At 42.0% G+C, this 261164-nt stretch overlaps 14 protein-coding genes across 20 annotated transcripts in view; 9 read left to right on the forward strand and 5 right to left on the reverse strand.

Moving 5' to 3' along the window:
* Positions 1-66044: 66044 nt before the first annotated feature.
* Positions 66045-68396, reverse strand: foxd2 (forkhead box D2). Its single transcript, XM_026344732.1, has one exon. The coding sequence runs from the start codon at positions 67947-67949 to the stop codon at positions 66846-66848; it is 1104 nt and encodes a 367-aa protein (XP_026200517.1). The 5' UTR covers positions 67950-68396; the 3' UTR covers positions 66045-66845.
* A 5064-nt stretch (positions 68397-73460) lies between these two features.
* foxe3 (forkhead box E3) lies at positions 73461-74720 on the reverse strand. Its single transcript, XM_026346134.1, has one exon. It carries the CDS (start codon positions 74718-74720, stop codon positions 73461-73463), a length of 1260 nt encoding a protein of 419 aa, XP_026201919.1.
* A 5807-nt stretch (positions 74721-80527) lies between these two features.
* haus8 (HAUS augmin like complex subunit 8) lies at positions 80528-84093 on the forward strand. Its single transcript, XM_026345941.1, has 10 exons — positions 80528-80645; positions 81063-81127; positions 81578-81639; positions 81797-81923; positions 82030-82140; positions 82221-82324; positions 82504-82662; positions 83009-83150; positions 83546-83687; positions 83857-84093. Exons 1-10 carry the CDS (start codon positions 80581-80583, stop codon positions 83981-83983), a joined length of 1104 nt encoding a protein of 367 aa, XP_026201726.1. The 5' UTR covers positions 80528-80580; the 3' UTR covers positions 83984-84093.
* Positions 84094-84683: 590 nt separating this feature from the next.
* On the forward strand, positions 84684-87793 carry sac3d1 (SAC3 domain containing 1). The gene is made up of 4 exons (XM_026344144.1): positions 84684-84745; positions 85297-85714; positions 86233-86515; positions 86854-87793. The coding sequence occupies exons 1-4, from the start codon at positions 84690-84692 to the stop codon at positions 87318-87320; spliced, it is 1224 nt and encodes a 407-aa protein (XP_026199929.1). The 5' UTR covers positions 84684-84689; the 3' UTR covers positions 87321-87793.
* An 86-nt stretch (positions 87794-87879) lies between these two features.
* On the forward strand, positions 87880-122519 carry cpamd8 (C3 and PZP like alpha-2-macroglobulin domain containing 8). Its single transcript, XM_026345196.1, has 44 exons — positions 87880-88697; positions 90072-90223; positions 90663-90685; positions 91229-91394; positions 91636-91688; positions 92293-92310; positions 92887-92941; positions 93067-93180; positions 93383-93467; positions 93615-93723; positions 93892-94119; positions 94244-94414; positions 94499-94627; positions 94748-94946; positions 95103-95278; positions 96234-96383; positions 96497-96658; positions 96782-96924; positions 97599-97661; positions 98577-98808; positions 100228-100381; positions 101527-101657; positions 101837-101888; positions 102075-102373; positions 103090-103158; positions 103254-103410; positions 103574-103750; positions 104646-104727; positions 108011-108167; positions 108256-108330; positions 110642-110807; positions 111438-111524; positions 111661-111797; positions 111885-112040; positions 112772-112834; positions 114294-114559; positions 114667-114754; positions 116988-117062; positions 117269-117374; positions 117598-117708; positions 117789-118001; positions 119103-119177; positions 121285-121486; positions 121571-122519. Coding segments are annotated over exons 1-44 (5613 nt in total). The 5' UTR covers positions 87880-88611; the 3' UTR covers positions 121572-122519.
* A 1708-nt stretch (positions 122520-124227) lies between these two features.
* odf3l2b (outer dense fiber of sperm tails 3-like 2b) lies at positions 124228-126114 on the forward strand. The gene is made up of 4 exons (XM_026345718.1): positions 124228-124267; positions 124825-124935; positions 125260-125373; positions 125625-126114. The coding sequence occupies exons 1-4, from the start codon at positions 124228-124230 to the stop codon at positions 126110-126112; spliced, it is 753 nt and encodes a 250-aa protein (XP_026201503.1). The 3' UTR covers positions 126113-126114.
* A 126-nt stretch (positions 126115-126240) lies between these two features.
* cks2 (CDC28 protein kinase regulatory subunit 2) lies at positions 126241-128105 on the reverse strand. Its single transcript, XM_026345918.1, has 3 exons — positions 127912-128105; positions 127317-127444; positions 126241-126710 (listed from the first exon to the last, which is right to left on the reverse strand). The coding sequence occupies exons 1-3, from the start codon at positions 127968-127970 to the stop codon at positions 126655-126657; spliced, it is 243 nt and encodes an 80-aa protein (XP_026201703.1). The 5' UTR covers positions 127971-128105; the 3' UTR covers positions 126241-126654.
* A 3340-nt stretch (positions 128106-131445) lies between these two features.
* Positions 131446-143603, forward strand: shc2 (SHC (Src homology 2 domain containing) transforming protein 2). Its single transcript, XM_026346387.2, is given in 14 exon segments — positions 131446-132302; positions 135819-135889; positions 137676-137736; positions 138050-138079; positions 138081-138170; positions 138328-138381; positions 138585-138636; positions 138820-138946; positions 139313-139493; positions 140219-140312; positions 140656-140835; positions 141128-141477; positions 141692-141843; positions 141957-143603. Coding segments are annotated over 13 exon segments (2181 nt in total). The 5' UTR covers positions 131446-131540; the 3' UTR covers positions 141821-141843; positions 141957-143603.
* A 293-nt stretch (positions 143604-143896) lies between these two features.
* On the reverse strand, positions 143897-154908 carry ankrd24 (ankyrin repeat domain 24). Its single transcript, XM_026346041.1, has 22 exons — positions 154873-154908; positions 153052-153182; positions 152609-152697; positions 152448-152512; positions 152293-152350; positions 152080-152150; positions 151360-151466; positions 150981-151153; positions 150483-150505; positions 150169-150261; positions 149922-150038; positions 149691-149810; positions 149435-149564; positions 149095-149273; positions 148364-148527; positions 147023-147816; positions 146585-146901; positions 146191-146424; positions 145072-145248; positions 144827-144991; positions 144657-144722; positions 143897-144248 (listed from the first exon to the last, which is right to left on the reverse strand). The coding sequence occupies exons 1-22, from the start codon at positions 154906-154908 to the stop codon at positions 144180-144182; spliced, it is 3378 nt and encodes a 1125-aa protein (XP_026201826.1). The 3' UTR covers positions 143897-144179.
* A 2736-nt stretch (positions 154909-157644) lies between these two features.
* On the forward strand, positions 157645-174786 carry shdb (Src homology 2 domain containing transforming protein D, b). Of its 3 annotated transcripts, none has more exons than XM_026343506.1 (8): positions 157645-157903; positions 158513-158894; positions 160404-160554; positions 163033-163254; positions 169628-169705; positions 170445-170619; positions 171665-171784; positions 173772-174786. In XM_026343506.1, the coding sequence occupies exons 2-8, from the start codon at positions 158562-158564 to the stop codon at positions 173956-173958; spliced, it is 1266 nt and encodes a 421-aa protein (XP_026199291.1). In that variant the 5' UTR covers positions 157645-157903; positions 158513-158561; the 3' UTR covers positions 173959-174786. The 3 variants fall into 3 exon arrangements, with proteins under 3 accessions (XP_026199291.1, XP_026199299.1, XP_026199310.1); XM_026343514.1 differs by having other exon boundaries at positions 157645-157899; XM_026343525.1 differs by lacking the exon at positions 169628-169705.
* Positions 174787-182854: 8068 nt separating this feature from the next.
* Positions 182855-186212, reverse strand: s1pr3a (sphingosine-1-phosphate receptor 3a). The gene is made up of 2 exons (XM_026343310.1): positions 186026-186212; positions 182855-185253 (listed from the first exon to the last, which is right to left on the reverse strand). Exon 2 carries the CDS (start codon positions 185150-185152, stop codon positions 183956-183958), a length of 1197 nt encoding a protein of 398 aa, XP_026199095.1. The 5' UTR covers positions 185153-185253; positions 186026-186212; the 3' UTR covers positions 182855-183955.
* Positions 186213-203407: 17195 nt separating this feature from the next.
* On the forward strand, positions 203408-214434 carry mier2 (mesoderm induction early response 1, family member 2). Its single transcript, XM_026346394.1, has 13 exons — positions 203408-203822; positions 205086-205238; positions 205777-205890; positions 206282-206390; positions 207790-207869; positions 208266-208335; positions 208594-208745; positions 208889-208970; positions 209406-209500; positions 209605-209735; positions 210801-210943; positions 211620-211713; positions 214308-214434. The coding sequence occupies exons 2-12, from the start codon at positions 205212-205214 to the stop codon at positions 211673-211675; spliced, it is 1059 nt and encodes a 352-aa protein (XP_026202179.1). The 5' UTR covers positions 203408-203822; positions 205086-205211; the 3' UTR covers positions 211676-211713; positions 214308-214434.
* Positions 214435-218996: 4562 nt separating this feature from the next.
* On the forward strand, positions 218997-234926 carry plpp2b (phospholipid phosphatase 2b). Of its 3 annotated transcripts, none has more exons than XM_026345673.1 (7): positions 218997-219291; positions 219385-219485; positions 228744-228895; positions 229107-229369; positions 229486-229543; positions 230787-230963; positions 231830-234926. In XM_026345673.1, exons 2-7 carry the CDS (start codon positions 219425-219427, stop codon positions 231983-231985), a joined length of 867 nt encoding a protein of 288 aa, XP_026201458.1. In that variant the 5' UTR covers positions 218997-219291; positions 219385-219424; the 3' UTR covers positions 231986-234926. The 3 variants fall into 3 exon arrangements, with proteins under 3 accessions (XP_026201458.1, XP_026201460.1, XP_026201457.1); XM_026345675.1 differs by having other exon boundaries at positions 219388-219485; XM_026345672.1 differs by having other exon boundaries at positions 218997-219485.
* An 11390-nt stretch (positions 234927-246316) lies between these two features.
* tle2a (TLE family member 2, transcriptional corepressor a) overlaps positions 246317-261164 on the forward strand; it is a 37910-nt gene continuing 23062 nt past the window's right edge. For all 3 annotated transcript variants that reach the window (XM_026345924.1, XM_026345925.1, XM_026345926.1), the window contains exons 1-2: positions 246317-246931; positions 256546-256709. In XM_026345924.1, coding sequence (XP_026201709.1) covers positions 246908-246931; positions 256546-256709 — 188 coding nt within the window. In that variant the 5' untranslated portion in view covers positions 246317-246907. The remainder of the gene's footprint in view (positions 246932-256545; positions 256710-261164) is intronic.

Consider the following 261164-nt stretch of genomic DNA (forward strand, 5'->3'; position numbering starts at 1 on the left):
CCTCTCGTCTCCCCTCTGTCCCTCCTCGTTCCTCTCTTTCCCTCGGTTTTCATCTGATTTCATTTCTCACCCATCTCCGGCCATTATAAATTCATTGTGTGCCGTCGTGGCTGATTGAAGTGATGCGCTGATTCCTCAGAGCTTCCTGCCTGATGGAGGGTGCTATAGCAAATAGCCCAATGGGTCTGTTTAGATAACACTGACCTCTCGCAAACCACCGCCACATCTGCTGTGAGTGAGCTTTGTGGGACTCACCATGATCCCCTGAGTGGATGGACGGACAAAAAGGGAAAAGAGTAAATACAAAAAAGGCAAAATGGGCAAAACAGAAAACAGAGAGAGGTTGAGTTGAAGACAGAGAATAGTTGGAAAGATTAAACAAAAGAACAGAGAAAGAAAGATGTGGATTGGGGAATGAGAATGGGAAAGTAAGGGGGAGATATCAGGTGGGCAATGATTTGAAGCGTATTGTAACTCCCACCTGCCCTCTCCATGAACAAAAGTGTTAGTCATCATCAGGATGAATTGTGAGGGGAGACAAGGGGCCGCTTCGCTGGTCCCCCTGATCTGCATTCTGCCCATGGGGTTACCAGGGTAACGAGTACAGTACACTGAGGGGTGATGAGGGTGAGGGGGGCATGAAGAGGGCACTCACTCTTTTCCTTGGAAATGGATATTCGTGCCTTTGTTCTGCAGAGGTTACAATCGTGTTGATTACGAAAAAGAAAAAATGTTATTTAAACGGCCCGCCCTCGCCGCTGGCCTCAGACATCGCGTGACCGACCGGGTTTCACCTGGCCAACAAATCAGCATTCAAACACCAGTTTTCATTAAAAAGGGGGAAGATAATGGAACTCACATTAATAACCAGCAAATGCAAATGATTGCTGTAAAATAACACTGCAAAGGAGGCGATTGGGGTAGGTTGAGGTTCTTCTCATTTCCCCCCCAACTGTCTGTCCACCAGCTCTGCACTTATCTGTGCTCATGTCTGACCAGAAGCTGCAGTTTACTCTGACGGTCAAAGGTGCCTCGAATCGACACGATAGCTCTCCTTTCTGCTACATATACATTTGTTGGTTTCTGCGCATATAATTGCGTGCACAGGATGTCCTCCTGCAAGTGTGTCCAGGCGTATGCGTGCAGCATGTCTGTGGCCTTGTGTTTAAGTACTCGCTTTATGATCCACATTAGAACCCACATGCTCTGTCTTTAAGTGTGCATTTGAAAATAATGGTCCTTGGCGTTATGCAACTCTTTGCACACACTGAGCCGGTTTTAAAAGTTACGGGGGGCAATATTATGGCTCATCTTTGAAAGCTGTGGGCTATAAAACACCATTGTAACTCCCTCACATGACAAGATGTTTTACAATCACACCATTAAAAGCTATTGGCAAAGCATGGGCCACATAGGATGGAGGAGGGTAAGCAGCAACCCATTGTAGGTTGTATGGTCTCTCTTTCTCTCCTGATATGGCACTGAGAACAGGGCATTCCTCACTGCTAGGAGTGCAGCTGCTCTAAGATAATGTTGTTCTTTAATTAAACTATCTCTGCTGTGCAGTGTAAAGGAGCGGGGGAGAAGGAATAGAGCTTTTGCAGCCTCGGACAAATGACTGAATACATGCAAACAATGCATTGTGAACGGTGCTGTAGTATCTTTGTGTGATATCGGCCTGTTGAGGCATTTGCAAGAACTAGGAGTGTGTGCATATATAACCTCACTTTCTAGAACGATCGCCAATTAAAACAAGCCTCCACCGAGTCAAAATATGAAACTGACTCTTGCAATCACACTTATGAATCAACCAGCAGAGCTCATTACAGGAATCAGGTGGCGTTCCACTGTAGCAGCTTCATTTTACAAGATTAAAGAGTGGAACAAAAATACTGTCCTGCTTAATAATACATGCATAACCCCGTACTGAGGACTTACACACAGGATAAATAGGATATTAATAAACAGGTCTACAGATATAATTTTTAAATGAATTCTTTTACCAGTGTGTCTCTCTTGCAGAAATTAATTTCAGTTTATTTGTGAACTAGGCTCATGTTGACCTACTGGCTTATGAAGTTCCAGTAGGAGAGAAATACGATGCACAACGTAAATCACCTAAATGGGGGTTAATTTTAATTCATTTGGAGTTGTAGGGGGAGTGTGAGTCAGTGTGATATCATCACCTACAGTAGGCTGCAGTAACCTGAGCCGGCGTTTTCCAGAGTCTGTGATATCTCTCAGCTCAAGGAGCCGTAGGCCAGGACGACTACTGCTGAGATTTGAGAGGGATAATTCCGCTATCTCCGTGTTGATCCGCGTCCTGCGGTTTCGTCCACCCGGCCTCTGGCATCTGCAGCAGAAAGACAGAAAGTTGGCGCACAGACCACAGTCCGGTTCACACTGAGCGAACAAAAACAGACAACCGCAAGGAGGGAGAGTTTTTCCCCTTCACTGCTCATGCAACTGGGTGTTTGGAGGAAAAAGGATAAAACGTCGCCGCGTTATTCTCTCACTGCTCGTTCAAACGAGGTTGACCCTGCTGCTGCTGCTGCTGCTGCTGCTGATGGGCTCTCATCTAGGAAGCTGCGGGGGCCCCTGCACTTCACCGTGCAGACGCTAGGAGGAGGTATGATTAAAGGGCAGACTCCTCTCGCCCCTTGCAAAGTGGACAGGACACTGAAAACTCTGCTGCACATATTTCCAAACCGAAATGTCACCTTGAGAAACCTGTGAGAAAAGTAGAAAATGAATCATGATATGGAGTGGATTTTTAGAGAAAGGAAAAATGTCCTTTTGGGGATTCAACATTTCCATTTGGCCGCCTCAAAGAGACTTAACGCCAATTGTCCTGCTGGTCATCTCACTCGATAGAATGCAAATGTGGAGGTCTACAGGGCTCTGGTGCGGGAAAGCCATTGATTTGAGATGAATACAGTGGCTACTCTCAGGCCCTTCACAGTTATTAGGACTAATAGAGAAACATAAAATAGTGAGAGAGAGAAGCACAGATCCGCACAAATGCTCTAAATAGCTGGCTACTCCACAGGCCTCTCGGAGAGTTTGGCTTGCAATTTGCATTCCTTTGTGTGACAACTTGTAATCCTCCCCTCAGCATGCCAAGAAACACACAACAGATTTATTGTCCCAGTCAACAAATCGTTTAGATCATCCCAAACCTATTACTGCATAATGCAGTGGGAGCCCCCCAGCCCCATGCGCCGCCTCGTCTCCACCACCGGAGGCTTGCAAACACAGACCCTGCAAGACCGGGGGCCCCACCGCTTTGTTGGGCCCCCCACCCCCCGTTCCTCCCCGGTCTATTCAGCCTCGCTGTACTTCTGGAGCTTTTACCTTCTCCGAGCAGCCTGGGAGGTTGGGAGGGACAGAAACCATGTCTGAGGCTCAGACAGTTTGGTGTCGGGGCAGCAGAGCTAAACGGACATGAGGTTTTCACCGCTGCGGGGCCCACACAAGCTGCGCTCAGAGTTCACACATTTGCAGCGCGAGTTTGCGGAAGGACGCGTGTTTACTGCTGTAGAATAACTTCAAATCAGCGACCGTGTCACGTGTAACTGATGATTTTTTTTTTTTTCCTACTAAAAACTGCGTTGGCTAAATTTAAATACAAGCGATAGAAAACAGAAACGAGCAGGGCAGCAGTGATAAACGACTATTTTCTGTTATGAAACGCCAGTGGCACAGGCTGTAAAATGCTGTCTGCAGCTGCCATCAAAGGATATTTCCCTATGTAGTTAATTCTATCTTTATCTTGCTTATATGTTATTGTTTATTTTTTATTCTTTCCACTTTCAGACGTGGGCATCATCTAAATCATCGCGCGTCACATTGTTTTTGGACAATATGACCTAAGCATGACAGCTCTTTGGTCCTGTTATTACATTTGATGGAGCGCAACCACATCCTCACGTGTGCGCACAAAAAAGCCATAACACCACTGTATTTTTGCCAGTCTGGGACAGGCGTGGACAGACTGGCTGTTTGTCTGTTGTGGGCAGAGACAGACAGACAGAGCAGGAGAAATGTTTATTTCTGTGAGGCAGATAGCTCGATAACCTTTTCAGCTCTGTGCGCCTTTTAAGGCACCAGAGCAGGAGCTGTTGAACAGGGCGCAGCTGAATTGAACCACCGAGCTGAATGAAACTGAAGTGAATTCATAGGAGTAAAAGACAGATAATGAAAGAGTGTGAGGAGCGACAGAGAGAGGGACTGCAGCCCATCTGTGTGTCTCGGCCTCCTCACCGCAGGACTCAAACGCCGGGGTCAGCCCAGACAGAAAGGGAGAAGGGGGAAGATCTCTCCCCCCCACCAGTCATATTCCCACAAACACAACGGGCCTTTGATTCGTTTGTTTGGACACACACATTCATGTCTAATTGTTGTTTTTCTTTTTTAGTGTACCCCACAAGGCGCACATGCATCATGCAGGACAGGCAGCGCATATGGCATCGGTACTCCTCCAAAACCACACTAAACAGCCCTGCGCAGGGCCAGCGTTTCCCATTGCATGCAGAGCAGCAGGCTCGGGCTGCAGGCCCAAGCGTCATTCTTTCTCAGTGGAGATCAACACAGCCATAATTATAACGGAAGTCCGTTTTAGCATCAGTGAAGAAGAGTTCTGCATCTTTAAAAATATATATATATTTTGTAAAAAATTCTTTCGATTAGTTTCAGGCAAAATTGCGTAATTCCATTATCCATCGAGGAAATCCATCAGATTCTACCTTGTTCTGATAAAGCTGCTTGTTTCTGGGGGAATTATGATTTATTTCATCTCTAAAACCAGAAGGATTACATCCACTCTTACATTTTCTAAAGCGTTCAGGGCCAAACGACTTTAAACGGGCGAGTCAGCCAGAGCTAGTCAGTAACTGTAAATGTGATGATACGACCATCACTCAGACGCACTAATGACATGTGAGGAACTGCAAATGACTGCTATCACACTGCCTTTAATCGTCTGCTTGCCTCCAGGCTGCACAGGCCAGAGCCCCCCAGCTCATTTGTCATAACTTCACTCCTGTATTCAGTATTTCTCCTGCCAGCAAAGGCTGATCTGACAACATTTAACACCCATTTCAGAGGCCAAACCTAATTCATTTTTTATGCCCTAATCTGACAGCATCCTTGTTTAAACGTCACTCATTGTAATACAGAAAAAAAAAAACGACATTATGCAGGTGAATGAAGGGGTTAAGACATCGTTGGACCAAGCGCACAATGACATGGAAACGGCACCAAGGAGTCAAAAGCTGAAACACATGTTCTCCATTTCCATACAGTGACGCTGCTGTGTGCTCGGTGATTCACAGACCACATTATATCATTCATTACATAAGTCTTTCAGATAAAAAATAAACACATTTTTCTAAGCACCATTAACAGATTTCTGTCTTATTTAAATAATTTGAATTAACCAAAAAATAATTTATTTGTGCCAATAATGTAAAAAAATAAAAATCTTAAATAAAACATCAAATTACATAGTGTTTATGGACCCAACATTTTTTTATCAGGACTTTTATCTGGTATTATCATTGTTTCTGTGGCGTTAGAAAATTCAGTAGGCTACTCGTATAACCATATATACATAAAACACCTATAAATAAAAGTTACAAATGTTTTACATCTACTAAAACGAGCTCCATGACGCTGCAGCAGAGCTTCGTTGAAGTGGCGTCCTGTTATTCATTTCTTTTGTCAAATTTGATTTTCTGGCAGGAGTGTGTCAAAGCCAATGAAGACTGGCTTTGCAGGGATGTTTGTAGCTGTGTTTGGCAGACGAGACTGGCTCGAGATATCACGACCACGTGTTTTAAAGACAATGTTTTATAAGTGTCTTTTTTATTTTAAAATAGAATTTGTCAGCTCGCAACCTTGGTAGAATCTCCACCATATGACAAACAGTCTTTATAGAGCAGTCATCTGTCACAATAAAATATTTAATTTCACACCACTTTTGGACAGCATTTCATAATTTCTGATCAGTTTATGAGCAAAATAAAAAAAGAAATCATTTTAAAATATTATTATTATGTATCATTGTGGTCAGAAAAGCGAATTAAAGAAGCGTCTTTATTACAGGAGAAGTGAACTGCGTCTCCTTCGAGGCAGATGTGAAGCCAGAATGACCTCAGAGACACGCATTTCGTCTGAATACATTTGTCTGGCCACACGGCTCCTCGCACACATGCCCTTGGTTAGGTGGTCTCTTTTTTTTTTTTTTTTTTTTTTTTTTGCAAGACTGCTCATAGATTCTGCGCGTAACTCAATCTGTCGCCAATCAATACCCTGCCCAGAGCCTATTGAATAAATACATTATTCAATTATTAGGAAAACTGCGCAGCGTGCAGCCCCTTTTTCATCTCACAGAGGAAATCAAATGCAGAAATTCACAGATTTGGCATCATGTCTGCAGTGTCCCACATGTTTCAAGAGGATATGAATTCAGAAGGAATTCACAGGCCAACTCTTAGCAGAGCTTTGACACTATTGTTCCAACACTGTAACATATATATAATATATAAACATGAAAAGTTAAACTGTCATAACACTGTCAGAGGAATAGTGAGTTAGTGCTGGTAGCAGAGGACAGGTGGTTTTTCTTGTTTGTTGGAGGGTCTTACGGGGGTCTGAGGAAAGGCCCAGTCCCCCATTCTGCAGCCGTGCTTCACCTCTCCTCTCCCCTGGACAGCCTGCTGCTCTGCCCTCCCTCCTCCTCTTTCTGGACTTTGGATCAAAGCTGGCCTCTCTGCCACAGCTGCCCATCAGGGGGCTCCTCACCCTCACCTACAACAACACTGCCCGCTGGGCGTCCCTCTCTGATCCACACATATGGGTGCAAATACAGGAACCCACACACAGATTCACACAAGGATCAAACCCCTCACATTTCTGCCCCCCAAAAAAAAACCCCATTATTCTCCACGGGAACAACAAGGAGGACGAGGCCTGAGGTGTGTCGTAAACTAATGTGAATTATTTTTGCATTTGGGCACGACCGAACCTCCGTGTGTGTTTCTGCGGGTGTGTTCGTGGGCAGAGGGTTTTGCACATCAGTTTACAAATTCACACAGGTTCATATGTGTTTTTGCCAAGTGAAAGAGACAGGGAATGTTATCCAGAGTACATGCTATGCTTTAACTGAGCAAACACATTATGGTTTGGGAGCTGCGTTTTCGACATACAAGGAGACATCAGAGCAAACAAGCAGCACAGCTTGCTTACATGTGTAAGACTACACTTAGTCCCACCTGTAAGCTTTTATCCAAAAGCTTGATGCCCAAGTTACTTCCTCTTCTGTACTTGACCTCAAAACTCCTTTCATTTGGCATGTGTACCCCCAATTACACATAAAAAACACATTGGTCTGCCTTCTACAGGCACTGAGAGGATTCCAGCGCAGAATTTTTATAAACTCTTACATTTTACTCATCACCGCAGCGAATGTTTGTTGACTTCTTTTCTTTGTCTTTCTTGATGGAGAGCTGTTGGTTTCTCTTTGAAAATCCGCTGTTCTTCTCCAGAACTGGAAGTAATCCTGTTGAAACATCTGGTGATGACTCAGGCTGCATATCTGATACACATCACATGTGATTCATTATCCTGAGGTTGGTCTGTACCGGGCAAATTGGACTTTGTATATTTTCAGACAGTCCCATACATATACATGGGACCCGGCTGTGATGACACATCAGCCCGATGAAAGTGTTTCCAGTGTTTGTGTCCCAGTTCAAAGGGGTTGATGGGTACCTCCACTGGTGATGTGACACAGGAAGCACCTTGGGCCAATCCTCTCCACCTTCACCTGTGCCCCCAAGCCCCCTTTCACTACAACACTGGGGTCAATTAACTAATTAAGTGCCAATTAGAGCATTAACTGCTTCCCAAAGGTTGTGAGGTAGCACTGTGTGCAACGTGTGGCAGGTCCAGGCCACGAGGCTGAGCTAGAACAGATTAAAAAAAGGTTTATTTCCTAAAAAAAAAAAAAAAAAAAACATGATGAAGAAGAAGCTTGGCCACTGCACCGGAGCATGATGTCAGTATATTTAACATGTTGTCATTGTGCGGTCTGAAAATAAAAAAACATCTTTTTTTTTTTAATTGTTAAAAGTTGATTTGTTTTTTGACAAACTGCAAAGAGCTTTGAGCTAATTTAAAATATGTATTTACTCAATCTGTACATACATTATTATTTTCTTTATAATTCTGTGGTAAAGTTGTTGTTATTCGTTGTACAATATGACTCCAGTATTTTTACATCCCTGTGCCTCATATGGATATAAGATAAACACCTCTGCCTGGTGTTTATTTCTGTATATATGTGGATACATAGTTTAATTCAGGGTAACCATGTTTATCCCTAAAGGTTACTATAGTTGCAATAATTCAGTTTTTAGAGATAAATATTTCTTGTACCTGACAGTCAGGATCTCCAAGTCGGATGTTCATTATTGTCCATTCTTTCTTTCTACGTCGTAAAGATCATAATGCATTGAAATGTTTCTTACTTTTTTGTGTAATTTTACTTTTGCGTCACCATTATGTCTGTCTCTACCTGTTTATATAAGAATGTTGGAGTACAAGCACATTTAAAGTATATAAAGTATATAAAGCAACTGATAACAGATTGATTCATTTCAGATGAATCACACTCATTTTCCTTTATATTATTTATGTAGGAGCTGGAGCAGGCAGATTATTTACATGAAGGCTTATTTTTATCACTTGTCTTTATGATATATGTCAAAATGTATATTAGTATGTATTTTGTGTAGTTCTGCGGTGTCACAGTCTCATCATTCAACACAGCGTCTGAGTCATTCTAACAGACTAAGTAAACCTCAGTCCACCTGGCACTGGATGCAGGTTAAAACAAGGATCATATGTGAATATTTGTCATTCACGCGAGGCTCGACTGCTGCTAATATCTCTAGCTCTATGCTGATTATATTTGTTCCTCACACACCTGGACTGTGCTAAAACCTTCAACTGTCAAAGAGAAAGGGGCAACACTGAGTCAGTCAGGCAAAAAGCATTAAAGGTGATATCCATACCCCCTGAGAGGGCTGAACGTACAGGCCGAGGTGCAGATACAAGTAATAGTGTGTGTCCATGTAAAGCTTAAATGTCTCCCTTGTAGATTTGAGGTCAGTTTGCTCCCAGTTTATTCACTTTAACGTGTAATTTAACACTGCAGTTCATTAAGGCATAACATACACTTGAACCTGAATCACCGGCTTTATAGGTTATTGCAGCCATTTTATGGCCATTTTAAAATTATACTTTTAAGAAATTCTACTTGTCATGTTGACCTAGAAGTGAATTTAACTTTGCTGCCTTACAAGGAGGATACTGCCCCCTGCAAGATGACTTCCTGTTTGCAAGGTTCAAATCTTGTCCCTCAGAGAAGCTATGATCCAACTTTGCTCCTGTGCCTGCTCTTGGCAAAAATGTGTAAGGGTTAGCCTTGGCCCACGCTCACTCCCCACAGGCCCAGTTATTCGACATTTTTCCTCCACATTTAGGACCAACAGGCTGTGTCCCTGGCTCCCCCTCGCACTGTGTTTACCCGGGCGAGGCGCCATCTCCCTTCCAGCAGGTTCACGTAGAGTTCTGGGGTTTCAACTGGCCGAGTGACGGCTGTGTCAAGAAATCACATCATCATGACACAGCACAGAGGGTAGCAAGAAACATTAGTGCGCAAAGAGCAAAGCAGCTAAAAGCATGCTTTTCATTCAGTGGGCAAACGGGCAACTTCACAGCAGACTGGTGGGAGAAATGCTGGGAAGGAGCTGGCCAATGAGAAGAAAGCAGATGATGTGAAATGGATCAAAATGCAGTATACTGTCTGAGAATGAGGTGACTGAATGCAGCTCTTGCTGAGTGAGTGGGTTAAGCTTTAAGATGTAATCTATCACACCTTTTGGGCATTTTAGTAAGACAGAAGATAATTAATGTGAGGTGAAAGTTTTCATAAGCTCTGTGGCTTCCATGGCATTTGCACAAATGTTATATGAGCCAGGAGGTGAGAGAAAAAGACACCATGGGAGTGAAGACTGTGAGGAGGAGTGACAGAGAGGATGAAGCCATAGAGTCGTGTGCAATGTCCAAAAAAGGCACAAGACAACTACCTAATACACCACACAGCAACTGTTACACATTACCATCCTTTCGCAAGGCCCAGGGATTTCTGCAATGCTCAGGAGCACGCACAAGCATAAAGCACATGCACGGATACACGCACAAACACATGGACATCCAATGAATGCTGACAGCAACTGCTTCTTGTGTGCCTTCAGTGCTGAGAGGGAATCTGAGGAATGGTACCGTGAGGAATTTCAGATATCTAAAGCAATCTTTCACTTTCCTCCTAGTGGAGGAATTTAAGCTCTTACTGTTTTGTGAAAGCATTCAACATCTGAGACTCATTTATCAACTAACGCTGCTTGTGTGCTATCCTGAATCAGTGCTCCGACTAAACTGACAACAAGGACCGATCCTTGGGTTCTATATGCAGCACTAGAGCAGGTCGCAGGTTCACACTTAAACCAGCAGTGTTTTATGAAATATTACCCTCCTCCGCTCTCTGTCTCTCATCTCTCCTTTGCTGAATGTTTCTCCTGGCACTCGGCTCCCCTGCCTGTGTGCATCAACAAACACAAGAGGAGGAACCAGCAACTGTATTAACAGATGGCCAGAGTCAATAAAACACACACAAATCAAGTGTTGGACACATCTGTTGTATGTGGAGTCCGACTAATCTTTCTGTGTGGCTCAACGGGAGTGATGGAATCACAGCAGCTCAGCCAGATTAGAGGGGACAGGGCAGATCACCCAGGGGACAGCCAGGGAGATTTGTAATGGATCGTAGGATAGAGATAAAGAGAGACAGAGGCTGGAAGGGGACATGGTTTAGTCAGATAAAGTCAGTAGTGTGGATAAGAACCTGAAATAAATGTCCTGTAATGTGTCCATTAGTTTGCTATTGAGAAACTATTTTAAAGTGTTTTTCGAGCCATTATTCAACCAAGCATGTCACATTGTTTACAAGGAGACCTGTTAAAATGACAGCACAGAAAGTTACAGGTGACCTCTTCGATCTGGAGTTGGTGATATGGATAAAACCCTCCATCATGGTGTATGTAATTTCTCTATACCTGTTATCTCATAGCACACATCATCATATCACCCTACAGTACACACAAGACTAAACACAGAAACATATGTAAGAGATTTTGTGCTAAACAGATTCACTACAGTTTAGAAACCTCTAGTATATGTTAAAAAAATATATAAACGTATACTTAGTGTAATTAGACTCACAAAATACTAATGTCTATGACAAATTCATTTAACTGTGTTGGACAAGTCACTAACTGTGTGACAGAGTGCATATGTTTTTTTGTTTTTTTTTTTATCAATGTTATTAACAAGTTGAAGATGTTATTAGTTATTGTAATGTGTGTTATTGTAATTAGTTAAGGTTGTGCACAACCATGGCAGCAATTGGTGCTGACATGCCCACTCCAACAGTCTCTTGTGTCACTGGAAAATCAAACATTACCAGTGAGCTTTAATTGGGAATCAGCCATTATAGAAAGGGCAGCACTGAAAAGCTCTGACGGTGCACAGAGGGCCGGCTGCTGCCAGTGATTAGAGCTTAGGTTAATGCTGTCCAATGTTAATCTTACATCGGTCGGAAAACATATCAAACAAGAATGTACAGCAAAAACTGAATATTGGTGAGCTGGCTGAAAAATAATGAATCCTGATAAAAAAATTAAAAAAAAAGCACCAAACATTAAACAAATGTAATCAGATGAGGATGATAAGCATTCAGGCTCAGTTAATTCCCAACAAATTATCTAATCCAGATGTTGCACTCTTAGTGTAAACACGGTGCCCTGCAGAATCATAAAACAAATAAGCATGAAAAAGGTTTAAAGTTTCAAACAGAGCCTAACCCCGGGCCGAGACCTTTCCACTAAAAAAAAAAAAAAAAAAAAAAAAAGCAGGAACATCCACACCACACACTCCCCGTTTGCTGCCTTCTTGAAACAGGAAAATGTAAATATGGTAATATTTAGCACGTGTTTTAAAACAGATCGGTTTTCTCAAGCAGGGAGAAGACGAGAGAGAGAAAACGCTAGAGAGAGCGAGAGAAGCAGGCAGGGAGAAAAAGAAGTGAAAAAACTGGGCCACACACGTTAAAAAGCCTCCCCAGATTTGTGTGTGTGCGTTCCAGTCTGTGCGATGTGGACAGGCTGCGGCTTCCTCTGTTTGCACACAGTTCCACCAAGAGCTCTGGCCCAGTGCTGATGGCCTTGATGCACTTCAATACCCCAAACTGGATCTGTCACACTGTGAGTCTAGAGAGTCAACAACAACTTAACAATAGGAAAACACCACTCCAACGGGTCATATCATCCATCTGTATGTCGCAGCCATTTTTCATGGAGAGAAAATAGGAGGTAGAAGATAAAGGAGGGGGCAGAGGGAGAGGGAGAGAGAGCGAGAGAGCAGACGGAGAGAGAGCAGAGGGAGGTGCAGAAATAGAAACATGCTGGACATATGGATGTGTTTAAGGACCACCAGGGAAGGGAAACTTGTGCATTTTCGCATAAACCCTGATAAACTCCAAATATGTAATTACACGGGGTTTGGGGCTTGTCTGTTGCCGATTCATTCAGGAATTTCTGGTTACATCTCTCTGAGAGTTCGGGTGTAACAGGGCTCTTTATCGTTCTCAAGTGGCGGATCTGCTCAGCTTTAGTGTGACCAAGCCTTCTACATACCCTCAGCCCCAGACCTGCACTGTGAGAGTGCCATTGTCTCCCCACCTATTTAACAAGGTGGTGTGTGAAAGAAGAAAGCAGTCAAAAGAAATACCTCCGACCGGACAGAATAAAAAAAAAAAAAGAAGCAAAGCAGTGGGATCCTTGTAAAATAAGTGCGGCACGTTTAAAGATTTCATCACGTCACAATATTTATAGTTCTTCGATTCCTTGTCAGTGTTTGTAGCCAATTTGTTGTGCTCCAATAAATAGACTGGCCTATTTATCAGCAGACCACATGGCAGCCATTTATGGCGCCTAACAAGAGGCAGATGTGTTTTGTATATGTTTTCAAATGTAGGTTTGATGCGCTGACAGGCTAAGACGGATAGCTAAGATGTTCAACCTCTGTCCTGACTGGAGTATCTGCTGTACACATCAGCTCTGATTAGAGCGTGGAAAACCCAAACATGCACTCACTGGCTATCCCTGAGCCATATTTGTCTTCCAATGACAAAGCTCTTTGATTCATACCCGGGCCGTGTCACTCCAGGCACGACATGCACTGAGGGAGCGTGCACCTTCTCTGCTGCCTGTGAGGCCCATGCAAAATGTGTCCCTGCGCGTGTGATGCCTACCCCTGAGTGTAAACACAAACTGGGACTTACGTGTGTACATTTAAAAAGTGTCTGCTTCTTTGTATTCCCTCATGCTGTGTGTGCACATGATATCTGTGTGTGTGTGTGTGTGTGTGTCTGAGTGTTGCCAATTACCCCAGCTATAAATACAAGATCCCCATCCGTCACTGAGTTTCTGGGTGGCTGCAGCGCCGCCATAATTGGTTTCAGATGGTCACCAAGATCTTTCTCTCTCTCTCTCTCTCTCTCTGCTGCAGCGCCATCACACTGCCTGTGTGTGAGAGAAAGCCGCAGGGGAGAGAGAGAGAGAGGGAGAGAAAAAAGATGAGTGACAGGAGTGAATAAATACAGAGTGAGCACAGGAATAAACAAGCTGACACTAAATGTTTTTTTTTTGTTTGTTTTTTTTTTTTGTGCTGAAATTTTCCTTGAGCCTGCGAGTGGTGAGCAGGGAGGGGAAGAAAAATTAAATTTGTTAACTCAATAAGTACTCATGGTTTTGTAACTGGTGTTTTCATTTTGATGTGATTTATTAAAATCAGATGAGGTTTGGAAGAAAGTATATTTGGGTTAGTTGTGATGTGAATGCTGACATATTCGTCAGTTACGAATACATGTAGAACTTCAAAATAAAATGTTACTGTTCATCCTAGCGTGACCTTAACACATAAATATTGTTTTTATATTGGTTACTGTAAAATGTAATTCAAGGGCTGTTAAATCACTTAATGTATCAAATAAATCCTGTTACACTACCAACGGGTAGTATAATAAAATAATAGTACTTGGGTATAGGGGCATCTTTGGTGAGATTTTATCAATACACTTATTTACACCTTGGTTTATCATGACACTTTTACTTAATGGTATTTATTTGATGTGATGCTATTTAAAGATTCAGCTGAACTACAGGCTTAACTGCTTCTCTATCTGGCCCCAGGGGACACGTGATCAATATGCATATTAACAATAAATTAGCAGACTAACCCTATTGATCAACACAACAGAGGACACTGTGACTCAGTGACAGCTGGTAAGTAGCTCATAGCTCAGTCCGTAAAAGTGGGATTAAAGACTAATCAAAGGAAACCGGAGCCGTGAACTGTGCCTCGAAATTCACAGGTGTATTGGGAGAAGCCAATGGAAAGCTCTGTCTGCTGCATTTTAATGTTCTACTGTGCTCTACTGTGTCCACTTCCGTTGCACATTGTAGGCCAGATTTGAAAAAAAAAAAAAAATGTGAGGAAAATGACCTCCATTATGAATCTTCACGCTTTCACGTTGCTCACTGCACAGCCAGCATCTGTGCTGGCCGCGTCTACCTGCTCTCACCACGGCCGTGGGAAAGTCGTTGAGAGGAGATGCAGTTTTTTCTCTCTCTCTCTCTCTCTTTTTTTTTTCTGGTTCGTGTTAATGTGGAGGCGGCTCACCAATTATTACAGACATTTCTAGTCAGCAAAGCCAAGAGCCTGCGGACACACAGGAATCCTCCACCGCTATAAATCCATTAAATCCCTCTCATTAGAGCACGAGCCTCATTGCTGCGAGGCGGGAGGCAGAAGCAGGGGCGCGTGCTGTTTCTCACACCGGGTATGGCCCTGTCCTCTCGTGCTCCCTTCACTCCTGGGTCATTACAGGCCCGCTGATGCTCTAATTGACTCACTTTGTTGACAGCAGCAGCAACAACAACAACAACAACAACAACAACAACCCCACGTGAGCACAACACACGCAACGCTCATTTCAATGCCAGCGTAACTCAAACAGAGGTTGTCATAGCTGGTGGTAAAGGAAGTGTTCATATTGTTTACTTTGGTAAAAACAGCATTACCACACAGTAGCACAACTTATTTTGAAGTAGACATCCAGCCTGCAAAAATATTTCCTCAGTAAAAGGACAACCAAGTATTATCAAAAATGTAGACTGAAAAATCATATCATCGAGTTGTTAAGCGGCCAAGCAGCATGTTGTGGTTTGTCACAACTGCTATAATTGCTTTTTACAAGGTTAAGTGGTTTATAATTTATAAAACTCTGATTTTACAAGCGATGTTTTCGATGTAAAGTTTTAATTTACAGCAGACTGAACATGGCTGTTCTCAAATATAATTGAGAACATATATAAAATATAATTTAAGATAAACATAGATGTTATTTTTAATTTCATAAATACTGTACCTACACCACAGAGGGCTGAACGACTCATTCAAAGACATTTAAATGAGTGTATTCCTTTACAGGCAGTAAGGTACAAATCTGTAAAAGCTCATTCTGAGTATTATTCTATTTCCTATAATGCAGTGTGATGCACTCTTATTTTTTATTGTTTAACTGGCAGTGAAATCTGAAATAGCAAAGCCCATGTTGTTGCCAGAACTAATGTATTGCAATCCAAAACATCCAACAGGATCAGTGCTCCATTTTAAATAGGAAAAGTCAGTTGTTTCTACACAGTGTAGCTCCAAACTTGATTTATACATGGGCCCATAAGTCACTGTGACATTCTCAACTGTGTCAGCTGAATCTTATTTTTCACGGTATACTCCACACTCTCTGTCAACAAGTGATACATCTGTGTCAAAGCAGATTAAGACGTCATAGCCATGCAAGTTGGTATTAAACAAATGAATATTTGGATTTTTCATTTAACAGCTGAAGGAGATAGAAAAAGGCTCAAGAGGCAGTGGGAGTTCAAGTGGAGAACGAGAGCAAGATGAGCAATGCTGTACACGAGCGAGGGAGACATTGCTGGAAGATGGGTTTTAGGTGGTGAGGAAAGTGAAAGGAGGAAAACAGGGAGGTGAAGGAGAGGACAGCAGGCACTCATCAGGAGGAGAGCTAAGAGGGGAGCGGAGGCCACAGTGTGGAGAGCGGGCCCTTGTGTAAATGGAGATGTACTAAACCTTTGCTAACCTGGATCGCCCAAGATAAAATATTTATATATGCTATTGTGTGACAGAGCGCTGGGCTGAGTAGAGCCTTAATTTGTTTTTCTCCAGGGTAAATTAATTCCCTCCCTATCATCAGCAGTGTGAACCCGTGGTGATTACTGCCTGGTCCCTTTCTGTGGCCCCTCCTGCAACAAGTACTTGAGAGATTTTAACGGTCAAAGTCCACCTTACAATTATACTTCCTCTGCTCCATATATTTCCATAGATTAAAGGTGAAGCAGAGACACTTGAGGGAGCTGAACATTGATCCCCCACTACCTTGTCTCCTCTTCTTTCTTCTTCTCTCTCTTTTCAATCACCTCCTCCCCATCATCCTTTCTTTGTCAACACTCGTCTCGTTTAACCTATCTTCGGTGTTGACGATGAAAACAATTCAAAACAACAAACTCACCGATGAAACACATCTGATTTGACGAGTGCACACAGCCAATTGTTTACTCTTTGGATGTAGGTCACAATATTCTGCGAAAGTGGGCATTTACATGGAACAATCTTTTTTAACGGTGTGTGTATGTATGCACTGTATAGCGTCTTCTCATATGTACAAACAGGGCAAGGTGAGTGGAGCCAAGGCAACATCTGTGTATGATAACCATATGTAAAACATGTAGTCAGAGGGCATACAGTGTGAACAACATTTGGAGCCCAGCACAGATTGACAATGATTGTCATACTATTAGAGGCAAATAGCAACACTTGGTCTGCAGTCGACAGGGCATAATCATGTGTGACTAACAGTGATGGAGAGAGCGCTACAAAGGGAAGGCGAGATGGTGGAGGTACAGGCTCTTTGTCTCCCCTGCCATCTTCCTCGTCTCTGAGTAGCCTGGAGGGGCGAACAGAACGGGAGATGATAAAAAGATGGAAGCCACTCAAAGTTCAAGGCAGAGATGCCCTTTTATCTATTTCAAGACAATCATGTTGGGTTCTACATGTACATTACTGCAAACTACCAATCTTTGCTCCCTACTGAAGGGAAAGGCCGGAAGAAGTGAAGACGGTGGTGGCACAACTAACTCCTGCATATTACTTTTCTCTTCTTACTTTGGTGGTTTTGGCTTTGAAATAAGTCAAAAATAACAGCACACTGTTGTACTTCCAACCCCGTCCTATGGAAATTCTGTTTATAAACTACTAATTTACAATAGCAAAAGCATATTTTCAAAACTGTAATGCTACTGTTTTCCATTAACATAATAAGGGATCAAACCACTGGTATGAGGCGGGAGCCTTAACAGACTGCTGCATGACACAGCAGCAGTCAGCAGTATAGTAAGTGATTTTCATTTATATATATTTAAGTTACCAATTTTTTCACATTTAAATTTATACTGTAAATTATGTTTTGTTGCTAATTTAGATTTGTTGCTTTTTTTGTAATTCACTTGTAGGTATAAAAGTCAGTGCCGATGTCTGACTAATGACTAAATATAAAACGTGAAATTCTGCATGCAGGGTCAGATATATATATATATATATATATATATATATATATATATATATATATATACAGATTCATATCTTGACTCAAGCATGTCAAAGTAAACCTCACTCTTGCAGCCTCATGCCTTACATGCAGAGAAAAAGCCAGTGATGATTCAGCAACGTGGATTAGTCAGACTTTCCTCCAATCAGCCAGACAGACAGACAGACAGACAGGTAGGTCAGTCAGGGAGCCAGTTAGTCCACCACAGCCATCATGTCGTCACTTTTTTGTCTTTTAGCATTTTCTAAACACTGGCGAGCCACCGCAGCAAGAAAATTACCAGCGTTAAGCCCAATTTCCTCTCATACAGCAAGTAAGTACAGGGCCAATGTTAAGAGCTGTTTTGATGCTGCTACATGCACCAGAACCACAACTGGAACTGATGCACAATTAACCTTAACTGTAATTAGCCCCAGCCAGCACTGCTGCCGAACTGTCATTGGAGAAGTATTGTTCTGTTTTAGTCATCCTGATGAAAGCCTTACAGAAGCTATTTTAAACGCTGAAAAAGAAATGTTGTTTCAGCTCAGGGTAAGAGTAACGTGCCATCTTTTGATCTTTCAGTAAGCCACTGGGCTCACCTGCTAATCAGTCAGAAGCAAGTCAACCAGCAAGCAAGGAATCAGCCAGCACACCCAGCAGTCAGACAGGACACAGAGTAAAGTGCAAAACAGTTCCTGCCACGCAGTCTGATAACGTATGCATTACGCCCTCACAGAGGAGCAGCAGCCTGCGGTTTAATGAACGAAACCCGAGCACCCTGTTAAACAAACAGGCCAAACCTGTGAAGAAAACCTCCACATCACCCTTTCTTCATCTCTCATTTAAATCGCTTGGACCTACAGCATGAGCCAGACTCGATGGCCGCCTTCCATTTCTTTAATCTTTCAATTATAGTTATGTTGTTATTCTGCATATTTTCAGAAGGAAACATTAGACGCGGCTGCTGATGGGTTTTGCCCTTTGTGAGTATACGGATGAATGACCTAATTGATTCATCCTGACACCAATACCGAAGGAAAACGGCTGTGATATAAAGATTACAGATAAATGATTCACTTTGTGTCTTGCTACCTTTTAACCCTTCTCATATTAACTCCTCTGGCTTCATCTGGAAAGTTCAACCTGGTTTCCAGTAGAGGTCATTGCAGTGTTTTGAAGATGTAAATTAAGTGTATGTTAACCTTTGCTAGCTTTACTGTACCTCACTATACACACAGCCTTTTAACAGTTAAACATTTGTTTCATGGCATTGCCAGAAAAAGAACTTTCTACATTTGATAACACTTAGCAAGAAAAAGAGAAGAAATGTAGTATGGGCATAAGGAAGAGAAAAAGACAGACCATATAGAAAGATAATTAATTTAAAATGTTTATGGAACAAAGTGAAAGACAGGTAACCATTTGGCTATGTGGCCTGTACCGGGAGAAAGTAGGACTCACCCTGCCCCCCTCACCCACCCCTTCCTGTGTGCTTTGCCCCAGCTGCCCATCAAAAACTAATATCCTCAAATTTGACGATGGTGTTGTCCTTTGAAATTAAAAAGAATCTGTGTCTAATGCAATAAGCCAAACCTGGCTGCTGTGAACTCTAACCTCCTTCTCCCGAGCTCCATCTCCACCCTCCCTGTCCAGTCTGTGGTTCTGAGACCAAAAGGGAGACCAGGATTTAGAGATCTACAGTACAAACCCCTTCTTCTCCCCTCCCTTTCTCACTGCACAAATCCCCTCAGCCCCAGCGTCCATTGCCATCTGTCTCTCTCTCTCTCCCCCCATTGATCTCTGCCCACACCCTCCTGTTTGGAGCTCCAGTCATTTTTAAATACAGTAACACAATCTTACGGAAAGCTGATATAATCTTTTCTAAACTATAAAAGTCAGTCACCCAGAGAAACATCTGCATGGTCAAATTTTAAACAAACTGTCAGGGAGTCCGATGTCCCTATAAAGAGGGGGCAGAGCAGCAGACGAGGTGGGGAGAGAGGAGAGAGGGGTGAACGGTGAAAAACAGAAAGAGAGGGAGAGAGTTCTTAGGAGGGAGATTTAGTGCTTTCCACTTTGCCTTAACTTAAACACAAACCTCCCTGAGGCCGTGCTTGCAGGGTAAAGCTAACACACCCTCAGTGCTACCAGTCCTTCTTTATGACTGTTAGAATTACAAAGTGATTGTCACTGTTTTCCAGTGTGTTGACACCTGAGACAGCCAAATACGTGAAAGTAATTATGGCTGACGTCTTAACGGACTGACATCAGCACAAAATACATTTATAGTGGGCTTTGCAGTGTTATTCATACCCAGTAAAAAAAAGTTAACACACATAGATATTTAGTGTAGAAAGTAATTATCAGTACCAAAGTGGTATTTGATGGAGCACATGTGAAGTAAAACAACAAGAAACAGTATAATAGTTTGTCAAATTCATTAAACGTTCTTATTTGTTATGAGATAATATGACCCAGACTCCAACAGTGTACAAACCTACTTGTGGGTCTAGGGAGTGGAGCAATATGAAAATGATAATGACTTTTATCTAAATGGAAAACAGCCAAATCAAACAGAGCACTGTTTTTGCCAGTTAGCACCACATACACATTTTAGTATTCTAGTAAATCACTTAAGTGCAGTTCTGCTGAACAATATGTGCACGCTCAAGTATCTTCAGCTTATCTGTCTGTCTTGCTTTTTTTTTTTGCCTTCCTATGAATATGTAATAGTATCATTCATCAGTCCACTGTGTACTGAGATCATTCAATTACTAAAATACGTAATAGTAAGGTGCAATATGTGTGGTCCAATAAGTCCATAATTTAAAACAGACATTATAAAGTTTAGGTGATGCGTGCCATTCATGCTTCTGACAATCTGCAATAACCATCCAAGTGTGAAAAAAAAAATAGAAATCAGAATGGACATTTTGTTATTCATCTCAAGGCTTCAAATGTAAACGGGCCTCTACAGAAGGCATTATCCCGGAGTGAGTATAGCTAAACAATCCAACACACTTCAGTCCAATTCCCATGGGTTTTACGTTAGAATGCCACTGAAGTACACGTTGAACAGGGGGGCACAGTGCCTGCTCTGCTCTGCCCCGTCTGTTTTGAGCTGAGTGTTGGATTGGTTTAATTGATTTAATGGGAGAGCATGGAGTCACAGTGGGAGATGGGGAACACAGAATGCTTTAGGGAAGTCAAGTGTGTTGCACTACCTCAACTCAATCTTAGACAGTCTGTGTCAGCTGGCAGAAGCTGCCGACAGTGATGATACATGATGGCAAACACAAGAACACACAAGCAGGAAAAGCCACGCGCATGAATTCTCTCTCATATATAAACACACAAATTCACATGCACTTGTTCCCAGCCCAGAACACCATGCTCCCTGCTAATGGTTTGAATAACACCCAGAGTGGCATGATAAAGCCTCAGCGAGATGCGTGCATTTGTGTGTGTATTCACACACAGCACAGGGGAAACAGTGGCTGCAGCCCGTGTTAATGCCACCCTGAATGGTGTGTCTAATTACTTGGCCTAGAGATAGCTTTTAGCTAAATCACCCCACCTTCTGAAGAGCCTGTATCAACAGTGACAAGAGCCTGGACAATTACATTAGCCCTCTCCCCATCCACCCGGTCCAGCACTAACAATCAGTGTGATTTGCAGCCGCTTCATTGTTGTCATCCTTCTCTCCATGATGATGATGTTTTCCCTGCTGTAGAGAGAGAGAAGGATAGAGAGTCAGAGAAAGACAGAACAAGGGAGAGTTTTAAAAAACCGAAACAAGGACAAAAAGGAAATGTAGAAAACAGGGCAAATTAAGAAGAAAGATAAATAGAGGAACAGAGTTGGCTTATGTTTCCCCTGATAGTGCGTTGGCTTCGGCAGAGAGCTGGGTAAACCACAGTGACAGCAGCAAGTGGAGTGAGCTGGTGACTTTTAATTGATACTAGAGAGGGGTCTTCTCACAGGATTGCTCAATAGCCCACTGTGTCGGACACCCTTACACACACACATAAACCATCTGAGCACATCTGAGTTACAGATGGTTTATGTATGTACATGAGTAGAGCAGCCCTGTATTTTCACACCACCAGTCTTTCTCACTTTCTCACATGACTTTGAGCACACATGAAACACACTCAAACTAAAGCGAACATAATAGTCGCCAGGGAGCAACTTCAGTGTCTGAAAACAGAGGTGTGATGGAGCACAGGAAGACACAGTGTTAGTTGATTCAGGGTCAGAAGATGGACTAGTCAAAAGTATCACGAGAGAATGGGAATGGCTCAATTCCTCCGAGAGACACCAGCGGTCAGCAGAAAGTTAATTAGAAAAGGAAATTAAAAAATGAGTATAGGAATTGCTGTTGGTGAAGACTACGATTGAAAACATTAAAGATCTTTAAGATTTCAGTCCTGGTTGAGTTGGCGGGAAATATGACAGTAAACAGCTACTTTGTTGGACAAAAGCTCTTTCAAAGACATAGACTGGCGAACAAAATGCTTCTGTTTCATATGCACATTTTTTCATATCATTACTTTAGTCTGACACATCTATAAGCAAATGATAAACAATAACAAAAGTGGGGCCAAGATGCACAGCCCTTGTTCAACACAACATTCACCCCAAAGTTCAGCTGAGACTTGACACTTCACCAGTCCCACCAAGCTAAATTAAATTGTGTCTCTCAAAGTTACAGTATTTAATTTCACTTCTTTTTTGTTTCCATTGAGCTGCAGCAGACAGATATCTTCTATTGGCTTTTTACTTGTGTTACACAGTAAATCAGTCCATGTTACACATTAACCCAGTTCTGCTGAATACAAGCAATGTTTGCGTTTGGGGTAATATTCTATATATATATTTAGTCGTGATGAAGCAACTGCAAGACACATTTGGGAGAAATGTCATAATGATATCATGCCAATAAAACTTGCATAAAATTAAAAGTGAATTCAAAAGGAGCGTCACAGGCACAAGAAAAACCCTGAGTGGGATATGGACACTATGGGGTGCAGAGTGGTGCCAAGTGGGGTTGGATCACTCGACAACAGCCTTTCCCACCCTATTACCCTTCGAGCTCCCCCACCTCTCCAAACCCAACTACCACCACTACCGTGTCCTCCTGATCTGCGGGGTCACACCACCAGTCGCACTACAATGACACCATCGCTGGCTCTTATTGGGTGAATAGAGAGAGACACAGAGAGAGAAAAAGAGTGAGAGGATGGTGGGGTGCTCTTCACATGGAGGGCTTTGCAATCACTGTGCATATTTTACGGGTGCCCAGCGTTGCTGCAGCAGACTGTGGGTGACTGCGGCTAATATCATAGTTGAATTTTAAGAAAAATCTAACAACATACACATTCAGATGTCACTTTGCACATTTTGGATTGCACCTACTTTTTGCCTTTTAATGTATAGTTGGCCTGCTGATGTAGCATCATGTTGTAGCTTATGAAAAGTGGAATATCAACTCTCTAAAATGAGGTTTTTAGTATCTGGCAATGGAGATCAAAAAGTGAGGGCCTCTTTAAAAGACTCTTTTGTGCCAAAATCATACTGGGAGAAAACCATCACAGAAGAAGCAGAGACACTGATTACTCTGCCAGTAGTAGCCTCAGTAGACCAGAATGCAATCTCAACCCTGTACTTTCTACTACATTTGAGAATAACATGCTGTAAATGTAGGAAATTTAAGTAGAGGTAAAAAAAATAGAAAGATAAAGAGTGGGGTAAATTAAAAATTAAACAAGATTGTGCATCACTGCATAATTCCTCAAAAACAATCTTAAAAACTCAAGTCATTGATACAGGTTGAAACTGGAGGGTGGCATGGTTGCGGAGGCTAAGAGGGAAAGAGAGAGGAGTGCAAAGTAGAGCACTTTTGGAAGCACCCCAGATCGCCTGATGTTAAGGAGGTGCTCCCAGAGGTCTGAGACAATGGTACCAGTCAACAACAGTAGCCGGCCTGCCTCTTTTTCATCTCTCCCTCTCTCTCCTGGCCTCAGCGCCTCTTCTCTGTGCCACACAAAAGGCTTGTTGGGGGGATAGCAGGGTAGATGGGTCGAGAGAGCGGCATGGCATTTTAATGGTGGTGGAGAGAGTGACAGTGGAGAAGGGGTGGTGGGGTTGGTTAGGGGTAGAATTAGAGAGGACCCACCACCCCTTGCATGTGAACACATAAATACACACGCACGTATGTGCACGCAGCACAGCAGCATCATTGTAGGGGGCTTTTCATCTGAATGATTGCCCTCAATTAGATCTCTGCTCAGTGTAGGTGAGAACAGACAGCTATCTGGAGAGGGGAGGTTTGGAGGGGGGGGGTTCCAAACCAGTAGAAGGCAATAAGGGAGCGATGGGGAGTCCGACGAGACAGTAAGTTGTTGTACAATACAGATGTACTGGATAGAAAGAAAATAGAGTGACATGATGAAACCTCAGCTCTGGGCTCATAACCATTACCTGCACATAAAAGCTAAGAACAACCACCACGTAGCTGACTGTCACCTCATCCCAAGTCTAATTACATGTCTAGGCTGCAGAGATCACTCGTGGTCACCGCAAAAAACTGGTTCTCACCAGTTTTATAATGTGCATAAAAGAAATTTAGCACAAAGATTAAAAACTGTTTTTTTTCACCGGGCTGAGGTGGAAAAGTGCAATCTAAACAGACTTATTTTAGCAATCACACCTGTCATCATCTCTCCCAATACGTACTAGAATCATGTGGCCGAAAGGTCCACTGAACAGAAAAAGTGTCAGCAGAACACATCTGTGTAGAGCAATGCTTGTTGTTGTCGCTTGACTCCAACAATTGCATGAACATATTATCCTTATATTTTAATCGTTTAGTTTGACAGGTGGTTGATCCCACTGTGCCCTCCGCTTCTGCAGTGGTTTAATGGCACCACGGGTGAAAGCTGGTGCCACTAACTGTTTATGTGAACAAGCCAACTTCTTGATGTCACAAAAAAAAAACCTTTTGACTTCATTTAAAGATGGAGCATGACCTTGTTTTCATTTACAACATTTTCTATTTTTTTAATTCGCAATGGGAAAATGCCGCTTTTGTTATTATTGTTTGTATTTAAAACTATTAAAATACTAAAAGGTGATCGATCTCTATCAGTGGTAATTATATTCTACATTATCAATAATATGTGTTTTACACATGTATTTAGATGAAAATCTGTAAAAATAATAACCTGCTTAAAGACCTGTTACAGTCGGCACCTTCAGCAGGTCACTAGGCCACCTGTGTGAGTTTTTTTTTTTTTTTATCCCAGCTTGCAGGCCGCCAGCACACTATCACACACACAGGATACAGAACATCCCACTGCTGCCCACTAAGGCCCACTGTTTACTCTGTTTTGTTTTTTAATCACAGCAAGCCTAAACTCTAGAAGCAATTTTCCACTCTGCATACACCTAAACACAAACACAGACACATAGAAAGATACACATACATGTTGTCACACACATACACACTAACACATACAGTATGGTACACTCAGCTCTACAATTACCTCTCAATTAGAGATAATAACATGACCACTTCCTGACCAATTACCTGCAGCCTTGCTATGACTCGCTCAGTGTCACTCTGTAATCACACACAAACACACACACACACACACACACACACAGGGTCAGATGGTTTATAAAGTTTGTGGTGGATGTAGAAATCATTGGTTATTTTGTCTGACCACCGTGCTTTGTGATTTTCTCTATATCAGTCAGGTGGAGCAAAACCTTTCCCTCGTTTTATGGAGATAAATGTTAGCTTTCTGTGGTTTCCTGTATATGCTGACACCCACATACACAACGACACACACACACACACACACACACACGTATATATATATATATATATATATATATATATATATATCTTGTCCCGTTTCCCATTCATTGCAGTTGAAGAACGTTTTATTTTCTCAGGCACTCACATCAGGACTTTAATGGTTAGCACAGTCTTCCTCAGACCACTGAGTACAGATGCTGCTACCTGAAGGACAAAAAAAAAAAAAAAAGCTGTATCTAATAACTAACCTTATTCCCACTGCAGCAATGTTCTACTTAAGTCATGCTCAGGCTGGGAAACCTGACCTAGAAGTAATCCAACAGAAAATTTCACATAGATTTACCACTTATTAAATTATATAACAATGCTGCAGGGAGTAAACCACTTATTTAAACAGTTATAATCAAATATTTCCCTGCAGAGAACATGTAAAGTAATAGGAAAATAGGTTTTCCTGAAGAATGCTGAACATTGCCTGTAAGCTAATGGTTGAGAAATGGACCACGCATTTGTACCATGTGGTTACAATGTCTCTGCTTAGGTTTCAGCTGGGGATCTTACCTGCACATCATTCCCATCTCCTACCTTTGATTTCTACAATGTTACCATTTAATAAAGTTAAAATCCCAACCAAAACCCTTTAAAAACTGTGGGTTATATATGATATTTTATGTAAAAGCCATGCCAATGTCACTGCCCAGAGAGGTTTATTATCTAAAGAATGTCACTAAAATGTCCCAGTCTCACTTGATGTGAGGAACATATTTGCTTAATCACTGCTCTCTGTCCGTGCCTCTCCACTCACCTCTGCCTCTAATCACCTGATCATTTTCACTTGTCTTACCCTCTCTTTGTAAGCAGGTCTCTAGTAGTCACACACCTGCCAGATTGTACCACTTCATTGGAAGTCACACTCCAGTCTGTTGTTGCCTGTTGCCGACCTGACCTGTTGTTTTGACCACTGATTTTCTTCTTCTCATCAGCCATGTGCCTATCCTCTGTCAAAATATCTGCACCCCGAATCTTCTCCTCCCTGGACTCTCTCGTCACCTCTGGATCCTGTTCATTACCGTCACCACGCCATCCCCCAGTCAGCACTTCAGGAACTCCAGACTACATTTACCAGCATCCACCGCTTGTTCCCCATCAACCGCTCCCTGTCTACTCCCCAGTTCAGACCCCGAACTATTCACAGTGAGTGCTAGTACATTAGCTGTTCAGTCCCCTATTTCCCCCCGCTGCTCGGTCAGACCACTTCAGCCTCTGAACTCACTACACTCGAGCTTCTTAAAATAAAACTTTTTTTAACCAGTTGTAGCCTTTTGTGCCCTCTTTAAGTCCAGTTGTGGTTCAAACCTTACACATTAACTCTGTCATCTCTACGAAACTCAGGAATAGAACACACACACACACACACACACACACACACACACACAAGATACCCCGCAAACCAAACACATGTAAATGCCTGCTGTGTGACACAATTTTGAGACAAATCGTCAAAGAGTTCTCCCCCCCGTGCTCATAGGATCACATATTCAGCCCATACAAAACATTAACGGATTGACACCATCACACCAGCTATCTGGCAGAGGCCCTTTCACACATAATTACAGGCTCTAATTTCTCCCGCTGAGGGAACAGGTGTAGGGCGAGTGGGAGAATAGTTCAGCCCCACTGTCTCCTCAGGCTTAGGGCCTTTTCCTGGCTCTGAGAGGCTTGTATTGACAGAGACAGCACCAATAAATCACTGCGAACATGTAAATGCTACTGTGCCACATTCCGCTAAAGAGCAGGAGACCATACGAGTTCCTTTCTCTTTCTGTTTCTGTTGTTTTAAGGACACACACACACACACACACACACACACACACAGTATCCACGCCTGTTTTTTCCTCTCTCTCAATTTCCCCGACTCTCTCTCTCTCTTTCTGTGTGTGTGTGTGTGTGTGTGTGTGTGTGTGTGTGTTTGCTCCCCCAAGCAGCTAATAGCATAATTTTAAGGAAGAATGTTCCAGAGTTTCCTGTGAATTCTGCCATTAGTCATCCAAATGACCTTTCTGTTCCCTCCCCTTTCCCTTCCATGTCACTAACACAGCGCTGCCTAGGAGCAATGGCTGCCTGGGGAAGAGGGAGGTGAAAAGGAGCCAGAGGTGGACTGAGTGTGTGTTAAAACACGTCGACCTACTGTATATAAGTACACACACATTCTGTTTTCTGAGTATGTTTAATATTGCTTATCTGCATGCACAAGCTACTTTGTATGTGTGTGTGCAATAAAGTGTAAGTATAAATAAATATGTGCGATGTAGAACCCAGTCATCAGCATGCAGAGGTAAGGAACCAGTACCTGCCCTGTGACTGAGTTGTGACAGAAATAGAAAAGGGCATGTGCTGGGTAGACTGGGTGGTGGGTTTCTCTCTCTCTCTCTCTTTCTGTGTGTGTGTGTGTGTAGTGGTGGAGATTTGAAAAAGAAAGATTGTGTCACCACCACCGTGATAGCTGAAATGACTTGTTTATGTTCCTTTCAGCTCTAATAACCAAAGCAATTATTTGCTTTCACAGTGGAGTTACTACTCTGGCTGCATGTCTGTATAAGATTTATTTGGATTGATTAGACAACAAGACGGAGAGAAAATGTGGCCGTTATGCTGTATAGTTACGACAATTAGATATACATAAACATCACTGTCTGGGATAAGCTGGGCTTTGCTGTGGGGAACGTGCAATTAGCTTTGGGGGAGTGAAAGCAAGGGTTGTATTCAAAAAGCAAACAGACGTAGACAAATTTAACTTCAGATGATGCAACATTTACTGGATCTGGAAATGGATTTGGGAATCTGAAACCAATTATTTACAAAGGAGATTTGGAGAGATTGAGAGTTAGCTTTATAACAGATGTTTTTGTAACTTGTGATTGACTCTGGATAGGATTATTATTAGCAGCTCCACTCAGGCTTTTCCAACATAACTCTTGATGGAACAGGTAATTGGCAGACCTTGTTCCATTATTCCAAAACATTTATATTAAAATCATCGGTTCATTGGTTTCGTCATGTACCAGACTGTAAAGATGTATAAACCATGTTCCTGTTGACCCAATACAGGGGAGTAAAGTGATCTAAATGGGGATAATTCAGATTTGAATCAGCCACTAACCTCAACATTTCAGACACGCAAAGTAGTGAGCCACATCGCAATCCGACTGCAGCCACATACTGTACACAAGAACCACAGGGCCTCTTGGTGGCCCTAGCCGGGATCTTTTTCTATCCATACACTCCTCCCGTCCTCCATCCCAACACCCTGAACCTCTGCACCTCCACCTTCCAGCCCCCCTCCCCCACATCAAAGGCCATCAATCTTCTACAGTACAGGGGGAAAGGCAAATATTTAGAGAAGGACTGAGCCCCCATAAATCTGTAGTAGGGGAGAGAAAGAGAACATGATACCCATCGTACTCCTCCAATCCTTCACCCCCCCCCCCCCCCCCCCCCCCCCCCCCATCATCCCAGTCCCTCAGCACTCCCATGTCTTTAACGGCTAGAGGAAGCCCTGGGAGGCCACAGGAACCAGAGAGGAAGAGAGAAGGAGGTCTGTGGCAACACCAGTGAGGAAAACGATGGAGATTAAGAAAAGAAAAAGAGAAACAGAGAACACCCTCCCACACTCAGTAGAGACATGCACACTTAAGTGAGTCAAACAAAAACACACTCTCATATACAAAAAAAGAGCTCACACACACACACACACACACACAGACAGTGCACATGGACACAGTGGTGGGACTCCTCGTCTTGGCCTTTGATTTAGTACAACTCTCAGTTCCACTTGAGTGAGACTCAAGAATATTACAGAGTATTTATGTCCTTTTTCATTTGAAAACAATATGGCTTTCAGTAATAAAGAAAGGAACGCTGCACTGACAGGTCAGGGTTGGGAGGTCACTGGGAGAGTAAATTGGGGGCAGATGAGATCCTGAACAAAGCAAGCCTAACTCCTACAAAAACTGCCCAGGAGAGAAAGGAGGCTGCTGCTCCTGAACAGCTTGGAGGGAGGCTGTGCACACAGAGAGAAAAAAGCTATTAGTCCTCTGTCTGAGAGATGAGGTTTTTATATACATTCAGCACAAAGCTGAATGTTTCTACTAGAGACTCAAATACCAACAAACAAGGTCAAGCATTTGAAGCACTTACGCTCACTGACCACTTCATTGGATACACCTGTGCAATGTAATGCAATCCAATACAGCAGCTCTGACATTTCACTACATTAAACATACACATGTGCATACAATACATACGCACATGCCAAAACACACAATCACACACACTCACACACTGTATTCACCCTCATGAGTGTGGGCGATATTAAAAAGGAAAAACGGGTCAGGAAAATGTTTACAGTAACATCGTGCCTAATGTGTTTTGTTTAATCAAAAGTGCAAAAAGACACCTGCACACAGATGCACTAAAACACAAACACACACACACATACACACACAACGAGGTGTCCCCTGCAGTTAGCTGTCAGAAAAGGACAAGGGATTTAGGGAGCTTTGCAGGGTTCTGGGTGACCCTCACTGACCAAGCGTGCGTCCCAAGGGTGGAGGGCATTGATTCCTGGGCAGAGTGTGCATCCTGCTCCCCTGACAGACTAGTTGATTGACTTTTTAGCCCCACTGGAACAAAGCACAGGCCCATAAAGATACATGCATGCCTTAACACCAGTCATCTTGACGTAGTAATAGGTGCACATGTCAGTGAGACAGCAGATGTGTAAGGACATGCGTATCTTGTGGATCACTTTACATGGGGCACAAAAGCAAACCAATGCTGCAACACACCAGATACTATGCATGCATCACACACACACACCTTTACAGCCATCAAAACCACAGCTGCCGTATTCATGAGCGGGATCCGCAGTGAGCTGCATTATCATGGCCGAGATCCTGCCTTTGTTCTCGCCTTTGTTGGCTTTCCTCCCTGCCTCTGCCTTTGTCAAATGTCATGTCTCTGCAGACTCTGTATTTTGAGCAGCAATGTCAATAATTAAACATACAATATTATGGAAGCCTGTGGACCCCTTTGCACAAGACATATTGATACATTTTTTTATACCCCTGCCTTTGTTCTTTGTTTCTTTCTAACTTTTCTTCTGCATATCTCTAACACAACTTCACATCGACATCATGTGTTTTTTTTGAAAGGTGCTTTATTTAAACAGACTTGAATGAAGTTCACCCCCTTTCTCCTCATCTGCCCTTGTCTCCATGCTACTTTTCTTAATGTTCCTCCTCTCTTCGTTTCTAAGTGATAATAGCATCGATCTGAAAGACAAACAGCCGTTTGACATTTCTTTAACATTTAAGTCTATTTTTAAAGCTATCAGGTCTGGTTAAGTCACCTGTCTATTTACGTTTCCTCTCAGCTCTGGTGGCCAACCCTGGCTCATGACTGCACTCTGTCATTGCCTTTCCCTTTTCTTTCCCACTTGTCCTTCTCTCACACACACTCTCTCTCGCTCTCTCTCTTTCTAAATGTGCCTGGGGGAGGATAAGGGTTTGGGATGTGCTAGGAATGGGCACCTAATTGCTTCTTACTGATCCAAATAGCACATCAGAGGCAACGGCACTTCAGTGGACCTCCGAAGAGATCTGCTAGGTTGGGCCTGTTCATTACCCTGCTGACCCCCCAGCTCGACCCCTCATGCACACACATATTACACGCACACCTCCACCCCTTCACCTACCCCAGGTTATTGTCTCTGGGGTTTAATTGGAGCGATGTCCTCCATTGTAAGCAGGCTCAATGGCAGTGGAGGGCTCCATTGTCAGGCTGAATGAGGGCAGGAGTGTTCATTAGGTGAGTCTCTGAATAAGGCCTTCTGGAGGTAGGGTACTGAGTGCCGAGGGCTGCCGGAGACCTCCAGGGTGGGTGAAACTACATGCTCTTCTCTTCTCTTCTTTCCTCTTCTCTCCTCTCTGCTCTCACTGCTTCCCTGCTCCTCTCCTGCTGTCTCCTCTTCTCAACAGTCTGACGCTTGGCCCTGAAAGGCAGCGGCTGCATTTGCTGGAAGGACGGGCTTTGTCTACGCCAGGAAGATGAATCGTAGGAAAAGAAGAAAGATGGGGATCAAAGACAGACCACAGAAAAAGCACGGACCACCTCCTCTGACGGAGGGAGAAAGAGAACCGATGAGCCTTGGCCTGACAGAATTTCGTCATTCCTTAGTCTGCAATTGGACCCTGCTCCTCAACGGTGGTCCCAACCAAAACGTTTAATGAAACACTACAACAAAAATGATACTTGGAAATATTCGTTACAATTGCCCACATGAAGAGAGGTCAGGGCTCTAGTTGCAGCAAAAGCAACTTTCTCAACAGATATGGAGTCGTCATCCTGGACTTGTCCGGCTCTAAATGTCGGGCCACCCCGCGAAGGCTGCAGATGCCACATAAAGAGGTGGTTTGTGCAGAAGCTGATATCCTGGAACAAAAGTGAATGAAAGTGATGGGAAAAGATGACTCCTGTAATTTAACTCGTCCGCTGTAGAAAGGGGAGAATTTTTATTCCCAAAAATTGATATGCATGCAAAATTAGCACTCATCACAGTGGCGTCTGGTATTAATAAATAAAACTGAAGGAAGGGAAACAGGTGGGCATTTCTGTATGTCTCACTGGTGGGACTGGCAAAGTCCACACTACTCTGGCACACAGCCAGGTGTACGCTGCTTTTCTAGAGCACAAACTACACTAAAGATTACAGGGATTTAGCACTTAACTATATTTCTGCTTTTCTGTTTACCTTTCGGGAGTGGGGTTGTTTGAAATTAAATTCAGCTCATTTAAAATCGAGTTAAAAGGGAAAATTCCAATCACCTACATTTAAATTGACCTTAAAATCTTTAATTTACCGTAGAAAAGTACACACCATTGACTTTGACTATAGCCAGTGAAGTTGAGATGGAAACCTTTTAATGTAGAAATCCAATGCTGTGATGGTTACTTTTCTCATTCCATACTGCTGCACTGAAACGTTTAAACTGCCACAGAGCTGACAGCTTCTGGCAGACCACCATCAGCCAGCCCTCACAAGCCTTCGCCAGTGGCTGAGTGCTCTGTTGTGAGCGTGGCGTGCAGTCAGACGACGTCTGTGTGACAGACTGCACTTTCACACTGACCAGAGCCCCTTCACCTGCTCCCTGCCCAGTCGCTGATGTCACCATCCCTTCGCCGCACACATATGCATTCACACAAACACATGCATGGAACGTCTCTGCTCTTCCACTCTCCCTTAACCACTACCTTCCGCTGTTTACATTTCTCTTTCTGCCCAAAAAACAATACCAGACATCTTGCTCACCACACTGAATACACACACATGTTCACACACATATAAACACAGGCCCAACCTCACGCTTAATGCTAATCTGACATCATCAGAGAGGTGTGTAGGGTTACACAGGCTTATGTGTACACACAGAGCCAAGGCTTGGAACTGTGTTATTGCTGCCACACACAAACACGCATTACTGCTCCTTAACAAGGCTGCGTTCAGATTTCTGAAACAGGATGATTTGTCTGTCTCTCAGCTCCACTCTGCAGCTCCCTGACTTCAAACAGACTCGCTTTCCTCTCCTCTGCGTCTCTGACAGTATTTATTTTTCTGTCTGGACAGCTCACATAAAGCCCTGCATGGACAGTGTAGTGTCTGCATCCTCCCTTAGTTGCCATGAGTATTACTACACACCAGCTCCAGCTCCAGGAACACACCACTACACAAATGTGAACGCATGTTCAGCACTGCAGGTGTGAACACAAATGCATTCACAGCAGCATACTGACGCACACACTTGCCACCCAGAGTGCTCTCGGCTGTGGTCACTTATAGGTGTTTGGCCTACAGTAATGTTTGCGATATTTTTTTTAAACTAGCAGTGATATACTCAATTCATATTCAGAGGGACTGTGGATTTCAGTCTGCATTCGGAGTCCCCAGTGACGGTCGCCTTTCCCTTCCTGTTTAGCCTGGGCATCTGCCGTACATAAACACTCTGGGGCCTCCTTTGTTCCAGGATACGTGGATGTATGGAGGTAGGGGGGCAAGAGTCATGGTTTCAATCCAACTTGCAAGCCATCTCAGAGAAGGCCAGTGTACAGGCTAACTTGAAGAGACAGGGTGGGGCCTTGTGGAAGGATGATCCTTAGCCTACACTCACCTCAAAACTAAAATAGCCCTTTATTCTGTATTCAAAGATGCCCTATGGATTGTTCTGATAAACAAACACAGTTACATTATGTTTACATTAGGCGTTTCCCACTAAAGAACACCGTGCCTATGTCTGACAAGGATACGATATTTTTCTTGCTGACAAATCCTATGAAAACACTAAAAGTGGATTAAAGTGACCGGCACAGCCTGTACAGCCAAGGCACAAGCTTATCCCTCTGTGCCTTAGTTGTTGTTCACACTAAGCCACACTGCTAAACTAGGTGACATTTTCCTTTAACACGATGGAGCTTAGATTAAGTCAATGCCAAATGCATTGTTACTGTTACTGGTCTTTTCACAGGATCAAACATGATGCACTGTATCTTCTTTCATATATTCACCTTCATCTCGGTTCATATTCTCTGTTGATCAGGATTTGTAACTTTCATCCAACAGACATTTGCATTATTTTCACGTGCAGTCAGCAAGAATGTATACACCGATCAACTCCAGCATTAACACCACCTGGAGATTATAATGTTGTGGTGGACAGGCGTCAACACTGGACAAGGTTAGTCCTGAACATGATTGACAGGTGTCAAAAGACACAGCTTGCTGGGTATCGGGCTGTGCGCGACAGCTGCACCAGCTGTGCTGCCTGTTTTTAACTGGAATGTAGACCTACTTTATAATTAAATTGAAATAATCATGTTGTTGCAGTTATTACAGTTATAATTTAGGGGGGAAAAATGGAGAAGCACTTTATCACACAAATGCCAGGTGGTCCCAGTTTAGACAGGGTAGGTACGTGTGTGTATGCACAACAGACTGTAGTTTAAAAAGATGAACAGAAAGAACTAATTCTGTGTCCTGCTCCGCCACCATCCTGGCTCCTGCTCTGATCAAAGGGATGGATTTGGTCAAAGATAATGAATTCAAGAGCACAAACCCTCTGTCACCGCACCCAGCTCTCTCTCATCTCTGACATAGAGAGGAACCACTGTGACACCATGTGCAAGGGCCACAGAAGGACCACACAGCAGGAGCTGAACCATTCATCAGTGTTAACATCTAGTTATGGTCTGAGGATGATAAGATGTTATGGCAAACTTGCTATGTGCACTATACACTGTGTGTCCCCAGTGTGATTACAACAAAAGTCCCACTCTTGCTGCACATGCTGCAGCAAAGAGGAAGTATTTCAAAAATATATTGTTTACCGTCATGGATCCAGCCACAAAATATTTGTCAGCCATCGCTGTTTTCAGTCTTTCTGAAGTTTTAAATATTTTCTACTTACAAAAAGAATTTTTAAAGCCACTGCGCTGTCACGAGCACACTGTGATTAAGTGATGCATGACAAGAGACTTCTGTCATTAGGTTAACTTCTGTGTATGGCTGTCATTTCATATGATCTGCAAGGCTATGGTGTGTGTGCGTGTGTGTGTGTGTGTGCTTGTGTGTTGGCCTTGCTTCGTTGTGTGGACAAATTTTAATACCATTCCTGTAAAGTCATTTTGGTCTTGTGAGGAAATTTTAGTCTGCACAACTTCAAAGAGCATTTTGAAGGCTTAGAATTAGGTTTTGGTTAGGGTTAGGCATTCAGTTGTGATGGTTAGTCTTAGGGTAAGGGACTAGGGAATGCATTGTATGTATGCATGTCAATGAGTGTTCTCACTAGTATAACAAAATAAGCGGGTGTGTATGAGAGTGAATTTCATTAACATTTCTTTTCATGTAAGCATGCATACATGTGTACGTGCTTTTCTTACAGCTGAGGGGACTTGGCAACACTTGTCCCCTGAAGCACTGTGAGAATGTTTCGCAGGCAGTTGCATAAAATTCTCTAGTTTGTTTGTTTGCTCAGTCTTGGTACCATAAAAACTTCGGGACAGGCAATTGGCACCGCCGTGTTTACATGCTGAGGCTGTGACTCTAGAGAGAAGAAGCAGAGAAGGTCTGGGGAACAAATGTTTCCCCACGCTACTTCACCGCACCGGGGCACTTATTAGGGCAGCCATGGGGAGTCTGACATGTAAACGACTGGTTGCGGTGGGACTTGGGAAGGGGTAAATGGAGAATCTAAGGACACCAGAAGTCAGTGAAGGTCTGTTGCATGACAAGACAACTTCTTCTCATGGAGCAAAAAAAACCTGAAACACTATGACAAGTGAGTAAGTAGAGAGAACTGCAGAGGGAAGGAAGGTGTGGACGAGAGTAACAAAAAAGTAGCAGGATACTAAAAACATCCTGCCTGAAGGAGTGCCATCTGGGCCTGAACGGTGAAAAGCAGAGAGGAGAACAGAGAGAGAAGAGCCAGGGATGGGGTCCATAAGAGAGGGAAGGTGGGAGTGCAGCTGGGTCCCATTAGGACTGGACCACATGTGTCCTGCAGGGGGGTGGTGGACTGAGGGGGCAGGAGGGAGCAGAGAGGGCAGCGGGGAGGAAGTGCTGAGAGCGATGGGCCTAGACCCTGTGAAGCTTTATTAGTCCTGTGGTCTGCTCTCCGCAACTGGGCCGCTAACACCCCCCTGCAACACCCGTCACCCTACTCCCCCCTGCCCTCGGGCAGCACCAGGCCAGAACAGTATAAAACTATTAGAAGGAGAGAGACAGGACTAGACCACCCAGACACACATACACACACACACAAACACACTCATAATGGCTACCAGGAGGAGGCCCCAGCATGAGAGTTGCAGCTGGAAAAGGAGAGGGACATTCACACAGACACACACACACACACACATGTGCACACACACACACACCACAGTGACACACTGAAGTGGAGTGCATGTGCGAGTAAAGTGTAACAGCGACCATTCAGTCTCTCATTCAAATGTCACACACACATGTGGAGGTTCATTTCTTTCTTTTATGTGCTCTATTAGGACAGTTTGGTCGAACCTCTGCAGGGACATAACTATGACATTTGCATTCATAGTGTTTGTGAGAACATACGTGTGTGTGTGTGTGTGTGTGTTTATCTGCCATGACCACCTGTGGGTCTCTCTTCCCGCTCTCTTAGGTACAGACAATCAGGACTGCACATGTGTGTGAGACCGAGAAAGCGGGATAGAGACAGACTAAGATTGTTTGCATGCATTATCTGTATGCTTACATTTCACAGTGCTGGCATATCTGGCATGCCTGCAGGCTCATCTGCCCCCTGCCCTTCTACCACCCCATCCCTCCATCTCCCCCGTAGGGAATGCATGAGAAAAAAATGGCTGGAATCTGAGCCCTTCCTGAAATGGTGACCAACGCAGCGAATGGATGTGTCAGTTTTGTCGGTATAATGACGGTGATCATCCAACAGGCTAGCAGACGGATAATAATCCTTATGACGGAGAGCCGTCTGGTATGTCAGCATTAGCATACTGAGTTCAAAGTGCCTGAGTGCTAGAGGAAGTCTCAGCTTTTGACTGTGTGTGTATGGGATCAGAGAAACTGAGGGTGCCCCACAGTGGCTGCATTTCAAAGGTCCTCCTGTATTTGCCTTGTTATAAAGATGACAATTATTTACTGCTGTAAGACATCAGAAATATATTTCCATCTGTATATAAATAAATATTACTGTGCACATTTAATATGATTAATATAAGTTTTCATCCAGATCTAATTACCTTTCTGCATTTTCCACTGCACAAAGATTTACTGACCTAAAATCTCAGAAAGTAAAAAAGTGTAAAGAGCGTGTATGTCATCATCTTTCCTTGTTGAGAGAGTGTGTGAAGATTTAGCTTCTCTTGCCTCCCTCCATCCAGGTCAGGACCCTACAGACAAAGTTACAAGCTTTAACAATTCAGCCATTCCATCATTGAGGCGCTTTATTCAGCGTGTCCCGGACTCCTCTTGCTCGTAAAAAAAATAATATTTGTCTTTCCAACTACACCGTGGACCACAAAGTCCTCATGTTTTATTTTAGTCAGCACAGTAAAACCATGTTCTTCCCCCTGCCAACCTACTTCCACCATAAGTCGTTGTTCTTGTGTGTGTGTGTGTGTGTGTGTGTGTGTGTGTGTGTGTGTGTGTGTGTGTGTGTGTGTGTGTGTGTGTGTGTGTGTGTGTATATGTGTGTGAAGCCACAAGTGGAAGCACTGAAATTCAAGGTGGACGTTAAGGGTGCTGGAGATTTCTTGATTTTTTTTTATGTTCTTTGTTCCCAGACATGAAGAAAACTGATGGTATCTAATTTTGCCATTTTTGTTACCTCTGTTTTCAGCCATACTGTCATGGGTTTCTGTTTCTCTTATCTTTATGGACAAAGAGTGACTGTTTAGACTGTGTATGATTAACACATACTTGAATAAAAATCAGCATTTAAATGTCAATCTGAGACTTGTACAGAATTGATGTTCTTGTTGACAGCTGAGACATTTAGTGATTTAATTCTACATTATATTACATTACTTGAAAGCACAAGTAATCATACACAATATGTCTAAAAGTATCAGTAGAGCATGGACCGAGCCTGTCGACATTAATCAAAATTCAGACCTGTGTTTTCTCTTTTTCTTTGCTTGTACTCTTCTGTTGCTGCATGTATACTTTGCTTTGCAGACTGATTGTTGCCATACTACTTTACACAGTTTTTCTGTTGATCAAAGGGCAGAAAAACTGGTCTTGTCCTCTTTACAAAGGCTTTGAAAAGAGAACAAGAAGAGTTCTCGAGGTTCCCTTTTATGTTGCTGAGTTTCCTTGTAACAATGCATTTTAAAGTTAACCAAAATAACATGCTTATGTTGTACTTTCCATGTCACAAACCCATAAGGCTTCTTTCTACACAGCATTAGGTGTCCTGATAATAAATAAACCATATCTAAAATGTATGACCTGCATCTGAAGGTTCGGGTAATCAGAACAAATTCATTCGTTATGTTTTAATTACTTTTCTCATCCATATTAAAATGTGGCAAGACCTACACTGAGCTTCAGTCTTTATGAACCACCTCTTCTCCAGGTCTGCTCAGCCACAACTTGGCCTACAGAAGGTCACTGAATTTTGCTACCAGACTCAGTCTGGAGACCCTGTGATTTATGGTCAACATCTTAAATCCCTCGGCAACCTCGTGTTATTTTCTATTCCTCTCAATAAAAGCTTATTCTTGTCAGACGGTGTAATTTCTCACAAGATTGCAGGTCCTTACATCTATCTATCCATCCTCCTGACCGCTTCCTCTTAAGGGTTGCGGGAGTGCTGGAGCCTGTTTCAGCTGTTACTGGGTGAGAAACGGGCGGCACCCTGGACAGGTTGTTGGTCTATCACAAGGCTGACCTATAGAGACATGTAGAAACAACCATTTGTACTCACATTCACATACAGTATGGGCAACTTAGAGTCACCACCATTAACCCTATAACCTTTAAGTAGCACCTGCATGTCTTCGGAATATGAGAGGAAGCCGGAGGACCCGGAGAAAACCAACGCAGACACAGGAAGAACATACAGACTCCACACAGAAAGACACCGGACTGAACCCATGGATTCAAACCCGGGTCCTTGTTGCTGTGAGGCAACAACGCTGACCATCCTTACATGACTCACATTTCAGAAGTCAGCAGTTACATGGTTTGTGACTGATTGTCTATGTCTATCTGATTATCAAGACAGATAATTTTCACTTCACTTCACTTTTTAACAATTTAAAGAAGAAAACGTGTAACAATGTGTAATCCTTCAATTTGTGCGTCACTGAACCAATAGAATAGAAATAATAAAGCAAGTAAATAAATAAAAGTCCACTAAAGGTCATTATGTGTGAGCAGTCTAAGTATCCTCTAACAGCATACAGCTGCTCTGATACTGCTCTCGCCTTTGTTCCTCAAAGTTTTAGAGAATGCTTTAGTCTATGAGTTTATGATGATAGATGTATGTGATAGTTTAATCATCAGATTGTCTAAACTAAATAAGTTTGTAGTGTCTATTAAAGATCATTTTTGCTTTGAGCATGCCACCTTATAGTTAAATTATCCTATTGCAAAAGCCTTTGATATTTTCTGTGCCATCAGACTGGGTAAATATGTGTATTTCAGGCATGCAACTAATGATTGAATATTTATTTATTTAGATTTAGTTTTTTTATTCTGTATAGATTGGCCGTGGAAAATGTCACGTAAGTCACTAAAATACAGTCATGACCATTCGTAATTTCATTGAATGCACCAATTAAACATAAAAAAATGGAAAGTAATGGAAACGTTGTGTTTTAATAACTTGTTGACTTTTCTGTAGCTGTGGATCAGACCCGCACCATATCCAGGAGGAATACTTTCTGGTGTCTTATTTAAGGTGCAGCCCTTTGGGCTCTGACCATTCCTGAGACACAGATGAACTTATACTCTGTATTATTCCTGAACACACAAACTACACAGTGATGAGAGACTGCTAACTGCTATTGAGAAAAAGTTGTTTAGACTGTAATCAGAAACGCTTGTGTTCTGACTCTTTGGGATATAGATGCCGGGGAGTGGGAGCTAACATCATTGGGGATGAATGTAAACACTGTGAGACGCATTAACACATTCCCTGTTAATTTCATAGGCTTCATTGTTTCAGCTCTGTGTGTTTTATCAATACAGATAGAACTAAGCTAGTTTTACATAACACAATCAAGATTACTCACAATTAAGACATAATAAAATTTTAAGTTAAAAATGGTAAATGGTCTGGTACTCAAAGCGCTTTACACTGCGTCTCATTCACCCATTCACCCACGGCAGAGCTGCTATGCAGCTGACCTGACTCACCGGGGGCAACTAGTGGTTCAGTACCTTGCCCAAGGACACTTTGGCATGTGACGTGGCAGCTGGGAATCGAACCACCAATCCTGTGATGGGCTGTCAACTGTTCTACCTATTGAGCCACAGCCACCCCCTACACCCCCACAGCCACAAGTTAAGTGTCTTTAGGATTTATACATAAATTTGCTTTCTAGATTCTACTTCTTCACTGATCCCCATGATGCCACTAACACAGTGTCTTGTTCATAAACACATTTGACATTTGGCCAGGACCAGTCCTACATGGGTGGACAACTGCTTAACAACAGAGAGCCACAGTGTGTGCATACTGTTTGCTGTATCTGCAGCATTATTTTACTTTCTGGCCACTTTGTGCTCAGGCTTAAACAATATGATGTGTTTTATCTTGTGTGTTCAACTAAAAATATTAATAAGAGACTGATTTCCTGAGCTACTCTTTGCATTTTCATCTCAATTATTTATTTAATGTTTGCAGCCTGCTGAGATTTGAATTTGAGATCAGGCACAAGTAAAACATATAGTGTGGCTTATATGGACAAGTGACCAGCGTGTGCATTCAGACTAGTGCATGACCGTTGAATCGGTCAGCCAATGTCTGGCTGACGTCTGCACTCACGCCGACCAATCAATAAAAAATGAATGCGTACATGCACCTGTAAATTACTGCACAGGAATGCACGCAATTATTTGGGTGCACCAGCGTGAGTGTCTGGACAGGACACATTTTATTTGCAGTTGAAAAGAGGAGTGAGTGAGATTTGACTAGTTTATGACTTTACATTATCACACTTAACTTGTTACACAATGCATTGGATTTGTGTGATAAAAGTGAAGAGCGAGTAAAAAGCCAATAAGGGATAAGACAGAATGTAGGTCACCTGTGTTTCAGAAACCTTTTTGAATTTCGAAAAACATTTTTATCTCCAATTTTTAACAGTTAAGTTGTCATATTTTATCTGATGCAGGAAGAGAAAACAACATATTGACCTTACAAATCTACCATTAGCCTCAAAAGTCAGTGGTTCAGACATAAAGCTGAAACATTTGGATGCTGTCCGGTTAACACAGAGGAAAGCATGTCTGAAAGAGGCTATACTTTACCACATGATAACTAAATAAAGTAAATAAACTGGAACCAAAGTCTAGCTAGCTTTTCCTCAGCTGTCTCTTGAGTGTTTATGCACAACACAGAATCATTACCCACAAGTGCATGTGTAACACTGGCTTATTAGCTAATCAAACCAGAGTCTCAGACGTACAAGGAGAGATGTCTCATTAGGCAGGAGAGGAGATGATAAGATGAGACAAGAGCCATCTTGGGGGATTATCTTAAACTGCTGTGCAGTTATGTTGTTCCCTCTCAGCCGCAACGCAAGCTGGGGATCAACGAGTGATCAGGATCCTCATTTATAAAAGTCTCTAGTGCACAAATTTGCACAAGGTCAAAGTTCTGATTTCTAAGTGATTTACAGAAGAACTAATGCCTAAATCTGTGGTTTGCATTACTTTCCATCCATCGTGTACATGGAAAAAGCTATTGACTTTTCTTCGAACAGATTTTGCTTTAAGAGAAACCACCTCAAAATCACTGGCCATAATAGCCCCGCTACACAATGCATTTGTGCATTTTAATTTGTGTTAATGATGTCAAATATTACAGAATATTATAGAAAAGCAGCTTATTATACAAGTCTGGGGAAATAGAGAGACAGGTTGATGGAGTATGTCAGGGGTCGGCTTTGTTATGAGTATGGATTTGAGAGGCCTGGTGCACATTAACGACCAATGTTTTATCCACTTGTGGGCTACAGCATATAAAGTACAGTCACATAATGGAGGGGCTCAAGTGTTTGTATCAGGTTTTTAGATATTACATGAGTCATAACAGTTTTTTTTCTAAGAGTAGTCGCACACTGGGAGAATGGGGTTATTTTTGGGTGACACTAGTAGTATTGATTATATCATCACTTAGACCTGGGAGAGCAGAGTTACTGTTCATTGTGTGAAAAGTAAATGTTATGTAGTTGTATTACCTGTGGGTGCTATAATGATGCTGAAAGCTACAAGACACAGCAAGTCTCTGGGTATTTTCTATTAAACATTAACTTTTACCCCGGCTCTCTGCTTTTACCACCCAGCTTTAAAAGCACTAAATTCCTTTTGTCTAGCTCTGGCTCTCTCTTCCTCTACACACTTCCCTCTTTCATTAGTATACATGTTTTAGCCATCCTCCCTCCACCTGACTGCTTCTTGATCTCCTATACTTTTCTTTTCCTCTTCCTCGTTTTTTTACTTCTTCGTCCCGACCCATCAATTTCTGTCCAAACTCACATAATAAGGTCAAGCAGATTTCAGTGCACACACAAACACATTTGATCTTCATATGGAGTGTTATATTTCACACCTTATCAGATGGTGATACTCTGAACAACAGCAATCTGCAGCTACTGCCGAATAAAATGCCAAGTCCAGTTGCCTCTTATCAGCTGTTTACAGTGCTAGTAAACATAAATTCTTGACACTATTTCTACCTTCACAACCATCATGATCACCATCAGGCATCAACCACCAAGTGTGCAGGTGTCATGCAGGCAGGTTCAAGCCGAGTGTCGGTGACAGAACAGCGCCCACTGCAGCCAGTGAGGATGCAGTGTCTTCTTCAGTCTCTTGGTTTTGAATAATGATCTTTGGGCTTCCTACTGACCCTTTAACTACAGTTAGCTTGTCTTGATAGTATGTTCACTAAATTAATCTCAGTGGGTGTTATATCCATATGTCCACCTGTGTTCTTTCCCTCTGTGGGACAATAATTCTGTGTGGACAGGAATGAGGGGCATGTGAAGTGAGGATTGTGGAGTCATATTTCCTTTTCCAGTCTCACTGGAATGCCACTTCCACCAGTCTGTCTGTCTATCTATCCATCTAGCCAATATACTGATCTAGACAACCAGCACTGTAAGCAAACAGGAGTTTGAATGTTGCCCTTAAAGGAATACCAAAATCACTTTTCTTCCATGAGTAAATATTATGCTATGACTTTTTATGATTCAGCAATTCAAGGATATGCAGTGTGTGTGGAGTTTTATGATTCGTCAAACTGCTGAGTGAAGCACAGTAACACAGGCACTAACAGAGAAAGAGGCCATGACAGAAGAAACAAGAGAAAAGTCAGGATAGAAAAAAAAAAGAAGAAAATCTTCAAGTAAAAAAGGCTTGACTGAATTCTGGCGTATTCGTCTAGTTAAACACATCATCTATAAAAACTGCAAACTTAAGCGATAAAGTGAATGAATGAAACAAAATCGTTTGAGAGACATAAAGTCAGACTAGGAGTGAGTGAGGAAGACAGACAGCTATGGAGGGAGTTGATGTTTGTGAAGGGGAACACGAAGTGGCAGAGTGAGTATTCAGTGTCAGGGTTGGATTAGGTTTCCAGCTTCAGCATTGTCAACACTTTCCCTCCTTCGCCTGGCTCTCTGCAGCCCACCGTGCACAGGGCAGGATGGGGTTCGCCCTCAGAACAGGAGCTGGCGTCACCCCCCGTGCCAAAACCACTCCGACTTTACAACACATGAAACCTGAAAACATGACACCGGTGCTCAGTGGAAAACAGCATGCAGGACCAATTCTGTCACGGCCGGGGCCATCTGAAATGAATGTTCTTGCTCCACATTGCTTGATCTCGTTGATCCATTCCCTTACTCTTGCCAGGTTTGGGTTTCCCTCCTCGCAAACACATTTGGTCGCACATGAACCCTCTGGATCAAAGCCTAATAAATTTACAATGCTCCACTTTTGCCTGCACTTAACCTATGTAAGGTCTACTTACCATGTGTGCATTTGACATAGAGATCGAGTGGAGAGACAGCACGAGAAGTAAAGGAGTCAAAAGATGTGAGGTGTGGACAGCATGAGAGACAGAGTGGGAAGATATGAAAAAATATTTTAGAGAGTAACACCGTAGCAGCAAGAACATGTGTGCTTGTGTAATGTTGGTGTGGGAAGATGATAGGACTGCAGCAACAGGGTAAGAGGGAATACGGTCTGTGGCTGTTAGTGTTTAGGTTTAGGTTTAGCATCTGATGACAGCTAGCTGTGTTTGAATGTGGCTACGAGCTACCCACACCGCTGCTACAGCCTGAACGAGAGTAACCAAAAAGTCAAAACAGTGGAGGAACTCTGATTGTTACAGAATGACTGACAGCCGAGATGGACGATCGGCCTGACTGGCCCGATGGATGCCTTTCATTTCTGTTATGCTGAGTTAAATGAGTAGATTGATGCCGCGCTCACATCTGTGAGGTGAATGCAAAACTACAAGAAGCGGCTTAACTTAACATAAGGACCGGAAATATTGTAGCTACTTGTTTGAACACTTTTGCTTTTGAAAAGGAAAGAATGTGTTAATTAGGACTGACTGACCTGCCAGCAGCCCCCTACACTACTACAGCATCATATATATAGCTCTCTGCTCTCTGCTTGATGTTTTTTTTTTTTAGCAGGAGTCTGAATGAAGTGAAACACTTAAGTTTTCAGTGCTTGATGCCTTTTTTATTAAGCCTGGATATTTTATGGTCAGAAGGAATGAATTATTTTGGCTAAACGTACGCTGTTGTTTTAGGACCTGTGTGGCTACTCGATTAGAGTAGTCATTTTGGTCTACACCTCATTCTGCAGCCCATAAAGAGCAAAACCTCAGAGAATGTGCACATGTAAGCTCTGCGTGGAATAACAATGAAACAAGAATAGACACAGCAGTCTGGGGGAAAGAAAAGCGATTGAGAAACGAAAAGCAAAAAAAAAAAAAAGAATCAAACGACGTGAGGGAAATATGAGTCGCTTTTGATTATTCCCACGGTACCACAATACTTAGCATACGGAACCCCCCCTCTCCGATGACTTTCCTAAATGCACATGCAGCCATTAACACACACATAAACACACACAGGTTGCTGATCACGCTGACCACCCAGCCAGTGCCCCCTGGCCCCCAACTCTCACCTCGCTCAGGGGCGCTAGAGCTGAGAAAAACTACACCATTCACTTCCTTTCCCTCCTCCCCCCCGCCTTCTCCTGTGCTTTTCCTCCCTCCCTACCTTGTACCTCCCTCGATCCCTCCCTTTCTCAGTGCTCCCATTCATGTTGTAACAACTCATAAAGGAAGGAGACTTTGACCCTCTCAGTAAAAAGTTCCCAATCTCTTACGTTCATCTGCTGTGTGTAGGAGGGTTAGGCATATTCAAATAGACTCTCCTGGAACTAGTGGCTATGTACTGAGTTCCTGTTGACCTGTATCATAAAGCTGTGCAAATACTTAAGACTTAAATCTGACTGCACTGTTTTTTAAGTAAAGAAAACACAAGAAACACATTCATTCATTTCAAATTAATTCCTATATGATTGCCATACTCTCTTTACTTTTGCTATACTATAAGTACACATGCAAGGGCATCATTGCTACTCCCAACAGCATATTGATACTTGTGCCCATTCCACCACACATTACTCATTGTGCTGCATTGGCAAGATTGTAAAGGTCCAGTGCTTTGATTTCTCAATTGTGATTGATTATTAAACATCTTAAAGGTGATTGATCATTGACTTGCAGAGCTCATGTTGAAACAGACTATTAGCATGCAGTTTAGGTTAAAATGAGAACATCACTGATGGTGAAACCAGGGCTACAAATAAAACAGCTGTTTAAAATTAAGCTATTAAATGATCAATTACTCTAAAAATCATTTCATAATAATAGGGCAATGAAAGATATTGACAAAACACACACTTCTTTTATGAATGTGTGCCAGACAAAAGGTTGGAGTGGAGCGGGTGGATGAAAGAGGAGCTCATTACACAAAGAAATGTCTCCTTTTAAATTAAAGTCCAATTAAGTGCCCTGTATAATTCTAACTTGAGTGTTTATTAATTTCTGAGACGCAGCTCCATTTTGTCACTTTGTCTGACTGCAGTCTGCTAAGATATGAAAAGCATAAGAGCATAAAAAGTCAGGAAGTAGTTTCTTCTGTCAGCACAGTTAAAAGTTCTGAGCCATGCTTTCAAAATAAGTGTGAGATAGAGGTGAAATCACATTCCTTATGATTAATAACTGAGCCAACACAAATGCTTATTTTATTATACTGATATTATCGTAATGCAAAAATGTTTAAAATAATAGTTTAGTCTTAAGATACAACTATTAAAAAGGTCATTGTCAAAATGTGATCCAACACTTAAACGGTTATGTTTAGTGACGCTGTGTGAATCACATCATGCAGTACAGTCCATTAATGTACAGACTTTCTGCTTTGACATTCAAGCGGCTTGTTTTTCATTTGAGGTATTGGATGAGGCAGTGTGTGTTTTCAGTTTACGTCGTTGTGGGGAGCTGATCAGATGAGATTTCTTTCTTCAGCCTGCAGTGAACTAAGTGCCAAACCTAAAGTGCCTGCCATCAGCTGCACAAAAACAGAGACAATCAGATGAAGCACATCCAAGTCAGCCACAACCCCGTATCAAAATACTCCCTTTCAAGGGCTGTACAGTATATTCCCAGGGGGAACAGGGCATCGTAACCCACAGGGGACCTATCTGTCAAAAGTTCAAACTGACTGTAAAGCTTTCAGATCTTTGCATGATGTATTCCTGATATTTCTGGGTTTTTATTACTGTTTGATAAACTATACTGCACAATATTCTTTACTATAGCACAGAGAGGTCAAGGCAGACTTTACAGTCTGTGTATAGTCTCACCCTTATCACTCATGTCCCCTGTCACGCACTCACACACAGTTATAGTTAACTTTGTTGAATTCATCACTCACAGAAATTATGTTTAGTTAAACCATCGCTACAAGGCATCATGGAGTATGGTGGTCCTTAATGTGACAATTCAGTTTTTTAAAGTTTCAACTTTTAGCTGTTTTCTCATGCGTGTTCAGTGTTGACCTGTTGTATTTTCTGTATAACTGTGTCTGTGCAGTTTTACAATACAATACATGTTTGTTACATGTACAGCCATGAGTAGGTTCTGCAGTTAAAATAACTCTTTCTAACTTTTTCTAACCCTAAATTTCTATTGATGCAATAGTTGGCACCAATGACTTAAGGGATTAATACGTTTAAGATAAAAATGTTGATCTGTTCAAACTTTTGAAGGTAAGTAAACAGACACGGACGCCTTCACAAGCAGGCTGAAAACAGACAGGACAGGAATTCATTTAGTCTGTTAGACAAGACAGAAATAAACAAAAAGCATGCATGAAGACAGTCGTTTAGTAAATGTAGCTGGAGCCATATGTGGGAGCAGTAGCAGAGAAAACCAAACAGAGGTCAGAGGTCAGGTGGGATTTGGGTTTCCAGCTTCTAGACCCCAGCAGAGCTGTCTCCCTCGGATCAGAAAACCAACATTTCTGCCTGAATTAGTGATTTGTTCTGCATCCTCCCACACTAAACACACCTGTTAATATATATTTTTTCTGTTTTTGATTTGAGCAAAACTACAGAGAGCAAATGCTTTCAGTAAACACAACGCCCAAGCAGGGAAACTGTGGTTAAGAGTAATGGTTCTGTTGCTCTTCTTCTTCTTGCCACTGACATTGATTTACATATTTGTTTCCATGCCTGATGAAATGAAATACATGTCTTGCTCTCTCCACTACTGTGCAGTTACTGTACATAAAAGCAAACATATATGTGAAACCATGTGTGTGACGTTGTGAGTCGTGCTTGTAAAATTGTGTGCCTGTGCAGTCAATTATAGGGTTTTCATATATGTATTTTTCATTGATGGGTAAAATGAACCAGCAACAACATTGCATTACTCTTCTCTGGACGCACATGTGTGTTTTTCCACGTCCTATGTACTGTGTGTGTGTTTATGTGGAGGTGGCTCCCACTGCAGCACTCTTTATAAACACATCAGTTGGGCTGACAGTGCGCAGCGGGAGGGAGAGAGAACCTTGAGACAGGCTGGAACAGAGGCCTCATAAAAAATCACTTCTAATTTATTTCCCTCCAAATCGGAAAGTGCACGCTCACACCTGACTAAATCATCACACGTCAACTGGAGACGGCCCCCCACTGCACGCTGACGAAACCCAATCCCAGTTTTGCCGCGCAGGCCCAAGCCAGGCCCAGCAGAGAAAACACAGCGTCATGCTGCATACATACACACTCTTTAATGACTTTTGCAGATGTGCAGCTCCCGATAGCTCCTCTCAGGCCCTATCCTCACCCCCACCACCACCTTCCGCCTGCACACTCGATCTGGCCCCCGCTGGCCAACTGGGCTTGATCAGATTTTTCGTTTCACCCCGTGTTTTGTGGTTCGCGTGGCCTCCACATGCCCTCTTGCTCTTTCCCACCAACTTACCCTCCCCATTACACTCCTTTTCTCTTCTTTCATAGTCATTTCCCCGTTTCATTTCCACCACACCTCTACATTTGTTTTTGCCTCCCTTGTCTCATCTGTCACTCTACAACTAGGTCTGAGTTAAGTCTACCATTGGAAAAAAAAACCTCCTTATCCTTCTATCATTCTTTCTCTCTGTCCATGTCTCATTAAGAACTCCCTTGTCTCTCTCCTGTTGTCCAAGGTGAACACCCCTACCTCTGAACTGAAACAAACAAGCTTCACAAACACAAATCAAACAGCACTGGCATCAGATGAACTAGTACAGGTCAACAAAGTGTGTGTGTGTGTGTGTGTGTGTGTGACATAAGATGTCTTTGTATGATGATGTGAGTGCTATAGATGACACACAGCAGAAAGGTAAAGGAGCCCAAAGACACAGACTTTATAAAATGACACACACACAGATTCTGATTGACGCTGGTACCTGCTTTTGCTTATTCCAGATGAAGAGTTCATTATTTATGTGCTGAACAAGGAAGCACATAAAAAAGAGTGATATGATCTAGGATATGGCAGACTGAGTTCAGACAAGAGTGATGTCTTTTTTTGCTTCACTGTATTTATCTTAAGGTAGCTACTGTACGTTTAAATCTTTAAAGTGAAATTATTACAACCTGCAAACCAAAATAGACTATAACTAAAATTTACTGTGGACCTAGCGTTGATTTACAAATATTGTTTTCTCATAATAACTTAAACCAATTTGACCAAAAAAGTAAATTCCTCAAATCATCTATAAGCAAGGTCAGATAACTCTAATAACACTGCGCTTCACATATGTCAGCCATCAACAACCAGTGCCTTATTTCAAAATATCTAATATCTGTATGTTACTTTAATACACATATTGAATCTTTACGGGAGATACCTAACAATGCTAGCTAAAACTCATACGATTACTTCAAACACGATTTTACGGTCACAATATTATACTGTATTTCTCTAAACACGTAAGCACCCAAATACAAACTAAAACCCTTCTCTTTACTCATTTAAAATGAAGTAAACATGCAGAGATGAACCCTGGTAACACAACTGCTATGTTCATCAGTGGACACACACACACACACACACACACACAGCTTCCCCAGTGACTGTGGTGTATGTCTGACCCTGATTCCAGTGAAGGGTTCAAGCTCACGCTCTGTCCGTGTCAAACTCATATCCATATGCACTAAGGTTGGCTGGCTGGCTCTGCTTGTCATCTCACCAGTCACAGTCATTGTTAGGGTCAGTAAGCCAATTGTAATTAAAGAGATTAAATAGAAGGCCAATTATTTACTCCTGTAAATATTATGTCTTTGTTTTACATTTACATTACATGTTTTGAAAGGGGGTGAGTAACTACATTAAATCTGGAACTGTACAGTACAATGTTGAGGTAGCCTACAGGAGGGTTTCTGCTTTAGATATGGAAAATATTGCACTTTTTTTCAATAACATATATTTTTTTACATGCTTTTGTACATACATATATATATATATGGCCTTATATATGGACTGACTGTGATAAAACGTACGCACGTAATGGTTGCACTAGTATACAAATCAAGACAATAATAAGTAAGGCAAATACAGCTTCTCAAGAAAGCAAAACACAGCCAAATATTGAAAAGCGCATTTATCTATATGACTGCCCTGGGCTCCAGTCTAAAAGGCTTCTTCTCTGTTCTACTGTCTGAATGTGTCTGATCCGACTGTGACCCCTTGACCCACATTTGGACTTTTGTTTATGGGAAATGGTGTTCTTTAAAAGACATATTAAATATACAACACCATCATTATAATTAGTTTTTCAAAAAGAAAAAAGCATGGAAACAAACCTGAAAGTACTTGTTTAACTTCAGTGCTCTAGAAATATCATGATGTATCCATTTACTCAGCTAACCATGTGATATAATCACATAATGATGACTTTTCACTTAATTAATCATAATCTTTCACAACACAGCCAAAGGAAACATTAAAACATGAATCACTTTTGCTCATACTTGCAAAAACTAGAAATACAGTTACAGATTTTTATGCAGAGCCCAAATCAGACCCACACCTTAAACGTTTTTTAACAAAAAAAGCTTATAGGAGTTTCTCTACCACTATACATACAGTGGTTGTTTTTGCTGACTAATGCATAGCTCCACGCGGATGACTGCCCAGTAATGCGTGTATATTCCAAACACTGTCGTGACCTTCACCTTTCCACCACAAACACTGCTTCCCTTCATTATCTAATGAAGAGTGTGGCTGAGTTGCAAACCAAACACAACAACAAATCCCAACATGCCGTGTAAAAACAAAAATTGAGGAGAGAGGCTAAAAAAAGCGAGACAGAAAAAAAAGAATCACTGAACTGTGTCGAGTACACTCCCAGAACATTTCACAAGTAAATGCGAGGCTAATAACTGCAGTGAAAAAGTTGCTGTGCTGATAAACAGAATAATGGTAAAGACTTTGCCTCTGCTGAATCGGACACTAAGATATCTGTTTTTGTTGGCCTCTGCTGACATGGCTTGCTTGCATTTTTAGTGCCGCTGTCTGTATTTTATTGCAACTAGAGGAGAGGGTGGTCAGATGCTGAGGTCACTGGAAAACAGTTTACAAACTCTCCCCAAGGCCTTGAGGTCAGGGGGAGAGGGCAGCAAAGGCTGGGAGGACAAGACAGAGATGCACTTTTGTTTTTCTAACTTCATCTTGCTGTTCTGTTTTGTTTTCACTGTGTCACTCCTTTCTCTCTCTCTTTCTCTCTCTCTCTGCCTCTGTCTCTATTCGTATCTGTCTAATTTTCGGACCAGATATTGCTCACATAAAGTAACCCTGCCGATGCTATATTAGCAGCTCACACAAACAGACCCCTCAGCTCATGCGTTGCCCGATAACACTTTATAACACTGCACGTTCAGCAAACGCTGCTGTAGAACTGCACTGCACGAACATCCCAAAGTCTCACCAGCTGTCATGAGGGAAATATTTTCAGGTCTTTTAGTGCTGCTTTTATCAAACAGAGAAATATGTGGCTTGATTTTTGAGTGTTGACTCTCAGTAGTACGGACAGTTTGTCAGATGTGAAGAATGAAAAAAGTTTGAAGGGTTTTTTTGTTTTGTTTTGTTTGTTTTTTTTGTCATTTCTGTCTCTGCATCTATCTCGCTATCATGCTCCTCTCTTTCTGTCAGGGCTGAGTAACTCTATCGCTGTTGTATTTGTGACCAGATGTTCAACTCTGTGTAACCCATGGCTGGATAATCCAGGCAGATCACTAACTGAGTCTCCTCCCAGCTCTCTGCCTACTGGCACTGGCACTGTTGCCTCATGATTCAGGTAAGATCAATTTTAATCTTTATTTTATTCAATACAGGGTGTTCATTGAGGGATATTTGGGATATTTGTCATATAATACCCTTCTTATCCACATAAAAAAAAACTGACCCAAATCCCAAAGCCTTCTCTCCAATGCTGCATTCACACACGTCTGTGTCTGACTAGAGGGTAGAAACACGCCTCCCACATTCGGGTCTTTGGGCAACAAACTCTGTGGGCCGTGAGCACAGTATTTACTGTTAATTGTGTTGCATTTTTACACCTTTTAAACTTTTGTCATATTACTTAATTAAGGTACTTCCACTTGTAGTGCCACCTAACTCAAACAAGTGGTTTAATTAGCCAGAATAGCTGAAAAAATAAGCATGTCGAGCACTCATTAATAAATCCTCTTTTAGGAGTCACTCAAAGTCCTCTCATAGGGGGAGATACCATAATGTAATGAAAGGTTATTTTAATTTCATGATGGGAATCAAGCAACACTGATATCTATCTGAGTTTCTCTAAGGTGACTATAAAAATAATATAACTTAGATACCTTCAGTGGATGAACTGTATTTGTAGATGTATGTTAAAGCTGCATTCCTTATTCATGCGATGCTGATACATTTTCAATGGTTTACCTCTCTATAGTCCAGTATGAGTATATGAGTATGTTAGCACTGGTGCGACTACTTGCAGGACATCTCTGCCTGGCACACCTCCGATGGTGGCCTTCTGCCAGCCGCAGCATACAGCCAGGTTAGATCACCAGCAATTAATAAAACATACATATCTACGAGTATGATATGAACTAAATGAGAATGGATGATGGTGATATTTTAGTGAGTTTAACTTGGATATAATGGCTGGTTACTGGAAGCTTGTCTTGCAACTTGCAACTACAGCTTTCATTGGACTTGTATTCAGCCAACAGAGCTTCCCTGTACATTTTATTCACAACAAATATTTTGACAATAGAGAAAAAAAAATACCTCATGAGGCGTACCATGTCTTTTGGCATAGAGGTTATACTCATTAAAATGTTGTGTGGTTTTGTAAATCAAATGAAATATATGCTGACGTGCAGATTTATCCCCTGCCGGTTGTGCTGTAGATCCACAGAATAGTGACCCGGCAAACCTACAGAACAATTCCCTGTCCTCTCATATCCTGGTCTGTGTACAGAGGCCACTGGCCCGGTCAGGGCAGGTGAAGCCCTGAACTCCATTACATAACGACTGAGGAAGTCATCCATCAGTGTAGTGGAGTGGGATGGCACTCAACTATGTCCCTTTTTTTTTTTCTCTCCGAGGGAACTGCAGTTTCCAGTGTGTGAGGTTGTCAGTGTAGTGGGCCTGAAGTGTTTGTGTAAGCCTAAATCAGCTTGAGAAGGGTGGAAACAATCCAGGTCGCTCAGATGTGTGTGTGTGTGTGTGTGTGTGTGTGTGTGTGTGTTCTTCCCTAATGATTTATTGTGACAAATGATCAGCCGCAAGCAAACAACAAGCAAGCCACTCGTCCATCCACACAAACAAACTAACAAACAAAACAAACAAACAGAGGAGACAGACAAACAAGCCATCGGGCAGAGTGACGGCCGAGTTTAAGATGATCAATCATAGTTAGACAGATCCAGAACAGCGTGGGCTTATTTAGCTGGGATCAAGGATTAAGGGGGCATTGTTTGCGTACATCTGTGTTTTACTGCGTGCATCATTGCTTGCATGCATGTTTACTCATCCACAAGTGTGTGAACATATTTTTGAGGCATGAATTTGTGCATGTGTGTGTGTGTGTGTGTGTGTGTGTGTGGTTGCCAGTCTACTCCTCACCATTGTGTTTCTGAGCAAGCATGCGTGTGGGATGTAACCCAAGCCGGAGCGGCACAACACATCAGCTTGTTCAAAGGCCTGTTTGTATTATTACAGCTTGTCCAGCTGCTCAGGACAGGCAAACAGGACTTAGAGCTCTGAGCAGCAAAACACAGACCTCCCACCCCATCACAGAAACCCCTGTGGCCCAGCCCAGCCCAGCATTGTGACCAAGAAATGGACAAACAAACGCCTACAAAAAGACAAACTGCCAAGACATTAGGGGAAGTTTTGTCCTAAACAGATGAGGGATGAATGTTAATTGAAATCCGCATCAAAAGAGTTTTTTTTGTTTTGTTTTTTGTTCGACTCCTTGAGCAGAGTATGACCATCTGGGAGGTTTCTACTGAATTTCTACCAAATTTGGTTCCATACTTCGCAGTCAGCCTTCATAATTCTCGTCTCCATTCGAATGAATAACATAATTTCCATGATGCAAAGCTTTGTTTGCAAAGTGTTCATTCATTTCAAATGGATATGTTATACTTACATCAACATTTTTATAGCGAGGGCCAGTAGCCCCCCTCCCTGCCCCGTTCTCACCCCACAACTATGGAAAGTGCCTATACATTTCTGCACCACACTGTAATGAGTAACGTTACCTCCTGTCAAAATATTGAGTCTCCATTCCACATTTGCTTTTCAAATCTCTCATACTACATTGAGCAATGATCCTAAAAACAAAACATTGCTTTATATACACAGTGATCGGCTTAGAAAGCTGATGGAAATGAATGCCTGTATTTTTAGCGCACGCTTTTTGCTGGCAATATTTCTTCTCGGTGTGTACTCAGCGCGCACACTGTTGCCCTCTGAACAACTCTCTCCTCTGGAGATCTCTCCAAATGGATCTGATTGTGGTGATTAAAGATCACAGTAAACTAACACTCTCTTTCCCTCACACCTTTCACTCCAACCTCCTGTTCTCTTTCCTCTAATCCCATGCCCATTCCTCCTCTCCTCGTCTTCTGTCCTCGTCACTCATCCTCCTCACTCCTCCATTTCTCATCCCTCTTGCTCTCCCCTCTCCCCATGCTCCTGCTCCCTCTCCCTCTCTGACTCAGGGTCCCTGTGTGCCTGTATGTAACATCAGTAAAGCTGTCAGGCAGCCAGGCCAAGGTAAACAGCCCAGCGCTGGGTTCAGGGGTGACGGGGAGCCAAGATGTTTTTCCTCAGGAACCCAGGGACCCCTGGAGGCTTCGGGCTGGGGCCAGGGAGGGGCCGGGGGGGGAAGACGATCCCCTTAGTTGCCCCCCACAAGAACAGAGGCTACTCTATTTTTTTCTCTCTATCTCCATCTTCTCTTTCCCCCTTTTATCTTGCTCCTCCACATCATCTTCATCTTTTTGGTTATTTCATTCTTTCTCTTTGTGCATCTGTGTACACAAAGCTCTTCAACAGCGTCTCCTTCTCACGCGTACGATCATTCATCAGCGCTGCCACACACTTGTGTAGCAACACTTTAAATGTGTTCCATCTATAGGCTGTGCAGCACATGGAAGATGTTAAAATCATAAATTAAATTTTACATATCCAAATACATGCCTCTCGAAGTTAAGTGACGTTTTTAAAGGTGGACTTGGAAAGGGATTTTGGCTTAATGCGCTACTGGAGATATTCTGCAAATCAATTATGTCACTTGAAGAGGAAAGAAAGGAAACAGAGCAAGACAAGAAAGAGGAAGACATGGGGATGTCTGCAGAGGAGAAACCGGAGAAATGACGGGAGAGCAAGTGATACAGAGAAGAGAGAAAGAGCTAAAGGGTCGATAAGGAAAGATAGAAGTGATATCCCTAACCCAGGCATGACCCTTTACAGCCCCAGTGAGTTGCTCCCTCTGAGGGAGGCAGACGGCCTGGAGAAGGAGAGCAAAACAGGGAAACATCCAGAGGTTGCAAATCAGAGGCAGCACTAAAAAACTGGGAACATGAGAGACAGAAAGAGGAGAGAGAGAAAAGAGACAGAGAATGCTGGGAGTTAAGGAAGAGTGGGAGAAGAGACAAAAATTAGGTTAAAAAATAGAGTGGAGATGGATTTAATGGCAGAAGTTTGAAAGTCAGCGAAGAGGCACGGGAGAGAGGAGAGAAAAATCGTTGAATGAAGACGAGAGCCGGTCAAGCCAAGAAAAGCATGTTGAATTGAATTAGGGGAGGGAGAACCTCTGAGCAAACCAAGAGGAGAGGAAAGCAGGGGTGCAATGGAGGAAGAGCAGGACCATTACCCTTCGTACATCAGCCATTACATCCCTTGGCAGCTGTCAGTGAAAGTAAAAAGAGAAAATGTTGCAGGGTGGATGGAAGGATAAGGGTAGTTGGAAAGGAGCAAGAAAGGGAGCGCACATTCAGCGGAAAGAGAGGTTAAGACCAGACTTTATTTGGAAATACTGTTTGTTTTAACTGTCTTGGAGTAGCAGGTGGGTGTAGTTGGGAGTGTTGCTGGGGGTTGGAGGGACTTGGAGGGACTTTAGAAAGCTCTGAGCTGGACAGAGTCACTGGAAGATGTCAGAGATATTTGTTATGAGCTCCTGACATGGTGCCCAGGTTTTTAAACCGTGGCCCTGGGTTGTGTATGTCATACAATCAGTGTCAGAGAGTTTAGACAGACAGCGAAGTATTCCCGTTTTGTGATGAATAACTCACATTACTTCATCTGTTGGTCTAAATATTTTTAAAACAGTTTGAATTATTTGCTTTTTGGCTTTTTAAAAACCATTTGGTCCATATTTTTCTTGGTCAGAGCAGAAGCAACAACTCTTGCGCCACACAAGAGCTCGACTGAGAACGACACTTTGCCTGGAACGTTCTGATACCACATGAGGCAAAACATCAGTGAGTGGGAGAAACCTAGTGTATAAAAGCTCAGTATCGTTGTATGTTTTTTTATTTTTTTTTTGATGTCCAGCAGACACCACCGTAACAAAGTGGCTGACACTTCAGGCTCCACATCTTAATTCCTAACATTTTCCTGAGTGCTTTCAGTTACCTGGCCTGGCCATATTATCTATCTGTCATGTTTTCATTATCATTTAATGTTCTGCAAAATATCACACCTTTAATTTTGCCTAACTTCCCTATGCTGCAACTTGAGTTCTCTTCCTCCTCGTCCTCCTCTTCCTGTTTCCCAGCAGTCCTGAGACTTCCTGTTGCTGCTCCTTATCAATTGCACGCAGCCCCAATGGTCTGTGACAGTGCACTGACAGGCCCCTGAAAGGCCTGCCACCCGGACAGCCTGTCGCACCCAGCCAGCTCAATAATATGACTTCCCTCCTCCCCAAACCTTGTTGGCGCCTGGTGTGGTCCAGGCCTTTCCATCCATACAGCCTCTTTCTGTCTGACATAGTCATGCGTCTGCAGGCCTGGATTTCTGTCATATTATACAAAATACAGCATGGCTCCAGGAACGGTTAGCTACACTTTTTGCAAAGCTCCATCAATATGTCAAAACTGATAAAAATCCAAATCTTGGCTTTGCCATCGCATGTCGCCGTGCTAATGTTAGCGTTTAGCTCAAACTTCCATTGCCTAGCTGTAAGCTCTCAGTGTTGGTTTTCTATTATTGTATTCAGTGGTTCCCTACAACTGCAGGTTTTTGACCACATCCCCATTTGGATGTTGACTTTCATAATATTGCATTGTTTCAACAATGGTGCTGATATGCTGGCGGCGGTTTTCCCTTCTCTTGTAGTGTTAAATGATGTCTACATTTGCCCTCATCTTCAACTGCTTTGCATTGCAGTCCATGCCAATAGGTTTTCTATTGTTGGATAACTTTTAATTTTTAGTTCAAGGTTTTGAACTATTGTGCCAAACCTGAAACTGGTCATAAAGCTGTAATTCTAAATATTATTTTGACCTTTCATCTAAATTTATGCTCCGTTGCTGAAGTTACATTTTTACATTAGAAAACAATACAACTCAAAAAGGAGATATTGGTCCAAAATCCAGGAAAATGATGTTACCACATTTTATGTTTGCTTAACATGTAATCTTCATTTTTTGGGCTGTTTCTCAGAGGACCTATTTTATAAGAATCTCCTGCTAAATTATCCTGCATTTGTCACGGTTAGTATATTGAAAAAAAAAAAGTCACTATAATGATTTCTGACAGTACACAGTAGACTACAATTATGTCTTGGGGCACTCTGAAATAGAGCATGTCTGTCTAATTCCGCTCTTCCTCCCTCCCTCTCTCTCACACACGCATGCATGCTCGACCACTCTTAATCTACTTAGATCTGCAACATCTAACTGCCACTTAACCTCACTTTCTCTACTTACCCATCTGCTCGCCCCTTCAGCTTCCAATCCATCATCCAGCCGCGCCTCTAGCCCTGTGAAATGACTCTACTAGTCGTGAACAACATTAACCTACCCCCATCCAGATGCATACACACACACATGATCAGATGCCCCTTTACCCCTACTCAGAGTGCAATCTCAGGCTACTTCACCCTTGCATCAGCCTCTCACTGTGGAGGCTGTTGTTTCTCTGCTCTGCTTTCCTTTCTTTATGTGTGACATTTCTCCTCTGTGAGGAGCCTCAGAGTGGCCTTATCATCTTTGGCCTTTTCATTCGGCTTGCCTTTGAACCTGGGTTTTCTGTGAACGCTCTTGCACAGATGTACTCACAGATGTAAAAATGCACTGCATTTATGATGCATCAGTACTAATTGGACTTCAACTTCCCATCCTCTGTGCAAAGAACACACACAGTGATGCAGCTGCCTTCATCACATTATTTTGTATGAACTGACCGGGATTAGTATATAATACAATGAAAGGTGATGCACTATGCTTTGCATAGTTGGTGCTGGGGGTACGTGAATATGTTACTACTCTATATTCTGACATGAAAATGATTTATACAATTTACATTTTTACATTTATACTGACTGACTTCAATACATACTCCTAGTCTGTATATGTGTGTATATAGAAAGGGAATGAATATCTTAAGATCCACTGGGCACCTCCATGAAAGAGAGTCCATGATCTGTACTGCATTTCCCTGCAGATGAAAATAATAAATGCCTTTAGAAATAAGCTTCTTCTGCACCAACTGCAAAGATTTTTTTTAAACAAGCATTTTAGTTGTTTTTATTCTTTTCTCATTTGAATCCATCTCTCTTTGTGCCGTGACTCTTCCTGTGTGCCCTGTCACTCCACTGAAGTGGCTGCTCCACGGGCGCTACTGACTCTGTAACTGCTGTTGTGGCTCCTCAGGGCTCTTGTGTGCTGAAGAATCATATGGGCCTATATTGTGTGCAATTGCACAGGCACTTTCAGCTGATAACTTGCACTGAAAAACTTGTCCATCTTTGAAAATTGGATATATTTATACTCCACCACTAACCAAGTTTGAGCAAAAGAACCATTATTACACAATGTCCAAATTTACCAGTGACAATTCGGCATATGAAATCTATTTTGACAACTCATAGGCCAATGTTTAATATCCTTAAAAATCATTTTAAGCCTAACCTAACATACTTCAATTAGAATCCTATATAAAACTGAAGTAATGATGTGTTTAAGTAGCCTGTTTTATGCTGTGGGTGCACATTCTCCGTATGGAAAATAAATGCAACACTCTTCACAAATCATTCAGAGGCAACATGGCCCCTGTGATTAGCAGCTGTCACTTGACAGAAGGCCCTGTGCCAACATGTGATTTCCTGTGTATACATGTGCTTTCCTCTGGGTATATTGTGTGCACAGCGCGCATGCCCGGGGTCTGTTGAGGCTGTCTGTGCTGCAGCGTTGTCCAGTCTCAGATCAACGTTGGTGGCAGCGTGTGAGCTGTCCAGAGAAAGTGAGGTGTTGGGGAGTAAGAGAGGAGAGATGGGAGAGATAGAAATGGACGGGACGGACACAGTGTCTGATGGCAGGTCCAGCTGAGAAAACAAAAACAGCGAAGACACACTAAAACCTGAGGGGCGAAAAATATGCAGGTCCAGAGAGAGGTCAGATTCCCCACCGTGTCTAATTCAATTTCACAACACGCTACTACTCCATGCAGATGCGCTGCAATTACACTTCACCATCAAACTGCTTTCTTCTTCAAATTAGGCAAAAACGGGGATTAGATAAAAAATTTAGATATATTTTAAAAAAAAAACACCTTTTTCCAATGCACCGTCGAGATTTGCATAAATTAAACACGGACTAATGTGAATGTCATATTATATTTTGTAATATATATTTTAAAAGATATTAAAAAGATATTAAAAGATATTTGAGGAGATTGCTAACCTTGATATCTAAAACAATCCAACTGAATATTATTATTTTGTAAGAAATATAAGAAAGAGCACAGTATTATATCAGAAATGTGTTTTTCTCTAAGTGGCTAAAATATTGGGTCGTTTATTTTACACTGACTTCATTTAAGAGCAGCTCAGAGTAATGATCTACTTTGTTCCATCCACTTAATATTCTTCCTGGTTGTAAAGTTGGGTTAGTTGAACACATGTACTGAGTGTTTTTTTTAAAGTGCCACAACAGAGCTGCAGAGAGCTGCCTGCAGTCCTGCTGGTGGTCTGCTCAGGCCTGGTAAAGACATTAGTGCAGCATTCTGGGAGAACGGAGAGTCCCATAGACAGCGCTCACTTCTCTAAATAAACATTAGTCTTAAAAAGTTTGGCCCCACGACCTCAGCGTGATCGCATTTCACTCTGGATGGTGAACTTCAATTTTATCGCGAGGTTTTCCCCTGCTTACTTTTCGAAAACACATTTGCACGCTGAAAGAAATCTTAAATGTCAACTTAAACAAAGTTTCATTTTCACCTTTCTTGGGGGGACACGGGAGGCCGCAGTTTTTTCTTGGTATTTCTTCACACCCAGGTCTGACTTCAGTTTAATTTCACTTTAACTCCATCACCGCGGTATCATCATTACACTCCTATAAAAAAAAAAACAGCAGACGGATGGTTGTGGTGGCCAGTGGAAGACAAAGTGGATTTGTTAGTGTGCCCTCAGTGAAAAGGCTCGATTGCTTTATGCGCATGTGCAGCATTTGTGATGTTACCTGTAGAAGTTATCAAAAATGTATCCTCCGATTTGGATTCATTTTTAAATGTGCATGTAGCTCGGCCCATACATTAGGATCTATTTCAACAATCTGCTACGAGCTGTCACGCACGGCGTTCAAGTTAATTACACCTCCTGTGTGAAGGTTTATTGAGGACACTGAGTTTAATCACTGGTTTCATCTAATTCAATTACTGCACGTTGACACATTTTTTGCATGAGGCATATAGGAAACTGAGAAGGGAAAAAAACGTTTAAATCTTATCGATGGTTCTGGGAATTATGGGGAAGCCTGTAATAAACGGGTCGCACCGCTGCCATTAAGCGCGCTGGATCCTGGCTGCGAAGCGTAGCGCGCGTTGGCATCAAAGGTTAAATGGAAGAAACCAGTAAAAGGTCCCGCATGACACAACTGAGAGCGACCAACAGCAGCTGCGCCGCTCTATCAAGGCAATAGAGGAAAGTGCTGCACGCTCTTCTTTTCTTTAGTGCTCCTGCGCAAGTCAAACCGAGCAGACGCGGTGCCCTGGAAGGTGATGTCCAGTGAGGGCCACTGGGGGGGGGGGGCGGCCACTCCATTTTGATTTCATTAAAAAGCTCAATGAGTGAATGTTTTAGGGTTATATAGTTTTAAATGTTTTACTTCACACCAGCTCTGAAAATATTACGGGGCAGAATGTCTTAATGACACCACCTGAGCTCCCACCACCTTCAAATGTAGCTGCACACAGAAGTATGGAGGCCATGACTTCTAAATGAACATACGCCTGACAGACAAATAAGACTGTAGATACAAAAACAAAACGAAATCTACTTTCTCTGTGTTGTGTGTTTGTCAGTAGCCAGTAGTTCCAGTTTGTTCCATGCTGTTGAATGCCATTGATGCAGTTTTAAATGCGGCCTGCTCCGGCTCTGTCTGCAAACCTGAATTGGCTGCAATTGTGCAAGATCTACCTTGTTGTATCTACTGTTGTGGTGCTCTTCCGTGCATAATTTGTTTATTTCATTCAGTTGGTCTGACTCGTCTGTAATCATGTGCATGTCTGTATGTTTCCATTGTCAAGTGAAGAAGACGCAGCTACATTTAGTTTTGTGAATGAACAGATATTTACATATTGACCAAAGCCAACTTGTCTCTAAACAGTAGTTTATGGATCTGGCAGAGCAACGACTAGATCTAGATCTACACCTAGTTGTGAAGAAAAATATAAAAACATCCAGCAAACCAACACACTCACCAGACTTTACATTAAACACAGATCCTCAGTGTTTTAAAAGAGAATTTGAATGACGGGTGACAGCATCACCTGCTATCATATTCTGTGTGTGTGTGTGTGTGTGTGTGTGTGTGTGTGTGTGTGTGTGTGTGTGTGTGTGTGTGTGTGTGTGTGTGTGTGTGTGTGTGTGTGTGTGTGTGTCTGTGCGCGTCACCCTCGTCTCTTTCTCTGCAGCAGGTGTTCGTTCAGTGTGTCAGAGTTGGCGAAGATCTTCCAAAGTTAATATTGTGTTTCCAGAGATGATGGGGAGTTCACTGTCCTCTCTTTATTTACACATTCTAAATTAATTAAGCGAAGGATTCCTCTGTCTGTTGCAAAAACATGGAGGTTGGAGGGAGACTGGGAGCAGCGAGGGGAGGCTGTGATTTATAGCGGCGGTGCAGCTAGGTCCGCGGCTCGCCTCTCCTCGGACCCGGGGAGCCGCGGACCGGGCCAACATTCCTGTGTGGGGGTGAGGAGGATCGTCCGCCGCGCACACGCAAGAAAGAAGTGTAACCTACGTCTTTAAGTGCTGCAGCAGCTAAAACATGCGTGTAGGCTCTGAAAGCAAGGGTATCCACCGTGTCCCTAACACGTTAGACGAGGAGGGGAGGCTGCTCTCATTATTAGCGCTCTCCAATCCCAATTGTCCGGTAGCTGCATCCAATCAAACGGGACTCTGCTGCTCGGTCTCTGTAACTGGAGTCCTGGGAAAGTCTCAGAGGTTTTGTGTTAATATTCAGATAAAAGCAGTGGAAACTCCAAAAAACAAGTCTTGTTGAATGCAATTATTTACGTTAGAAACTACGTTACGTACGTTAGAAAATTTTTAGAGAACTAGAAGACAGAAATAATGAATTAGTTTAATGACATTTGGTGGAGGAAAAAACACTCAAGAGCTTAAATAGGCCTGCATCTATATTTATTCTCCTTTATGCTGCAGTTTGTCACTTAATAATATGCATATTATACTATATTGTATTATATTATATTATATTATATTATATTATATTATATTATATTATATTATATTATATTATATTATATTATATTATATTATATACAGTTGACTATACTGAAGAGCGTGACCTTGAAGACTAGTACCCTGATATATTTGATCCCCCACACCACACCACACGCCTCGTGGTGTCAGCACAGCCTCTGTCCTCGTGTCCTTCAAGACGAATCGGTGAAAGACGCATCGATCAAGATTATTGGCAAGGCAGTGAAAGATGTGAGCAAAACGATTTCATGTAATCCCCTGCTGTCATGTGCTGTTTGAGGAGAGGGTGTCTAGTAATAATAATAATAATAAAAATAATAATCATGATAATCATAATAATAACTTTAACCGTTAAATTGACGCATTGTTTATAAATAAATAAATTAAAGTGGGACAAAATAAGGCTTCTTACGCGCAAACAGTTCATATGGAGTCGATTAGAGGAAGAAGTGAAATTTGTGAAACGTGTACTTGTTGACTCTTTAGTCATTTGGCTGTCTCCTCACATATCACTCAGTCCCTATTTCGTTTGCGAGAACGTCACTAAAAAATGATGAATGTCGCCTTGGTGCCTAAATAAAGTCTCCCTCTGATGCTAAAACCGTGGGTGGTCTGAAGGCGACAATCCGCAAGGAAGCGTGTGATATAATAAGCGGTGATGATCCCATTAGGAGTAGTCTTAAATAAATAAAAAAAAACTTAAAGGGCGTTTTGATTCGATGTCTGTGTCAGTCTGAGGAGGAGGAAGATGAGTGTGCGCATCTGCTCCAACCTCGGAGCGGAGGTGGACAGTGCTGCTGAAAATCCACACAAATGGGTTCAGGCTCAAATTGTCCATTTTTAAAGCCGGTGCCTGTGGCTGAACCTCCTCGTTGCAGCTCCACTCTGTCTTCATGCGTGTGTGTGTGTGTGTGTGTGTGTGTGTGTGTGTGTGTGTGCGCGCGCGCGCGCGTCGGGCTCCGTGTCTCCTGATTTTTTTTTTTTTATTGGCTTAGTTTTCGTTCCTGCCGTTACTTAAACGTTTTTTAACCACCCATTCAAACGCTTCATGTGGATTTTAATGGACTGGTGCAGGGTCTGATGGCTCTCCATCAGGGCGGGTGTGTGTGTGTGTGTGTGTGTGTGTGTGTGTGTAGAGAAACAGTCCCGCAAGTTTTTTTCCACTCCATTTACTGTGGATATCAATTAACGTCACGGGCGCGCGGGGAGAGAGGCTGGAACATAAATTATTTTCTAAATGCTGGGGTATTTATCAATTGCCCCTTTTTCACTAACAAGGGACGGGGAGAGAAGGAAGGAAGGAAGAAAGGCTGGGTGCGGAGAAAGAAAGTAGTTGTGTTGGTTTTCGTTTCAAAGTCTTTCAGTGAGCTGTGCTGAGGGGAAAACAACGGAGTCAGGCCTCCCTCCCTTCATCCTTAATAATCATCTGTCACAACACCCACAAACTAATTTAACCATTTGCACACAGAGCTTGTAAATAAAAGCGCCTTTACACACCCCCTTCTGTCTGGAAACATGTGCTCCAACAACTCTGAAAAAGACCAATAGTTCTGTTTTCTGTAGCCGGACGAGTCCCACTGCTTCTTTTATACGTATCCCGAGACAACACAGATGACATGAAAGCGGAGCAAAAACCGAGGGCCTTTTGAGAAGATTGCTTTTCAGAGTCTAAATGTGTGTGGCTGGTCTCACAGGGGACCGCTCGCTGTGCGCACATTCAGTCCCCTGGGCCAGGGGTCCACACTGACAACATCAACAAACGGCCAAAAAGCCGCATTATGGTGGATTAGGAGCCTGATGAAAAATGCTGCTACAAATTAGTAACGAAAGCCCAAAAGACCGTGGGTATATCCTTGTTCACTTTCAATTACAGACCGCCGAGGCCTGCTAACGTCCCCATTCATTTGGGGCTTTTGTTACTTGCTAGAAAACGGTCCTTTACAAGCGAGCAGGAGCCACACAGGATGAATACTTGCCCACTGTTGCGTGATATTCATGACTGTTATATACATCAAGTCGTGTTTGAAATATTCAAACCGATTTTTTTTTGCGTGTTTTTCACACCTATAAAGAGCCTGCAACAAGAGGGCCGAGCTACTTTATCAGATCATTTGGTTGTGATTGGTCAGGATTCACTCCTGATTGACTGATATATCACGAGCTGTGTTGTTGGATCAACATTAATATTGAGATATAAAGTGCAAAAGGGGTGAACATACAGGCTTCTGTTTTCATGCGCAACAGTTTTAATACAATGCTTTTAAGTGGAAACCCTGCTCCACATATGGTAAGGAGACATTTGACAATGCATTTAAAAGCAAAAAAAAAAAAAAAAAAAAAAAAGGAAGAGTGGATATAAAAACAGCTGCTGCTTTGGAGTGTTTGGGATTTTTAGTCTGTTTTGAGGATCTAACCCTCCGCATCTCTTTCTCTGCATCTGTTGCATCAACTTTCCAAACCATGAAAACATACCATTATTATTTTTTTTCTTCAAATTCACAAACATTTATTATTCTTGTCATTACAACAAAAAGAAAAATGACCTATGAACATTTAGGTGTTTCTCTCTATTGGTAACACATGACATACTGTATGTTTCACAGGTTAAATTGTGAAATAGATAGGAACGAACAACAATGAAAAGGTTGAGAGAGGTAATGCGCTCTTTTTTAGACCACAACCACACAGCCTACTTGTCCAACGACAACATGAAATGATACTGTCACAAATTCACCATATAGAGGAGATTTGGTGGAGTGGGAAACGGTTCGTTTATTTTTTTTTTTGTTTTGTTTTGTTTTTTCCTGTGTCAGAATCCACCCCTTTATCTCCATGTGCTTTCTAAGTAAAAACCTGAGTTTGCCATCTCTTGTCAGCCTATGTCAACAACAGTGCCAGTTTCTCACGACGCACAAATGAAAAACAACAAAAGAAATCATGATAAACTTCTCAATTATAGTTTAAAAAAATCGGAAAGTCATCCGCGTAGCCATGGGTGACAATTTTAACTTATGTTAAAATAACCGGATCATTTTTCTCCCACTGCCAAATCAAGGCCACACGTCAGACTGCAGGCCTGCATTTAAAAAGATCCATCTCCGAGCTCCTCTCCCCTTTGTTTCTTAATATTATACAAATATTTACAAACCATAAATAAACATTTCTCTCCTCTTACATTGTTACGAACCGGGGAGAGCCAAAACACTCTTATTTCAGCAAGAATGTTCAGCCTACCTTCACATAGGACGACGCCACAATTGGCTTTTTTAATATTTTTCGACGGGCAGTTCTTTTTTTTTTTTTTTTTTTTTTTTAGAAAGTACAAGTGTTCATATTGGGGTTTTTGCTGGAAAAAGTCTGGCTCTGTGGCCCAGGCTGTAATATGCTGTCCTGTGATAAGTTCAAATGACTGGAAGCAGAGGCAAGTGCTGGGGTCAACATGGCGAGGATCTGAGCCTGGCTGCCCGGCGGCGCGCTGTAGGAAGAGGCGCTCGAGTTTGCGGCACCGATGATATTGTCAATGGAGAATGAAGGCCGAGTCGAAGTGCTGGAGTCCGTCTTGAGAGGCGGCAGAGATGGGCTTAGTTGGGGGTAAAAGGGCTTTCTTAAGTCGGTCCCTAAAAGGGAGGGCAGAGGATGCGGCGCAGGGAATATGGAAGCTGATGAGGGCAAGGTGCAAGGGGCGTTAGGGAACGGAAAGGAACCACCTGTGTGGTGCGGGTGATACGGGTTGTGGGCTGCGTGAAAGTTCTGCAGCTGAAGTCCATAGTTGTATCCATATGGGCCGTATCCAAACCCAGGTAGAAAACCACCGGAGTCCCTGAGGATTTCATTATTCTGGTGCCTCTTAAAGCGCTTCCTCCTGCGCAAGAAACTTCCGTTGTCGAACATGTCTGCGGAATCCGGGTCGAGGGTCCAATAGTTGCCCTTTCCGGGGTTTCCAGGCTCCCGGGGGATTTTCACGAAGCAGTCATTTAGGGAAAGATTGTGGCGAATTGAGTTTTGCCAAGCTGGGAATTTTTCCCGGTAGTAGGGGAATCTGTTGCTGATGAACTCGCAGATCTCACTGAGGGTGAGACGCTTCTTGGGGCTCTGCAGGATGGCCATGGTGATCAGGGCGATGTAGGAGTAGGGTGGCTTCACAAGTGCACTTTTTCTGGGTTTGTCGCCAATCACAGTCCCGACCTCCGCGCTGGACCCTATCTGCTCTGACGGGCAGTCGGAGCTGCTGAGGCCGGGAGAGGAAACCCTGTCGGCCGCGTTCTGGGAGTAATTATCGTCCGAGTCATTGTCCAAGTTGAACTCGTGGTGAATGTATTTTCCGTCCTTTCCGACGGATATGTCTCCCCCAACCACATCGATGTCCACATCTTCGGACAATGCAGAGCTGTCGGACATATCCGTCCCTAAAGTCATCCTTGGACACGGCGCTTCTCTTCCCCTTCTCTCCCAGGTTTCCTCCTCCTCTGGTCCGGCGAGGCTGTTGAGCGAGAGCGCGCACACACTCTTCCCCTGCCCCTTACAACCACACCAGACTTTTGCAGCAGCTTTATTTCCAACTACTGAATGCAGACATGGCTAGAATAGTTAGAAAAAAATAAATAACTCTTGACCTGTGGATTCGGCGACTCCTGTCCGAGGCTGGTCAAGCGGGGCCGTGCGAGGTTCTCGTCGAGCAGAAAACTTCTGGTCTTAAAAAGACAGTCAAAGCTCATCGATCTTGCACCGATGTGCACTTCGTTTGTCTTCAAACGCGACGCTTTTGTCTGGGACCAGTTTGTGCTGTAGGTCATTTAAAAAAAAGCCACTTCTGGATTTCCAAGTGTCTTTCCAAAATATCTTTTGCGCATGGGTTTGGGTAGATATCCAGCCAGACTGTTACACTATCCTCCTTAGCTCTCAAAAGGTATTTATAGGGCCACGTTGGTCACGTGGTCTTTGAGTCACTGTTACCAGGAACTGGACGAAATCACTCAGCGAAAATACTATTTAGAATATTCAGATCTGATATTTGATATTAAAAACATAGAATATTTACAAATACAAATAAAAATAATAAACGACGGCAAGTTACAGACTTTACAGAGGAATAATATGAGCTGCTCTATTGCAAATGAATTTGTTTTAATAATTAACATTTTTAATTTATTGAATACAGTGTTGATAATAGTAGTCATGAGCATATCAATATATTGATAATCTCTGTATTTTCTCTGGATAACAATGAATAAAACGGGAGAAAATATGTCTCTATAAATCTAAACTGGGTTATTTTCATGTACAGGTTTAAAATGCGAGTTTTCATTTATAAAACTCTGGTGACTAACTGTAGTAGATTCTTTTTTTTTTTTTTTTTTTACTTTTTTTTTTTTGGTGTGAGTTGAGATAATTATAAGTTAGGCCTACTCATCGAGAAATGTGATTGTAATTCTTACGACACAGCCTTTAAGTCAATCTCTCATTGTATTATTATTACTATCGTTATTGTTGTTGTTGTTAACTATTTACTATTTATTGTTATTATTTCCGTTTTATTAAACGAAATGCATGTGCTAAATTTAGGAATTTAAACTTAATCATAATATGTTAAGTTCCTAATAAATATCAGGATGTTGTGAACATCACCAGTTCTCTCATCTAGAATTTTCTCTTGAAGTTAATTTAAAATTAGCCTATTGTCTTGTTTAAGCACGTTTAGGCATTTGAATGTGTAAAATAAGCTTCAAGTGTAAAAATAAATAGCTTTTCTTTCTGCGTCTTTTCTCGAATCAATTGACTGATTTGGTCGTATTGAATTTCCCCTCGGAGAGTTTGGCCAGTAGCCTAATCCTCTGATCACTTCTCGCCGGTTTTGTGTTGTCCTTGTCACGAGTCACAACATTATCCCTGTGAATTGTGCATTTTTTTGTTTTGCATAATTCTAAAGGGGCACATTGAGGAGCAGTCAGCTGCAACCTGCTCCACCTCGTCGTTTTTCTGGAGAGAAGGGAAGTAGATGACAATGCGTAAAGTATGTGTTCTGCTTATTCAGAGCGGGCGCACACTGCAGTTCATTAAGCTGCAGAAACACTGGGTTATTACAATGCGTCACATCACCACCCCATTCATCTTACAGGTCAAACAGGACAGCTCCTCACATGTGTGTCATTTCTTTCTTTAAGTAACAACAGAGCTCTCGTGTCACCTCTATTGCAAGTAAGTCTGTGTTATTTTATTTTTTGTTTTATTCTGCACTTGTGTGCATGTTATTTTCTTTTTTTTTTATTGGAGGAAACACTCGTTCCACTGATGAATCAAGTTCAAGACAAGTGTGCAACACATTAAATACGGTACAGACGTCCTGACTGAGCCGGGTGTCCTCTCATCTGACCTGCCTGTCACAGACCTGTGCTGAGAGCTGAGAGAGACGCACTGAGACCGTGTGACAGCTGCGGGCTGATCGGACACGTTACACTTTCCAGGTCTCACTAAAATCCTACATAATTAAATATTTTTCATTTTCATTTCAATTCCACAAAAGGTCTTAGGATCCATAAAATGAAAAGGATCGATTAAACATTTTCTGCATCTATCTATATACACGAGCCCTCACACTGTGACGTTATTGAATATAAAAAACAGTATTTTTTATGGTTTGACTTTTGGATATATTTTGTATTATAATAGGCTACGTTAGAGTCCATTACATTGCCTTTGACATTTTTTTTTTTTTTGTCAGTCAATCAATAAAAGATTTAGACATGACCTATAGAGAAAGCTATACAGCTATATTTTCGTACACATCCTTATATATAATATTAGTTTTTTTAATCATTAAGCAAACTGTGTAATTACACATTTTTATTTTGATGTGACATATGTATGAAAAGTAATTAATTGATTGACTTTTTTTTTTTCCTTCTCAAATTGTTCAAATTTAATAACCGACAAAACACAGGCAGTAGATTATTTCAAGTTCTTCAAGTTTTCACTGATTTAATGAGGTTTTGGTTCTTATGATGTGATCTGGCTGAGTGGAGGGCGGGAGGGGGCTCTTTGTTGTGGTGTGTGGTGTTAAAGCGCCCTCTGCTGTTGTTCCAGTGATTTAAATAAAGAAGACAGCCTTTACACAGGGTAAATGAACATCTTCCATTTCAACTTAAACTAAAGGGTCTTAAGGCACAAGTTCAGAGTCAGGTCGACTGCTAGTTGACTGTTGATACAGTGTCCTGATTCCAGGCCTAGAGAGCATGTTTGTGTTGTGGCGATAAACCCCTGAAGGAAAAAAAAAAGGGTGCCAACTAAGAAATATAAAGCAAATACCTTAGACTGAAATGAATAAAACTGTAGTACAGTCTATATAGTTCACTCAAATTAAATAAACTGCTGAAGTTGCTCCGTCTTTCTGTGGGATTACAGGAGGAAAACTGATTTTCTTTATCTTGTCAGAAATGGCCACATGATGTGACACGATAAGACAGACACGTTTTTAGCAGATAGAAGTTTTCATGGTCTTTCATTGAAACCAGGTCTGTTCAGTTCCTTCAGAGGTCAGGACCTGAGGCCAGGTTGTACATGTGAAAGGTTTTTTCTTTGTCTTTTCATTAAATAAAGGTTTCACAGAAGAGCATTTTGGTTTTGACTCCATCTTGTGGTGGATTGTGTTTAACTGCTTCAGCTGCTAGATTGCATCAGTTCTTTCAGGGTTGCATCAACTTACTTTATACTACATATATTATTGATATCATTGATGATTTACGTGACTTACTCTTTAGTGGCAAGAATGTGTGTGAACCTTTTGGAAAAGAGAGTATTAACATGTGCCTAAAATAATAACACAAAATAAATCTGTTCTTATATTGAGAACAACCATAAAACCCTGTGCAAGTGGAAAAAGTATGTTAAAGAGCTCATTCAACGTTTTGAGTTTGCTCCATATAAGAAGAATATGCTTATGTGAGTCATAGCTCGCCAAAAGGGGCTTTGAGAGGATCTACAATGAAGAATTGTTCATTTACATAAAACTGGAAAAGACTATAAAGTGATGTCTACAGAAATTCACCAGTCTACAGTTACAAACAATCTACAAATGAGACACTTTGAAACTGTGGATACTCAGTCAGGTATACCAAATAGTGGACAGCCAGTCAAAATGAACTCAAGAACACAACATGTATTAGTGAGATAAAGAAATAACCCAGAAAGACAGCAGGGTGCCTAAGGCAGAACACTCATGAAACTATATTAAACTATTTCGAATGAACACACAGCACTACATTTGGCATAAATAGGTCACTGCATATCATCAGGAAAACAGGACAATGACCCAAAACATGCAACAGACTAGCTTTAGAAAAGCAAAATCCCCCTTTTGGAGAGCCCAGACCTCAGCCCAATATAGAGATGCTGTGGAACGACTTGAAGAGAGCCACAAAGATCTAGAGCAGATCTGCAGGGAGAATGGGCTAAAATTCCTCCTAAACAATGTGCAAGTCTGATCCACAGCTACAGAAAGAACCTGTTATTAACTTTTCTTGACACTGTATGCTCACATTAATTGTCCTTGCAGGACAGTTAGCTGATCAGATCATGTGTTTGGCCAAACTGACCCACTAGATGTCCCCACTGCAAAAATGAAAGTCTGAGAGCTCTGTAAACACAACTGTTATCTTTGACTCCCATTTGAAAGAAGTGGGAATGTTACTATAACTCAATACTTACAGTAAGACTGGTTGTACCATCAATTTTGTAACTTTCATGTGACCAACAATAGGGGCTGGTTGTAAATTAGCTAAATACTATATTTAGCCTAAAATAAATGTAATAAATAAATGTATCCCAAGTAAGTAATGTAGTTATGAACTCTACCCATGGTATTTTAATTTTTAACAAATGCATATACAGTTGATTGCTAATTACAAGGAATGTTGATGATTTGTGGCTTTTTGCAGAAAGAAATAGTGGATTAGTATTGGGAAGGGTACGTTACTAGTGCATTCACATCACTGAATAAAAAAATATATTTTTAGGAGCATTAAACCGCCCGATAAAGTCCATCTCACAAGAAATATAACACATTTTTTATTAAAATGAGCCTTTAAAAATTAAAGTTAAATCAATATTAGTGTTTAAAAACAAATGAGTCTATAAGACTGTCAACTGTAATAAAAAATATTTCTAATGTTGAAGGTAACAGAGACTCCACAACATCCCATTTATCAAAACATGGACTTTCTGCAATTTGCCTTTCATTATAGGCTATTTTATTTAATTTATTAGTGATGATGAGGGAAAATTAACTTTATTATTATAATATACAATATTATTTTATTACCTGAATGTTTACTTTGTAAGTGTGACAATGTAATATTAAAAATCTTCTTTTCTAATCTAAATCTAACTTTTCTTTACAGCGGTAAAAATAAAGTCTAAAACTTATTCGGCTTGAAATTTTTGTACTTTTAGTTCACACATTATCACATTGGACTGAACCGAACAGGAAAAACTCACTGGTCTAGATAACGAGGAGTCACTTTAATCAAACAAATTTCATTTGTCATAAATAAAATAAAATAAAAATAAACACGTTTATTAAAAAAAAAAGAATTTATTGAACTATTAAAGTTTTTACATCAACAAGCGATTTACATGAGGAAATAATCTATAGCAAACATGAACAAAGTGTGTCACAGTGAAATACATTAGATACAGTCATGGAATGTGTCAAACGGATTTAAATGGCTTTTAAATAGGAATGTGTAGTCAGGAGGCTCGGTCCAGTGGCATAACAACGAGTCTTTAGTCTCTAATAAACCAATAATAGTCTGATGGGTTATTGTGATACATTGTGCCATATCTTCATTTATCTCGAATGGACTAACTGAGGGTATTTTTCTTTAACACGGGACTATTTATTGGGCTTTTATCTGTCATAGATCATTGAATGTCTCACATATACCGCTCTAATCCTGAAGCGAAGTTGGCTTGTCTCATGTAGGTGTTGTTGTAGGAGTTCATGGGGCTGGAAAGGCCCAGCAGCTGCTCCGTGTGCTCCACACAGGAGCCCGGGCGCAGGGCCGGGAGGGAGATCCTGTTGCCCGAGCAGTAAACCTGCGAGTTCCCCGGGGAGAAGCCCGGCTGCGTCATCGTGGACAGGTTCGGGGGGGAAGCCGAGGAGGAGTACGGGTACCCGGCCGCCAGGTTGGAGGTGATGTTCCCGCTGTTTCTGCTCAGCGTGTTCGCTGAGGGGTTCACAGTCTGGCTCTGGAAGCACGCAGAAGGGTCGGTGCCGGTGACCGCACAGCTTGAGGTCATGGACCCCAGGTCACCTCCACCAAGCCCGAGGGTTTGAGAGTTGAGCTCTCCCCCCGGGCCGCTCTGCACCACCGTCTGCTGGCTGATGATGTTGTCGATGCTGAACATGCGCGGCTGTCCTTGGCCGACCCCGGCGGAGGCCTGGTAGTGATGCAGCATGGCCGGATGCGGGGACGTGGCCGTCAGCTGAGAGCCATAACCAGAGCCTATCCCCGCGTACAGGGTGTTGGGGTAGGAGGGCCTGCCCATTGGAGTTGGGGTGAAGGCGCTGGAGCTCTGCATGTACACCGGGTATGTGCTCACGTCTGTGCGCTTGAACCTCTTCCTCCTTCTTAAAAAGCTCCCGTTGTCAAACATGTCCTCGGCCGCGGGGTCTAGAGTCCAGTAGTTGCCCTTCCCTGGTCTGCCGGGCTCTCGGGGGATCTTCACGAAGCAGTCGTTGAGGGTAAGGTTGTGGCGGATGGAGTTTTGCCACTTCTTTGAGTTCTCCCTGTAGAAAGGAAAACGCTCCATGATGAACTTATAAATGCCCCCCAGGGTGAGCTTCCTCTCTGGGGAGTTGGCGATGGCCATGGCGATGAGTGCGATGTAGCTGTAGGGAGGTTTCCCCCTCTGAACGGGCCTTTTCCTGCGCCGACTCCCGGTGGGCAGGTGGTCCTCGGTCTGGCCCAGGGCGGCTCCATCCTCCGTGTTGGGGCTGTTTCCTCTGGGCTCAGACTTGATCAAAATATTGTCCTTCGACCGGGCCTGCAGCATCAGAGCTGGAGGAGGCAGCGGCGAGTCCAAGCTCACATTTGGAGACATGACAACAGGACTGGCCTCAACAGGCGAGTGCTGCGTCTCTGCGGTCATGTTGCACATGCCAGAAAAGTAAGAATAATTTGCCAGATTCATAAAAGAAATAATACAACGCTCGTCTATTGTGTCGAAATAATCAGCCGAGGGGAAAACGTCCGTGAAAGAAGCTGATGCGTATTTGACCAGTAGCTGCTCTGCTCTGGCCAAAAATAGCCCCCGTTGCGCTCCTGGTGTTTGGGTGGTGTGTGTCAGTCCAGGTGAGAGAAAGGCGTTGACAGCTTTATAAGGCAGGGCAGGAATGACGCCACTGGGCCAACAGTGACGATGGAGGCAGGAGGACAAAAAGTTTTAATAATCTTCTGACCCACTGGAGTTTTGTGGTATTTTCTTTTTGTAGTTTACTGTTGCATGTAAAAGAGATTTCTATATTATAGCCTACATCTGGCCTTTTCTCAGGTCAATGTCCATGATACAGCCTGCAGAATATAGCTATTACCCAAAAGACAGAGGTGCAACAATGTGCTAAACACCACTAAATGTAGACAAACACTTACTGATGACCCCCCGCTGTGTGTCTGCTGCTGTCCTCTGTGGGCTTTCACTGACAGCTGAGTGTATATCCAGCGCAGAAACAACAGGCACAGAGCTGGTCTGTGTTACTCCAAACCCCAACAGCCAATCCACCAATTGAAAAATAATAACAAGCCACTGAAAACAAGCAATTGAGCTATCAAAGCTTTTGGGGAGGAAAAGTAAATATCCCTTCATTTCATTTTCATTTTTGGAGAGTGATAATCAAACAGCCTCCTGGCCAGAGAGGAGATGTGTTATTTTATGGATTGTGAAGTGAAAACACAGTTGTGCAAACAGTTGCTGTGCGGACAACACCCTTTAAACACAAGCATGTGATAGTGCTTCTAATTGATTAGTTAGAAAGTAAATTACAAAGGGGCATCACATGGAAGGCACTGAGAGGTGTTGCGCACTGTTATGAATTATATGATGACTGTATCAGGCCATCAAGACGGCCAGGTGACAGGTGAGGATGCTTCAATTAATGACTGAAGTATCACTGGATAGTTTGATGAGTATGAATCTTTGGACCGTGTACCATGACCCTCACAGGCACTGTAAATTTACTAATGTGAGGTTTTGGACCAGACGATTGGACAGTGTTTTCCATCAGTGGGCAGATATCTCTAGGAAGAATGTGGACAAAACAGTGCATTGAAGCTACTTTGGACAATATAGTAGAGTAGTGATGTTCCAATACTATAGACAACAAGGTTAATGTAGAATAGGAAACAGGTTTTCACTTGCAGCTAATTTGTTTTGGTGGTTTGATGCACAACTAGAAATACAAATGAAGAACAAATAGAAACACCACAAAGTTGTAAAATATGCGCTCAGATTCACAATGTGTGTAACCTGGATTGAAATGAACATGATTGAGTGTATGTGTGTACCTGTACTACTGTGATGCCCCAGGTGACTGTCCGTGGGACCAGAGGTTGTGTCAGTGGGGGACCTGGGCCTGGTTAATGAGGTCAACAGCATCTTTCCTTCTGACAGTGCTTATATGAAAACATATGGTGGTAATAAACAAAACACAGTGATTAGTCATACCCGCCTACTGTTCTGCTAGACGCCTGTTTCCCTGTCACCCACAATCCACACCCCCCCTTCCCCCCACCCTTCCACAGATGACTGGACCCCTCCCGACGCAGCCACAGCTCAGACAACACTAAGCCCAGCTAGCTACTCACAGCCAGTGGCTAACAGCTTCAGACAGGCGTGGGAGTGGGGCTCTATCCAAGCAGGATCTGCCCCCAGAGCTGCCAGGTCAGGCAGGACAAACAGGGGCTCAGGCCAGGAAACGGGCCCTCTGCCTCAGGGCCTGCGGCCTCTTGCTAATCCCCCCAACCCCACCAAACCCCCCACCAGAGCCTCTCTACACCTCTCTGAACCTCCACACTCCCTGTACACTTGTCCTGTAATCAGTCTACATGTTTATGATTTGTGACACTTCACACATCCATGCAACCGGCCTGGAACATTAGAAACTAGGATTATAATCAGGTTCTATACATTGAAGACAACTGAAATGCAGTCACCCCGTGCAAAAATGCTGTTACTTAATTTCAGAGAAAAATACGTTATCTTGTAAAGACATGCTATAGCTGTATCTTGTAAAATTCCTTTATTACGCACAAGCTTGTATGCAATTGCCAAAAAAATTCTATTACAAAATACCACAAAAGGGAAAAGGTCAAAAAGTGAAATAATTGTAATTCTTTCTATTTTATTGTTTATGCTGGATTAACACCAGACAGTCAGAGGGTCGAGATTTCCTCAAGTTCATACTCACCGTCGGAATAGTATCTTGTGGGTTTTGTAGTTACATCTCACTGTAATGTGCAGGTTCAAACAATAATGTTTTATATGCTTTCTTGATGGTGGTGGTTGCTGTTTTCTATTGTACTTGTGAATAGCCGAGATTCTGAAATATCACAATTAAATCAATAGCAACAACAAATTGGCCTAAGTGTTGCAGAGGTTAGCAGCTGGCACCAGTTTTGGTTTCATTTGATCATTTATTGATTTTATCAATAAAATTCCCCTAAATTGGAGTTATTCTCCCAAAGAATCAGATTGGCTTGAATACAGTCCATGCGTGTGATGCATTTCCTGACATATTCTCTAGCGCTCAGCCAAATGAGCACCGAAGTCCACACGTTTTGGATAAAATCCTGAGAAACACAGAGGGACAGACGAAGCTGCTGAGTAAACACTTAGAATTCATTCATTCGCAAAGTGGCTCCAGGGGAAAGGGAGGAGGGGGGGGCATGAGAAAAAGAGGTGGAATAAAAGAGTGAGAGACAGAAAGCAAAAGAGAGAGAGACAGAGAGAGAGAAATACACGAGAGAGCACAACCTTTTTCTTGCTCAAGCTCATCAAGTACGGGCCAGGGCTCCTGAAAACGCAGGGATTACCAGGGTGCTGGGACTGTGCTGGCCTGGGCCGCTTCTGCTCGCTCCTGCACTGCACGCTACACTGCCCTGCTAAAGCACTGCACATGGTTCTCACACACACACACAACCAGTCATGCTTGCTTATGTTGTGATTATGTGTCATTCGCAAAAATTCACATGGATGCACATGGATACATACATAGTTTCACATACAGCATTTATCAGTGGGATCTTGCTGTTTACAGTTACAGTAAACACAGTCCAGTATATCCTTAAGGAACACATACAAATAGATGTAATATAATTTCAGTGTCATTTTCTGTCTTCAAGAAAGAGTTAAACATTAACCATGTACATGTAATGACATAATTAGACACATGTCATACTTAGTAAAAGTTAGAAGGTTTCTGCTTTGATAAGCCCCCTACTGCCCCGAAGACACCTACAGGAAATCCCACTGCCTCCAGCACTGCAGCCAGGAATGCTGCAAAATTCATGCACAAGAGTGAACGCCAAGCTGAGGTCACATCTTGAGAAGATAAGTACGGCAATTAAACAATTAAAGAAGCAAGCAACACGTGGATGAGGTGGAAAACAAGGCTTTAGGTTTTGTGATGCTGCGTGGTGTCGCTTTGCTTTTGTTTTTGGCTACGTCTTGTTTCTGGCATATGAACAAGTCAACAAAACGAAAGGCAGGATAAAACAACAAACTTGTTGACCAAAGAATGAAAACTAATTCTTCTAACACTCACTAATTTGTTATGCCCTTATAACAAATGCATCCAAAACTTTTGGACACTATAGAGGGGTCAGAATGACCAGCAGAGGAGCCCAGAGACACTGTGAAGGTCAGACATGAACACTCTCCTAATACTCCACTGCTTAGCATGGTGGGCAAACACAGAGCAGCTTAATGGCTTACAGTAACTCTGGAAGCTGCTCTCTATAGTAAGCCTGCAAGACAAGAGCAAACAGTGGAAATTATTGACCCGCCTGTTCTGGAGAGCTGAGGTGGCCCATACGTAGGAGTCGCTTGAGTCTGTATGGGATCTAATGACATTAGATTTTTATAAAAAAGATAAGATAGACTAACTTATTCTATAATTTGGTATATGAATTAGCGAATGTTGAATTAATTAAATAAACCTATGTGCACAAGTAAAAGCATAATAATCAGACTTAAAGTAACGTGATTTTGTTCAGATGCCCAACTACAGTAAATGCTGTAGAAGCTGCTTGTTGGCTTAACAGTGTAAAGCACTGTGTATTTGATGCATTCCTTGAAGGCTATGTGGACCAGACTGGCAGACTGGTTGTGATGAGTAACGGCTTCCCGCAAAGGGAGGAGGAATTGATGTGTGGGCAACATGGTTGGGCTGTATGTGTGTGCAGTCATGTGTGCATACATGTGTTCGCAGAGCCAAAAAACTTTTTTTTTTTCTTTCACTACATTCGAATTATAAATTAAAATGGTTTCATCCTGTATTTATATCACTCTTCCAGCGGCAGATTATCAGCGACGTCACAGTGACATAGACAAATCCTTCGTAAGACGTCAGAGTTTCGGACCAGAGAGAGAGGTGGGCTCAAAAAGGAGACAAAGACTTTCATTTAGCAGCTCTGTGTCTCTTTATACTTCTGTCTTTCATCGTGCACCTCTCACCCTTTAACGTCAGCTCCCCCGTGTTTGAGTGGGTCTTGTGCTTTATTTCCAGAGAAAGGTAAAAGGAAACCATCTTAGCAAGACACAGTTATATTATATGATCAAAAATGCGAATGAGTCCAAGAGTCCACGCTGCTCATACCAACTTCATCAACAGCACTTGCTTCCCCCTCAATACAGCTACTGATCCTGGCATTGCCTGGTGGTGAGAGATGGACAGCCAGCATGTGCACACGCTGCAGCCTTCTTCAAGGCTTTATTAAGCCAGACGACAGAGGGAGAGTGAGCAGAGAGCAATGATAAGATCCGGCCTTTACCCATGCTGATAAAGTAGAACACACACACAAAAATACAGACACACATTTGGGAGAGATTTGTTTTAGAGCCAAACCCCAATGTTCAACCTTTATGAAGAAGATTTTAATTGGAGCAGAAAGGTCAGAATAAAACTTCACTACCTGGATATTTTACAGCCTACCTACTTTATAAAATGTAATTTGAGTAATATTTATAAAGAAATATTTTACATACATTTATAGGATACCACATTTTCACATCCAATATTAAACTCACTGCAGAATTTCCTATATTTTAAACTTTTTAATGTCCACTCAAAAGGCACCAATATTTTCACTCTCTGGTTCATCCATTTATCTCTGTGGAGGTGACTTAGGACAGAAGTTGCTGACCAGTGTTTACCACCTTGTCCCACACCCGCTCATCCTATTGTTCCTGCTGTTGTCTGAGACCATTTCAGCGATGTGGGATCAGCACCCATTATGTTCTTTAATACATATGCACACAACTAAGCAGTAAACATCATAGGAGAACAGAACTCTCCAAACTAGGTGTATATCACATCCACTGGCCTTGCAGTAACAAAATAAAAGCTCGATTGCATGTTCTCTTGCTTATGTGGGCAACTTCTGAGTCAACATTGAGCAGGTATTGCATCTCTCTCTAATATTTATTTTTCACTCATAACCCCACAACTTGTCGACACAATAGTGTCCAGCATATAACATCATCCTGACAGTAAGACCTAACCAATAACATCACTGCAGAAGAAGAGAGGGCAAAGATTTTCAATTTATATTCCGACTCAGGTATAATGATTTAAATAAACAGTATAATTCAAATTATTCTGTGCAATCAACATGTGTCTGCACCCTCCGTGACAGTAGATGTCAGCCTGCACGTTCAATGTTGCACTGCAATGCGCCACAAATACACGAAAAAGAAGAAGAGCGGAACTAACGTGTCACTTCTTGTTTCCGGCGGTTTCTAAAATCGGCGCACAGGCGGTTTGCTTCAAAACATTATGGCGTCGAGACGAGCAACAATTGCGCCAAGTAGTTTTAAAAATGCCTCTACCGACTCTAAAAGGTATTTTCTTTGCCCTGTTTTTCTTTTCTTTTCTTTATTTAAAGGAAGTGTCTTTCATATGTTGCACAGATTTATTTTAGTTGCTCTAGATAAAGAAATAAAACAGTGAGGTTAGGTTGTTTAGTAAGTTAACATTAACTTATCTTTTCATTGTAAACTTTCACTCTTCTGGACAAGACTCTGGCTAATAAGTAGGTTTTAAAACCAAATACATGTGCATGTCTTATATAATAGACATAATAACAGTAACGTTAACTTAGCTAAGCTAACATTTTAGCCTAGCCTCTAGATTAAGGCTAGATTGTTCACCACTACAGAAACACTGTGTTTTTGTTGTAACGCTCTCAAATTAATATTACTGAATAATAATAATGAATACTGAATTGAATGGCTGTTGTATTTATTGTTTGTTTTAAGCTCGAAAAGTGGAAGCAATGCCAATAAAGCCGCCAACAGTGGTACTGGGAAGAAAAGTGTTAAATGTAAGTAGCTTATTTGTTATAGTGCGCTGGATTACGTACCTATATAAGCGACTGTAATGTTTTTATTTCGTTGTGACACTTTTCAGACAAATATTATCTTTTCAGTGGTAGATTTTTTTTATGCTCTAGCTGAAAGTTCGTTGACACCTAAAATATATTTGTCTTGGTGATGTACAAAACTCGTTTTCATATACAAATGACAAAGCGTCATAAATACAGACTAAGAGAAATAGAAACAATTATTTTCTCTAATGATATTTTTAGCAAAATACAGTTAAAGTATATGTTTTTGGCAATCACGCTCTAAACCCTATATCACAGTGTGTATCTTGATTGACCTTTTTTGCTCATATTGATATTCTTAAACTGATGTTTAATTACGATAATTCATCAGTCTCTCTAGTTTTTCTTATGCTATTAACATCTCAAATTGTATCTATCAACATTTAGCAAGTGGGACTATTGTCAAGTCTCGATATATGCAGTCGGCTGAAAAGTCATCTCTCTCAAAGGTAATTTGTTTCTGATTTCATGTTACATATGTATTTCACCAGTGGTAATCCAACTACATTAAGTATGGTTTCATGTTTTCTGATTAGTTGCATTTTTCTTCTTTCTCCTCTGTGTGCTGGCTACAAGTGTCCTAATTTCTTTCTGTATTTTTTACAGAGCAACTCGCTGAACAATGAGTCTGTTGCTGTGCCACCAAGACCATCTTCACCTAAGCCCAGTGGTGTCAGAACAAAGGTGGGCACTCCACCAAGATGCTCAGTGACTCCTCAGGCTCTTGCAACATGTAAGTACTTCATATTGTGATCATGTAAATGTGTATGCACATAGCTACTTGTGACCAATGAGAACTATAGAAATGTTGGCATATTTTAATGTTATCTTCCTTACAGCAATGATGTCACGTGAAAATGAACCATCACTGCTCGGGAAAAGTATTCTGCAATCCACTTTCTCAGATGGACACTGTTTTCGACCAGATTTTGATATTTCAGTCATTAAAGGTAAATTATATTAAACAGTTTTTAACCCTTACTTAAACTTGGGGCCTTCCTGTAACAGTTCTCTTATCAATCTTTCTAAGAAAAAACAGCTATTGAAAATGCTGCAGAGCCTGAGAGAAACCCAGAGAATGAGAAGAGGATTATTGAGATGAAAACATTCCTATTGGCGTACCTCACAGCTAAGGTGAGAGTAAGATAAATGTTTCTGATATGCCACAATATGCTTTCATTGTGTCTGCTTTGTTAAATCACTGAACAATGTACAAATAAAAACTAACCAGATTAAGTAGTTTTGGGAAATATATTGTGAATAGTCCTATGTTTTGAATGATCTGGCTCCAACTCTGTGATGTTTGACTTCAGATGGAGAACAATACTGCAAAACTTAAGGCTGAGGCAGAGACAAGGATCCTACAGGAGATGGAGGAAGAAGAGGCACTTCATAATGAGCTCCTGGAGAAAAAGCGCCAGTATCTCCTTGCAGAGAAAAACAGGCTAGTGCATGAGCTGCTGGATTTGCAGGTCAGGAAACCTTCTTCTTAGTACTGACCTTTTTAATGTACATGTATTTGGATCATATTATACTTATTTTAACCTATTGTTTTTACCAGAGACAAAATTAAATGAAAGACCTTTGTTTAACCTAATTCAAAAGTGCACAATGACATCACAGAAAGTGAGGCATTTATCACTGAGCGTACTTTGTGAGGTTTATTGGATCATGCTATTTGATCCTAGTTATAATGAGGTCAATATGGCTGGTGAATCGTTTTTAGAATACGATTTTAAAATGTACAAATGTATACATTGTTTGTAGGATACTGTGAATACATTATTCAAAACCTAATAATGTTATCATTTTCATCAGATTGCTGCATTAACTCCTGTGGCAGAAGCAAGCAAGCAGTTTACAAAGGACTACAAGTCTTTTGCAACAGCTGTTGACACCACCCGACATGAACTGCCTGTCAAGAATTTCTATATTGATGGAGACAGAAGGGAATTTCTAGGTTGTTGTAATTTAATTATTTAAAAGTTTTAAAAACTGATATTGATGTACATGTAAATTCTTATTGGTGCGTGGAAATATTTGACATCATCATTTTTCAGACCAGTCAGAGGAACACAGAGCAAATACGTTCAGGAATCCCTAATGTAAAGTAACAACAGATATTGGTCTGCGGTATAACCTTTAGTCTTCACCAAACAAATTTCATGTTAAATAATGTGCCTCTTAAGCTTAATTATTTCTTACGTGCGTTGACCAAAATTAAGCTAATTTCCTTTGATTATTCAATTTGACCTAACCAGTTTGTGCTCCTGTAAACATCAAATGAGCTATGTTATGTTATGTTATGCACTGAATGTTGTGATAATCATATCCACCTGTATCTACCTGTCCTAGATAAAGCTGAGGCTTGCCTAAACGAGAGTGAGAAGTTGCTTGTGGAGTGTACAGACGGAGATCATAAAGACAATGGGACATCTCTAGAGTGCCTTAGGGATATTAAAATGACCTCAAAGGACATCAGTCAGCAGCTGTCGGGGTATGTACATTCTGTATATAGAGAATGCTAGGTAGGTATGTATGTATAATGCAAAAATAGTCACTTTATATTTCAGCAAGGGAAAGCTGGGCGCATGTGGTAGTACATAGGAATTCATATTGCAATTCCATGGGATATACTATGACAGTCCTGTTGTCCATTTTTCCAGTGCACTTTCTGAGCTTTTGGAGCTGTCATCGTTGGTCTGCCGCCATACAATCCATGTCCAGCAGGCCATTGAGGAAGAGCAGCTTGGCACTGCAAGAACCCACGAGCTCTATCGCCCCAAACATTAAAGTCATGATGGACACAGTACATGCACTTTGGAAACTCCCCGCCCCGCAGAGCTATGGGTAATTGTAAATGTTGAAAAATTGCTATTTTGTAGATGTAACATTGTTAATAAAAAGAAAAAAACAATAAAATATTTTAAAAATAACTGCATGGGTATTTCAGTTGGATAAACAATATATACAAATATGGATTTCCACATTTAGTATGCTGTGTTAAATAAAGCTGAAAAATATTACATTTGAATGGAATTATTTTTAAAATCAAAGGTGGAAACTCAAATTCAGAAGTGATGTTAGGCAGCTGATCAATGGATGATGCTGTATTTGAAAAGCAGGGGGAATCATAATCTGATATAGTTAAAGATAAACAAAGCCATTCTTTTAACTCAAAGTCAGCCACACTTATATCCTTTCACATTATTCAACACAGTGTCTCTAACTTTGAGTTACACAAAGAAAAGTATTCATTATTTCATTAAGTTATTTAATTTAATTAAAAAGTACCTTGAATATCACTGACTGAATTTTATTAAAGAATAAATGTAAGTTTATTTAGTCACATTTCTCATTACCATCACATTCAGGCGCTATAACTGATATTTATATCTAATTTCCTTCAAATGTTTCCTCCACTGTAAATAAACAATGGCGCACAGTCCCGGATGTGACGACACAGCAACACAACGTTTTTATTGGATGACAGCGTCACATGACGAGCAGCGTTTTCAAAGGACCAATGAACCGCAGGAGAGCGCCGCGTCGCATGTGAGTACAAACCTGGGTTTTTATTTATCTTAATTCATTCATTTCGTGTAAATGCTGTTCAGATCAGCGTCTTATGTGCTATACTCACAGCTCGTTTCGTTGAACGTACCAATTATTGGGTAGAATAAGGGCTAAGTGTGCCTCATCTGTCGTTGGCAGTTAGCTAACTCGGTTCTAAGTAATGCTAACCTAACTAACGTTAGTGCAGCTGTGCTGTAAACAAACGACTTCTAACAGCTTTTCATATAACAGTGAGCTACTGCACTCCCACTTCATATGGCTGCATGTCTTGTGTTTTGTCTTTTCTTTTATAACAAAGAGCTTGGCAGTTTAATAGTCCTAGCATTATTGTGGATATTGTCAGAATGTGTCCCAAACAGACGTGTATTTAACTCAGTAGGACATAATTTAACACTGATAGAGCAGAACATAGCACTTTCCAACTGAGTTGTGTAACAGTGACATGGAGCGGATAGAGATCCATGGGTGCATTGATAAATACCAAGCTGGAAGACAAAGCTGATCTTGTGTTTGCTTTTTCTTAACAACAGCTCTCACTCACAGAGGAGGGATGCTCCGACAAGAGGAGAATGGAGGCAGAGAACCCAAGAGCAAAGGCAACGCCATGATAAGGCGCCCGTCGATGAGGTGGAGGAGGGTGAGAGATGTGAGCAGCTGGGGAAAGAAACGGTGCCCAGAGGTTCCTGCCGGACCATGTGCCCTGCTCGTGAATTGCGGGACCGTGAGGCACAGAACCGTCTTCACCGCTTTGAGATGTTGGCAGGCACAGAAAGAGATCGACGGCCCAAGGGAGACCCCTTGCATGCTGTCAAGGAGTATTCCAGACCAGCAGCTGGGAAAGACTCAACACACTCCAGTGACCTACGTCCACCTGCAGTGTTGCTGAAAACTGTGTGTTACCTTATTGACGACATCGCTGCCTCCCCTAGTCAGCATCCGTGGACTGAGGTTAGTATCTGTTTTGCGGTCCCTTAGTGTTTTTTATTGTTAATATATGTTTAGTCAGTTGTATTATGTTTTCTACACAGCTATAACAAAAGCGTCTTGAAAGCCTCCTCTTAAACAAAATTAACCTTTTACTGCCTACAAAGACCAAAAGGATCATTAGGACAACATGGTTTGGGCTTAGTGTGCAGTTATTCAGCTTAGTTAGTTTAGTTAAGTTTAGTTTAGATAATACAGACTGTTTAGACCAGTGTGATTTTCCCCTATTCAGAAGTCACTTTGAGTTACAGTAACTTCTAAACTAGATGATGACACTTGTCAATGGCACACAAGGCTTTTAAAACATAGCAAGCAGAACTTTTAACAGCTGATTTTGACATGGCTAATTTGTTACTAGCCCAGTAATAGCATTGAGATATGGAAGGTGCAGTCATAGATATAAATACATAAAAATAAAACTTTGCACTTAATTTTTTTTTACAAGCGTATATTAATTTCTAAAAATAATACCTGTCTTTCAGATTTACGGCTTTGTTTTTGACCGATTGCGTGGTGTGAAGCAGGACATGATCATCCAGAGGGTTTCTGGGTTGAACTGTGTGGCCATTTTAGAGCCGACAGTGCGCTTTCTCATCTATGCCTCTTATCGTCTTTGTGGCGAGCCTCTGCGTCTCTATGACCCACGCATCAATGAGACACACCTACAGGAGAATCTGAGCTGGCTGTTGGATTGCTATGCTACTGGAGAAGGACCGTATCCCAACCAGGAAGAATTCCAGGCTCTTGGTCTTCTGTACAACTTGGGTTGGTTTTCTCATCGTTATATCTGCATGCATGTTAACATATTGTATTAAAATGCAGGTATGCAATAATGCAATTTTTAAATACAGATCACTGCTAAAACATGTCTGCATACCTCCTGAAAATGTTGGAGACAGAGAGTGTAGCACCAGGGGGTTTCACACTAAGAAAGAAGAAAATATGTTGATAACATATTTAAAGGCATCCAAAAGTGCCTGTTTTATTTGTAGCCTTTTCTGTGCACAGCAGATGCAAATCTCCTTCTTATCGAAACACTTTACAGAACTGTGGGGCATTTCTCCATGTTTGCTGATACATTTATTTTTTCTCATCTCTCCCAGGGTCAACTCGTGCCGCGCAGCACATCATGGAGCTCCCCGAGCGGCTCCGCAGCACTCCTACCATAAGGCTTGCTCTGTCTATCAATCAGGCTTTTCTGGAGCGAAACCCTGTGCGTTTGCTCAGATTGGCTCAGAGGTTGAGCTTCCTGCAGGGTTGTGCACTTCACCGGCACTTGGTGACATGTCGTAGAGATCTCCTGCTGATATTCAGCCACGCATACAGCAGCCGCAACTGTCGCTTTCCACTTGACAGACTGGCTCAGTTGTTGTCTTTAGACATGTCACTTACAGCCCAACTCTGTCAGGCTTATGGAGTGGACGTAAACCAGGACAACCAAGTGGTTTTCTCCAAGGCTGCTTTCACTGAGTATGAACAAGGGAAGCTGCACTGTAAACTGTATCACAGCTTGGTGGCTGAAAAACAGAGAGACCTCACTATTGGAAACATCGTTCATGGCTGTGCTTAAGAGGGCTAACATGAACAGTAGTTATACTACGAGGGATGTGATGTTTTATTGGTATTCTAAAGAAAATTGTCCATGAGCTCCGGACCCTCCACAGAGAGGTCATTGTGTTAGCTGCCTTCTTTCTACTCGTCAGCTTGTTTCAGGGTTTGATGGGGCTTTGTTCTTCTGGGTTGCCCCGCACCAATATGTGTTACTAGTGAAATGATCTAGATCATGCACTCGGTGCCTGATTTACTTTTAAGATGTGAACTGTTTTTATACTGTTACTGTTTACTGGCGATCTTGATACTGTGTAAATGTTCTATTAATTTTACATATTTTTGTTCAGTATTTTAGGAAACGTGCTGGAGAATAAATGCAGTACCACAAACATTTCAATAAACGTTGTCATAAAAACAAATGTTTTAAGCCTCGTATTTAACCTACTGCACCTGACGTCATTTACCACTAGAGGGCAGCAGATATCCGTGCAGGACCGCGCACCCCGACTGTACAAAATAAGACGCTAAATAAAGACCCACTCCTCCTCCGACTGTTTGTGTTGTGTTTTTTTCCACTGTTTTCCAGCGCAGCAGTCTTGAGAAGTTTCCCAAAAGCAGAGGGAACTAGTTGTAGCCGGTTGAGATGCGAACTGACCCAAAAGCATGTGACGCGCAGGTAATTTCTAGCGGTTTAAAGAGCAGTCAGAGCTTGAAACGAGTCACGCTGTCGCGGCGCACAAGTGAGAGGAGGTGTTGGAGTGAATGAAGGGCAGTGTGTCGCCGATCGCCTCCTCAGACGCTGCTGTAGGAGACGGAAACGCAGGATCGAGCCGCTCGAAAGCGACCAGGAGCCAGAGCTGCACGGATTTTTACATGTCAGACACTTGGTTACTGTGACATGTTTGCTCGCTGAAGTGGGAGGACGCCTGCAATTTGTAATGTTGAAATATGAGAGAACGGAACCGGGGCGGGTGAAGGCACATGGGAGAGGACTGTCCGTGTCCTGCGGGCTGTAGAAGGAAAGAAAACACACACACACACACACACACACATATATACACACGATTTGGCTGGAACTGGATTTGGCGAAGTGGGATGATTGCAAAAAAAAAAAAAAGTTTATGTTTGCTTCTGGACGAAACCGTGCACACACCCATCACGCCAAGCAACCCCAGCGGATTGATAGACTGAGACGGGTGTAGGCGCAGACTGGTCACATTTCATTTAACTTTCCATCAGAGTCGGAGGATTCAAGCCCGATCACAGCAGAGGACCGAGATCCAGGAGTATCTCGGTCACTGAGGCCAAAAATGCTGCGGTGGTCTTTGACAGCTTTGAGTCTCTCATGGACTTTGTTCATCTGCAACGTGAACAGAGGTTTTGCACAAGAACGACAGTAAGTAGCCAAACTTTGCCTGCGGGGTCTTAGAAGTACTGTGCAGTGCTTTGCATTTACTACAAGCGTTTCCGACTCTCTGAGTGGGGGGGGTTGTAACTGAACTGCAGCATTAAACACTAAACTAAAAGGTTTGATGTGAAATGGGAATAAAAAGACAGGGATTGTTCAGTTTATGGAGCCTTTTCCTTCATGTGATGAAGTCATGTCAGTGCTGTTAATAACACTGGACATCACACCTTGCCATTCATGCTTTTCTGTTTTCAGATTTCTCATTCACTGGACTTGTGAGCAGTCTCACACACACACACACACACTCAGCTGGTCCAGGTCTTAATCCTGACCTTGAAAGTTGTGTTAATGTTAAAGAGTTTGTAAACTGCTGTTCCAGGTTTGGAGTGCGGCTCAATGCAGAAAACAAACCACACTTGCTGACAAATGCAGTGTTGATTTACAACAGAGAGCATAAAACCATGTGAGTGAACTGAAAAACCAACTGTTGACTTCACCTTTAAAGGAAAACACAAATTCTTCCCAGGCGCCCACTGACTGAACAGTGAGAGCTTGAGTACATGGATCCATGTGACTGAAATGAGCATGGTCTCCACCACCTGATCCATGCTCATCCAAGTGCTGGTTAAACTCACTGTAGATCAAACACACGGAGTCAATTTCCTCGCATTATCTTCCTCTCCCGAAAGCCTTATTTTTCCAGGGGATTTTCTCATGACTTTCTCTCTCTCTCTCTCCAGAGCTGCAGTTGCCTGCGGCCGTAATGCTGTAGTGCTGTAATGCCAACCACCTGATCTTTCTCTCAGGCATGCGGTCGGGTTTGTGCTCAAGGCTTTTCTCACTGCTAATTCGTGTGATCTTCAGTTAAGTTTGCGGAGGGCGAGTAGGCCCCCCGTTTTTCCTTTTTGAATTTACAGTGTGAACAACTCGACCGGGGCTGAATCGGTCAAGTAAGAAGATGCCTCCACATATGGGTGGCATGTCTGACTTGTCCACTCTGTGTAAGCATCTAATAACGATGTTTGCTCCGTGACCTGTGTGATCGGCTCCTTACCTGAAGCAAATGTCAGCGTGACTGTGTGGGATTTCAGGTGTTATATATTTTTAAACACCTGTCTGTATAATACTACATTGTTAAATGGGATTAGTAGGATGTTTCCCCCTGGAGACCAAGCAGTGATGCAACAGATGTGTATTCATATGTGTCATATTGTTCCTTTTCTTTTTGCACTCTCTGACTTCTGACCTCTCCCTGCTCTTAATGTCAACACCTCCCCCCCTCTCTTGCCCCCCCCCCCCCCCCCCCTCCCCCTTTCTCCTGTCGCTCTCCATCTCTCTTTCTCCACTTTACTCTCTTCTCAGGGGTTATTTGGTCGCTGCACCCTCTGTGTTTCGAGCGGGAGTAGAGGAGAGCGTGAGCGTAACCATCTTCCACGCAAAGGCAGAAACCCATGTCCAGGCACAACTGTCGGTGAAGGGGCAGCCGGTTGCCCACGGCCACGGCTCAGTGCTCGGTGAGAACATAATGTGCACTAAGAGGTCCTGAGAGACCTCCTCTGTGAGATTCGAGATGTTGAGATCACACAGACAGGTATGCCGGCAAAAATATGCACATGAAGATTGATTGAAGAGCACACAGCATGTGACTGATTGACATCTGCCCTGACTGTGTGCTCCTGACCAGCAGTCAGCAATCAGTTCACTCCATCCCACCAGCCACTTAGTGTATACAGTGTGTGATTTGTTTGACAGCACCATTAATAGATGGTGCTATCGCTGCCTGAGAGTGGCATGGAGACACATTGCAGCTGGATATCCTGCTAACCCAATTTGAAAACCTCCAGACAGACGCAGCCACAGTGTAGTAACTCCCATAACCACTGATTACTCACGTGAAGATGTATTAGACAAAAACTATCCCACGTTCATTTTCTCTTGTTTCTTTGATTTTAGACAAAGGCACCATCAAACTAAAGGTGAGTCTAACTGTCTGTGTGACTTACAGCAGTTTGTTTTCCCAGCAGCGTCCTACAGTGTGTGCATGCTGCTAACCAGAGATGTTTAAAATGCATGGCGCTGTTTAGCAGTGACAGCTGCACAGTAGTGAGAGCCTCTTGTCCTTTGTGTGTGTGCATTCCTCAGGCAACATGCAAATCGACACTAACATTACTTGTAATGCAACATCTGTCTCTGCTCATTCATTGGGAATAAGGTAACAGCCTCAATATAATATACAACAGCTGTTGACGTGCATGTATGGTCTGCCGCCCCCGTAGGCTGGAATAGATCAATCTAGTATGCACAACTTGATTCTTCCCCTTTGTCTGTTACTTTCTTCCCTCCCTGTAACCTATGCCCTTGTTCTGGTGAAATACAGATATGTGTAGTGTGAGCTGGTATTTAAATGTAGTCTATGTTATCTAGTAGCTTTTGTTCTTAAAAAAATATAAAAAATACTGCACCAGCCTATATTAAACATTTCAGTATGAGCTAATGTGTGAGTGTGTGTGCGCCACCAGGTTCCCTCTGGGTTAAGAGGCCAGGCTCATCTAAAGGTGTGGGGGAACCGTCACCTCACAGAGGGAGGCTACATCTTTCACAACTATACCACCGTCACTGTGGAGAGCAAGGGCACAGCTGTCTTCATCCAGACTGACAAGCCCATCTACAAACCCAAACATAAAGGTTCCCTCATAGTGCACCTGGTAGTTAATCAGTTAATCACTGCACAGAAACGCAGACAACTGAAGCTCATTTTTACACCTTTCTCACAGCCTAAGTCTTAATGGATGAAAACCAGTATAAAGATGCTGGATTTGGATCCAATCTGGAAACATATTCCTAAAAAAACTTTGTTTAGTAACATGAAGGTCTTTATGGTGGAAGGATGTGCTTTACAATGTCACGTGTCTTTTTCTGTCTTTAGTGCTTATCAATGTCTACACTGTCACCCCTGACCTGAGGCCAGTAAATGACAAGGTAATTGAAACATTTTGTCACGTTGAAGCTGGTAAAGTTTCACATCCAGCACATCCACATGAGAATGCTACAGACAAGAGGACTAAATTACAGCCTTTAGGAAAAGTATGATTTGTAAAAATCTCTAATTCCATTTGGAGTTCTTTATTGCAAAAAAAAAAAACAAAACTGAATGTCCAACTCTCTGTTTAAATCATTCATTTTATATGCTTGCCCTCATTTCACATCACTTTGTGAACAGACCAAAAATGCTTTTTATTACAAATATGCCACTACCATTACTCAATCTGTAATAAGAGAAGAAACCTAGTTTGAAGTGAGTGCAGAGATATGAACAGTCACCTATTTACAGAAGCCAAGCTAGGGTAATTTCTCTTGGAATGTTAGCAATGGCTCCAAATATATTGTGCAACTGTACAGACAGACGGTTTATTGATGTTTGCAGCTATAAAGGCCTGCTGCTGGTAAAGGGCAGTACTCACTTTCACAGATGGAGGATTGTTGGATGAGGAAGGAGCAGGGAAGAGGCATAGGGTCCTATCTAGGCTTTATGGTTTATATATAATTTATTACAGCGTTTACTTGTCTTTCTCTTTTTTTGCAGATTGAGGCGTATGTTTTGGTGAGTGGAGGTTGGCAGGACCACCCAGCGTTGGCAGAGCCATGTCCGGGAGAGGACAGTGGCAATTTTAGTTCCCAGCCTGGTGGGAGATTACAGAGCAGAAGTCAGAGCAGCTCACCTAGATAACAGAGTGCTCTTTGGAACAGGAGTTAGGATAAACAACATGAAAGGAACCTTCTCTTCTCTTCTCTTCTCTTCTCTTCTCTTCTCTTCTCTTCTCTTCTCTTCTCTTCTCTTCTCTTCTCTTCTCTTCTCTTCTCTTCTCTTCTCTTCTCTTCTCTTCTCTTCTCTTCATCACGCTCCGCCCACATCCCTTTTCTGTACTGTACTTCTCTGTACATTCTTCTATATTGTCTCTTTCCCTGGTCCCGAAATATTTGTAGACCAAATAACAAACCCTTCAGAAGCCCCATAGCAACAACCACATATATGTTTTCTGCTCCCCCTTTTATGAATAGTTGCAAAAGTGTTTTGATTGTGTTCTGAGACAGGCAACATTCATCTACAGCTGCACAATGACAACATGGAAATGATGACCTAACGTAAACCTTTTGATGTCCTAATTTCATCTGTCAGGATCCAAGAGGATCCAGGATGGTCCAGTGGAAGGATCTTAAATCTGTCTGCTGTGGTAAGTCTCTGCTTCTACAATTTATTTGCATCATCATTTCAATGCAGTGTTTCTGTGACAGGATTTTCAATCTCTGTCAACTATACTGGCATTAAAAGCGTTAACTAGATTTTTCTCTCCTATAGGGGTTGTAAACATGAGTTTCCCGCTGTCTGACCAGCCTGTGTTTGGAGAGTGGTTTGTCTTTGTGGAGGTGCAGGGCCACACCTATAACAAGTCCTTTGAAGTGCAAAAATATGGTATGCTTGCACAGTATGGTATAGTATACAGCGCACAGTACTTTAATGTCTATAATTGATATGTCATATCTTCTATCTTTATTATATGATATTATAGCACAGAATAATTTGATGCTTCAACACTTTAAATTACATGAGACGACACAACAAAATAAAAAGCATGCTATGTAACTGGAGTGCTATTCTTTCGTCTCCTTAACAGTGATGCCTAAATTTGAGTTAGTGATTGATCCACCACGCTACATTCGTGACCTGAACTCGTGTGAGCAGGCCACTGTGAGGGCCAGGTTGGTCTCCCCTGTTTTCTGTGACATCCATCTATAAATAAGCTTGGTTTTATTACATTTGCCATGGTTATTAATTGTGTCAACAGAGCCGCTGAGCTTTGTTGCCTAGTAGATGGTGGAGGTGTGACATGTCAGTGTTGCCTTCAGGTACATCTTTGGGAAGCCAGTGACGGGGAAGTTGACAGTGAACATGACGGTGAATGGAGTGGGCTACTACCGGCATGAGATGGGCCAACCTGTGATCAAAAACATGGAGGTCAGTTTATTTATTTTCTCGTCAACAGATGTCTTTATGATTTTGTTAAGAGATGTCCAGTCTATTGTTAAAACAACAATGTCATCTCTATGTGATAATCGTTACATGTTGTCCAAACCTGGCACTAGCATTGTGTTACACACCAGATCACTCCTACGCTGTTCTCAGATCAAAGGTTCTACAAACTTCAGCATTTGTGTCAAGAACATGATGCCTTTGGATGTAGCCGATCACTTCAGGGGCACTGTGAGTATTTGGGCATCGGTGACCAGCACAGACGGAAGCAGGCAAACCACGTTTGATGATTCAACACCCGTCCATAAACAGCTCATTGACATCAAGTACTCCAAGGATACACGCAAACAGTTTAAACCTGGTCTGCCTTACAAAGGGAAAGTGAGTCAACAAAGAATGACTTCAGTTAACCTCATTATAATTATCAGCTAATAGAGATAAATCAGGTTATGACTGATCGTCTGCTTTTTGTCCTTTATCCATATATTCTTCCCTCTCCCTGTAGATTGAGGTCACCTATCCTGATGGGAGCCCTGCTGATGGGGTGAGGGTGCGTGTTAAGGCAGAGCTGACCCCTAAAGACAACGTCTACACCAGTGAATTGATTTCCAAGGGCGGCCAGGCATCATTCGAGATCCCCTCCATCCCCACTGCTGCCCAGTATGTTTGGCTAGAGGTCAGTGGTTTAGTGATGGTAGTTTCTAGTTTTATGTCATATACACAGGGTAAAAACTTTTTTTTGTTTTTTTGTTTGGCGTAGACCAAGGTAACAGCTATTGATGGAAAGACAGTAGGAGACCAGTACTTGCCCAGCTACCTGTCCATCAGCAGCTGGTACTCTCCCAGCAGGTGTCACATCCAGATCCAGAGTCCCAGCACCCCGCTCAGGGTAAGTGCTGTCCTCTGATTAGGGGGTTTTATGCATCATTGCTGTAGACATGTATGTTATTATACAGAATCATCCTTAAATCAATCACCGCAGTGTGTTTGCATCTTCATATGAATATAGGTTGGCCACGAGGCAGAACTGGCTCTCAAATCCACTTGTCCCTGTAACTTCGCCGTGCACTATGAGGTGGCATCCAGGGGGAATATCGTGCTATCGGGCCAGCAGCCAGCCAACATGACAGCTTCCCACAGAGAAAAAAGGGCCACAGTCACCTTTGAAAAAAACGTTCATACCACCAACCTGCCTCCCTCTGCCTCTGGTAAATGCATAGACTGATTTCCTGTTATTACCTGTACATTTATAGGAATAACAATTTTTAGGATGTTGTTGCTGTTGTGATTTTGTTGTTACCATGCTTAACATCAACTTGAAATCTAGACTAATTCATCACTTTTTTTTACCATCATTCTGTCAGGTGCTGCAGATTCCTCCCCCCATGCAGAGATGGACAGCTGTGTGTCCTACCTACGTTTCCCTGTTCGTCACAGTATGGCACCCCTCAGCCGTGTGCTGGTCTACTACGTGAGGGAAAATGGCGAAGGTGTCACAGACAGTCTTCAGATCTCCATCCAGCCTGAGTTTGAGAACAAGGTTTGGAAACAAAATGAAAAACACCCTTAAATTATCTGTAGAAAAGTATATGTTATAGTGTATTAATGGACGATGTTTAGCTATTTACTAAATTATGGGTTATTCCTGTTATAACAGTAATATTTATTAAAATCCTGGGGAAAATGTTGCACTCTCTGTATACATTTTGAAGTTGAGCCCAAGTATCCATGCACCAGCCCTGTCCACAGCATAATGTCTTAATGTCTGTAAACAAACAGCTGTGTTGGCCTGGGAGTGATCCCCAGTTCCTGCCTGCATTAGGTGGAGTTAACTCCCTGAAGTATTTACAGCTCCCTGGTATGCCATTACAACACTCTGTGTGTATGCGTGTGTGTGTGTGTGTCGGGGAAGGGGTTGTGAGGGCATGATGAGACAGAGGCCGTGCGTGCCGCAGGCAGATGAGTGGGGTCATGACAGGAGAGGATGACAGGTTACAGAGTGGTGACAGGAGGACAGCGAAGCCGATTACCGCAGCCAATCTGTGACCACATGCTGCTGAAAAATACTTTTGATGTGTAAATGTTTATTATAGAGTCTCACCATCCCACCCTCTTTCAAAGGAGTAGCTTTCCATTGTGTGTCATGCTGTTTTCTGCCCAATCTTACTACTTAGCACTATTAAACTGTTATTCACTCCCAGGCAACAGTGCAAGTTAGTGCTGAAATTACTAAGTGCGGATTTATTGCTTATTTCAAGTACAGATTTTATAGTACTGGTAGTATAAAGGTATAACTAAGGGCTGACTAACTTGTGTTGGACATTTTTTTCACTGTTTTCTGATATGTTATAGTCAATACGTAGTAGTTAAGGAACAGAAGTAATCGTTATTAGCAATCCTACTGCCAAAGATTGTTGGAATCCTAACATAATAATGTTGTTTCTGTATCATGATTAGTTATGTATTATATCTCATATCTCTTGGTTGGATTGCAGGTGTCTATTTCTCTTTCAACTAATGAGTCCATGCCAGGGGATCCAGTGAGCCTGCATGTCCGGGGAGAGAGGGGCTCCTGTGTTTGTGTGGCCACTGTGGATAAGAGTCTTTACCTGATAAAGCCCAACTTCCATATCAGTCCTGAAAAGGTTGGTTATATTTCTAGTGTATGATGTTATTTCACTGTGGAGATGTGCATCTTAACATAAAACTGCTTTAGATATGTGTAACTGTGAGCTGCTTTTGAATTTCCTCTGAGCAGGTGTTCAAAGAGCTGGCAGACTTTGATGTTTCAGATGCCTTCGGCATTCCCAAAGATGACGGGCATTTCTGGTGGCCTGGGCTGTCATCAAAGAGACGCAAGCGGTCCTCTGTGTTTCCATGGCACTGGGATATCACCAAGGATGCACGCTTTGCTTTCACAGTGAGAACACACACTGAGATAAAGAGCCCAAAGTAATAGTACACGGTTAATATAATAATAATAATGTGTGTGTGTGTGTGTGTGTGCGTGTGTTTGTTTTATTTCTCTGCATGTTTCACACAGGAAACAGGACTGGTTGTGATGACAGATATGGTTAGTTTAAATCACCGCCAGAGTGGAGGAATGTACACAGATGAGGCCATTCCTGCCTTTCAGCCGCACACCTCCACCTTAGTGGCTGCCATGCACTCCCGTCCCACAACCAGGTTAAGCATCTGCTGCAGAGATGTCTCCTGGCATCTCACCACTAAACACTCTGAGGCACACAAAACCAAGAAGGACTTTGTTTTAACTTTCACTCAGCTCGTGGAAAACCTTTTAGTGATATTATATTGGTTCCTGGCTGATATTTTCTTTAGTCTCATACAAATAATCATATCAAACTGTCAACAATGATACTGTAACTATGTGTATTTGCATTGAGTTCGCTGGTTTGGATGTTCAGTTGTTGCTGTGAACATTATATACTGTAATCTTTGACTGGACCACACACAGTTGTATGGGTATGTACTCCTCTGAAAACAATGACTTTGAAACCAAGCCCATGAGAGAGCAATAATTACCCGATGATCCCCGAAAATTATAAACCAGCAATATACATTTCAATATTTGTCATGCTCGGGTTAAATAAGGTCTCTAAAAATGAGTAATAGACGAGCCGAGAAAAACATGACAAAAATTGTTAGTTTGTCCTTATTTTATGTCCACATTCCTTAGTGTGCCACGAATTCTTCTCATTCTAGTGATGAACATTAAACACATGACATGACTTAGAGAATGTCAGTGTGGAATTCAGAATAATACATTTTCCAATTATGGTGTTGTTTTATTGTGAGCAGCTGAAGCCTTTTATTGATGTCAGCTTGTGTTTTGGTTGCAGAGGAGAGAAGCGAAGGCGTACATTTTTCCCAGAGACTTGGGTGTGGCACTGCCTAAATGTCAGGTATTTAAATCTTTATATAAATATTTCACTTGTGTGTGTGTGTGTGTGTGTGTGTGTGTGTGTGTGTGTGTTCATTGCCTGTGGCTAGATATCAGGTGTGCCAGATTCAGTCACAAACATTTAGGATAGAGGAGAAATGGAGAGAGAAAGGAAAGGAGCAAGCAGGAAGGAGTGTGGTAGAACAGACACGTGACGAGAAGAGTGAGAGAAGGTGGGAAGTGACGATAAGCGAGGACTGCTGCTGCTAAGGAGAGGAAAGGTGCAAGTTGAATCTGTATGTGAGAAGACAGATGTTCCCTCATGCGGCAGCATCCAGCATTTCCCCCCCTTCTGGGTGTGAATGTGCCTCACTTAAACTGGGCAATCTTGGAACAGGCTGTCACTTTCTCAACAACTCCTTCTATTCATTTTCAGCCAGAATAAATTAACTGCCCATAGATTTCCATATGCTTGATTCCTTTGGATGGGACTTCAACTCTGCCTAATTTCCTGTGAAGTCCCAAGCTCTGATTTCCCTTAAAAGTCTAGTAAAGCGGATTTTTGGGCACCTTTGATCAAAAGGATGAGTGTGCATGCTGTTTTTCAACTTTATTATGCCCTGTGACAGTTTGCCAAGACTAACATGAAATATGTGTTGCCAGTGATGATCTCAGCCTCATTTTATTCATAGAAACAGATTGGGTCAACACCTGTCTGTCCCTCACACCTATCCATTTTAGAGTGTTTGCCGAACTTACTCTGGTGCAGGTGTTGGTGTTGACACAGGTGTTACATAAAAGTAATCTACAGTTCTTCGTCAAGCCTGCCCTTGTAGTCTGTGCATTTTTATAGCTTGTGTTGGATAAAACCATAAAAGGATGCAAAAATCTTTTTAGTTTGCCATTCAAGTTGCGTGTCAACATGTGTCACTGACAGCGCCGAAACAGGAGAAGCTGAGCTGCGATTGGACGTGCCGGATTCGATCACGACGTGGGTGACAGAAGCAGTTGGGCTGTCTGAAGAAAAGGGACTGGGTTTAGCAAAGAGAACAGAGCTTCGGACCTTCAAGCCCTTCTTTGTTGACTTTACGTTGCCCTACAGCATAATCAGAGGCGAGCAGACCAAAGTTCCCCTCACTGTCTACAACTACCTGCCAACCTGTTCTGAGGTAAGATGATGGATGAGAGGGCAGAAAGACAGGAAGCAAACTAGCGACTTGTCTACAGCAAATGTACAGTAGGAGTCATCACTAAGAGTCGAAGGGGAGCATTAGTACATAGGCGCACAGTTTAAGCTTTAGTACCCACGCTTTTACATGTTTTGTCCCATTAAACAGCAAATTGTGGGAATTAAACAGTTTGTTACCGTTGACCATTATCTAAAGCACATATTCAGATAGATTACTGTCCACTGACTAAAAATAAAATTAAAATCAGCACTAAAGTGTTTTGTAATGCGTCACATAAAGCATTTTGTTATTTACTGTAATTATCACATGGCGATATACATAAAAGCAGTTTTCATGTTATGACAGATTTTGACCTGGTTCCAGTCATTATTGTTTTCACTGTGTCAATGTTGACTTGTTTATTCAGTTATATAATTACATACTACATCGTCATAACACCATCAAAGAGTTAGTGAACACAACAACCGCAGGAGAGACGCACAACTCCACGTTGACCATGTTAACATAACCTGCATAAAAGAAACAGTTAAGCTCAGTTTGCTTCGATAAACTAGAGATCAGGTTTTGTCCTGGTCTTTTAGCTGCACCAGGTAATGTACATGAAAACTGACCTTCCAAAGTTGTGAAATGCTAAGCAATCATATAAATGCATAAAATGTTAAAAGTATTTTTCAAAATGGAGAGACAAATACAGTATGAGGTGAAATAATCTGTACTTAAACTTAGAATCACAGAAACATACTAAAAGTCGTGTTGTGCTTTATCTCCATTCAGCAGAACCAGTATCAAAACATGTGATGTGGGATATGGGCTGTTATAGGATAGGACCGGGTTAGAGGGATTGGAAATTGTGCCCAAAGGCCTAATGCGAAGTTAAGAGATTAGTCCAGAAGTGTGTTTCAGCACTGACTCTGAAGATCCCTCTTAACACTATCTTGTCTTAAATGGGTCCATCCTGCACTCCACACCAATGACATCATGATGAGCCTGTTAAATAGCCTGCTCTGATGTTATATGAGATGAATATGCAAACCAGAATAGCCTTTCTTTTTACGTCTACTGGAGCAACATGTGATTCCTATATTTTCTGCTTAGTTATTTACAACTTGTGGCGTGTGGATAAAGAACAGTTAAAAGATCCCTCTGCATTACTGAGTCCTCTGTGAAAATTGGACGATGAGTGGAACTTAATCCTTCAGGGAGCTTGAGAAGAATGAGTCAGTGAGCATGGAAAATTCACAATGTGATTTAAAAATTCTCCCTCGCTTTCAGAGCTTTGAGGAGAACACGCTATATGAGGGAGGGGTGTGCCTGACAGAAATGATCTCACTGCAGTCTGTCAGAGGAGATCAATTGGCTCTGATTTGCTTCTTGCTCTCCGATCCTCTTCTCCCACAGGTTCATGTTAAAGTCTCAGTGCCGAAAGGCATAAAGTTTGTTGGCCACCCTGGAAAGCACCATCTTACCAGGAAGAAGTGTGTTGCACCTGGAGAGTCTTCGTCCACATCCATTGTTTTGTCTTTCACTGAACTGGGGTCTGCTAATATCACAGGTACCCGCAACTGTACAATCAAATGAAAAATGTCCTCATGATAGCGTAACTGGAGCCAATGCAAATACAGGTTAGTTGATCAGACTATTTGTTACCTAGTACACTTTTTTCTGTAAAACATTGGAAACAGAAAAGCTTTCAACCCATGCAACACCATAAAGTAGTTTCTAAGACAACGATTGAGATTCGATGCTCCTGTAAACAATTCATCTTAGGAATAATGAAAATAGCATCATTTGAATTCTCAAGTGACGTGGCACAAAACAATAGTAGCCTTTCACCAAGATGTCAGTGTGATGCCTTACAAAAAGGCACTCTGTGACTTAGGAGAGCTATGCTGGCCAAGGAGCCGAGCTGTGTGTGATCTGGTCACCCACCTGGAGTTACAAACAGCCCCCTCCAGAGTGCATGTGAGAACAAAGCAGGCCAGCAGTGGGGGAGCAACCAGAGCTGTTCTGTGACACTCAGTGGCATGTTGATGAGTTTGCAGGTCACTGGCGGTCAATGGGCCCCCCACGGCCCCACTCCTGGTCCCTTAGCCCCTTGTGTTTCCCTCTCAGTACACACGCACAAAGAGACACCATTGGCACAGGGCCACATTTCCAATGTGTTTCTCAGCAAGAGAACTGGGAGTCCTCTTACAGACATGTTTGTCCTGTGTAATGTATGTAATGAGAGATGACCACAAATACCTGAAAGACAGCAGCGGCAAGGCTTTGCACAGCATTTAGTGATTTGTGACTTAAGACACAAGTTAATGTTTTCTTCAAATCCCTAAATAACCTGTTGCCATGGTCATTGTATTAAGCTATTAACCAGATAGCACTGGAAATAGCATAACTTGGATGACTGAGAATTTCCACTGTTGTAATTATGATGTTTATGTTTTTTTTTTATCCATTCTATTAATGTTAGTACTACTACTGCTGAGATAATGCTAGTACCCAGTAGTGATATTGTTAGGAATGTTTCAGTAACATTCATACAATTTAATGTATCAAAACAAAATATACGGCATACTTCTGGTTTGGGTGACACACCACCATCATCCTAGACAGCCTGATGGGCGATAGTGTGCTGTGGGTTATATTGTGCCATGAGAGAACTGAGTTGAAACAAGAAAGGCTCATTGTGTTATCCAACAGCTCGTGCGATTGCCTACAGTGAACCAAGCTGCTGTTCAGACGGACTCGGGACAGGCAAAATAGGTAATGATATCGAAGAAAGAAGAACCCCAACTGGGCTGGATTATGTCCGCAGGGCTGTCCTGGTGGAGGTAGGAGAGCTGAAATTGAACATTGTCACATGATTGGTCAAGATGTGCAATAAATATTTATTTAACATTATGTCAGAACGTTTGAGATAATTTGAGACAATAAATTAATTTATGTCACATTTTTCTTATGCTTTACCTGTCCTGTGCGATTCTTTGTCCTCTCCTCATCCTCTGTGCAGGCAGAAGGCCTTCCCAGAGAGTACACCTATAGTGTCTTCTTCTGTCCCAATGGTTAGTGCAGATACATTGTCCTTTATCATATGTTCTTATATTATTATATCCATATTCCTGAAAAGACTCGAGCATGCCTTATCCATCCTAATTAGATTTATTATTCAAAGGTAATGTTTTGCTAGTATACTGTTGATACTGTAAATTTGACTAAACACAAGTGTTATTTTGTATTTGTATTGTCAGAGAGGATTCACATTTCCACCCCCAACAAGTATGAGTATCAATATGTGAAAAAGCCGGCCAGGATGATCCAGTTCCAGGTGGCAGTGAAGACCCACAACGATGCCCATTTTGCTCTCTCTGCCAGTCCTCATGACAGTGCAGAGATGCTAGAAATCGTACTTGGGGGTAGGCAAAACACTCGCTCCTGGATCTCCATGGGTAAAATCGGGGAGCCCCTGGTCAGTGCCTCCACGCCAGGCATCCTCTCCTGGGACGAGTTCCGCAGCTTCTGGATTAGTTGGAAAGGAGGTGTGGTACAGGTGAGAGCATGAGAAAAGTGTGGAAGAAAATACACAGAACGCTGAAATGTCCCGCACAAGTGCAACAAGATCTGTGCTCAGATCATGAGTGGATCCCCTGACACAAAAAGAGGAGACTGAACGACTCGGCAGCCACGAGGTCTGTGTGTTAGGAGGACTGGCGCCACATTTACTAGCCTGTCTTCCTGTAAGGTCATGCTTAACGGGTTGATGTCACTGAGGACAATCGGTGATCCATGGCCTGGTGCTCGCATGGCACTCTCTGGCTGGTACGCTGCTCCGCAAGCATTAGCCTCGCACCATTCACCAAAGACAGCAATTAAAGGCCTGCAGTAGAGCATTGCATATTACAGCCCAGTAGAAGTATTTTTTGTGGGGGGTTGACACGCATGGTCCTTGGTTTAATGTGATTACAAAATGAAACTCCAGAGAGGAAATGTGTGCTATATCAATCTCTTTGTATGTTTGTGTTTGTGATTGTCTGTGGGACAGGGAGTGAATCACACTGGCATCACGAACATTTGTCAGAGGGGCATTTTAAGTGCTCAGCGCTCTTTATTTGTGTCCTGTTCTATTTGTCTTCTAATGCTCACAGGGAGCAGCTGCAGTGTGTCTAAAGAATGCAAACAAAATCAATATGACCTAATAATGATAATTACAAATGTACATACTTTCAGATGTGTTCATCTTCAGTCTGTCTGCATGTCTTTCTCCAGGTGGGGCACGGATTACATCCATCCAATGAATCAGTGATACTTCAATGGGCGGGCCAATTCCCTGGACAGGTTTGACTCATTTATTACTTTTACATATATATATATACTTACTGCAGTACTTTTCTCTTGAGAGATAATTTAAAAAAAAATGTCTCTCCATGCAGGTGCGTCACATCGGTTTCTCAACAGGCTGGGGCTCAGTTGGTGAATTTAAAATCTGGAGGAAGGAAGACTCTGATGAGAACCACAATGAGGCGTTCACTCTGGGGGTCCCTCACAACATGGTGCCCGGATCTGAGAGAGCCACTGCATTTATGATTGGTAAACTTCTTTTATGTGAACAAGCATATGCATTACATATGATTTCCCTCATTGTTATTACCATCAAGCTCAGGTAGATCGCTCAAGCCTTAATTTGAGTGGAACTTACGCACATTTTGCAGTGTGAATAGGTAATTTGTGTGAATGTGTGCATCTTTTTCAGGGGACGTGATGGGGCCGACTCTAAACAACCTGGACAAGCTGTTGAGGCTGCCCTTCGGGTGTGGTGAGCAAAACATGATCCACTTCGCCCCCAACGTCTTTGTTCTCAAGTATCTCCAGAAGACTCAGCAGCTCACCCCTGACGTTGAGAATGAGGCAACGGACTATCTGCTGCAAGGTGAAGCAACTGCAACTCAACAACATTTGGCTTACATTAGCATATTTCACCTTTAGGCCAAACCTAAGACCGAGCAGGAAACAAGAGTGACAATTAAGCTCTTAGAGTGTGTCATGAATCTCTACCGAAATCCCTTCTAGCTTTACTGTGCATGGAGCTTTGCTTCTTGCTGAGGGGAAAGAATGTTTTTTAATTATTGGCAAGTTGTAAACTGTTGTTGAGATTTCTGGAAACTACTGGGAAGAAGTTTACCTTGGAAAATGGATTTTGTTTGTGGAAATGTGGATTTCTTGACAGAGGAGCCTTGGCATGGCTGGCACTAAGCATTTTGGATCCTGGATTGGAACACTGAGCTGGAGGTTGTTACTTAGAGTTGTCCAGACCAGACCTCTTCTCTGTTTTTTTTCCACTTCCCCTCACAAAGATTACTCACCTTCAGTGACTTTCACTAGAATATATTCTACCATGCTATATGAGGGGTAGGTCACTCTGCAGGAATGTGGAAGACTCTAAGGGCATTTGGCCAAAGGTTATTCACACCATACTGACCTGACAAATATCAGCCTGTCCTTATAGGAACAAATGGTTATAAACGGTTATTTCCATATTATCCATATTAGGAATTTTATAAATGACTGCTCTGTGTCCTGTGTGTATCACCTGAACACATTTGCAGTTACTCTTTTGTATCTTCTTTGTCTATGTCTTGCAGTTAGTGTAAATGTACCCCATTATACACCGTACATAAGGATCCTAAGTTGTTGTCTTTTGAGCAGAGGCAGTGTCAGGAGTTTAAGGCAGTGTGGAAATGATTTAGGCGATTCTCCAGTAATTCTAAGAAACTTTTCGTGCTAAAAACGTTCTTCTCCTGCTCTTATTGTTTATTCCTATTCAGGCTACCAGAGACAACTGACTTACAAACGGCAGGATGGATCCTACAGCGCCTTCGGAGAAAGGGATTCCTCGGGCAGTATGTGGTAAGTCGTTGTAGGTGTAGCTGTGGAGGTTTACACAACTCATACCAGCCTAATAACAACACTTAGCTATAGCCACATTCTTCAACTCCAACAACTGGAGCATAGGTTACTGGCCAACACAGCAACGTTTTTATCAGCATCTTGATACGCTGTGCTCCAGAGAATCTGTTCCTGTTGGTGTGTTTAAAGAACTGCTGACTTTTCCTCTGAGTGTTTATTTCATGTTTACACTCCCTGGGGGTAGGCAGGCAGACTGAACCATCTCATAATATTTAGAAAACTAAAATAAATGTTCTCAGTGGGGAGTTCCTCTGGTTGCATTTTGAGGCCCATGCACAATGTGCATACCCCGGTTTGATTTATGAGCTGAGGTGGGTATTATGACATTTAATAGAGCTAACACTGTGAAACAGCAGGTTACATAAATTGTAGAGAATCCTAAACAAACTGCATAATTGGATCCCTGAGGTAGGCATAACTGTGGAGATTTATTTGCAGTTAATCAAATCTGTGGCTCTGAGTGGACCCATGCTGCTTTGGCCGCACAGATGAGCTCTTAATGCCACTATTAGAGGCAATGTTATAAGTTGTACAGAGCCACTTCATCACATGCTCCTTTACCTTTTTTTTTTTTGACATAACCTAGAAAATAGAAGTGGAGCATGTTGCTTAATGAGTCACTACCTGTGTGTAATTGGTAACGTTATACTGCCGTGGAAACCTTGAACTCTGCCCCTGACGACTGTGAGAGGATATGAGGATGTAAAAAGCAGTGGTTTGGAGTTTTCCTTGGCTCCCAGGGCAACAAGTGTGGGTAGTGGACACAACACAGATGGAGAACCTTCTGCAAACCTGCATTAGACACTTTATGAATCCATCAACAACATGTTTTCATCCAAAAGAAGTCAAACTCTTGTTTTAGTTTCAGAGTTCACAAGTGGAGCAGTGCATTTACTGCCTGCTTAAAAGCACCCATAATACAGTGTTAATGTATTCCAGCTTGTAAAAAAGCATGAGTGGAAATTGACAGCATCAAATGAAATGATTGAGCATAATGACAAGGGCTGGCAGTAATGTTTTGGACTTCAGCGATGGCTGACTCTGATGCCAAAGCTGTTAGCACTGCACATAGACGGTTGAAAGTTCACTTACTTAATGTAAACCAGACGTTGGGAGACACTGACAAGGAATGATGGCGGGGTGGAGGGGGGGTATGTTTCAAACCTCTCTGTGCACACATGCATAGATTTTTATTGTCATATTTTGGAAAAACGTTCATTGTTTCAAGTTGATCTGCCACATTAGCTGACAGAGAAAGCTAAGGTTACCACTAAACTGAAGAAGATAAGCTTTTTTCAGTAGTTTGCTTGCTCATGATATAATTATCTTTCAGAACGGGACAGCTCTTTTTTTCATTTATTCTGACAGTCTGACTCCTTGGCTCGGCATGTTGAGGCTGGCATGGCATTTGTGTTTGCCCATAGACTTATCTGACAGCGGTAGCAAGGTTGGGGGGCTAAATACCACAGATTGAATGAACTGATATGCTGCTGTACTAACTTAATATCTATTTCCAGTCTTGTGCCAAACTAGAAAGCCAGTGTCTCTTTCTTTCGTTTGCTATAGAGTTTTTCAGTGGTTATAGAATCAGTGTAGAGGTATGTATTTGTAAAATGAAGTCCTTGACAATCACAAAGCATCCACAGTTCCAAAGTTATTATACCAAATTTAAAACATAGACATGTTCACCCAGTGATAACAGAGAAAGGATCAGTCACAGGCAGACATTTGCTAACATTTTACAAGGGTCTTGATTTAATTTAGCACCTAATCCATGATCTCACCCTTAACCCTAATCATTTGTAAGTAATATGTTGTTGCAATCCAGTTAAATCAAAGTTTAAGTAATGTACCTCTGGGTGCTTATTAAAACAACACATCAGCGGATTCCTCTTCAGTAGTTGAAGGCAAAAAAAAAAAAAAACCTTCTTCCAGTCCAACTTATAACATTCTCCTTTAAGCTTATCAATGTAGCTTTTATCATGGAGCACGCCCTTGTATTGTCTTTAAAAAGAATCCCTCAGATCTTCTGTTTGAAGTGTGGAGCTGGATAAGGCCAGCGCCGAGAAGGGAGCTGGGAGTGAGAAGTTAGAAAACAGCACAGAGGAATAAGTAGAGGGGGAAGAATTTGGAGACGATGACCCCAGTCAAGGGCCAAGTGGTGGAAGTGAGTGTTTCTAGTGCTTCCTTCCTTCCCCAAACTAAATTATATTTACACTTTCCATTACCTTTCCCTGGGGCCCAACATTAAAGTCTCTGACACAATATTACTTAACATTATAAAAATTCCAACAGCATGCAGCTTTGACCTTAGTTTTGTCTCCGGGGAGGAATAACATCCAGGTTTTAGCCAGGGAAGATTTAATGTTTCACAAGCATGGTTCTTTTTCTCCCCCTACTCATCTACCCTGGTGCTTTTTTTGGACTGTGCTCCTACTTAGGAGCTATGTTGAGAAACCAACATATTTGTTTATTTCTTCAATTACCTGATGTTCACCTAATGTTCACCTAATGTTTCCTTTTCATGCTGAGTAGCTTACGTCATTTTACATAAGTCAGTTGTAGTCGGGGTACCGTGAATGGATGTCTTGCGGTCACTTAGAAGCTGTTGCTCAAAGACTAGAGATTGTGACCACGTTCAAGAGATGTGACGTCTGAGAGCGTGTTGTGTAGTTTCTCTTTAGTTTCCCAAGTTTTGTCTTCACATGGCTCACAAACTTTAAGTTGTGCTCTCACACCAGTAAGATTCAGATTTGTGCTTGTATAGGGTGCAGAACACTTTGTGCGACTCGTGCAGAAACATTATTTTATTGGACTCTGTTTCCCATTCTCAGGAGCACAGCTGCAGCACCTTGTAGCGGTGATCAAACCCTGCTGCGGCCATCTGCTCCCCTCCTCACTTCCTTTCTTTTTCCATTTCATCAGATCCATCTATACATACCAGTCCCCTTTAACAAAAACACCCCTCCATCTACACTCCTCTCTGTCAACACCTTCGCCACCTGTTGACAGACTGAAAGAATGTGCCTGATTGAATAATTTCTCACTCTGTTGAACATTGCCCTCAAACTTGATAGTTACTGTAAGTATTTTTCGAGATTTGCCAGCACTTGTTTTAAGGGAGCTTTGATATCTCTCTTCTCTCTTATCTGCTTCCCCTTTCTTTCACCCTCACCCATCTTTATCTGTGTCATCCCTCCACCTCTATCTCTCCTTCCTGTAGGCTGACAGCATTTGTGCTGAAGTCCTTTGCTCAGTCTCGGGGTTTCATCTATATTGATCCAGAGGAGCTTCGTGCAGCCAAGTCCTGGCTCATCAAACATCAACGGGGTGATGGTTCCTTCCCTGCCATGGGGCGCATCCTCAATAAAGATCTGCAGGTCGTGCAGCAGTTCAGGCTTCTATATATCAATATTTCTTATGCCACAAGGTTTGACAGTCTGAAATTAAATGTGCTTTATTTCACAGGGAGGGATCCATGGCAAGATCTCACTTACAGCTTATGTAGTAGCAGCTCTCTTGGAAACAGGCATAACCACAGAGGTAAGCAGTCAAAGTAGAACAGCCTGTTGGTTTAATGTCACAGTCAGCTTTTTGATGGACTAGATGGTGTTACATTTGGTGGTACTTAACTATTTTTAATAATCAAGAGCAACACCATGTGTCCCACATAAACCATTTATTCCTGGAGCCTGTCCGACCAGGTCCAGGTCATGTGTGGACATATCTCTGCATTCCTAATAGTTGTGAAGAGGGCTGTGCTGAGTCAGCCTATTCCTATTTGTTATGCCCCAGTGCTGCTCATCTAATATCTAATCACGTTTTGGGCCTCATCAACAGACTAAGGCAGACATGCAGAGACAATCAGGTTCTGTGAAAGACACCTCAGTTGCATTCCTTTCCTTCTCCTCTGTACTCGCTCTACTTGTCTTCTTGATTTGTCTTTACTCTCTCACCATCAGCCATTAATAATGAATAAACATCTTCACCACACATTATGTGCAGTTCACTTGGATAAAGAAGAGTTATAACAAAAATCTGCTGAGATCATCCTCAGCTTGTATTGAAAACATAAAACACCTAAACCTCTGATTGTTTCTGTCTTGTCAACATAGTTGACTCTTTTTTTCTTCCCAGGTTCCTCTCTATCCATACATCTCTCTCTCTTTCCTTTCCTATCTATGCCAAATGGATTCTTCTAAGAACTTTTCCTTTTACAGCTGATAAAATCTGAAAAGGTATCCTTCACATCAAAGCAGAACATCCTTCCCCTTTCCAATTTCACTAAATTAAACGATGACTGCTGCAATTACAGTAAGTGGTTGTGCAGGCCTATCATCTCATGGATGAGAGGGAAGGTCACATCTGCAGAAGATGAAAGTCAACTTTCAACTTTTTAATGGCCAAAATGAGCGTTTATTCAATAAGTGTATCTAAGCAGAGGAGACAGTTGTGAGTATGGTAAGGGCAGCATCTGAACAGCTGAACGCTGAAAGAGACGATAGTGGTGATAGTATATAGCATATAGTCTGCGTTTGTATGTGGGTGGGTGTTTTTGGAAAAGGTATGTCAAAGGTCATGCGGTTTATCCCTTTCAGGAAATTAGGTGTAATGCATAAACTGTAGGGAAAATTGCAGATTTTGAAAAAGGTCAGTATGCACAGCAGCTAGTAAGTTTTCAGTTTTAAGTAGTAGCAATACAAAAGAAGTGAGTTTTTTGTTGTGGCTACAGAGCCACCACACGTCATACACTGCCCGTCAAAAAAAAAGTCACCTTCTTGATTTAACTTATCAAATAGGTAAGAGCCCCCCATTGGATAATTACTGCATCGATGATTATTTTTCAGCTGGCAACATGTTATTTAACCCTAACTGAAGCAGTGAGTAGCTTCTCATTTCTTAAACAACAATGTCTGAAGACACATCCTGTGGTCATGGAAAAGATGTTAATCTGTTTTAGAAAAGTCATTAACATGAATCAAGCAAAGAAAACATCTAAGGAGATTGATGAAACTACTAAAACTGAGTTAAGAACTGTCCAATGGAGGAAGGTCATTTGGTCTGATGAGTCCAGATTTACCCTGTTCCAGAGTGATTGGAGCATCAGGGTAACAAGAGAGGCAGGTGAAATGATGCACCCATCATACCTAGTGCCTACTGTACAAGCCTGTGGGGGCAGTGCTATGATCTGGGGCTGCTGCAGTTGGTCAGGTCTAGGTTCAGTAACATTATGTGTCCAAAATGAGGTCAGCTGACTACCTGAATATACTGAAGGACCAGGTTATTCCATCAATTGATTTTTTCTTCCCTGATAACATGGGCATATTCCAACATGACAATGCCAGAATTCATCAGGCTAAAATTGTAAAAGAGTGGTTCAGGGAGCATGACACATAATTTTCATACATGGATTGACCCCCACAGAGTCCAGATCTTAACCCCATTGAGAATCTTTGGGTTGTACTGAAGAAGACTTTGCTCAGCAGTCCGGCTCTCCCATTATCAATACAAGATCTTGGTGAAAAATGTATGCAACTCTGTACGGGAGGAAATGTTGTGACATTGCAGAAGCTCATCGAAACGATGTCACGGTAAATGCCTGCCATAATCAACGCCAAAGGTGACTTTTGTTTGACGTTTCTTTTTGGACGGACAGTGTATATGTCAGCTGTGTCTGCAACAAAGTTTCTATTAATGTCACATTCAAAAACTTTGTTTGAATATGTTTATTTTCTATTTGCTACAAAATTACCAAACCAGAAATTCACTTTTGCTTATTCCATCTCTGACACCTATGCAACCTGCTGAGCATTAACACTAACATGTTCATCTGTGTTTGTCTGTCCTGGCCCAGGAAGAGAAGGTCGCAGTGGCCAAAGCCAAAGATTTCCTGGAGAGCAACACCTACTCTGCTGATGACCCGTATACATCAGCACTGTCAGCATACGCCTTGGCTTTGCTACGTAGCCCTTACGCCCCATTGGCATTGCGTCGCCTCAATCACATGGCCATCACACAAGGTAGTGCCACACACATCACAATATACCCTGGTCAGGCACTGCATTAAATCTACCTGATGGTTTTAATGTTGTGGTGGAGAGCGGCAAGCATTGGCACCCTGACCAATCTTCAGCCCCATATGCAAAGCTCTGTGTTTTCTGACAGCTGTCGATCATAGCCAGCATTTATTTTTTCCCATGCTGACCCCTGTCTACCACTTGTGGATTTAATGTTGGCTGAATGGCTTATATTGAATTTCATATTTATTACGCCCTACAGTTGCTCACAGCTAGAACAAACACTTAGAAACAACATGCAGGACAGAAACACTTGTAACAGTAGCTGCTGGAGTTCAGTCTGCTCCTCCCTTTCCCCTCTGTTTCTTATCCCACTGTTGGTTTCCTTTGGCCATTTCCTTCTTTTCCTCTTGACTGAAACCTTGGCAGATTTGACTGAGTTGAGTGCAACACAAAAATGTTATGTGTATGACTTGATCACAATCAGTTTATTTGTACAACTGTTTGTACAATTTGTACAAGGAAGGCACAGAGCTTTATTGCACAGTTCCTGAAAGACTGGGAGAGTTAGGAGATTGATACCATGCCCCCAACGACCTATTTGTGCTTATCGGATTTTGTTTGTCTTTGTAGATGGACTCACTCACTGGAGTCTGACTGGCAGCACTATGACAGATGAGGATACTTTCATGGGCTTCAGCGATGGCCTCTCTCAGTCAGGTATAGTCAATCAATAATGAACATCCACTGATTACCTCCCTATTAGAAATAACAGAAAAGCATTTTAGCTCCACAATATAAAAAGCAGATTAGACTCAACTGAGAATCCTGATAATCTATTCTTGCTGGTTACCAGTGGTGTCGGCAGAGGTGGAGATGACAGCTTATGGTCTTCTGACCTACACCCTCTTGGGGGACGTGGCTTCAGCCCTGCCTGTGGTCAAATGGCTCTCCCAGCAGAGAAATGCATTGGGTGGCTTCTCCTCTACTCAGGTAGCCCTTTTTTTCTGTCTTCAACTCTGGATTGAATGTACCTTTTTGTACAGTAGCAGCTGACTTTTCTTAAACCCTCTGTGCCAGGACACATGTGTGGCTCTGCAGGCTCTGTCAGAGTATGCCATCCTGTCCTATGCGGGAGGGGTCAACCTCACCATCTCACTGGCCTCCACCAACCTTGACTTTCAGGAGACCTTTGAACTCAACAGGGAAAACAAGAAGCTCCTTCAGAGTGCCAAGGTAATCACATCTATGGAAAGAGAGAGAGCAGCATAAGTCATCTTTGTTTTTTTTATGTCAAGGCTGCTTCTCAGTGTGTGTCCTTTCATTTAGAGCCACTTTCAACAGTTTGTCTTAGTTGACAGCTCCTTATCAGCCATAATTGTCATTTCCCCTGATCCACAAACCCCTGCACTTTTTCGTTTTCCTCTTTATTACAGTGATTGATGGGCATCTATGTACGACAACCACACTCTGGTATTAAACATTAATCTTTGTGTTTCCATGTCCGGCTGTTTAGTAGCCAGAACCTGTTCACACTGCCAAACCAAACCAGGCTTTATTGAGCTGAATTTCCCAAATAGACTTTGTTGGTCTGTTGATTTAATAGCTGTGTTTTATTGGCCTGTTGGCCCACGCATTACAAATTTGATGGTGTGGGCATGAACGACCTCAGCCTGGGCCCTGTGGCATTAGGTCAGCACAGTTTTTTGTGTAAAGGTTCCTCAAGAGCGAGAGAAGTTCAGGTGAGCACAGCGCAGTACGTTGTCCTGGGCTGAGCAAGTTCCTCTGCTGTGATTAGTGGTCTCAGCTTAATTGGGGGCAATCAAATTCCTGCTGGTTAGTAGCCAGGAAGCCACTAGTGGCAGTGCAGCAGCCTACAGCATTCACTTGATAAATGGCTCATTCGCCTCCCCCTGCTCCCTGACTCTTTTTGTTTCAGCTCTTTCTTCTGTCTCTCTTTATTTCAGATCCCCAGTATCCCCACAGGCCTTTTTGTGAGTGCTAAAGGAGAAGGTTGCTGTCTCATGCAGGTACTGGAGTAGTACACACACACACACACACACACACACACACACACACACATTTGCAGTCTTGAATATTGCCCCAACAGGAACTTTAATTCTATGCTTACTTCATCGCTTCACAGCAGCAGGGGAGAGTCAGTTGCTGTCACTTCATAATGGCCAAATTCCTCCCTGTAAATTGGAGTAATCTGGTAGAGCTTAGCCAGTTGTTTTGGAATGTGTTGATCATTGTTGTTGAATCCTGTGGTCCCCTGGACAGGATGCTGTTTACTTCTACCTTGTCACAGACAAACAAAGACCCCTTTCATAAACAGTAGGAGTAATTTTTCCTCTGTGTTGGACAATATTCTGTCGTCTCTTCTTATCGTCACCATTTAAATGTTTCGCTGCTTTAAAACCAAACAACAAACGGATGTTGTGTTCTGCTATGCGGTTCCTCGAGCGGCTTCCAACTCATTCTCGTCAGCGGGTTTCTCACACATACACAGTTTCTTTCTTCATGCCTCTCTCTCTCTCTCTACTTTCCTTCCATCCACAACTCGTCGTGCATCAACACATGCCTCTGACAAGCCCTTAGGCGATCAGCACCTGCACTCTAATGAAATAAAAGCACTGGGCAATGTGTTTGCAGACATACCGTATGTGATGAGTATATGTTCTGTGTATAAGGATTATTATTTAGTAGCTTTGCAATAGTCTCTCACACTGGAGAGATACTGGGTGATTTATTCAGTTCATGCACAGTTCTTGGAATAATTGTTAAATTAAAAAAGAGCATCAAAGCATTGAGTTGTCCTCCGGCAGAAATAGTAGTCTACTGAAAGCATGTCTTCTGTCCAGTGATTATGATTTGTGGTATATGCTTCTTTTATTGCCTAAATCTTCCTGACTTTCTAGTCAGAGGTCATAAATATTTGAACTCCAAGTACTTCGTTGCCAATCTTTGATGCCAAAACTTGTCTTTCATACAGCTGTCAAAAATTTATTTAATTAATTTTGTTTCTGCTTACAAAAACATTTTTCATAAATAGCTGCCTCAAACACATAACAAATATTTGGCCGACTAGTGAAAACCTGCTTTGAAAGCAGACATTATGAGTTCAGCTGACTTCCAATATGTTTCTGTATTAGGACCACACATGGTGATGTTATTGGTCATATTCTTACTGTTAAAGCCATGATTAGTGAATTGTTACAAGTGGTGTAGCAGTTGTCTACAAACCCCAGGTTTAGTGGTTTGATTTCCGGTTCCTCCTGGACACCTTGTAGAGGTTATTATCATTACAAAGTATGGTGCCAATGTAAATGCCATGAAGGAAAAGTCAGAGAATGAGCAACAGCAACAGACTTTTTTTGGGACCCAATAGGTAGATATTAGTAGATTAGTAGTTTCAGTCAGGCTTCTTTACATTTTCATGGCTGAGTTTAACTCATGACTTTCTCACTGCTCTTTCTGTGTCTGTAGATTGATGTGTCTTACAATGTACCAGACCCAGTAACCAAGCCAGCTTTCCAGCTCAAGGTGGACCTGAAAGAGCCTTTTCAAGAACAACACCCGCAGTCCCCCTCCTCCTCCACCTCATCCTCTCGCCATTCTTCCTCACGCTCACGTAGCCGTGCTGACAACCGCTCAGAGCTCAACAGGAAGAGGAGGGCGCCCATTGATGATGATGACCCGGCAGCCCACCAGGACAAAATGGACTTCCGCATCTCCCTAGAAGTTTGTGCCAGGTAGAACACAGACTCTACAAAATGTACAAACAAAGCAGTTGAGCCATATGCACATCTATCCTGCTAACAGCACCCAATCTTCATCTTGACCTCGACTCCCTGTGTAGGTGGCTTCATTCAGGCTCGTCCAACATGGCTGTCATAGAAGTCCCCATGATTTCCGGTTTCCAAGCTGATGTTGAAAGTGTGGAAAGGGTAAGTATCCATCCATCCATTCATCCATCTTCTTCCTCTTATCCTGGGGTGAGTCATGGGGTTAGCAGCGTAAGCAGAGGGTCTTGGGAAGACTGGGTGATCTGAAACAGATGCCCAAGTCACCTCAGCTGGCTCCTCTCGATGTGGATGAGCAGAAACTCTACTTCAAGCTCTTCCATTGACCGGTAAATCAAGAGCTCCTCTTTTTGGCTCAGCTCCCTCTTCACAGTGGCCAACCCACCAATCTGTCTGTCAGTCTCATACTCCATTCCTCCCTCACTCATGACCCCAAGATACAAAAACAAAACCCTGCCCAGGTTCAGATCGGTGAGGCAATTCCTCCCAATCACACCTCTCAGACAGTGTCACTGTCATTGCCTGTGTGGGCGTTGAAATCCCCCAGTAGAATGTCCCCAGTTAGAGTTCCTTCAAGAGACCCCAAGAAAGGTGTGTACTCTGCACTGCTATTCGGCCTGTAGGCGCAAACAGACCTATCCCCTATCGGAAGGAGCAGGGGAGCTGGGAAGCAACTCTCTCATCCACTGGGGAAGATTTTAACACGTGGCGGCTGAGCTAGGGAACTATAAGCTAGTTTGTGAACTGGTCTTGGTCTGGCCCGTCACCTAGGGGGACCCTACCAGGGGCTTTAAGCTCCTGGCAACAGCTCCTAGGGTCATTCTGGCACACAAACCCACACACACTTCAGTGAGGTATAGACTTGGATAAAACATATATAGTTTACAAAGGTCAAAGGAAAGAAGCTGACATACTGTAATAAACAATTAAAAAAGTTTAATTGGTTGCATATATTTTATGGGTGAAGTTAGAAATGGTCACATTGATGGAAAGAGAGAAAGTGAAGGTAAATTTAGGAGCTGGAACCAGGTCAGCTCCACAGCCACCCATCTGAAGCTTGTCCCTCATTACAAGACAATTATAGGGCCATAGCCTGTAGGCTTCCACTTCTGTAAGAGCCACCTTTCACGCTACCTGGGGAGATGTTAAATACGTGAGCGTAGACATGTAATGCATATATTGCTGTGAGTGTGTCATTTTAGGCTCACCTGAGTGGTAGTGGCTAACAAGCTCAGTTTTCACCCCTGTTAGCCTCCTGTGGAGTTTTACTGTTGCCTGCCCGACTGCCACTTACATTCCTCAATTTATGGTGGCAAGCTTGGCTACTACAGTCATGTCTGGTTGCTTTTGTGGACGCTGTAGTCATGAATGATTAGTCCGATGACTGACTGGGAGCTACCACAGCCATGGCCTCTTATCACCTCATATACTGAGCTTTTCTTAACGACCCACAACACACTGCGGGTATAACATTTGAGCTATGGGAGTTCATTGGCAATTTTTAGTTACAAGATAGACAAACAATGCTTTTATAAACAGAGACCAATTGTATAGTGTGTGTGCCTAAGAGAGAGTCTATGTCTTAGTGGCGCCAGCTCAGGCTGAGCACCTCATAAACCCCTGCTGTCACCTTTGACAGAATGTACAATCCCCCCAAAGAGGGGAACCAACTCTGCTGGCAGCTCACTCATTACTCATTCATACACTCATGTTTAACCCAGCCATGCCCTTGTCAACAAGGTTTTTTCAAAATATCTGTATAAACATCTTAACAAAAGAAAATGACTGTTAATGTAAGTCTAGAGTGCATATGGTTTGCATTCAGTGTGTGACCCACAGGACACATTTAAATGAAGTCTATGTGGATTCTTGGAGTTGTAGTGCACTACACAACACAGTGTGTTTGGTCGTGACCAGTACATGTAGGCAAAGAGAAGTACACCAATTTAAAGGATGACATGCCAAATTCGATAATTATATATATAAATATGACTTGTGGAACGATGGAGACGTGAGAGACACTCTAGGATTTCGTTAAACGTTTAACTTTTGTTAAACACTGACTAGTGGAGGTGGAGCTGTCCACTCTGTCGTGGTGCTGATGACTGTCCATGTCCATGTTATTTATGTTTTGATTAACTGCTACTACTTTAAATGAAGGTAGAAATAAGGAGAAATGGCAGAGGTAGTTGTGAGGGATCTTAAAAGTATTTAAAAAAATTTTGTCCACTGTATAGTCCACTGTCGATGAGGACAAGGACATTATTAAGACACACACACATAAAATATTATAAAATAGTTCCAGGACTAAGCCTCAGTCTTTTTGTGCATTGTACTGTATTGTACCAAGCTCGTCTTCTTATGTCTGCATTAACAGCTTCTGATGGACAAGAGAGTGGGTCTGAAGAGATATGAACTGAGTGGGAGAAAGGTCTTGTTCTACTTTGACGAGGTGAGTTTAATTCAGGTTCCTCATTGTTGTGTCAGTCAGTGGATTCTAGTGTGAAGGCAGACTGAAGTGATGGCTGTGATAGTGTTGGTAACCAGTGTTTGCATGAGGTTGGGGAACGTGTTGAGTATTTGTATAAATGTTTATGTTTACAACTTTACTTACATCTGTTTCTAAGTCTCTTCTTTGTTCTTGTCACCTTCTCTTAGATCCCCAGCCAGTGTATGACGTGTGTGGCCTTCCAGGCTGTCAGGGAATACATTGTGGGCAAGACAGCACCTGTTCCGGTCAAGATCTATGACTACTACGAACCAGGTGTGCCTCTGATGAATATTTCAAGTACTGCTCTTTAAAGAGCTCCACTGCAGGAAAAACGTCTAACTCGTCATGATTTATGAAGTGGCTTCTTTTTAGTGGAAATTGGAATGTTTTTTTTTTTTTTTTTAAGGTTATGACCTAGTTATGGTGAGTGTCATCAATGGCTTGTGTGTGTGTGGGTGTGTGAACCTGTTGGTGTGGGTCTGTGCTTGTTGTGCAGCCTTCGAGGCAACCAGGTTTTACAACGTTAGCGAGAGCAGTCTGCTGGCACGGGAACTGTGTGATGGACCCACTTGCAATGAGGTGGAGAGTTCGACCAATCAGTGGATAGGTGAGATTTACCCTCTTGTCTGCCATGATACACAAACACCCCATTTCCTTCTGTCTCTCAAGACGTTTAATTTTTTGCAGGTTTTGTGCAGCCGAACCAATGCAACAATGTGTTTGGGTGCCTGGAGGAAGAGAGGTTTGAGCGTTGCACATGCTACAGGGACTGTGGTTACGACGGGGAACCAGTCTGTGGCTCGGACGGACAGGTTTACCAGAACCAGTGTCAAATGGAGGTGTTCGCTTGTCGAAATGGGACACGCATCAAGCCGGTGCCACAGTCCCAGTGTCCCAACAGTAAGAACCTCTCTGATCACACATCAAATTACATCACCCGGACATCAGTATTGCTTGCTTCTTAAAGTACTAAAGCCACCCACGTCAATCTCCACCCACATCCTTAGTAGGCAGGATTAAGAATAGAGATGTCACCTTCCCACATAGTGTTTAACTGCTAGTCAGGTTATATTCATAACAGTCAAAAGATAGTTTGGGGGAGGAGATTAATGCAGCTATACAACTTTTTCTCCTTCCCTATTAGACGATACAAGATTGTTTTTCTCAGGAAGTTGTGTATATTACTCGATGGTTAACTTTGCTTTGCTGTCAATACCATTACGTCATTGTCCGTATGCCCATGGTGCCTGCATATCTATGTTTGTGTGTGTGTGTGTGTGTGTGTGTGTGTGTGCGTGCGTGTGTGCATGTGCGAGTTCATATAATCTTATCTGTGTGTGCCATGATCTGAGCTGTGGAAACAGCTGTTCAGGTGTTGAGCTGATTACTGGATGGGTTTTCGGAGCCCCTCCGCCACCCCCCCACCCCCCTTCTGCTGTATTACAGGGCTCTCTGCAAATGACAGAGTGCTTTTGTCCAGTTCTTTGAAATCCTTGTCACATTCCTTTCCAACGCACAGCCCAACAACAAAGGAGCCTTCATGTTGCGGCGCAGATTGGGAAAAGGCATAGACAAAACTTTGGTGGGAAAAGACCTTGGTTTGTGCCAAGTGGTTCACGCTGTGTAGATTATCAAAAGCACTGTACTTTTGTTGGGAGCTCCTTGACCTTGTTTGTTTGTGTATGGCTGCGTGGGGGCATTCATGCCACCATTTGCCTGTTTTGAAAAAGAAAAAGATACAGTTTGTTTCCATGTATGGACCCCGTGGCCATGGTTTGGTCCCTGCTATTTTTGGAAACATTTTAATACAGGCCTCTGTGGAGACTGAGTGTACATCATTGCTTTGCCAAGAAGAGTTGCTCGGTGGGGTGGATAATGCTTCTGGGCAGTATTTAGATTATGCAACACTGAAACTTCTTTAATTCATTACTATGTTTTTTTTTAGGTACTGTTGCAGCCGCATATATGTGAAAAGTCTAATGTATGTGTTTGTATTTCCAGTGGTGACCCCGGTAAAGGACAAGCAACCAATAGTAAGCCAAGAAACCGAGCAACCCTCAGTGCCAGTACACACAGGTAACTTCATCTATGACCCTTTGCATGGACCCCCCCAATATGCTTTGATTTTTTTCCGTATTGCTTACGTATGTCTTGAATCATCCATCTGTCTGCTGAAGCTAGTTGTACCCAACAGCTGAAGCAGTGCTACTATATTTTTCTCTCTACAACAGCTATAACTTCTTCGCCAGGTGGTTCTCTTTAACATGATCTTAAGAGTCAGCAGCATGTTACATCTGATATCACAATGTTGCAGCTCTAATTCTTCTAATCTAATCTGCTTATAAATCCATTACAGCTCAATTTGGGCTTATTTGTCAGCTACAGTAAGTGTCCGATAACAACATAGAGGGCTGAGATTTCAGGCTTATTGCCACCTATTGTTGACACATGCCGATATCACATGGCGTGTGCATATGTTTGTGTGCGTGGTTCACAAGGGCAGGAAGAAGACAGGGTGAGACGTAAGGGCCTGTGTGGGATTTAAAACCGTAAAAGAAATGTGAGAAAGGCAGTGAAAGAGTGATGAGCGGTAGACAAGATGAAAAAAGAAAAAAAAAAAAGAGCAGGGTTGAGAGGGAGAAGGGATGAGAAGAGGAAAGTAGATACGTAGGTGGGGTGTGTGGCAGCACATTCCCCTGCCATCACATCATGTCTACAATCAGTGGTGATAAATAGGTGGATAGGTTTCACAGTGCAGGCTTGATTGTTGCTCTGCCATGAGCTTAGATCAGCTGCCACTTCCAGAGAGGCAGCCAGAGAATGCCTGATAGGATGTTTGGCTGCGTGTGGAGAGAGGATGTGGCTGTGTTACGTTCGGGCTATAAAAACATAAAAAGGAACTGCGGCCGTTCACGGGTTGCACAAGCGTGCACGCTATGCATGTTTTGTGTGGACGCGCACTGATTGCATGTGGTAATGATATATAGCATTAAAGCCTACACGTGTGAACGTCTGAGCTGTGTACAGGTGTGTTTGTGATGTGGCACGGCCTGCACTGACTTGTTTCCCAGCCTGCAGCTCCCGATTGCTGCAGCTCACAAAGCTACTCTCAGTCAAAGGTCTCCTTAGTACAAAAGTTAAAGCTTCACACTTACCACAGGAATGCTGTTATGTACCCTCTCTCTCTCTCACACACACTCACACACACAAACACATATATCTATATATGCGCAGACATATTGCATGCTCACACAGGCAAATATGCCCCCAGACACACACACACACACACACACACACTCACCTACGATATGATAACCCTGGGGTGATTAGATTGAATAAGTTCTGTAAAAACACTGTCATTGTAAACCATTAGAGTGTTGACGACATGCCCGCTAAGTGCACCGAGAGTGTAATAGGTGAAGGGCGAGTCGTGCCAAGAAACTGACAGTTTCCACTGGAACAGCAGAGGAAGCTGAAGCTCTGGAATTAGCTGCCCTGTGCAGACTTGTCTTATTAGTGAGCTTGTACTAGAGGACATCATTCGCTCTCTGGACACTTTATCGGGTGTGCTCGCACTTTCTGTTGTAGTGCAATGTTTTTGATCACCTCATTTGTGTAAATAGGTTGGCCAAAATATTAGAAACACCTCATTCTCTATAAACACCTCCTTCTATTTAATGCACTCCAGTACTACTCCACCACCCAGTGTGACTTCATTAATACACGTATGGTAGAATGATCAGCTTTCTGACAGTTTTAACAAAAACTGAGAAACGAGTGGAATTCACAGCAGATTTGCTGCATTAGATTGTAGATGTACCTAATAAAGTGGCCAGTGAGTGTATATCATAATGGATATGCAGATTTATAGGGTTCATATAAAATAATTTTCTTCCTGTGCCTGCACTTTATTTAATGCCATTTAATGTGAATGTCTACCATAATATAAAGTCTGATGTTTACCGCACACTTAAATAAAAGTTAAAGTAGATAAAGTATGAAATGATTATTTAAAAAAGCCATTTCCTCATAAAAAGTGTGTATGTTTTGAAGTAGCATCCCTTGGGAGAGTACACTTTAAGTAAGGAAGGCCCCCTGCTGTCATTCACAGGACATTACTGCTGAAGAGGTTTTTAGTCTTCATGAAACCTGCAGGCTAATTTGGTTTGATGTGTTCCTCCAGGTGAAGAGGAGCAAGGGTCCATGGCAGAGGTGTCCTATTACTCCTATGAATATGACTCAGATTCTGAGCTTTTCCTTGCTGATGCTGAGGGAGGGGACCATTATGACCCGTCGGACCGTGGGGACTGTGTAAAGCAAAAGGTGGTGTTACCAGCAGATTCCCAGATATCCACACTGGAGACAAAAAACATCCCTGAACGATGGTATGGATAGTTTCGTCAGTGTTTTGTTGTTGCTATTGTTCAGTCTTATACTTACGGCCTTCTCTGTTTTCATGTCATCCACAGAAACCCTCACAGTGCAAAGCCATACCAACCTCCAAATTGTACATATGTGAATATGCTAGTGAACGGAAAGAAAAGAGAGACTTGGGACTTGCTGGGTCTGACAGGAGTGGGACTTGATGTGAGAATGCATGTAGTGTTGAATGGAGTCAGAGTGGATGTATGAATATGTTTGTGTGTGTTGGATGTGACTGTGTGTGATTGTTATTAAGCTACTGTCCTCCAGACCCCTAGTCATAAATAGGCTCCATAGCGTCTTTGTTATTCACTGTACTGCCTTTATAATCACTAGAGGAGATAATCAAGTATTTATGTTTGTAATTACACCTGACTTTAAGCAAAATATTTTGTTATATTTTCTATCTGTGGTATTTATTTGTAGCTAGAGGTCATATCATTTTTTTATTGGTCATTGCCCAGCCATATAGTGTACCTTTCACCCCCGTGAGTCTCTCAGTTCAAAGGAGAGATATATTATGTACTGTCAAAGCATTTTTTTTTCTTTCATAGCAAGCTTTAACCCAATTATTGGTTGATGAAATTCCTGTGCTGGCATCCTGCTGGAAAAAGACAAATGCTAACCATATGCTTTACAGTAACATAAGCTGAAATGTTTTTCATTTTTGAGATTTTTTGCCTTCAGTAGACAGCACAGTAGAGATTGATAGGAAACACAAGCAGACAGAGGAGGGCTGACTTGCAACAAAGGGCCTCTGGCCACTCAAACCATGGACTTTCCTGTTACAAGTGCAGACACCTACCTTGAGATTGATTGTACAGTTCATAAGCTATTTTTTTTTTCTTTTGTTAAATTTGGATTAGTGAAGCAGTCAACTTATAAATTGAGAATGAAGTTGTGAATTTATGTAAATGGACCAAATTTGGTTAAACATATCCCTAATTCATATCAAACGTTGTGCTTTTTAAATGAATAAAATGTGTATACAATCCAGAGCTTTGGTTTTGTTGCCTTTACATACTCACACTTTGATGCTCCATTTAGTGAGTATTTAGTAGACTTTCTCCTGTGTCTGATCAGTAATATGTGTCACCTGGGTTTAAGTCATGGCTTCTGCAGGGAACAAATAATCCCAGCTGCTTTTCTATCTCTGCAGAGGCAGCACAGCTCTTGTACTTTAGCTGCACCACGAGCACAGGAGCTGCACTGGAGTCGTCTATGAAGGCAGCGTTGCTCCATTACCTTTGAATGGCTAGTTAGGCCTAGAGATAATTTCCTGTCAGCAGTGAGCTGTTTCACAACTACACCGCTTCAGAGGGCCCCCACGCTTTGATAACTAACTCTCTAACCCCTGGCAGGCTTCTGTGTTGGAGACAGAAAGCATGTACATGTGTGTATCACTTTGTACATACTGTATACATCTCCAAGTTTGGATGTGCAACTCATGTGTTTGTGTTACCACTAACAACAGATTCGGGTTACCAAAGCAGCAACTGGGAGAAAGTACGAGCCTGTTAAAGTTTAATGTTTGTTTTCTGCATGTTACTTGTCGACCCCCCGCCCCCCCCTCGCTGTCACCGTGGCCTCGGGTACCTCGAGCCTTTTAAACAAGTCATTCAAATCCCAGCTAATTCCCATCTGGTTGCTAATTTAATTTCCAGCAGTTTATTCTGGCTGCAATTTATGACCAGATCAATGGAGACTGCCAAGGTAGTCAGTCTGTAACTGCTCCAGGTGTGCTGCACTGGATTTGACCCTGCATCTGTGCTGGCTCCCAATGGATGCATGTGGAGGAAGAAAATTAACAGTGTCGTGACAGCATTGTTCATGTGCTCGCATTTCACAGCCACTCACACTGTCAGTAGTTTGAGGTAGAGGTTGAGGTAAAGGTTATAGAAGACTTTCCCTCCGAGCTCTGAGTAAACACGGTGTTAAAAAGCTCGGCTCCTGTTGCGACAGGTAACCAGCAGTGCAGGGGACCTGGCTGCAGCGGACTACCCGCAGCAGTCTCCGTGGCAACTGCATGCATGGTTGAAGAGTGATATTGTGTCTCCACACTGCAATGAGCAGAATGAGTGAAAAGAGAAAGGAGGGAGAGGGGGGATCTTGGTTTCATGGTTTGCAGCGGGAGCTAGCATTACATGAGAGTGAATCGAAGTGATGACATTGTTCCCAAGTACCAGCAGAGTGCACCTATACATCTACCTCAGTGGAAGAGGGGCCGTTCACCTGTCTGTGCCACCACAGGCAGAGAGATAAAACCCTAGCCTGTATCTGCTGCTCTGCTGTTGACACTTTGTATTAATCGTCTCATGTTTTCTCACTGATTCAGAGGAAACTAGGGATTGATTCAGGATCAGGATCATCCTGGGTTCTGGGTTTCAGTATCAGACAAAGTCTCTGTGTGATTCTGGATGCTGAAGATACAATTCTGTGATACATGAAGAAAGACCAAGTGGACATGGATTAAGGAGTGAGGGGCTCCTCTGGCATCCATCTGACAACTGTGTTTGAATATTAGCGGAGGAGAAGAAATATCTTTCGTTAGGTGCGAGAAGAGTTGCCTTTCATTTTTCAAATTGCCCATTATTACGTCTTTAAGCAGCTTTTTCTTGTTTTTACTAACATGTATGAATATTTGTGTACTATTAAAAGCATTGGAGGATTTCTGAAGTATTCCATCACTTCTAACAGGAGTAAAATGGAGAAAAAATATCCAGTAATTGCAGGAAGAGAAAAAGGTAAGTTCCTCAATGAAAGATGTGAAAGTGTTTTGTTCGGTTTTATATTTCATGATTTCAAACGGGATCGCTGACTTGAACAGAGTCTTCTCAGGGTGCAGACCTGCCAGGACTCGCTCTCTGCACAAGCCACTGAACACTTGTATGCTAATGTAATACTTCTCCTTAGGTTGTGCGTTGATGTTAAGTACTGCTGCCTGCAGCACTGACCTCTTTGATAGCTGTTTGTCTGAGCCAGTGTGCGTTAACAGACACAAACCAGGTGCAGTCATTCAGGCTAATAGCAACAGGCTAAAGGGCTGTTCAGTTGTGAGTGGTGTCAGGTATGTTGAGTAAAATGTTAACATGTTTACAAAGACTGAATATATTTAATACTCACTGACCTACTCCTTTTGCTTAACTATTACTGGCAGCTCTACTGATTGTAAAGTAAAAGAGGCTGCATATTTAACTCACTTTAAATCTTGGTTAGTGCACATCTCCTTTTCACACTGTAAATATCATCTGTGGGATTGTGGATTACTGTTTCACTAATGAGTTTTTTCCTTTGTTTTTAGGGCCAGGACCTGGTCGCTATGGGCTTCCTCCTACTATTGGATTCATGGGCCACGACTTCACCAAACCAACCAGTCCTGCTTATTCTTTCCATGGCAGGATGAGTGACAACAGTGAGCTTATTAGATTATTACTCACAGTTCTTATCTGTGTAACTTAATGTCCCCCTGTCTAGGTCAGAATTAAAAAAACATCAACATTACTTATTTGAAGATGCACACCTTTTCTAATGCCTCACATCTGCGGTCGGTGGTGATGTAATGACCAAGTTTTACCACTAGAGGGAGAAAATAGTTCATTATTCTCTCCTTATTTCTCACTTTTCATGTGAGAAACACAATCTACTCAGTCTTTTTGTGGACAGTTGTGTGATTAAACCAAACACGCAGAGAGGTCATTAGAGTGACTCAATCATAAATGTGGATTTTTCTCTGCAGTGTACTGTGTTGACTCCAGTCCAGGGCCTCAATACTATGTTGATGCCAACATCACTCGCTTTGGAAAGGATGGCACACCTGCCTACTCAATGCTGGGCAGGATGAAAATGCAGAGTAAGCTCCCACTAATCCATTATATGCAAATGCTGATTATTATTGTATTGTATGTATTATTCTTTGCTTAACAGATAAGCATACCCAATACAAAGCTCTATCATACTAAGGAATGAAGCACTGTACAAGAATCATCTGCTTTTGACACTTGTAGAAACCCGGTGTCAGCTGGTGGAACTGAACACAAAGGCCACTCAGCACACTCCACCATATGGTGTCGATGGTTTATTTTACTGTTTTCTTTTCACTAGAGGAGTTAATCCAGACGCCTGGACCAGGTGCATACAGTCCTGAGAAAACACCACCCTGCAACCTCCAGCGCAGACCCCCATCCTATACAATGGGCTCTCGCACACATTATCGCAGCACAGACTCAGTACCTGCTCCTAACAAGTACTGGCTACCTCCACTCATGGGCCCTCATGTTCCTAACAAGCCAGCCAGTGCAAGCTACACAATATCTAGTAGTTATAGCACAGGGGGACCATCTGTGGATTTAGCCAAGACGCCAGGGCCTTGCAGGTACAACAGTACAGACCCAAGTGTGTATTTACCCAGACAGCCAGCGTTTTCTATGTTGGGGCGTCACAGTTTACCCAGAGATGCCACCACGAAACCTGGCCCTGGAACTTATAATCCAGAGAAAGTGACAGTTCACAAAGCCCGGGCTCCGGCCTACTCGCTGGGCATCAGACACTCTGAATTTGTTACCCCTCTTGTTGTCAATGTTTCTGACTGAACATCAATCACTCCAAAAAAACAACAAACATAATTCTGCAATGGTAGTAAAATGTTCATGACCAAATATATGTGAAGAATGTACATTTTATTTTCTTCTTATAGCTCCAAAGCACTTTTTTTCAACCAACCATGACCCTGTCAAAATGTATAATATCTAGAAATAATATATGTACATAACATAAACAGAACAATTAAAGAAAACAGAAAGCTCTTTTTGAAAAAATATGGGCTTGAGAAAAATACAGTCCTATGACTGTACAACCAATAAATCAATCACAACAAAATGACATATAAAAATGTTTAAAACAATAAAATTAAAACAAAACACAAGTGACAAACAGATTTTCACCTTCATAAGGTCACCATTCACAGTGGAGTCAAGCTACTTGCCTTACCTCTAAAAATTGAGGGAACACAAAACTCAGCACAACTTAAAGAGTTTTCTACACAATACATTAGCAAAACTGTAGAAATGTACTGTATGTAGGAGATGTGTGGTACAAACAAATACTAATCAGCAGAAGATGGTCGCAGACATATTCACACACTGTTCCCTTCCTTTGGGAGAGGCCTTCTGAAAAGCAATACGTGTGGCTCTGGAGAGTAAAGCAAAGAAATAATATCTGTTAGCATTTAGTGCTTATGCCATGAAGAATACTGCTGTGTACACAGATGTGGTCCATGCTCACAACACTATTTTCACATGCTACATGTGTATTTATAATGTACAGCTCTTGTAACAAGAGTTAGTAATCACTCCATGTGTGTAATGAAGAGAGTGCTTCGTGGTGGTGATACACACTTAGTGTATTGTGCAAAGATGAATTTAGCCGGATTAAAGCTAAACTGATATTGCTTAAGATATTAGTACAAAATTGGGTGCCTTCAAAAGTTATTCTACAAGTGCTAAACTCCCTTGTTATATTTCCCTAGGCAGTTAATTTCCTGCTCAGCTACATATGAGAGATGGTAACACAAATGAGAAATGTGTTTTAAAAAAATGAAAATAAAATAAATTAAATAAAAAGAAATCTAAACTTTAAAAATAATCCCTAAACAAAGGATCTTATTCATGACCTCAACTGATTTCGTGTGATATGAAGCAACGAGACTGGATCAGTAGCTTTTTCAGTGTGTGTAGGAGTTTATGAGTATTTCTCTGACCGTGTCATCCTCTCATCAAGAAGCTCATGATTACTCACCTGGTTTGTGGATCATGTAGTGAATCCAGCCCTGGCTCTGTTGCACTCCCAGCCCCCTCCACTCTTCTTCTGTCATCAGGTGGGACGAAGGCACCAGTTTCGACAGCTGCTTCGGAAGCACGACATGTCTGAGGGAGACGATTAACGTTAGCTAGCAGTCAGAAAACTGTTTCACAACTTCTATGAACTTTAACGTTAGTTGTTGTAATGTTTGGCTTGGCCATTTTATAATCTTATCGTTACTACTCACCTCGAAGCCCACCTGATTTTAATATTAAGTTTAGTTAGCTTAACAGTTAACTAGCATGGCAAAGTTAGCTGTTTAGTAGACCATAACCACTGGATTGTTATTTTGCTTATCGTCATTGTTAACGTTAAACCTAAAATAAGGCTGAAACTATGCAGTTGGCTACACATCACTATCTTTAATAGTTCGTGGTGTTATAAATATCAGACTGAAATTGCCGGTGCACGTTTACGCTACGCTAAACCTTGACCGCTCTCACTGTTTGATGTTAGCTAGCTGGCTAACTAGCTAACTGAAGTTACCCAATACAAAACAACGGACTGTGAAGAACGTGAGCGATAATCATACCTGTACTCGAACTCATCATCGGTGTACTTGTCGGAATAGTAAATCTGCTTTTTGGACATTGTGAGTCGGCGGCAGCAGAAGCAGTTGGAGCTCTAAAAGCAGTTTTCGGTGCTGTGGTCGTTCACTGTTGACCAGCTGCTGTCATCTGCCGCTGTTTTCAGCCGCAGCAGTTCAAACCCCAACGGCTCCCCGCACTCACCGGATTGGTCAACACAGCGGCACGCGGACCGTGCAGGAAGTGGTCCCAGATCGTCTATAAACAGCGAGACGAAGCACTCCGCTGCAAAAGCACAAGACGGAAAACATGGGTTACAAAATAGTGAGAGACTCTTACCGAGTTGGGGTTTGGAGTATCTCACTACTAAAAAAAAAAAAAAAAAGAAAGAAAAAAGAAAAGACAAGAAAAGTCAGCCATTATCTCCAGCTTTGGTTTTGCGTCGTTTAATTAAAATATATCTTGGCCGTATGAAGGGAATATATGTGTTTGAAAACACATTTATGTGAGAGAAAAGATAAACTCAGTGAGAGCTCTTTAGTTTTTATGTGCTACGTTGCAGCTCTGCGCCTGGACCAAAATAAAACCGGGAGGAAAATGTTTTGAGTATTTAATTATTAGTACCTATGGCCAATATCGATCATCTTAAAGTATGTCTTTTTCACATTTCACATCTTAAACTTTACTTTGGATATACACCATATTTTCCCTAACGTCATTTGAGAGAGAGGACAGAAAACACGTGGTCTGTTCCTCACTCTAGTGCCTCCAGCCTGGACTGTCAGCTGAAGCCATTCAAATGAAGTTTATATTAAACCTTTGACCCAGGGTGCTCTGCTCTGCAGCAGCCTGGTGATCTCTACAGGATAAAACAGCTGGTTAACACCAAATCACAAGTGAAATTTAAAACTGCAGCTCCAGAGGATGCAACAGTGGGATTTATGTCGTCAATGTTGCACAAACGCAAACACAGGTTTAGACTTTAAACCATACTGATAACCCTGATGACACAGTTCTAGTTGTTTGAACTTAGCCATCACTTATGCACATAAATCAGTGTAATCCTCCAGTTGTTGATAAACACATCAGGGTAACAGGCTTGATTCACTGATTTACAGTGTTAGTGCTAAACTGTGTTACTGTGAACTCAGCTGAGTTGTAACCCAATTGTATTATTAATCAACAGCACACGTATTCTCAGGTAGAAAATCTGTGTTATCATGACACATAATCTTGACATAATCAAAATTGTCATAATTGCTATACCTGTTTTATTTTTACTTACTAGATTTTATTCTTGAACTCTAACGTTAGTATTGTCACGTAATAATACTGAGCACAGTCTGCGCTCAGGAATGCACTCACTTGTTTCTATATGTTCTGTAGATGTAGGCTTTACATAAATACCTCACAGTCAATGATTTCTAAATACAAGCTCTCTTTTTACATTTTAACCGGTAGGGGTTTCTGCGGTACAGGTAATCTATTCTGTTTTTCTAAATTGGATTCACAGTCGTCGGGGTAATGGCTGCTAATGACTGCTGGTGTAGTCACAGCATGATTTGTTCCACTCGTATATGCAAAGCAGCCAAGTCATAAATATGTTAAGTCTTCTCAGACAACACAGTATAGTTGCTGGTTGAAGTGGCGGTGTACTATCAGGTGTACTATCAGGTGCATTTAGGTAATCTAATCTGGTATCTTTGAAAATTAAATGTAGTACCATGTTACATTAATAATGTGATGTTTTTTAAACACTTAAGTACAATCAATCTGGCTTGAGGAAGTAAATGTATCGTTGTAATAAATAAACATCATCTGTCAACATGCATTGATTACATGTGGTTTATCAGTAACCTCACATTCTCTGTAGCAAACGAAGAAGATGTGATTGGCTGTTTGGGAGAAGGTGGGAAGGCAGTGGTAGTTATGTCTGCTTGTGGTTTGTTTGTATGTGTGGGTTTTTAAGCGTGTAGTGTTTGCTGTAACACAGTCTTTTATTTATCCACAGCTACAGGAACTTTGCACCGTTATAGTATTGGGTCGTACACTTGTTTTCTCTTTGATAAAAGTCATATCTAATGGGCTGGATGTTATTTTCTCATCATCTCATCAGAGCCTGACGCACAAGTAAGTTTCCTGCCTCTGATGCTTGTCTGACTTATGTTTTAGTTTGCAAATATTGCTTTGTCCATTGTATTTAGAGAAATTTTGTTCTAATACCTTGAACTCACTCACTGCACCTGTGCGCATGAGTTGACCTCTATAAAAATAGAAAGCTAATCCCTTTTTAAACTACTCTGAAGGATCCTGACCACTGAGGAGTATTTTTTTTTTTTTAGAATATAACTGTGCAAGAATTTGAAAAGGAATGAGGAGAAAGACATGAGGGAGGGTGCCAGCGAAGAGCTAAAAGGATCATGCTGAGAAGGCTGATTGCTCTCTGGGGAGGAAGATTCGGGCAGATGGGGTAGGGTGGATGTTTTCAGACATGTAGTCCCTTATGAGCATGGCTGCATTGTTTCCTTTGTTAAGCTTGTGCCTATTGCCAGGACAAATGGAACAAGCCACACACGCATCCACTCACACAAAACACACTTAAACTAATTGGATGACGTTCATTTGTTCACAATCAATTATTCAGTTATTTTTTCTATGTTGTATTTTGGCATAGTCCTATCAGTGGGTATTGCCGTGCTGTTTTGTTTCTTTTTGCTTTTTTTGTTTTTGTTTGTTTCCTTATTCATGCAATGTGACTTTTACCTATATGTAATTTTTTTTTCAGTAATTAGCTCTCTGCTAATGAATGATTTTCCCTCATGGGACAGATGGGACAAGTGTTTATGGCAAATTAGGAAATTACACTGATAAGAAAACCTGGGCGACCCGAACAATTTTCACTTTGTTACAGAAAGATTATGCTGCATATGTTTAGTTTACTCGCTTCAGTGAAATCAAAATCTATTGTGACTTCTGATGTGAATTCAATGTTTATCATCATAAGAATAAAAAAGTGATTTACCTAGTCACTTAGTCAATAATGTAACCTCCACCTACATTGAGAGTATTACTTAGTCTGAATGCTTTTCATATATAATTTTTCCAGATGGTACTGCACACTGCAGCAACACATATTAATTTGCTGAACGTCCTTAAAGCAGAAAAATAGCTGTTGTCGTGAGGATAAATGTGTGTGTTTGCGTCTTATAGCAGGGTGGTTCAGGCAGATGTGTTTTAGCTAATACAGTCTGAGTGCAGCTGGGCAGGGCAGGGCCAATAGACCCAATGACATCATCCAAGGAGAGAGAGAGAGAGTGAGAGAGACACTGGGAGCATATGAGTGAGCTTGCCTAAGGCAGTGAAATGAAGCAGGCCAGCTCAGATAGCGAGGAGAGCGGCATGAGAGCGGGACAGCGTGTGTGCGTGTGTGTGAATGGGAGAGGACCAGACAGCATTCATTTGACTTTGACAAGGATATAGGACTCCGCCTGGAAGATTTTCTCTCTAGTTCCCCCTCCTCTTCCATCACACCCCCCCCCCCCCCATCCTTCCCCCTTTTCCCTTTTCCCTTTCCCCCCTCATCCTCTGGCAGTTATCCCCCTCTCTGCTCCTGCTTCACGCGGCTCCTCCGGGCATGCTCCTTAAGCCAAAGTATGGCCGCTTTCGCAATGAGTCTGTGACCTCCTCCGATGACCTGATGCAGAGCTTAGCCATGAGCGGCAAAGTTGTGGCCACACCGGTGGTCCCCTCTTCCACCCCGAGCCTTCCACTACCTCCCCTGCCTCCTCTGGATCACAGTGCCAGGTCCTCCTCCTCTGCTGGGGCTACAGCTCTGGCTGACTCTCCTTGCCTGGATGGGGAGCAGGACACCGCCACAACCTTCTGCATGCTCATCCCTAAGATGCCCCAGTGGAAGTTCTCCAACTCCCTGCTCAGCCGCAGCCCATCCAACTCCAGCTCCAGCTCCAGCTCTAGCAAGGACTCGGGCAAGGCAGCAGCAGCTCCTTCCCAGGCCTCCCCTTCTTCAACTTCACACAGGAACAGCGGTGCAACCTCAGCCAGTGGTCCAGTAGCCAGTCTAGCAGCGGTACTTAACTCTTGTGACCCTGTGTGTGTCACCCCCTGTTCACTACAGGCCATTCGGGGACAGAGAGCAGTAGCAGTGGCAAACTCTGCCGGTGCAGGGGGCCACGGATTTGGGTCCCCAGATGTCATGGCGAGCACTGGAGGTTCCAGCGGCTCCAGGTCAGGAATGAACCGCAGAACAAGGGTTGAAGGCATGTGGCTGGGGGGCGAGGACTTCAATCAGAAGGGCAGCTTCATCCACAAGCCCTCCCAAGGCTGGCTGCATCCTGACAAGAAGATTGCAGGACCGGGGGCATCATATATTGTCAGGGTGAGTCAATGCACGGTGTTTATCCATTATGAATGAAGTGAAACATTCAATCAATTTAGTCTGGGATTTATGTCTTTTACCTTCTGGTGAAACAAAAGTAACTTTTCTTTTTCTGGCGCTCACTTTCAGCGTCAGTGTCTTCTCACCAGATGATTCACATCATATTAATGACCCCATTTGAACGCTTCTCTATCTAGCTGGGAAACAAAAGGACACCACAGTGCCAGGCAGTTTGTTATGCAGCTCATGTGACGAGGGCTGGGGAATACATAATTTAATCCAGATAGATGTCTTAGTGTGGCTGGAAGGGCGACTGCGTCAAAGTGGAGATAGATAGATAGATAGATAGATCCAGAAATGATGCGTGCAGACTGTAGTAAGGATTGTTGTTCTGCTGCACTGCACCATATACATAACAATAACATCTGTATTTGTTGTTTACAGTATGTAACCCGTGCCTGGCCGTAGGCTTGTGGGAGTGGTGCTCTTTGTGTTGTTTGGGATTGTTTACATTCATGTGCTCTACAAGCATTCACTCTATAAGCTTTCACCTGTAAAGTAAATTATTACCTTTATTATAGTTTAAATAAATGTAGCATGCTTGAGCAAATTTTTTTTCAAGTTTAATGTTTTTTAATATCATGTAAGCTCTTTGTGTTAAAAAAAATTCTAAAATAAAATCCATCTACTTAATGGATGGTTAGTCATTCTACCAGAGATGTGACAATGGTTATAAAGGAAATGGATAATTGTGTGTTTTTGTGACTTGTGTTTACCATCCCAAGCAGACAGCTTGACGTCAATGTCAATGATCTTTCCTTAGCAATCCCCCCATGCCTGTTCACCTCTACACCTCTTTGCACTGCTCTTCCCCCTCTCTTCCTCCTCAAACTAATGACATTGCTCTTGATTAGCACGGTCTGGGGCCCAAGCATGCCTTTTAATGGCATTATACGGGCACTATTCATTCCTATATTCAATTACATTTAATCACAGTCATTTGCATCATGTGATGTGGGAAGAGGACGGTTGGGTTCAGCGTTGAGTATGTATGAGTTTTCATCACTGTGCACGACTTACATGGGCTGTTTTCATATTTGATTGATATCTCAGTTGATTATCAGCTTATAAGCTTAATGTTGTCATCTGAAGTGGTACAGGAATCATTTTTGATGGCACAAATGATCGCTTGGTGTGGCTGGTAGAGAGACTGTGTCAGGATAACACATAGGATGTATGCACCATACATTATATTTATAACAATAGCTATGTGTATTTAAACAAGTGCATTTCATGGCTGTTAAAGCAGTGCTGTGTATGCAATTCCATGGTAAATCTATGCAGGGAGGAGTCCCTGCTGCATGTTTTAGTGTCAAAGTGACAGCCGATTGCTGCTGCACTGTGCCATTTTTAATCAACATGGCACACAACCCTCTCTCCCTCTATTTCTCTTCACTCTCTCTTTCTCACACACACACACACACACACAAACACGTGCACATGTCACTCCTCTGCTGTGTAAGACACAAATATGAATAAGTATTAGTTTTCTCCTTTGCACTTTCACGATCGTGCCAGGCTCCACGTCTGGCCCACTTCTGCCATCTGTGACAGCCAGGAGACTGCAGCAAGCATCAAACAAAGCTCTGCTGCTGCCAAAGCAGCTATCATTTAGAGAGCAAACATCCTGGCATACTGTTCCTTTAAACTTTGGCACACAGTATTTCCGTATCAAATTATGAATATATAAATATATTTGTAATGTGATTTTCTGATGCTTGCTGGTGTAGTTACTAGACAGAACCTACCACGAAGGCACAGAGGTAGTTTTATAGTCTCTGCTCTGAAATCTGCTTTGAACAGCTCCCAAAAGTATTAAAGTAGAAGGAACCTTACTCTTCACGTCTTTATCACTCACAACATAAATTCTATTTCATGTTATTTGAATATACAAATAAAATATATTAAGTTCAGTTCATAACAAATGCATGAACTGAACTTATATATATATTATTTACTATCAACGCCAGATACTTTTTAGCAGCATCCAGCTGTTCTCACTAAATATCCACTCGGCCATTACAGGCGTTTCATTGTGCAGATGTTAGATAATGAATCGAGCTCAGGACAAATACAACAAGTCTCTGCTTTATTTCAAAGAAAACTTCCACAAAGCAAGAATGATTTAAAGAGGATGCCAGAGTTATTACATTTGTGAGGAATGTTTCTTGGAAACTCAGTGTCCCTGTAGTGACAGGAATAGTGTGTTAGAGGCCAAAAGGATAAAAGTGCAGAGTGTTTGATAGAAGAAGGGATGCGTAGCATCAGCAGATGAGTGACAGACAAAGGAGGCATTGGGAGAGAGAGGGCAAGAAAAAAAGAGAGACTCAATTTTCCTGATGGAAGACTTCCCCCTTCTCCAAATCTGGTTAGAAAGCTCATTAAGCTCTCAGGCTCAGAGGTTCCTCTGCCTCTGTCTCTCTTGGTTTCTCTCTGCTGTGTCTGTTTATTTGTTGTTGTTTGTGATCTGCCCGCTGTGCTCAGTACAGTAATATTACAAGTAACTACACTAAATGTGACACTTATTGAGCCGAACATGATATGATTTATGTATCACCAAATAGCTTTCGCAGAGCTTATGACTCAAATATAAAGGAAAAGCACATAGATATAAGTGCACAACAAATGATACATATACATGTACATGCGTACATATACCTCCATGTAGTGCCAAACTAGTTTACAAACAGAAATATTTAATTATAATCATATTCACTAATATACTATTTCATGTAGACCTAAATTTTAGAGAAATGCAAATAAGTACAAGCTCACGTGCATTGATTGTATACAGCACACAAACACACTCACACCCTTAGTATTCCCAAGAGGCCTGAAAAGCTACAGTTTGTCCATAATTTGGAGCTCTTAGTGCCGCTAATCTAGTCAAGGTGCCATTAGCACCCTAACCTGACAACCATTAGAGAGCTGTTCAGCTGGCTGTTAGCCACTGGAGTACACTTTAATGGTCAACATGCGGATTTGAGTGTTTAGGATGCATTGTTGGAAATTGTTATGTTTACCAATAGGAGTTTTGCAGCATCACGGATATACCACTTTGAAAGGTTTTACAGAAAATACAGTGTACTACAGTGTTGTTTTCACCTTTTACCATCCACCATTCTGCACAAGGACTATGTGGAACGTTAAAAGGCTATTTTTATGAAAGATTTACAAAAATATCAACTTGTTAGATGCAGTATGTTTCTTTAACTTTAAGTCTGCTTTAAGGCAATCTGACTGTACAGTACAATAAAATATATTTTTTTAATAAGTGATGAAGGGATTTAAAGATGAGAAATGAGAATTTTTTTTTTTAATGTACAATTAAAATAATGCTCACCAGTTTATTATTAAACTAATAATGCACATTTAATCTTGGTCCCTTTCAAACAACATATATTTGTATAAAATTAATTTAGGCTATTTTTCCCTTCACTGTGATTCTCTTTGCAGTACATGGGCTGCATTGAGGTGCTGAAGTCAATGCGCTCTCTGGACTTTAACACGCGGACTCAGGTGACGAGGTAAGCTGCTATCCATCTCTACCGGTAGGTGAGTCAGGAGAATTTACTTAGAATAAAACTGATATAAGAAACTGCACTAAAAAATATATAATTTAAGATTGTGCAAGATGGCAGCAATATAAAGTGGTGTTTATTTTCCAGTTAAGAGAAAACAACACAGCTGTTTACTGTGTGCAATCAGTGGTGTGACAAGTCATCCTATGGTTGTAATGTATAAACTTAAACCTCAGAGTCTTGGTTTGCCTGTATCATTGTATTTTAATGCCCTGCATGTGATGTTATTGTTATAAAAGAAAAGCGTTCCCTCTACTCCCTCCCTCTCCGTTTCTCACCCTGCTCTCTCTCCTGCACAATTGATCGGCTGTAATCGGAGCCCACCATGCATCCAAGGCTTAAGTGCAGGGGGGGGAGGAGGCAGGAGAGATGGAGCGATAGAGAGGGAGATCTATTATTGATGATGCTCGCTAATGACTGTGGAAAGCTGCAGTGGTCCCCATGAACGCACCCTGCTGGATAATGTCTGTGGCTGTAACTTCTTGACAAGGAGGAGGAGGAGGGGAGAGGGGGGGGGGGGGGGGGGGGGGGGGGATACATGTTCAAAACAAAACATTAGCCATGGGAGGAACCATACAGGCCATAAGATGACTACATCTGATTTAGCTGCGTTATGACTCACTGCATGACATCACGCCACGATTGTTTACTGCTTTGTTGATGAATTCCTTTTTGCATCCTCGAGGTTGTTTATGTTATATGAAGCTTTTTTTGCTTAACCTCATTGAAATTCACTTTCACACGGCTTTCCATCTGGTAGCTTATATAAAGCAGCTTATCAGTGGCTTGCTTTAATACTGACTTCCAAATTATCCAATTAGGCAAATGACATGAAGTCTCTTATTCAGTGCAAGGCCAAAAAACGATTTATTGTTTTGTTTTTTTTTTTGTCAGTTCGATGCAATTTTAAACCAGCATTTAAGTCAGAGCCTATAGAATGCATCGAGAGTTTTCACATTTCTCTTATACAACTTATTTCAGTCATGGAAAACTACAACCAATCATTCAGTGACTGTCTGAATTTCAAAAAATGTGCTTCGGCTGAATTTTAAAAAGGTGCACTCTCCTGACATTATTCTCTGTGTCTCTGTGTTAAACAGCAACACCAGTGATAATGAGGATTTTATTGCAGGGAAGATGGTGAAGCTCCAGACAAAAACAACAACAACAGCCTATGTCACTCTCTCCTCCTCTCTCTGCCGTCCCATCAGCATGAGTCATTCGAACATTGTGGTGTTTTTCAAAAATCCCTAAGAAGACCTTTACTCGAGCTGGGGCCCAGGATGCTGCTTTTTAAATATTTACAAGCCACTTGATAGGGGCAGCTGGGTTCCTGACTGCTGTCCCTGCTGTCCCCTGGCAGAGAGAGTGTGAACAGCACCCTCAAATGCACTTTGGGCCTCTGTCCCCGCTATCAGACACACATGGGACAGAAGCTTTAGACAACCATTAGATAGTCAATCCCAAGGGTTGCAGCTGTTTCACTGTAAAGTTGTAACAGTCTGCAGAGAGATTTACACTGTAGAAAATAACGATGTGAATATCAATGTCCCAGAGAAGCACTAGGACATCTTATCCTAAACACTTTGTTTTGCATAAGATCATAGTGATTCTTCTTCACTGATTCAACAGGGAGTTTGACAGCCACTGGATTGATTTGAATGTACTATTATCAGTGTTTAGTGTCTGCCAACAAAGTCTGACCTCTGACATTTCTTCATCACCTCCATAGGGAAGCCATCAACAGGCTCTGTGATGCTGTGCCAGGCGGAAAGGGGGCCTGGAAGAAGAAGGTTACTATGCTAATTTCTAAGAATACCTACTAATACTAGTTTACATGTATGTTTGGGAGTAATTCCTAGTGTTCTCACAGACACTAAATCATTTAAATGCTGTAGAACTAGATGTGTAGGATTTACCACAAAGGGTCTTTGCCACTTGAGTACACATGACAGCTTGGTCGTACTCTCACGAACATGATTAATTGTGATTAATAACCCTGCCTGTGACTGGAGACAGGCTTTCGCTCTTGATAATTACAGGATGACGTTATCGTTTTCTTTTAAATGAGTGGTGATGTAAAATCTGTGAATCCTTCTCACATAGGCAGTGAACAAAGCCCTCCAGTCCATCATGGGGAAAGAGTAACCTGAGATTTGCAGGCATGAGCATTGCAGTCAATATTTCCATAGACGGCCTCGGCCTGCTCATACCCACCACACGACAGGTTAGATGATACTAAACTACGATAAGTTCATCTTTTTCAGCATTGGACTGATTAAGTTGCTCAAATGACCTTTTATCAAATGTCATGTTTAAAACTTGTATTATTTTTGAAACTAAACATCTTGCACTAACAAACTTCTGCCACTTGTGTCTTACAGGTGATAGCACACCATCCCATGCAGTCCATTTCATTTGCCTCCGGGGGAGACACAGTAAGTGCAAGTTTCTCCCAGCTCGTTTTCACATTGTTGTGGAATGGGATTTTTTTGGCAGACTGCACATATCTGACTAAATTGCGTTTAACTGGTTTCTAATGATTCTCTAATGAATTCTTATGACAAAAGAATCACCAAGAATCAGGGATTTAATGTCGCATCATCTGGTCTGATTGAATTTTTCTTCCTGTTGGTTGCAGGACACGCCTGATTATGTTGCGTATGTGGCCAAAGACCCAGTGAATCAGAGAGGTACGGTACAGCCTGTCACACAAGTCCACCCTGTTACTTAACCACACACAGACAATACATACAAAGAACTTTAGATTGTAATATAGCCACTAATTGGAAAGAATATATGTTCTTGGTTCATAAACTATTCTTAGTTTTAGAATGATATTGTTATTGTCATTATTTTTATTTTGTCTGTCTCAGCATGTCATATCTTGGAGTGCTCTGATGGTTTAGCCCAGAGTGTCATCAGCACCATCGGTCAAGCCTTTGAGCTGCAGTTCAAACAGTACCTGCACAGCCCTCCCAAAACCATGGCGTCCATGGAGAGGTAACTCCCAGTCGTCCCAAAATAATGACCTTTATGAAAAGATAACTAGTGTTTTCATTACTGTGGAGTGGTGACACTTTGTGAAATCAATGAAAACATTTTCTGACTATAGACAACAACAATCAAGATGCTAATAGATAACCTATTCTCTAAACAGCTCAATTCTAAATCTCAATAATTATACTGATCATATAAATACTTTGAAGTGTCTGACATTCTATATAATAGAGCACCATTCCACCACAAGACCAGATCTACTGTACAACTCTCAGATGTCTTTGATTTTCATTACAAAGACACATGATGGTTTAGCTTTGCATTATTTGTTTTAGTTACAAAACTTCACACTTGCATGTGCTGCCTCAGGTCTGTCAGGCAGGAGGAGCCAGTGTGGGGGGAGGAAGAGGATTTCTCTGAGCACGATTACTACAACAGTATCCCAGGAAAGGAACCTCCCGTTGGGGGAGTAGTGGACTCCAGGCTCCGGTCCAGCGGAGCCCTCCTGGGTCACATTCATACCCAGCCGCAGAGCAAGACAGCAGCTCAGGTGTGTGACCTTGCGTGATTTTGGACGAGACAATGTTAAGTCAGTTCAGGTTCTGGATGCAGGTAAGACAGCCTTGGTTGTGGAGTACAGCTATGAAATGCCACAAATTTACTCAATATACACACAAAATACAGCAACAATATGCAGCGTACACACGTATGGTATACATATTAACAACATATCTATAACATTTTACTGCAATACCAATAGTAGTAATAGTAGTAACCAATAAGTAGTAATAGTACATTTCACTGATAATATTTGTGTACTTAGATTTAAGCAGGATTTTGAATGCTGAATGTTTTTAGTAGGTATTTGTAACAACGTATTTTTCCATTGCTGTACTGATAGTAATTAAACAGATGTAATTATAGCTACATCTATTGTGTAGTTCTTGATTAAATTTTGCCAGACTCTGTACAATCGCACTGAGCGCCTCATAAAGTAGTGACTGATATGTTTTTCTACTCCTTCCCCATATTGTTTACAAGGAATTAAACAGCAGGAGCATGAACATATACTCCATAGCTGCTTCCCTGATGTGCCTGCAACATAATTGCCAACGACAGATATGATTACAGAAAGAGCCTTGTTTGTTTCGCTGTCCATGGAGTAGAATAAGTCACTCCTCTCACTGCAGCTTGTTCAAAATACGGTGACATGCTGCAGGTAATGTTTCAAATAGAGTGCTTTAGGACATTTTTGTGTATTTGTGTTGTGTGCAGATGGGCTCACCAGCTAGAAGAGACCAAGCATCTTACCCCCCTGGTCAGTTGTGCTATGAGCTTCACTGGGACACTGAGACAACAAGCAGCTCAGGTGAGGCACCCTGTGGTAGTAAGCAGGTATGACAGCTAGAAAAATATATTATAACACCATTTCTCTGAATTCTGTTTGGATTATGAATTCATCTTTAACTAAACCACATATAAAATCTATATCAATAAGTTATTCAGCAGCAATTTTTTATCATCTAAACCTTGGACACCTTGGATTAGGTTAGCAAAACACATTAATTTATACTGCAGCTGCATTCTACACATACTGTAGTATCTTAAAAATGAAAACATAATAAGCATGTAGCCTTTTCCACACATATGCAGTATACATACTGTAGCTGCACATTTGACTACATAGAGAAATGTGTATCTGTCATTCTCAGGTCTGACATCAGATGGCTACCTGTGTGCTGATGGCCAGCCACCGGGCAGCAGAGACTATGAGGAGCATCAGTATGTTAACACCCAAAGTCTAGAAAACCTCGACTCACTGGCACAGGGGCCCAATGGACAAAGAGGGGGCAGGGCACCTGACAGTCCCAAGAAAGATCTCTTTGATATGAGTAAGACTGGGATTTTGTATGACTTATTCTGACAGGGACAGTGGAAATAATGTCACTAGATCTTATTGGAAATATTGTTGAGTAAACACATTATTTAGCATTTTGCCTTTATTTGAAAGAGTTATGTAATGAGGTAGACAGAAGGCATGGGAGAAAAGAGGGGGACACAACTGTCTTGCAGTTAAGGTGTCCTGCTGGATTCAGACGGGGTATGCTTTGGTTACATTGCATGATCTGTAACCTTTTGGCTGCTAAGGCCCTCTGTGTGACAACATATTTATTGTGCCTGCAGGGCCCTTTGAGGATGCCCTGAAGCTCCATGAGGCCAGTGGTGGAGTTGCTGGTTCCTGTATAACTGCAGCAGCCGGAGGTGCTCAGGCTACAGGTGGAAGTGTTCGGGTCCTGGAGGACGAGTGGCCCAGTCCTCCTCGCCGTCGAGCCCCTGTGGCCCCAAACGAGGAGCAGCTCCGCAGAGAACCCTGGTACCACAGCCGCATGAGCCGACGTGATGCAGAGAAACTCCTGGTCCGAGATGGAGATTTCCTCGTTCGTGAGAGTACGACCAACCCAGGACAGTATGTGCTAACAGGCATGCACTGTGGCCTGCCCAAACACCTGCTGCTGGTGGATCCTGAGGGAGTGGTAAGTCTGAGAGCAAGTGAAGAGATATTTTTTCCAACGCTCCAGCAAAGATCATAGTAGTTTAGGTAAAACCAGTAAATGACTTTTTAACTTGTTTTTTCTGATGATATCATAGTGAAATTTTATTATTTAGTAATATTATTTGTATTCATTGATCTGCTGTTTGTGGTCAAGCTAACTACTTACACCATGGCTCTTGCTGTTCTCCATAAAGGTCCGAACCAAAGACATGCTATTTGAGAGCATAAGTCATCTTATTTCGTACCATCTGAAAAATGAGCTGCCTATTGTAGCAGCAGAGAGCGAGCTGCATCTCAAACAGGTGGTCAGGAGGAAAAAGTGAACGATCTGGCCCTGAGCCGAGCGGTAAGTATAAGGTATATGTGAGGGGTGCTGGTGGTTATGGTTAGATAATCAGAGATGCATGAGAAGTAAGATGTCTAAAGTGATGTCATCTTTCCTTCTCTACTTTATTCCAGAACTGAAGTTAAACACTGGAAACGATTTAGTCCTGATGGATTTTTATAGTATCAGGAACACTATTCTTTCTATGAACAACTCTACCATGGAGAGTGGGGCATTTGACATCTCCATGTAGTTTCTCTGCCTGTTGGCGACCAGGATCAACCAAACTATCCCTCATCTGTCATAACCTCTCAGCATGCAGCCATTAAGCTAACAAATCAACTGGAATCCACAGTCTGACTTAACACAGGACTAATCAACCAGTGTCAAAAACTGAAGAGACGACTGTTTGGAAAGGAACCAACCTAAGGACAACACACAATGATCCTATTATGCCTGTAATTGTGCTGTGCTTCCAGTCTATGCGGCTACATGGCTTCCCCAAACAGTCAGTCACAGAACAATCGCCAGAACAAAACTGTCACTGATTATCTGGTGTAGATATGAGAACCAAAAGATGTCAAGTTCCAGATTCAGCAGTTCATTTCGGTATAAGTGAAAGAAATGAAAACACTGCGACTATGCGACAATAGAAGAAATGTCTGTTTCCCTGGAATGTAAAGCGTGTTCACATGGGCATGATGTGCAGGATCTGATTCTGAGATGGCACAATGGAAACACACTGAACATGAATCAGTGCTGGGTTTATAACACATCCCCACATTCTTTTGCCTTTATAGTTTATCTATAATAACTTAAGCACCAAATACCACTTATTAAAAAACAATTACGTAGTCATAAGAGCTTTAAGTAAACAGCCAAATGGACAAACAATGCATTGTCTTGAAAGTTGTTTTTTTTTTCTCATTGTAAATATCATTGTCATTTGTGTTAGTAAGGGCTTTTAATAATTTGTTACAGACATATTGTATGTATGTGTTGTAGAGTTCTGTGAAAACTACTGGTCAGATCAAATACACTTACGCTGCATTCAAACTCAGTATAAACATGCCTGTATTCGCCCAGTCCCTCCAACTTCAGTGCCTTAATAACTACAAACAGGCATTTGCGTCAGAGTGTATATAATGTGCATTTATGCTCCAGTTGCAAAAGACTCGTTTTTGCCTTGCCAGTGAATGAATGAATGAACAAACTTCAGGATGATTAAGCTCTTGTGAACAGTAATGTAAGCTGCTTTGGTTTTCAGATGTTTAAGGTTTAAGTTTTGTCATAATCTTCATTGGCAGAACAGTTCCCTAAATGAATCTCTTTTTTTGATTGATAAAAAATGGGGGATATGGGGTTAAAATAGAATCATTTATTTGTCCCGGCTCAGGGAAATACATCAATTTATTCTTTGTCCTGTCCTACATCTACTGTATGTGTGTGTTTCAACCACATGCTAGTACTATTCCTGGTCCTTTGCAGCACTGACAGTAAGTTTCCTATCCCATTTTTGCCAATCTGATATTTTGAAATGTTACTAGATGTAGTAGGTTGGATGCTTTTTGCATTTTTCTCTGTGTTAGCAACATATCTTCAAGCAGGCCCTCTGCTGGTCTTCGCTGCATCCTCATCAATGTGCAAAGAAAGGCTTTTGGTGAGGTCCAAATGATCCGTGTAATTTTCTCAGATCTCCTCTTTTGCTTTCTCAGGAATTTCTGGTATCTTCTATTCTTTGATCAAGCTTGATGGCTTTTTGTCAATAAAATTAAATGAAATGAAGCTACTGTTTAAATGGTTCTAATGGTCATTTGTGAGTTTTCCCATCTGCTAACATGTGTAGCAACTGAACACTGAACCGAGCTGTTCAAATTCTCTGAGCACTACGCCACAGCCGAATTAAGACTTCACATTTCTATCATCTAAAAATAGATGGGGAGTGTAGGAGCTGTGGCTTTGAAAAGCTATTGTGTATCTGTCAACAATGTCATTTACAAAGAACAGGATCAGCAGGCAAGGAATTTGTTTCTGTTTTTATTATAACAATACCATACAAAATCATCTAGTTTGTCACACAGTCGGAGCACCTGATCTATCTTTTAAACTACTGCTCCGTATTTACTTTCTGCTTCCATAAACCCCTGACATGTAATGAAGGCACTCCACAGCTGTATCCTTTGACTGCCTGGAAGTCAGTCAAACATGAATGATGTTGCTTAGATTACTGTATTGACGCATGCAGCTATGTCTGACAGTTGAATTTGGCTTTCTAGAAGATATCTCACTGACTCTGGTCCTACAGGTTGATGTACTGGAGTCTGGATCTGTAGTGAGACTGGCAGATGTTGTAATGTTCAGTGTCCCTGCTGTGTCATCCTCAGGATCTGGAGTAGCAGACCTTGCACTTCTTCATCCATACGGCCCTGTCAAGGTAACATTAGTAGATATTTGTTGATATTCTGTTCATCTGAAATATTTGTATGGTGTTTTCTGCAGCTGAAGAAAAAAAAATTAACAAAAAAATTAAAATCAACATTACAAAAGAAAAACATGTGTAGACTGTTAGAGGTGGAACATGACAAAAGTGATGGGACAAGAGAGTGAGTCAAACTCCTTGTCGCTGCTCCTCTTCTGAAATTTCATCTGCATTGTCTGGTAAACAGAGATGGTGGACAGATCGTTCTACTCTTTACTGTCAGCACCACAAAGCAGAATAAACTCGAAGCCAAGACAGCAGGATAAAGCAAAGTGTATACATACATATATACATCTCATCAAAAGGATTTAAGCCTTACTCTGTGCTCTGGTGTGTATGTGTGCATTTAACTGACCTGTACGGCTGCTAATAAATGGGAACGGTATATAGCCACCACCTGTTTGTGCTTTCTCTCCCAGTCCTGCAAAACAACCACAGACAGTTTAGCTGTCAAGTGTGTGTTTCTTTACAATCTCTGGTGATGTATACATGATGATTTTTCCCCAGTGTGTGTTCTCTCCCCACCTGAAGCTGCTGGTTTAGTATAGAGATCCTGTTCTGCAGTGCCATTTGCTGTCCAGGGTTACCATGATGGGTGGATGAGGAGGATGTGGAGGTGATGCCAAGAGGCGGTGACAGAGCTCCTAGGGCCTCCTTTAGCCGGAACACCTCCTTGGACAGCTCTGTTATCTGCCCAAAAACAGACACGTCAGTCTGACCACTGCCCAGGTGCCTCAACTGCAGTGCAAACTGAATGCCTCATTACTCACCTTGCGGTCCTTCTCCTTGACCAGGCCTTGGGAGTCCTGGATTTCCTTGTGGAGTTCCTGGATGTGACTGGACTGGGCCTGCAATTCGGCTAGCTGCTGCTGCACTCTGGCCAGCTGAGACTCTGCAACCTGCCGCTCACTCTTGTTAAAGAGGGCCTCCCTCTGCACCTGGAACACCTATACCAGTAAAACCATCATTGGCACCCTGTTACAGTACGACTGTACTGCATCTGGTAATGTCTCCTTTCCGGATACTGGAAACATTTTTCTATCTACAAATGATAAACAGCTATATACAGACAAATACACACTTACACACACACACTAGCTCACCATGACTGCTTTTATATATAATTTCTATAAGTATATCTCGTGCCATTCTTTGTCTTATCCCAATCACACATCATTGACTTATTGCTCTGACCGTTCTCTGTTTAAAGTTAAAATGTATCTGTCTAAATCTATATTCCCACAACTATTGTTGTCTTGAGTTGTTGCTCACGGGAATTTCCAGTTTCCCTTGGTAACAGTATTCTCTTTGATCTTTATACACCCACACTGATGTGCACATAATGCAGCAAAGCAGGCTACAGGAAATCGTGAAGGATTTGGTTTTTGTAACATGTTCAACTGTGTATTTGTTTCAGGGAAGTTTGACTTTGGAAAGATTCTGCATCAGAAACCCAAATAAATTTACAAGATAGTGTGTGTAAAGTGCAAGTGAGCACCCACCAAATGCCAAAGCCATGTTTTTGTAGTACAATGCCCTCCACTTTTAGCAACAGTTAGTTTGTGAAATACAGAAGCCAATTGCCAAGAATCATTATCTGTCAGAAAAAGTTCAATCACAGAGGCAATTACCTAGTTTGAAAAGTCCTTCCAGGGCCTATAGCGTACACACAATACAACTTCTGTGCATTAGAATGCACATATACAAAGGGATCAATGAAACAGAGGGAGACAGTGAATAGAGAAAGTAATATACATATGAATAATGTAGAGGCAGGAAAGAGGCCTGCATGGAACATGGCTCACTTTGTTGTAGACATAAGAACATCTAATCTGGCTTTAGATAAGCATCAAGAAGGACTGTAGAAAACAGAAAAGGCAGAAACACACCTCCGTGCAGGTCTTCTCGTGTTTGCGTGTGAGGTCATTGAAACGAGCTGTGATGGCATTGATCTCAGCCTGCAAAGACAGCCGCAAGGCCTCATGGTCCTCTTTGGAGATTAATCCCTGCTCTGCAGCCTTCTGGGACTTGAGCTCTCTCAGCTCCATCTCCTTCTCAGTCAGGGCATCCTGAGCTGCTGCTGCACTGCTCTCACTGGCCTGCAGAGAGTGCTGAAGCTCTGCCTGTGAGGCAAGAATCACAGACAAGCTGATGAGCTGATGGTAACAGGCCAGTCCCTCTCCTCAGACTCTATTCCCCTGCCACCAATATTTAGGTTTCTAAAAGTGCCCTGCTTCTATTTTGATCATTCTTATGAAATGATTTGTGAATTTTCCTGCTGACCTTAATTTTCTCATGCTCCTCTTTGGGAACGGCATCCTGCATGGTCTGCAGTTTGGCCTCTAGTGTGGCAGCCTGCTCCTCAGCCTCGCTACGGAGCTTCTTCTCCTCCTGGAGTTCCTGCAGTGTCTGAGCTAGCTGTTCTGACACGGCAGAAAGTGCTTCCTTGTGTTTTGAGAGTGGCACTGCATCTTTCAGCTGCAGGGCGTCCTGTGCGCGACCCTCCCGCTCAGCACACAAACAATCCAGAGCCTGGGCTGCTTCCTGTCTTGCCACTTCCAGTTCTTCTCTCACTGCTGCCAGGGAGCGTCTGGAGTGCTCTGATTGGACAGATGCATGAACAATCACAAAGCTGACAGAAAAGAAGTTAAAGTGAAGAATTTTCTATTCTATTGTGTTGACCCCAAAAATGATCTATTAGAAAAAGACAACAGCACACACCAGACATAACTGAGGGCTCTGAGCTCTCCGAGTGCTCCTCCTCTTCTTCCTCCTCGTCATCATCTCCCCGCGGAGGAGGCCTCAGTCGCTCAAGCTCCAGGAGAGAATCGTTGAGCCTTCTGGCCACATCCGCCCTCTCCCTGGCCAGCTGCTCACACTGGAGCCCCAGAGTCACCTGCACCTCCTCCAACTCCGTGCGGGGTACACATTTCCTCAGCTCCCCCTCTAGCTCACCCAAACGCTCCTGAAGGCGACGCACCTGATCTCCATCTCCCGCCACTCCACCCTCTTTCTCTGACGTCTTGCTCTCTGCCAGGGCTGCTTCCAACTCAACCACTTTATCACGCAGGGACTTCACAGTTTCAGTCTCTTCTCTTTCTTTGTCTTTGTCCCCTTTTTCTGTCATAGACTCCTTCTGGACTAGCGCAGCCTGGAGTTCCTCTACTTTCTCTGTCAGCTGTTTGATTGTGTCACTTTCCTGGCCGCTCTGACCCCCTTCATCGCCCTGTCTCTTAGCAAGCTCCTCCTCTAGCTCCGCCACCCTTGCTCTCAGCTGTTGTGCCTCCTGGCTCAGACCCTCCTCTGCAGCCCCAGACTGACCTTCACTCCCAGCACCTGCTGTGACAGTATCCCCTTCACTACACTCCACAGAAAGCACACCAAGGCGCATCTGATCCTTTAACTCCTCAAGTTCAGACTGGGAGGAAGCCAACTGCTCCTCCAGCCCACGCAACTTCTCCTTCAGAGCCTCCACACTCTCTGCATCCACTCCGGCTTCCCGAGACCCGTTACCTCTATAAAACAAGAGAAGTACTACTAATCATTTAAGCACTGCAAAATGTAATTGAATAAATCAGTCACATCAGTGAAACAAAAGATGTTTAGTATGATACTAGTCCACAACTAATAATTACATGGTATAACAATTTGTCAATTATTCTTTTTCATTTAATCAAGTAATTATAGTGTTTTATATTTTAGGAAATTATGAAAAATGTCTATGAAAATTGTCTAAAGTTAGAAAACAGAATCACAATTTCCTTTAAAAGAGAAGGAAGAACCCAACAAATGATGTCATGAGTACACATTTTTCACCTAAGCCTCTTCAGCCTCCAGCGTGCTGCAGGAAAAACGTAAATGCTCAGCACTTTTAAAAACGGCCCTGGTGGAGCAACCAGATACTGCTGAGGCTTTGGAACTGATATCAGCAAAGGTGTGCGCATCCGAGAATAAAGATCTGATTTAATAATGGGTAGTTGGGGTGTATATAAACCACGCAGGTTATTTCTGCTTGCTAGGAGTGAATCCGTTTAAATGAATGAATAAATGAATCAATCTTACTGCTCCTCAGCCATGCTGGAGGCCTCAGCTGAAGCCTGGGCATGAGAAAGGCGCTCCTGAAGAGCTTCAAACTCCTTCCTTAGGGTCTCATATTGAGCCAAGGGGACAGAGTCTGTGCTGGACATTTGCATGTCTGTGTCATCCTTCTCATACATCTCCATCATCTGTGCACAAAAGAGAGAAAATTAGGGAGGTGGTCATTTTTCAGAAATTATTTTTGGAAACAGAATAGCATTGTTAGGCTCATATATCTAGGTGAGTAATAAGGTCTCCAAGAGTGTCTCACAACACAACTGAGCCAGTTAGTGGACAATGTCTATAAAATGTCCCATGTGTTCATTTGATGTTGTGTTGTTATATTTAGACATGTGTGAACACAACTGCCTTGGCGCATAAATGCGGCATCATAAAGTTTAAGAGGTCATGAGTAATGATCCAGTCAGACACTCCACCTTCTGCTGTGGAGAACCATTTAATAATCACTTCACTTTCAGTAAAGGGTCCTTGGAGTCTCTCTGTGTGTGAATGTGTTTGTGTGTAAGTGTCCGTGGGTCTGAGGGGGAGAAAAAAAAGAGAGAGAAAGGAAAAGAAAGATGTGCTGTAATGTGGAACATATTAGCTGAATGCATATGTGTTTCCACACATGTGTGAGTCGTGCGCTTTTATTGTGTATTGTGTATTATAATGTCATTAGGTATGAGTTTGTACATTTGTTCTCTGGTTGACCTTACCTGCACTTTCAGAACAAGTTCAGAGTTTTGTGAGGTAAGTTCTTCTATTTGTTTGCGCAGCTCAGCAACAATTCCTGGGTCTGCAGGGGCAGGAGACGGGCCGACTGAGTCAGTGTCCGCTTGAGAATTTACCTCATCTTGAGCAGAAGAGGCTCTGGAGCGCTTGGAGAGCAGCTTCTCTAGAAAGAAGGTTCAAGAGAAACCAAAATCGAAATCAAACAACATACTTCCTGATATACTAGACTCAGGAATGTCCATGTGGTACAGCAGAGGCACATACAGAAAACATGCATGCACTCTGCCATGGCATTGGAAGTGGATGTAGACACAAATTGCAAACCTGGGAAGTCCAACATTTCATCCATGTCTTCAGAGTCACTGGCCCCAATTAAGTGCCCTCCCTTCAGCTCCTCAAGCAGCTTGTCCCTCTCTGCCTCGGCTTCCTCTAGATGTTGCTTTAGCTGGGACAACTACCATGCACACACAAATACGCATAAGCACATAATGTCTCTGAGTAATCCTCCATTTCTATAGATGTTAACTGAAATTATGAAACATTATTAACTGAGGAATTTGTGACGCCTGCTGTGTAGTACCTCCTCCAAGGCAGACAGAGCACTCTGGTGTTGCTGCTCCAAGGATTTGATCTTCTGGAGCAGACGGCCTCTCTCTAAACGGAGCCGTCTTATCTCCTCAAACACCTCCTCATCCTCCGCCTTACACAGACAACCGCATGAAAATATTAAAACTTAATAAAACTTGCATTTTATGTACTATGAATAAACATTAACTATGACTAAACAGAAAAGAACATTCGCAGTGCTAACCTGGGCTGGCTGTTGCGTTTCTGAAGGCTGCGGAGAGGGAGCAGGAGATTGGGAGTGGGCCTCAGGGGACTGGGAAGCTGGAGCAAGACTGCGGGGCTGTGGAGATGGCGGCAACCCCTGTATCTTTGTTGTGGGAAAACAGAAACACATAAAATGAATGACAGTTCACTTTTACTGGAACTCAGCAACTTGACACTAATGGAGGTTTAAAACGTGTTTTCCATCTAATCTAATCTTCTTACAGTACCTGGAGAGGAGAGCGCGGTGGTGGAGGAGCTTTCCGTTTGCGGGGGGTAGTCCCCCCTTGCAATGAGGAGGCGCCTGAGGGGACTTGTGGGGGCTGTATGAGGATAGGAGGGGGATCACAGACAACTTAAAACAAAAGGAAACTAAGATAAGATGAAGGGTCAGCAACAAAGGGGAAAGCAAGCCAACAGAAAGAAAAGCAGCACTCAAAAGCAATGACCTCATATTGGAAAACATGCACAATATGATCAGCCAAAGTGGGTCATGATCTCACTGATGGAGGGAATGATGCAGTACACAGCTATGCAACATTACCTCCTCGCCTGCGCCCTCAGAAGCTATGTATGCACAAGGAAAAGACACACACAGCAAGATACATTAGCAATGAGTACAGCAATGAGTTTCAGCAAACGCCTCGAGGTACAAAGACACACACCACTCGCTTTACTGACATATATCATGTAGTAAATCCTCCAAATCTCCAATTATTGAATAAATAGATGGTCATGCATGTGCTCACTAGATTCCCACATCTGTTTTCTATATATAACCAATGTCTTTGTTGGAACAAAAAGCCTTTCATCTCTTAAGATAAAAATGCTTCTCAATTACAGCCAGATGTCCTGATGATCCACTTCCTCCTATTACCATGATTTCCTGGGTGAGCACAGCTGTAAACAGAAGTCATAAACTGGGCCTGATGGTATGTGGATCGTTCCTTTGTGCAGTCATGAGCTGTTTCACTGATTCCACTTGATTTAACAGATCTAACTAAGCTTAACTTAGGGCAATTGAATCTATCTCACGCTGTACCTGGAAGTGCTCCATCCTGCAACATCTGTATGATGCGTCGGTTGCCTGTGGTTGCACTGTAATCGGTGGCCTTGTGACCAAGGGCATCAACCAGTTGCGTGTTGGCTCCTCCTCTCAGCAGAGCCTCTACTGTTTCAACGCTGTCACTCTCACAGGCTATCATCAGTGCAGATCTGCAGTTAACAAACTTTATCACAGTTTACTGTAGCCGAAAAATGCTAAATAAATTACCTTGAGCAAACTCATTATACGTAACTACAAAGTAGTGTTGTATCACATACTGTTTTAGAACTGTGTATGATGCATATTTATGCAAAACTCTCAATCAATTATTGGAAAGCATATATATCTTAAAGTATAAGACAGTAGTTTCCAGTACCTTCCCTGGTTGTCCTGTATGTTTGCGTTGGCACCTCGTCCCAACATAAACACACAAAGCTCCACTCTGCTCATCTGGGCTGCTAAGATCAGAGGGGTGGCCCCATCCTGAAAGACATTAACATCCAACACTGAGAGAATATAACATACAGTGGCTGAATTTCATGGCTTTCTGCATTAATTTGTCATTAAATGTATCAAGAGTACAGACACATACAATGTTCTTAAAGTAATAACATTTCTTTATTGAGAACAACCATAAAAACCTTACAGTGTGAGGGGAAAAAGTATGTGAACCCTCTGAATAATCACCTCATAAAAGCTAATTGGAGTCAGGTGTTAGCATAAGTTAAAAATAAGTTAAAATTAGTTTGAAGGTGTGGAGTAGAGCTACATCCACTGACAAAAAAACTCTAACTTCTTGAGTTTGCTCCACGCAAGAAGAAGATGCTTCAGAGGATATATAATTAGGAATTATTGATTTACATAAAGTGAAAGAGTAAATTGACTTACAATAAAGGTCTGAAAGATCAGATTTTATTTAGGCACATCATATTTGTTAATACTCTTGACTTAGATGAAGATCAGATCACGTTTTATGACAAATTCATGCAGAAAACCAAGAAATTGCAAACTAATATTAACTACTAATACTTTTTTCTTTTTGCACACAAGTCAAACAAAACCAGGAAACCCTTTGTTAAGACAATCTTCAACTTACACTGTCCTGGACATCCAGATTGGCTTTAAAGTCCCACAGGATTTCAGTGCAGGATAAACAACCACTGACTGCTGCATGAAGTAATTAGAATTGTTTTACACATACAGTGTTTCAAAACGTTAACTTTTAATACCTCTGAATATTGTTTGGTGGGATCTGTAAAATAAATTTGTTTGATGCGAACTGTAAGTGAACTTGCTCGTCAACTGTTACCCGCATGATGAAGCGGTGTCCTATCAATGCTGTCGGTACAATCTACTGCCAATCTCTCCTGTGTGGGAAAATAGAAATAACAGCAAATTAGTAAAATACGGTAGTTAGTGCTATATGTATTAGGTTAATTAGACCATGGTGTCATTGTGTTGTACCTGCAAGAGTCTCTTTAAGCATTCTGGGTGACCATTTTTGGCTGCAAGGTGAAGGGCACTAAAGCCTGCAGTAAGGTATTTAACATTTATAAACAATCCATGGCACATACAATTCAATGGAACACTAAACTTCTATTTTACTTCATGATAAAGTACCGTACCAGCACCATCAAGGGCATTGAGATCAGCTCCATGAGAGATGATGACCTCCAGACAGTCTAGCCGCCCTTGGGATGCACAGAGGTGGAACCTGTCAGAAGGACGACGGACATTGAATCTGAGTAGATATGAGAGTCAGTTTCCACTGAAAATGTTTTACAGAGTGGTTCCACTTTATCTCTTGTTTCTCTCTAGTTTTAGTTCTAGAGAAAGAACTAAATTCATAACAAAACACTTTGTTGAAATCAAGGATATTTACATTTCTTTTATTGTCCATTGTAAATATTCTGTGGTTATGGCCTTTAATGAAAACTTGCACTGTACAAGAAACTACAGTATATACCCAGCACTACCATCAACGTGACTTTAGGAATGAAAACAACTGCTTGTAATATATGAAATATTTTAAGAAGCTACAATGAGTACATTTAGGTCGTGAACTTACGCTGACTTCCCCTCAGCATCCAGCTTGGTGGGACAGAGACCTTTCTTGACGATGAGAGCGGAGACTTTGTCTGGTTCGTTCTGCTCCACAGCCTGCAGGAGCCTCTCATCACTCTTACACCAGTCCTGACTCTGAGGGGGCAGGCCAGACATGCAGACATCACTTTGTACTGACCTAACAGAAACTGGCACCGCTCTCGCTGCATATCTCATAACATATAAGACATGTTTTTGCCTGACACCATTGACAAAATATGGGATACCAGTTTAACAAGTTACATAAAACTAATTCTAAGACAGAAATATAATTTCAAACGATTTAAACTAATGCATTTTCTTCTCTATCCCTGTGACTAGTTGATATAGAAAAAGAAACCTACTGGCAGTGGCAGCAGGCTCAGACAAGGACAGAACCGCTTCATCAGGCTAAAAACAGGCTGCTGAGGATCCATACGTGCAGCAGGGCGTCACACTGTTAACTAACTACACTGTTCGAGCAGCCGCTGTGTGTCCTGAGTGACAACACACACTACCGCCTGACTACATAACAAACATACAGACTCATACAGTGTACAGAAGTTTCCAGCAGCTAGAGGTCACAGCAGCATCACAGCAGAGATACACATGTCAGAAATTGTATGCTATAGTCCCAATCACAGCATGGAGGAAAAAGAACAGCCACAGAAACTCTGGCACTGGCAGTAACCCTGCTATTCACTGTCTATGCTCCCTGCGTAGTTCTTCCCCGTCCGCATCCACAACAGCAGCCTCTCGTCCTGTCCCAGCTGCTAGCCAGGACACAGCCACTGTAACCACCGCACCTCTCACACACAAGCACACACTCTGCAACCTCGTTCCTTTCTTTGCTGTCCTCCTTTCTCTAACCTAATTATTTCTGTGCCGCCATTTCCTTTGCAGCAGCCTTCCTCTATTTCTCCATGAGTTTTTGTCAGGTCCTGCACGGTACCCCCCCTGGCAGCGTCATAGATCTCTGTTCCTCTGCAGTTACTCAGCGGGGCCTGGGTGATGTGAGGACTCAGCAAAAAGAGAAACAGTCTGAATATGCTGCACCTAAAGCTGCTGCTTAGGATAATTATTTACAGGAAAGAGGGGACATAATGACGCCCATGGACCTGTCTACTTATCTACACTGTAACTATTAAGTAAAACCTGCTTATCAGCCTTATACAAGAACAGCATTGTCACCATTATAGTGGCATGAAGCCCAAAATAACAAGATGGTTCAAATTTCCATATGATGTCTTACATTAACAGGAAAAACATAACCAGTGTCTAAATGCCTAGTTTGTCTACTTAAACAAGTGCCTCAAGGTTACAAGGGTGCAAGGTTGGATGGCAGGAAGCAACAAGCAAAAGTGTAGACAAAAAAGTCTATTTAGAAAAATACAGTTTGTCACAGTGCTGAATTAACACACATACATAAACACACCAAGTCCTTCATAATTACTTAGAGGCGACCACGGGAAAGTAAAAATTCTTGTGTGTGTATGTGTGTGTGTATGTGCGCAAGTACATGTGAATAATTGAAGGCTACCTGAGATCTCTGGTTATGGCAGCAGTCTGGAGACAGTGCTGCTCTCCTGCTGCTGCGTGGTGACACTGTATCCCAGTGCCCCCCATACACACACAGAACACAAAGAGCAACCTATAATGTAGAGCGACCGAGCGTGTGTGATATTAGGTTAAAACACAGCTTGTTTGGCTTACATCTCTAAATAGCCTGTTGGTGGACTACTTTTTTTTTTTTTTTTGATACACCCAGCTGGGAAGCCCTGTGCACCTCACAACAGATGGCTCTTACCTCGTTCTTTTTAAACTTCGCCTTCAGACTTTTCATAGTGGCTTGGTCAACTCTGTCTCCACAGGAACAATGAAATAAAAAAAGACAGACCAAATTAACAAAGTTAGTGTTATTATAAGTTGCAGCTTTTGTGATGTGTCTCAATGGGTTTTTTTTTATTTTTTTATCCAGAAACACAGCAACATTTAGGTGTACCAAACGTTTTATGGATGTAATTGGACACAAACACTAAAAGCTAGAAAGATATACGTGTAAATTGTCCTGGTAGTGAAACGTGCAGCCTACCTGTGCAGGACAGTCCTGTTCCAGGTGAGTGTTTCCTCAGTCCTACTGGCTGCTCACAGCAAAACACTGAAGTCACTGCTGCCTGGTCGACAGCAGGAACGCGCCCGCCCTCATCGCAAATCAACCAATCAGCAATGCGCAAAATGCCGGATCAGCATTTGATTGGCGGTGATGGATGGCACATTGTGTCTCTGACGCGCTGCACAGACAGCGCGACGAGGAGCACTTCAGTGTTGTTTACTGTTTAACAGCCTGCTGAAAACTGACCGGGTACAACAAACCTCAGCTTTAGGACTTCCTCTGCCTCATAGTTCAACACGCTCAGGTTTGTGGGGAAGTTTATTAGAATTTAGCAACAATGGAGGAGCTGAACCCGGAGACCCACTGACCTGTCCTGTTAAGATAATGTGAGGTGAGTGAAGGTTCTCGGTCGTGAATGGATATAAATTAGTCTATTTTTATAAACCATCATGAGAGAGTTTAAAGAGACCAGGCTCCGATGTTTCACATGCAGTACACAGGTGCTACCAGACGATGGCAGTAAAGGCCAAGGCAGGTTAAACTATGGAAATCAATTATACCTACAGTTGTTTATCCAGCCTGTTAATTCAGACCCAACACTCATGATCATATTCATAAATTACTGTCGTTGAAAGTTAAGTTTGTTCATGTGCGTCAGGTTCTACATGGATGAAACCTCTACAGAAAGAGCACGGTGCTTGTGTACCTTTTTTTTTTTTTGTATTTCTTAAATTCAGTTTAACTGGGAAAGAGCAGCATCTGAGTGAAGCGTGAAGTTGAGAGAGAAAATGTCACATCCATATTTAGCCCTTTATAATGAGGGAGTCTTATTAATTCTCTGAACTAGTCCACGGTGCCTTGTTGTTTGCAGTTTGATTCAATTAAATCTTTGGCTCCTGCGCAACAGTGTTTATTTTGCATGAAGAAACACGACGACTTTGTACCTGTCTGTGTGTCTGCCTGTCTGCCTCTCTGTCTCTGTGATTATCTCACTGTGTGAGACCCTGATTTTCCATCTCAGTTTTCCTCTCCCCTGTGCTCCACATGCGTCTTCCTCTTGCTGAGTCTCACAGCCTGCCTGTCTCTGATTTTCCATCTTTTACTTGGTTTCAGTCTTTGATTCTATACAGTTCTGGATCTGACTGTGGCCAACATGGAAAGAAGATCTAAATGTATGAATGGAAGACAGGGAAGGTTACTGATGCTTCCTGCGATGAGTGGAGATCAGTAGGTCAGGGTGGAAAATAAGATGCTAAAAGAAGATGACAACGACATCCTTATGCATTTTACTGACAAATGATCATGTATTATCAAAATCCATTTGTTGTGTCAGCCCTTTATTGGATGAATACGTCACATTCACAGAAGATAGCCTTTAGCACATAAACATACAAACATATTGATCGTGTTCGCAATAAGTGAGTCTTATTCCCGTGAGATTTTGATGTTTCCACAGGCTTAACGGCTGAGCAGGACTCAGCTCAAGGCATCCAGAGGTTTTCAACCCTGGAGAACTTCCCACCATATTGAGTGATGGCATAAAAGTGATCCTAGCTTACGATTTACGGTTTCATCATTATAAAGAGCTAGAGCAATCACACACTCTTTCCTTCAGAATCACTGCAGGACCTCTGGGTCTGGAGCCAGTGCTTAGTGAACACTTGAGCAGGCAAACTGCTCGAGCAGGCAGGAGGAGGAAGATATGAAGGTCTTGATAATGGGATAATGTTGATGGCGGTGGTGATAGTGGTGGGGGGTTGGATTGTAGCACGATGACCTCATCCAGTCACCCGCCTGTGGGAGAACGTGAGCTCATGGGCGTCGTAAAGAAGGAGGCACTTTACAGCCCTTTAACAGACTCAGATGGACCTACAGTGCACAATCCAATATGCCAGCCTGAACCTGCGATAATGGGACATCTGTGGGAGCGGAAAATGGATCAGACAAAGGGAATGAAACCAGAGTGGACAGGCTCCAGTGCTTTTGTCATTGCGTCTCTGTGATAAGGAGTGTTTTTGTGTGTGCACATCTGTCTAAACTTCACCACAGCGCTGTTCATATTGCCCAAGGGATGATGGGATTTCCCTGTTCCTACAAAGCCCTCTAAGAAGGAGCAGAAAACAATTTTGCTCAACCCTCAGGCAGTTTCTGCAGTTAGATATATTTTTTTTAGGAAGAAAAAGCAAAATAATAATAATAAAAAAAACCTCCACAGAAAGCCAAAAAACAGAACAATTCTCCAGTGATGTCATGTTATTTGGAGCACATTGGTGTTTTGCTGTTGGGAACATGAGAGAGGATGTGACTCTTGTTGCTGCCTCTATGATGTGCAGATATTTAAATGAATGAACGCTTGTCTGTCTGTGAGATGGGGGGGGCAATCGGAGGATGTTCCCCTGGGAATGAAGCACCTCCCCTTTAATCGCTCGGTTGACTTTGTGTCGGAGCTCGAGTCGCTCGCTTCACTCGCACATTTACCGTCTGTCGAGAGAGGAACTCTCGTGAATCTCTGCGCTTTTGTTTTATTTCCAGAAGAGCGGCTGATTTATTCCCCTTTTTTTTTTCTTGAAACCCTTTCTGTTGTGGAATAAAAACAAACAAACAAAAAAAAAAACGTGCCAGCAGTCGGAAGGATTTTGCCACTTCTCTGTGTCGTTTTATTGTCATCGACATGAAGAAACGCGGAATAAAGCATCCAAAGTGGCTCTTGGACTGAATAGGGTTGGTAAGTGAGTGAGCTTTGAGAGCTCACTGGCATTTAAATCCAATGTTTTGGTCATATTTAAGAAATAAAATGTCTTACTTTATGCTGTCCACATTAGTCTGTGCTGTTTGAAAACTTGCAGGATTTAATCTTCGTCCAGTTTACAAAGAGCAGTTAGAAAACACGAGCTTAAATTAAATAAAACTGCTATTTCGTTGACAACATATTACTTTTTATATCTCTACCAGCCGTTTTTATCTGCGTGCTAACGTCGGACTTGATTGCAGGGGTGTGAAATGTAATTGCAGCCTTTGGGCAAAGTCCAGATGCCAGACGATATTGGTCCCCGCGTAAAACAAAAGGAGTGCGTAAAACCCAGCTGCCGTGGAGTTTCACGTCGTTTGAGTACATGTTATACTGGCGCAGCGATTGTTGCTCGGTGATCAGGAGAAAGTTTTACAGCTCAAACATTAAGATGGGATCACGACCTGTGGATTAGCGTTTGAATAGAAAAGGGGTTTTCAATCTTTCAAATAAAAAAACACAACCAGCAAAAGTAATCATGGCACAATCTCATCTAGAATAAGGTCAGACAGTAACCCCCTATCTGTCCCGGTCTGTCTCCTGCAGCCTCCTGCTCTCTCCTCCACACACCAGCGCCTTTGGAAGCAGAGCTGTGATGGCCAAGTGGCTGAAGGACTACCTGAGCTTTGGCAGCAGGAAGGCGCCTCCACAGCCGCCCACACCAGACTACACCGAGAGCGAGATCCTCAAAGCGTATCGCCTCCAGAGGGACCTGGACTTCGAGGACCCCTATGAGGACTCTGAGAACAAGTCCCGGGGTGAAACTGGAACTTCTGACCCGGCCACACCTGTGTATGGGTCTCCCATGAAGTCTGTCAGTGTAGACGTGAAGTCTCCTAAACACAGACTGATCAAAGTGGACTCGCAGGAGCTGGGGCGCACCAAGATCCTCCTCAGTGCCATCTCTTTAGAGGACCAGCAAGATCCAGTAAGAATCTCTTTATGCCTTTGCTGATGTATAAAGCAAAAAGCAGGTGGTAACAAATTAAGTATTTATGTGGTAAGAGAAGGGGAAAAAAAGACTCTCACTCCTCTCTCTCATCTGATTTCCATCGCAGTGACAGCTTTATTGATCAAACCTTCATAAGCAAGCAACTGGTACTGTGTGTCACAAATAAGCACAGTTTACATAAATCGCATTACATCCTACGCTTCATAAAAATTTGCTGCCCTGGATGGAGGAAAGAATTATTGAGTGGACCACTGAGTCAGAGAGGGTCACAGTTCCCTGAGTTTATGTCCCTCCATAAATAATAAATGGGGTTTGGTTTTCCAAGCTGTGAGAGACCCCAGCATGAGCACATGTTGGGGGACCATATACTGTACAGTATGCTGATGTGTCAAGGGCCACAGGGGGGTATAATAATGCTTTGGTACTGTATGTGTTATTAGGGCTGCAGTGTGCACGCTGTGCTGTAGAAAACATATACAGCTACCACCAAGGAAAAACTGCAAACAGATGTCGAGAGAGCGACTGGAGCAGAGGCAAAGGTTTTACAAGGAAATGGTCTGCACATTAATTCAGCTCACATATGCTGAGTAAGTTAAGGAGTATTTCAGGGTTTTCATCGCAGCAGTTAAATCCATGACTCCACTCATGGAAAATGCTACAAGTGCGAAAGTCCTGAGGTGGATTGAAGTAATAGTCTTAACCCAAGTCGATAGCTCCCCTCTCCACCCCGCTCTCCTCCTGCTCTCATTAATTTCCCAGGGTTTGTGGGAGCATCCGCACTCTAATTACCATTGCAGATTCCTGTGCATCGATAGATAGCCTGTTACTGAATCAACATGGGATTGGGATGTCATTTTTGCATTGGTGTGTGTGTGTGTTTAGCCAGAATTTGGGAAGCAAGCCTCGTTTGAGTGATTTCCTTTGTCAGAGAAGGAAAAAAAGAAAGGACAAGAGCACTTTGCAAAAGGGTGTATGTGTTTGTTTGTATGTATGTGTGTGTTTGTGGCCATATGGCTGCCTCTGTAGCTGTCAGTGTGCCAGCTGACCACTGTTTTCCTCCTGCGCTTGGATAAAAGAACAAATGCTCCCGACCGACCGAGCGTCTCCCTCTTTACTCTCTGTCCTCTCTTGACACAGCCAAAAAAAAAAACAAAACAACAACTGATAGTGTGGTTTGTACTGTAAACAGCAATAGTGTGGTAGTTTGCTGTTGCACAATGTCTCGAAGATTGCACAAAGTATTTTTCTAAAAGCAAAGCATGCACTGAGGATGTGATTGCTTGTTAATAGTGTCATTCTGTTCTTCTCATCTTGGGTCTTGATGAGCTATTGTCTGTGCAACACTCCCTCCTTTCTTAGCATGTGTATGTACACACATTATTCTTTCAATATTCAGAAAACACTTCTACACTAATGCGGTTTTTCTATAGCAACTTGTTTATGTTCTGTCATTTCTTTTCATACGCGTGTCTTTTGTGCTTTAAGGTGGTGCCATCTGCTCCATTGGCAGGGGACACAGATTATTCAGATCCGTTCGATGTTCGCTTGGAGCACCGACCAGAACCAGATCTGGGACCTGTTCCCTGTGAGAACAACGGCTACATGGAACCATATGAGGCCCAAAGGGTCATCACGGGTCAGTGGACTGTTGCTGCTCTTCAGTTAACAGTAATATGTCTCTGTCCCAATCCTTTTTTTTTTCTTTCCTAATGTTTATATTTTCCATTTCATTTCTCGAGTGTTATTTTTCTCTGACAGTCACATATGGTGAACTCATACAGCAACTAATAAAGCAGCAGCATACTGAAAGGGTTATTTTTAGACTTCCTACCTGCAGTAAAAGTCACAGTCACATATTAAACTGCATTGTAGACACACCAAATGATATCATGAATAAAATATGGACCTGGGGTAAAAAGTAATTTTACCATTGATCTTTGATCTCCCAGGAATTTCTTTGAACAACACAGAGATGAATGATGTCTGCCTTTACAGAATATCTATTGCCTATTTCCAAATTTTACAGATCTTTGCTTATAATTTGCACCCTTAGCACAGGTCTTAGTGATTGCACTTTAATTCATTGCTAAATTTGTTTGCAGAGAGTTCTGCACTATATTGCTGACGGCTCTTACACTCGGCTCTTAGTGTCTCTGTGAGAGTTTATCCAGTATCCAGTCTCGGACCCTCCTCCCTTGTGATTTTCTCCCACACCATCTAGCTCACATCTATCATTTTCCATTTGTCTTTCCTCCTGTAACATCTCTGTCTGCCCCTTTCCCCTGTGCTCTCCCTGGTCTGTCTCAGTTATTTAGCGTAAAAGCCTGCACCCCCTCCCCTCTTTCTCCATTTCTCTATCTCTCTTCATCTCGAGGATTCTCGCCGGCCCTGAGGAAAGTCTGGCTGTCTCAGTGATCTGTCCTTTAGTGAATTTTATGTCCTGTCCTCTCTGCATGGTCATTTGTGCTGCCTGTTATTATTTGGTAGGCAAATGAAGTTCCTACTCTCGGCCTTAAATGAGGACGACATCCTTTCCCCAACTGAGAAACCTCTTCTTTTCTCACTGTAGCTGGATTGAGCCATTGGAAAGATTAGATTCACAGTGGTGATGGCGGAGTGTTTGACAAAGCATTGTCACAGCTCTTTCACTGACATTGAATTCAGCTTGTCACTCAAGGGCTGTCTGTCTGCCTGCCTTTGTCTGTCTGTCTCCCAGTTTGTTTTTGCTCATTAAAAAAACACAGCAGAGCGTCAGAAACAGATGTGAGATGGGAATAGTAATTATCTCTCACAAAGATTGCCCCAAAAAGACACCTGTGTGCATTTTACACTGTACTTTTTTGGTGCAAAGCACTTAATCTCTGGCACCTTTCCCTCAAATTGCTTTTTTCTTTCCTCCCTGCTCGTGTTTTTCCTCCACCATGTTTCCTATGACTTTTTCATTTTATTTCCTCCGTGGCTCTTTTTATTTCCCTGGCTTCATCATCTCTATCTCCCGGCTGACGCTGTGGGTTCTCAGCACAGGTAGAGCAGCATTCAGCCCTGCTGTGCTTCTGTCTCAGTGACTTAACATCAAACGCTGACAAACCTTCCCCCTCACCTCCCTTGTTCCTCTTTCTGAACCCCTCCTTCTCTCACTGCATGTGTTTCCTTGTCCTCCTCCTTCATTTCACCACATCCTCGCCTCCTCTTTCCCTCTACCCTTGACTTGCTCCTCCTCTCTATCCATTTCCCCTCCATCCTCTTCTCCATAACCTCAGGGCCTATCCCCAGGGCCTCCATTTGGTCGCCATGGTGACTTGAGGCCTGCCCAATAGCAGTGTCTTGTTGTGTGAAGGTTAAAGTTTTACTCTGCCTTTCACCAGTGAATCCCTCCATTTAGTAATGTTCCCCTCTCATGTATATTCACCCCCCTTGCAAGGCTGCTAGCTGTGGACACAAAAGATGCCTACTCCTTCATTTTCTCCCAATTCTTTTTGCTACTACCTGTAGTAGCAAAAAGGGTACATTTTTGAGGTCAACTTATGAAAGCACCGCTGCTGACTGCAGATTGCCGCTGCAGACTTGTATTGATGTATTCAGAAATCTTATTTCATCCTTTGCTTTTTGTCAATAATTTTAAAGCCTTTTATCTCATGGCCATATCTGGCGCCACGTAACAGTTGCAAGTGCTAAGAGGCATTTCTTGGCTGGAGCCCACTGTGAAAGTGATGAAAATGTTAACAAGGGAACGTGGATGATGTTGTGAGTTGTGCTAGATTGCTGCTGGGATTCAGGATGGACTAAGGGAGGGGGAGTGTGTCATCTACTGTGTTGCTACTCAGCATCTAGCCCAAGGCTTCATTAAACCCCCTCATATGAGATTCTGAGCCCTAAGCAAGCTGTGCAAACATCATTTGTCTCTCTCCCCTAATTCTAGTCATGTCAGAGCTCAACAGGCTTTTTGATTTACTTTGCAGGGCAAAATAACATCAGCATTGTGTTTAGGGGAAGCTCATTTTTACTGGCAAATATTATTTCTTAACAGTAATTGCAGGGTGGTTAGAGCCTGTGATTTTCTCAATGTTTGTATGCTTTTTCTTGAATGTGTGTTATTTTGCGTTTGGTTTATTAGAGCTGCAGCGAGGCCCAGGGGGAGGACGGGCGCGGGGTGGGGTGCAGCTTTATGACACTCCCTATGAAGATGAGCGAGGGCACCGTCTGGGCTTAGGGTATGGAGAACCTCATGATGAGGGAAAGGAGAGCAGCAGGCTGCCACAAGACGATGAAAGACCAGCTGATGAGTATGACCAACCCTGGGAATGGAAGAAGGACCACATCTCTAAAGCTTTTGCAGGTAAACCCTAAATTCAGATTATTATTCTAACTGTAAAATGAACAGAAACTAAGGAGAAGAATAGTCTGACTGCTTATAACTCATGCTCTTTAAAACACATCATTCAGTTTAGATTCAAAACTAATTTATCCAGCAAATGAATTTTACCAGTGTTAATCTGTTAATGGTTGTTATGGCTTCATGTTGTCAGGCTCAATCAATACCTAGAATCTTACAGAATAAAGTGTTTTATTATTTCTTTATTTACCAAAAATTGGAACAGTCAGATAAAGCCATGCAGTGTGTAAGCAAAGCATTTTTAACCCCCAGTTTAAAACTCCCTGTTCTGGCAACCTTCTGCTGTAGTGTCTTTAGGCTAAACAATGAATCCCTACCACCCACTGTACAGAGTGTGGGTGTCGAGCACAAATCACAAGGTATCGAACAAAATATGCTGCTTTTTTTGTCTTTTTAAAGAAACCACTCGATAGAATTTGTGGAAATGGTGAAAACTAGACTCAAAATAACTGTTTTTTAAAGGTCAAAGCCTCCCCAGGAGCACACAGAGAGCCCTGCTGCTAATACTACATGGCGAAATACTCATCTAGCTGTCTTGACCTTTAATATAGTGTCTACCCCCCACCCTCGACTGTCGGAGCTCAAATGACACATATCATTATGTCTCTCCTACTACACTGAAACACCTTCTGGTTCATATTGATTCGTTGCTGTCACAAATATGACAAACCGAAGTCACAACAACCTCTGAGATTATCATTAGATCTGACAGAGGTGTCAGATATGTGTGTGTGAGTGAGTAGATGTTTAAAAAGTAGTTTAATCGAGGATGAAACCGAAATCTGTATGAAAATAACTGGCATGGTTGCATGATTATTATTTTGTAAACTAATACTGACAGTGCATGTGGCATCCTTTCCCATTACATTCCAGCTCCTCGTAATAATTGGAGGGAAAGAATCAAGTGAAAGTAAGAGAGGTAAAGACAAGCAAGAACTAGACTGATAGGTCATTTAGGAGTGGATCAATGCAAAGCGTGCCAGGCCAAGTTGGCTTAATAGAGCTGCATCTCCAAGTCACCAAGGTCAAGGTGATAACATAATAAATCAACCTTGCCCTGTATGCACTCTCCTCCATTCCCGCTCTCCTCCCTTTTGCAATCCTGTGGCCCTGATACCCCCCCCCCCCTCCTGCCAGTTAATTACATGCCTACAAGTGCGTGACTGATCCAGTGCTAATAAAAGAGTCATGGTCAGCACACAATTGTCTGAATACACACACACACATATCCATTTGCACTGTGTTCATGTTCAAATCGCATTAGCCAGAGGAGCAGCGAAGAGACACCGTAACTTATTTGAGAGTGGAGATGATTTCAAAAAGGAGGCGCACAATGATTAATTTAAATGCCAGTATCACTTCTCACCTACTTAACACTCATTCCTGCTTCTTCTATCGTTTTCTTGCTCTCCAGGTTTCCCTGTTTGTTCCACATACAGCACACACTAACTGCAGCATTAGAAAGGCAGTGAAGGAAAACGATTGTGTGGCTCAAGTTGTCTGTCCCCTTGTTTTTTCCATTTGGAGTCAGCACTCTGGGCTGGCGTGCTGTCTGTGTGAACAGACCAAAGCACTGAAGTGTAAACACACAAACAGTATTTTCCATTCTCACATTTAATCCATATTCCCAAACCCTCTCAGCGTTGCTAGGCACAGGCCACATGTGAGGGAGGGGAGAGATAGGGAAGACAAGGATGATGGAGAAAAAGATAAATATGCTAAAGATGGAATGAGGAGGGGGAAACGGACGAGGAGAAGGTTCAAGAGAAAGAGAGATAGACAGAGAGGGGAAATAAAAAGGGATGCTCAAGGTTATGGCATGTTTGGTGGCAGCTGAGTGCATGTTTGTGGAGGCACAGTGCTTCAGAGGGGAGGGGCATTGAGGAGAATTAATGGTCGGGGGCTGTGGCGAGGTGAGGCGAATGGAGAGGAGGGGGAGTCAGGGCCATTGTGGCAGGGTGCAATCAGTCATCCTCTAACACAGGCACACTCTCTCACACATCTACAGACCATTGCAGCAGCAGTGACAGGGCCGGCCCCTCAGCCCTCCCTCCCTGTGGATGTGACACATTCACTCAGATAACCCGCTACAGGGGGCAAAGAGAGGCATTGCGATCTGCCAGCAGCCCCTCACAGCCCCTAATCATCACCTACTCACATGCACATGTGCACACACATACACACATCTGGATTGTGAGCTAGAGTAGGTTTCCAGCGCTTGATTATCACTAGGCACCTAATTCAAGGGTGAGAAAAGTTGCGTGCATGTTGGCACAAATAAGTGTGGGGGTTAAAGAGGATTGATGGTGCATACTGTATGTGGATTTGCGTGAGCTGAATGCAAGCACTTCGTTCTGATTATGATTTTCACAGCTTATCCCTGTGTAAATGTAATAGCCAGGGTGAATAGTGCCTGCTGTGGCTATTTTTCAGAAGGTGCCCCCCAAATCATGTTATTGAATTTCCATCAAGTGTGGGTCCACTTCGGTCAGCTGTGCAGAGGTGATCGTGGCCGTGCCTGAAGGGTCGGCCATGACAGACCTCTCTGTCTGGTGGGTTTTAATTGCAATGTTGAAAAGCTGTCACCAGCCTCTAGCTCAAATTACAGCAGTCATTAATTCCTCAAAGTCAATAGACAGTCCAGCAGTGAGAGATCGGCCCTGAAGCCATTTGGCACCAGTTAGTGAGCTGATGAAAGGCACTATCTCATTAGCTCTCTGATGGCCTCACCTAATAATTTCAGGTATTTCATGTTTTTAAGTCCCCTACAAGAGCCACATGATGCAGGTAGTAGCTGAAGTTTAGAGGAGTGGACACACGATTAGAAAGCCTCAAATCAACTGGAAAGCTGGATGAGAGAAAGTGAATGAATAACATTGCCACCCCTTGCAATTACTATTATGAGGCTATTGAGCAAAGCACTTATCCTCCACTTGTTCCAGTGCAGCTGCTCATTAGGTAACAGCAAATGCTGCACAGAGAAGCACCTCAGTGTGAATGTGTGCAGCCTAAAAGCTTGAAAGTGCTGAAAGAGGTTTTTATTTTATTTTATTATTATTATTATTTATTTTTTTAGGTACAGGTTTGTGCTCTTTACAGCACAAAAAGATGTTAAAAGTGGGAACCCTTTGTTTATTTTGTATTTTACATAGCGTGTCATTGCGATGTTCCAAATAAATGGCTGTTCTAGAAAGCATAAATTGCATAAAATGTACTTACACTGTGAAGTGTTGTTTTTTTTATGGTTAGATCCCTTGATTCATCAGTGTTTTCACTATTCTCTGCCTGTCAGTTGGTCAGTCATATACTTTGGCGCAGACTGAAGTATCTCAACAGGTGATAAATAAATTGACAAGAAATTTAGTACATGGTTCAAATGATAAATGCAGTTCACTTTGGTGATCACATGACCTTACTCTGGGGCCACCATGGGGTTTATATAATTGATTCAAATCTCCTAGCAGCTGTTGGGCTAAGAACACGGTAGACTGTCAACCTGCTAAATATCAGTGTAATGGTTAGTGTTAGCATTTCTTTGTGGTGCCTCAGTAGCTTCATACAGCAGCTGGCATGGTTGTAGACAAATTTACATAAAAAAAAAAAGTTTCAAAGTCATTCAGAGCATTAGATTGCTTGATCCAATCGTGTGAAAACAGCACTGTTAGATGGATGCAGAAGGATGCTTTAAAGCTCTTGTGGATATCGAAGCAAAAAGCTCAGCTTTGCTTACAAGGACACCTTAACAGATGGCCGGTGTGTGTCTGTGCTGTGCGCGGATGTTTGTATACAGGTTTGTTACAAGTCTGGATTATTCTGATTGTGTGCATGTCCATGTAAGAGCCTGCATGTGCGTTTGTGTGTGTACATGGAGACTGCAAACGAGAGAAAGAAAATAACATTTCCATTTGTAGTGTGATGCTGTTCTCTGTTGCTCTAAGCAGGCCCAGGGGGCATCTGACCAGCCTCTTCATCAATTTACTGGCACAGCGGAAAGACTCTTGTATCTCTCGTCACTCCTGCCTATTTTTTCTCTTTGTCACATTTCCCGTTCTTGCCCCTTCCTTCTTCCCCGTCCCTTGCTGCTTTGCTTTCATCTTTAGCGTGAACCTTTGCTGACATTAATGAAAAGGCATGTCCTTCACTATTCCCTCCTGCCGACAAATATGAGATGGGGTCGGAGATGATGGAAGTAGAGTAGGGCAATTGAGGAAAGAGGCAAGGGAATGTGGAAAGACAGATAATGCCCTACTTAGAGCAAGATAGGTAAAGGAGTGGAGATGAAGAAAGAGTTCATACAAGAGAGAAAGACAGGGAGAGCAGCATGAAGCCACAGGGGGAACGAATGCAATGAATGTCTGGAAAATGGATACACACACACAAAAGATTGCCAAAGAGTGTGTGCTTTTAAGATTAAAACCAAGACGGTGTGGATCCTCATTATGAGAGGCGAATTTTTGTTAATGCATGTTTTCCCCTGCACCGACATAATGGCATCAGGTGTGATAGAGAAAAAACAGATGTCTTCATTAATGGACATAATGAAGCTGGTCTGTCGTCTCTGTCTGCTCCTCCTTTATCATTAGGACACAGAAAACAGCTGGTGTGCATAAAAAAGCCAGGCATTTGCCACACAAGGCAGCGTGTGTTCGGTGCAACATGGAGCACCTAGTCTGGCTCTTGCTTGGTGCCCGATCATTTCTGGTAATTGCTAGCAGGTAGTATAGCCACCAGGCACGTCGGAGATTTTGGCAAAGTACAAATTACTGAATTGCTGTCACCTGTTTTAACTGTTGACTTGAAATAAGAGAACGAGCTGATGAAAACACACTGTTTTGTTCATGCAAATACAATAAAAAGGTTGTATGCAGTGTTATGGGTATTCCTTTGTCTTGAATCGGGCAACAAAGCAGAGCAACAACAGCCTTCTACATATGAAAGAGCCACAGGTCCCCATTAGAAGTGAATGGGAGGCAGCTGTTCTCTGTTCGTGTGTGTGTGTGTGTGTGTGTGTGTGTGTGTGTGTGTGTGTAAAAAAGTCTATTCAATCTGAAAATGGAAGAAGACATCAGAAACGCTTTGGTTGCTGCTTTACGTCTTACTTGTTAAGAGCGGAAACAACTACCCAAACATAGAGAGGTCTCGTAATAGAATTTCCCCCTCTCTCTATGAAACAGTGCTACCTGTGCTGTTTTCTTGAGCTTATCTCTTGCTCAGATGGCTGAGCACATTTCTGATCTGTAATGAATTGTCTTGGCTGTCTGCATTCGCTCTCCTCCTTCTTACCGCTCACTTATTTACGCCATCCTCCATCCATCCGCTCTTTCCACGAGTCTCAGTTTTGCCTCAGAATCCGAGGTGTGAAAAGTAAAGTGGTGGTGAGCGGACAGCCAGTGTAGCAGTGGTGGTGTTTTGGTGTGCGTGGGTGGGTGTGTATGTATTTGTGTACCTGCGTGATTGCGTGCATGTCCCCCGTTGAAGGGTGCCAGGCCACACTTTAGTCCTGGCTACAGTGGAGGTGTGGTCTGCTCCAGATGGGACCATTGTACTGCGCCATGTATCAATAATTCACAGAGAGCAGGAGAAAGTAGTGGAGTGTGTCTGCCTACTCAATAATTAACCATGGAGAGAGGCATGTATGTACAGCCTTGGTCTCTCCAAATGCCTATTCAAATGGCCTTTGATGTCGGGTCCTGGGGGGTCTTTGGATTTGTCAGCTCATTAAAATGTCACCCCTGTTTCACTTATATTTGTTTTGTGATCTGCATTGAGCAGGACCTAAAGATAGATTGTGACACTGGCATAGCATAACGTCTGTACGTGTGTGTGTGTGTGTGTGTGTGTACGTGTGTGTGTGCGGTGCCGCAGTAATGACGGTTACAGTAGATGGTTGCTTGCCACGGTAGATGGTAATGAGCTATTTTCAGTTCTGTCTAACGGTGCACCTTCTGCTGCTCTCCTACTGTAGGTAGGGCAATGAATGGAGCATATAGTGTGTGAGAAAGCAAGCAGACAGGAGGGTAGAGTAAATGACTTCTCTTCGTGTCAGGAGGTGTAGTTAACCACATCTCAACGCCACATCCTTGTCACCAGCACATGCTCCACCTCTCCCCCCCTCTCACCAGAGCTTCCCTGTCTTCCACCTCTTCCTCATCTCACTCCTCTTCCTCACATTAAAATCTTACACCTAGGTTCAGTCTCACTTCTTAATCATCACCTCATCTCTCACATATCTTCTCCTTGGTTAACTGTTCAAAGCCATCTGCTGTTTTCTCACTCCTTTTTCTCTTGCCTCCTCCCCACTCCCCCCGTCTATTAGAAATGAGGGAGTTATCGGAGTTGCCCTGGCCTGCCCCAGTGGGTCAGCTGGAGGAGGAGCCCCCCACCAGAGAGCAAGGTGACCTCTAACCCTTAACACCACCACCCAGACTATTTTTTTTATCACCACAAATACACATACATGCAGTCATCATCACCTCCATTACCTAAGCTGTTGTCCTACATCTGCTCTACTTCTACTCTGGACTCCCTGTGGACTTCATCTGCACCACTTGCTTCTGTCCCTGTCTCTTGCAGTCATTAGGGTTTTAGGTCTAAAGCTTTCAGTCCTTTCCATATTATCCCCCTGTGTCAACCATGCATAAAAGGTTCTCTGTAAAATAGCATGTCTGCCTTGATCATGTCAGGGTACTTAGTAGTGCTGTGGCACACTTAATGTTTAATTACAAGTTTCCTAGATTGGATTTTAGCAAAATCAGGAACAGAAGGAGTAAATAACACTTCAGTCCATGCATGTAATTTGCTTTAAAATAGAATTGGTACAGTCAATATCAAGTAGCGCGCACTTCTGGAAGATGACATTCACCAGAGCAAGACAGAAAAGACACCAACTTCCTGGATCTGTTCTTCGCTGGGGGGCTCACTGATAATGATGGTAACCATGATGATGCTATTAGTTGTTTAGTCTGTCAGACCAAGACCTGCTGTCCTCTAGTGTGAGAGGTGTCTCCGCTGCATGCGTGGTTTTGCAATAGCCGGATGTTGGATGTTTACCTGAGTCCGGCTGTGAAGTTTAATCCCTTTTGATCATAGTGTAAATAACATGACTCACTTTTTCTGTCCCTATTTGCCAACAGTGCAGTTTGATGGCGCAGAGTGGGACCGTTCCTCATCGCCCACAGAGAGGCTCCATCCTTTGGGGCCTAGGTCCAGTCCGTTGGCAGGGGGTGGGATGAAGTTTCGAATGCCGCAAGAAGGGCTTTCGATGGTGGGAGAGAGAGTGGATCCAACTCTGCCCCTGGAGAAGCAGGTGTATGTATGCTGTATCTGTTTAGTCTATAGTACCCCCATAAAAATGTATGACTGGCTGTGTATAAGCCACCACTCCAGTTAAGGTTTAATCAGATTAAGAGGATGCTTTGGTATTCAATGACCTTGATAGTTAGTCATTGAGTGTCTCCGTTGCCATTAATTTAATTACCTCAAATCTAATACAGGATGAAGAAATTGCGTTGTCATGACATCAGCTGAGATAAAAATGTACCTACTGTACAAGATCAAATAAGTGCATATGATAACATCTAGGATGTTCAAGTCAATGAAATTTAAGACTAAGCAGAACAGCCTGAGTTTTGCTATTATTTGTGCATGAAAATTCAGTTAGTTTATGCTGACTATAAATTTGTTTCCACACATATGTCTTGCACGTTCATCTATTGTTTTAATAGTGGTTTGGAATATTTGAGGGAGAATGTGTTTGAAACTTCACAACTCCACAAATTAAGCCAAAAAACCCAATTTATTGCACCACTTTGATCTCTTAAGGGCATGGACACATTAAAACGAAACTGTTATGTGTTTTGGCTAAGCAGCTCTCATCAGAGCTTACAGAACTGCAAAAGGTTAGAACGAGAACTAATTAAGTCAGGACATTAAAAACACACATTCACTTTGGTCTTGTAATTTCAGACATCATTGGTGTAATTTATGTGCCGTTTCTGCACACATAAAGGGCAGTTTTACTAATGAAATCCAAGCATGACACCTCTTAAGCACACATACACACACACACACACACACACGACACACACACATGCACAAATTGACTTGAGGATGTTAGTTGATTATCATGCCCCATTACTGTCTGATGATCTCTTAAGGGCTGTTACGACTTGTGAGGTTTCCTTTTGCTCTGTTTTAAACAGAGAAACAGAATTATTGTCAACCTGTAGCATTCAGTAGATTGGCCAAATCATCAGTGATTCTGACTCTTTTGTGTTGAATATGTTTGAATCACACTTCATGTCACTGTATCTTAACACTGTATGTGTTTTTTTTCTTCTGTTCTGGTTATCAGGTGGTACCATGGATCTCTTTCTCGTTCCGAGGCAGAGTCCCTGTTAACGTTGTGTAAAGAGTGCAGCTACCTGGTGAGGAACAGTCAAACCAACCGTTGTGACTACTCTCTGTCCCTACGGTAAGACATGGACACAGCAGGCACCCTCTCCACAGGCTGACCTACCACATCAAGCAACGAAACACCTCAGCACCTTCAGTATTATTGGATATTCACACGCTCTCTGCTGTGTGTGTAGCCACCTGAGCTACCGATCTCATATCACGGTCTCCCACACCCCTCCATCTGTCTCACGCTCACTTCTCTCTCTCACTCCCCTGCAGCATCACCCCTACTTAACATCACTGCCACACCGATTCCTCTTCTAATGCTCATTTGCAGAGCGCAGTACTGCTGATCTGGTCAAATCTCTCGCTTGTAATTACTACCGTGTTCCATCGTTTTGGCCTCACACCGCTTTCCCATCATCCCTCTGTCTTCACCCCATGCTTGGCCCCTCTCCATCGTCCTTCTCCTTGGCCCCAGAGGGCCTTCTAAGTGGTAATCAGGCAGGTAGAGCACACTTCAGTGCACACATCATCCTCCCCATAATCACTAATGAATATGAATTGCCTTCTGTGGGCCACACAAGAAGAGAATCAGGGAGGGAAGGTGGTGGTGGTGGTGGTGGTGGGGGAGGGGTGTCATAGTGTCCCTTTGCTGTGCTGACACATAAACAAGCTCATGCATTACTCATTTACATGAGCACAGAGGGTTTGACACACATAAACAAACATGCACATTTTTTTAACCAACAAGGTCACATCTGACTGGTTCTCCCAGCGCTGTGTGACTTTTTGGAAGAGACAGAAGTGTGTGTCTATTATAAAACTACAGAATAGCTCACTCGTAAATTATTTCGGTTGTTTACAAAGAGGAGCTGTCTTTCATTGAACTAGAGTCTACAACTGCAAATAATGCCATGCCACATTCTGAAAAGAATAACCCCAATAAATGACTTGCTGCCTGACTTGTCGTGTTTCTTGCCCCATCCTTTCTTATCACAGATGCCAAAACCTGAAAACCAGATTTACCATTCTACATCAGGATGTTGTGAAAGGTTAGCAGCTCGGTTCAGGCTCCATAACACTGTCACGATGACAATATACCTTTCAGAAGGAACTCTGTGTAATAACAGCCCAAATCAGATAATTTCTTGAAACAATGCAGCATCCATCTGTTTTCATCATTGCGCTGATATCAAAACCACACCTACAGTATTTTAAGATAACTATAATGGGAACAATGGAAGGAATGACAAAATGAAGAGCGGCTCCAGAGTGAGTCAGCACAGAAACAGATAAGCTTGCCAGATATAAACTAACATGAATATTTATGAAAGAGGTTCAGAAAGCTAGGCTCTGATGTACCATGGGAATCAAAGAGTGTCCACAACAAGCAGGACAAGAATGAAAGCACACTGTCAGTTCTGAGCCCTGATGTGATGACGCATCTGGTTCTCAGAGGAAACCAGTGGGACGATGATGGACTGCCTTGATTGGCTGTTTGTAGTCACATAGTGTTTTTGGTTTCACTGCTCTTCAAAATTTAATTTGGTTTACTAGAACAATGACAATTATGGTGACTGGTTTCAGCCCTTGTCTTTCCCTCTGCTTCTATAATTAGACATACATCAGGACTGGCTGGCTAGCTCTTAAAGGGGAAGTCCTGTCACGGCTCTTTGGATTTTAAAGGCGAGGGGCTGTGTAGTTCTCTCAGCTCAGCCACTTTCACAGTCCTGTGCTCGTCTTTCCCGCTGCGTGCAATTGCACCACCCATTCATCCATCATAATGTCCCTTTCCTGCTCTAATTTGTGACATGACGTTAAATCTTGGTTAGTCATGTCCTCAAAGTGCAGGAAAAAGAAGTGCACATAAATTCCAGGCTGTCATTTCCACTACGTCATTATGTGGCAAAATGTGTTGAAGGTTGCATGATGTTTTATGTGCCCCACTTTTCATGTCATCCCACTTTTCACCCCCACACTTCTCTTTCTCACGTTCCAGTAGGATTTCTCTCAACCTTTTTTTTGTCAATACATAATTATTTATATTTTTTCGTTCACAGAAGTTGTCAAGGTTTCATGCACATGAAGTTCACCCGGTGTAAAGACGGTAAGTATGTGTTGGGGCAGAACAGCCCTCCCTTTGATACCATACCAGAGGTGATACACTACTACACCAATCACAAACTCCCGATCCGAGGTGCTGAGCACTTGTCCTTGCTGTTCCCTGTGCTGGTGCAGACACTCTGACTGACCTGGATGCCCTTCTAGGACCTCTAATAATTGTAAACGGACACATAATTGATGGGCTCTTTCCAGCCAAGTGTCCTGCTTTGTTCTTGGATTGGACTGATTTTTGATGATACAGCTCACCTGCCACTGCTGTTGTACCAAGTGTCTCTTACCATCTGGGAGGGGGATCGATTCCCTCGAAATGCAATACCTGAAGTTTTGGCCACCTTTGCTGTAACTTCTCTTTCTCTCGTCTCCTTTGTAAACCAAGGGCACTGACTGGCGGATGTCTAAAATTCTCCCTTTACACTGTACATTTATTTCACAGCTGGAACCGGTTGTAAACATAGTCCAGTTTACAGAAGACTGGGTTTAAATTACTGCTGTTCCACAAGAAACAACTCATCAACACTGGTAAAATGCTGCTGTTGTTGGGTGAAAACCTTGCGAGTTATATTTTGTCAAATATTCATGCTGATATCAGAATGAATCATTAATAGCACAATTTAATCAGGATTAAATTATTACACATGGTGGAGCCGGGGGAAACTCTTTTTGTAAATGTAAACACCATTTATTTTCAAAGCGATAAGGTTTTCTACCGGCAGCAGTGATATTTCACATTCTTTTCCACACAAAGCCACAATTTTTATTGAGTCTGCTCTGTACTGTCATGCTGCTGTATGTTAACGATTTGCTTGACACATCATGTTACTTGTTGATTGTTCATTGTGAGCAACAGAGAAGCTGTGCTGTATTGGTAATTGTGTTGACCTTGCTGGCCTGTATCTCTTGTTGGTTGCCTACGTTGCATTTGGTAGACAATGCTGGGTTTGTTTTAAAAAAAAAAAAAAAAAGAAGAAAAAAAGTAACTTGTCAATGGTGTGGTGTTGTTTTTTCTCATTTGCAGATTCAGCTTCAGGCCACATCTAATCACCGAAAACTCTTAAATTTGTGTTGAAAAATGTTGGTTGTATTCTCACACTCTCTACATATTCTGATCTCAGCTTTTCGGCTGGCCAACTCAATATATGTTGGTTGGTTGGTTGAATTTGAGTAAATTGCTTGCCATCTGGAACGGCGCGTCTGCTGCTTAGTTGCAGCTATGTTTTGATGAGAGCCAACTTCTACCACACAGTTATTGAAAAGAATTCAATCATATTTTTCCTAATCTAAATATATTTTCTAGGTTGTCACAATTGTTATTGCCAGTTCTGTCAATAGTAAAACATAGGTAGCGTAATTTACCCGTCGTTGATCTTCGTGTAGATTAGTGGCTTCAAACCCTGAGAGACAGGTGGTAGGAAAATGATGAAAAGCTAAATTCTCAACTCTTGTGACCTGCTTCACCTGTTTCCTAATCAAAAACCTAATCAAAAAAATTGGTGAATGAAAATTAACTGTTGAATTGCACACAACCCGTAACCTGAGTGGTCTCAGCATAATTGGCTTGCACGGGTCACATACAATAAAGGTTGGAAGTCATATATGATGACAATTATTCAGATTAAGAGCATTGCTCGTCAAATTTTTTACAATAAGCTTATTTTCAGCCCAGAAAGAAGAAAATGAGACACAAAGGACTTGGCAAGATTGCGTGCTTCACATTCTCAAGCACACACACGCACTTGCTCTCCTCCATCCATTAACAGCAGGGTTGGGAGGGAGAGGGTGAGGACTGGGGGGGGGGGGGGGGGGGGGGGGTGAGGCAGCCCTCATTATTTGGGCTGTGCTGCAGTGAAAAGCACTGGGATTGCTTTCATTACTGAGCCAAATGAAATAGCAGAGGCTGATTACCCGCGTGACGGAGAGAAGAGACGAGCTGGATCACTCTCTACTGGGGAGAAAGATTGAAGGAAGGAGCAGGAGGGAGGAGGCAGACGTTGCCTGGCTATACCTCCCCAACAAGGCTCCAAACAAGTGTGTGTGTGTGTGTATGGGGCTGTTTGTGAGTGTAAGAGAGAGAGACAGTGATGTGTGTGGGGTGGGGGGGGGGGGGGGGGGCTGCTATGGTCCCATTTTTCATACAAGACTCCCTGGGGAGGGATATGAATAATAACACTGGAAATGCAGCATGTAAAAATCAAACAGATATCACGCCAACATTTCTGTGGCTTTTGTGTAGCGTTTTCTTTGTGTCTGCATTTTTTTTCTTCAGTTTTCCAGTTACAAATTTCTAGTAGACTCAAAGGTGCCGAGTGTAAATTTGTGTAGATTGGAACAAAAGGCACAGTCCTGTCAGCAGCGAGTGTGTGTGTGTGTGTGTAAATTCTCAAATGTGTGTGCACCTGTGCTCTACTGCGTGTATGTGTGTGTGTGTGTGTGTGTGTGTATCTGCGTGCATGCGTGCAGCTGTCATGTCAGAATCCAAATCTGTATAATGTCAAATCTGGGGGTGTGTGAACAATTATGTGCTGACACCAGCTGTTAGTCCATTAGACGGGCTTGAAGGAATGAACACCTGTGATCACCACAGTGCAAGAGAACATGTTGGGAAACCACGTAACGTGCACATACGCATGGCTCAGCAGAGTCACGATACAGATACGTATAAATAAAGGTGATAAAACAAATTCTGGCACGTCACCGTAGGAAAAATACGTGTGCAAATAATAAAATAAATCCTGAGTCAATTCCATTTAGCTGCTTCGGTGTAAGTGGTCACACTGTTGTGACTTACAATTAAATAGAACTAATGTTGTTAGTTGTACCTCTGTCTTTAGTGTGCTGTAATCTTCTATAAAGCTACGGGACTTCCTGACTTTTACTCATACTAACGAGGTTCAACTTAAAAGAAGAAGAAATTTAGGAGTAATTATTAAAGTTACTATGCTGTACAGTACGCAAATACAGATATTAGCCTTTAAAGGTCCTGAGTCAGATTGTTAGTGTGAGGAAACAGGTCTTACATGAACACAATTTAAGGTGATTTTATACATAGATTCCTTTGCACCAATCAGAATTTTGCTATATTTGAATCAGAATCAATTGATCGATTGATTACGTGATTGTCAAACTACAACCACAGAGCCCCGATGAAGCAGATTAACTGGGTTATTGATCGTTAAACTCCTAATATATAATCATAATAATAATGATAATAATAATACATTTATTTATAGAGCACTTATCTAAACATAAGTTACAAAGTGCTTCTCAAGAGCGACAAAAACACTGACAATAATGGTGATATTCTGAAGTTAATCTTCAATTGTTGCTCACTTAGAGATATTTGAGAAATACTAAGTTGTCAAGGGCTTTAAGTCTGAGATTAGATGCACATTTGAAGTCTCCACCTACAGTTGCTCCGTCACACAACAAACACAAACCTCCAGGGTGCTTGCATACACAGAGTCAAGGAATCAGCCAGCTGTGCACACACGCTGTGTCTGTAGTGAGGGATGGGACACGCATGTCAGACGTCTTCCCTTTCTCTTATCCTCTATCCCAGACATGCTAATCCCTACAGCTGTGGCAGACAGGCATGGAAGAGATAGATTGGAGGTCAGTGTAAGCAGGTGTGTGCATGCCGTCAGGCCCTGCCAGATGACTGCAATCAGAGAAGGTTTAGTGATGAAGCAGCTGCTGTTTTGGGGGATTTTACAGAGAGATGGATATTTGTTGGGCAGATTCTGGAAAAGATTGCTTATCCACTTCTGCCACCTATATGTTAGGATAGGATGTCATGTAAATGTTTTTTATAGTGTGTGTGTGTGGATATAAAACTGTTATTTAATCAACTAGTCTCACTGGGATCAACATTTACTTTACAATAGACTCTAGAGTACAGCAGAAAAAAATAGCTCTATTATTCTATACAATGGGATGGCACTTCCAAATTTTAAAGTTCACCCCATCTATACAGTGGTAAGAGCTGAAAGCTCAGTATTTACTTGTGGGGTATCAAGACTGATTTACAGTGTTTTTTTTTTGCCTTTCATTGGTCGTAAGAGTACATAAGTAAGTAACTTCCTATTATGCAAACTGAGTACTATATCTGCAGTTTTATAGTTGGAACAAGCAGCACGAAAGAACAAGATATGACCATAGTCAAGCACAGACATGGCGCTCGGTTGCTCTGAAGCTTAATCAGGAATGTAGCCTTATTTTGTTTCTAGTTGTTTTAGTGTCAAATCAGAGAAATAATTAGAAATGGCCATCATAGCACAGTGAAAAAACAAGTAATGGTGGACTAAGACTTTTATACAGTAATGCACATAAAAGATTCAGAACTGATAAACACATGCCAAGACTTCTGCTTTTTCTCTTTTATCCTATTCTAAACTGATCATCTGTTAACTGGGCTCTGAACATGAGGATGCTAATTTAGTCGAAACCATGAATCAAATATCTAAAAATGGAGTTGAGTCTTGGTGCTTCACTAGAAAGAACACAATGATAAAATGATATATTTACTCTTACTTTGACAATAGAAATATTTCTTATCTGCAGTATTCTGTCAGTACCACAACTTGATGTCGGAACTAGATTTGATGACAGTGGGGTGTAGTGAGAGATGCTGAGAAGTAGTGTGCACCAATCCAAATCTCAGCCAGCTCCTTCAGACGAAGTGACCTTTGGCTTGAATCCCCCAGCTTCTCCCCAGCTGCACCCTCGATAAAGCCCCCTGATCCAAGGGAGCTTATCACCAAAGTCTGCCTGAGTCTTCACTCTCTTTGTTCCACATGTAATTAAACTGTATTGAACTGACACTGTAGAGGTGAAGGTAGAGGAGGAGAGTCAACACACACCAGATGAATGTGTGTGTCTCTTCTGGTGAAAGTGGCACAACTCAGTCACAGAAGAGAGAATGGCTTCAGCTGGGGGCTCGCTGCATGACCGCCTGCCTCAAATTGCACCCCTTGCTGCTCTCCGCCTGGTCCCACTCCACCTCCAAGCTGCTTCAAAAAGGGACCGGAGAGTGACAGAAGCGTTTCATACTGGCACATTCAGCGCCTCACACCAGATGGAGTCTTTGTTCTTTCTCTCAACAAACACACACGAAACACACGCGTCGATCTGCACACAAAAACGTGACACATGTAAATGTGCACACACACACACATGCACTCTTCCTCACCACACAGCAGTATAAATCCAGGATCATGATGACAGGGGGTGGTGTGATTCTCTTGTCCTTTGTCGTGTTCACATTAGTCAAATGCAAATAGGTATTGTGCACAGAGAATGACACAAATCCACCATGTCTAAATCCTCAAAGAGCACTGGTGGCGGTCATTTAGTTAACATGATTTATTAAGGTGTTTGACCTAGTTAGCACACGCAGCCCTTAAATGGTATTTGTTTCAGGTGTTTGAAGAAACGGAGTATGTTATAGCTGGAATTTGAGCTCGCAAAAGAGAGGATTTGAATGAAAAGGAATGGATTAATGCTACTGAACAGGTTAGACACACATAGATAGTAAAAATTAGGTACAATTTTTCTCTTCAAGTTTAACTGTTAATTAATTTCACCCCTCACCTATAAATTTCAAACAATTTGTGATTTAAATTTAAATTTATGAGTCGACAGAGACATTGCTTTACTTTAAAACTTTTAAAAGTATGGGCTGAGAACATCACAGCGTGGACACAACTACAAAAAAAAATGTATATTCACTGATTTCACAATTGAAGATGTCTCAAGATAGTTTGGATTTTCAAAGGATAAAGTCCAATTGAAGCAACAAAGCAATGAGCGGTTCACTTTACTTTTCCTAAAATCAAAAGGTCGAAACCACCGCCCCTGTTTTGGATCTCGTCAATATCATAACCAATTATAAACAATGAAGACATTTAAATGAAATAAAATCTATGAAGGGCTTGAATCAGCATATGGGCAAAAAAACAAGAGGATAGGAAGTCAGATAGGGAAGAAAAGGATTCACTGACTAAATATGATGCTACACAGCTAAATGTTTTGGCATTTCCTAATGTTCCACCTGACATAAGGCCACAATCACTCCTGACTAATTCAGGAAGGAAAGCGTTCAAATATTTCTGACAGGAAGCAGTCAGTGACCTTTAAGATGGAAATGCTTGGCTGCTATTGCGTCCTTGCTGTCCTTTTGTCATCACAAATGGAAGCGAGGAGCAGATGCACAGCCTTTAGCTGAGGTGAGTACGAAATGCCAGTCTGTCAGCTCCTGTCTGGTCTTTGCTGTGCAGTGTGGTCTAAACGAATTTTGTCGCAATCAGTAACCTTCCATGAAATCTACGAAGGTTTTTTTAGAACAAAAAACCTCATTATCACATTATCTAAAAACTCACTTAAATTGACTTAGTGATTACCCCTCAGAATTCATTACACTGTACCACCTAACCTTTTCACTGCTCCTGAGTACACGTGTAATGGTCCTAATACATACAACACTGTTTTAATAAACAGTTCGTCTTAAACTTAACACAACTTCAGCAAAGACACTTGTAACTTGTACCAAAGTAACTTGATTATCTCATTCATTTAACATTAATAGATAGAGTTGCAAACATATGCTTACATCCAATTAAATTAAAATGATTTAAGAGTTTGCTGGGGCAGAATGACTGTACAACACACATGTTTATTAAATGGATTTAATCCATTTGAAGTTCTCAAACTCTAAAATAGGTTCAAAACTAAACATACAGGGTCAAAGCACATGTACCCACTCACATTATGAATTCAGTGCTGCTGAAAGTTCCAAAGCTGGCCAAGCCTGAAGGCGGTAAACTTCCTGTCACAGGTCATCAGCCCAATGAGTTTAGCGCATAGGCAAGAAATGTCTCTTGAAACCATTTTTTAAATAACTGCATATTGCAAGATCACCAATACATAGAAGTGGACGTAGATATGTTATTGGCAGATGCAGCCTCTTTCCAGACTTTGGAAATCAGCTGTGCTGGACTGAAAGGGCTGCTGTCCAAAAAATAAGTCACTGTACCAAAACTCCAAGCTTATAGCTGACTACACTTTCTGGAGGAAAGGTGTATGGTCTAACAGGACAAAGGTTGAGTTGTTTGGCCGCAGTGACCAGCAGTAGACTATGTTTGGAGGAGTGAATGTGAGGTATTCTACCCCAACAACACTGTACCTACAGTTAAGCATGGTGGAGGTAGTATCATGCTCTGGAGCTGTTTTGCTGTCAGTGGACAAAGTGCATCACACAAAGTGGATTACTCTCACAATTTATAGTTCAAAACCTCAAACCATAAGCCAGATGGTTGAAACAAACACCTAACAGTGTTCCAGCAGAACAATTTGACCCCAAGCACACATCAAAGCTGGTTGTGGAATAGTTAAGGAAGCTAGCATTAAGCTTTTGGAAAGTCCTGAGCTCAACCTCAACCCCACTGAAAATATTTGAACTGTGCTTAAAGGTCAGGTCTGTGTCAGCAACCCAACTAATTCAATTTAACTCTGCCAATTATACCATGAAGAGAGGTCAAATGTCATTAGAGATCTACCAGAAGAATCTGCAAAAGGTGCAACTGGCTAAAAAACATTTAACCAAGTATTCAGTGTATGTGTGTACGAAAACCTTAAACCAAATTGTGGGGTATGTTATGCAATCATTGTGCCTCCGAAAAAAGAAAGAAATTATTTAAATCCCAAAACTGCCCTGAAGAATGCATGTAAACTTTTATTCTCAGCTGTAACTGGGGAGTTTACATTTACATTTAGTCATTTAGACACTTTTATCCTACACTTTGTAAGCGACTTACAAGTGAGGTACAAAGCAAAATATCTAAGCCAAAGAGAAGAACTTTAAAGAAAAGGGCTCTGGTAAGAGCTGCTTCATTTTCATGGGGTGTAAGTGCAAGATTTCTTTTTGTTTTTTTTAAAGGTTTTAAGCGCAGAGAAAGAAAGAGTTCTGTTTACAGCAAGTTTTGAAAATTAGGATTGAGGCAGCTGAGCGTGCAGAGGTGGGTAGGTCGTTCACTCAGCTGAAAATATTTGCCTGGGATCATTTGAGGTGATGTGAGGGGACCACGAGACGTTGTTTGCTTACAGAGCGCAGTGAGCGAGAGGAATTGTAGACTAGGATGAGGGAGTTCAGGTATGCCGGTGCTGTTGAGTTGACCACTTTAAAGGCAAGGGTCAGGGCTTTGAACCAGATGCGGGCAGCTACAGGAAGCCAGTGCAGTTATCTGAAAAGTTGTGTAATGTGTCCTTTTTGGCTGATCAAAAATGAGACATGCTGCTGCATTTTGGATCTTCTAGAGGGGCTTGATGGTGCATGATGGTAACCCCTTCAGTAAGACACTGCAGAAGTGGAGATGAGATATAACCAGAGCCTGAACAATGAGTTGTGTTGTATAGTCCGAGATGTTGAAAGAGCGAATCTGCAGGCCCTTCAGACAGAGGAGATGTGGTCAGTAAAGCTCAGTTGATCATCAATGATCACCCCCAGGATACAATGATGACAAGACAGGATACCGTTCATGACTTAGAAGGGAATAATACTGAAATAATCTTTTCCAACTGGGAATCCATAGTTAAAATAATGTATCTGCATTATTCACACCTGTCTGACCCAAGTCTTCCTATGAATGGGAATAAGAGAGCATCAATCAGCTTCTCATTATGTTATTAAATGAGTGCAGCAGGTTAGGTCAGCTGATATTTCTCTTCTGCTCTCTGAATAGCAAATGATAAAATGACAAATTAGAGCATTGCTGTGTATTCTAATATCTGTATGGCTGAAGCTTTCATGTTAACCTTGACTCCAGCACATTGATACAAGCTAATATCTCCCAATCACATTTTCTACAGTAAAAGATACAGACAAAACACTATCACAGGGTCTTTTTTTTTTTTTTTGTTCCTTGATAATTTATGTAGATTTAACACAGAGACTGAGCTTGAATGAGAGGAAGTTGGTTGAAAACAGGCAAACCACTGGTTTAATACAACAATATGCCACACGTGGAAATCTCATAGAAAGGGGAAATGATTTTATTTTATTTGCTATGTAATGGTACCAGGCACTACATCACCCTAGGCAAAATTATCATTTACACCACCATTCAATAATTCACATCCAAAACTTCTATTCACTAGTGGTTAGTTGGCGTGAGTGGTCTCACTGTGCTGATGAGAAGCAAAAATGTCCAGGACTGTAGTTATTAGCCATGCACATGATTTTGACAACTTGCAGTTGATACACCACATGAGCCGAGCCTAAAATAGTCTAAAATGGCCACTGAACAGAAGTTCAACCCCAGTGATTTGACCTCCAAATTCTTGCCACCAACTAGTGGTAGGAATCCATTATTATTATTATTATCTATTTTTCATTAATCCAACATTTTTTCCCGATGTGTAGTGAACATCATAGCCTCATGAGGCCAATAGTCTGACAAATAGACTTCTCATCTTGTTTTCTGGTACAGTGCATCTCAAATCAAAACAAAACTAATAACATAGTCATAGTACCATCGTTTTTATGCAAACAAAGCAAAAATATACAGTATATACCAAAATATTTGTAGTGTTAAGGTGGCAAATGTTTTCACAGAAAATAAAGAGTCAACCAAGTCAAGTTATGATGTAAAATGCAGGCGTTTTAAAAATACTAGCATGTAACCCATGCATAAAAGTGCCCCAAATTGATCTTTTCTGCATATGATGACAAAATTAAATAAACACATTGACAGACACAACTCAAATAGTTAATTATTACTCCGGGTTTTTAACTAGTTTCACAAACACAGATGAAGGCAAGAGATTAAATTTAGCACTTGGTTCCATGTCCAAGGAGCTAATTTTCAGTTTTGAAATGTTAGAATTGTGTATACAAACACAACAACTGGCTTTCTCTATTGTTTTAAATAGTGGCTTTCCATTATTTTGATTGTATCCTGGTTTACAATCTGGATTTATTTTAGTGTATTTATTTTATTTCTGAATGATTTTGCAATTCTATTAATATGTCACCTCATCCATGCTATACAGGCCATAGTGCATAAACAAAAAGTGGCTGGTAGCAGGGTTAGTTGTATGTCTACTTCTGTGTAACTTCATTATAGTCCACTCAAAACTTGCTGAGGGACGGCAGCGCCCCCGCCTTCACAAGCACAGCTGAGAGCAGGTCTGCAGGACCAGAGGGGTGGGGCACAGCAGCCGTGGGATCTCCATGCTTGTTGTCTGAGGTCACAGGAGTAGGAACCTTCCCTCTACCCAGTGCCGGCTTGCCGGCCCCACTTCCCCCTCCTCCACCCAAACTGGTCTTGCTGTTCTCCACTGTGGGGATGGCAGTGCCCAGGTTGGGAATGCCCGCCCCAGGAGTCCCGGTGGGCTGCATGCTGGTTTGACAGCAGCACAGCAGCCGGAAGAAGGCTGCTCTCATCTCCCTGCTGGACAGAGTGTATATCAGAGGGTTGAGGGCAGAGTTGAGCACAGCCAGGGCGATGAACCACTCCACCTGGTAGAGCACGGGGCACTTATCTGGACTACAACCCACATCCAAGAGCAGCAGGAGGAAGAGGGGGGCCCAGCACATGACAAATACTCCAAGAACAATAACCACTGTTCGTAATAGGGCCAGTGAGCGCTCTGAAGGCCGGCTGCTCACTCTGCGGCCACTAGAGGTCACCAGGCGGTAGATCCTGATGTACAGGATGATGATGGCCACCAACAGAGCACTGAAGACACTGATGCAGAAGGCCACATAACTCTTAGCGTAGAGTGGTAGCACTGTGGAGCAGGAGGCCAGATTGTTCAGGCAGTTCCAGCCCAGGCTAGGCAGCGCGCTGAGCAGCACTGACACAAGCCAACAGGCTGCCAGTAGTCCTAGAAGTCTCCCTCGGCCTGCAGTCTCACAAGGACGCAGACGCACCATAGTCATGTGCCTCTCAATCCCAATGGCCAAAAGGCTGAATGTGGAGGCACTGAGGGCCACAAACATGCTCCCTTCTCTGGCCAACCACTGCTGTGGCGTCAGGAAGAAGGTGTTGCGTCCTGAGGTAAAGATGTTAACTACATAGGCCACACCGGCCAGCAAGTCTGACAGTGCCAGGTTTCCAATAAGGAAATACATGCGGTTGTGGAAGCGCTTGTTCTTCCAGACAGCAAGCAGAACCGTAACGTTCTCCAGGACAATAAGTACGCAGATGAAAAGCAGCACAGCCATCTTACAGGCCTCGCTGCTGCGAGGCCTGTCCCACTTCCCGGAGTGGTTGTAGTGGGTGACGATGTCCATATTCATCCCCTCCTCTACTATGTTCCCCATACTGGCTGCTTTTCCTGGCCTTCCTCAGTCACACAGCAGAGGGTGCCACAGCACTGGACATAGCAGCGGGAGGACAGTCATTTCACAGCATCTTCAAGTGCCTATCAGTCAGATGTCGTTAAGAGATAGATCAAAAGTTAAAATATACACCCTCAAATGTCACAAAAGTTACATCAACAACATTTACATTAATTTACACACAAATAACATTTCTAAAACAGTAAGACTGTCTTATAGTGTAAGACACTTTAAGAAATGAAAGATGAAACATGTCAAATGGCAAAGGTTTGTATATTTCGTATATAAGAAACTTTTTCTGCCCATTTAAAATGACTTCATTTATGCCTCCCAGTGCATTATTAAGGTTAAGAAAGCAGTAGCAACTTAGTAAATATAAATGACAAACAGCACAAACACAGACCTACACAGAAAGAACGAAACAAAAAGAAGAAGAAGCTATAAATAAGAAAATATAAGAGAATATAAATGAGAGCTGTAGCTGTAACTTGTATATGCAATAAATGTTATGGTTTCTTATTGAAACGAATTTTATTGTAAAAGTAGGTAACTTCTATTTAAAAAAAAAAAAAAACTAAAACAAACAAACACTCAAACGATGCTTTATGTGCTCCTGAGGCGAGACGTCAATCAAAGTCATTTACGCGCATATCCTCATTTGTAAAGAAAATCTTTGTACTTTTTGTCTTTGTAAGTAAAATAATGTGTGTTGCCCATATTTTTGACCTAAGTATAGTTGAAATCAGATGCCTGCTCGCGAAGAAGGAGAGTATTCATATGGAAACGGAGGCTTAACGAGACCTGTGCGCAAACAGTGTGGAGCTCAGTCTCCTCACCACAGCCTCAGTAACTGACCTGTTGGAGTTACTGCCTCCATCCAAACATCCCGTCACTGTGGAGAGATTTGTTGAGTTGTATGTTGTTTTTTCTCCCGTTTAAAAAAGTGCTTCTTCCTCGACAAATAGTCAAAAGTCCATATGTTGGGTTCCAGTTTTCTCTCCCTGACGCGTCCAAACTTTCCAGGCTCGCTCCTCTTCGCCTTCTGCCTCTGCAGCTCTGAAAGGTTTTCAGTCCTGGTGGGGCGGGATCTCAAGGCGTGTGCATTTTCAAACACGCACACGGTTTGAGTTTTAATTGACGTGGTTCATTTTCGACTTGTTTTGATTTGTTCTCCGTTAAACTAAAGGAAGAAACAGCTGACTCTCAGTGAACTACACCTAATTCCAGGTTTCTGACATTGTGTCATAAAATTGCTGCATTTAACTTGTCCTAACACATGTCTGAGCTTTTTTGCCTCCAGCTCCTTGTGTGTTCCTTGGTAGAGTGACATAAGGTTTAATTTGTGCTTGAACTGGTATCAACTTCATATTTTCATTTTGATTTACTGTATGTCTCTGGCTTACTTATAATGAACAAACACTGTCTCCCCAGTTCAAAGGAACACAATCTAATATGTGTATTTGCCTTTTGTAGAACTTACAACCCCTATAATATCTGTGATTTGGTGAGTCATTTTTTTCATGTTCACATAAAGGATGATTCTGTCCCTCGGCTCCTTCGGAGTGTGAGATAGGTCAGACCTTTACACTGGAATGGATGGGAAGCAGAGAGCCAGTTTTCTTTCTCACTTTTTTTGGTGTTTCCCTGAAATAATGTGTCATAGCGTCCACAAGGCTAAGTAGAAATGAGGTTAAAGGGGGTTCATCCAGTTACAGACCGCATGAGGATAAAGATGTTAGGGGTTGACGCTAACGGGACACTTTAATTTGACAATTACAGAACAAAAGCACAAGTCAAACCCAAATACACAATGCTCAACGATTGAAGATGCGTCAATCATGCGACAATTCCTACACAAAAATGTGCAACTGCATCAGACGGGCTCTGTCAACCATTTCTGTAAATTATACAACTCTATGCTGAATACTTATGGGTACCAGTCAGGCCCTTAACACTGCAACACCCAGTGACATGTCACATAAATCGACACCCTCAGATGTGTTTGAAACAAGGAACACACATGTCTGTGTGTCAAACGTATTGACTGATGGACATTGTTACTTCTCACTGACTGTTTCAAATTTCTGAAAGTTTTCACATGTGATGCTCATTGACTCCAGGTAGCATGGTTTCACATTTAAACTGGTAGATTAAAAAGGAGAAAGGAAACAAATGAGGCAGAACAAAACCAGCTACAGCATGGTTGAGGAAAAGGGAACATTTTAGAGGAGCAGGATGGGAATGGGATTTGAATCACTGAGGGCAGTGTAGGTGCCTCATGGGTTCTTATTGATTTTTCAACTTTTGATCTCTACTTTTAAGCAAACATAAACCAGAAGTCCTAAAGTGTTCAGAATAAGGACACATTTTAACCACTACAAGTGCATGGAACGGGAACGTGGAGGAAAATGTCTCTACATTATCACTGAGAAGGGGCTGGTTTGTTTTCTTTTCCCCTTTTTCTCTTCGCTGTTGCTGTTTGCTTTGATTTCCTAAATGTGGAACCGTCTGTTTTTTGTTTTTGCATTCCCTGTTTTTACTGGATCAAATAGGCTAAAATAGTTCAGGACAAGCCAGAAATTGAGGCTGTGACGGACGACAGTTCTGGCTAACAGAGGCCCGTGGTACAAATGCTGATAAGAAGAGGAGGAGAGAGAAAGAGACACGTACTAGCAGAAGACTACGGAGCAGCGGAGCAGAGCACTTTTCTCTTCCTCTCTCTCACAGTCTCGGTGGTATCACTGATTGTGAATGGTTACAGGCAGTCTGGCCATGCACATGTCAGGCCAGGCATTTCAGATTAATGAACGACCTCCAGAGTTGTTGACTTTACCCTGAGCAGCAAGAGATGTACGGACACTCTGACAACCCATTTATAACCAAATGAAAACACCCCAAAGGCCTTGGTGCTTTGTTGTTGCAAGCTGGATACAGACTTCCTGTATGTTTGGCACTCTGGTGGAGAGAGGAAATGTTGCTACAGTTCACCATGAAAAAAGTGGCATTGTTGCCAAGATCCATAAAACTTTGTGTAGCGGTGATGTGATTGTGTGTGTGTGTGTGTGTGTGTGTTTTGATGTCTTTGTGTGCAGCATTGTGAGTCAGGACACACTGCCGCAGGCTCGGGTGGTGAGTTAGATGTTTGGGAATGCAAAGTGTAGTGGGAACCAAAGAGAAGCTGTGGTGGTGGTGGAAAAGGAAGGCCTCTTGGGCCATCACCCCACTGCCCTCCACTCCTGCAGTTTACACACAGCCGCTGAAAAAAATCTTCCACAAGAAATATGTGAGACTGTTTGCAGACTGCTACAAGAGCATACTATTTCAATATGAAGCCAAAAAAGCTGCAGATATATGATGTATAATATGTACATGTGATGGAGGTTCACATCTGTGTTTTTAGTAGTACAAATTAAAATGGTTTGTTAAAAAAGAGATAAAAAATATATATATATTTATGAACCCGATAAAATAAACAACAAATACACCTCAAGGAAACAACTCCTGATGACAGGGGCCCCTGGATGTCAAGGATTACAAATATATTTGTTCAGTTGTTTTTAGCGGGCCAAAGGTGCTAGTAGAAGACAAGCAAAGGGACATATCAACAACAAATATCAATTAATTATGCTTAGAATAATAGCTAAATGGCTGAGGAAAAGTTTCATATGGGAACATTTTGGAGGAACAGGACAGGAATTAGACTTCCGCTTGAGTGTTAGTGCTGTGCAGTATCTCAGCTGTTCCTAGGCAGAGATGTCAGATGTTATTGATGGAATTTGCTGGAGCCATTCTCCCAGTTTGAGGCTCACAGCCCCGCCTTTTCCAGTCACTACGGGGGACCACTGTTGCCTTCATCTTTTCTAGCTCTTCCACTTGACATCACTTGGGATCACTGCATCTATCACTACAGCTCTATTTGTTCATCACTACTATGTCAGATTGGTTACCTTCTACCTTAGAAATCTAATATTCTTGTTTTAATGGCATGCTGGTTATTTTTGGCATGGTGTTATTGATTTTAATTACCCACAGTCCAACAGTAGTTAGGCTTCAATGTGTGACTCTAGACTATATGCATGGTGGAACCAAACAAGCTGAGAATAATTTGTTTTCCTTTACACACTTCTAGTCTGGAAGAGAAAATATTTCTCCTGGTGTGCTCAAAGTTTCAACCCTAGGCACCATGGCTTTCTGACATTAAGAATTGTGAAATCTGTTCCCAGTACTAGAGAGAGGGACATTGTTGTGTCTTCTTATATTTTCTCTCGACTCAGACAGAAAGAAAAGGAACCACAACCAGAAATGATGCATACTGTAAATAAATACAAAACATAAATCTCAAAAAAACTGTCCAGGCCCCAGTTCGTCCAGGTGGGTGTAGGTGCGATGGAGCAGATGATGGTGTAATCTACTCTAAGATGGAGTTGATAGGCAAATTGGAGGGGATCAAGTGAGGCTTTGACCAGAGGTCAGAGGGACTCCAGGATCAGCGTCTCAGAGGCCTTCATAATATGTGAGGTCAGAGACACTGGTCTGTAGTCATTGAGGAAACTGAGACGTGGCTTCAAATTTACGGGAACTAGGCAACAATGCTTCAGGGATCGTCACCAAACAAGTAAATTCATCCCTTTACTAAAATGTCTGTGCTGGTTGCCTGTGAGCTGCATAACCAAATTTAATTAGCCATCTTTTCACTTCACAGACAGACACACAGACACACTTCCCATTGTGCTCTGCTGATTTTTTCCAATGAACTATTATTTGGTCTTCATCTAAAGCCAAGAGTGATGATGCATTAACGTTTCATTAATAGATTATTATCTAATGCTGATGATACCAGCACGGTTTTATATCAAAAGAAACTATTTAGATAATTGCAACATTATACTTATCTCCAGGTCCATCACATATTGTCTTGCATGGAACATGAGCTATGTCTCTGTAGGTGATTGTTAGGGCTGATAGTTTATCTGGAGAAACTGTGCTGCTGGTGGGTTATCAGCAGAAGTCTGAGATCTTTAAAGGCACGAGGTGACCGCTTGTCTGCGTACCAGCATAGCTGCTTCTTTTAGATAACCTTTTTATCTGCATCCAGCTCAGAATAGCAACATCAAAGGATGCATAGACAGAAGGTTAATGGGTGGATGGAGGATAGATGGAAGTTCAGTGTATTTCTATCCTAAGCTAATGATGTTATTCACTTTTCTGTGCAGGCAGTCACGGTATTAGCGTTATCAATATCTCTCTTTTCTAGTGATACCTGCGAAAAAACAAACAACTATAAATAGAAGGCCAAAAGGTTGAGCTATGACATAGCCTCCATCCTGGTGTCGAGGAGCAGATACGAGGAGGGAGGAAGAGAGAAATTATCAGCAAGAAAGGGGAAGACATTGAGACGGTTAGTCTGTATCTTGCAATCAGGCCTTAGCAGTCCTGAGTAGTCTCATTTCTTACCCTCAAAAACACAAAACTTTTTCAAGTGATTAGAAATCAGAGATAACAGTGTCAGATAGCTACAGTGTCTATAAAACGTATTCACCCCCTTGGATGTTTCATCCTTTTATTGACATTATAAATCAATCATGGTCGATAAAAATGGCAACTTTGACAAAACAATTTCAGAAAAATACCTCATTAATGTCAAAGTGAAAACAGGTTTCTACAAAGTAATGTCACTTAAATATGTAAGGTGAAATCTTTTTTTGCATTAACATTTACGTCCTTTAACATGACTGACTTAATCCAACAGAGGTCCAGATATTTGGTGCTAGTAGTCCCACAATTGAAATGGGGATGACCTGAGTGCAGTGAATGTGTCTCAAGTGATTGCAGTATAAAGACACGACCATGAAGACAAAAGAACACTCCCAGCACCTCAGAGAACAGGTCATTGAAAAGCATAAGATGGATACAAAAAAAATCCAAGGCACTGAACATCCCCCAGAGTTCAGTTCATCATCAAGAAATGGAAGGAATATGGCACATATCTAAATCTGTTTAGGACAGGCCGTCCACACAAACTGATTGACTGTGCAAGAAGGAGGCTAGTGAGAGAGGCCACTAACACACCAATGACCACTCTGAGGGAGTTAAAAGCTTCAGCAACTGACATAAGAGAGACTGTACATACAACAACTGTTGCCCAGATTCTTCACCAGTCAAGCTTTTTGGGAAAGCGGCAAGGAGAAAGCCACTGTTGAAGAAAACTCATGTTAAATAACAACTTGAATTTTCCAGTAGGAAACCAAAATGGCGCTTTTTGGCCATCAGACAAGACGCTATGTTTGGTTCACGCCAAACACTGCACATCACCAAACACACCATCCCCACTGTGAAACACGGGGGTGGTGGCATCATGCTGTGGGGATGCTTCTTGACATTCTCTCAGCCGGTCCTGGAAGGCTTGTTAAGGTAGATGATGGGATGAATGGCAAAATATAGGATAATCCTGGAAGACAATCTTATACAGTCTGCAAGACAACTAGGGCTTAGAAGAAGACTTGTTTTCCACCAAGACAATCACTTGAAGCATAAAGCAAAAACTACACAAGGTGAATGTTCTGAGTGGCCGAGTCAAAGCCCAGACCTCAATTCAATAGAGAATTTGTGGATGGACTTGAAAAGGGCTGTTCACACCCGATCCCAACGCAACCTGACAGAGCTTGAGCAATTTTGCAGCCTAATTAAGTCCTATCCACACAGACTCCGTGCTGTGATTGAAGTCAAAGGTGCACCTACTAACTACTGACCTGAAGGAGGTGAATATTAATGCAAACACTGATTTCACCATATATATTTTTATTTAACTGACCATACTTTGTTTTCACTTTGAATTTATTTTGTCAAAGTCGCCAACTTTTTTTGACCATGATTGATTTATAATGTCAATAAAAAATGAAGCATCCAAGGAGGTGAAAACTTTTTATAGACACCATATGTCAAATAGCAGAGTTTACACCTTCTAGATGAAAAACCTTAGTGTCTGTAAACACAGAGCCATTTCTCACTGCCTCATCATGTCCCCACAATCTTTAACCTTTATCTGTTCTCACACAATCACTCTGGACCTTAGGATGTCAAGATACTTATGGCGTTATTTATTTTCTTTATGATATGGGGCCTTAAACACTAAATTGTCTTAAAGCCTTTGGTTTGCTAAAATATGTTGGACCTCAAACTTGGACCTCAGTCATGTAAACAATCTTGCCCACTTTTCTCAGAACTACTTCTCTCATGTCTGGGAAAGCTCGTGTAAGAATGTGTGTGTGTGTGTGTGTGTGTGTGTGTGTGTGTGTGTGTGTGTGTGTGTGTGTGTGTGTGTGTGTGTGTGTGTGTGTGTGTGAACATGCGCCTGCACGCACTGGTTTAGTGGTGCATGTCTATTCCTGTGTTTTTGTAGTCCTTTATCATTGATCCACCAGACCCTCTGTTTGCTCAACACACATCAATGGGTTGATGGTCACGCCATGGTTTATTTAATTGCTGGATTAATGCACCCTTTTTGGAGAAGTATGGATATTTTGGCTGCCTGTGAGTTGTCTGTCTGCTGTTCTATAAGAAAAGGTCAAAGGTACTTTTCCCTAGAGATGAGGACTAATGATCATGCAGTCCTGTGTTCTGAACTCAACATATGTTCCAATGACCCCGAGTCATAAGCCACCTATCGTCCCCAACACCCACCTCACCACCAAGCTCTTCAAAGATCCCCCCTGCCTCTGCCCTAACCTCACACTCTCAGCTTCCCAAAGAAATCCAGCAGGAGCCTGAGAAAGAAGTGACCCACTGACAGATGCAGACCAGACTTCATCTCGAAATACCATCAGTACAGATTTAGAATCACTTCAAGCTTTCAAAGTGTTTTGTCTCCCTTAGTGTCTTCATGGTTACCACGTTTTCTGACTTTTCACTGTTGCTACTACGCATTAAGAAGATACGACTGCACCAGTCGGTGTAAAAACAAATTCATAAATAAGACAATACATGTGTTTTCTAAAATGTAAAACTGAGAATCAATATTACACGTTTACAAGGATTATGTAAAAATAGTGACACAAACTGTTTATAAGTTGATTTTGTTATGATACTGAATTTGGATTAGTTACTCCTCACTATAATATCAATACATTATGTTATATTTACATCAGTGTTTGAAATTTCTCATTAAGCTTTTTGAAAATGAGAATTGCTGTAAAAGTTGCAAACAAAATAACTGAGAAGCTGAAAAACTGAGATGACAAGAATTATCTTTGGCAACCGAAGATAATTTTAAGAGTCTGTTATTAAGTTTAATCAGCAAATAGATGGAAAAAAATGTTTATGTTATGTTTTACACTACTGTTTCTATACTACTTTGTCTTAAGTTGGTATGCGTGCGTGCTCACATAGTGGCTGTGTGAAATGAATGAGGTATGCTTGTGAATGAATTACTACTGTGTGAATGGCATCCAGTCACAGCCTGACTATGAGACTTTCACTGACAGCGCGCTCTGTAGCCTGTGTGATGCGCCACATAAAGAAAGGCTCGATAGAGATCTGCAGAGGTAGTAAAGGCTGCTATGATGACCACTCAACCAGCAACAACAAGAAAGACAGACCAGCCACCAGGCATGTCCATCCTAAAGCTCCCTGGCTCCAGAAACATGCTGAACAAAATAAAGGCTAAAATCACACACATCACATCTCATTAGACAGGGCAGCTGTGACAGCTGGCGCACGGTCCAAAACATGTTGATTCCACCAAAGAAAAACTAAACTAAATGTACGTTGGTGACTGAGTGAAAGAGGTTAATCTGTTAGCATGCTTGTGGTGAATTATTAGATATTTTCAACAGGCACTCGCTTTAGGTTTTTAAGCATCTTATATAGATAATATATATTATCTATATTAATATATATATATATATATATTGTATATGTATATAATACTGTTACTTCACTGCTTTTACTATCTTTATTTCACACACAGTGCAATAGAAGTATAAAGTAGTGTATTTTAAAACTGTACTTAAGCAATAATTAGAATGCAGAACCTTTAGTACACCGTATTTCTACAGTGCTTTTACATTGCATGTAGTACCAGCACAGTACCTCTTGAGTTGCTTTGTAACACTGAGGACAGATCTCATGATCAATATGTCACAGTACAAAAGGCATTCACATGTCTAAGTTCCCCACATGGAGTTATCACCTGCACAACAGCATGCAGCAATGATTAAGTCTATTTTCAGCCAATGTACAGTAGATGGATTGAAAATGTTTTAGTTCTTGGCATCTGTGGTGCATATGTCATTTACGTATCTGTGGGCAGACACACACACACACACCTTCACACACTCCCTGCAGTGAAATGGTACATCTGTGTTTATAAGTCTAACACGTCACAGTCCAGCACATTTCTGAGACCACAGCAGCGATTCCACATCCCACATCTGTCCTCCTGTCCTAGTTAATGTGCTGTGGCAGCTCTGGTGGTGCACATCGGTCTGAGGGGGTCCCACAGCAGCATGCATCAACAGTGGACGAGAAAAAGGCTGACTGCGATGGTCATAGTTTGTTTATGGAGTGTGAAGTGAACAAGGGAGAGAAAAGAGGTAGACAGGGGTTACATAGGCGGAATGTGGCATGAAAATAAACCAATAAGGCAACAAACACTTGAGCCAACAACGGTGTGTCAGGTTCAGGTCTGGTGAAAGTTTCTGTGCCCTCTGTATAAACACTAAAGAATAGTCTGCGTACTGAGATCATCCTTTCCAGTGGGTTAGGCTTTGGTTTGGCCACCACCATCTCCACAACATCTCGTAGTGACACAATAGTCGCACTCACACACATTGTTACAACCGTACCTTGTGGCTCTGGACAGTTTTCTCTGGAGTCTAAACAAAAACAATCAAAACTCCAGCACAGGAAAGTGAACATATGTCTCCAATACATCCATCACCTTTACAAGCCACAGCCAGTGCCTAAGAACCACACAGTATAATTAACTTAGTCCAAGGTCTAGATTTAATCTTTAAAACACTTCGAAATGCTAGAACTGGCAAGTGAGATGTGCTTGTCGGACCTTTAGGTTTGTGTTTGGGTCTGAGTCACATCCTTCAACTTCACCCTGCTCCACTGTGACTCCCCAGCTCTGTTTCTACATTTTATCATTAGCTAAGGTCTTTAGGACAAAATTTTATCCTGATGGAGTATGAAAGTATGGAGTGAATGAAAACATGGTGCAAGAGTTTCACTCTGAAGGATTGTTTACTATGGATACAGGCCAAAAGATACAGACGTGGCCTATCACTGCCAGTTCCACAAGACCGTCACCGTAAAGGCACTTGCTCGTTTGGCATCCTCACTTCCTTGGAAATTTTCTGTTCAAATATAGCCATAGAGGGCTGGAGGAGAAACAGTACTCATGGAAAATTAGCAAACTACCATTGTTAAAAAATTTCTATTGAGGGGGGCGCTGCCTGCGGAGGTTGGTTTTCTTACATTGTGCTTGTCTGTATGATTTGTTATTAAAACCTGATTTTCACAAAAAGAATTTGTTGTACAGATAAACCTTCTCAATATATGAGCTCAAACATGGGTCCTTAGAAAATCAATTCGTTTCAAAGCATACAAACAAAATCATTTGAAGTGGTCACGATTTAAAGATCATGATTTAAATGTGATTCAAAGTGGTGAAAACCAGTGACTTCTGAACAGTGATGTAATTTTTCAAACAGTCTGAGTCCACTCTCAGTTTGTACGATTGTGTGGAAAGGGGGGCTGGTTGTGATTCCAGATTAACTGTGCGTTCAGACAGTGGCCTGGTTGTGTGCTAAGGCACATGTGTGTACACACACACACACCGGTGAGTCCACAGCGTGAAAGGCCTATGTGTCCGGGCGTTGGTGACTTAATGACACCACTTACTGGCCTAATTCACACTCAGGTTCTTGTGCACGTTTGGAAAAACAACATGCGAGGAAATCCTACCAACAGAGAATCAGTTGTGCCAGCCAGATTGGAGGTGAACAGTTTTAAGGTTCGTGTTTGACATCCTTTGATCCGTCCTCTGGTTCAAAATAGAATTATGTTTAAACTTACTTATCCAACGGACATCATTCGGCATGTTTTCACATCTGCAACCCTAAAAAAGTGACACTCAAAAAAACCCAATATCCTTCGTTTTACTTGTGAAGCTGAGAAATTCCAAAAATGGTAAATGCAAGAAGAGGAGTGGGTCGACCAGAGAATCACACAGGAACGATATATATAATATGGGTTGGAGGGTGGAGAGAGAGTGAAACAAGACAGGGCAGAGTCACAGACATCTTTCCACTCCTGTGTTGTTATTTGAGCTTGTTACGTCTCACAGGAAATGCCCTCCACTGTTTCCACGAAAACTTCTTCTACAGTAAAAGTCAAGCTGCCTGTTAATAAAGCAGGAACAGAACAGAACCTGTACATGTTTCCCTGCTGCTGCTTTTTCTTCATTCAGCCTGCAATTGTCATTAACATTTATCAAAACAAAATGTGCGCCACTAACTGAGGAAAAGAGAAAAGAACAACAACGTCATATCCATGTGTAAGTTCCCTCTCTGTCATTCTGTGAACCCAAACTGTGATTAGATAACTCAGACCTGAGCGACATTGTTTTGCCATGAAGTAACTTGTACTCATGATTCAGATCCTGTGCTTCACAAACCGCTGCTCAGCCAGGCATCTGATTAACTGTGGTGTGTTCACACGCAGAACAGTACAATACACGGAAAAACCCACGTCTCCTGAGTGTAATGATATCACCTTTGAATGCGACCATCATTGTAGCCTGAATTATTGGGCGCCATAAAGCACTGCACTTAGAGGCTTGGTTGCTCTTGTGTGCCAATCCTTGTCGGTGCATCAGAACACAAACATGTCAGTTATTGTCTTTGTTAGATAAGAAATGGGGCATTTCCTTGTTGGCGACCCCATTGTCATGTTCACCCCTGCACTGCCTGTTTGACAAAGACAATATCATCCCACCTATATATTATAATTGGAAGGCTGAGAAGCAGCTCGAGATGAAAACGTGAGGTGGGGGGGAGGTTTCACTGTCAAGGCAACAGCGGCCCAGGGGAAGTGTGCTGTCGGCTGCATGACCCCCAGTGTTTTGCTGTGTCTCGCGGTGTGTTGATTTAGCGGGGAATCCAAATGGAAGCCCTAAATCCCAGTTAATCTGTCACAGCGCTGAGAGAGCTGGGCACTCCACAGCCACACTATCTGATCATCAGCTACTGGCAGCAGCCTCCATGAGAGACAAACATCCTGTTTAGAAAGGGAATGGGAGAAAAAGAGAGTGTAAGAGAAACAACAGCGTAAATGTACAAGGAGAGGTGCTGACAAGAATGTCTGTGCACGTACGTCTCACCGGTACCCACTGCTAGCCGTGCTAGTATGTTGAGTGTTATTATTTTCTTATCAGTTTATAAAACTATGTCCGTGTTCAATGCATGTATAGACAGCAAGTCTTATTAAACATGCAGAAGCAGGCTTAAAATTAGCCCAAATATGAGGCCACTGCACTGCTGGTAGTCTATTACATCTTCTGGGCCACACGTACACATCAAATGTGAAACTAGCAGAGGAACGCTCTCAGCTTAAACTACCATAACAGTATAGTGGTATAACGGGATAACAAGTCTGACTCTCTGTTTCTTCTGCTCAACTTATCAAAGCTGCCGATACATGGAAATGTTTGCCATTGTGGATTTTTCTATGACTGAGGCATCCCAAGCACAGGGCAGCATTGCCCCCTTGTGGAATTGTAGTTATGGTGTTTTAAGACACAGCAAGAGAAAATTCTTTTTTTTTTATGTTATACTGCACACTCAAGTAAGCTCAGCATTAGGCTCGTGTGTTTAGGTTGTTTAACAATGTACTTAATGTTCAAGGAAAAATGAAAATAAATGATTATAAAATAACATAATTCTGATTATTAACTGTACTCTAGACAACTATGTTATATCATGTGCAATAAAAACATTTCCACATTTTATATGAATGTGTTCTGTTTTTTTTGGATACATTTGGGATATACTGGAATCCACGTTTTGTCAATCATGTTTGCAAATAATATTTATTTTCCCAAAACAACTGTGTATTTTGATTTGAATTTTGAACACAACAAGATTTTGTAAAAATAGTTTCCACAAAATTGAAGCTATCATAGAGAGGACTGCTGTGTGTGTGTGTGTGTGTGTGTGTCTTGTTTTGTTTATTTGTTTGTCATTTTTATACTTTTTAATACTTTTATACTTTGAAATTTTTAAATGTTTCACTGTTTTATATGTTTTTTGTTGTTTTTTTTTTTTTGTGGGTGAACTGCTGTAACTAGTCCCAGACAGAAAGGATTGTGTGTAGGCAGTGAGTCTTATTAGGCACGAAAGCAGTGCTGCCCAACGAAAGAAAATGTACAGTCATTCCCAGGAAGTGACATATCTCCTTCCTTCCAGTTTAACATGTGCTAAACCACACTGAAGTCCATACTGGATATTGTCTACTGTTATTTCTTGTGGCTGAAAAGACGTAGCATGCTTTGCACATGAACTGTGATAAATGTCAATTATGAAATCTTGGTGTAGGCCGTTGCAACATGCTCCAAAAATATACCAATGACTGCACATTACGTTTCCATGACTTATGAATATGACATGTTTTGACCACAACTGTTTTTTTGTTTTTTTTTCAGAGCGACCAGCGGCGAGTCGACGGCTACTTATGAAACACAGATCACATGGCAGCATGTTTGGTCACACTCTTTGGTGACATATGGTTGACATCTCAGTTTGAGGCAGACTCATGTGACAGTGCACTTGTTGCTATGGTAACTTGCGGATACATTTGCAGGAATCAGTCAGAGGTGGATCCAGAAAAAGGCTAACTCTCGGGCCAGATGGTTCACACCGAGCAGTAATCTTCAGAAACTCTTCATTATCACATTATCACACTTTATTGTTGCATACATTCGATCAACGTCTCATCCAGAATAAAAAAGTACATAACAAAAAAGTAGAATAATCACCAACAAACACTTAGAACTATACCTAAGGACTTTTTTGTGTTAAGAAATGACAGTGGAATTAAAAGAAATGAAACTGAAATGTAAATGAAGATGTATCTGCATTCCTCTAAATTTATGTTCTATCATACCTAAAAATGCCCTAAATAACAATCATTTATGAACTATAGAACTAATTGTATAAGTAATAAACTACATGCTAAATAATGATGACAACATGTGACGTGAAATTTCTTTACCACTTTACTATTACACCAACTAATGACATCATCTCTGCTTTACATAACCGTTTCATCACTAGGAAATAAGGTAGTGTTCCCTGTCACAGTAGGGTGTTATGGGTCATGGTTCAATGTCCAATTCCCCATGATGCACTGCAGTAGCACATTCAGAACATGTACACGTGTGTGAAAAGCTCTACACACTTTTATGTATTTGTCTTATCCTTTGTTGGTTTTATTTAATTAAATGGTTGTAAATCGTCACAAAAAGTGATCAATTTATTTAAGCATACTGAGCACAGAACAATGTCCATAAAGTAGTAAACTTTATTCCCATAGAAGAGTAGCGTTTAAGGCAATAACTACCTGACACATTTGTGGTATTCCACCGATGCAGATAATCTGATGTTATTTCCTCCCAGGCCATCTGCAGCACCTCCCATCTGCTGCTGGTTGGACAGTGTTCTCAAACTCTTCAGTCCAGCTTTTCCTGCACCAACTTTATGGGGTTGATGGCAACTGACCTGGCCAAGCCATCACTCAGATTATTCATGCATCTACTTTCTTCTTACACATTTACCTTTAGCATATGTGTAAGAATAAAGAATTAATCCAAGGCAACAGCAAAGAAATTGTAGCTGTTACACAAACAGGAAGAATGCTTGGGGTCACTGTCTTGCTGTCAAATGAATTTATTCCTAGTTAGTCATTGCCCAGAGGGAATGCCACGTCTCTTCAGCATGGAGTGTTATACTGACTGAGGCTGCCTTGCATACAATGTAGATCCCCACTCTCCAATTTCCAGTATTCCCAGATCATCATGTTTCCACTTCCATGGCTGTATGTCATTTGCTTGGATCACTTCAAACTTGGCCTCATCAGTCCACAAGACCCGGTTCCAGTCATGTAAAGTCCACTGTTTTTCCATCTAGGCCCACTGCAACCTTTTCCTCTGTTTTGTCACGTTTAGCCGGGTTTGTTTCTAGTCAACTCCGCCAGCTGACCTGAGTCTCAGTGTGTGGAGTGGAGTGTGGAGCAGTAAGTCATCTGGTTCTCAAGAAGGACCCTTAAAAGTACTTGCCTTGTTTCCCTCTGAGATTACTAATGTTTTTGAATCCTGGATCCTTTTGGACACATGTGCACTTGTACCTTCCATTATGCCTTCTGCCCTGATTGGATCCAGTTCCAACATGTCTCTGGAGACTACAGTGCACACTTTTTAAAGAAATACAACATTTATGGGCTACATTTCACAGAGATTCGCCTTCCTTTTAGTATTGACTGATGACTTTCTAAGGAAAACAGTTTATGTTTGGCCACTTTGAGTTCTAATATACAGTAATGTTTTAACATCTGGGAGGACATGCATGATCAATTTCAAGATCATCCACCAGTGCGTTTCTAGAAAAACACATTGCTGCAAAGTTTTCAGATTCAACGCTTATGGAGTAGCAAATAGTAGCTGTTTTGTAAAAGTTCATCTTTGACGTTTTAAATGATGTACGTGCTAATTAAGTCGTTACAAATGAATGAGGAACATGCTTTTTGTGTTTTAATATTGTTTTAATATTTAATTTAACATTACAGTAAAAATCCAATGGTTTCTAGTGTAGTTAGTGCACCCTGTGGTCTGCAGTCTTTAGTGCACCATCGCTCAATAACAAGTATTGTTTAGATCTCCCATGATGCCTTTAAGTTATTTATTTTCACTTTCAATCATAAACATGCTGTAAAGTTGAGACTGTGTATTGGAAAGTTAAAATAATAGATACAACCACATGGTAAGACACCACTTATTAAATATCTTTTAAAAACTTCATTGTACAGTTTGCTTCTCCGTGTTTGTCTCGTTATACTTCAGTGATCAGTCATTACACTAATGTTGTGATACATCAGTTGAAAACTCTGTAACAAGCTGGTGCACTTTGAGTTGGGATTGTTTTGTAAAAACTATTTTCTGGGTGCATGCTCTCCCCGTCCCTGCCTCGATTCTCTCCAGTAACTCAAGCTTCCCCCACACTCCAAAGACATGTTTTTAGGTAAATGGTGACTCTAGTGTAAAACGTTGTCTGTCTCTATATTCCAGCCTCTAATTGTCCTGGTTATACCCTGGCCTGAGGTTTCCACAGAAAAATCTTGCTGAGTAGCCTTATGGGAAATACAGGACGTAGGATATTTGGAGCTTAGCTTAGTAAAGATTTCTCAGCTTTTGCTCCCCACAGCTCCCTCTCCTGTTGTTGGAAAGGGAGCTGAAAATGCATCAAGTCAGTTAATAAGCTTTCACGTAAACAGATTCATAACTAAACAAGCTAGTAAGTCGACCATGACTTGAAAGAATCAAATTATCATTTGTTGCTTTAATGTAGCTCACACACACTGCACATTTTAAACTATGATGCACCTATTGTAAACTCAAGCTATTCAGGTTTCTCAGAATGTGAGTATTGATTTTTACATTGCATAGATATTACTGAATCTTGTACTCATTTAGCTACTTGACTATTTATTATTTACATTGTACTCTTTTTAAACCTTCCTCATAAACTATCATCTCATTGTTTTTATTAGCTTTTCATCTTCTTCCTGGTCCATTTTTAAGATGGCATACGCTGGTGACAATTTTACTGGCAGTCCTTATAATAAGGTAAAAGAAAATAATGCTATTTGTGGTGTTAGTCATGTGCCTTCATTCTCGTCTTCAAAAGCTGAAAACACTCGGTATAGTAGACTCTTGTTTTTGTGAACTGCTTTCCCTAAGTGCACAAAACACACAGACAAAGACTCCAGACAAAGAAACAATGGATACAACAAAGTGTCCTCACTTGTAAAACCACTTCATGAGCGACAATTAAAGAGAGGAAAGGTCTGTTAGTGAGGGTCTGTTCATCAACACTTTATATTCTGTCTTGAACTTTGTTCACACCCAAACCTCTCACATGCTCTCAACATGAACAGGCAGCCATATAGAATCTAATTATTATTATTATGCAGATTATTTCAAAATGTGTATGTATCTATACATATGTGTTGTAGTTGAAACATTATTTTATTATTTAAAAAGTCCATGTTTGTCTCATCATCCCCACCGTGTACACAGCGCAGCCTTGTTATTCAGTCAGTCACACACTATAACTACTGCTGTTCTATTGTCCTGTGGACCATATTTATTGTATTTTTGTGCAACAAAGTACTAAGAGCAGCTAACCAGCTGAATTATTTTCAACACCCATGTCACTGAAGGGCAAAAAGTTCAGTCCAACTCATGTGCAATCATATTTATACCAAAATGGATACTAAAGAAGACCAAAACTGATATTCTACATAAAAAGCATAAAGTCACAAACAAATGTTTTCTCTGTGCGGTTTGGCCTTTTGTTGTAAAAGAAACCCAGTTATTTTCTTTCTAGTACTGTTTGACTTTGTTGCATCACTAAAAGTTGATGATCAAGTGGCTACAAATGGTCTTATTAGTTTCTACTAGAGTAGATTTTTAGCAGAATGTTTAAAAAATCCTGTAAGATTTTCATGCGCATTAGTAATTGCAACGCCTAAGCACAAGATACACCTGGCCCAGATGTAGACAAACTAGTGACGCTGATGCTTTTTTTTGGACTCTCTAAACCTCTTCTTTAAAGAAGTAAAATTAAAAAGTTTACCTTCTAATCAATATAAATATATTCATACACCATACACTTTGTTACATAAATGTATCCCAAGTAATTCAAGGGACTTCCTAATATGTGCAGTGTGTTATTGTCACTCACTGATCTCCAAACACACTCAGTCATCATCATCTGTTTTGTTGGCTGAGGTTGAATAATGTCACGTGTTGTCAACATATATATATGAGCTGTTATCTCCTGTGACTTGTATGCAGTCAGAGGCTGAAGGCTGAGTCTTATAGCTTTATCTAGTCCCACCATGTCCTGTCCCCTCCCTCATTCACACACTCTGCGTGGACATTATAGCCCCAACGCTGCAACATATGGAGCCATGGACAACACACGGCCCACGTCAGGCTGTGCCAGCCCTGCTTTAATAAACACAGGGGTCAGAGGTCGACACGTCCAGCCTGTTGATGAGAAAATGCACTAGCGTCTGTGCTATAGAGAAAGTTTAGTAGCTGCACGTTTTCAAAAGAAGTTGTTGGTGCAAGAGCAGAATTTTTTACAATTGATACCGAAAGTAGGAAGAAGCGAAGAGTCACTGAAAACCGAGGCGATATTCACAAAGAGAAGCTGTAAAGAGAAACAAAAACGGGAGAATGACTTGGAAACGTGTAGAAGTCCGCTCCTGACTGCAGCACGGTCGTTGCGGCAATAAACGGAGCAGCAGAGCAGAGGAGACCTACAACATCCGGGCCATAGTCAGCTCGCGCAGAAACGGAATGGCGGAGGTAAGTGAGCGAAAACGAGGGCTGAAATCAGCCAGACGAGACAGAAACCGGGCCGAATTTAGGACTCGTGTCACTCCGGGCGGCGCACATGGCTGTCGACGGTGTCGCCGGCCGGCGAACATCGGCTGAAACACAGCTACGGAGCCATTGGAAGTGGGGAGCTGGGGGGAGAAATGGAGAAGCTCTCCAGCGTATCGTATTGTATCGTATCGTATCGTATCGTATCGCCTCGCTCCGCGTTCTTGGCTTTTAAAGAGCCATTCCCTCTGCCGCGATAGTAAAGCCGCAGAAAACAATAGGCGGCCCGGGAGGGGGGCTAACACGGTGGTGCTGAACTATTTCAGGTGCGTCCCCCCCCACCACCACCACCACCACTACCACCACCACCACCATCTTCCACACCCTCAGCTCTGGAAGAAGTGGATTAAGTGAAAAAAGTTGGGAGAGATGTCATGAGTCCGACCGTGTGTTTCGGAAATATGTTGCGAACTAGTTATTTCCTTCTTGTAGCGAAGCCGGAGAGAGGAAGACGACGTTCAGCACCAAGTCACAGGAAAGCGCCCCTGGTCAGACCGCCTGCGCCCGACGAGCTGCGAGAGGCACCAGCACAGTGAGAGAGGCTGCATCCCCTCTCTGGACGGTCCCAAGTCTGCTGGACTGACACAGAGGCGTTTAGTGTAATCTAACCCAGGGGGGGGGGGGGTGTTGGCACTTGTTGTCATCGTTTGACCTCTTTTCACCGCGCTCAAAGTTTTTCCTCTTTTGCATAAAAAGTCCTGTGTGGCCTCATCATCATGCATGTGCCTCGATCAGAGAGCTGCTTTGTCTCGTTTCTCTCATCTCTGTACAGCTGGGATTGGCAGACATGTGAGAGATGTGCACTTGCAATGCAGCCCTAAAAACTAAAAAGCTTGTGCTATCTTGTCATTTGAAGAAGTAGGCCTGTGCTTCTTATTAGGATTATACAGAATTGATGTTAAAGCAAAACCAAATTTGTGGCACATGAATGAGACAAACTGTAGCTTATGATCCACTTCGCTGACACTCGGGTCCTAACAGCAGGTCTCTGTAGTTAACAAACCAAATGGCGGTTTAAAAGTCAGGAGTCAGCTGATCTGTAATGGGATGAGCCAGGATCAATGGCTGTTTGATCCCATGTCGTCTGTGCACGTGTGTGTAGCAGACGCACAGAGGGACATGTGCTGCCCAGTTGTGATGCATCCTCTCATACAAATAATCCCATGTGTGTGTGTGTGTCTGTAGGTGCATCATGCGTCTCTGAAGACAGAAGTGTAGTGGAGAGTGGGTGAAGGTACGGCGATGAAGGCCCTCAGCGGGAGAAGCAGAAGCTTTTTCAGACCATAGAGGAGTTGGAGGAGAAGTCACCCCATGAAGATGGCTGCGCAGTCCCACACAGTACGGTCCATTTCAGCTGTGTCTGTGAATGTCAACGTTAGTTGCTGTGTAAAAGTCACAGTCTCACTGATTTAACTATTTTCAGTGATTATGGGATCTAGTAGCTGCAGACCTGTAACATCAGTAATGAAAACCTGATGCAGTATTTGCTGTATGACTACCATTAACGATACAGTAACCCCAACTAATTATTCAACTTTCATTTACTTGATTAAACTGAGTTAATCATTGATCAAGTTGCTACTGATTCATCCCAGTGTTTCTCTTAAATGGCGTAAAAATTAGTTTTACAAAGTCTTTATAAACCATATGCACAAATGTTACACTAACATGTTTTACTGCGGCAGCACTGAGGGTGAAAATTGTTGTTCACCTTGAATGTTCTCACTTTGCTTAGTAGTTTCCTGGCTTGTAAGCTGTCTGCACATGCGTAAAATCCCCTCTTATGGTTGTGTGGGTGGTTTAAATCACAAAGGTATCCCTTTTTCACCCAATCATCTCCTTCCACCTGTCTTCCTCTGGAACTTTCTGTTTATAGGCCAGTGAGCTTCCTTTGGAGGAGCTGCTGGCTCTGTACGGTTATACAGTGTCAGATCCAGAGAAGGAGACCTGTCACATGGCTGCCAGCCTGCCAGACATGACGCTGGACAAGGTGAGAAACAGCCCTATATCTATCTATCTATCTATCTATCTATCTATCTATCTATCTATATCTTTGTGTATATCTATCTATCTATCTATGTATGTGTATATATATATATATATATATATATATATATATATATATATATATATATATATATATATATATATATATATATATATATATATATATATATATATATATATACACGATATATGATCACTACTGATGTGACTGGTTAAATTTACATTAAAAAAGCAGCTTCTGCAGTTCAATCTGCTGTAGTGTATATTTGGACTCATATAATATATATGATAATCTATGAATATGGTTGATTGATGAATTGATGAATTTTTTGGTTTAGTTTATTGGTTTTATTTTCTTAATCTCTGTTGTTCAGGAGCAGATAACGGAGGATCTCTTTCCTGGGGAGGAGGAAGAAGTATCAGCTGATAATCTCACCCCCTCAGTCACCTCAAACACCTCGGATCTGCTCCACTGTCTCCAAGGTAACACACACACACACACACACACACACACACACACACTTACATATGACTATATAACATGTACAATGATCTTAATTTTCCCAGTGAAAGTAAAGTTAACTATTGAGGGTTTGGTTCATCCTTTGAATTCAAAGCACTTGTGAACAACTGGGCTGAAAGAAGGGACATGGCTGAAACCTCTGTTCTGGGGTGAAATTTTAAAATTTTATACAAGCACTTTGCTGATATTGCAGCTTCTTACTTGACGTTTCATGACAGCATGCATTGCTTTATGTCTCTCCATAAGACTGAATCATATCACAGCAACTCAGACATTTTCTCAGCTGAATTTAATTGAACAACCTGTCCCTCAGAGTAATTCGATTTGAAATTACAATATTGGTGCTGAGTCCACAGTACATGATGAAAACTAAATATATGACTGATGCTGCTTTTGTATCCTTTATTTATTCGGGAGAGATTAACGGTGAACACACCTCACTAGAAGAGAGGTGGTTCCTTGTTCTGTGTGTGTGCTGCACATATGTGAATGTGATCAGGGCAATTCTGAAAAAGAGAGAAGACCTCTCAGTAATATTTAGCCAAATAAATCAATCATAACTTAGTGAAATTCTGGTCCACAGTTTAGCTGTTCTTACAGAAAAGTCCAGCGCTCTGGAGTTTGTAAAAGTCTTGTTCTTTTTGTTTGTGTGATTAGCTGTCAAAAAAACATAGAGTCCATGTGTACAGAACAGAACAACAGTGAGTCATTATTATTATGTTATAGGCTACACAGTTCGGTTTGTACAGTTGGATGGTAGTCTGCACAAATGAGGCCATGAAGTGCTCTGTCTTGCTGTTAGTCTGTGGCTGATTGAGCTTCCCATCTGCTACAGTTCATCATAGACCAAATTGTGTCTTGCTGCCCAGTTCCGCTGGCATCACGAGCCTCGATGCCAGCACATAACTGCAAAGAACAGCGCACTCAGAACTAGAGTTCGATAACAAATCCTCAGTAGCCTGGTAAACACATTAAACAGATGCGGCTTCCTGAGGATGGATGGGCTGTTCTGTCCCCTTTAAAGAGTTCGGTTTGTTTTTGAATTGGACCCTGAGGTACCCGTATGAGTCCACAATCTCTACCTCCTCTTCTGAGATAGTGACAGGGACTGGTCTCTATCTGCTTCTTTGAAAGTTTACCACCAGCTCTTGTAGTGATACTGAGTTACACCACCCTATGAAGCTCCTCACTCTAAGAATAAAACAATTTGAAAGTTTCAGAAAAGGATTTTGGTTATTGCGATGTGAAAAGTTATAACTATAACATAACATCAAGAGTTTTGACTCATTCTTGGCATCCAGCTTTTGCGCAGTCCATGGAATGATGGCCTAATCATTCTCCCTGCTTTGTCTCTTGAAGGTGAAGATAAAGACACACTAGTTAACTCATCAGATGAGGACTCTGACGATGTCTCTGTTCCCTCCAATGAAGAGCACAAGGCAGGTCACGGAGGAGAATACCACACATCTCATGTTGACACAATCAAAGAAATATTTTACAGTATATTGTAATTGCAGTTTGTATGTGTTTGTCAGAGAGAATTCAGTAATGAGTGGAAATCTTGACAGCTGAAACACGTACACACCTGTTTGTTCAACACTTATTATCTAATATGAATATAGTCCATGATTTAGACAGAACCGTCAAAGCCACATGCACATATACAGAAGCCATTGAAAACACCAGTGGGGATAATATCTATCCAAGCCTAAAGTAACTTAGTAGCTTGGACCTGAGAGGTGGTGTTGGTGTCAGGTCCTTGTATTTTAAATTCAATTCAAAAATATGATGTGTTTCAGAATTGGGACCGAATATTTATTTGTTTTTCTTCTCAGGAGATCATGGTTGGCTCCATGTACCAGGCAAAAATTCCTCCACTCAATCCATATACCTACCATGAGAGTGGTAAGAGACACAAAGGATATTGTTACTGGACTGACATGTTTTGTAATCATTGTATTAAATTATCTACATACTAAGTAATTTCAAGTCTATAATACATTATATAGAGTCAACAAATGTCTGACTTTGCTTAGTCCTGCTGGTTTTATAAAACACTGCCACATGCAGCTTCATCTGTGTTCAGTGTCTCAGTGTCATTCACAGCTTTTCTCCTTTCCCTCTCTTATCTCACCTTCTCTGCTCGTTCTTCTGTCTCTTCAGCCTCCAGTAGTGAAGACCAGTTATTGTGGAGGCCAGGTGTTCTGCCGGTGCAGGAAGTGGAGGAATTCTTGTTAAATGCACACAGACCACGGAGCCAAGAGAGGGCAGCATGCACAAAAACAAAAGGTTATACTATTCAAGACAATGAACAGGTACAGTCATTATACACTACATCCCATTTGACGCTGCCAACTAGAATGTTAAGTGCAGTTCAACAGTGCTGCTGCTGCACTAAGGCAAAAATATTGAACTTGTTTTAGGAAACTATTCTCATTTTTTCCCTCTTGACTCTCAGGCACTGTATGAACTAGTGAAATGCAACTTCAATGCAGAAGAGGCACTAAGACGATTACGCTTCAATGTAAAAGTGTTCAGTGGTAAGAACCTTCCCTTTGTCTAGCTTTCCATGTTAGTAGGTTGCAGTGGGTGCCGAGTGGATTGCACCTCTCAAAACATTGGCTGCTGACAGACCCAAGTAAAGTTAGGACAAGTTTGTGATTTTGTAAAATAGAATTCACAAAACCACACATAATAACTAACATATTATTCCTGTCTCTGTAAAACACTGAAGCTCTGATAGATTTTATGGAAAATAAATTTGCTGCCATTATTTGTTTAATCCATCTGTTTATTTGTAATGTTCTTCCACCTCTTCATTGTTAGTATTATTGCTTTTCCAGCCTTTTGTTGCCTCGGTCTCAATACTTTGATTGGGTACTTTATAACATTCTCCTCACAGTCATATTCTATGTACATACAGTAAAATAGATGTAGAACAGTAGAACCCTGCCTGTGCTTTCTCTTCCATGTAGATGAGCTCTGTGCCTGGAGTGAGGAGGAGTGTAGGAACTTTGAGCACGGCTATCGAGTTTACGGAAAGAACTTCCACCTCATCCAGGCGAATAAGGTAAGCGCTCAAGAAGTTCAGCTGTTGCCAGCTTCATGTCAAAACTCAGCTTGAGCCGCTGTATTTATGTGATGGCACAAGATTTACACGTTCTGTCTCCTCAGGTTCGAACGCGCTCTGTGGGCGAGTGTGTGGAGTATTACTACATGTGGAAGAAATCGGACCGTCATGAGTACTTTACCCAACAGGCCACTAGGATCACACGCAAGAAGTACAGTCTGCAATCAGAGAGCATGTGAGTACTGCTGCAGTAGTCACAAAAAGTAACAAAAACTGTACAACTGACACTTTTTTATCCTATAGGAAATCCCACACTATTGTAATTCCTACTATTCTGTATGCTAGAGCCCTGATGCAGAATATAATATCATAGAAAAGAAACATATTTCAAGAAACAAATTTCTGTTCCATATCTTAGGATTGGTGTTCTGTTTGTAGCTGCAAAGGTGTTTCCTGTATGTGCTAAACTTTATATTCGATCGCTATTAAGAAGAATCTCTATCATTAAATTTGCAGTTTCACTCAACAGATGCTATCCTATATTAGCAATTCATCGAGTAGCTCCTAAATAAAAATTCCCTCCTCATCTTGCTCTTCATTATCCTGACATAATATCTGTTACCTGGAATTGGCACTCGTGGTGACGCAGGTGACCTTAAAGGTTGTTATTGTAAAACAACTTTTGATGACTCTGTGATCTGTGTAAGAATATCCAGAGAAACAAGGCCACTGTGTCTAAATAAAAATGTCATGTTGATTCATATTTTTAATTTTTAGTTCTTTGAGCACAAAAATATGCTTCTGTCCACCTGAATTGTTTTGGTCAGTAAAAATCCAAAGATACTCAGCTCAGCTCAGTAACATCTTTTAAATCTCTTAAAACATACCTCTACTGGCGAGCCTTTTCTGATCTTCTTTAAACAGAGATGTCTCCTTATTAAGTACGACATGTTATTGACCTATAAAGTTATAAGTATAATGATAAATGTGATTGAGTTTCCCCCATCTATCCTTTGGAACTGGTTTTCTAAAGCAATGATGTTGTAGTTGTTGTACATTGTGTTTGGTTTATTGTTTCCTGCACCCAAACCGGTCGAGGCAGATGGCCAACTAATTTGAGCCTGGTTTTGTTGGAGGTTTCTACCTCTAGGGGGAGTTTTTCCTCTCCACTGTTTGCCTAGTGCTTGCTCTAGTTGGACTTGTTGGGCTACGCGTTTAGGAAAGTGCTCTATAAATAAATTTATTATTATAATTAAAAACTCTTTTCCTGTCCTGACAGTGGTCGTGTTTTGTGTTGCAGAGATGATGGAGACCAAGATGGGGATGTCGGGGAACTGGAGGGAAGCACCAACTCCTCAGGCACATTGTCTCAGAGCTCCATGGGGTCCAGACAGCTGGAGTCTCCATTACCTCCACAGTCGAGCTTGGACCTGGATAAACAAGGTAACTTATCTGCAACAGGAATCTGCTCCAAGTTCCTGATCTGATGCCTCAAATCCTGGAAGCCATCACCAGTATCCATCTGCTCAGCATTAAGTCGACTTCATGTCAAAGTGTAGTAATGCTGTAGTTAATGGGATAAGTGTTACAGCTGTAATGTCAAAAAATATTTGACATTTTCAAAGCAAAGACCAAAGTAGCCTGGAAAAGAAGCACAAGTATGGTAAATGTTCAGAAATACTCAGATTATTGAACTTGAATTTCATTTCATTCACACTTAGCTCAACCATCTAGCAGAAACAGCAGAATTATCAAAGACTGGGTTTAGTTTCCAATGTATCTAGCTCTTTTCCAACTATTTACACAGCATATTATGCACATTGTCCAAAATCACATAATTTCCTTCTACCCATGTGTGTTATACATGCTACATTATGTTGTGTACAGTGGATTTAATTTTGTCTCGGCAACTTTTTTTTTATTATTATTATTAAATGTTGTCCTTTTTATTTTCACATATTCATTATCATATGTCATGAACCATTTTCCCCCCTTTGCTTTCCCCATTATTTTCTTGTGTGTCTTGTGTTGTGTTTGTGCGTGTACAAATGCATGTCTGTATCTGTGTGTGTATGTGTCTGTGTGTGTGCATGCTCTGCATGTTGACATGGTGTTCCAGAGGAGGAGGGCCGTCCCAGGCGCAGACGAACTCCCCGCTTTCTCTTAAAGCCATGAACTCGCCCATACAGACCGAAAGTAGGCTGAGCACGCAGGTAAAGAAAACAGGAAGGGTCAGAGAGAAGAGAAATACATTTGTGGTTAATTCAACTGTGATGGATAATCAGACACTAAGAGAAGCCAGGAGCACTAAAAAACTCTACATTCATTTACACTTCAGTTTAGATAAATGTAGTTATTTAATTCAGTCCCTCTCTGCTTTTCTTGCTTTATTTTTTAATAGAGGTTTGAAAAACATCTAGTATTAAAAAACAGTGTAGCTAACATTTATTATAATTTACACTAAAAAACACATTTTCAAGTTCATATATTCTTGTTGCTGTGCTGCATATATACAGCACATACTGTACATGCAAAGGAACTTATAGTTACATACATACACAGGGATAAGTGATCAAAAGACCTAATTCAAATTAAAATGTATTTTAATATCATACATTTTATATGTTTCTGTACAATGGGCCTCATGCAAGATCATTTTCAGATTCCTTTCTTAAAATTATACTACTTTGGTGTTTTGTTTTGTTTTTTTTTTTGTTTTGATTTGTTTTTCGTTTTTTTTTGTTTTGTTTTGTTTTTTGCACTAGTGTTGAACATCAGATTCCCCACAGTCTCTTAACTGCACAAACTTGTTGTAAATCATTTGTTTATTGCTGCCTGTGCGTGTCACATGAGACTAAAAAGAATAATTTTAGAATGCAGCTCTTTTGAAGTCTGCCGTCAGAAATCAACAAACCAACACACAACAAATGAACAGAGTCAGCTAGCCCAAAACTATTTGAAAATGTTAACAGCACATGTCAGTAATGTGTGATCAGAGCAGCTGCACTGTGACAGAAATAAAGAGGGGATGGTTCAGGCTACATGAAGTTAAACATCTGTCTTAAGCAAAGCAATGTCTCTGGGACAAATATGTGATGAGATCAAGAGGACAGTTGTCGCTAAGATATTAGAGTGGAGAATATCCCAGCTCCAGTAAGTGATATTACAACAGAGTCTGATATTTTACAGCGACCTACATTAAAACCAGGGCACAAAACATTAACTTTAATTTGCTCACCAGCAGCTGTGGTAAGTCATTTTCCACAGTTACTAGAAACCATGAATTTTCACTGGCCACATTTTAATTTTCTATGATTAAAGTAGGACTTCAACTAGATTTACGACCTTTTTTATGTAAACTACCATTGTACACCCAAACCAAGACTCCAAGAAATGTGGAACACTACAGGTCATTATCAAATATTTAGCTTTGATAAGGTTGTGTGTTTGTGTGCCCCTTATTTATGAAAAAACACACATCTGTCAAGACAAAGACAATAAAAAGAGCAGCTTCTTATTGCATACAGTGTAGGTGGTTCAAGTTCACATTTGATTTCATTTTAACATTACATTAATAGAACATCAATTGAAAAGACAAAAGCTAAATGGATTAAAAACTGAGTGACTCCTCAGTTGGAATTATTCCTGGTTTTATGCTCTTTTGATCAGTTAACAAAACAAAACAAAACTCTCTTGCATTACCGTCATTTAAAACTGCGCTTCTCCTAACCCTGTCCTCGACTAAAAGAGTGAGCAAATAATGTGCGCTCTCAGTTTCTCCATCCTGTCTCATTATCAGAGAGGATGGGAGTTTGGCCATTCTGAGACGAAATCATGAAGTCATGGCTAAAATAATATCGTCCTCCTTTAAATCCAGAGTCATAACATTGGAGGGGTTTTTCCTATCTCCCCACAGAAAGGAGGGGGAATAGTAACATAGGCTCTGTCCAGTGTGTGCGTGGTCTCATTATGTGGCATGCAGACAGAAGCGGCTGCTGTTTGTGCATTCCAACAGGAAACCTCTGTCCACACTGTCTCACTGGCTGTAAACTGTGTCAGCTGGGAGAGAGCCCACATATAACGATCTTTCTCATTCACTACGAGAGCCCTGTCCTCCTCCACTGTTCTCTACAGGGCAATGACAATGGAGGATATCTGTGCAGCAGCCCCATGTGCTTTTATATGTCTTTATCTAGGGGGCACCTCTGAATTTTCCTTAACTAACATGGTGTTAAATGTGCTTAATGACCACACGTCTCAGAGTGCATTACCTCCATTTTTCAACTTAACTGCAGAATGTTAAATGAAATAATAGTAAAACCATAAAAATGTACAAACCAGTAAATTGGAAAGCTGTGATGATGATGTGATGAACAGAATATTAAGTTAGTATATAATAGTATGTAGGTGTATTCTATAGCTGTTCATTTTAGTTTATAATATAATAATATATAATTTTCTGTATAATTTTTAAACCTGATATTTATTCAAAGTAAATCAGTGAGTGTGTTTTCCCCTGTGTGATCTGTTTTATTGACTACTCTGAACCACTTCTAAATTTTCTTTGTACCCAAGAGAAAAAAATCACAGAAAATTGGTGATTGTCACAAATCTCTTTGTTCAAGTGTGTCTTGCATAAAGCCCATTGTTTTCTTACTGATTCCTCATTATCCAGTAATTCAACGAACCTCAAGTAAATACTCAGATTTTTACTGAACCTTCATATAAAGCAGTAATAGATTACATCCCTGCAGTTACAGACATTTTGTTGATCTGTCACCATATGAACTCCTCCACATCTGTCCAGATGGCGAGCTGGTGATGGGGCTGTCAGAGCTGTGTGGTGATGGATGTCCTCAGCAGCTGATTGGCTGCCCTTTCCCTTTGGCACCCTTGGACACCCTAAAGGATCCAGGCTCCGAGAGTTGTTGTCCCTCAGCTCTGGTCCATCTCCAGTCCCAGCCCTCTGCCCATTGCTCCCATTGGGCCTGCGGGAGACCTCCGTCCTGCCATGATGATCACCACCTCCCACACTCCTGCTTCTACCATCTACACATGTGTGGCAGACCTTTTGTTTCTGAGGGCCCTGACTGTTACAGCAGCTGATGGGACTGGTGCCCCCCATGGGTCGCAGGTGGATATCAGCCTGCCATCTACCTCTTCTCCATCATCTGCTGTCCTGCTATCACATTTCCTGGCATTTATTCCATCCAACATCCCTGCTCTCTCCCACAGTGACGGGACATTAGAAAGTGAAGTGGTACTCATTGTGGTCGGCCCCGTGTCTGAATTTTTGATAAGAAGAAGAAGAAAGAAGAAACCAAGATTAAAAAACAAAAAACTAAACAAAAAGTGCACTTGGTGTAACTTTGTGGGGAAAAAAGATCCTTCCTACCTGGTGACTCGTCCATCTGAACCATCTTTTTAAACTGCAACACTTGAACCTTCTGTCCGTTGTGGAAGAGGAACCACAGCCTGCAGAAGGACAATGAATGGACTATTGAATGGACATTATAAACACAGTTGTGAAAGCACAGTGCAGGTGATGAAAGCTGCAGTGACCATGCGAACAAATCAGAAGCAGGTTACTAGCGCGACAGATCAATAATTGACTGTGTGAACCACCTTTGCTTTGTTTTCTTATTTACCAAGATGGAGAAGTTTGACTGCTGCTCACGTTTTCCAAGCTTCCTCCAACAAAAGCCAATCAAATGTTTTTTGTAATGTTCTGCATATTGGTCTTTACTGATGCTGTAGCAGCCAGATGGATCTGTCTCTGAACAGCACCACAGCATCTGCTTTGCTGGAAATCTGACTGCAGAGTAAAGTCTATAGTATAATATAGAATAGTTTATTTAATACAGTATCCAATGTCCTCTGCTGAGTAATTTGCTCTTTTAGCCGTCTTTCCACATGTCTGTGCGTCTCTGAACTTCCAGCCTCCTACTCTTTCACTTTCTTTCTCAAGAATTCAGTTCATATATAAAGCAAGAAACTAAAGATTTTCTAAGCAGTGTAAGAACAAGGAGGGCAGTGTTTTTGCTGATTCTTTTTTTAGTTTTGCTGTTGTGGATTTTTTTTAATCCTTGTTCTTCCCATGGGATTCACGTAAAGATTTATAAAGGTGCAGTGCTTTGATTTCTGATTTCACAGATTCTATCGTGTCAAATATTTAGTATGGTGAAGAACCTGTTTGACATGTAGAATAGGCTTAAAATAAAATATGTAAATGCAAAATGTACATGCTATGATAAGTAAGTCATTGAAACAACAGCGTGACAGACTGAGCCCCTGGGAACAGTGAGAATCACATCACCGCTGCTCTGGACAGGTGTCACATGTTCATACAGTTAGAAAAAGTAACTATGTTATTGGAAGCTTTTTAGAATAAGACACATTTTGAAGTTGTGGGTAAAATATTTGTCATCATGACTGAATGAAAAGAACCTATTCAAAAACCAGCAACAAGGAACCCACATCCATTTAACACTCAATCCCCGGACATTCTGCCTGATGTGATGAAATATACTGACAATTGCTTAAATGCACATGTAACATACATGTGCATACATATGGGTATGAATGTGCATTTACGCTTCTAATGTGTATTATTTTATAGTTTAGGCTTCAATAAATTGCTGGATGGGTTTTGAAGTGCCTCTTGTTAGGAATACTGTCATTTTTAGTGATTATTTTAATTTCTCAAAAATAATGCATTTTGTGTTCATATATATATGAACACAAATATATACATCTCCTGCATGTCAGTATGTTTCACTCACTGGTACATGACAGGTAAATCTTTCCCAGTGTCCTCCTTCCATCTCTGCTTCTATTTATTCCCTATTTCAGTCTACTAATGTGCAGACTCTTCCTGTGATCCCTGTTTAAAAGCCAAGCTGGTTTCAGATCTTTGTTTTGTCTTTGACTGTTTACATTAGGGGGACGTTCAGGACAAGACCATGAAGGCAGGAAACGGCGTAGAATCACTGCCTTTTGTTAATACATTGTTTTTACGTTTATTTTTAGCAATTTATATATTGTACTGCTTCTGTTATGTTGGTTTATAATTATTATATTTTGAAAAACTATTAAAGTGATTTAAATGTATGTGTGACTTTGTCTTAATAAAAGCAGGGAAACTACTGTGAGTAATTTAGAAAAACACAGTAATATTTCATATCAGTCACCTTAGTCGGTCACTTCAATTGCTTTTTAGACCATGCTGAGATGTTATTTCCACCTCTCTGCTGTCCTTTGAGCACTCGGATAGACTGGCAACCTGTCCAACGTATCTCCCACCTCTCGTCCAGTGACAGCTGGGATTGGCTCCAGCGTCCCCGCTACAAAAGTGGTTAAGATAATAGCTGGATACTGTTCCTGGCAGAGCGAGCCCAGCTATGTCTTCACGCGATGTGGGATTGGACCCCAGTAAAATCTTCCTGCTATAGATAGTATTTTATTTGTTTAAGCTTGATAATGCAACAGTTTAAGAAATCCTGTGTGTGAGCATGTGTTCTGCGTTAAAGCTAATATGATGGTAAAGATCACGCCTTTGAGATTTTCAGAACCATATTTGTAGTTTAATGACAATTCATTTTGTACTGATAAGATCAAAACTGTGTGTATGCATATGGTTTCTAGAAAAAACTTTAAAACTTAAAACTTCTTGCTGGACACTGATATGAGTGCTTATTTTTACACATGTTCCAGTAGCTGAAGAAAAATACCTTTAGTCGGTTACAGCTACAGCATGTGATGGACCCTGAGATAAACATGACTAAGCAGCTTTTGGTTTGTGTGCATTAAATAAAACTTAGAGAATGTTAAAGCAGTGTCATTCATTTTCAATATTTTAAATTTGTTAAAATTTGTTAGGTATAATTTACCCAGAACAGTAAAACCTGCTTACGATTCTCAGCAAGAGGCTTGTGACTCTTTAATGTGAGAACTTCACTGATTTTTATTCTTTTACATGAAAATAAAAGGATTTTTTTTACATACATATACACATAACGTACAATAAAGTAATGTTAATCCAAAGGTCAGTCAGATGGTGGTCAAGAGAGTAACTGTCAGGGTTCAGACTGCACTGAATAAAACGACAGGTAACACTGAATTGAGTTCGGTAAGCTGAACTCAGGTTTATCGAACTTACTAGTTCGACTAGTTACTAGATCAACTTACATTTTCAATTTGTTCTTTGATTTCCTCTGCTTGTCTCTTTAGTGCCCTCCAGTGGTCCCAGACTACAGGTGAAGGAGAAGAGCAACAGCGCAACTCTCCCACGCAGCTTCCACTATCAGAAAGAGAACAGCACAGCAAGTAGGTCCATAAACATACATAGAGCATACTGACAATAGAGTCTATTACATTTTTTAACAGAATATGATGTTGTTTGTTTTATCAGTGTGACTATGGTTTTAAAAAAAGATACAAGCCAACAGTTTCAAGTTCAGACACTTTTTGTTCCAAAGGTGGACGTACAAGTGTAGAAATGTTTTTATCACATAAAAAGAAAACCTGCTAAACAAAACTGTTGTCATGAGCTGTGCCACTCTCAGCAGGGCCGCACTGTCTGTGAAACGGGGCCAGAGCCAGTCATAGTTAAGCTGTCTCCTGAAATCCACGACATCCTGTCGAGCAGACCAAACAAATGTAGAATGTAGCTTTTTCTTTGACTTCAGCATTTTAGCAAAATATTAGTATTAGAGTTGAAGCAGCAACACTTAAAACCTGCCTACAGTAGGTAGGTTACGGAAAGGGCCCAACCAGCTTAAGCTTCAGCTTCTAGACTGACTAATACAGTGTAACTAACTGAGTTGTATGTTTCTGGAAAGGTCAAATTACACCTCCAATTGTCTGTTAGAAAACAACCACAAGGGGGCAGAGGAATATTAGTTTTAAACTAAAGTCTCCATGCAGCTCCTTCTATTTCCCTTCTGCATGTATCTAATGTTCATACTGCTACACAGCACCAGACAGAAATATATGTTACTGTAACTTTTAGTTACAAGTCAAAAACATCTGTAATGAGAATATGTGCATGTTCATTTCATTCCAGCTCCAACGTGCCTTATAAATGTCCTAATGTTGCTGAGCTGTATGTTTTGTCCTATCTGGGATGAGATGAGGAGTATGTTGACGGGGAAAGTTCAATTCAATTCAATTCCATTTTATTTGTAGAGCGCTTTTTACAATTGACATTGTCACAAAGCAGCTTTGCACAACCAAAGAACAGCACATGAACAGTGAATGTGTATGAATCATAATAAAGTGCAGTCTGTGCCTTGTTAACTGCTTTCTGCAACCTCATCCTGGTCTGATCTTAGCAGTGGCCGAGTCCTGTGTGCACATTAAAAGTTAATTTGCAAAGCAAGAAGAGGAAAATCAAACTGGTGGGAGCCTCTCTCTCTCTCTCTCTCTCTCTCTCTCTCTCTCTCTCGCTCTTTGAACGCATCACATCTCGGGGCCCGGCTATGATCAGATAGCCAGAGAGGAGCCAGACAAGGAAGTTGGGAGGAGGGACTACAGTGCAGTGGCGTGGTGTGTGCGCTGAGAAGAGTTTCGTCCTGGATCCTCCCGACGTTTCCTGCGCCGTGAAATCGGAGGATCTCTTTAGTTTGTACTCACAAGCAGGAATGTGCGCAAAGGGACGCGGGACTCCGGCAGTGTCGCGCATCGGCTCAGAAACTCGTTTTCTAACGTTGTCGTTGTGAGAAAGTCCCACACCTACGCTGTCCATGATCGCACAGGTAGAGGAGAGGATCCCGGAAGAACTCGTAGCGCAGGTTACCAGCTTGTTTGCATAGCCTGTGTTTCTGTTCCAAAGCGAGCGAGCGTGCGCCCATGGACTTATTCACAAAGTAGTTATTCTCTCTCAGCAGTTGATCAGTTTTTCCTCAGCGAACAGGCAGAAGAAAGATGGATGGGCCGATGAAGAAGAAGCTGTTCGTGGCGATGGACGTGTTGTGCGTTTTTGTTGGTAAGTTGCGGACACAAACCACCAAGCGCGTCAGGCGTGACCTGTGCGGTGACAGCTGCTTCTTTGCGTGCATTAGAACAAGGGGAACTCTGCATGAACTGTTTGTCTGCACGTGAAAATGATAGGAGCATCTCCCCCCCCTTTAAAGACAGAAGCATTTTCATTCTCTCTTTAAAGAGCCGAAGAAGCAGCTGGATCTCCGTGCAGCAGTGCATCCTGTCACTCTGTGCAGACAGTTGGGCTGAGAGGTGGCACTGACCTGCACTATGTAGGAAAACAGGAGGAAATGTTGTCATTCTCCTCACAGGCTTGCTGCATGCCCCAGTCTACTCACCACAAAGTTTAGCAGTGTTTAGCAGTGTCTCGGGAAGCTGAATGTTTGTTTATGGAAATGTGATATGCATATGTGTGCACCACTTAGTCATATTCTTTGCAGCATGTTGTCTGCTGCTTCCTGCTGAGAGTATTCCCATTTCTCTCACTCTATGCATTCATCAACATATTACTTCCGTTTGTGTGCCACAGACCTTTGTTTTGCATTTCACCTCAGTTGGGGATCATTTTTCTTCTCCACAGTTTTGCTACCCGGAGCCCATCATTACAGTATTAGTTTTCCAGACGATGGACAAATAATGAGATGCTGCATAATGAGTCATGTTAATGACACATGTTGTGTATAAAGACCAGCTCCCCCCCCCCCCCACATCTCTTCCCATTAATCTTTCATGAACTAAGTAGGATGTTAAATATGCTGGTTCACAAATGTCACATACAGTATCACTGTAAAAAATATAATATAAAATAGGAATTGCTAAAAACAATCACTACAAAATTAGAACTACAAACACTACTAAAAAAGTAGATATTTAATTTTTTGGTATTTAAATTTATAACAGTATAATTTGCCAATAAATATATTAAATGTCAAGGAAGGGGTCAAGTTAAAGGGAGGTTTACAAAAATCGACTTCAGATGATCATTAACAGATGGATCATTTAAAGCCGGATGAAAGAGATGATGGAATTTCAAGAGCCAAACACTTTATAATTAGTGACATGACCTCCATGGTGATACTGACAAGTTCCTGATAACCATTTTATCACAAATGTGAAAAACTCCTCACTGCTATTAGAGGAAGCTTCTTTCAGTTACAGACCCAATAATAATAATAATATTAAGAATGATGTGTGTGTGTGTGTGTGTGTGTGTGTTTGTGTGTGTGTGTGTGTGTGTGTGTGTTTGTGTGTGTGTGTGCGCGTGGTGGACACTGGTTTTCTGCAATAATGCCACGACAGACGTCTGTTGCATAATTGTCTGGTGTATATTGTTGTATCTGTGTTGCTGATAGTGGTGAAGCCGGAGAGGGGATGGAGACAGCGATGATGGCTCATGCATGTGTGGCTGTGTGGATCTGCTCTGCTGTGTGGTTTCAGTTCCCCCCCTCCCTTTCCCCTAGGCTTTTCGGAGAGCCTAGGGGTAGGCAGACAGATTTTCCATCTGTGCGAACATCCACAGACTGCTGAACTTGATAAGCCCTCACCATTTTGCTGTCACAAGTCTGGGATTAACGTCTGGTTTTGGGTTGGTCGGTCAGGTCTGGATGGCTGCATCCCACCCTTTTCCCTCTCCCTTCCCTTCTGCCACCCACCCAAAAAATCATCACTTCAACCCCAAGCTTATGTGAGGTTGCCCTGGCCATGTAATAACAACATGGTGGAGCTTGTAATTATGCTGACCATTAGTCTATAGAAAAACAGAGTTCTGACTTGGGTTGTCTGGATTTTGGGACTATTTAAATTTCTCATATCAAATTGAAACGTTATATTTATTTATTTATTCACCCCTGACGCTGAACATCCATCTCCTGTTCTCCACTGTCACAGCTCATATCTTTGTCTCGTCAGCCATCTTTTGTAACCAAATGAAAGCAACAGATGCAACTGAAATGTGATTTCTGTGGCACACTTTCTCTCCCTCACACTCTGCCCTGCCAGGTCAAAGTGACAACTGTCGTGTGAATGGATGTGCCTGCCTTTGTTTTTACCGTGTTCAGCACAATCACTGAAGCTCTTAATAGAGAAATAGTTTGCACAATGGCTTCCTTACTAGAACCATTGTTTGTCATAGTATCAATCTGTGTGTCTGATCCATCACGAGGGACATTTGAGCTGTCTGTGCTTATCAAATACCTGTCTTGGTTTCCTACTCTGTCTGACTAAGCGTAGTAGCCTAGTTGGTGGGTGTTGGCTCAGAGCATTTAACCGTTTGCTGTCTGCAGCCCATTTTCACAGGTTGCAGTAGGCCCTGTAGGACAGAGTCACAGCATACCTCTGGTATTGACGTAGGCGGTGTGAATGGTAATGAGCTGTGGGTTGTGACTCAGGTTGTATAATATGCTAGATGCTCTCAGTAGTATGTGACACGGCACAGCAATGGTGCAACACCTGGTCACGCACACACTTTTTTTTTTTTTTTCCGTGTGGTATAAAGCATGATAAACCAGTTCTGTTAAAGGTTTGTTATGTCTTTGATTACACACAAACACACAAACACACACACACACATCTATTGTATGCAGAGGGAGGAGTCGCAAGTTCATTTTCTGTTCGCCACGACACAACTGTGCTTGAAAGGCGACAGCAGGTTATGGCGTCTTATCACTTTACGTTGTACCACCACTTTTTTCCGGATGCCTTCGTTTTTAGTTCTTTGGATGTTGTATCAGATACTTGCAGGGTGCAGCTTTAATGTTTCTTTCTCCAACTCACATTTAAAGGATAAGGCAGTAGAGTGATTATTATCCAGCACTTGAATCTCAAATTGTTCTATTTTATTTAACTATTGACTGATTTGTTAGGGTTGATCCCATTGAGCTGCTCTCAGAGCCCCACAGCAGTAACAATCCGAAGGCGTTGCTGCACATTTCCTTGCATTGTTTTTATTATATTATACTGTAATTTCATTGTATTATTAAATTACATTGTACAGATCCCAGTGTTCTGCTCTGCGACCTTGCTGGATGTTGGTTAGAGTTACTGCAGCGTCTCGGGGGAGCTGGGCCTCTCATGCGGTTGTGTTGGGAAGACTGATTGCCCCGAGTTCTCACAGAAAAGAAGTGAGGACTCTTGATGAGAATTGTTTCTCTCAGGAGATCCATGCCATGGAAACTAAAACCCTTGTAACAAACATGCATACTCTGTACGTCCCTGTGAGAAACATAGGTCTCGTTTTCTGTTGTTGTTTTTCTAATTATTTGAATTGCACAAGGATTTCTTAAGCCACATTTCACAAAAGCGGACCTCGGAAAGGCTATTGTTGTTGTTTTCAAATTGTTCATGAGCAAATTGACATTGCTGCATACACTTTGAGCACCTGCGGGTTTTCCAGCAAACATGTAGCCCCCCAGTGTCTTTGAATGGCACGTGGCTCCAATGCTGGAGAAGTAGCTTCCACCATGTTTATTCTTTCCAGTAAAGTTGGAGAGAAAACATGTGCACAGAGCAGAAAAGCCTAAGTGAGTGTGAAGTGGCAAGAAACAATGTTCATTTTTGGAATGCTGGAAAATGTGGTCCTCATTTGGACAAACACTGTCGCTAACAATATCGCTGGTTTGAGACAACAGCTAAACATAGTTAAGTTTGCGTACGGTAATTATACCGAGGACTCGCTGTATATTTTGCAGTGGTATTCAGATGTTTCAAAATGTAACACAACAACACATAAAGAGAATTTTCAGCCGAGCTCAGCGTCATTCAGAATGGTTTGGACGCTCGGACTCCTCCCCGTGGACCTTTCTGGTTTAGGTTTAAACCTGTGTGGCCTACTTCTTTGATCCCCTCTAGCGCAAACTCTTTGATTGCCAACCCAGATTTAGTAGCCTGACCACCATTCGTCTGACCTCGCCTCCCACCCTGTCTCCTTCTGCCCTTTTTGTAGCTAAGCATGCATAGATGATGGACGGGGCGAAACAGTGGGAATAAAAATAAAGAATGGGCTGCCGCAGCAGAGGGATTTGGTGTGACTAGTGAAGTTGGGCGTTTCTCATGTGAATTAGAATTCCAGAGGCCAACGCCAGCAGAGGTTTGTAGCCTCAGCAAATACCTTCCACATTAGTCAGTCCAGCTCGGGGTGAGACAGTCAGAAAGAGGGAACATTTAGTTGTTTTGTTACTGCAAGCCATCTTTTAAAGGCTTCTAACATCATGTTGGTGCACTATAGGGCTTTGGTGGTATAGGTTTCTTGCTGTCATATCGACAAACTGTGTTCTAAATGGAGGGATGAAACAAAAGCCAAGAGGAAAGTAAAGTAACTCAATGCAGCTAAAAGAAAAATGCCCGCCTCTTTGATCATCCGCTGTGGGGGAAGATGAGGGCTGGAAATGTAGTTGGAGATGGAGGCTTAAGAGCAACAGATTAAAAAGAGGAACTAGAGCTACAAAAAGAAGGAAAGGTGGTTCAGACATAAAGAAATGCAGATGAAACTTGGTCAGTGACCTTCATGCTGGAAAGATGTTCCAGCTGTGACCCTGAAGGAAAGTTTTTGATCAAGCAGGGCAGCCCAGGGACACGGGAACACCGGTCTCACGCCACACACCGCCCCTCTTAACTCAGGTTTGTCGTGCCTTGAAAATATGCATTATGAAAACCAAGAGTGTGTGTTTTTCTAATGGAGGAGACTAATTGTTAATCCATGCGGTTCTGCAGGTGCAGCAGGTTATGTCAGAGAAACCAGGGCAAGTAGGTGTGAGGTGTTCTCAAACCACTGGAGCAACAACTGTAGCAGTGGAGGCACCAAACTTTCTGTAGTGGCAAAGTGGAGCCGGACAAACAAGTGTAGATGTGAGAAAAATGAAAGCAGAGGCAAATAGAAAACTGACATAAAAAAAAAAACTAGAAACAAAAAGAGTCAGTGAGAGGACATAACAAGCCTCGAGTCTCAGCCCCAGAGTGTGATTGTGGTCCAAATGGTCCTACGTAATTGCACATCTGCCGTCTAAATAAAGCATCATCCCACTGAGGCCTCTATATTTACAACAGAAGGAGAAGTGTGTGGGAGGATGCTGCGAGAGGATGACAGGCAGGGCGACGGAGCCGCAGAGAGAAGAATGAATGACTTTAGGAAGAGAGGGGGGGGGGGGGGGGGGGGGGGGCAGAATGGAGGATGTGAATCAGCAGTGGTGGAAGGAGAGATGGAAAATGCAAATATCTCCTCACACTGGCATCTTTGTTTGTCAGTGGGGTACAATCCATGCCGAAGCCTTGTGTGATGCCGTTCTGGCTGTGTTATTTTCCTCAGACCCTCTTGACACACTGTCATTGCCAATTACTCAGCTCTTTGTTGCACTAATACCCATTTCAGCATGGAGAGACACTGAGGTGCCACTGTGGAAGAATGACAATTTGCTGCCAGGTAAATGAGAAGCCCTCTCACATGGAACCAAAGCTTCTCAAATGGCCCTTCCTTAATCGGAGACAGGAAAGCTAGAGCACTGCATCCTGTGACTTCAAATAGGCTCCCATTAGGGGCTCAGGCAGGAGATTTCTGACTGGCAGCTGGAGATTAGCTTCTTGGCTACATTCCTAACTGGCAGCATTTACCTCCCTCCCTGCATCGAAGCAGGTGTGTGGCAAGAAAGTTCTCCCATATCCCAAATAAGCATCTCTGCCTCTTCATCTTTTGGATTTACCCTAAAGAAAAATCAACCATAGATGTGCGAGTTGAGCTCAGGCTGGGACACTGCTCGGCCTTTGAGTGGAGGCAGCTCTGGAGCGGTGTCAGTTTGGGTTGTGGGGTTGTCTCGTGGTACGCTGGAGACCTGTTTTGTCTGCACTTGGATGTATTTTTATCTGAAAGATGTCTATGTATGTATGTGTGCGTGTGATTTTCAAGAGAGTGCCTGCTTTGTTTCTTGGATATACCCACAGGGGCCTTGCTCATGAGACACACGCCTCATGATGTACCATTCATTCTACCCATGACAGCAAGTCAGACACTTTACATCATTTTATTTTTTTATCCAGACTCATAACTTATGATCGACACATTTAAGTCAGATGTCAGCTAAATTAGTGCTTCAGCTATGAATCTAGAATTAAAAGTTCACACTTTTTTTTTTTTTTTTACAAGCCAGAGGAGGGTTATTTAAGACCAGGTGCCCTGACTTCACTCTGTCCATGAAGTGTTTGCCACAACTGGCCAAAGCCTATGTTTGTTTAAGAGTATTTAGTAAGAATAAAAAGCATATAAAAACCTTTAGCATATGGCTAAACAGCAAACGTATCCATTTAAAGTTAGGTGTAAAAAGGTTTATTTCATTAGCTGCTGGAGCTTTCTTTTGATTTTTCTCCAGCTCTGTAGTGATTAATGGCTCCACTCTGGCAAGTGTTAAAAGCTTCTTGAAACAGTTTGAAGCTACAATACCGAATGACATTTACCATGCTGTATTAAGCAAATAAACATTCCCTTAGATTCTGTCCAGGCCAATCTTACACAAACCTGCTGTTATACACTTAAAATAAGTAGTAGTGGGAGGTCTAACTTGCTTTTGTTTGCAAGTCCAGTGTGTTTTCAATAAAAAGAATAAAAAGGGCAGAAATTACAAACTCTATAAAACGTTGTTACAGGCTAAGAAGTCGAGTGGAGTTCATGAAAGCAACACTAAACACCAAATTTAGCTTTATGTCCAACAATGCAACCTTTCTAATAGTATTGTTGTCAAACGATGCTATAAGCCATTGGACATTTTTAACTTTCAGCGAGGTCCTCCACAGGCTGTATCAGAACTTTAAAGTGTTAGTCGCTGTAATGAAACCCAATCCACTCCATCACTGTGTTTGCTTTAAGTCCAAGCATTTCTCATTTACCAGAAGTAGAAAGAAAAGACAAAACAGGTCCAGCTCTTAGACGTTCTGCTCTGATTCTTGCCAGCTGGAAGCAGGATGCAGGACACCCAAAATCCACTTTAGTAAATCAGTATCACGGTGCTCCCTGAGGTGCCTGAGACAGGATGTTGGTTAAATACAAGAGACCCAGTATTGTGCTGTGGTTGCCACAAACAGGATTTTGGTGGTGCTTGTAGTACAGAATAAGGAATAAGAATTTATTCTCACAGTTCACCACGTCCTGACATGGCTGGCACATGTGTAAACAGGGATTCAGTAAGTGTCTGGGTGGCGGGAAGCTGCTGTGAAGGGGAGTCAACATAATAGTTTGACATTTGAGACATATGTTCATTGAGTTTCTGGTCGAGAGAGAAGTAGATTGATACCTCCTAGTGTAGTTAGTGTCCTAAATGTGAAGTTACTATCAGCCTTACAGCCTTAGTTCGCCTACACCTGCCGAGCTCACTACCTAACATACTATATCTTGTTTGTCTATACAAACACAGAGAGGAGGCTCTGAGGTTCAGTTAGCAGGAATCCGTATGGGATGTATTTATCCCATAAAGTGCTATTCTTTATTCTTACAAAGCTGCTATTTTGCTGCTGCCCGTCCTTTCTCAGGCATCAGTAGCTCTTTGATTTTCTAGTGTCTGTGAGTAACATGGCCACTTGGCATCTTACTAAACACTATCCTGATCTGACTAAGAGTGTTAGTACCCTTAAACCTCACTGAAACAATGTTTGTTCTTCCTGAAAGGTGTTGAAATGAAAAGCTCTTTTGTGTCATACACACCTGCCTGGTTAAAAAAAATAAAAATAAATCTTGCATATTCCACAAAGATCTTAGAGTATGTTCCATCACAAATCAAAAGTAGCATGTCAGCTCTGTTATATATGGACTTTTAGTCATTCAAGTGTATGTTCAAATACAGTGCCACCGTTCTCTCCCTCTCTCTCTTCATTTTTAATCAAATGTCATCTCCAGTAGGCTGCTGTTCCTTATCTGTCATGAGACGTCTCTGGGTGGAGTTAAATCCGGTGTTACAGTGCGTCCACATCAGCTGAATCCTAATCCACAATCCAGTTGTATATTTTGCAGCTGGATGACATTTCCACAGTGGCCCCAAGACTGTCTGTCTGTCTGTCTGTCTGTCTGTCTGTCTGTCTGTCTGTCTGTCTGTCTGTCTGTCTGTCTGTCTGCTATGCATTGTGGTGGTGGATGTCGGGGTGGCACACGCATTCCTGATCAGGGCTGCAACTCATAATTATTTACAGCTGTTCTAATCAAGTAGTGCCTTTTTTTCTTATAAGATACAGATCACGAGCTACTGGAGCCCAAATTAGTGCTGTAACATTGTAACACTGACACCCCAAAAAAGCCCCCCACACCATATCTGCTGTGATCTGTACTCCACCATGAATATTTTTACTATGAAGCTCTCCCTGTTATAACCTTGAACAGAGATAGGAAAAGTTAAAAGCTGGGTCAGTTGAGATTGCAGCAGTTGTTGTCGAGACGTTTTTCACATGGTACCGAAGTATCAAAGATAAGAAGTAACTTCTCAAAACACATCTTTGTGAAATGTGTTCATTAGCTTTGCAATGGACATGGCACTTAAAGGAAAGTTTTGCTCGCGCACATTTGCAAAACTAGAAAGTCCAGAGAAGTGCGTGTGTTTGTGTGTGAGAGAGACCAAGCGAGCGAGCGAGCGAGTGAGTGAGTGACTATTATGGGATTAATGTCTGTGAACATCTCAAGGACATCATTTGTGTACTCGGGAGCCTTGCGCAGCTATATTTGGTCTTATTTTTGCACACATCCACATCATTCAAAATAGTTGCACTGGTGTGTGTTGCATCACTTCGTGGCTGTTTATACCGTCCTGTGTCCACTGGTTATGTGTGTGATGTGTGATTTTTACATAAGCCTGCATGCCTGTGTATCTAAATGTTATTTTCCACAGTTTATTTTTATAATTCTTTGCTGTGCATTTCTAGTCTGTTTTTTTTTTTTTTTTCTCCATGTGGGTTGTTTCATCATTGTGATTTTAGACCTTGAGGTCATGATGGAGAGAGAAAACAATTTAGCTATCCTTAAAGAAACATTTTCACTTCCCAACTTAGAAAGTGATGTAATGTCTGAAAACATGTAGAAAAAAAAACAAATCTATTATTCAAAAAACATTTTTCTCCAATATTGAAATCCACTAGCATGGTTCAACGTAGTTCTTCGACAGTCTGCCCAGGCAGTGACCAAAATTCATAAATCACAGCAGTCAAACCCCAGTGGATTCTGCTCAGTTCACCAACACTGTTTCTCTGGACTTTGTGAATAATCTAACCCATTCTTACCAGACTCTTTTTATCTTCAATAAAGCTGCTCTTCCCTTCATCATCATGACCATCATATACAAGCCATATCAACGGGGGGTTTACTGTGACGATGAGAGCATCATGTACCCCATAAAACCAGACACCATCACCCATGGCATGTTGGCAGCAGTCACCATCTCCTGCACTGTCATCATTGTAAGTTTTACCCAGAACATCAGTCTTACCTGTTTTTTGAGGGAATTTTGTCCTTCCTCTACTCAATAAACAGTAAAAATTATAGAAATCCTACTGAGCTCTACTTGTTTAACATCTTGGGATCTTAGGAAATGGGCAAAGTATAAGAAGGAAAAGTAATTTATTTCTAATAATCAATAAACTCTTCTTGCTGTTCTCCTTCTTCCCTCAGATCTCCTCTGGAGAGGCTTATCTGGTTTACAGCAAGAGAATTTACTCTAATTCAGAATTCAACCAGTATGTAGCTGCACTCTACAAGGTAGTGGGCACCTTTCTGTTTGGAGGATCTGTCAGCCAGTCACTGACCGAACTTGCAAAGTTCACCATCGGCCGCCCGAGACCAAACTTCCTGAAAGTATGTGCCCCCAAAGTCTGCACAGGGTACCTGCAGGTGATCAACTGTACGGGCAATCCTCAGGATGTCACAGAGGCCAGGTATGAGGAGAAACTTGGTATTAAACTTGAAACATTGTGCTTAGAGAGGAAAATATGCTTAAAATACCAATAAATGTGATACTGATATGGAAACGAATAATCCTTCCCTTTTCCAGATTGTCCTTCTATTCTGGTCACTCCTCTTTTGGGATGTACTGCATGCTCTTTCTAGCAGTAAGTACAGCACAAACGCTCCAAGCCGTCACTAAAAGTCTGTACATGTGCATCATTATTTAAAGTACGCGTGGAAATATCCCCATGTTATATGTCTATGCAAATATCACAGTGCACATCAGACACACTAACAGTCCCCAGATGGGCTGATCTGAGAACAAGCTTCTGCTTTTGGGTCAGTGCTCAATGACTAATTGTTGAGAAAGAGAAAAGCGTCATAGAAACAGTTTGTTCCTGTGGACATTAATGGACGAGGCAATAGCTCACAGGGAGAATGTGAATACTGACAGAAATTATTTAGAGGCCTCTACTGCCTTTTTCCAGCAATGATAAATGCAAAACATGTGCTGTGTTCTGTCTTCCTGGTCTGTCCAGTTCATCGGCCTTGGCCTCATCTTTTCGTGTTAAAAGGCAGGGAACAGCGGAGCTAGTTTTAAAGAGGCCAAGCAAAGCAAGAAAGTTAGAAAAGAAAAAACAGGATATCTCCAGATAACATGTGAAACAGTCAGTGGTTAGACAAATACAGCAAACAAACACAGGTCATATGTGACACGCAGTGTCCTGAATTACTGAAAACATGTCCTGCAGTGTTCAGTGAGTGGGACTGTGTGGTAGGGGGCCTGTAGCATCACGCCAATTTTTGCAACTTCAACAGCAGCCCAGCAGACGTCTGTACTGTTGCCAGGTTTATTTATTTTTTGGCATCTGCTGCATCCCAGTAAAAAAAGAGGGGTTTCAGTCCATAGTGGGCATAAATTATCTTCATACTCAACACCTTTGTACAGTTCAATCCAGATTGATGCATACCAGCCACTGTTTTCACATAAATATACTTTTTTGTGATTTGTGTTTGGAATGAGATCCAATCTACACTGAAACCCAAGGATCCATTTAAGCTAATATAGAGGTGACTTTTAAAAATATTAACCACAGTATTACTTCACTGCTTTGTCAGCATATTACATTACACTTATATAACATTAGTTCTGTGCCAACAGATTGGGCCAGACACCAAACCTTATTTGGTGTGATAACATTTTGGGGGGTAAAACCACTAATGACATACTTTGTGCTGTGTAATAGCGAGTCGGCAGTAAAAATGCCTACATAAACCTGTTGTTTTTTCCCCTGATCTCTCTCTCTCTCTCTCTCTCTCTCTTTCTCTTTCTCTCTTTCTCTCCCCTCATCCCCCACAATCTGCCACCACCCTCTGCTCTTATTCCACTGTATCTTCCATATCCAGCTTTACGTGCAGGCAAGACTGGTGGCTAAGTGGGCCAGACTTCTCCGGCCCACTATCCAGTTCTTCCTGGTGGCCTTCGCAGTGTATGTGGGTTACACCCGAGTCTCTGATTACAAGCATCACTGGAGCGATGTGCTGGTGGGGCTGCTGCAGGGAGCACTTGTTGCTGTACTCACTGTGAGTCTCCAAGGCGACGTCTTTAGGGGGAAACTTTGCAAACACAACTAATTTAATTTATTATATAGTATATTTCCATCTAATCGTGCTCAGAAACCGGTATGATTTTGACATATTTGTTAATTTACGTAAACTAAACATAGATGTTCTGACATATCAAGTAGCACCAACCTTAAATTTGGACCTTGCCGCTGTGGTTTCTGACTTTTGGTAAAGCAAATATGGGTGGGACTGTCTTGATCATCAGAACGACATTTAATGGAATTCTTACTGTTAATGATACTCTCCGCAAAGCAGAACACCCACCTGTGAATCCATATTTCAGCTCCATCTCTTCCTTGCAGTAGAAATTAATACAGACAAGAATGAGTGGAGTTAAGTATGGCTGCGGTGGAGTGTGACTTGATACAAACCCACACACTCACACTGGCAGGTTGTCAGGCAATAAGTCCATTCTCCTCACTTCATCCAGCTGGGCGTCTTTATTGTTTGGCCACTTCCCTGTTTTGATTGAACCACTGTCAGCACCACCTTGTGGAAACTTTGGCGTGGTTGTGTGTGTGTGTGTGTGGGTCTATGTATGATTAATTGGGAAGTGAGCCTGCACCTTTGGCCTTCACAGTGCTTTGCGCAATTACAGACCCTCATGGGCATAGTGTTTTATGGCCTACAGGGGTTGTGCATGCTCTCTGTGTGTTCCTCTCAGATGTGCATGAGTGTGTAAGGCTAAGGGTGTCATTTAACAGCCCTGCACAGAGCTGGCGAGACAGACGTAATCACAGTTTCCAGCCCTGACACCCCAATTTCTGTGGGAAAAATGTCTCCTGACCAAAGCTTACCTCCTCTCATCGCCTTTCCTCCTGCAGGTGCGTTTCGTGTCAGACTTCTTCAAGAAGCGTCCTCCATGCGCTAGGGGACGTGCAGCTGACAGCGAAGAGCCAGAAAGGAAACCCAGCCTGCAGATTGCAGACTCCGAGCATACCAACCATTACAACTATCATCACAGTCATGGCCCTGTGTGATAGGAGCTAACACCGAGGGACAAAGGCTGCAGTCTACAGATTACAAACCTGTGTGATAGGGACCATCCAGGAGTTTCAACGTTGACTGTGCAGTTGCTAGTATTTAAGGGAATAGCTATGACTATATAATTGGGTCAGCTGGAGTCATGACTCTGTAGGCTTCTCGCTGTAGACTCATGAAGATATGTGAGAAGTGAGAGTGTTAAATGTTACATTTTGCAGTGAGGTTCGGTCTGCTACCAGCCCTTTATGTTTTTATTCTACACAAGGAAATCTAAGGATCTGGTTTGCAGCTTGCAGCCTCCAAACCTGCCTAGCTCCCTCTGTGTCAACCACTCACACCCCACCTGCTCCCCAACCACTGGATTGACTGAGGGGGCTGCATCTTATCGTCAGCTGCCTGAGCCCCCTCTCAAAGACACCATGATGACCTCCTTTTCTCTTGTTCTAGAGAGGGGAGCATATTGTTTTAAAGACATTGTCGATGTCAACGTGTATTTGCTGAAAGCTGCATTAAGCGAAACTATACAACAAACAAAGCTATGATATATTTTTGGCTTATTAAGAGCATGTGGCTAAACAGAGAAACATGAATATGCCATTTGTTTAGCCACGTGAAGAATGTAAGTATTAAATTGACTTATGAGCTCTGTTAGCCCACTAATTGTCTCTCTTTGACTTCAAAGGTGTTTCACTTACTTCACCAGCCTCTTGTTAAATTTAGCTCACCATTTTGCAGGAAGCACACAGCAGACAGTCTATTAGCCAGAGGTTGTAGGTAACACATGCCCGCAGTTGTATATTGATGTGTCAGAGAGAGCAGTTGGATTCCAGCGAAGCAATCGATCTGGAAATGCAGTGAACTCTTGGTGTTGATTTACAGTGGGATGGCAGTATTAGCAAATCCTCTTATTTTAAGTATCGCTTAATGGAGCTTTAATGTGTTTTGTAAGTTTTTAATGTCCATATGTAAAGAACCTAATGTGTTGGCAGGGATAAAAGAAATTTAAGAAAGAAAGACAAATGTTTATATATGTTAGCAAAGGCACAATTTAATAACCATTAGTTAATTTCTGTGCACCTTACGCTGGCCACACGGCAGATGACTGTTCCAAATTGTTATAACAGATCGTTGAATTGAAAGTCAGTTCTCGGTAGATGAGCTCATTTTCCTCCATATGTCATACTGTAAGCCAAAAGGCTGAGGCAGTGCCAGCTACAGGCCACCCCAAAGCTGCTTGACAGGAGATGTGAAGTATATTAACTTGACAAACTAGAAGCATTCAAGAACTAACGCTGTGGTCTGACGATACATTTCTGCCAGCCCTCCTAACTGCCGCTCAAACAGGTTTGGTTACCTCGCCGGACAAACAATGAGATGCTTTTAAAGTGCCCAGACAGGTTTGTCCTTCCTGGTGACTCGCACTATGTAAGTCGAGTTTATTGCAGCAGTGCCAGACGTTTGAACTAACAGCAGTTATTGTTGTCGGACTATAGCGGATGTTACATTCCTAGTTCAATTAAATCATCGTGTCATTGCCAACTAGTCTGAAACAGAATAAAGGTTAGGACATACATTTCTTTAAGACATGTTGCATGTCCAGATTAACCTTCAGTAGTAGTGATGGTTTACAAAAATGTATAAATGTAATTATCAGGTTTGTGATTGATTCATCTTTCCCCTGTGTAACATGGACTGCAGATTTGAAAGATACTGATGCAGCTTTAATCTCTGTTGGACATATGTCATACCACTACATTGCCAATCAAATTATAAGAAGTTTGCCCTCTTTTTGTTAGTTTTTACTATTTTAATGTGTGTTTTTTTTTTCTTAGATAATAATCAAAGAAGGATGCGACAGCCATTTTAAAAGTGGTGTTTAATTTATTTAAAATTTAAGACGATTTGGAAGAAGGTTGGAAATGCCAGCGCTGTTAAGGTTTTGTGCAATCACCTCTGCTTGCCACTATGAGCCACAAATACTGTATTTACTAATGCTATGAGACATGTTTCATGGTCCGTGAAGGATGTGTGTGTGTGTGTATATATAAATGTACAGTATATGCTTGTATGTTTTTATTTCACATGTTGGTAAGTTTAATTTCACCCGCACAGCGCCCTATGCCCCATGCCTTCACAGGAACCAAACAGATCCAGGTACAAACGTAAGCCAGATGTCTCGGCAAGGCTTTTAAAGTGCTGTTGTAATGATAAAGCATTACATGCCCCCTGCATTTTTGGAGCTAGTAACACTGCTCAGTTTCCACTTCAAAGATTTCATCTGTGTTCCTTCCCCTTCCTGTGTTGATAGCTGGGGTGGATTGGTGAATAAGATCCTCTGTACAGTCCGTGTATACCATGTAGACCCCTGGAAGACTGACAACTGATCAGACAGACCATCATCTTGATAGGTGGGAGACAGGAAGACTGAGAGAATCTCACCTGGTAGTAATTGTGAGGGCCCCAAAGCCGAGCTGGGTCTAGGGAAAGGCGGGGTGCTATGCGAGGTGGAGTGTGGGGTATCCCACGGTGAACCTTGGTCCCTGGGGACTTCTACTTATTTAAAACGCAGATTTACAACAAGAAACAGCTGGAACTGCTTGTGGTGAAGTGCCATGCAAGCCCCCTCCCCTGTTTCCTACATCTAAATCATCTGTGCATCTGTGTGCCCCCAGCCAGGCTGCAAGCCCGAATGTGGACGAAGATGTAGAAAGATCATAGCATTTCATTCTCCTCCAACTTTGTGCAAAGCGAGCTTCAGAGCTAGTAATGTGGTTCCACGTGTTATTCTACTTTATTGGATTAGTGCCCTAGAATGGGTACTTGTTTATATATCATGTTTATTTGTCTTGTAGTTATACCTGTTGTTGTTTACTTTTGTATATAGACTACAGTCTGTACACCAGAGAATTTTAAATAAAGATACACTTCACACTTTAATTTTTCTGATGCAATTTACTTTCATTTCGAGTGTCGAGTGTGAAACTCTTCGGATAATTTCACTGTAGTGAAATTCAGAATGATAAACTACTCCTTTTTCAACAGGAAGAAGTTGTTGGTGATGCTCATTGTCTTTTTGACTGCAAGCAATTTTTCACTGAAATGATGCAAAAATAAATAATAATAAAATCTCTTTATCACACAAATCAGAGCTCAACACATTTGAACTTTGATCTGTGGGGTTCAGTAATCAAACTGAAGATATTTTGCAAAGTGAAGTTCTGGACTTGTGTGTGGATACTCTTTACTTTCCTCCGGAGCCCACTTTTAAAGCATAATCTTCTTTAGCTCTTTTACAAATTCTTCAAAAATGGTACTCTACAAATAATCTACCAAACTGATAATGTAAAGCATATGCTCCCAGAAACCTGATAACAGGACACTTATTCCCCAAATGCGAGCAATAACAGCTTCTCAATTTCCTCAAGTGGTATTTTGCCTAAAGTTCTTAGTTATATTGGCTCCAATTTTAAACTCCATATTCAATATTACTATATCCAGCACAGTTTTAAGAATGTGTGGTGCTCAAACCACACATGCTGAGTCACCCTGGATAACCCACAACACTTTTCTTTTTGTGTGTGTGGGGTGGGGGGTGACGTTATATTCTCCACTGGATCTGTCATTTCTGCCCGTAATATTTTACAAGAAAGGAAAAAAAAAGTTCCTCAAATTCTTCTTTGTTTATTTGCAAATGACAACCTAGTTCAGCCCAGAGTGGAGAAAGACGAGGTTCAAGCTCCCCATAAGGATTTAGAAGCTGATTTATGTATACAGCGAAATGTTAAGAAAACACATGCACATGCACTGCTTGAGAATTTTACAGTTTTACCCCTGGAGACGTGTTGTCACTGCCTGATTCATGATTACTTTCTTATGCATTCTGTGTTTTTTTGCAGCAAGAATAATTAAAAGCCAAGTGCTCGGGATTCAGAAGGAGTTAACGAAGCCTCTCCTGCTGCGCCAGTGTGTCCACTCCAGAGAACGGCATTCTCCACAAAAATAAACACATATATTTATAACGAAATAAACACTGGACTCCTGGGGACGTTTGTGAAACTTTTCTTGGCAGTGGTATTGAGAACCACTGACATCCTTCATTTCAAACAATATTACTCATTTGCAGGCTGTGAAAGTTGTGCTCATGTGGGAATATTTTTCACTGTGCTGTCTAAACAACTAGGTATTTACAGAATTGTTTAGCTATTTAGCTTCTTTCGGATGATATGCATTGTGTGAGTTCACAGCTATGTCTCAAGAGATGTGTAAGAAACCCTCACTTAGTGTGTTGTCCATAAGGCCTAATGGTGAATGCACTTTTATGAGACGTGGTCTCTGGTAACAAAGGGATTTCTGAGCTTGCTAAGCAGCATATTGTCTTGTGGTTGTAATTAGTAAACCACTGATGCATCATCTAGCACATAAACCAGATCTACTATCTGACAGGTTAATGTTGCAGAAACCATGAGTATGAGGCTGGAACTGTCGAATAAAAAAATATGCCATAAAATATTGCTCAGCATTATGCTAATAGACTTTCATGAAAGGATAATCACAAAAGCATCAACCCAAACCCAGCAGATAGATGAGTCCTTGCAGGCCATCACAAATCCTGAAAGGTCCAACCCACATGGATGGAATTCTGTGAACGTCTGGGAGCCTGGTGAGAAGCGGTTCGTGAGATGAGTGGTTTTTGGAAAACCTCAGGACTGGAAGCAGTAAAGCGTGACAGAAAAGACTCGCCCGCCAGTATTTTGATGCTGTTGCATGTATGTTAGAGGTTATATGCTCAGTGGTTTGGCCCACTTTGGTAAAATGTATGGGTTCAAGTTGGAATTTAATTTGTGCATTGTGTGCCAAATGTAACTTTATTAGTTTGTGGCGTCCACCGAGATGGAACAGTTTGCCTTCCGCTTTGCAGCCGAAGAGAGAAACCGCCTCCGAGGAAGTCACTCAGTGCTTCACAGTCACACACCCCCTGTGATGCAGACAGTCGGCACTGCAGCCTTTGGAACTAGTGGTGCTTCTGACCATCTGTAGGACTCTGATTACTCACTGATTAAGTTAATGGAAAGGAGAAAATCAGTGAAATCACAGCTCTGTGATTTTACATGAGAGGCTCAGTGGAGCGTTGTCAGTTCTTCAGAGATTTGAGTGAGGAAGAGGAATTTTGTAAGATTTTGCAGATTTCCTGTAACAGTAATCTTTATGGCAGTAAAATTATATATATGCCTGTGCTGTTTCTTTACTGTTAGAGTATTTTGACGATTACCACTATTCTGCAGCACTGATTCAGAGGTGTTACAGAGAGCAACTTCTCCTACTTTTTCATGCTGGAGGCCGGTAGAGACATTTTTAGCTTGGCGCTGTATTCTAGCAATTAAAATGCCTTCAGAAAGGAGCAGCTAGCCTCTGTTTTTCTCTTCCTATTATAGACAGAAGCTAGTCTTCCTGCTGCACAGAAAAAAAACTATTGCTTGTGCATACAGTCACATTAATTAACCCCTTTGCTCCTCCACACACAACACACACTCAGGCATATTCATATCAATAATGCAAATGAATCAGCCAGTGTCACAGCCTTGTGCAATTTAAAATAACAGTATGAATATGTTATTTTATAATTAGGCCCACAAGACTACAATTTGAAGAATTGTTTGCTTGAACCCTTATGTGCTGAGGGAATTATTTTAACTTAGCATTTTGGCTATTAGCTACTGAGCTCCAATGTGTTAATGACATATGCTGCATTTCAATGAATCTGCTATTTTAACAATTCAATTTTGACCCAAATACCTATTTTTAGCATGTTGGATGTTTGTATGTCTGTTTGATTAAATAGACCAGAGAGTTTGTTCTTAAGGGACAACATCATATTCCCTTTTCATTTACATTTGTTTAAAAAACTTTCCAGCCCACAGACATGCAGCTGTTTGTTTGTGAGCTGATTCACAGACGTATTTAAAAAGTTTTTTTTTCTTTTATAATCAAGGATGAGTGACCCCATACCTGTGAATAATGGTTGGTTGCAATTGCAATTATAGTTACACCGGTTGAACCCAGCTGTGGCGGACTGAGATAGAGACAGCATGAGATATAAAGATATGGACTGAACCTGTCTGCTGATTACTATCAGTGATCCTCTGCTGTATGGTAGTTGACCTATCTCACCTGCCTGGTAAATTACAAATTGTGTACCAGTCAGCTTAGAGTTTGTCCTTGAGACAGCCCTCTGACTGCTGCTGCGTTGGTGGTTTCTCATGGGCAATATGGCCCCACCATACCAAGTGTGCACAGCCTTTTTCCCAAACACAATTATCCTGGTTGCCCAAGATTATTGAGTGGAGGGAAGCACCATTGTCCTTTGTGGATTTTGTTTCCCGATATTCTATAAATTTGGAAGTTCATATTTATTAAACAGTCTTGATTAGAACATAAAAAGTAGGTGATTTCTGGAGCCAAAGGCTCCTGGGTGTTGCTTGTATAGTGTTTCACAGATGTGTCACTCTCATTGACTTTTTGTAGATAAAGAGGCAGTGGAAGAGGAGAAGCTTTTGGATACAGTAAAGGTGGTCATAAATAGTCTGAGGAGGTATCTAAAGCTCTTTCACCTCCAGGATCCAGTCTCTTGGCCTTTGCATGTTGTCTTGGACAGTGCTGTGCTCGGGGGCCCAGCTTTAGGGGCCTCGTTGGATAATGGCACATTTCTTCGAGGCAATGTAGGGAGCGAGAGGCAGAGAGTGAGAGGAGCAGAAGCAGCTTATCTGGCTGCTAGCCATCCTCACCACTAGCACTGGTGACCCTGACGAGGGATTTATATATTTATACATGTACACCACTCCTCTCACTTTAGCCAGTGGCTTCATGTCACTCCCCCTCAGTGCTGCAAACTTTATAGATTTATGGTTGAGAGGGAAATGTGCCCTGCTGCAGAATAGTAGTGACACAGAGAGGTAAACAAACCTACAGTACATTGCTAGAGGCGGTGTGTGACAGGCCCTCTGTTAGAAAACAGCCCGTGGTACTGTTCCAGGTCGGAATGATGTCATAGAAACGGGAACTGTACCCAGGATGAATACAGGGTGCAGTCATTAATGCACAAGAACAATAATCAAGAAAGATGGAGTTTTGCTTCTCTATGTTTACACAAGAAGAAATCCTAAAACTAATACTAAAATACTAATGTACAGTGACATAGTGTAAAGCACTCATGAATGGACTCATGAGGGGACCACCCAACTCATCAGCCAAGTTACAACATGTAAACACAGCATTTTATAATGCCTATAAGTTCAATTTTCCAGATTTAGCTTGGGATTTATTTATTATCATATGAGGCTGCAGAAGAGATACAGACCCTGTGGCTTTAACACATTACTGAGATCAACACATTTAATTCAAACCCTCGAGCTCAGTATTTACACAGTGTAGAGATGACAATTCACTAATATTTCACACATATTTTCTTAAAGGACACTTTAACTACATTTTTGTGGAAACCAAACTAAATGGCCTGGTTACTAAATCAGCTAGTGTCAGATGGGGTATGGGGGGGACTGTATATCATTCTGAACTTGTCGTTTAATGAGTACATGATTACTCCAAACGTCTGTCTTTGTGACAAGAGTGTTATGCTGATAATAAATCCCGGAGCTGTGCTGGGAGTTGCTTTAGGCCTTTTGAACTCTCTTGAACAACACAATATCTATTAAAACAATATGGCCAGGAGCAAAGATTTCATTATTTCCATAAATCACAATAAATCAGATTTTTCCCTCCTTTGTACAATTGATCTTTAATCCTAACCATGATTATTGTTAAGTAGCTGTTGTAGCTGAGGCAGAAGGACCATAAGGAGAAGTGGGAGGCCTGTGCATGCTCAACAGCCAGCTGGTCTCCCCTGGAAAATACAAGATACCTTCCTGTGCCAGAAATCCGCAGAGTGAGAGGGAATAGTGAATAAAAGAAGGGAAAATGTTAGTGTAGATCCTGCTGGCCAAAAATGAAGAGAGCAGGGTTCACATTGCTAGAGTCTACTGAAGAGACAAAGTACTGGCAAAGAGGCACTGGTGGAAAGAAAGGAACAAAAACTTTTACCTCAATAAGAAGTTTGAAAAAGTGTGTATGGCTCAATGTTCTCGTTATAGTATAGAAAACCGCCACGAGGTAGACATTAAGACTTGTGTTTCCAGCACCAGTACAGCATCATTTTAAGGCTGTTGTCTTTTATTTTGGGTGTCAATTAACTCTAGAATTACATGATAAGGACATAATCACATAAACATCCACCATATTAGGTTGCATGCCTGTCATCTTATTACATAACATCATGTAGACGCTCTCATCTACACATACCTTCACGACTGAATAGAGTAATTATGACACCTCCATTTATTTCTGGTTATTTAAAAATGAAAAGCAAGTCGTGACACAGCATACGATGCAATTTTTATTATCACCAGTGTGATGATCTAAGTAACTCTTTATGATATAATAGGTAGTTGTATGAATGTGTAAATATTAAACAAATAGATCAATTGGAAGTTTGTTTGGAAATCATTACAACATCTTACACAGTTAACCTTTAAGTTTGCTTTAAGCTGCACGCATTGACATGTGAGGTCACTTTTCGTCAGGTCATATAAATACAAAAGTGCTGCAATTAATTTCAAATTAATTAATTTCCTTTACGTATGCATTGTCATAACTCTAGTAATTGTGGGGTGAACTTCCTGTTTGATGCTGACCACGCCCTCCCAGGTGATGTGACAGGTAAGTTATGTGACTGTGGTCATGTTCTTCAAGGCCTCAGCACCACTGAGTCATGTGACTACACTTTTCAACACTAAAGCACGTCGCTGTTTGCTTAAGATGTCCCATTCTACCTGAACCCCTCCTACATCCAGGCGGTCAGCTGACAGGTCCTCCTCACACCAGCCTGTGGACTCTCATCACTCATTTACAGCGTTGTGGCGACACCTCGTGGTACAAATCCACACTTGCATCCTTGTGCCTGAAAATGGCGTCTGATCGTTTCCACCACTAACTGTGGAAAGTTGTCACCATCTTACAGCGAACTAGTCTCTGAAGTGAAGACACGGTGCAGGTTTGATGTTTGTTCACCCGATTGATTTCCTGGATGAGGAATTTGGAAATGTCCAGCAACAGGATTTTTTTTTTTTTCTTTTTGACAAGCAGGTTGCAGCGAGGTTTGAAAGTGCAGACTGTTTCCATCACAGAGCCACACACTCACCAGGGAACATGCAAGCAGGACACCACACAGCGCAGCAGTGACTGAGGAGGGGGAACACGCAGCCTCACTGTGGATCTCGGTGCAGTTGTCGTGTTGGCCTGCAGGCGGCAGTATAATGCAGTGTTCCACCTTGATTCCTGGGTGGCTGCAGGTAATGTTGATCATTTACTGCCAGCATCCGACCACAACAGTGACAACACAGTTATTCACTCTCAATAATGAGTTATTACATGTTTTTGGTCATTTTCTATTTGTGTGTGCAATAAGTAAATCTTTTTTTCAGTGGTAGATAGCCCCAAATTGGAGCTCTGTCTCCTTTGTATGGAAAATGTTTTAAGTGGACAAACATGTGGTGTGCACTCTTCAGCCTGCCAGCACTCATGTAGAAGAGGAATCCTGTGACTACATTCTTTTTTGCAAGAAAATGTGAGGTGAGTGACAGCACACGCAGAGTGCTGTCAGTAGCATTTGCAAGTCAGTGCTCAGATTTAACCTCTCCACTCTCTCCCCTTGGTGTGGCTCAGCTGCCTGAATCCAAAATCACCCCCTCAAAAGATGATGCTCTTTTCTTACTTGACCCTCTTGAGAAAAAAAAAGAATATGAGCCATCACGTTGACCTTGTCTAGGAATTCTACTGGTACACACCGAGTTATCTTTTTGCAACAAGATACCATAGGGAAACTATTTTCTGAAAAGTCTTCTTGCTTCATCATTACCTCTGTGATTGTACAGTGTCATTTTGGATTTCATGGCCAAATTGTGCAAGTTGGTGCTTTCAGAGATATTTGGAAAGTCAAAAGGAGATCTTATTCCATTTCACTGCAAAACCACACAAATCACCCCATTGTTCAGTTTTGTAAAGAAAAAAAAAAATACAGGTGAGAAGTTGTTTATTCCCTCCTCCGAAGGTTACGAAAGGTTATGATGAAAACAGTATCCTGTTTATAAAAAGAGGTACTTAGCAAATACCACAGAAGTATATGATTCAGTATTGATCTCTTCACTGTTGTGTTATGTGCTCCGAACACAGCAGGAGAAGTTTGAGAGGGGAACCAGTGTTACGGCACGGCACTGGAATTCCTGGGTTCCCAGATACACATGCCTGCGGGCATAAATGTGTCAGCGTCTGTTTTATGTGTGTGTGTGTGTGTGTGTGTGTCACAGAGGGTATTTATTTGTATCTGCCTGCAAGGAGGAGTGTGTGTGTGTGTGTGTGTGCATGTGAGCATGGCTGCTGCTGATGTGGGTCATTACCCCTTCTTTCCCCCAGGGGCCATGCAGCAGGAGAGGACAGAAGGGGAGAGGATGGATGGAGGGCTGGGGGAAGAATGGGGGAGGAGGGGTGGTGGAGGGTGATGGTGGGAGTGCATGGAGGGAGGGGTAGATATTGTGTGTGTGTGTGTGTGTTGAGGAAAGGGGGTGGGGGTGGGGGGTTCCCAGAGGAGTAGAGACCAATAAATCACCGTGCCGTCTCTGCGCTGACACCCAGCTTGTCTGATGAGGGACGTGGAAGGGGTGGGGGCAAAATGAAGCCGGGGTGAGGGGAGGTGAGGAGGAGAGGACAGGGGTTGCACCACCATGACAACACCGTGGCCTTGTCTTCCTGTCACTCAAGCCCACGCTGGGCCAGACCCATTCTCGACCCCGTCCCAAAGGGGGAAAGTGGCGAGAGGGCCGGGAAGGGTGGAAAGCAAATAGAGATCCCACGAAACCAAAAGTTTATGACCTGAACCGAAGCACCTTCCTCCAGGATCATCGCTCTTCCCATGGGCTGCCATTTCTTAAGAGGGGCTCTGTCTTCTTTTAAGTTGAATGTAGTTGAACTCTTTTAACCTGCTTCCATGGTTAGAGGTCAGGGATTTGTGTTTCAGTCATTTTTCAATAAGTTGAGTTGGCTGTTTCATAATCAATTAGTAATTTTATTCATTTTCCAGAACTTTAATGTGAAAAACTAATCAACCTTTTGCATTTTTATTATACTGTATGTAAATGTGGAGAATGATAGAATACAAGAAATAGTGGAACGTGAGCTTTTCCTCAAGAAAAAATATAGACACATCACTGCGAATGCAAAGTTTACTTCATTTTCAGCTGCAATGCATTCTGGGATGTAGAGGCTTGTTTTCCCGGTTGTGTCTATTGATAAAATCCTGCTGGTGCGTTTCTGCGGGTCTAGACGGAAGGCCTTGCTGTTTGAGAAGGACAATGTTTTACATAAGGTGGATTTTTTAATCTGTCCAACAGTATTGTACAAGACACTGTTTATTTGACTTTTTGTCACTGTAATGAAAAATAAAAAACTCATTCAAGGAACTTCAGCAAAACTGCACACTGTCATGCCACAATATGCAACGTGAGCTAGTGCCAGTATGACACTTAAAATCCGTCCTCTCTGCTCTGGCCAGGTCACCTTTCCCGCCGTCCTATCATCTTTTCTTCATTATAAAATTAAAATAAATAATGCTGCAAAATGTTCTAATTGGTTAGAAGAGCAAACCTTGGGAGGCGACGTTCCTGGGTTATATTTCTATATTCTTCTACTGTAGCTTTAAGAGGGCTTTTCCTTCTGGTTTTTATTTTCGAGAGCTTCTTCACCTCACACTTTTGCGTGTGGATGGGTTTTAAGTATGCAGTCCCACACTGCACGGCGTCTGGGGAGAAAGCATCAGACAGGTGAAGCTTATTGATCCAAGCAAAACATTGTAATAACAGCTCGCATCAAGCTGCCTTCCAGTAAACAAAAGTGAAAAAATGAAAAACGATGCCAGGGTGTCTGTCCAGCAGACCTTGTCCGACGTTACTGGGGCATGATTTGTGATTTGGTGCTAATATAAAACTCATAATTTGACATTCACCGTTGGCAGCCACAAAGTAATGAAGTTGTCTCAGAAGTTACACGGGAAGTGAACTTGCTTTCATCGCCTCATTCGAAGCCACGACGTGTGGCGATCAGTTTTCCACTGTATAGACAACACGCATCTCGACTTCCAAAGCCGTGATTATAAAATGATGTTTACTCACAATCAGCACACACTGGTTTGACAGAATCGACATCTTCGCACCACTGAACTAACACCAAAAGCTCCAGTGCACTGATTGTGTCCTACTCCCACTGAGGGACCACTCTGATGTCCCGAGCTCTGGACCTCGGTGGAAGAGAGAAGGGCAATGAGGACTTAGTGTATTTAATCACTGGAGCTCAGCCAGCACACACACCTCGCATCCTCCTTCATCTGACCTGCCAATAGCAATAATATGTGTCCTTCACTTATCATTTTCTATCATCTATATTATTATGCCCCGCCACCCTCCCACCCCCCCAAAAGCCCAACACAATGCAGCCTCATACATTCTGGGCACCCCCTTGGCCACCTACCCCCACCCCATCACCCAGCCCACTGAGCACTCTTCCTCCAGCACACACACCATCGTGAAACATCTCCCTGTGCAGCAGCAGACTGCAAAGCACTGCATTCCTCATGACTTTTTTTTTTTCTAATAAATGTGATCCCAGAATCTGGGAGGGAGACCGGTGCTGTGCATTAAAATTCATGGGAAAAAATGGCAATAAAATCTTTCTTCCTCCCTCTCTCTCTCTCTCTCTCTCTCTCTCTCGCCCTCCTTCTCTCCTTCCCTCTCCACTCTTCCCACTTGCTCCCCTCACCCTTCTCTCTTTTTCATTCCCTCACTTGTCTGCTCAACACACACACACCACACACACACACACACGCGCACACACAGTCGGTACTCACGTGCACGACTTGCTCACACACACACACTTTTTTTTTCATCACCCTTGTGCACTCTCCCTCTCGTTCAATCTCTAACCCTCCTACTGGCTCGTCTTTCTCAGCAGCCCCCCTGCTGTCCTTCATCCTTTATTCTCTTCCTCCTGCTTCCCTCCCTCCCCCTCTGCCTTTCCTCTCTCTTTCTCTTTTTAACACACACACACACACACACACACACATATATATATACTCTCGCACAAACACACAGACCCATCTATATTTTCCAACTCCACCTCTGGCAGGTTGTGATTTCCACTGTCAGAAATTGCTTTTTCAATATCTCTCTCTCTAATTATGAGCCCCGCTAAAGGGGTCGTGCCACCAGAATACCAATTTTTCCACCATTTCTTCCTCCTCCAGAATAATTCTCCTCTTCCAGGTAACAACAATATGCACATGGTGTTGCATTTCTGCAGGATTCTAACGCCTTACCGTGCTCTGACTTTGATTTTTTCTTCAGTCCGGTCCTGGTGGTCATGATTAATTTCTGACATCTAGAAGGATCAAACTGATACAGATGTTAGAGCAAAGTCTATTTATTTCCACATCAACAAGGCCGAAATGGGGTGTGTGTGTGGGGGGGGGGGGGATGTAAGACTTTTGGACGCATTGACAGTTTGTGGGGAGAAATAGGAAAACCACTGAATCTTGATACAGCCACCATCCAGCTGCTGACATCCTCCATCACCCCCTGCACCCAGGAAAGGGTTAACCTCACCCAGTGCGTGTAGCCTGCTTGATTGACGTGCGGAGCCTTGTGCTACCTACCCCCACCAATCAGCAACCGGTCAGCGCACCCCACGTGGGCGTGCTCGCAGCCCATTGGTCCGTCTCGGCAGTGTTTACTGCGCTGAGGCCGAGCCCCACGTGGAGATTTCATTCAATCATTGAACAATTCTTCTGAATCTCTTCTTTTGTTTTTGCACTTTATTATTTTTTTGGTTTATTTCATACATTCAAAATGTCCCAATCGTGTCGATGCATGTTAAATATACATATGTGCGGATGAAGCGAATTGAAAAAGGTTTCCTTGCAAACATCACCAGGCTGTTTGAGGAGCAGCACTGTGGGAACGCTTCACGCTTTGCCTCGTGTGTTCATGACATTATTATTATTTCTTCCTGCAAAAAAAGGGAACTGTGTGTGATGTTATTAATTTTCATCAAACTAATTTGGGGGTGGAGGTGAGAGCGAGGGGGAGCAAACCGTGCCTTTAGGTCCCCCCTCCACCTCCTCCTCCTCCTCCTCCTCCTCCTTCTTAAAGAAAGCTACTCATGTTATGTCCCATTGAGGATCATTGAGGGGGGGTGAGAGCAGTGAGGGACTGGGAGTGCTGTGTGAAAAGAGTGCAGGGCCAGCGAGCGAGACAAAAGAGGCTGCGGCTGCGTTCAATGTGCTGCTGCTGCTGCTGCGTCCGTCTCCGAAGCCACAAGCAAAACCACATTTCCTCCCCCCCCCTTAATTTTTGCTCTGGCCTTCTCGACGGCGAGAATCTATCGGAGAGAGAGGGGAAACCAGCCGCGTTGAAGTTGAGCACTTCTTCTTCTTCTTCTTCTTCCTCCTCCTCCTCCTCCTCCTCGGACCGGGTGGTTCTCCTCCTGCTCTGCGCGTCCTCTCACTACGCGTCGAGTGCGCTGCGGTTGTGGGGCTGGAGATATACAGCAGAACAAAGGAGTCTTGAGGCGAGGAATGAGCGAGCCGAGACTAGCTTTGCATTCACCTCTGAAACCGGGCCAGATGCCTCTCTGAGACCAACAATAGTCCATCGGCCGCTCGTATCGCTCGACGAAGCTTTCCGCCCCAGAAGGGAGAAAGAAGAAGGACAAAAAAACAAAACAAAACACACACACACACGGACACACGCAAGTCGGCGGCTACAATGTTTCCTCAAAACCGAGCACCGGTAAGTCGGCTAGGCTGCTGTTTCTCAGTGTACATGTGTTGGACGGGGACATTGTCTCGTAACGTGGAGCTTTTGTGCGTAAAACAGTCCGGGGCTGGTTTTCAAACCCTCTCCGAGTCTCCAGGAGAAAGTGCAAACCGAAATTGTTGGTCTTTGTCATCCTTGCAGTGTATTTCCGGGGGCTGCTGCTGCTGCTGCTGGTGGTGGTGGTGGTGGGGGAGAGAGACTCCTTCGTGGTTGGATTTATGATACTCTAATCGCACATCTAGTGTCCACATCCCATCCTATTTGTGTTCTCGTTTGAACGCCCCGTGAAATCAGGGCTTCATGAAGGTCAAGTAGCTCGTTGTCAGCGTGGCTCAGGCTGAGTCCTCCTCAAACAACCTCCAACTTTGCAAAGTGTCTTTGTGCGGGGATCTCATGTCCCCCGGTGGCCTCCTCCACCTCCACCACCACCACCACCACCACCCTCAGGTTAGAAACATGGAGGACCCCCTTCTATCTCCATACTCTTGTAGAGTTGACCCAGATGATGAGGTGTGTGTTTGTCCCTTCACTGGGCTGTGAGAGAGGAGAGGAGAGGGGGGGGGGGGGGGGTGAGTCAGCTTGGCTTGTTGACACCTTCACTCACAGCTCCAACCCAAGTGCTACTCATTGTTTTCACTAATATCTGATTTTGCTTTTCTTTATTTCCAATCATATCAACAGAGTTTCATGCTCTTTATATATTAATAGAAGCTTTTATTTTCTCTAAGGAGCTCAGCACTACCACCAAAGGTCCTCTCTAACGGGTAGAACAGAAAGTGATGTACTCAGTCTTCAAAATTCATGTTGCATGGCTTTAATTTGTTTTAGTCGAGTTAGGTGGAGAGCTTTTGAGCTGACTGAAATACATAAACACTGGTCCTCCAGCTGTGTGAAGTATCAATTAAGACCTGCTCATTTGCCTAACCCTCATCCACGTCCCTCAGCCGTGCCACCCTGCACCCACCTCTGACAGTGTTTTGACATTCATGTCCCATGCATTGAAACCAGATTAAGCACATTGTGAAGTATAACTTCGTGCGAATGTGTGCACGCCGCTTTAATTAATTCTCTTCACAAATCCATTCAGACCCAAAAAGACGCATTGTTTTGATTTTTGAAGCCTTTGTCTGTTTGCATAATGCTCGAGTTGCCCTACAATCATGCATTGTAACTTCCCTTTTAGCTTGTGCTTCCTTTGAGCGATAAAGGGATCTTGTGAATCCCCTCTATCTAAACATACACAAAAATCACACACACACACACAGAGCAACAGCAGCCGTGTATGTAGTACAGTTGACTACAGGAAGGCAAGGCAGGAGGCAGACTGTGGGTCTGTGGTTTGCACTATAAACCCAATCCCTCTCATCCAGCCTCTCCTCGTTGTGTTCCTGTGAGAGCTCCAAACCACATCTTAATGTATGGGCAGGCATCCCAGTGTGAGAGGAGCAGACTGGGGCAGGTCTTGGTGGAGTGTTTAGTCCAGTGGTTCTGTTTCAGTTCAACCCTCCGCAGATCTCAACAGCGCTGTGTGATGCTCACATGTCCACGATGACTTTGGTCATCAGTAGCTCTTGTTTGCACCTTGGAGTGAAGGACCACTCAACCCAGCAGACTGCTTAATCTCTGAAACAAGACAGGCAGGAACCTGTCCTCACTGGAGACTGGTCTCATGTGAGGGGTCTCTCCTGTATCTTGCATAAACACATGGGCTGTATACTGTATCATATTATACAGTATATATAGTTGTATTTTCTGAAAAGATAATAGTTAATATTATGTAAAGTGAAGCCAATTCAAATTTCAGACTATTTTTAAATACACATATTGTACAGTTAGTGTAATTGTTTATTTAAATGTACATAAGTTGAACTTCTTACAAACGGAGATTAAAACTCTGGTTTCCAAACGGCGTAAAAGCGACACAGAAAGATTCTAGAAAATGCTTTAGACTGTCGAAGTGCACTGATGATTCAAACACACTAGACTAGCTGAGAAGCGTATGGGATGAGGCTGGCATGGTCTGCTATGCTTAATGTTCTTTTAAATCTGCCACATCAACAGAAACAGACAAACTATACTGTAGACAGCACAAAGTGCATGAGAAGAAGGAAGCAAAACAAATCATTTCCTTTAAATCGAGTTAACTTACACAGTAGGCATATGTTGAAATGGAATTGAAACAAGTTTGATGTATTTCACAAAGCCCCACGTTACCAAGTTGGTTTAAAAATTTCTATCTCTTGCCAAAGTGGACCTGGACTGCAGGAGGTAACAGGATTTTTAGTGAGCGATCAAAGACATTACGATCTCTCAAAGCTCCCAATAAGTGCAGTAATAATTTTCCCAAAAGCCCCTGTACCTAAAAATTCTTATCAAAGCTTTGGATTCAGTTTTCTTAAGCGGTTGTGGGTGATGAGTTAGTCTGCATTTCTTACCACTCTTGACAGCCATAAGTGGGTTAACATATCCTTTTCCAAATCTTTGTTCCTATGTGTGTTATGGTAATGTTTCATCATTCATAGCAAACGGTGATCATACAGGTTTCTAACGCATCCTCATGTTTGACGTGTTATCTGATTAAACTACTGATTTGGCAGCAACCCAAACTGCCCATCATAAACATTCATTAGAGTTTTCAGAGCTGCTTCCTGCTTCCTACTGTCTTTACAGCAGCCCACTGTTGAGCATGTTGTACACCTATAACAATTCATTTAGGGAATACAGGTAATAAACTAAGCAAACTTAGTCAATCATATAAGCATGATGCTACTGTGGGGCCGTACTACATTCTGTAACTGATATTCAAGTGTAAGTAGTACTTGGTGACTCCAGGCATTGCTGCACCGTCACTGTACTGATTATTGCAATGCCACATGTTAAACAGTACTCAGGCCACTTGACCCTACAATTTACGCCACTTTTACTAAGTGCCGTAGGGTTTTTGCTTGCACGAAGAACCGAGCGTCACAAGATGCGTCAGGTCAGAGCATATTTAAAACTCTTTTTTCTGTTTCTTTACCATAGATAGTTTTCTTTTCTTTTTTTTTAAACAAATATTTGTTTGTGAGCTTTTAGGACCTCTGAGAAAGAAAGAGGCCAGATGTGTTTTCAGCATTCCCAATCGTGAGCATGTGCTAAATCTTCCTCCTACATCCTAACCCTTCTTCTAAATGAATATCTAGTTGTGGAAACATAGATGGGGCCAGGTGGGACATGCACTATAGAATAGAGTATTTTGAGGGAAAGGCTGAGAGTCCTTTGCTCAAAGCAACCCTCGACTTCCCGAGTCCTAGCATGCTTTTAGCTCTTTATCACCACTGTTGTCCAGTGGCGAGAGTGTGGCTATCGATCAGGAGCTCGCCTGCTTCACTCAGCCAGCGATTAGATGGAGTGAGGGGGGGGGAGAAAAGAGAAAAGGCAGAGGAAAATGAAGCAAGAGTCTGAGGGGATCTCAAGTTTACACAAGCTGTTGTGGAGGTGCGTCTCGGTGGAAGGAACAAACGAGCTGAGGGGGTTACCTAATAAAAGAAGGCACCTCCAGCAATTAAGCCAGCTGACAAGCAAACTGTGGCGCTTCGCTAAATGTGGGCTGACAGCAGGGAAATTTGAATAACGAGACTTGCGGGAGGAAGGAGAGAGCGGCGAGGAGGTGGTGGGGGTTGGATGGGGGAGAAAGAAAGATGTGTGGCGCTAATGAAACAGGTGCCGGGCAGCCCCTCCCCCTTTAAGAGCAGGAATCATTGAGAGATTACCAGCATGTTTCTTCACTACAGAGCCAAGCAGATAGCTATTTGAGTTGAGGAAGGGGGGGGGCACTGTGTCTTTTATTTCCCACTGGAAATCGCTTTAACAATGCAACTCGCTGCCGAATTTTGACAGCCGTGTTTGAATAATTTGACGTAGAGGCTTTAACTTTGAACGCTTTTGATAAAGGACAGTGTATTGACATGTTTCATGGCTCTCGGATATGGGGAGGTGTGTTTCAGGCACGTGTGGGTGAACACACAGAGATACACACACATTCAGACAGCTATTCTGGGTTAGACCCACTGTCACAGCGTCCTTGGTGGTAGTCAGATGAGAGAGCTCGGTGGGTGTTTACTCAGATGATCGACTTTGTGGGTAAGCAGTAATTAGTGGCGTGACTAATGGGCCGAGCTATATGAAGGGAGGAAGCGGCGCTGAATCTTCCCAGCTGAGGGAGACGGATCAAGATTAAACAAATAAAATGGAACTGCAATCTAAACATTTGGCCATGTATATTTTAGCCACATTAGCAGCAGGACATGGTTCATTGCATACACTATGGACAAAATTAGAATGAAATGGAGAAAAATCACGTTCTCCAATAATGTGAATTTTATGACGTGCTACATTTCCTTTAGTACTTTTATGACGTTCACATTTGTGGTTTTGAGATAAATGTTTTGAAATTAAATCGTTATAAGATTTGTTGCAGACATTCATATTTTGATCAGGATGAATTGTATTGTGTATTACCTGGCTTACTTGTACTGTGTGCTAATTAGCAAATTTTGGCATAGTGAAAGTCATAAAATATTATATTTTGAATATATCAGCATGTTGGTGTTGTTACTGTGTGAATGTTAATGTGCTGACATTGGAGTTTAGCTCCAAGTACAGTATCATATGGCTGCTATTCTTAGGATTGTTTTTGTGTCATTGGTAAACATTTCATGTTAAATTGAAATTTGTTCTGCCTGCCAGTGGAAATTGCTGTTTTTATGCTAGATAAGCTAGACTCTGTGGCCAAATGTGGACACAGTTAGTGTTTAGGGTATGTATGGAGACCTTGAGATGGCAGAAAAGAAACAATCCTGCAAAGGCAGGTTTATATATGAAAGAGCTAAGAAGAATCATCTTTTCATGCTAAAACCACAATTTGATCAGTGAAAATGGAAGAGAAAAGAAGAAGAATGTAAAAGGTCATTTAAAAGAAATCTCTTCCTCCCTGCATCACCTGCACCTTAGGAAGAAGACATAAAGGAGCGTCTTTTAAGTCAACCGAATATTCCTATGGTCACACGACCACATCATAAAAGTGGTGGCCCCTTTTTAGTTCCATTAGCAAATTGTGGGTCAGTGTGGGTTGTAAGGATTCGCATCTTGCGCATTCCCATCAGTACTGACGTAGGAGCAATGTCATGTGTGAATACAATAAAGTGCATGTGTGCTTGTAAATAGTTGTGGAAAAGTGCATCATGCATGCATCCACTTAGTGTTTGTAGTGGGCATGTGTGGGCGTGCAGTCTTGTCTATGTATGTGCGCATATGGCTATTTGAGGGTGGGGGGTTAGAGCAAGGATGTGAGGTCATAGTGGTTTGTTGCTTGCGGTGTAATTAGAGGTAACTCAAATGAAAACAGGAATGATTTCATTCAGGGGATACCACACTGTTAATGCTTGTTTCGTGTCAGAATTTAATGTGTGCACAGATACTAGTTTGTCTGCAGCATTTTTATCCGCTTGAATTTGTTTGTGTATATGTATATTTGCATTTGCTGATTTTGTTGCATGGCTGGTGATCCTCTGTTTCTCACCAGTTAGGCATGTTTAAAACTACTTATTTGATTGTGTCCACTATCTTACCCCACTTAAGGAATGTGGGCATTGATTAAGTAATTTCTGTCCCAATAGATGGTGAGTTCATGCTCTTCTCATTCCCATCAGGTCGTCATTTAATCATTGCAATTGAGTAAGAGGCAGATCAGTGTGAGTGTGTGTGATTATGTGTTGCTACATGTGATGTGACAGGGTCATGTATGGGGTTTCTTTGATGGGCTTGTGCTATAGGTGGCCTTGAACCTCTACCTTTGGCCTTTGTCAGCTTGCCTCCTGGAACAGATCAGAGCGCAGCAGCACTGGCGACAACACAGAGCTTGGGGCTGTCAACACCTCCTTAGTGATTTATCTAAACTAGTTGAGTAATCAGATGATCTCTAATCAAATCGGAGAAAAGCTTTCCTTCCTCACGCCGCCCCTCCCTCGTGCAGTCCTTTTTTAGTATTACAGAAACTGACTTTATGATTGTATGAGCCACAGAAAGATCCTGTAATCGTGGAACGATGATTTTCAGTCTGTGTGAGGCTTGGTGAAGGGCAGGCAGCATGTCTCGTTTGCTTTAGAGCTAGGACACGGCTGAGAGGCAGGGAATAACTGACTCTGGGATTATCAGGTGAAACTCTTAGCCTAGATCCATTCTGAGAGGTCACCAGGTCAGCATGATTACCTGACCTCTCACTTTAAAGCCTGCTCAGCTGTTTACTGGATCAAAAGTTGTGGCAGCTTAATAGTGGTAAGCAGTGGAAAATGTAAGGATTTAGGAAAGAGGTTATATACGCTGGAATAGGATCTGTGCCTGTGTTTCAAGCAACTGTTTGCATGAGTCTGGTCTGGTGTGAATCATCATAACAATAACCCTAACCATCAGACTGGAGCTGGAGTTGTGCGTAAGGTCCTGAGTGGCTGAGACAGGAGAGAGACAGTGGTTTCCTCCACCTATATGAACATTAGAAAATGGACGAACTATGTCGTGCAACTATCTTTAGTGTTTTGACTTTATTTGCAATGCTGTTCCTCTTGCCCTGTGGAGACGAGGCTTTGTGGAAAAAATGAAATCCCTAAAAATATTGTAAAGAAACAGGAGGAAAAAGGGTGATTGAAAAGGAGAAAGAAGGATCGTCTTCGCTTTCCTCTTTCCATCGCCCTAAAAATGGCCTTGGTGCACTTTTTTTTTTTCCTGTGAAGAGTCATTGGTGCGTGTGTGTGTGTGTGAAAGAGGAGGGAAATGTGTGTGTTTAATCATGGGGTTTTGAGAGAAAGGGGGAGTGTCTGTGTGTATCAGTGTAAGGGTTAGTGTGTAATGGTGGCTTTGTGCGTGTGAAGGAAAAGGTGCGTGCGTGTGTGTGTTTGTGTGTGTGTGTGTCTCGCTGTCTGTGATTTAGGAGGGGAATCTGGTCGACAGATTGAGAGCAGCTTGTTAGAGAGAGGAACAATGAGGCCACAGCCCCTCTCCTATCGTCTTTTTTTCTTTCCTTTTCCTTGTTTTTCTCTTTCTTTCCATTTTCTCTTCACTCTTATTTACATCTTTCACAACAGATTCTCAGTCTCCCCTTCCTCTTTTTTTTGTATATGTACGTTCAGACTTTCTCACTTGTCAGTCTTACCCATGTTACGTGTGTTTTTTATTTTTTATTTTCTTCGTTTTTCTTCCCTTTGCACACTACCGGCTCGTATCGACTGCAGGTACAGACACACTCTGCTCTTGTCAATACCACACACTGCCCCTGCTGTTCTTCTGGGCTCTGCAGTTGAGTGATGGTGTGATTAAGTTGTTAATTAATCATCATTAATGTGATACAAACAACACTGATGTGTAGGACATTGAGATTAGAGATGTGTGTTGTTTTTTTGAAATCAAATGAATCATTACTGCTGTCATTCAGTTCTGCCCACTTGCACCTATTGGCATTGAGCTCGGGCTGTTGTGTCTAACTGGAAAGGAGGGCAGTTTGTTTTTGGCGTTCTTGTGGGACACACTGTGTTGTCCTAGCGGGCATGGTGCCATTAAACCAAAACTCACAAGTACAGGTGAATGGAAACAAGGTAATTAAAATAAGCGGTCTAGTCGAGCTTTAAGGCTGAAAGAGGTCGACTGACTGAACATTATCACATTAGAGAGAGACTTGAAATCATCCACAAGGGAAATGAGAAACAATACTTGAAATATCTTTCAGTAGTAAATGACCAATATAGATAAAAAGCTTTGCTCCTGTTTCACCCTGTGACACACAAGCATAGTTTAGTGTTGGTATAAGATGCACAGACGTTGTAACAACAGTTCCACTAAGCACTTATTTTATCTTTTAACTTAACCATCAATTAGTGACGTCAAAGAGTTTAACGTCTTAACGTCGTCATGACGCACCAAGTAGGGAAGCATCATTATGTGACGTTGTGGGATGAGAAAGGGTTGATTATCCTAGTTTTTCGTAATTTAAAAACACAGGAGTACACTTCTTAAAAAAAGAAAAGGTCCAGAACATAGTATTTCTTGAATTATATTTATTCCAAGCTGCACAATTAAGAAGCTGAGCTCATTTTAGTAAAACTGCTAAGAGCCAGACAAAGGCTGGCAAAGCTGCGTGACTCTCAGTTAAGGCTGTGTATAGGAGCTGCCCTCTTCCACTACCATCCTAGAAAATATATTGCTCTGGGGTAAACTCATGTAGTCTGCTGGAATTTAAGAAATGACCTGCTGCACTGCAACTGCTCCACATGAAGACTTTTGTTTTTCATTTAGAAAATGTTATTGTTGAAATGTAATATCTGTAATGTAATAATATATATATATATATATATATATATATATATATATATATATATATATATATATATATATATATATATATATATATATATATAAACATAAACAAAATGCTTTTAAAAAGCCACTAGAAATTAGATAATAGAAAGTGTCAGCATAAAAATCATGTTTTTAATATATATTATTTTTATTTCAGCCAACTGAGGTTGTTCTAGTATCTTCTAAGAGTCTGAAATAAAACAACCTCGCTCTAAATTTGGCATCACATTAACTACTGTTGGGTCAACATACCGTGAATCAATATTGGGTTTAATTTAAACCGTACCAACAATTTATTCATATGTTAACGCTCGATACAGACCCTTATGTTGGGTGATTTTCTATCCATGGCTACGGAGTCAACTTACCCTTTGTGATATTTTTTACCTCGTGATTTTTGTGTATTAATGTCCTTGTTTTTATCTTTACATCTCCCTTCACATGTTACCATGTTACATTAACATAGTTATATTTAAACCAGGCAGCATTCTCCTGAAAAATAAACAGTATTATCACTTAACCTCACTGTCAGATATAACCATCATGAAGCCTGTGAACTGACTTTCCCAGACCCTGTCAGCTTCTACTCTGTTATTTTGACAGAGAGCCAAACAGACAGACAGACGGGCAGCCCCCACCATCCTCCTAGTCCAGCTCTCAGCCTCCTTTTGTCTGCCTGTCCTGCAGCATTACCTCTATGGTTGTAGTCTCCTAATTGCTCTGGACCCTGCAGAGAAGGGAGACTAAGCACAGGGGTTCAGGGGGGAGGTCTTCAGCCACGGTCCTTTTTCCTTTTCTCCCTCCCCACTGCTCTTTCTTCTTTTTTTTTTTTTTATTGCTTTCTTCTACCAAGGCTTGCAATTAAACAAGGTTTGCACATTTGGCTAAGAAGCTCTTGCTCTTGTCTTAGCCCTCTCATCCAAGTGTGTGACAGATTAACATCTGGTTCTGCTGGCAGTTACAGTATCTTTATAGTTGGTTACACACACACCTGCAGATTTGATGTAATATAGTGAATGATAATGGAGATCCTTAGTTTGAAGAAGCAGTTTGGGTGAAACTTTTCTTTTACCATAGGAATTAGTCATATTACGCACATTATTGCTCTTCGATATAAGTTATTTGGAAATCTGATATCATTGTTTTTGGTGATTGTAAGTGTTTACTTGAATTTCTAAGATGTCCATTTTGTCTCTTCGCAGGCACCTTTGCAGCCACCCCCAGGATCTTCTGCCTCAGTGGTGGCAGCCGCAGCAGCCGCAGCCGCAGCAGCATCGGGGACACCCCAGTCACTGAAACTAACCTACCCAGAAACTTTGGACCGTATCAAGGAAGAATTTCAGTTCCTCCAGACCCAATACCACAGGTGGGTGTGTGGGAGTTATTGTAGTTTATTTTATAGTGTCTGTTTTACTGGAAATGTGAATTTCCATTACTGGAAATTTCCATTACTGGAAATACACCAAAATCAACACAAAAAAATGTAAGGGTACCTGATACAGGTGAAATGAGCTTTCAGTACTCTAAAAAGTTATCACAGTCACAATCAAATTGTACTCTGCCTGGTGGACTGAGAGGATTACCCCTTTCAGGTTACCTACCAGGAATAAGCACTTGGATGAATGACTGGTCATTGCATTCATTGCCACTTGATACATTGTTTTTCTTGACGCGTCTTGTCGCATGTCTTACATGTGTACATACACACTGATACACCCAACTGACATAATGCAAGGCTATGTGATATGTCACAGTTGGACAAATTGAGGTATACGGTTATACATTATACTAATACATACATACATATGCAGGCTCACCCTATTTGCAGGACTCTGGTTTGCTTGATGTGCAGGAATGTGGCCAGAATACCTTTTGAATGTGGGATTTAGGCAGTCCTGGTCTCCCCTCTCTTTCCCTCTGTCTCGCTTCCTCCCTTCCTCCCTTTTTGTCTCTCCCTCTCCCCTTTCTGCTCTCCTGGCACACCTTCACAGGGCCCCCCCACCCCTTCACTCTCCTCCCCTCATCCTGCTTTGATTTAGCTGGCCAAAATCTCCCCTCCCTCCATTCCCCCTCCCCCTTCAAACTTCTTTTGTTGGTATGTGTTTGTGTGTCTGTGTGTCTATGTGTTCGGCCTGTCTCAAGCTCAAAACTCACAGTCCACAATGTCCACAACTAGGGTAGGGTGGCTGCATCCACACATATATGAACCTTGCCACCAAATTTGAATAGGACTGAAATATATCAAATATTAGTTACATTAACATTAATATAAAATATATGATCAAATGATTCTTAAACTATAACATTATATGTAACAGTAAAATTATATCATTGGTTAAAATGAGTAAATTTAGAACAGTGAGATGTTACATTTTTAGATAATTGTATTATATTATATATTTTAATTATGTTGGCACTACATACAGTTACGTACACCCATACCCGTAAAGCAACCTTTTGAGCATAGGCGACCTAGACAAATCAAGCCATTCAGTGAACATGAGTCACCCCTGGATCTGTTGGTTGAGACAGTGTGATCAGCTCCTCTGGCAGCATTTCAGCGTTACACCTCATGTTACAAAACACCTGGAGCATTGCCCTCTTGCCAAGCACTGGTGCTGAGAACCAGTGAGCAGGATAAACAATAAATGAATGATGAGATTAAGAACACGATTGAGAGCAAGAGTGAGCTTGTGATTCTATCTGCATTTTCCAGTTTTGATAACACACTGTGGGCTGTTTTAGCAGGCCTGGGTCACATTTCCAGTAAAAGATTGGTCAACCATCCTGCAGCGTTCTCCTATAGCCCAGAGGCCGTTAGCACAAAACAGAGCAGAGTAAAACACTGAATATTACTACAAATGAAAACTAACATTGAGTAACAATAACATTGGCTTTGGAATAGACCACGCGTTATCAGATGTTCTTTCATGTGAATGTGTTCGTGTGTGAATCTGTTAACTGGAATGACAGGTCTGATAATTGGTGTATAAATGGCAGTAAACCTGAGCTGCTTCCCATGCCTGTGCTTTTTTTTAATGTTTTCTTTATTGGAAACTCTGCAACAGCAACATAGCTGCCTTTGAGTTTGAAGAAACAAATTTGAAACCTATTGTTGGAACCTGTTAAAGTGTTTTTGACTGATAATATGATGTCAGCCTTCTTAACTTGGTATGTTAGAGCTCAAAATCACAAATGGAAAAATTTGCCTTAGAGCATTCCAAGTCAAATTACAACCAGAAAAACAATGCACTTATCATTGAAGGTTGTATTTTACAAGTGTCTTCGTTGTGTGAAGCAAAACATGATATAATTTCTGTGTATCAGATTTATTATAAAACATTGCTTCCACTCACAGTTGGCAGGTTACTGTTTTGTTCAAATTAGCGATACAGGTTTTAAACAGTTAATCAATAGTCAGCACATTAACTGTCAATTGGTTAATCTTCAAAAAGAGAACAGGGTAAAAAAAAAATTTTTAAACAGTGCTGTCAATCTTTTCTTTGGTAAGTGAAAATTTGCTCTATTGGGTTGAGATCAGGGGATTGAATATTCAACTTCTTTGCGTTGAGGACTCATGGGTATCTTTTGCTGTATGTTTGGGTCATTATCCATCTGCTGTAGTTCTGCAGCATTTGGCTCAATCTGAGAAGAGAGAATAGCCCCGTACACTTCAGAATTCACCTTGCTACTTCTGTCAGTGGTCGCATCATCAATCAGTGCCAGTGACCCAGTTCCACTGACTGACAAAACATGGTCCATTCTTTCCTGTTCCCATCATCCTGGTCAACCTTGTTTTCATCAGTCCAAAGAAATTTTATTCTAGAACAGGCTTTTTTTTTTTTTAATGCTATCTGGCAAAGTCTAACCTGACCTAACCTGTGCTCATCCACTTCAGTTGTCTTCCATGGTCTTTCAGACCTTTTTCTGTTGCTGAGCTGCCAATTCCTACTAATGGCCAATACGACAAACTGTTATAGTGCCCATTCCCAATGATTTTTATTATCTCTCTAGCTGTTTTCACATATGCACTCTGGACAATGTTTGGAGAATCAGGTCCAGTCATTGTACAGAGTTCTGTGTTCACATATGCAACACACTGCAGGAGAAATACCCAGTGACATGCATTCCTATTTGGGAAAACACTTGGGTTTTCAGGCATGGGGGTGCAGAGTGGTAGCTGTGTGGAGCACGCTGGATTTACAACATGATGCATAAAGGAAACCACAGAAATCAGTGTATTGTTTAATGCACATTGAAGTAGAGCCAGTTATATGATTAGAAATGATGCGTTATGTATGTAATTCAGGTTTTCAGAAGGAAATAAACATGACCCAACAGCCAAAAGTATAGTAAATATTTCTTATAGTTTCTAGGGTTGAGCAGATCGACTGTAAGGCGCTGTAACTACTCCGGACAATTACCTACTATATTCACACATGAGCTCACATGAACATTTTACTGACTTTGTACTAGGGAGCTAGATTGCAGGTTAAAGTCCGGGTAATGTTCGAGCTGACTGACTTAAACGTTTGCAGCTTGCCAACTTAAGGATGGTATTTGTAGACATTCTTTTTTTTTCTTTTTTTTTTTTTCTTTCCCTCAGCCTAAGAATGGCACCCTTCATTTGCATACACACCTGGGACTCATGTTGAAAGTTCCAATATATACAGTGACAAGAGTAGTAAAAAGTATATGAACCTTTTGGAATCATAAAATGTGATCTGATCCTTATCTAAGAGTATTAACAAATACAATGTGCCTAAAGTAATAAAACAAAACAATTCTAGTCTTTCATGTCTTTATTGAGAACAACCATAAAAACCTCACAGTGCAAGTGTAAAAAGTATATGAACCCTTTAAATAATGACCTCAAAAAAGCTAATTGGAGTCAGGTGTTAGCAGAAGTTAAGAAAATTAGTATGGACTGACAAAAAACACTCAATTGATCAAGAATTGTTGTTTTACAAAAAGCTGGAAAGGGTTACAAAGACTGTCAAGACTTCAGAAATTCACTAGTCTACAGTTACAAACAATCTACAAATGGAGACACTTTGGGACTGTGGCTACTCTACCAAGAAGTGAGCAGCCAGTCAAAATGCCCCCAAGAGCACAACAAACACTCACCAATGTGGTAAAGAAGCAACTCTGAGTGACAGCCAAAGATTTAATGAAACTGGCTAACATCTATGTTCATTACTCTACAGTAGGTAAAACATTGAACTGTCTGACAGGACACCAAGACGGAAGCTGTTGTGCCTGAAGTTTGCCAAAGAGCATATTGACACTCCACAGCAGTATTGGACAATTATTTTGGTGGACTGATGAAACTATATTAAACTATTTGGAAAGAACATACAAAAAAAAAAGCACATTACATATCATCATGAAAAGATCATCCCAATCGTAAAGTATGGTGGAGGAAACATCATGATTTGGATCTGCTTTGCTGCATCAGGACCTGACCAGCTTGACTGGGGGAGAAGATGAATTCCCTAGTGTATGAAAAATTCTTCAGCATAATGTGAGAATGTCTGTTCGTCAGCTGAAACTCTGTAGAAGTTGGGTGATGCAACAGGACAATGAACCAAAACACACAACAGAATGGCTTCAGAAAAACTAAATCTGCCTTTTGGAGTGGCCAAGTCAGAGCCCAGACCTCAAACCAATAGAGATGCTATGGAACCATTTTAAGAGAGCCATACACGTGAGACACCTAAAGAATACGACAGAGCTCAAGCAGTTCTGCTGGAAGAATGGGCTAAAATTCCTCCTGAACAATGTGCAGGTCTGATTCACAGCTACAGGAAGCGCTTGGTTG

This window comes from Anabas testudineus, chromosome 4 (genome assembly GCF_900324465.2).
Source record: "Anabas testudineus chromosome 4, fAnaTes1.2, whole genome shotgun sequence".
Taxonomy (NCBI): domain Eukaryota; kingdom Metazoa; phylum Chordata; class Actinopteri; order Anabantiformes; family Anabantidae; genus Anabas; species Anabas testudineus.

Bases quoted from the DNA above. Each gene is read 5' to 3' on its own strand.
- foxd2 (XM_026344732.1), bottom strand. From the start codon at position 67,949: ATGACTTTAGGGACGGATATGTCCGACAGCTCTGCATTGTCCGAAGAT.
- foxe3 (XM_026346134.1), bottom strand. From the start codon at position 74,720: ATGAATCTGGCAAATTATTCTTACTTTTCTGGCATGTGCAACATGACC.
- haus8 (XM_026345941.1), top strand. From the start codon at position 80,581: ATGGCGTCGAGACGAGCAACAATTGCGCCAAGTAGTTTTAAAAATGCC. The intron at 81,924-82,029 runs GTAAGTACTTCA...TCTTCCTTACAG, and splicing joins TCCTCAGGCTCTTGCAACAT to CAATGATGTCACGTGAAAAT. The intron at 82,141-82,220 runs GTAAATTATATT...AATCTTTCTAAG, and splicing joins TGATATTTCAGTCATTAAAG to AAAAAACAGCTATTGAAAAT.
- sac3d1 (XM_026344144.1), top strand. From the start codon at position 84,690: ATGACGAGCAGCGTTTTCAAAGGACCAATGAACCGCAGGAGAGCGCCG. The intron at 84,746-85,296 runs GTGAGTACAAAC...TCTTAACAACAG, and splicing joins AGGAGAGCGCCGCGTCGCAT to CTCTCACTCACAGAGGAGGG. The intron at 86,516-86,853 runs GTTGGTTTTCTC...CATCTCTCCCAG, and splicing joins TGGTCTTCTGTACAACTTGG to GGTCAACTCGTGCCGCGCAG.
- cpamd8 (XM_026345196.1), top strand. From the start codon at position 88,612: ATGCTGCGGTGGTCTTTGACAGCTTTGAGTCTCTCATGGACTTTGTTC. The intron at 112,041-112,771 runs GTAATCACATCT...TCTTTATTTCAG, and splicing joins AGCTCCTTCAGAGTGCCAAG to ATCCCCAGTATCCCCACAGG. The intron at 117,063-117,268 runs GTGAGTTTAATT...ACCTTCTCTTAG, and splicing joins TCTTGTTCTACTTTGACGAG to ATCCCCAGCCAGTGTATGAC.
- odf3l2b (XM_026345718.1), top strand. From the start codon at position 124,228: ATGGAGAAAAAATATCCAGTAATTGCAGGAAGAGAAAAAG. The intron at 124,936-125,259 runs GTGAGCTTATTA...TTTTCTCTGCAG, and splicing joins TGGCAGGATGAGTGACAACA to TGTACTGTGTTGACTCCAGT. The intron at 125,374-125,624 runs GTAAGCTCCCAC...TCTTTTCACTAG, and splicing joins GGGCAGGATGAAAATGCAGA to AGGAGTTAATCCAGACGCCT.
- cks2 (XM_026345918.1), bottom strand. From the start codon at position 127,970: ATGTCCAAAAAGCAGATTTACTATTCCGACAAGTACACCGATGATGAG. The intron at 127,445-127,911 runs GTATGATTATCG...CGTCTCCCTCAG, and splicing joins GATGATGAGTTCGAGTACAG to ACATGTCGTGCTTCCGAAGC. The intron at 126,711-127,316 runs GTGAGTAATCAT...TTTACTCTCCAG, and splicing joins CTACATGATCCACAAACCAG to AGCCACACGTATTGCTTTTC.
- ankrd24 (XM_026346041.1), bottom strand. From the start codon at position 154,908: ATGAAAAGTCTGAAGGCGAAGTTTAAAAAGAACGAG. The intron at 149,565-149,690 runs GTACTACACAGC...TGTGCATGGTAG, and splicing joins CTCTGTCTGCCTTGGAGGAG to TTGTCCCAGCTAAAGCAACA. The intron at 146,425-146,584 runs GTCAGCAGGAAA...CTTGCCTCACAG, and splicing joins AGGAGCATGAGAAAATTAAG to GCAGAGCTTCAGCACTCTCT.
- shdb (XM_026343506.1), top strand. From the start codon at position 158,562: ATGGCCAAGTGGCTGAAGGACTACCTGAGCTTTGGCAGCAGGAAGGCG. The intron at 163,255-169,627 runs GTAAACCCTAAA...CCCGTCTATTAG, and splicing joins CATCTCTAAAGCTTTTGCAG to AAATGAGGGAGTTATCGGAG. The intron at 169,706-170,444 runs GTGACCTCTAAC...ATTTGCCAACAG, and splicing joins GCCCCCCACCAGAGAGCAAG to TGCAGTTTGATGGCGCAGAG.
- s1pr3a (XM_026343310.1), bottom strand. From the start codon at position 185,152: ATGGGGAACATAGTAGAGGAGGGGATGAATATGGACATCGTCACCCAC.
- mier2 (XM_026346394.1), top strand. From the start codon at position 205,212: ATGAAGATGGCTGCGCAGTCCCACACA. The intron at 205,239-205,776 runs GTACGGTCCATT...TTCTGTTTATAG, and splicing joins TGGCTGCGCAGTCCCACACA to GCCAGTGAGCTTCCTTTGGA. The intron at 208,336-208,593 runs GTAAGAGACACA...CTGTCTCTTCAG, and splicing joins ATATACCTACCATGAGAGTG to CCTCCAGTAGTGAAGACCAG.
- plpp2b (XM_026345672.1), top strand. From the start codon at position 219,425: ATGGATGGGCCGATGAAGAAGAAGCTGTTCGTGGCGATGGACGTGTTG. The intron at 228,896-229,106 runs GTAAGTTTTACC...TTCTTCCCTCAG, and splicing joins TCTCCTGCACTGTCATCATT to ATCTCCTCTGGAGAGGCTTA. The intron at 230,964-231,829 runs GTGAGTCTCCAA...TTCCTCCTGCAG, and splicing joins CACTTGTTGCTGTACTCACT to GTGCGTTTCGTGTCAGACTT.